Source organism: Pholcus phalangioides, unplaced genomic scaffold (assembly GCF_987345545.1).
Source record: "Pholcus phalangioides strain wild (caught in Gottingen) unplaced genomic scaffold, Ppha-v1.0 ptg000027l_1, whole genome shotgun sequence".
Classification (NCBI taxonomy): domain Eukaryota; kingdom Metazoa; phylum Arthropoda; class Arachnida; order Araneae; family Pholcidae; genus Pholcus; species Pholcus phalangioides.
The window spans coordinates 10,007,187-10,295,544 of record NW_028301617.1 but is presented as its reverse complement, the minus strand read 5'-3'; the positions used below and the strand labels follow the sequence as shown (position 1 = coordinate 10,295,544).

Below are 288,358 nucleotides of genomic sequence, written 5' to 3'. Positions count from 1 at the left end.
CATGATCCCACTCTGTCTTTTGCGGGATACAAGCGGATACTCGCAAGGGGGGGGGGGGGGCATGCTGGAAAAGCCATTCGTTACTCGGGCTGGGTTGGATCCCACGCGAGCACCAAGCCCAGCAGGATCCAGCCTTCAGGGGAACCATGGGTGGAGATACGGGGGTATCAAAAGTAGAGTGGGCAGATCTAATGTATGTGTATGTATATGAATTGACATCACATCATCATTGTCTCCCCCCCCCCCCAGATTTCAAAGTCTATCACCTCCTATGGGGGGGGGGGAACTCCACCCAACTCAGTAAGCGCCAGTCATTCCCCCGGGGGCCGTCCACAGACAGGCCCGAGCCACAACGAAAGCCGGCACGGCAAGGTTCAGTGTCGGCATCATCTGCACCCGGAACCAATGGCACAAAATTCAAGAAAGACCCACCTCCGATCAAGAAAAACATTTTCGACGGCCCATTGCCGAAATTTGCTGCGAATTCGCCGACTCGTATAGCCGCCAGCCCCAGAGTCGGCCCTTATCTTGAGTGTGTTCAAATTTCTCGCCCCGGACGGCGGCGTCAACAGAGAAGAGAGGGGGTGGGGGGGGGCAAGAATAAGAACTGGATAAAAATTTCCAGAATTTTCCGAATATGTAGCCTTAGGAAAGTCACTTGGCCAGGGAGCACATAATGCTCTTCAGACGGCCCTGACCAAAGATTCCGCTCCATCCATTGACGTACGTAGGATTGATTAAGGAGGGAGGGGGCGACAAGAAACTTCTGAGAAATTTTGACCCACTAATCCTTCAGAAACTGTTTTAAAATTGTGGGAATTGATTTAACATAAAATATTTCAGATTTTTAATTGTCTTTTTTAGGGGGGGGGGCGAAGTTGCCGGAGTGGAAAATTTTTAGGCGGGAGCATGATCACCGTTTAAAGTCATCGAATTCTACAGTGGTGGGCATCCCCACATCCCGTTAGGCTGGGATGTTTAGCGGGAGTACGGTCAGACTTTTCACGGGCCGTTCTATAGTTCATTTATAGCTTGAGAAAGTAAAAAAAAAAAGGTAGAAAATTGTCACGGGCCTCGTCGGCACCCGCCCTTGTGAAGGAGGGGGGGTCACGGTGGTGGAAGGGGTGGGGGCCTGGTAAAATTGTGTTTGTCCTTCCTCACAAGAGTTACGGTCTCAGGGCAAAAGCTCTCCTATGTCCCTAACCGCGAACGCATTTGTGCACCTCTCCCCCATAAGGGCAGGTGCCGACAGGGCTCTAGCCCTGGGGCCAGGAAAATTCTCATGATTCTTTTTTTTTTTTTTTCCCGCGCTATAAATTAACTATAGAAAGGACCCCCCTTGAAAAGTCTGACGAAGGGCCGCGAAATGCTCCAGCATAGGAGCCCTGCTCCAGGATGTGGGGGGCGGGGAGATACCCCCCCACCCCCGATTGGGGGGGATCTTTTTTCGTCATCAAATGTATGTTTGAGCAAAAAAAAATTATGCACCAAAAAGAAATCAAGTAGAAATAATTTCTGAAAAATACAATAAAAAAAGTTTTTACCAAATAAAATAATTCATCGATCTTTCTCTTCCGTTTGTAGTTCTCTCGTTAAATCATAGATGGCGCTACGAAATAGAAGTGTGCTCGCTCTATTATTGATTTCCCGTTGGTTTTCTTTTCAAAATGGGTCGGCAATCGCTTTTATTTCATAGAAGATGCCATTCCACGCCACATGCTTGTCGAGTACTGTTCAATCTCAGTGACACAATCGTGCAATTAAGACTCAAGTCTAAAAGAGTCCACACCCCGAATAAATTCAAGAAAATGCCAAAATGCCAGAGCCGTTAAAGGCATCAAAGTTCCAACGAGCGGCCAAACGATTTTTCTGGGGAACCTACCTCTTGAATTCTCAAAAATTTCAACCTGATCATATTTTGTAAGCCCCCCCCCACTTCTTTTGAGGACCCCTGGTGGACCCATGCATTAAGACGGCAATGGAAAAAATGCATCCGAAAAACCCGCGTACATCCGAGCAATAAACCCACAAATACTTCCAGGCAATAGCTATACCCACATAGTACATATATATACATATAATACGAGCATTGTCCGTTATCCACGACAACGTCAGCGTCCCTAAATCCCAGGACCCATTCCCAATGTCCAGAGGATACATACATACGTTCGCGACGCGAGGGGGGGGGGGGCAGGCCATTAGACTAGGCCTGTAGTGTGTTCCTATTCCCCCTCCACTATTCCCATCCTTTTCGCAGTGAATACAGGTTCTTGTCATTGCCTTAATACATTACATAGATGCGTCCAAGCAGCAGTAGTAGTTGTTGTTGTAGTGGCAGTAGTGTGTGTACGCCTATCATCTATTCTCCCCTCCAGAGCACAAATGTCCAGTACAGAGAATGTGTGTGTGTGTGTGTCCAAGTCGGGAAGAGAGAGGAAGGTGCACAGTAATTTCGCTCCATAGTGTGCTCGAGAGAGAGACTAAGCTCTAAGCGTGGATAACTGGTGGGACGGGGGGGGTCCGAGTTCTTGCATTTGCCCCCTCCCCCCCGTCGTATAATGACCAGTGTGTGTGTGTGTGTGTACTTGGGGAATTCCACTTCCACGATCCTGTGGAATTCTCTCCTCCCTCGTACACACACACACACAGCACTCTCACTCTCTCTGTATGTGTCCACCACCCGCTTCCGTGTACTGAGTTTCGGCCAACTCCCATCGATCCCAACTCTCTCTCTCTCTCTCTCTCTCAGTTGCGACGACCGTCATCATGTGTAGTGACCCTCGCAGTGACGTGTATATGCGTTTCTCTCTCTCTCTCTCACGCACGCAGAGGACCACACTAATATATATATATATATTCTCATTTTGGCTCTGCTGGAATCTCGGGGTAACTGTGGCATTGCAGTGCTGGGGGGGGGGGGGGAGGCAAACTGCTCTAGCCATTATACGAATGTATATGAATCAACATGGAGGGCCTCTATGGGTTAAAAGGGGGGGGGGGTGCTGGTTATAGATCTGCAACATGGCCTGACGTGAACATTACTGTGTGTGTTTATGGATGGTGCTTGTGCTTGGATCGTACAATGCAAGAGAGAGAGAGATCTGGTATGGATTTGGATGCATGCCATAATAATACAGAGAGATTCTAGAGCAGTGGTTCCCAAACTTTATACGCCAAGGAGCACTTTTTGGAACAAAATTTCAAAACGGAGCACTAATTTTGAAAGCATTGAATGATGTTGACGCACGCTACAATCACCTGCATTCATAAATGCGTATCTTTATTTAACATTTGGGAAATCAAAGGTATAAGATGAGGAGAGCGAGTTTTACATTGCCTCTCCACCCACCTTCTCATATACAGGGTGATTCAAAACTCAACGTAAAAACTTTTAGGGGGAGGTAGAAAACACGAAATCACACGAAGCAGAATCCTATAGGAATGTATGACCAGGAGACCCAAACCGATCAACTGCAGGAGGATAAACGAAGATGCAGAAATGACAAGCCAATAATGGGTGCAAAAGCTCTTTATTTAGCGATACTTTTACGCGAAGACGGTACGTGTTACACAACAAGTGCTCAAAGTTCTTACCATCCACAGTTATGCACAAAAAAGAAAATAATAATTGTGATATATTCCTATGTGATTCTATTTTGTTTTTTGTGTTTTCTACCTCCCCTATAAGTTTGCAGGTTGATTTTTGAATCACCCTGTATACAGGGTGTCCTGTAAGTGCTAATTCTGCCTTTATCTCATCAACCGTCCGTCGTAGAGGTATGATTCCAATTTAAAAGAAAATGCTCAAAATGTGTTCAAAAACTACCCTGTAGTAGTGTCGAGAGCGAAAATACAGTATGTCACAAAATAAGAAACCTAAATTTTTATACGGTCCCCCTATGCTCCAACTTCTGTATGTAATACTAATATTACTTTCATTACTCTTCAAACAGTAGCGAGGGAGAAAAGAATGCTAGGCTAAAGAAACACTCGGGTAGGCTGTCATAGGCACGGCCGTGAGTTTTGACGTGAATACGTTCTTTGGACCTATATTTGCGTGGTAGGTACTGACAATGAAATTGGTATCGTCAGATTCGTCATTTGAAATATCTAAAAGACGATATCAGTGTCGTCTAATTGCGTTTCGATTTTCGCGAGATGTAGCGTAAAACGATTTCGTTACGAAAGCGGTCCGCGAGCATGGTGCTCAGACCAGAAGAGGTATTACAGCCACAGCGGCGTCACTAGATTTGCGTCAGAAATGCCTATCAGACGACATCACTTGCGTCTATTTTTACGTTGCGAATTTCACCAGATGTAGCGTAAACTTCTTAGGGTGACCATACGTCCCGTATTTCCCGGGACAGTCCCGGTATTTTCTGTTTTTTTGGCCGTCCCGACTTTTTGGAAAAATTGTCCCGGTTTTCCCCGTATTTCACACGAAGCCTACTTGAATTTTTATTCCTTATTGAAGTCAAAGATTGAAATGATTTTTCAACTCATAAATTATTTTATGATAATTACAACTATATATGGGAATATTAATCTCCCATATTTGCCTTGGTAAACTTTTTTTTTTTTCGTGGAATACATTTTAATCCACTGCAATTTGCAGTAATGCATCATTTCCCGCCATTGGGGTTTTTTCCGTAATTTCAACAATATTTGGCAACTTTGTTTAGTTTTGGCGTCGTTTTTGGCGATGACCCGTATTTTCCCGTATTTGGAATCCCGATGTCCCGTATTTCTCTCGAGGAAATATGGTCAGCCTACGTAAACTGTTTCGTTACGAAAGCGGTCCGTTCAGACCAGAAGAGGTATCAAAGCCACTGTGGCGTCACTAGATTTGTGTCAGAAATGCCTATCAAACGACACCACTTGCGTCGATTTTAACGTTGCGAATTTCACGAGATGTAGCGTAAACTGTTTCGTTACGAAAGCGGTCCGTGAGCGTGGTGCCCAGACCAGAAGAGGTATCAAAGCGACAGCGGCGTCACTAGATTTTCATCAGAAATGCCTATCAAACGACATCACTTACGTCGATTTTTATGTTGCGAATTTCGCGAGATATAGCGTAAACTGTTTCGTTACGAAAGCCGTCCGTGAGCATGGTGCCCAGACCAGAAGAGGTATCAAAGACACAGCGGCGTCACTAGATTTGCGTCAGAAATGCCTATCAAATGACACCACTCGCGTCGATTTTAACGTTGCGAATTTCGCGAGATGTAGCGTAAACTGTTTCGTTACGAAAGCGGTCCGCTCAGACCAGAAGAGGTATCAAAGCCACAAGCGGCGTCACTAGATTTGCGTCAGAAATGCCTATCAAATGACACCACTCGCGTCGATTTTAACGTTGCGAATTTCGCGAGATGTAGCGTAAACTGTTTCGTTACGAAAGCGGTCCGCTCAGACCAGAAGAGGTACCAAAGCCACAGCGGCGTCACTAGATTTGCGTCAGAAATGCCTATCAAACGACACCACTCGCGTCGATTTTAACGTTGCGAATTTCGCGAGATGTAGCGTAAACTGTTTCGTTACGAAAGCGGTCCGTTCAGACCAGAAGAGGTATCAAAGCCACTGTGGCGTCACTAGATTTGCGTCAGAAATGCCTATCAAACGACACCACTTGCGTCGATTTTAACGTTGCGAATTTCGCGAGATATAGCGTAAACTGTTTCGTTACGAAAGCCGTCCGTGAGCATGGTGCCCAGACCAGAAGAGGTATCAAAGACACAGCGGCGTCACTAGATTTGCGTCAGAAATGCCTATCAAACGACACCACTTGCGTCGATTTTAACGTTGCGAATTTCGCGAGATGTAGCGTAAACTGTTTCGTTACGAAAGCGGTCCGCTCAGACCAGAAGAGGTATCAAAGCCACAAGCGGCGTCACTAGATTTGCGTCAGAAATGCCTATCAAACGACACCACTCGCGTCGATTTTAACGTTGCGAATTTCGCGAGATGTAGCGTAAACTGTTTCGTTACGAAAGCGGTCCGCTCAGACCAGAAGAGGTACCAAAGCCACAGCGGCGTCACTAGATTTGCGTCAGAAATGCCTATCAAACGACACCACTCGCGTCGATTTTAACGTTGCGAATTTCGCGAGATGTAGCGTAAACTGTTTCGTTACGAAAGCGGTCCGCTCAGACCAGAAGAGGTATCAAAGCCACAGCGGCGTCACTAGATTTGCGTCAGAAATGCCTATCAAAAGACACCACTCGCGTCGATTTTAACGTTGCGAATTTCGCGAGATGTAGCGTAAACTGTTTCGTTACGAAAGCGGTCCGCTCAGACCAGAAGAGGTATCAAAGCCACAGCGGCGTCACTAGATTTGCGTCAGAAATGCCTATCAAACGACACCACTTGCGTCGATTTTAACGTTGCGAATTTCGCGAGATGTAGCGTAAACTGTTTCGTTACGAAAGCGGTCCGCTCAGACCAGAAGAGGTATCAAAGCCACAAGCGGCGTCACTAGATTTGCGTCAGAAATGCCTATCAAACGACACCACTCGCGTCGATTTTAACGTTGCGAATTTCGCGAGATGTAGCGTAAACTGTTTCGTTACGAAAGCGGTCCGCTCAGACCAGAAGAGGTACCAAAGCCACAGCGGCGTCACTAGATTTGCGTCAGAAATGCCTATCAAACGACACCACTCGCGTCGATTTTAACGTTGCGAATTTCGCGAGATGTAGCGTAAACTGTTTCGTTACGAAAGCGGTCCGCTCAGACCAGAAGAGGTATCAAAGCCACAGCGGCGTCACTAGATTTGCGTCAGAAATGCCTATCAAAAGACACCACTCGCGTCGATTTTAACGTTGCGAATTTCGCGAGATGTAGCGTAAACTGTTTCGTTACGAAAGCGGTCCGCTCAGACCAGAAGAGGTATCAAAGCCACAGCGGCGTCACTAGATTTGCGTCAGAAATGCCTATCAAACGACACCACTTGCGTCTATTTTTACGTTGCGAATTTCGCGAGATGTAGCGTAAACAATTTCGTTACGAAAGCGGTCCGCGAGCCTGGTGTTCAGACCTGGAGAGGCATTGAACCCAGAGTGGAATCATTGGATTTGTGTTAACGAGATCTATCCACAGACAAAAAAAACACTGGTATATTCTGAATACTTCCTAATATATGGGCGTTTAAATTAGTTCCTCATCTAATTTTGTTGCGAATGCATCCAATATCTTCAGATGATTTAAAAGGAGCATTCATGTAAAAAAAAAATGAATTCCCATTTATAGGGTTAGCAATAAAGCGTCTCGATGAGGCAAAGACGAGACAGGGAGTTCGAATACCATCTGCCATCTACTTATTCGAGGTCATGTAAGTTCAAGCTATAACTCCCAGGCCAAATGTGGCCCTCGGAGTAATCTGATGTGGCCCGCGACGTCAAACTTACATTAGTAAAAAATAAAGTAAGCAGCATTTTCTCACATAACTTGAGTGATCGGCGGCACATTCCGGCTTGCATGACCCACATAGCACATTTACAGATCGATTGAGTGACCCGCAATTCATTACCGTTCATCACTCAAGTAACCTGGGGCGCATTTACGGATCACATAAGTAACCTGAAGCGATGTTTCAGATCACGTAGGTGACCAGGGCGCTGTTCCAGATGACTTACATTCGTGCGGCACATTTTCACTTCAGTTGAGTGGTCCGCGGCACAAATCCAGATTGCTTAAGTGGCCTGCAGCACTAATCCAGATTATTTAAGTGACTCGTGGTACATTTACGGTTTACTTAAGCAGCCCGCGGCACATTTCCAAACCAATGCGGTGGCAAACTCTCTCCACAAATTTGAGCACTCTTGCTCTAGGCCAGCGGTTCTCAACCTTTTTTGACTCGGAGCCCTCCTCAGTAAAAATATTCTATGGCGGAGCCCCTAGGCCCATTTTTTAATTATCCATCAAAGTTACTGATTTATTTTTACTATTTAAAAATATTTATAATTTTTTTTTTTAGTTTTACTGTTTTTTTTTATTTTTCTCGAGTGGCCCTCGGATCCCCTGGTTAGTGCACAAGGAGCCCCAAGGGATCCGCGGAGCACCGGTTGAGAACCGCTGCTCTAGGCCAAGATTCTTCACGGCGGGCGAGATTGAAACTTTTCCCGAAGCCTGCGAACCATCATCTCATGCAATTTATTGCCATATTGATAGAAAGTGTCCTCGAGGCCCCGAGTTAAACTAGGATAAAAATAATTAGACTTTATTTATTCTGAAGTTATTTATTTTATTAAGACTTTTATAAATTCTGAAATAATTTTTATCTCACCAATTTTCAAATAATTTTTTTTTATAAATTCTGAAATTTTTTGATTAATTACTGATTAAATTAACTAACTCTGAGATTAATTCCTACCTGAAATCACTTCAAATGATTTTGTAATTATTTATTCGGTAACTGAAATTATTTTCATTCTCAATATTAAGCTGTTCTATACGTATCTTTAAATAATTTCTTTCGATAATTATGTAATTATTCTTTTTATTGATTGTGAAATAATTTCTATCAGAAATTGCGAAATAATTTCTCTTATCGATTCCAATAATTTTGCAATTACTTGTTTCAAAAATTCTAAAACTCTCTTTCCCTAATTCTGAATTCTCATCAATTTGTTCCAAAACTATTTTTCTTTAATTTATTCTAGAAATATTTATTTCATTTATTCTAAAAAAATTCATTTTTCCTAGAATTATTTCTTTTACATACTCTAGAAAATTATTTCTCTCATTTATTACAGAAATATTTATTTCATTTAATCTAGAAATATTTCTTCCATTTATTCCAGAGAGAACTATTTGCTTCATTTATTCTAGAAACATTTCTTTCACTTATTCTAATATTTCTTTCATTTATTCTAATATTTCTTTCATTTATTCTAATATTTCTTTCATTTATTCTAATATTTCTTTCATTTATTTTGAAAAAATTTCATTGATTCTAAAATTATTTTTCAGTATCTCTAGAAATATTCATTTCATTTAATATAGAAATATTTCTCCCAATTTATTCTAGAGAGAGAACTATTTATTTCATTTATTCTAGAGAGAGCTATTTATTTCATTTATTCTAATATTTCTTTCACATTTATTCTAATATTTCTTTCACATTTATTCTAATATTTCTTTCACATTTATTCTAATATTTCTTTCACATTTATTCTAATATTTCTTTCACATTTATTCTAATATTTCTTTCACATTTATTCTAATATTTCTTTCACATTTATTCTAATATTTCTTTCACATTTATTCTAATATTTCTTTCACATTTATTCTATTTCTTCCATTTATTCCAGAGAGAACTATTTGCTTCATTTATTCTAGAAACATTTCTTTCATTTATTCGGGGAAATATTTATTTCGTTTATTCTAGAATTATTTATTTCGTTTATTCTAGAATTATTTCTTTCATTTAATCTAGAAATATTTATTTCATTTAATCTAGAAATATTTATTTCATTTAATCTAGAAATATTTATTCTAGAGAGAGCTATTTATTCTATTTATTATACAAATATTTCTTTCATTTATTCTAGAGAGAACTATTTCTTTCATTTATTCTAGAAATACTTATTTCGTTTATTCTAGAATTATTTCTTTCATTTATTTTCAAAAAATTTCATTGATTCTGAAATTATTTTTCATTAACTCTAGAAATATTTATTTCATTTAATCCAGAAATATTTCTTCCAGTTATCATAGAAATATTTTTTCTATTTGTTATAGAAATATTTTTCCTATTTATTCTAGAGAGAGCTATTTATTTAATTTGTTCTAGAATTATTCCTTACATTTAATCTAGAATTAATTCTTTCATTTATGCTAGGAAATGATTTCCTTTATTTACTCTAGAAATATTTATTTCATTAGTTCCGAAATTATTTTAATCATTAATTTTATAATTAATTCTTTTTCCAATGTTTCCAACCATTTTCTGAAAATGATGCGCGAACCGCACACACAACAAAAAGCTCCGAGGGCCAAATATGGCCTCCTGTCCCATGCGTAGAAGACCCGTCCCTCTAGGGTGAAATATCTCTCTCTTATACCGGAAGAAGTTTGGAGAGTGCAAAAACAGTAATAAGTTTCTATGGAGCAATTTCAGAGTTAAAGAATTAAATATTTTTTGCGATTTACTGCCAAAAAAATGCTAAATTATTAAAATTGCTACTCTCAGTTTTTTACCGAAAGGAATTCACCCCGTAACATTTGAAGAAAATTTTTCTAGGCGTTAGTGGTTGAAAGAAGCAGACAGCAGTAGTAGATGGTATTGCATGTTAAAAATTTTGGCTGTCAGTATATATACTTCGGCCAAAGCCCGAAATCAGCTAGTTCACCCGACCAATATCCGAAATACTTTGGAATTAGGAACATTGGTCGAAAATGCCTGGAGGTTCCCTATAATACCGATGTCAATCCCATAAGACAGAGTTTTCCAACCTTTCTGATCCCAAGGACCAGTGAAATATCTGAAACGATTCGACGGACCTCTTGTGTCCCGTATTATGGGACATTCCTGTATTTTTGGGTTGTTCCGAATCGCTTCATACATTTGTCCCGTTTTTTTTCAATGATGTTTATTTGAATTTATAATGTTTTCCAGACTAAAATCATTTTCTTCACAAAAATCGTGAATAAATAGTGTCTTCATAATTTATTATGATAATGGTAGTGAGCTGAATACATACATATTCATCTTACATAATTTGTCAGGTTTAGCGTTTTCTTCCTCAATTTTCTAGCGATTTTTACTACAATTGGGGATTTTGTCGACTTATAGCAACGCTTTTAATGACAATTGGCGACTTCCCGTATTTTACCATATTTAAGATCCCAGTTCCCCTGATTTTTTGGCAATGAAATATGGTCATCTAGTCATTTGAATGCGTTTCGTCACGTACATTTTCGTTTACTGTGATTTGTAGCAAGTTTTTATTCCCCCATCGCCCACCACTCGCCCATTTTTGCAGTAATTAGCGAATTCGTCGTAAACTGCATTTTTTGGCTGCAATTAGGGATATTCCGTATGTAGGGTCGCAATTTCTCGCATTTTCCATGATTAGGTATATACCGCGTGTGTGTGTGTGTGTGTGTGTGAGAACCTGAGAAAATATAATTTTTGTTTCAAACCATGTGGATATTATTAATATCAATTACAGCAATTGAATTATTTTTTCATTCAATTAGAATCGAATTATCAAGTCTGCCTGCGAACTACCTTTGCTATTGTCACGGATCATCGTTGGACCGCGGACCATAGGTTGAGAAACGATGCCGTAAGATATCGATATTCAGATTCCTTTGATCGTTTGAGGTCACCATAGCTAAAAATAATTATGAATGACCATAATTTTATTACAAAACAAAATGCCATCGTGACGATGACCGAATCATACATTTTCTTTGGCCAGGGATCTCCAGCCACTTCTCAAACTGGCTGGATAAAGCCCGAATTTCCAGGTCGCGAACTGGCTGTTTTTGGGCGCTTTTGCGATAACGTACACATTTTAGTGAGCTTTATATATTATCATCTGATCGAAAATAATTTCACAAATCTTAGCTGCAATTTGTGGGCCGAAATGTCCCTTGTCAACACAAAGCAAAAAAAAAAGTTCATGAATTTTCCACCAGGTGGCATTTGTGTTGCTATTACTGTATCTTGGTAGCGCACGTTCTATTTAGTATAACTAGATGCTTCTTCCATCTCTCTATCTTCAACCATTCAAATGTTTTGACCACTTGAAGATCGTGTATGCGGTGACATATGCGCAGCCTCTTGCAATCATTGGATGCCCGGGAGTAAAAGAGGATAAATATTTGAGAGAAATAAAGAACATTTTGGAAATTTCACATAATCTTGAATAACTCTTGGAATATGGCAGATAGGATCATGAAAGTAGTGTAGTGGTACAACAGCGGCGGTATAGCAATACCAGTACTTGCAAAATTTATAAGAATGGTTATAACGCTACCTGGTGGGAAAATTTGGGAACTTTTGTGTTATTTTGAAATATAAGCAAGATAGACAAAAAATTTAAACATCCAGGTCGTAGAAAGACATTTAATTGGTGGCTAATATACTTGTTCATGAGAAGACATTGAAAAAATTAGTGTACTTAAGTTAAGCAGAATCACTAACACAAATACAAGGCCCACAACAGGCAAAATGCCCTACGAGATGGCTGAGAGAAAGATGCCCATAACAAATATGGATGTCATATATTTCTAAAACAGCAAGCCCCAGTTAAAAATGCAATCATAAAAATAATCCCCGTGCATATACATAGCAAAATTCACTACAGCAGTGTCAGGCGTTGGTGGTCAGACTCTATGCATATTCCCGAAGGGCAATCCATCAGAAGCGTACGCAGAGGATCGACCTAATCGCATTTTTCTGCTTATTCTGCACTAAGATTTTGTAAAGATGTTGTGTAAATGCAGAATCATTTGATCACTTTTATCGCACCACGGTCATTTTCTGCACGTGGACCAGGACCTACAATTTATTGCCGATTCCGAACGGCAGCCTTTCTTTATATATTTTATTTCCCTTATACACTGCTGAAAACAATTAGGGGAGCACATGGTTTTGACAAAATTATGCAAAGATGTATACCAATAAGTAACATCAAATGAATCATCCATAATTTAAAGCCTAGCAGGAAACGGAAGAAAAAAACTTCATATGCAAATCAAAGTTCATGACGTCAAAAACCAGAAAAAGGGGATAAGGGCAGAAATCGGGATGTTGCAGAAACGTCTGTTTTACTGCCGTAACTGTGAAATTCGATTGCGCAGTATTTTTTTTGAGACAAGACTTGAGGATGTCTCAACAACGTGATTTACCGGAATCCATGGCATGGCGTGTTATAGGCAGACTGGAATCCGGGCAAACACAACGTAGTGTCGCGATCGCTGTTGGAGTCGCCAGAAGTGTTGTTGCAAGGCTGTGGAATCGATTCCAAGAAACAGGAAATGTTAGACGTCGACCAGGGCAAGGTCGGCCACGCGCCACTACAGCAACTGATGACCGGTATGTACGGTTAACAGCCCGTCGAAACAGAACAGAGAATGCTACGCAGCTGCAAAGACGGTTGCTCTTGGCAACAGGACGAAGATTGTCCAGCCAAACAGTACGTAATCGGCTTCATGAGGGAGGGCTCTATGCACGTAGGCCAATGGTCTGCATTCCGTCGACCCCACGCCACCGTGCGGCCCGAAGAAGATGGGCTGCTGAACATCGAGATTGGGAGCAACATTATTGGAGCCAAGTGCTGTTTACAGACGAGTCCCGATTCAGTCTGGAGTGTGACACCTGACGTGTTCTGGTATGGAGGGACAGTGACACTCGAAATAACCCCGCATTCGTTCGTGAAAGGTCACAATACAGACGAGCTGGTTGGATGGTACGGACCTGCATATCATTCGGAATGGAACTTTGACGGCCCGAAGGTATGCAGACGAGATACTGCGACCTCATGTCATCCCTTACGCTGGAGCCATTGGAGATTCCTTTGTTTTCCAGGATGATAATGCCCGACCGCATAGAGCTCGTCTGGTGAAGAACATGCTTGAAGCTGAAACAATACAGCGTATGGAATGGCCAGCGTGCTCTCCTGACCTGAATCCAATCGTTGGGACATGCTCGGACGACGCATTGCTGCGCGACCAAGGCCGCCTGTTACTGTCCGAGACTTGCAGATTGCACTTGTTGAGGAGTGGAACAGTATTCCCCAAAGTCTGATCGATAACCTCATCGCATCCATGGCAAACAGGTGTGCAGCAGTCTTAGCTGTTCGAGGAGACCACACGCCCTATTAAAACTCATGCATCATGTCTAAACAGTACTTTTTTTTTATCGTTTACATGTAACCAAATTGTTGCCCTAAATCATCTTTTCATGTTTTTTCCATATTTTCAAAGAATTAAAGCTTAATTCCAAATTTTTTTACGTCTTTTTTCTGTATTGCGCATTGATACGCGTGTACTATCTATTGTATGCCAATACGTGGCTGTCTCGCACGGTTTTCTTCACTTTTTTTGCTTGCTCCCCTAATTGTTTTGAGCAGTGTATATTCTTTTCCTTCCTTTATATATTCTGTGGTTTCCAACTTCGAGGTGCGAATGCAAGCCGATCTCCCTATTAAAAAGTCTCGCCGCAGGCCTACAACGGTAAAATCTTCAAACATTACACTTCACTCATATTTCGAAAAATATGTGGTAGGTGGCAGCACAATAACAAGCATTACACAGAAACAAGCTTCTCACGTTAGGTTCACAACACGGACACGCACATTCCAACATGTACGAATTCGTTAGAAGTTCCGCAGTGGAATATGGAGGAGGTACGTGTGTGGTTTAGTAGTAGTAGCCTTTCTTTATACTCTTCGAGAGGTTTTCGAAGTTTCTGAAAGAGGACGAACCGGGTATCGAACTCGCGAAACCTCTAAACTTCCTTTGGTACTTCAGGCGAGTATCTTATTGACCTGGACTAACGCGCCCAAGTGTAGTATCATGTTGAAGGTCTGCTCTCTGCAGAAAAAAGGGCTCCTTGCCGCAAAAGCCGCGGCCCATGGGCTAAATCACATTTTGAATCAGTTGAGAAGCTACAAAATGCTGGCAGGAAGTTGTCAGGAAAAAAATTCGGGTAGGTTGTGTCATAGACACGACCGCAAGTTTTGATGTGAATGCGTTTTTTGTGCTTTGAATCGCGCGTTAGGTAATGAAATTACGTAATGTAATGAAATTGTCATTATTATCGGCTTTGTCTTTGGAATAGCTAACAAACGATACCAATGCCGTCTATTTTCATTGTGCTCGAGATATAACGGAAAAATAATTTATAATGAATCAGGGCAGCGGGCCTGGTGCCCAGACGGGGAGACATGCTAAAACCAGAGCGATATTTGATTTCCTTTGCAATGTGCATCTGACGGTACTATTGCTTCTGACTTGCGTTGCGTATTTTTTGAGATACAGCGGAAAACAATTTGTTACGAATCAGGGCAGCGGGGCTGGTGCTCAGATGGGAAGAGATATTGAAACCGAAGTGATATCATTGGATGCATCTTTACAATGTGCATCTGGCGATACCATTGCTGTTGACTTGCGTTGCGTACTTCATGAGATACGAGAGTTTTGAAGATTTTCGTCACGCAAAACTTTTTGCGAAGGCTCCCAACATCGTCAGATGACTTAAAAGACGAATTCACGTCAAAATGCAAAAGTGCAATTGATGCCAGTACGGTGAAATGTTTTGAAAAAATGTGAATTTATACAAGAAAAATCAAAAGAGAAGAAATTGAAGGTAGTTTGTGTGTGTGTCTTTTCGGAAAACCACCAACAGGTGTTTTACGTGAATGGATCTACAGTCGGCCCTCAATATGGGCGGTTTTCATATTCGCGGACTCTTTTTCAGTTTTTTTGGAAAACACTGTTGCGATGAAAATTCTCGTATCGGAGCAAAATACAGGGTGGACAAAAATTCCGTAAAAACATTAAAAATTCATAAAAACCGGAAAAAACACCAAAATAAAAAACGGTTTGCAGGTTTAGCATCGCTAGGTCACGGGAATTTTTTTAAAACAGGAAAAAAACCTCAAAAACAGCAGATAGGTGGCGCTGACTGACACAAGTCAAAGAAAAAATGCACAAATAACGAACAGAATGTCTCCAAATCGTTTATTACAGCAGCATGTATTCCACATGACCACCACCACAGGGTAATAAAACATTGCAGGTGAGTCAAAAATCCAGCAACGGCAGAGTGCAGCTGGTCCGGATGACATCTTTCAGTTCCGACAGATTGGATGGACCGGATCGATTTCACATATCCCCATAACCAGAAGTCTGCCGGTATCAAATCTGGAGACCGAGGAGGCCATGGGAAACCTGCAACGCCTGCTAATGATTTTGTCTTCCCCGAACGTCTGTATCAGGAATGTGCCTTGTCTGGAGTAGAAGTGTGACTAGTTGCTCCATCTTGCATAAACGTGATGGTAGAAAGCGCATCTCTTTCAGGCAAATATTGCACGACCTTCTCGCGCAGAAGCGTTAAATAACGCTGCGCATTCACCGTAGCCGTTTTCCACCCATTTATTGGGCACTGCGTTTCAAAGAAGAAGGGTCCTATCATGAACGAACCTGTGAACCCACACCACACTGTCACTTTTGGGGAATGCAATGGTTTCTGCGTGTATTCACGTGGATTAGACATCGCCCAGATGCGGCAGTTATGGGCATTAATGCCGCCATGAAGCGAAAAATGAGCTTCATCTGTCCACAGGATGTTAAAGACCCATGTGGGATTCTGTTTGTTTTGGAGAAAGCCTACCTCGCAAATGATTCCCTATGTACGGTATCCGCTGGTAAAAGTTCATGCAGTCTGTATGGGTACAGATCAAGGATTCCATGAAGAATATTGCGTATCGAGGATGGTGTTAAGCCCAAACGTCTGGCAGCTTCACGAGCGCTGCTGGTCCCTCCCTGCAGCTGATTCGGACGCTAACGCTTCCATTTCGGCTGCAAAACGCGGCGAACGTGCCTTCCTTAAACATGGTCGTCCGGCTCTTACATGATCCTTCAGCGTTCCAATTCCTTCAAAACAGTCATAATCATCATCAGAATTACTTTGAGGGTCAGGAAATGACGAGGGGGAAATGATGAAAAGGGTGATCCACATAGAAATCAGTGTTAAAATTACCGATTTTACTGTAGAAATGCGGAAATTTGGTGGGGCTTCCCGCCACATCGGTAATTTTAAAAGTTGTATTGAATTATCGATTTTTGAAATATTGAGTTCTCTTGGAGATATACGTAAGCCCAGGAGATTAAATATGAAGTAGTTAGCCGGACCTACTTTTGAGTTGGATAATATCCATGCAATAACATTGATTTCAACTTTTTATTTACATCTTCTCAATCATGGAAATTAATGTCTCCGTATCGTGTCTTTTGATATTCAACTGCATAAATTCATATAGTTCAGGTTGTTTTAAAGCTAATTATGGGCCCATAAAGTACATCGAAGAAGTTCCACAGCTTTAATTAAGCATTTTTGAAACCTGGAACAGGCTGAGATGGATAACTTGAAGTTCACGGGGGCGGAATCGAAGTACACTTAGCAAAGCGCCCCTACAAAAAGGAAAAAAAAATTCATATTTCTACGTTTCTTTAATTCTAGATTTTTGTTTATTTCATGAGTTACGCAGGAAGCCGCCATATTGGTTAACTTAGAAACAGTTGGTATGTCCCTCAAAGAAAGAGGGAGATATCACGTGATCCAAAAAGCCTCATTGAAGAAAACCCGGTCAGTGCCGGGTATTATAACACTCCCCAGCGCGACCCAACCCGCAAGGGCAAAAGGCTTATATCCCTGGAGGGACAGAGCCTGGGTCGTGACTGGTTTGTCGGGTATTATAACAGCAGCTAATCATAATATAATTTATAAGCTATAAGAATTTAAAAATTACCATCATTCACACGAGTTTAGCAAGCAGTATAAAATCAAATAAGATTCTTTAAGGGAAAAAAAATGAACCGGGACAAAAGCGTATAAAATAGTCGGAACAGCCGAAAATCTGGCCATTCTGACAGTCCCGTAAAACACGGGACACCATCATAACGTGGTCCGTCGAATTGTTTCCAACATTCATGGTCGTCAGATTCAGAAAGGTTGAGGAAACGCTGCCATATAGGAATCGGAATTTCTTGAATATAGTCATAGTTATTGTTTGGTTAAGTGCGGCCAGCTCTTGGAATTTTTACTAATTACGAAATTTACCTCTGGAATTGATTCTAAACTTTTGTTTGGCATCCTTTATAAAGGATTCTTTAAAAGGAAGAATCCATAAAGGAGGTTTAAGTGATTAAAAGTGAGGTTTTTAAAAAAAAAAATTAGCCGACTTTTTATATTTTGCAAAAATTTTTAAAGTGAAAAAAACCCCTAAAAAATGTCAAAAAATTCCCTAAAACCAGAAAAAAATGCCTCAAAAGTGGAAAACTACTAAAAAATGCAGAAAAATGCAAATTTCATATCGGCCCTCGTTATGAAAATTGGTTTAGCCAACATGGGGGGGGGGGAAGGAATGCCCCGTAAAATACTGGTAATATAGTCCCCTTATATATACTAGTTTCTGGTCCGCCAGCGGTGGAAATATTACGTGTGGCCCGTATATTATATACAGCTGGGGGGGGGGGGGAGTTGCCCAATTTCCGCCCCGCGGACAAATGACATATTTGTCAAAAATTAGATATATATACCTATATTTTCTTGTTGTTGATGAATTACATATTTTACCCATTGCGACTTGTAGTAGCCCTCACTTTCCGTCATTGGCGATTTTTCAGCAATCTCGGCGATAATTGGCAGCTATTCGAACTTCTGATTTTTTTTTCCTATAACTGGAAATTTCCCTTGTCTTTGAGTTTTTTTTTTTGGCTATAATTGAAAATTTTACTTGTCTTTGACAATTTTTTGGGCTATATACAATTGGCAACTTTACCTGCCTTAGAGAAATTTTATGCTGTAATTCACAACCTTACGTGCCTTTGACAATGTTTTTGGCGATGATTTGCGATGCCTCGTATGAATCTCGATTTCCCGTATTTTTGTCGAGGAGATATGGTCAGCCTAGGTATAGATTTCATTACACTGTTTTATACCTGAACACTTTCCGTAGGTCGGATTAAACACCTTGGTTGGCCACATTTGGCCCGCGGGCCGGAGGTTGCGCTTGCACCCTTGCTGTACATTATATATTTGTACAGCAAGGTATAATCTAACCCACGTCCTTTCCAAAGTGGGTTCGATTTCCCGCCAAAGGAGTTGAGAATCATCTCTCTTTACAAAAATTCATCTTCGAACAGTTTGCCAGTTGTTAAAACCTTCGTATGGTAGCGGAGAGTGACGTCATCCTTGCATAATTCGCCATCTGGCGGCAGCGTCAGAAGTTGTGAGCTTGGGCTGAGTCGGGTCCGGCCGTCCATGTACGGTCCCGTTCAGTGTACACGTGCTCCAAGGAAAGATTGAGGGATTCGGTTGCCTTTTGTAGTCTAGTGCGTTCACCCGGAAAGCGAAAGGACGTGGGTTCGATTCCCTGCAAAGAAAAATCACTGTCTGAGAGCACCAAAATTCACATTTGCCCCTAGTGATAGTCGAATCTCGTTTTAACGAATACCGTTATAGCGAAATTCTCGTTTTAACGAATTCCGTTCTAGCGAAATTCTCGCATTAACGAATACCGTTCTAGCGAAATTCTCGTATTAACGAATACCGTTATAACGAAATTCTCGTTTTAACGAAGATTAATCCTTCAGGTAAGTTTACATAAGAACAATGCAAAAACATGGAATTACTTTATAACGAAACGCTGGCTGGCGTCCAGGAATTTTGTTCACTGTGACGCCAATTTGCATACAGTTTCTTCTTCCTTCGTAGGTTACATTTGCATGCATTTTTGCCCGATAAATTTCAACAGGAATGCCGTTTTAACGTTTCGGTGTAAAGTGGCCGTTTCGAAACGCGCTATTGCGCGTTTTATGTTGGACCATGCATTCTTTGATGACAGTTGTTTGTATTGGTCCGCACTATCACCTCTTAAAGTTTTTCCCATCCTTTCCGAATCATCCTGCATTCTTGTTTCTGGTATTACGGCCCTCAAGTTTACGTAACATCTCTGTTGTCAAGGTATGGCTTAAAAGCCGTGATGTCACGTGAATTTTTACTGTTGGAAACTTTTGAAATTTTTTGTGTCCAACGAAAGCCCCAAGGTGCACCGCACCACATGCACCCTCGCTTGAGCCGTCCCTGTTGATATGTTCCAACAATTTGATCTCTCTCTCTCTCTATCTAACAGGCCTTTAACGATACGATTATTTCATCATTACACTCCACTCATAGTTAGAAAAACTGATGGCAGATGGCAGCACCACACATAACAAGCACATTACAAAGAAAATAACTTGACATAGGTTCACAACTCAAACCCGCACGTTCCAACATCTACCTACGCAAATCGTTAGAACAAGGAGGAGGCGCATGCCTGATTTAGCAGTAGCTATTCGATTGGAAGAAAACGCAGTGAAGAGAGAGGTGTGCCAAAGAGAGAAGATCTCAAGTCCGTCGTGTATCGACTATTCTCATTCATTGCATCATTCATTGCAAATTTAGTTCATCGAAATAATACAAACTCGACGAGGAGAATTCCATCCGTGAGCCAAAATATCACGGGAACAAACGAGTAATGCTTGCGAGAATTCCAACCAACACAGACTAAGCGTGTGCACATTCACGGCAAACCATAATTTGCATGACGGTCCTGACTGCCACTATTATTAAGTACCGAGGTGCCGAGGCAATGCAGAGTTTAGTTCTGGAACATTCCAGCGCATATATATCTTAACCTTTACCTCGTTGCTCCACACCCCCTCACCTTTTCTGAAAGACAACGACAGCAGTCCTTCCCTTGTTTTAGAAGATATCCTTTTTCAGATGCCTCAGCAAATTACTAATTGTTACGCTCAGGGGTTCCCCAAGGTTCCATCTTCGCTCCCTTTCCTTCCTCAAGAGAAATCTCTCGCAATGTAGGAACGGGGGGGGGGAAAGGAAAGCGCCCTTCAGAGAAGGAAACAACGTAACGCAACGAAATCTCGTGACCAATTCTCCTTCCCCCCCCCTTACCTTGCAGTCCATCCACCCACGCCCGTGCCTGGAATATAAGCCTCTTCCTTTATATATTCGGCGTCGGGTGAAGTTGATCGAACGCACACACACACAACGGCCAAGCCCCTAAAGATAGTCGTCGAGGTAGTGGTAGTAGTAGTAGTAGTAGTAGTGCTTGGTTCAGCTGCTGTGTGCTTTGTGCTGACCCTACACAATTAGGCCGACGGAAGACAGAACGATGGGGGGACCACCTACATATTTCGGTTCCTCGCGAAATCTGGTTTCGATCTCGTTCGATTTTTCCACTGCCGCGTCTCACGCGCTTCCAGACATTTTCATACCCAATCCTGATGTAAGAATTGTAATATTTCAAGAACATATTTCACAAAAAAACCCTCCATCATACCGAGAAAGACGTGGGGATGGTGATGCCAGTCACGGATTTGCAGGGGAACGAAACGTAATTTTATAAAAGTAGTTGTTCTGTCCCGTAAAATAAAGGACGTATGGGAACCGTAAGGCTTTTACTCCCACTTATCTCCTCTCCCGAGATGATATCAGAGCGTATCCATGCATTGACTAATACCTCTATTATACACCACTCATTTCATCGGATATTCCGAAAGCTTTGCCATAATCGCAATCAATGCCTGTTTATCGCATAGGCAAATAGAACACGTACCCATGGCCTCAATTTCGAAGGGGGAGGGGGGGGGGCGAAATTGCCTCTCTTTTGTATTTTAGGCTTGACCCTACCCGTGTACTCCTCTGCCTCAAAGAACACTATATATAAAGGGTCCCCCAAAAAATTCATATCTGCCCAGGGCTCAAACTAATAAGGAACAAGCCCCGATCACCATTATTATTTGAAATCTAAAATTTCACGTGGTTAAAAAAAGTTTTATGTTGCCCATCGACGACAACTGGAATTGCCGAATTTCTTTTAAATCAGTTATTGTTTGTGTTCCTTCGAACGAGAATTCATTTTGAGGCTTCTCGATGTGTGTCAACCGCCATTTCCATCTTCCAGAGTGTCCAGTACTTACTTAGCAGAGAACCCCTCAGGACGAAGCAAAGGCAGATTAAATGCCCGCTCCAGGCTAACAGCGAAAACGCCGACATTTTCGAGGCTTCCAGTAACCAACCCCCCCCTTCCTTCGCACGAACGACCGCCTTCCAGCATCAGTCGTATCTCCTCTTACCCCCTCTGGGGACAGGAGAAGCTGGAGAATGCGGGGGGGAGGAGGAAGAGTTTCCTGGGAAGAACGAACGCTCCAGAAAACTCTTTTCCAGGACATGGGAAATCCGCTGGCGAATTTCACTTCCATGGAATTATCTCGGTTAGAGGAGAAAGGAGGGAACTGGGTCTTGCTGCTGCTGTCGAGGTACCCCCTAAAGGAACCGATCGAATATCCTTCTTCTAGAACATTCCACCGACCATTCTTATCCTTCCACCTCCTCTCTCTCGGCCCACACACATCCTCCTCCTCTTCCTATTTCTCTGTCCCACACATACACATATACCCGTACACAGCAGCACCTCCTCTCTGTCACTCTGGTGCGTACGACACTCCACATGCCATCATCCATCGTTGGAGTTCACATCCACGACAGTGCCGTCGCCATATTTGCTTGTGGGGAGACCGCTTTGAGAAAACTAGGAGATCTTCAAGATCCTTGATTCAAGCACGAGTACACAAATCCCTTCTTCTCGGAGCAACTTCTCAAACGTGATGTCACCATCTGTATCCAACATCATTATCATCTGCATAGATTCGGGGTTCCGCACATGCTCATGTTACATCGACCTCATTTTTCAGTGAGCAAAGCAACAAATACCATCCTTCACCTGCATCCGTGAGCCATGTTGAGTCCCTAACAACTCTCAAAAACCAATCAAAAATCTTTTCTTTTTAGAAAATTTGTAACCCGACGCGCATGACAGCTATTGGACAGTGGGGGAGCTACAATTTATGCTGGAACAATAGTGGAAATACTAGGCCTCTCGGCTTCATGTCTAAATACCACATTGTATCCATCAGACATATCGAATTCCCTAAAGCCAGAGCTCCTTTAAATACCAGGCTGACTAATCTACCATATTTTAGCAAACTATAATGTCAGTATTACCGCTACACCAAATCGCTGTTCCTTATCCTGCTCTTTTTTTCATCGATTCGACGTCACTTCCACTGGCAAATCATTTTTTTTTGCTCAGAGATGCACGGGGGATGAGCCGGCTCTCTTTAACGTGCATTTTACCTAAAACAAATCGGTCCTACGACGGACGATCAACAATCAGAAAGCTCCTGACGTTCAGCTCACGATAATTATCGGACTTCGGGAAACGATCTGTTGCTAATATTGGATCCTGTTTTTAGTCCCAGTATGAGTTTGTATCCGTGAGACCGGTCTAATCCCCTAAAACAAATCGGTTCTACGACGGACGATCAACAATCAGAAAGCTCCTGATGTTCAGCTCACGATAATTATCGGACTTCAGGAAAAGATTCATTTTTCCGGTTGCTAATATTGGATCCTGTTTCACGTCTCGATATGAGTCTGTATCCGTGAATCCAGTCTAATCCCTAACACAAATCGGTTCTACGACGGACGATCAACAATCAGAAAGCTCCTGACGTTCAGCTCACGATAATTATCGGACTACAGGAAACGATTCATTGGTCTTGTTGCTAATATTGGATCCTGTTTCACGTCTCGATATGAGTCTGTATCCGTGAATCCAGTCTAATCCCTAACACAAATCGGTTCTACGACGGACGATCAACAATCAGAAAGCTCCTGACGTTCAGCTCACGATAATTATCGGACTTCAGGAAAAGATTCATTTTTCCGGTTGCTAATATTGGATCCTGTTTCACGTCTCGATATGAGTCTGTATCCGTGAATCCAGTCTAATCCCTAACACAAATCGGTTCTACGACGGACGATCAACAATCAGAAAGCTCCTGACGTTCAGCTCACGATAATTATCGGACTACAGGAAACGATTCATTGGTCTTGTTGCTAATATTGGATCCTGTTTCACGTCTCGATATGAGTCTGTATCCGTGAATCCAGTCTAATCCCTAACACAAATCGGTTCTACGACGGACGATCAACAATCAGAAAGCTCCTGACGTTCAGCTCACGATAATTATCGGACTACAGGAAACGATTCATTGGTCTTGTTGCTAATATTGGATCCTGTTTCACGTCTCGATATGAGTCTGTATCCGTGAATCCAGTCTAATCCCTAACACAAATCGGTTCTACGACGGACGATCAACAATCAGAAAGCTCCTGACGTTCAGCTCACGATAATTATCGGACTACAGGAAACGATTCATTGGTCTTGTTGCTAATATTGGATCCTGTTTCACGTCTCGATATGAGTCTGTATCCGTGAATCCAGTCTAATCCCTAACACAAATCGGTTCTACGACGGACGATCAACAATCAGAAAGCTCCTGACGTTCAGCTCACGATAATTATCGGACTACAGGAAACGATTCATTGGTCTTGTTGCTAATATTGGATCCTGTTTCACGTCTCGATATGAGTCTGTATCCGTGAATCCAGTCTAATCCCTAACACAAATCGGTTCTACGACGGACGATCAACAATCAGAAAGCTCCTGACGTTCAGCTCACGATAATTATCGGACTTCAGGAAACGATTCATTGGTTCTGTTGCTAATATTGGATCCAGTTTTTAGTCTCAGTATGAGTCTATATTCGCGAATCCGGTCTAGTCCCTAACACAAACCCGTTCTACAACCGCCAATAAACAATTAGTCCCCTCACAGAAAACTTCTGACATCCACCGCTATGGCAATCACCGCTTTGGACAACAACCTATCGATGCTGTGACCAATATCGTAGATGTCGGGATTCTCTCATTTCTCGTCTCATTTCCAGCAAGTTTTGTCACGGACAGGAGCAAAAAAATTATTGTCCTGAATCCGTAGGCCATGATGGGTCACCCCAACTCAACTCATAAATTCGACCTTTTTCCTTCCGAGATGGCACTTTTTACGGTACTTCCATTATGACCCCGTCTTTGTTCTTCTTTATTATGAAGCAGGAGTACTCACCTGCATTAAATGATGTGGACGACCCCTTAAAAATCTTCAGATCGATCCCCCCCCCCCCAATTTACGAATATTCCTGAAACGGCGATCCAAAATCCTGAACTCCTCAAAGCATCAAAAATCTTACCTCTCTCTGTCGCACAATAAAAATTCTCTGTAAATAGCCCTCTTTTCCCCATTCTCATAAGTTTCAACCTTCTCAAAAAGATTTCCGTTGATGGAAAACCGTTAGGAGAATAAACATAGCGCCATCTAGTTACGAAACATGAAACCGAATTCTTCTTTCCCTATTTTTCCCCCCCGTTTGTTTTCAATTAGCAGGAACGAAATTATTTCCCCCGACCGCATTGTCATTCCACGCAAAAGTGAAACAGTCCAATCACTAAACGTGACCATATGTCCCGTTTCTTGAGAGAGTCCCGTTTTTTTTGGCTGCCTTTTCTTTTTGCCCGGTTGTTTCACGTATTTTCAACGAATCCAACTCAGAAATTACATTATGATGATTACGACAAGAAATAAGAATATTTATTTCACACATTTGTTTGTTTGTTTTTTTTTCCCCTTTCAAATTCACTGCAACTTGAAGTGGTGCTTCATTTTCCTCGATTGGCGACTTTTCTGTGATTTAAGTATGAGTTGGCGACTTTGCTTACTTTTGGCATCATTTTTGGCGATTATATTGGCAATGTCCCGAATTTTCTCGTATTTCGAAGCCCGGTTTTACGTATTTTTCTCGAGCGAACATTGTCAGCCTACCAATGACCGATATACAAGGATGCCCATCCCTCACGGTCAAAGGCGTATTTACGACGGGAGGGGGGTTGGTAGACAGGCTAAGCATGGGGTAGCAAGTTCAGATGAACGGCAGTTATGGGACGATGGATGGTCAAAAATAAGTATTATTAAAACTGGAGGAAAGCGACAAAATTTGCACAGCCCTTAAGGCAGGGGAACCACAAACCCGCCACTGCTTCGCGATGCAAAAAATACTAGCGTTGCCAAAGTCGCAATTAATTATTTTACATGAGGAAAAACATCCGTTTTTGCGCTCTCGGGGGTGTCACTAATATCACCCAGAGGCGCATTTATGGCTTTTCCTCCTGTGGGCTACACAAACTTTGCCGCCCTTCCCCCTCGTTCTAGTCTAATTTTCTTTACTACTCTTTCCTCGAGTTGGCCACTCTGCGCTATAACTCGATTGGCCTCCCCCCTCTTGCACGTACACCTGTGTCTCTAAGTCACTCTTTTGCTCATACACACACTGTAAGTCACTCTTTTAGTCATTTACATTCTTGCACATTGTAGCAACTCACATGCTTGCACACTGTTTTGGTCATTCGCATGCTTTCGCACTGTTTTGGTCATTCGCATGCTTTCGCACTGTTTTGGTCATTCGCATGCTTTCGCACTGTTTTGGTCATTCGCATGCTTTCGCACTATTTTGGTCATTCGCATGCTTTCGCACTGTTTTGGCCACTCACTTGCTTGCACACTGTTTTGGTCACCTACGTGTTGGACCTGCACACGCTCTAGGACGTTCTCTTGGTTTTTTGTTCGCTGAGATGGTTCCTTGCTTTATGGGCCACTATTTTTGTTGCTCACTGACATGGTCCCTTTCTTTGTGGATCACTCTTGTTGTTGCTCATTGACATGGTTCCTTGCTTTATGGGTCATTCTTTTTGTTACTCACTGATGTGGTTCCTTGCTTTGTGGATCCTTCTTTTTATCATTTGCACATGCTCTAAATCAGGAGGCCTCAACCTTTCTAACGAGCACTGCCACACAAAGCCCATTATCATCAAACGAGGAGCATCCCCTTACGGCAACTTTGACGCACTTATGCCTGAAATCTGCATTGAATTGTAATCCTTGAATGCAATTTTTACAGAGTGTTTGACTGAAGCGCGTATCAAGTGCTCGCGAACACGAAATCGGACACGCCCACTGAGCAGTCTCGATGCTTCAAAGAGCACCATGGCGCTCGTTAGTGAGAGGTTGAAGATGGCTACTCTAGGTCAATATTTTGGTCATTCACATGCTTGCACACACCCTAGGCCACCCTTTTTTGCTCCCTCACGTGCTTGCAATAGGACCCTTTTTGTTGGTCACTTACCGACCTAGTCCCTAGCTGTCCTGGACAGAGGCGGATTTATTGAGGATTATACAAATTTTGTGTGCTACCCTTCTCTCATTCTACTAATTTTCTTAGACACTCATTCCCCAAATTTGCCGCCAAGCCCCCTCCCCCCACTTCAATACGCCACTGGCCTCAACCGGGTCTTTTCGTGTGCAAGAAGTAATTGACCTGGGCCTGTTTATGCATAAGGTGTCTGATAACTTTGCATAACACTTTAACATCAACGCCAGACTTGCTTGTATTGCTCAGCCTGGAGGGTGGATTGATATTGTTGAGATAAACCTAGGTTAACCCCTAAACGAATAAAAGGGTGAGTCTGGTACTCGGGACACAGAAGCGGCCCGGGCAGCGCAGGCACCGCTCTAGGAGGGGCACCAAATTCGAGTTGAAAGGGCAAAAAAATGCTTTCCCGATCAAAAAAACAAAAAAAAAACTATGTCTGGTACGGGTAAAGGTTTTTTTTTCTGAAAGGACACAAGATACAGATGCCTCTTCTCACTGTCCCTCCTAGTTGTGGCAACGCAGTGCGGAGGGGGGAGGGGGGTTATCTCCTAAACGAGGGATCCTCAGCAGCACGAAACCCAAGGGTGGCATTACCGATATGGGTATCTAACATGTCTCAAACTTTAGAGCCTGATATGATATGGATTCTTAATCTTATAGTGTGGCTGTTTATCTCAAGGGAGGGTCTTCGGGACCGTTCTGGGGGGGGGGGGGGGGCTTACGAACATCATGCGTTCAATGCTCTCTGAGGAATTTAAATAACTTCTATACTAAATTCTGGAAATCCGCGCGGCCAGAGTGTTCCGCCCATAGTAAAGATATGCTAGTTCTGACAAGCTGATATCTTTCATTAGACCGGGGGACTTGACCTTTGGTATTAGATAGTGTCAGTAAGACAAAGGCCAGGGACCTCCCACCCCAGGCACCAATAAAATGAAGGCCGGGGGAGGGGGACATTTACCGAATAATATAGAGCTTATATAAAAAAACCATAAATTAAACTGTTTTCCCATCGAAGCTCACGGACCCGCCGAAATCTCTACAAGGGTTCTCAACCTTTCAGAGAGTGCGGGGCCACTTCATTGGTTTGAAAACGTTTCGCGGGCCACGTGAGTGATCTAGAACTGTTGGCGAATGTCACTTATGTGAATGTGCTGCGGATGACTTGAGTGACGGGGAGCTGCAGCACATGGTCACTTCAGTGGCCTGGAAATGTGCTTCTGGAGACTAAGTGATGTGGTGCTGCACCACAGGGCCACTTCAGTGGTTAGGAAATGTGCTGTGGTTCACTCGAATGATTTGGAACTGTTAGCGAATGGCACTTGAGTGATCTGAAAATATGCTGCGGGTGACTTGAGTGATATGGGACTGAATCACAACGGTTACTACAGTGGCCAGGAAATGTGCTGCGGACAACTGCTAGGGCGAGCACCAAGCAGACAAATTCACGGAAAACACTTTACGTGAATATTTTCTCCGAAAAACTCAATTCGCCAATATTTTTTGCCATTAGTATCGTCGTCAGTGCATCGGATAATCATTTTATGGACGATCCCTGGATTCTTAGTTTCTTGGTGAACGTGCCCTGCCTGGTCCTAGTCCTCCTGTCAGGAGTTAGAGAGCGTGCATAGCACGAGCGTGAAGCGTGGGTTTGGGTGTCAGGTATTCTGGAATTCTTTTTTTCCCCCCTCTCCACTCTTATACTACACTTTCTGACTTTTTCTAGAAAGTTCTATTTCCCTAGTCTCGGCCCCAGCTTCCTTCCCTATAAAAAAAAATCCCTTTTTCCTAGCTCTCGGGCTCTCTCATTTTCCCTTTCTACCACCTACGGTTTCCTCTGCGCAAGCACATCCTGTGTCCACCGTTTTTTTTTTTTTTGCCTTTCCCCCCTTTTGTTGCCTATCCCCACTCTTGACATCTCCCTTTTGGAATTCCCTTTTTTTTACTTGTCTATTTTACTTCCTTTTTTTTGTTTTTTTTTTATCCCTAAAGTTCTTCTTTGGCAGCAACCTGTCAACGTAGTGAAAGTAGCGGTAGGGATTTTTTTTTTCCTTTTTGTTCTTCATCCTATGCAGAGAGAGAGTGAGGGAAACGCCCTTCAACATGCTGCTGACCTCTCAACCGTAACTTGGTGGATTTTCGAGAGGGGGAGCCACTAGCGCGAGACGCCCTGAACCTCGGGGTTTTTTTTTTCTCTCCCCCATCAAGTTATTTCCCTTGTTTTTTTTGTTCCCTTCTCGAAAATTCTGAGATCAGGGTTCTTATGGGACCACCTATATAACACCAGTCAGTTCGTACGACATTTTATCGTAATGAATTGTGGTTCACTATCTCTCAGTGGTTCCCGAATTGTGCACCGCGCTGAGCGGATGGTATTGATTTTGCGCGTACATAGAAATAACTGAAGAAAGGGAATTAGAATTTTTTGTTGGTTAACTTGCATAAGTGTCATGGCATCGTCACGCGTTTTCGCCAGTTAGAGCAGAGGAGCGGATGTAGGCAAGGAAGTCGTGGGGAAATGATAACTAATTCAAGGGAGCCATGGTGAATGACCATTAAGACAAGATGCCGTGGTGAATGATCGCTACGGCAACGTGGCAGACGACGAATAATCATTTGGGTTAAGAAACCAATGGTTAACGATGACTTAAATAAGGGAGCCGAGGTAAATTGCCGATAGGGCAAAGGAGTTATGAGGAAATGACCAAAAGAGTAAGGGAGCATGGCGTACCCAGCGAGGGGGCAGCTGCCCCCCCCCCCCACTCAGAAAAGAAATTAAAGTGTAGTAATTGACACACAGCACAGATGTATCAATTTAGTATCGTGAGTTGCCCCCTCTAGTTCAGATCCTGGGTACGCCTTTGCAAGGGAGCAGTTGCTAAATGATGGCTAGAGTACGGAAACTAATGGAGAATGAAGGCCAGGGTGAGGGAACCGCGAGTAAATGATGACTATTGTAAGGGACATGGACTTATGTGCACCACTATCACAGAGGGGTGAGTATAAATTATTTTTAGGCCAATGGTAAGTCGTGAGGAAAGGATCACAAAGGCACGGGAGCAGCCAGCACCTCCTCTAGAGATAGAAGGCCTCCACACGCTGCTCGTGACGTCAGCAAGTAGTCCCATTTTCCCTTAAGATATTCAAGGAAAAAAAATTCCCTGCTCTTGCCAGTATCATCGTTGTGCGGAAAAGAAATGATCGGGCTCAGAATTGGCGATTTCTGTGTCCCACATCCAATCACTATGCGGTATTTGTGAGCCAACCAGAAAGATTCTACGCCAAAATAAGAAGAAACGAAATAGGATGCTGTGATACAAAATGTGGCAGACTTGCTAGGTAGTCTGAATGACGTTTATGGCAACCCACGCGGAGGTCTTCTATCTCTAGGAGGTGTTGGAGCAGCTTGCAAAATGATGGGCAGGGCAAGGTAACCGATGGTAAATGGTGGGAATACCTTCCATGGGACGCTCGTATGATATTCAACAGAGGTTCAAGAGACCCGGAAAAATTTTTCAAGCTGAACCTCCATCGAGTTGGTTTCTTAGCAAATATCGGAGACGGAGCGATGTACCAGTAAGTTGGAATGAATACTAGCTGTAAATTAATTAAAAGAGGCCTTAGTTGCCGTTTTTTGATTAACTAAGACAGTGTTATAGTAATTTTTTTAACATATACCCGAAAACGGCTCCTTCTGTATATGTTAAAACTGCGGAAAGGAAGGGATATTTGGTTATGTCATAGTGCGTGACCGATTGCCGTATTTTCACGGTGGTTTTTGCTGTTTGAAAGCACTTCCTGCCAATCCTATTTACAACCTCTCGAAGGCCTCCGAGGGTCCGTAGACTACTTAAAAAGTATTTGTGTACCAAGAGTAATCTAGACCCATCTTTTTCTTGTCCCAAGAGAACTCAAATATATTTTTCTTGACCCAAGATGTCTTTTTCTTTGGCCAAAAGAAGTCTAAGATGGCTTTTTTCTTGCCCAAGATGTCTTTCTTTTTACTAAAAGAAGCTCAAGATGGATTTTTCTTGACCAAGAGAAGCCCAAGATGTCTATTTCTATTACCGAGAGAAGCCTAGGGGATGTCTTTTTTATGTCTTATTGACTAATATGTCTTTTTCTTGATCAAGAGAAGCCCAAGATGTCCCTTTCTTGAATGAGATGTCTTTTTAGTGACTATTACATATTTTTCGTGACTATTACATATTTTTCGTGACTAAGATATATTTTTCGTGACTATTACATATTTTTTTTGACAAAGAGATCACTAAAAGAAGCTCAAAATGTCTTTTTCTTTGACTAAGAGTGTCCTGATATGACTTTTTCTTGACCAAAAGAAGCCTGAGATGTCTTTTTATTTGACCGAGAGAAGCCAAGCCAAAGATGGCTTTTTTGCTTGACTAAGATGTTTTTTCGTGACTAAGATGCTTTTTTCCTTGACCAAGAGAATGAAATCCCGAAGTGCCGTTTTCTAACTGACCAAGACAGTGTTTTTTAAAATGCTCATCAACCCGAGGACTCCTTGTTCAAACATCAGGAATCAGGAAACCAAGGATCCTCTAGGCCGTGCAATGGTCGAATACTATACAGTATTTCCACTCAAGGTTTCTGCTGCTAGGAAGAATAACCCACGAACCTCCTTAGCAACTTTTTCCGAAATCCCTTTTGGAAAACCATTGGACTTGAAAGAAGCTCAAGATGCCCTTTTAATGTATAAGAGGAATCCAAGATGCTTGTGTTTTATGGACTAGGTCTTAGAGGAAGCCTAATATGCACTTTCTCATCGGCCGAATGAACTGCAAGTGAATATGAACATATCCCAGACTGAAATGCCGAAAACCATCTTACGCTCAAGGATAGTACCCGCTAGGACCTCCAAGAGTTAAACGTGCAAATGCATTTTTCAACGAACCCTCGCTTGAGGAAGAACCAGAGGGGGGGGGGGGAGGCACAGAATCCTCCTAACGTGAAGTATGACTTGACTTGACTTCTTCGGTACTCCACATCTTGCGACATTTTTTGTTCTTTTATCCACTTGAAGGCCGCGAAATTTCGAGTAGAGACAAAGGAAAGAAAAAAAAAAAAAAAAGTGGCGCCTCGCGCAAGCGCAGTAAAGCCAACCTCGTTTCTGGCAGGCATTAGATATCTGGTTTTTTTACACTTCCACGTGTTCTCCAAGGAGTCCTTCTTTCTATTTTACTTTTTAAGATTCTGAAGAGAGAGGAAAAGATCTGTCAAGTCGCTTGTTGTTTAGGCATCCACGGGGAAGTGATGTCTGCTAGAAAAATGAAAAAAATAAAAATAAAAAATATATATATAAATATATATAATAATATAAGGAAAAAATAAAATAAAGAACCGACGCGGGGTCCTTATCGTGACAGGAGGGACCTCAACCAGTGACAGGTCCGGTTGATAACAAGCACCAATTTCAGCAACGACCGTCTCGAGGCAAAAAAGAAACCCCTTCTCAAACATGTTTTCTATTAGAAGGGAGCTGCTGCTGCAAGAAGAGTCTTCTTGAAACACCATTTTCTTGTTATTATTTGATTCTTGTTCTTCCTGGAGGTAGGTGTGCACTTATACTTAAAAAAAAAAAAAAAATGAAGGTAGGTGTACATTTTTTGCAAAAAAAAAAAAAAAACCGAACCTGTCGCTTGTATCTTTTCTTACTAGAGGGTTTATGCACCGGCCCCGACATCACGTGTGCTGTTTTTTCTCTCTACATATCTTTTCTGGGCTTTTCCTGAAGACAACACCTTTGACTTGTGCTGCTGTTGCTGTCGGTGATGTGGTGGCATCGACTTTGTGCTTTCCCTGACTTCACTTCATTCCATCACCCTCTACATGCCTGGTACGAACGACGATAATAATACTCTGGAGATCTTGTTGCTGCACGTTCCATCAATGATGGATACCTTGAAGAGGAAATAAGAAACGAAAAACCTCCGATATCTTTGTCTCTTTCCTCTCTCTCCCCCCTCCCATTTCTGTGCCTCGGATGTGATATGATACGATATACGTCCTATTACTTACTATCTCGATGCCATGCCGTCTTGGAAGTACCAGACTTGGCTACCGTCTTGGACCAATCTGTATCACTCATTCATTTATCACCGTTTGTTTGCGCTCGAGACACGCGTTCGGGATGGGTTTCGAATGGAGCGAGAGTCAAATGTGGACGCCTTCTGATCCGTTCCTTGGAGTTGGTGTCGCAGCATAATTTAGGGCTGTGGTGTTAACTCTTAGAAAGGAATTATTTTGTGCAGTATCACTGACTAGAACCCCCCCCCCCCCCTCACCCCCAAGAATAAATTCAGAAATCGAAATCTCTTACGCAGAGATCAAGCCAATCAATCACTGGTCGTCACCCCTGTTTATATGATCGGTACTGTAAGACCAGACATGGTCCACGCTCTGTCCCTAGAGGGATGTAAGCGTTTTACCCCGAGGGGCTGGACCACGCTGGGGAGAAATATGATCGGTACTGTGACTGTAAGACCAGTCGAGGCCCAGGCTCTGTCCCATGAGGGGATAAAAGCCTTTTACCCCGAGGGGTTGGACCACGCTGGAGAGAGCTGAGTGCGCTGGGCCGGAAGGACTGGTTTCCAAGCCCCCATTCCGGTGCCCCCAGCCCTCGGTCCCTATGATTGGGACTCCAGGCCGTGAGGCCCGGATACTCTACCTCCATCGTTCGGAGCAATTTTCAGCCCCCCCCCCCATCCCAGGGCAAGCCCAGGAGGGGCCCACAAACCCAAGCAGAAGCCGAAACCGCCCTCGGTCAGCCCCCCCCCCCCAGCGACCAGATTCCGCCACTTCCCGGGGTGTTTTATTCATGATTCGAAAATATTTACAGGTTTTACAAAAAGAAGCATCTCACGTTATTTGAAACCGCTATTGGCCCGACAGTTGCCTCTATTGGGCGTGGTGTTGGCGTACGTAGTTTGTGGTGCTGCCACGCAACAAGTACCCTTTCGGGCAGCAGTTTGATCAGTTCAAGTGTCTCTGTAGAAGCCAGCCCAATTGCTGGCCCGCTGCCGTTTCGGCTGAGTGTTTCAGGCGAGTCCTTGATAAGTTCGGGGGCCGAAGGGGCTTACGTTGCTTCTTGCGACAGAGCCTGTGTGTATCGCGGTTTCTCCAGTTCTCCAGTCCTTGATATGTCTGTTTGACAAGCCCAGGTGCTGGGCCACTGCTGCTTCGGCTGATTGACTCAGGGGAGCCCTCGATGTGTCCGTGTGGCCAGTCCGGGTTCTGGGCCACTGCTGCTTCGGCTGTTTATATGATTTGGTCATAGTCTTACCTAGAAACAAAAATTTACTAAGTCTCCTGGGACCAGCGTCCAGTACGGAGGGGATACAATACCCCTCCCCCGTAATTTTGAAAGGGAGAAAACAGCAAACTCATCCCCCAACTTCCAATTCCAGCTCGCGGGGTGGTCGCCTGATTCTTGAGGATCTTCTGGGACTAATTGCGATGGTGCTTGGTTCGACTCTTATGGTCGACGTTATGTCTCTTCGTATTAGATTTGGATTCGCATGTCCATAAATTTCACTTCGTGATTAGAGCTTGCCTTTACGGTAGCAGAAGCAACTGAAGTTCAGCGCGGACGAAGACCAAACGAGCAGAAGCCAGATGAGTCCCACGACGAGAATGAGCCTGGGAGCTGAGTCCTCGTTATGAGCACGAGGAGTGTGGAGCAGGCTTACGAGTGCTCGATGCAGGTGCCCGATTATATGTACACGTGACATCTTCATCGACTCCCATTGAACCATGACATTCAAGAGTATATATTTATGCCTTGTCTCAGTTTAAGCATCTGAAAGAGTTGCAGCATTGGTGCTTTTCTTCTGCTTAAACGTTGCTCACGACTTGAAAAATGCCGACGACCTCTACTGAATACGATGGATGGTTTGTTCCGGAGGGAATGGTTGGGCTCTTAGAAACAGATTACGGTGTGCTAATGGTTTCCACAAGGGTGGGGGTGAACAGGGCTCTAGCCCTGGGGACCTCCAGACCAACCGTGGCCCCCGCCCACTCTGTCCCCCTAGGGGATATAAACTGGTTCGTCTCAGGAGACGTGGGCCATGGTGGAAAATCCGACATCCAAGACTGGGAACATCCACACCCGCAGCAGGTCGGACAGCCCCAGGCCAACCAACAGCAGGACTCCTTCCACAATTTTCCCATTCACTGTACATAAAATGACATTAAATACATAGATATGGAGGGAGGGGGGGGCACGGACAGGTGCACAGACAGACGCACATCGCTACGAATGGGGCCCACGAAAAACAGTTATTAGAGTATAATGTATAATATTAGCCCTGGGGACCGGGACATATCTCATCGGGTTTTTTTTTTCACGCTATAAATTAACTATAGAAGAGCCTCGTAAAAGATCCCAGCCTAGGGGCTCTGCTCCATTATGCGTGTGTTAGCTACCCGGTTTCAATGAGGAGAAACTCTGTTATAAATCTAAGATACGAACGGGGGCCCCTAAAATACATACAGTACAAACTCGCACTGAACACTGAAAAAAATTTTACCCTGAAATAGTAACTATATACTGTGTTCTCTTACGAAAAAGTTAAATTTACTTCAAAGGTATCCTTGAATTATGGAATCAGCTCTGGTGTTCGAGGTGGGCCATATCAGCAACTGAGCTCTAGAATGCGTTCAGCAGGTTGATTGCTGCACACGAAATTTCTGCATTTTCTCGTAACACACATCCCTTGTAACCATCCTTTACGATTAACCCATACGCCATTCCTCTGTTAGTCTTGAATCATGTCCGTAGAGAAAACTCGACAACACCCTTTTCGACCAATCAAATCCATCCAGGTTTCTTCCAGATATTGTTCCGGGGCCACAACTAGATGCTAGGCCAACCGGGGCAAGCGCGCATTTTGACGCCCCTTGTAATGTTGAAGGAGCAATTTTCAGAGCAAGGTTTCAGAATGCAATTTGTGCCCCCCTCGGGTCCAGTTCCCTGGGCACGAGACCATGGCCCTCAGGGGTGGGCTGACAAAGCTCCAGCCCTGGGGGCCCGGGAGGATTTTAATCATTTTTTGTATTTTCACGCTATAAATTCATCATAAAGGGGGGGGGCCGTAAAAGATCCCTGCCCAGGGGCCCTACTTCAGGATGTGGGGGGCCATGCACAGGATCCGCCTGCTCCCCCCCCCCCGCAGTTGCGGCCTTGCTTGCATCAGCAAAGTTTTCAAATATAGTAGAGCATCGATTATCCGAAAAAATTGGGGACTGGGTGTGTTCGCGTTACTGATTTTTCGGATAACCGATCATTGACGGATAAAAAATAGTACCAGTGTCATAGGAGCAATATGAAACAAAGAAACAGTGATATTAACTTCAAAACTGCATGCACTTTGTATCATGTCTTACACAGAAAACTGATTAGTCTAGTTTGGCAAGGGGCCGTTCAAGTATTACGTCATCATCGATGGGGGGGGGGGGGTGTTCCGGATTTGCTGACTTTTGATGACAAGGGGGGGGGGTTTGGATAATGTTTACGTCATCAACCACCCTTTATGAAAATATGAAATATTTTTAATGGCATCTTACACGGTGCGTCAAAAACAAGAAAAACCTTTCGATAGTTTGTGGGCACTTGAAGTAACACCCCCCCCCACATTGATAAGTGCCCTACAGAGCCACTTTAGTGATCTCTAAATGTTTAGCGGGTCCAAGTGATCTGGAAATGTGTCCGGGCCGCTTAAGTGCTCTGGAACTATGCCACGCATCACTTAAATAATCTGAGAATGTGCCGCGAGTAACTTGAGTGATGTAGAACCGCACTGGGGGCCACCTAAGCGCTAACCACCTAAACTACATCACATGTCACTCAGAGGATCTCTAAATGTGCCACGGATCGCTTGATTGTTCTGAAACTGTGTCCCGGGTCATTTAAGTGATCTGAAAATACAGCTGGTCGCCCCCGAGTTACAACGTCGAATGAAGACCGGTATTTGGCAGTAACTGCCAAAAGAAGCAGACGGAGCACAGCATCCGACCTGTCTCGTCAGCTATCTGCAGCCACGGATACGACAGTTTCAAGGCAAACCGTGTACAGACGTTTGGGAGATATTGGTCTATATGCTCGCAGGCCTGTCAGATGTGTTCCGCTCACGGCAACTCACTGTCGGCAGCGATTAGCCTGGAGTAGAGAACATGCAATGTGGACATCGTCACAGTGGGCTTGTGTGATGTTTTCCGACGAATCCAGGTTTAGCTTGCAGTCTGATTCACGTCGGACTTTCATATGGAGAACGCCAGGTACCCGTTACCACCAAGACAACATCATTGAACGACACCGTTACGGTGGTGCAGCATTGCTCGTTTGGGGTGGAATTATACTGGGTTCCAGAACAGATCTGCATGTTCAAACCGGAACCATGAAAGCCCAAATTTATCGGGACATCATTCTGGAACAACATGTACGTTTGTTTAGGGGTGCCATGGGCGCAGAATTTGTGTTTATGGATGACAACACCCGTCCTCACCGAGCAAACATCGTAAACGAATGCCTCGAATCTGAGGATATAACCCGTATGGAATGGCCAGCATTCTCACCTGACTTGAATCCGATAGAGCATGTGTGGGACATGCTTGGCCGACGAGTTGCAGCCCGTCAACCACCTCCTACATGTGTACCGGAACTTCGGAGAGCATTGCTTGCTGAGTGGAGTGATCTTCCCCAAGATCAGATCGGTAATTTGATACTCAGCATGCCTAGGCGTTGTGCGGACTGTATCGCATGGGAGACATACAATGCATTAACCATCATACCAACCATGTAATAGTAGGAAAAGTCAGGGAATAGGAACCCTCTTCCCCATCGATGCTGACTGAATAATTCAATGACCCTTTTTACAAAAAATTTAAATTTTGTTCATATATACGGTACGTTACGGTAAATGTGATAAATTGGTTATTATGCATGATAACCGGTTATAATACGTCTTGGTAAGTTTGATAAATTTATCAATCTTTTGCCGGTGAATGGGCATAATTTTCAAGCGTCGTTGGTAAATTTGATAAATACTTTAATTTATCTCCTTTGCCTGCGATTATGGAGTATTATATTATTATTAATACCGTAGTGTATGCAATTGGTGAATTTGATGGATATGAAAAACATTTTCAAACCAGTCTAGTATGTAATATAGTTGGACTCAGTGCAGTCTTAACGCATGGGCCCAACCGGGCGCGGCCCGGGGGCCTCAACAGAAGAAGAAGGGAATCACAAAAATGAGATCCTGTAGAAATTTTCTACAATTTACCAGGTAGGGCCTCAGAAAAACCACTTGGCCCGGGGGGTTCATGATGCTCATAAGACGGCCCTGGTTGGACCCTCATTTAATAACTAATTTGACGATCGTACCCCGATATAATGATACAACACATGCATGAATTATCATTGTGAGATTATGAATTATCATACAGTGCGATTATGAATTATATACATCATGCAGTGCGATTATGAATTATATACATCACAGTGCGATTATGAATTATCATTGTGCGATTATGAATTATCATTGTGCGATTATGAAATATCATTGTGCGATTATGAAATATCATACAGTGCGATTATGAAATATCATACAGTGCGATTATGAATAATCATTGTGCGATTATGAATTATCATTGTGCGATTATGAAATATCATACAGTACGAATTATCATATGAATTATCATTGTGTGATTATGAATTATCATTGTGCGATTATGAATTATCATACGTGCGATTATGAATTATCATACAGTGCGATTATGAATTATCATACAGTACGATTATGAATTATCATTGTGCGATTATGAAATATCATACAGTACGATTATGAATTATCATACAGTACGATTATGAATTATCATTGTGCGATTATGAATTATCATACAGTACGATTATGAATTATCATTGTGCGATTATGAATTATCATTGTGCGATTATGAATTATCATACAGTGCGATTATGAATTATCATACAGTGCGATTATGAATTATCATACAGTGTGATTATGAATTACCATTGTGCGATTATGAATTATCATACAGTGCGATTATGAGTTATCGTTGTGCGATTATGAGTTGTCATTGTGCGATTATGAATTATCATACAGTGCGATTATGAATAATCATACAGTGCGATTATGAATAATCATACAGTGCGATTTATTATGCTTACCAACGACACGACGCTTTGTTACTAGGCATAATCGCTGGTATAATTATTTGAGTACTTATTAAATTTACCAACGACACTCTCTTGTGTGGGTACTAAGCATAATCATCGGTAAAAGTGATTAATTTATTGAAATTTATCAAATTTACCAACGACGTTTGGGTGCTAAGCATAATTGCCAGCCAAAATGTTCAGTGACTATACATAATAACCGGTAACCACATTTATCACATTCACCGTAATAACAATAGCGAAGATGGGATTTATGGGTGATGTCCAATCCAGATTTGTGCCGGAGACTCATCAATTTGATGTCTTGATGCATAAAATCTATGGTCACGACCAAAGATGACCACAGTGTGCGATGCATTCCAAAGATTATCAGCACGAGATTTCGCATACTGTGTCCAAGCAAATATACACGTAACATCTACATTTGCAGAAATGTCCCGTTGTCCGAGGTGAATTTTTGGAGGCTCTAATCAATTCTTAAAATATTTCTTGCATTAGTAATTAATTTTCATGAATTATGTAATTATTTTCATCGAATTTCGAATTATTTCTCGTATCGATTCTGGAAATATTCCTTTCATCGATTCTGGAATTACTTCTTTTATCGATTCTGAAGTTATTTTTTTCATCGATTCTGGAGTTATTTTTTCCATCGATTCTGAAGCTATTTATTTCATCCGTTTTAGAATTATTTCCTCCATCGAATCTGGAATTATTCCTTTCATCGAATCTGGAATTATTCCTTTCATCAATTCTGGAATTATTCCTTTCATCAATTCTGGAATTATTCCTTTCATCAATTCTGGAATTATTCCTTTCATCGAATCTGGAATTATTCCTTTCATCAATTCTGGAATTATTCCTTTCATCGATTCTGGAATTATTCCTTTCATCGATTCTGGAATTATTCCTTTCATCGATTCTGGACTTACTTCTTTCATTATATACTTCTGAATTTCCATCTATTCTAGAATTTTTTTTTATATTTTCTGGAATTATTTTTTTTCATCGATTCTGGAATTCTTTCATTAATTTTGAATTTTCATCGATTCTGGAATTTTTTTTATTAATTCTGAATTCTCATCTATTCTGGGATTCTTTCATTATTCTGAATTATTTCTTTCATTGATTCTGGAATTATTTCTTTCATTGATTCTGGAATTATTTCTTTCATTGATTCTGGAATTATTTCTTTCATTGATTCTGAAATTATTTCTTTCATTGATTCTGGAATTATTTCTTTCATCTATTATGGAATTATTTCACTCATCGATTCCAGAATTAATCCTTTTATTTATTGTAGAATTATTCCTTTCATTAATTCTGAATTTTCATCGATTCTGGAGAGAGAGAATTATTTGTTTCATCTATTTTAAAATTATTTCTTTAATTAATTCCGATATAATTTATTTCATTAATTCCTGGATTCAAGAACATTTTATTTTCTGGATATTATGCTGAGGTGAACTCAGAAGGAAAAGTCATCTTGTTTCCACTCGAACCCAGGCCCTCTTGCATACCGGGCAAGCCTGCTACCATATACACCACTGAAGACACGACCCTGGATTTCCTTATTTCACGCACTGTGGCGTGAGGCACTGAAGTAGAAACATTAGTAGCCTCTCTTAACTTCAGGAATTGGCCCACAGGTGGGGCGGTTTTAGAGAGAAAGAGAAGGCTTTTTCTCAGACCAAGATGTCAAGGAAACATTTTATTTTCTGGATATCATGCTGAGGTGAACTGTTGATTCCTGGATTATTTCTCTCATTAATTCTAGAATTAATCGTTTTTGAATGTCTTAACCATTTTTTGAAAATGATCAAAGAGACACTAAAAAAAAAGCTCCAGAGGTCCAAATATGGCCCGCGGGCCATAAGTTGAAAATCCCCAGTTCATATCATAGTTTCCCAAAAAAAAAATTTTCACCACCCCGTTTTTCAAATATTTTTTTCGCATCGCCCCAGCCCCATCCCATAAGACCATATAGTAAACACACACAGCTTCAATTGCCCCCGGATTCATTCCATCACCCCCGGACTCATTCCATCGCCCCCACTTTGGCAAACATTGGTTTACATCATAACAAAAAATGAATAATATAATTTTTTTTTGTTCCATTCAAATATGAATTTCCTTTAGGAACTGCAGTAGAGTTCGGCTACAACATGCTCCCTAAGTCAAGGGTTCTTAACCTATGGGTCGCGACCCAAACTTGGCTCCCGAGATGGGTCGTTGTCCAAATCCACTAACAACCAGGGACTCTGAGCTATGGGGTCCCGACTCAAACGTGATACGCAGGAACTTCCGAGAAGGGTCCTACAAATCCACTTACAGAAGGATTTCTGAGTAATGGATCACGACCCAGCCTTCATTCGCTGGGGCTTCCGAGGTAAGTCTTAAAAACCCACAAAGCCAAGGGCTCGAACTATGGGTCACAACCCAGACTTTATTGGCAGGGCTTCCGAGATGGGTCATAAAAATCCACCACTTACAGCCAGGGCATCTTGAGCTATGGGGGTCACTACCAGTACTTGCTTAGCAGGGGTTTCCGAGATGGGTTGAACAAATTCCCTTATAGCCAGGGATTCTTGAGCCATGAGTCACGTCCCAAAGTGGATGCAGGGGCTTGCAAAATGTGTCGCTCATATCCACTAACAGCCAGGGGCTCTTGAGATTATGAATCACGACCCAAACTTGATTCGCAGGGGCTTCCAAGATGAGTCGTAAAAATCCAGTTACAGTCCTGTTATAAATGCAATTATCGCGTCACTTGTTTCACTGATTTCGAAAAAACAAAGTCACACGGACCTTGTTGCTGATTTTGGGTCGCGGCTGAAAAAGGTAAAGAACCTCTGCCCTAAGTGATTCAAGAAGTGCGTGCTATATAACCTTCGTGCATGCTATAAGCGAGGTCTTGAAATCGGCTTACGTAGCAATAGCGTAAGTGCATAAAATGCGTTATTGAGATTGTCGCGGACAAAAAAGAAGCTTATGTGATACATAATTAAAATGTAATATAACATGAATATAGTTTTTTTTGATTGATACCTGAGAAATTATTAGAAAACCTGATGTACAACAACACCATGCGGATATTTTTGGAAATGTTAATGATTTGTTTGAGTTTATGCTACGGTTTTCCTTTGAAGTTTACGGTATTGTACACTTTATTTGGAAAAAAACATCTCACTGATGTATATAAATTCTATATAAACGTCACGAATCAATACTATATTTGAAATTAGCATAGATATTCGACAGTGAGTGAGTTACAATTGTTTTTTCATCACCGCCATCTATAAAGTGATCACACAGCAACAAAAACCAGGAAAACATTCAATAATGCAAAAAACGTAGACGCGGTGAGGTTTGAGCAGAAAGATAGAATTAATTTCATTAAATGCCAAAAATTTTCTGTTTACCGACAGGTAATTGTAAGTTAATTGCAAAGTTTAAAAAAAAATTAAGTGCCATCTGTTGATGAGAAATGTGACTGTTTTGACAATGTAATTTCTCGTTTATGGAAAAAATTTAAGACTTTTTGAGAGAAAACATCATTATCTCTCCGCAAGTTTTTTTTTGCAGTATGTTATATCCGAATTATTTTCTTGGTATAGACCATTCTTTTGGTATGTTATATCCAGTGTAGGTTTTAAGCAGGTTATGTGTGTTATAATAGAGGTAAAAATATACAGGGTGTCCTGTAAGTGCTAGCACGGCCTTTATCTCATCAACCTGCTTAAATTGCGATTCACCTTTCAAACGTTGGAAATTTGTTAATAAAATATTAGGAACAAATGAAAACCCTGTCACGTTGCCTTCAGGTACTGATATGATTCGAATAGCAAATGAATTCAATGCACATTTTATAAACATTTCTCCTCTATCTCGCCCAATATCTGATGATTGCAAAAACTACATTTCTAATAACAGCAATTCCATCTTTATTTTCCCAACTACACCTGATGAAGTAGTAAAGATCATAAATATAATTTATCTAACAAAGTTTCTAGTACTGACCTAATTAATTATAAAATTCTAAAATGTCTACCGGGTGACACTATTGTGCTCCTGGCAGACTTGATTAACAATTGCATTGTAAATGGTGTTTTCCCAGATTCACGTAAATTAGCTACTGTTTTCCCAATATTTAAATCAGGTGATAAAAATGATTTTAACAATTTTAGACTAATCTCTATTCTGTCTTCTATTTCCAAGATCTTTGAAACTATATTAAAAACTAGAGTCCATTCCTTTTTATCTAACCATAATTTATATTCTGAATATCAGTATGGTTTCCTCACAAATAAAAACACTGAATCTGCCATCCTTCAACTAACTTCCTCTGTTGTACATAACCTTGATGCCTCAAGAAAGACTCTTGAAGTTTTTCTAGCTATAAGAAAAGCATTTGATAGCGTAAATCATGAAATCCTTCTTCATAAACTTGAAAAACTCGGTATTAGAGGTAATGCACTTAATCTTTTTAAATCTTATTTGCACAATAGAACACAATTTGTTAAATGTATTACAAGCATTAGTGATCCCATGAACATAATAAAAGGTATTCCTCAGGGCTCAGTACTCGGCCCACTTCTGTTTACTATTTTCATTAATGATTTTTGTAAACTTGATATTGAAGGTGAAATAATTGCGTTCGCGGATGACACGGTTCTTCTCTTTTCTGCTTCTGATTACCAATCTCTCCAAAATACTGTAAATAATGATCTCCTAAAAGTAAGAAATTGGTTCCGCGCTAACGACCTCCAAATTAACGTTACTAAAACCAAGTTTATTAATTTTTCTTTAATTCCCACTAACCAATCTGGCGTAAGTATTATTTTCCATGACATCAACTGCAGCAATGATTTTTCTTGCACGTGTCAAGAACTAGAGTACAATAAAATATTTAGGTTTGCATATTGACCAAGATATGAAATGGAAATCCCATGTCAAATATTTATTAAATAAGCTTAGATTTATGCTTTACAAATTTTATTACAATGTGCAACTAACACCTTTTTATTAACACTTAGATTTGCTTTTTTTCCATTACCATGTAATGTACGGACTTCTTGCTTGGGGCGCAGCGACTACCTTACTAATCTTCAACCAATCATTTCTATTCAAAATAGAATTATGCGGTTTATTACTAATGATTATCACTCGCCTAAATTTGCCCTTTATAACCGCCTACAAATATTACCTCTTCGACATCTTTATTTTTACAAATCACTATTGCTCATTCACAAAAATTAGTTTTCCTTCAACCTTAATACCACTCTCGCTCGTCCTCAAGAAAATAAATAGTACTTACACTCTACTACTAATTCACAAAATAATGGCTAGAAAACACTTTACATATATTATTCCAAAGTTCTATGAAATTCACTTCCTTTAAATTTCGATACAAATGTCTCTCTGCCTACCTACAAAAAATTAATTAAATCCTATCTCTTATCTGAGACTAACATAGAAAGACACTTTTGAACTTTTTTTTTTAATAATGGTGTATATATATAACCTCTGACAATAAAGTTCGGTGAATGAAGTCAGAACGGCCGATCTGGCAACACTGCCGAAGCAAAACGCTGCACATGCGTAGCGGCAGGTGTTGACCATCTGCCGCCACCGTTGTTCAGTTGAGCGTCGTTTGTGTTCAGTGAAAGACTTGTTTTACAAAGTGCTTGTTTAGTGCGTTGGTTCTTAACTGAGAACAGGAAAATCCACAAGGAATTTCTACCTGAGGGAACGACGATGAATGCTGCAAGGTACATTGAAATTTTGACCCGTTTCATGAAACGTCTACGCAGGGTACGACCTCAGTACGCACAACAAGGTTCATGGTTTCTTGTTCACGACAATGCTCGCCCTCACACAGCCAATATCGTCAAACAGTTCCTGGCAAGAAAGGGGGTTGGTGCAAATTGAACATCCACCATACTCGCCAGATCTCAATCCTCCAGACTTCTTCCTATTCCTACGACTCAGACTCGCTTTGAAAGGAAAGAGATTTGACGATATTCCTAACATCCAACGAAACGTGACGAGGCTTTGAACTCCATCCCAAAAGAAGACTTCTTGCAAAGTTTCCAGGACATGTATAGGAGATCTCAGCGGTGCATAGTAATGGGAGGTGACTATTTCGAAGGACAGTAAGGTCGAACGGCAACTGTAGCATGAAAATCACCGGCGGTAGATAGGCTAAAAGTGAGGACAACCAATAAGGACAGAGAAGCAGCATAAAATAAAGCATTTTATTGTGTTTTCCACATGACCTTGTGGAGGACTAATCAGGCTGGGATCTCAGCCTAAGAAACGGCGTGACGAATGAAACGACCATTAATGCTCTGGTGCACGGCAAAGTCCTTTTTACTTGCCTAGCTCCGGGGATTTTCGTGCTACAGGTGCCATTCCAACGCTATTTAGTGTTTTTCAGTATGGAGATCGCATTCCAATACAAAAAACTTGGTGTTGCCATTTGATATTTTCGAAATTTTCTCACAGTAACCGTAACTATTAGAGTGACACTGTCGTTTTCCATATCATTCTTGAGCGCATACATCAAAATACCTTATGCCAAAATTTCATTCAGTTTCTGTGAATGGTATGATAGTTAGGGGGCCCATATGTCGGGATAGTTTTTTTATAATCACCCTGTATATATATATTTTTTTCTTTCCACCTAGAGCTTACACGTCCTCAGCACTTTTCCTTTTTTTTACCTTGTAATTCTTTCCTCCATGTTAATTACTCAAAACACCACCACCACCACCATGGTTGTCACTGTTCAATAATATATCTTGTTTTAACCCCCCTTTTTTTTCTTTGAGATGCTCAACAGGCGTTCGAAAATTACCCAGTACCAGTCTTGAGAGTGAAAATATAGTGCGTAACAACCACATTCCAATCAGAAAGTTGTAGCCCTTTCTCTCCTGATGCCAACAAAAAAAAAAAAAAAAAAAAAAAAAAAAAACCCAGTTTTTTGCGGTTAACGGCGTAAAAACCCTTCTATCCCAATTTAACGCTGTTCTTACTGGACCTAGGGCAAGAGCCTTGTGTCAGCTCTGCCCTCGGTGGGGGCGGGGGGGGGGGGACATGCCTCCTGGAGGTTGGAGCCCACGTCAGCCTCACTTAACAATAATAATCGCGGGTATGTCCAGACCTTCTTTATTGGGTCCTGTTTTTGAGATTTTCCTTGGAATTTTTTCGCGAAAAATTTTTTCCTTATTTTTGTGAAAAATCGCCATTAATTTTGTGAAAAGTTTTGTGGGAAGTGAAAGTTAATTTCTTTTTGAGAGTTGGCAAATTTTTTTCCTAAAAAAAGGTAATTTTTGAACAAAAGGAATCGGTTTTCTTTAATTTTCATTTTGTGAAGGGTCCCGAGAAATGGATCCGAATTTCGGTTGGCCTAGCCCCTGATAGCCTTTGGATATTGATTTGCAATTAATATCGAAATCAAATATTAAGCCGTTGAATAAAGGGCAAAATATGTAGGAGTAGGACCCCCCCCACCCCGCCTCTCCAATTAGAAAGCCGTGTGTTCTACTACTACTATTTGCACATAAAATATGGATATGCGTATATGCTAAACCCATGACGCTAGGGATTATCTAATGCGACCTGCCACCTCAAACCCAATTTTGTAAAAACCAATTGAGCGGCACATTTACAGATCGCTTAAGCGGACCCGCGGCAAATTCAAAGATCACTTAAATGACCCCGGGATGCATTTATAGATCATTAAGAAGACACCAACGAATAAGGCAAATACGCGAATGTATTTCGTGTATCTGCCTTATTCGTTGGTGTCTTCTTAATAGTCTTGGGCAAAGTTGATCAACTCTTCCATATTTACAGATCATTTGAGCGACCCCGTGGCAGAGTTCCGGAACACTTAAGCGGTCAGCGGCACATTTAGAAATTCCTTTAGTGACATGTGGCAGGGGTTTAGAGCACTTCAGTGTCTCTCAGTGTAGTTCTACATCACTCAAGTTACCCGCGGCACGCTCCCAGATTACTTAAGTGATCCGCTGCATATATAATTACGGTACACTTGAGTGAAGTGCGGCACAGTTCCAGAGTGCTTAAGCTGCCCGCGACCCATTTCTAGAACACTTGAGCGGCACTGACACGTTTCCAGATCCCTTGAGGGGTCCGCGGGACATTTAGAGATCGCTAAAGTGGCTCTATAGAGGACTTATTAATAGGGAAAATGTTAATTCAGGTTCCCACAAAGTAGGGTTTTTGGGTAAAAAGTAGGGTTATACCAGTAAAGATATACCATTAAGAATATTTCATATAAAGGGGGGATTGATGACGTAAGCATCATCATTCACCCCCCTCTCCCTTGTGATCAAAAGTCAGCAAACCCGGAACCCCATCCCCCCATCAATGCTGACGTAATACTTGAATGACCCCCCCACGTAAAAGTAAAAAACAAAGTAGAAACAGAGCAGCAGGTAGCAGCATGTGGGAATGGGGGGAAGACTAGTCAAATATTATGTTTCTTGATCAACATTCACACAAGAGCAATTTGAATCAATCTGCAATTTGAATTTGACAAATGTTCCGTTTCCAAAGAAGATTTTAACTAGCCCAGGAAGTTGCCCTTACCGCTTCTCTCTCGTCATTAACATAAGAAGCATGATCATCTTACAGTGAATCTTCCCATAACGGACACTCCCGTTAGCGGATACAGTAGAACCTCTCGGACACCCATGGGACCATAAATTTTTGTCTGCTAACGGGGGAAGTAAGATATACGTTCGAACCTCGTTTATACGACTTTTACATTTATACGACGCTTGACTCCGGGCCGTCGAAGTGTTACGTCAGCAAATTTTTAGCCATTTTTGACACCCCATCACTTGTCAACAAAACTCTGACCCCCCCCCCCCCCTCTTGTTAGCAAAATTCCGTCATCTCTACCCCTACCTCCTAACACGTCAGACGGATCAGAGACGTACGCGAGGGGTGGGCCCGGCGAGGATCCGGGTTCGAACCCCCACAGTGGTGGTCGGCTGAAGTTGGTTTTCTGTGGTTCCCAACTTCAAGGCGCGAATGCGAGCCGATCTCCCCGTTAAAAAGTCTCGCCACAGAGAGCAACAGGCCTACAACGTTACAAATATTCAATCATTACACTTCACTCACAATTTGAAGTATAGATGGCAGCACTGAAATATCATACACAACACTAGCTACACACTCAGGCTGTTAGGTACACTAACCGAAACATTCAAAGATAACTAAAGTGGCTCTATAGAGCAGTGGTTTTTCGACCTAACCGAGCCCGCTGCCCGGTAAATCTCTTTTGCCTAAGTGAAAGGCCCGGCCACACACAACCAACGAGAAATTAATGGTAAAATGAAACTGCGAATCACACTCACGGCCCGGTGTGACTAGTGTTAGGGCCTGGGTACTTGTCCGTGGCCCGGCGGTTGAGAAATACTATGACTTATGAATAGGGAGAATGCTAGTTCAGGTGACCACAAACTAGCGAAAGGGTTTTCTCGTTTTTGTCGCACCGAGTATAAGATGCCATTAAGAATATTTAATATTTTTATAAAGGGTGGTTGATGACGTAAGCATCATTCAAACCCCTCCCCCCCAGTCAGCAAAGTCAGCAAATCGGACACCCCCCCCCCCATGGAGGCTGACGTAATACTTGAATGACTCACAATTGGTGGTTCCTATACATTTGTTACTGTGTGCAAAAGTGACACACCGGTGGTTATGCATAATCACGATCGTCTCGATAAAGAAAGTTTGATTAAATTTTACATTATTTATATATCACTTTTACCGGCAATTATGCATAATCCCCAAATGGAATTGGAAAAAGATAAAGTTGCGACCCTGCGCGCACGCCACACATATTTTGCAATAAAAACTAAATTGAGTGTGAAGAAGCTAGAAACATTCAGACCATAGGCGGAGATCGACTTGGACGTCTGGGGGGGGGGGGAGGCCACGATGATGATAATGATGATGATGATATCAATTCATCTATACATATGTGCATTAGATCAGTCGCGCGCGCGCACGCGACGCCACTTTTGACACTGGGTGGGGAGGGGGGCAAACGCCCCCCACGCCCGTATCGCCGCCCATGATTCAAACAACATTATTAGTCTTGTAATGTTGGCTTCCTTCACACGAATCAACAAACAAAACCTACATTACCATTCGAATTCACCATTCTCGACCGTAGTAAGGTTCCGTTTATTAGGTAATTACGCTCCCACTTTTAACGTTTTCACGCTTAGTACGACTTATTTTCCTGGCCTGAACTACAACTAATTCTCACTGAGATTTCCCCGTTTAAAGCGTTTTCCCGCTTACAACGATTTTTCATGATGGTTTTTTGAAAAACGTTATAAGCGGGATCCACTGTAATTGTTGACGATTCATAATATTTACCAATATCAGCTTGGGATTAAACATAACCTTACTTGGGTATGATAAATTCTCGGTTAATGACCAAAAATTAATGAATTAGATTTGGGAAAAGAGTTTGGAGTTTGCCGGATTTTACTGTCCGCTATCCAGAGTGTCCGCTAACGGGGAGTGAAATACATTAATACAGGCCTATAATGGAAACGATAGAAAAATTAATTGTCACACACTAGACATCAGACAATTATATATTTACCGAACCATAAACTTTGTATAATACTATGTATAATACTATCCATTAACGGACACTCCTCGTTAGCGGACAAAATTTTCGGTCCCATTTGTTATCGAGAGATCATAAATACCGATGTGTACGGAAAAGGTGAATGTGTTACCCGTTTTGATCGAAACGACTAACTTTACACATTGCAATTTCAACCAAAAATAGTCCCGGTTGCATAATCTGACGCAGCTTATCCCGAAAATTCACAAATTCCTGCATTTCGGGAAAAAAAAGCGGAAATGTTCTCTTTTGAAAATACGCTCCCCGTATAATCCGAGTTTTCGGTAATCCGAGGTGTGTGGTTGGTCTCTCTCTCTCTCTCTCCCCCGTTTACCTCGGATTATCTAGACCACTGCAAGGCCGGAACTATAGGGCACCCCCGGGTGGCAAAATTTAGGAGGGGGCGGCAGTTTTAAGTGGGAACGAAAAACACCATGTTACAAAATTTTCAAATTTTTGAAGTTGTGGGGGCCGCAAAAATCCTAGTTACGACATTGCCCTACTGTGCCTTAAACTTTAAATTTTTTATACTGGAGGAAATTCATTCTCATTATGATTTTGATATTCATTTATTATGATTTTGATATTCATTTATTATGATTTTGATATTCATTTATTATGATTTTGATATTCATTTATTATGATTTTGATATTCATTTATTATGATTTTGATATTCATTTATTATGATTTTGATATTCATTTATTATGATTTTGATATTCATTTATTATGATTTTGATATTCATTTATTATGATTTTGATATTCATTTATTATGATTTTGATATTCATTTATTATGATTTTGATATTCATTTATTATGATTTTGATATACATAAATTCTTATTATAATTTTTACATAAATTCTTATTATAATTTTTACATAAATTCTTATTATGATTTTTACATAAATTCTTATTATGATTTTTACATAAATTCTTATTATAATTTTTACATAAATTCTTATTAAAATTATTACATGAATTCTTATTACTGTATGATTTTTATATTCATTCTTATTATGATTTTTATATTCATTCTTATTATGATTTTTATATTCATTCTTATTATGATTTTGATATTCATTTATTATGATTTTGATATTCATTTATTATGATTTTGATATTCATTTATTATGATTTTGATATTCATTTATCATGATTTTTATATTCATTCTTATAATGATTTTTGTATTCATTCTTATTATGATCTTTATATTCATTCTTATAATGATTTTTATATTCATTCTTATAATGATTTTTATATTTCTTATTACGATTTTTACATTTCTTATTATGATTTTTACATTCATTCTTATTATTATTTTTATATTCATTCTTATTATGATTTTTACATTCATTCTTATTATGATTTTTCATATTCATTCTTATTATGATTTCTATATTGTTTCTTATAATAATTTTTTTTATTCATTCTTATTATGATTTTTATAGTCATTCTTATAATGAATTTTCATATTCATACTTATTGTGATTTCTATATTCATTCTTATTGTGATTTCTATATTCATTCTTATTGTGATTTCTATATTCATTCTTATTGTGATTTCTATATTCATTCTTATTGTGATTTCTATATTCATTTTTATGATATTATTATAATTATTATATTCATTTTATAATATCATTATTCATTCTTTATTCTTCATACAATTTTGTTTCATACCGAAGGATATTTTTTTCTACAGCATAAAACAAAAAATTCTATTAATTTTAAAAATATATTACGTGCAAAAATAATTTTTCAAAAAATTATTTTTGGTTTTTCAATATATTTTCAAACAAATTCTTTGTGGATTTTTTTTAGAATTATCCATTCAATTTAAAGAAAAATCAAAATTCAAGCAACAGAGGAAGTAATTAAATCACACTTTAAATTTCCACCATTATTCAAGGTTAGTTCGAGTAATGTATAGAATAGCGTTTCTCAACCTGTCGTCCGCGACGATGGCATAGGTGGTACGCAGGCAGATTTAAAAATATTGTTCACCTTTTGTAATTGATATTAGTAATATCCATTACGGATTATATAAAATAAAATTATGCCTTCATACCTACATTCACCACACATCATGCAGGAGAATGCAGGAAAAATTGTGATCCGAAATACGGGATATATCGCTAAATTTTGCCAAAAATTGCAATTTGATAATTACTGCTGAAAATGCTGAAGGGTGTGGAAATAAAGGGATTCTCCCGTTATCGTAGTTAAATATATAGGGAAAAAATATTCAAATGATCTGGTGACCATATTTTACAGAGAAAAATACGGTAAACTGAGATCCCTTAACTCTTACAGCGGCAATCCCGAGTTATCTCGTCAAACTTGATCTACTTTACTTCGGTCACCCCGAGATATCTCGCGAGAGTTCTTGACTTTCACTATGACTGCGGGCGACACCACGGTGGCGTCACCATTGTCTTGTTCCAGCCGGCGTTACTGCCAATGCGTTTTGTTGCGGGACGATAAAATTTTAGTGGTCAGAACATTGATTTTACATTCCACAGTGAGCGTGCGCTTTTATTTCCAATGTGCCAGTTAAAAAATGCGGATCGCGGAAATTTTAAAAACCGCTTAAAGGGTTAATAATCCTTAAAATGCGGGACATCGTCGGTCGATTGTCACCAAAAACGTCGTCAGAAGTGGGCGCGTTCACCAATCATAATTAAAATTCCAAAAAAAAAAAAAAATTGCGAATGAGACGTGAAATGTTCAACTTGACAAATATCTGATATGAATAATTATAACTTATGTCATAATTATCACAATATAATTTGTATTATGAAAACGCTGCTTTCATGACTTTAGCAAGTACTTATTACAAATTCAAAGTTGAGTATCGTTGAAGAAACGGGACCAATGCATGAGAAATATTCGAAGAACAAAAATTACAGGAACGTCCCGTATTACGGGACACAAGTGGTCCGTACGTAAAATTGTTTCAGACATTTTACTAGTCCTTTTTCTCACAGAAAGGCCGACAAACACTGGTGTAGAATATTCATATTGCTTGAAGCTCAATACAAAGCATGATTACTGACCTCTTCCAAAAAAAAAAAAAAGCCTTGGGTCCACTCCTGGAAGCCCCATTCACCAACCTGCCCATTAGCCACACATGCCTTCCGTTCACCCTCTACAAAATAAAAATAAATGACTGTGCGAGCCCGCCAGAGCCCCGCCACAGCGGCCACGGTCTCCTCAACGATGATAGCACAACCCAGCCAGCCAGTCAGTCAGCTGTAGGCCACCATTCGAGGAGGTCGTGTCTCGACTGCGCTCTCGCATTGTGTGTGCAAGTGTCTGCCTCAATATCTCTCTCTCTCTCCCTCTCATATGCATTAATTTAAATATCTATGGTCAGTCCAGACGAAAATTTAAAAAAAAATTAAATTAAGGGATTATTTAATAGTTGAATAAAATAACCCTTTAAAAAAATATCCGTGAACATCTAGGGACTGAGATATTGATCCTCTATATAGTCGTTATATCCACCATATATTTTTCTATATAACATTGGAAGGTCAGTTAGACTAAAAATTTCGGTGTGGAGATTGGAAAGAGGCCTGGACCGGACATAAGGTGAAGGAACTGCAAGGATTTTTCTGGAGGAGAGAGAGAGAGTGTGCTCTCTGTTTTTCTCTGTCCGTGATATTGACCCAAGGGTGTACTCTCCCACCAACAAAATGGTGATCCTGGAGATGGACACCGACGGACGTTACCAGAGGTGTCTACCATCGGATTGTGCGTGAACGGAGTCTATTTTTGTGATTGTTGTCGTTGTTGTTCTCCCCCTCCCCCCCATCCCGGAATCATTCATGTTTCAGTGACTGTGCGTGTGTGCGGACATGATGAAGTTGGCGACTTGATCAGTTATACTGTACGGCATGTATAACATGTGAGATGTTGTCAAGAACAGTATTCGGTATGCAAAACTGTGAAATTTTTTGTGTTTGTGTGTTTTTCGATTTTTTTTTAAACTAGTCTAAATCCATGCGAGTGAAAACGTAACACTTGAGTAAACGTTGTGCACACGAGTGAAAATCGCCCTCGTTACATCTTTTTTGGAAGAGTGTTGAATAAGCCGCACCTGTTCACACATGTTGGCTTGGTACGGTAAGTGATAATTTCGATTATTATTCGATTTTAAAAAATAATCAATTTATCATTTTTGTAGATATATGTTTAGAATAATTTTATTAAGTAAATCTTTTTAAGTTTAACTGTGTTTTAAGATTATTTAAAGTACAGAAATTACGTTTTATGCTCCCCCTCGAACTCGATTTTAGAAATTAAAAATCGTTCATGCCTATTGATAAAAAATTTCCAATAATTCCGGGACTGATTAGGGGGTTCCGTAAGTCACCACAGCTAATAACTTTTCCTGATTTAAAAGAATCGACTATACCCTTATAATCTATCTTTAAAACAGTGGTCGCTAATTAGTGGCCCTGTAAACCGGATACGGCCACGAAAGCTTCGTATCGGCCCGTGGAATACCCATATTAATAATTTTTTTTTTAAGTATATTTCAGCTTAAATTTTAAATTAAGTATATTAAATTTCGGCCATTCTTTTTCAAAAATGACGAAGATCCAATAGCTTTTTGTGGCCTGTTAAGTCCAGTTTAAAAATTAAAAAAAAAACATTTTGGCATCATTAAAATCTATTATAATTCCGAGGAGCCTCTGTTTGATCAATGGCCCGTAAGTCACGACGGCAAATGTAATTTTTTTGTGGTTCATTATTCCATAATCACTGAGTGTAACTTGAGAAGAATCGCCAATACTCCCTCCTAATTTGTTTCTAAAACAGCAAATTAGTGGCCCTGCAAACCGGACACGGCCCACGAAAGCTTCGTATCGGCCCGCAGAATACCCAAATTAATAATTTTTCTCCTAGTTACATTTCAGCTTAAATTTCAAATTAAGTATATTAAATTTCGGCCATTCTTTTTCAAAAATAACAAAGATCCAATAACTTTTTTGTGGCTTGTTAAGCCCAATTTAAAAATTTTTGTCACTCATTATGCCATAATCAATGAGTGTAAATTGAAAAGAATCGACAATACTCCTTCCTAATTTGTTTCTAAAACAGCAAATTAGTAGCCGTGCAAACCGGACACGGCCCACGAAAGCTATGTATCGGCCCGCAGAATACCAAAATTAATATTGAAAAATAAATCCGAAATTTTCTAGAAATTATCTTTCAAAGATAACAAAGCATATATCCAATTCATTCTTTGGGGCCTGTTCAGCCCAATTTAATAATTAAAAACCATATATGTTCTGAAATCTCCACACTAATTCCGTGCCCCCCGTTCGATTCGGGGCTTTTAAGACACCACGACAAATAATTTTTTTATGATTCATTATTCTATAGTCGGTGAGTATAACTTGAAAAGAATCACCAATGACCTTAAAATTTACCTTTAAACGCTAACTATTGGCCCTGAAAACGGGACACGGCCTACGAAAGCTTCATATCGGCCCGCGGGCACACACACATTTCAGCATAAATTTTAAAGTAAATATTAAAGTTCGGCAATTCGTTTTCAAAGGTAACAAAACATTTTACCCAGCGACTTTTTTTGAGGCCTGTTGAGTCCATTTAAAAGAAAAATAAAAATCGTTTACGCGGAAAAATAAAATCTCCAATAATTTCAGGGCCCTCCTTTTTGATTCAAGGCCCCTTAAGACACCCCAGAGATGAATAATTTTTTTCACGACTCATTAGTTCCGTGGATAAGCTAATAAAGTCAGGGCCGTCTTAAGAGCATCATGGGCCCCCCGGGCAAAATGATTTTTCTGAGGCCCTACCAGTCAAGTTTTCGAAAATCTCAACCAGATCCCATTTTTGTGAGGGCCCCTTTTCTCCCGTGCCTTAAGGGCACTGAATAAATTGAGTATAAATTGAAAAGAACCCCAATCACCGTTCCACAGTTTGTCTTGGAAACAGTTTTCACAAACTGGATGACTCTCGAGAGCTTATCCGGCCCGTGGAATAACACAAATTGAAAAATTTTTAATGGTACATCTCAGGCATAATTTTGGGCCGTTTCTTTTAAAGATACGCATTCACTTTTGTTAAGGTCTGTTGAGCCTAAATTTAAAAATAAAATCGTTTTATCCTATCAATAACATCTCAAATAATTCCAGGGAGTCCCTGTTTGATTCGGGGGCCTTAGGGTCACCACGGGAAATAATTTTTGCGTGATTTATTAGTTCCATGGATTAACGAATATAGTGAGTATAAATTGAAAAGAATCATCACCATTACCTTCACAATTTGTCTTGGAAACAGTGTGCACAAACTGGTGGCCTTGCAAACTGGATGAGGCTTATCCGGCTCGTGGAATAACACAAATTGGTTTTTTTTTGTACATTTCAGCCATAATGATCAAATCAAATCATAAATTTCGGCTATTTTTTTTAAAGAGATATCCATTCAATTCCTTTTAAGGCTTATTGGGCCCGATTGAAAAAAATCAGTTGCGGGGGTCCACTATTCTATTCGGGGGGGGGGGCGGCCGTAAGACCACGATAAATAATTATTTTCTGATTTATAAGTTCTGTGGATATACGAATATATATAATGCAAAGAATTGCCATTACCTTCGCGATTCGTCTTAAAAACAGTGGAAGCAAACTGTTGACCCCCCACAAACCGAATGCGGCCCATGAGAGATTTGTATCCGGCCCGCGGAATACCGCCAATTGATAAATAAGCACACCTCAGCATAATTTTTCCGTGTAAATCTCAAATTTTGGTAATTTTTTTTTATGATTCCAGCATAAGGGTGTGAATATAATGCGTCCGTATTTGCGATTCTGGAAAACCGAATTTCAACTTTTTTTTTTAGCTTGAAAAACGCGGGTTTTTAACCAATCAGAGATGACGCGGGTTTCCAGAATAGGAAATACGGACGCACTATGTTCACATCATAAGAGAAAGGAAGGATATAATCATTTACATTAACTCATTAAATTTGAAAAAGTTGTCAAAAATTGATAGATACGGCCGATGAGGACTCTGTATACGGCCCGCAGATAGCGCACGATTATTATTTTTTGCAGCCACATTTCGGAATTTCAATTGCAATACTGCATTAAATTTCAGCCAATTTGTTTTAAGATTAATATCGTATTACTCAGCATATACCAACAGCGTTCAAGGCCCTTTTGAGCCTAATTCACAAATCTTCTAAGTATTCATAAAATCTTCAATAATTTGGGGGCCCATGTTCGATTCTGGACATGGGCCCCCAAAAAAAGACAACTCTCTCTCTCACACAAGTACTCAGATCTATAAACGCCAATGGTCAGTCAATTCACTTGAAAAGCATGGCTATTATGTACCTGCTAAATTTATATTTCAAACATGGGCCGTGAACTGATGGATACGGCCTCCTCAAGAGCTTCGTATCCGGCCCGTTGACTGTAATACATATATATTAGTTGAAAAATAAAATTTGTATTTTCTTAAAATTTTAAATACATTTTACAGTTACTATGTATAATACATATAGCCTTGAATGTTGTTTATTTATTACTACTAAAGACCCTATATATTAATGAGAGTTAATTTTTCTATTTACACATTTTGGTTTATACAGAATATAACCCAGATACAATGAGAATAATATTGAATACGGCCCGCTTCTGGCCCACATCTCGTTGCGCTAAAGTTTGCGACATTGCTTGCTATTTCGGAAGCTGTTTAGTAATCCTATCATTGCAAATACGAATTCCATACATCCCGACCAGTGTTTCCCAAAGTGGGTAATATCGCTCCCCGAGGAGCGATGGAATGATTCAGGGGGCGGTAGAAGCTTTGGGTTTTGTTAGCTCGAGTTGGGGGCGATGGGAAGAAAAATGTTTTGAATGGGGAGGGGCGATGGAACAAAAAGTTTGGGAAACTATGATCCTGACTGTTTTTGTCTTGTAATAGGGCTTGTGAAGGTGGCGAAGGGTAAAGCCACAACGAGCCGCGAAACAGTAAGGGCTTTAAAAATGGGATTAGAAACAAAGCTAAAATTTGAAACAATGCCAAAATATAGAATTAATAAAACGGGAAATCAGTGTTGTGGTGAGCTTTATTGGAAAACAGTGTTGTGTAGAGGGGGGGCCGTAAAATCTCTTTCCCCTGGCCTGAATACGGGACCTCATTCAAATACCTGAAGAAAGCCTCAGAAATTAATCTCAAGCGCTGATCGCACTTTTCCTATGGTTTTATCGTTTCAATCACAAAAATTTGTAAAATTTTAATTTGAAGTCAATAATTTTCTTGCTCAAAATTTTCAATTGGAGATATAGTTTTTATATATTTGAATTGATATTGAAATTTGAAAATGTTTTTCAATAAAAATTTAATCGAATCACAAAAAACTGTTGAGAAATATGTTTTTTCATTTTCAATATTCGAATTAAATTAAATGAATGTGGTTCGTATTTAAGACACTAGATGGCGCGATTTCATAAATGGAAGTTTTTCTTTCCCCCCCCCCCCGTCTAAAATAAAATCCCAGACATCGCACATGCCATTAATTTGATTAATGACTCCGAGATTTTTCCTCCTCGTTTGTTTATTCTTGGGTTTTTCTGTTTTATTTTCGGCGACAATGACCGCAAACGGACAAATATTTTTTGGATGACCGTCACGTGAGAAAAATTTCGAGCGTGGGGGCGTTCATTGCATGACCAATCCATCCCCGCCCCCCCCCTCCCCCGTGCCCTGAATACATATCACAAAATATCCGAGATAATTCAATAAGTAATGCTGCCTAAAGTGATGGTAAGAGATTTCGGTAAAAACTATGCCTGATTTTGAATGGCATTTAGCTTGACGAATTCGTCCCTCCCATTTTTAGGCATGGTATGAATGCATATGACGCGCCATTAGCCCCCTACGTATGAAATGCTTCGTCCATTTCGGTCTTGATGTGTTTGATGACGAACTGCTCTGCCTATATGGCCAAGAAATGAGCTTGATTCTTAGTGGAAGTTTGATGAGAAGCTATTTATCTTGAGCTGAATCACTGAGCTCATCTAGAGATTGTTGGTGTGTTTGATGCCGGACTTTAGCCAGTACAGTTAAGTGACCGCTTCAACAACTCGGGCCGTATCGGCATGTTGCAATTTACTGCCGCCATTAATGAGATGGGTTGGAAATGTGGTCGTCTCAAGCTCGTTAGGGAAAACATCTTAGCGATATCCTCTCTCGGGTTTGAACCTGGGACCGTGACGGCAATCTTGACTGTGGTAGACGAACATCTTATCACCCCACCGCTCGGGCGCACCAGTAAGTGACTGGGAGTTCTGTGTGAGGCTGTCAATCTTGCTGAATCACTTGGCTCATATTTGATGTGATGATCGATGGAGCATGCCTTTTGGGTGTGTACGGACTAGAAATCTACTTGACTGCGAGTTTGATGCGAGAATGTGAAACTAAAATACCTGGCTCATCTATGCCTTATGGATGAGTATAATGTGAGACTATTATGTATAAAACCAAGAATTTTCGGCTTGAATCTTAACTGACGTTTAATGCGTGGCTGTTTATTTTGAGTTGATTCACCTGGCTGATTCAGACCTGCTTGTTGCCGGGATTTAGGTTGTGTGGCCGAGAAATCGGCGTTGACCGAGAGTTCAATGCTAGATTGTTTAGTTAAAATATCTGGTTCATCTATGGCTTTTAGATGAGCTTAATACGGGACTGTGAGGGTGACTGATACGGGTGATCAAGAAATCGGCTTTAATCTTGACTGGAAGTTTAATGCGTCGCTTATGGTGGTTATCTAAAGCTGCATCACCTGGCTCATCTAGATCGTTTTCGATACATTTGATGCCGGACTGGTGCCAGAACGCAACGAGATCGACTTGAATCTTGCCTGGAAGTTTAATGTCAGGCTGTTTACCTTCAGCTGAATCGACCTGAATTTTGACTAGTAGTTTTGGTACATGGCTGTTACTGTTTCTGAATCACCTGGCTCATCTTCTTTGATGTATTTGAGGCTGTACGGCCAAGAAATCCGCTACATTTCTGTTTATCTCATCTATGCTTTGTGGATGAGTTGCGTATGGGGGGAAATAATGTCTGTAAGGCACCAAGAAATTGGTTTGAGTCTTGACTGGACGTTTAATGCGAGACTTTTTATATAAGCCTGTGATTCACCTTGCCATCTATAAATTATTAATGCTTTTTAAGCCGGGCTGTTGCCAGTACGGCCAAGAGATTGGCTCGAATCTTGACTAGAAGCTTAATGCGGGGGCTTAATTTACTGCGGGGCTGTTTATACTCAAAACCAAAACAGGTAACTCATTCAGAAGTTCGCTGTCAGAGCCTTGTGGATGTGTTTTCTGAAGGACTGTTGCCTGTACGGGAAAAGAAATCGGCAACAGCTGGGAGTTTACCTATCTCAAGCTAAATGGTTTATCTTCGGCTCGTTGATATGTTCAGTACCAGAGTGTTGGCTGTATGCCTAATAGAAAACTTCAGTTATAGAAACTCGACTGGACAACAATCAACACGAGGTTCAACAATCAACAACAACTGCTCAACACGAGACTGTTTATCCTATGCTCAATACTCGGCTCATCTTGGTCTTGTTGATGAGATGCATCCGAAACTCTGGGTTTGTACGTCCTAGAAACTCGACTTTCTCGGAGAGACTGACGGATTAACTAAGGTTTGTCTTGTGTCGAAACACTTCTCCCATCTCAGCTTTGCTAATGTGTTTAATTCCGGACTGTCAGCAATTTACTAGATTCGTATGGTGAGTTTACTATGAGGCTGTTTATCCAGAAGCTAAAATACCGTTTACGTGTTTGATGATCGGATTGCGGGTTGTGTACTACTGCAGCTGATTTATGCTAGGTAGATTTTTTTCCGTAATTATGAGTAATTTTTGAGTTTTATTGTAACGTTCCGCGGGAAATACTGCTGGTCATATTATAAGATTTTAGGGATTTCTTGGAATACGATTGTTATTTCAAGGACGAAATAAAAAAAAAATTGTTTGCTGCTTCCGAATTTTAGTTTTAATGCTGAAATATGATCTGATCTGGTTCGAGTTGACATGTTTAATGGTGAAAATATTCAAATGCTCCATTAAAGTTGCATACAAGCAGTGCCGTAACCAGGCAGGCGCAGGTCCACTTGGAAGTCCTAAATGCAAATTCTTGCAAATGCACAGGAATGGATAGTTACGGCACTGCATATAAGGAGGAGCACTGTGCTCATTTGAATTTGAGCATGTGCCGGAATTGTCGCACGAGTGTTATTCTTCTCCTGATGACCATAGTTTTGGGACGCATACAACTTTCTCGTCCTTGACGAGAGGACCGAATTTCAATAATTTCGAACATAACTTCTCTCTTTTGATAAAAAGGTTATGTACCTTCAGAGGCCTTCAGCATTTTTCAAGTCACGAGAATAGTCAATACTATGTTCGATATCGCAGGTCTCAAAAATCTTAATCTGAAACAGGCTGTCCTAAAATGGCCACCATTAACTTGTACGAAATCAGGCACAACTGGCGAGCTTCTCTTTGGTTGTTTCTGTGAGTATCATGCTGCTCAAGAGCAACAGATTCAAGACACCTGAAGGTGCATCACCCAATCATTTTCGGTGCTTCGTCCGAATTAATAACCCCTTCGAAAGACTACTGAAAATTCTTTTTCACTCTCAGCTAAGGACTGAAAAAAGAAACAATCAAAGCTCTCAAACACCCAATTTTCGTTAATCAAGGTTTAGAGAAACGAAAGTAATTTCTTATACAATAATTTCCAGTGAACTTTTTCTCTGCACGATGGCGATTAGAGATACGTAAAAGAAAATTCAGATCACAAAATTTTGAGCTTTCACAAAAAAAGAGATTCAGATCACAAAATTTTGAGCTCATTCACAAGAAAAGAGATTCAGATCACAAAATTTTGAGCTCATTAAAAACAACGAGATCGACTGATGCTAATCACGCACAAGCTTGTAAACTCTGTAGGTTACTGTTTTGGTCACTCACGAACCTGGTGCCTCACTCCCTAGGTCACAGTTTTGGCTATCACTAACCCTGTCCTCTCCCTCTCTAGGTCACAGTTTTGGCTATCACTAAGCTTGTCCCTTCCCTTTCTAGGTCAGAGTTTCGGTCATTAACTAACCTGGTCCTTCACTCCCTAGGTCACAGTTTTGGCTATCACTAACCCTGTCCTCTCCCTTTCTAAGTCACAGTTTTGGCTATCACTAAGCTTGTCCCTTCCCTTTCTAGGTCACAGTTTTGGTCATTGTCTGAACTCGCATTTCGTTCGGTAGGTCAAACATCTGGTTACTGATATGGTTTCAAACTCTATAGGTCAGTCTTTTGGCTACTCACAAACCTGGTTCCTTGCTCTCTTGGTCAGAGTTTTGGTCATTAACTAACCTGGTCCTTCATTCCCTTTGTCGCAGTTTTGGCCATCACTAACCCTGTCCCCCTCCCTTTCTAGGTCATAGTTTTGGCTATCACTAACCCAAAAAAAGTCAGATCACAAAATTTTGAGCTCATTCGCAAAAAAAAAAAAAAAAAAAAAAAAATCGCTCATACGGGTGAAAATTATGAAGATTTTGCATTTATCGCATCTATTTCGTAAATGCAAATTACGTATTCCTAATGATGATGCATTCCTCTCACACCCACACCCGTAAAAACGGTACAGATCCGCAGATATTTCCACTCACGTGGTTCAAAACCACAACAAAAACAACCGCAATCGGGAAATTTTGAACACAATCAAGTTCCAATTATAGTCAGTATTGGCTCACGTAGCCCATGACGAAACTCCAAGAATATATAGCTATAGTTATTTCCCATTTTATGGCAAAAAATCTACGTAAAAAAAAGAAGAACATGGTGCCGTTTGCTACTCCCTGAAATAACTTCGCACTTTAATGGAAGAAGACAGACATAGAAAGCTTTTTTGTGTGGGTTGTTTATTTTAAAATGATTATTTAGTACGTTTCAATTTAAGTAACTCGCGATCATTTCATGCAATCGTCGCTCGTTCAGAGATAATTACATTAGAGTGAAATGAGGCGGGGGTAGGCAAAGGGTCAGATACTGCATGTAGAGATGAGGTCCTTGTATTCTTGCTACACCTTTAAATAATTCTTTTGGACATTCACTGTCCTCGTCCCGCACTTTTCAGGTCACTCTTTTGGTCATTTATATGCTTGCACACTGTTACGGTCACTCAAATGATTGCAAACTCTCCTGATCGCACTTTTGGTCACGCACAAGCTTGTAAACTCTGTAGGTTACTGTTTTGGTCACTAACGAACCTGGTGCCTCGCTCTGTAGGTCACACTGTTGGTCAGTGGCTGAACTCGTATTTCCGTAGGTCAAACATCTGGTCACTGATATGGTTTCAAACTCTATAGGTCAGTCTTTTGGCCACTCACAAACTTTGTTCCTTGCTCTCTTGGTCAGAGTTTCGGTCATTAACTAACCTGGTCCTTCACTCCCTAGGTCACAGTTTTGGCTATCACTAACCCTGTCCTCTCCCTTTCTAAGTCACAGTTTTGGCTATCACTAAGCTTGTCCCTTCCCTTTCTAGGTCACAGTTTTGGTCATTGTCTGAACTCGCATTTCGCTCCGTAGGTTAAACATCTGGTCACTGATATGGTTTCAAACTCTATAGGTCAGTCTTTTGGCCACTCACAAACCTAGTTCCTTGCTCTCTTGGTCAGAGTTTCGGTCATTAACTAACCTGTTCCTTCACTCCCTAGGTCACAATTTTGGCTATCACTAACCCTGTAACCTCCCTTTCTAGGTCACAGTTTTGGCTATCACTAACCCTGTAACCTCCCTTTCTAGGTCACAGTTTTGGTCATTGGCTGAACTCGCATTTTGCTCCGTAGGTCACTGATATGGTTTCAAACTCTATAGGTCAGTCTTTTGGCCACTCACAAACCTGGTTCTCTTGTTTGCTCCTGGTTTGCTCTCTTGGTCAGAGTTTCGGTCATTAACTAACCTGGTCCTTCACTCCCTAGGTCACAGTTTTAACTATCACTAACCCTGTCCCCTCCCTTTCTAGGTCACAGTTTTGGTCGCTGATATTCTTCCAAACACTTTTGATCGCTCATATGCTTACAAACAAACCCTTTTGGCCACGTACCGACCTAATGCATTTTCATTATTTCCCATTTTATGGCAAAAAAATCGTAAACGATTAGTTACCAAATATTACCAGAAGGTAAAGGTGTCATCTAAAATAACGAAAAAGAAAAAAATTGCTTCAATGGCAATTATTTTACAGGATTTTCCGAATTTTTACGCAGGTAAATTACCGGCGTTTCAATTATAATTTACGCCGTCAAAGAGCGAAATCCTAACATTCGGAAATTACAATCCGAGTATAAGGACCGTAAGATGTTTAAAAAAAAAGGAAAGGACGTGGTGCCGCGCGTGTTTGAGATTCCCATAGAAATAACTTCAAACTTTAATGGAAGAAGACAGACACACATAAAGCTTTTCGGGGGGGGGGGGGGGAGGTTGTTTATTTTTAAATAATTATTTATTGCGCTTTAATTTAAATAACGCAATCATTTCGAGCAACCGTCGCTCGTTCGGAGATAATTACATTTCAGTGAAAAGAAAAGGGGGGACGCGGGAAAGGATCGGATACTGCATAAATGTTTGCTTTAATTAATTAATTTAAGGCGGTATAGACTCCGAATGATGATGATGTCTTTCTCACACGTGGTCGGTTGAGAGTGTTTGGTGATTTTCTTTCTTTTTTTTTTATCTGCGCTGTACTCTTTCTTGTTCTTAATTAAAGGTAACTTTAATTAACACACTCTCAGCAATTAGTGTCCGACTCCTCCGGTTAACTTTAATACCTTGATGGAAAATTAGTATAAAACGTATCTCTCTCTCTCTCCCGCTTTTTGTTCTCCGCCGCAGTAGCTATCGAAAGAAAGATCTTATGAGGGATGGCTTTTTAGGAAAAAATTGGATTGGATATCATTAGGGAAGTTCATCAATTGCTTGGTCCCGCGCTCTCTCGGTCACAGTTTTGAGATTCACTGACCTGGTCTTCTCGCTCTCGGGGACACAGTTTTGGTGAATCACTGACCTGGTCTTCTCGCTCTCGGGGACACAGTTTTGGTGAATCACTGACCTGTTCCATCGCTCTATAGGCCGCAGTTTTGGTCAATCACTGACGTGTTACCGGTTCCATAGCTCTCTAGGCCAGTTTTGGTCAATCATTGACCTGTTCCATCGCTCTGTAGGCCAGTTTTGGTCAATCATTGACCTGTTCCATCGCTCTCTAAGCCACAGTTTTGGTCAATCACTGACCTGTTCTCTCTAGGACGCAGTTTTGGACAATCACTGATCTGTTCCATCGTTCTCTAGGCCACAGGTTTGTTCATTCACTGACCTGGTCCCTCGCTCTCAAGGCCACAGTTTTGGCTAATCACTGACCTGTTCCATCGCTTTCTAGGCCACAGTTTTGGCTAATCATTGACCTGTTCCATCGATCTCTAGCCCACAGTTTTGGCCGATCACTGTCTTGTTCCATCACTCTCTAGGCCACAGTTTTGGCCAATCACTGTCTTGTTCCATCAAGCTCTAGGCCCCAGTTTTGGCCAATCACTGACCTGTTCTCTCTAGGCGGCAGTTTTGGTCACTCATTGATCTGTTCCCTGTTCCATCGTTCTCTAGGACGTAGTTTTGGTCAATCACTGACCTGTTCTCTCTAGGACGCAGTTTTGGTCAATCACTGATCTGTTCCCTGTTCCATCGTTCTCTAGGTCACAGTTTTGGTCATTCACTGACCTGGTCCCTCGTTCTCTAGGCCACAGTTTTGGTCAATCATTGACCTGTTCCATCGCTCTCTAGGCCACAGTTTTGGTCAATCATTGACCTGTTCCATCGCTCTCTAAGCCACAGTTTTGGTCAATAACTGACCTGTTCTCTCTAGGCCGCAGTTTTGGTCAATCACTGATCTGTTCCCTGTTTCATCGCTCTTTAAGTCACAGTTTTGGCCAATCCCTACCTGGTCTGTCGCAGGCCACAGTTTTGGTCCTTCATGACCTAGTATCTCGCTTTTTCTGTCTTAGAGCGTTCTTTGTGCCTTAGAGATAAGGTCTTTATGTTATTGTTAAGCCTCTTAGTAACTCTTTTAGTCACTCGTCTGACCTCGGCCCTCGCTCTTTAGATTTTAGTCACTCTGGAAAATTCACGTGCTTGTACACTGTTTTAGTCACTTTAAATGCTTGCAAACTCTTTTAGTTGGTTTTTAGTTTCTGTCATTAGATGCTTTAAAACTCTATAGGTCACTGTTTTGGTCATTCACAGACTTGCTCCTTCCTCCACTTTTCGTCGTTCACTGACTGGTTCCTTGTTCTCTTAGTCACAGCTTTCGTCACTTTCATGCTTTGCAAACTCTATTGGACACTCATTAGGTCATTAATTTGACGTGGTCCTTTGCTATCTAGGTCACGCTTGGTCATTCACATGCTTGCACACTCTTTTGGTCGCTCATACACTTGGAACATCTCTATGTCATTCTTTTGGTGAGACCGACCTGGTTTTTCTCTCTCTCTAGGTCACTCACCGACCCGATTTCTCACTCTCTAGGTCACTCTTTTAGTTACTTTGGTTGGGTGGGAAGTGAAGGACCCATCTATCGGTGGTCGCCCCAGGCTCGGTAAGTGAAGGACATGGCTCTAGTGTTTTTTGGCCGGATTCGAACCCGTGGACCTTGACGGTGACCTTCATAGTGGAAGACAAGCATCTTACAACTGCACCACTCGGACCACTACTCACTGACCTGTGGTCCCTTGCTCTCTGGTCATACTTTCGGTTGTTCATTGACTAGCTCCCTGCTCTCTAAGTCACTCACTTGGGCATATTGTTTTGCTCAATCAAATGGTTGCGAGCTCACTAAGTCACTGTTTTCGTGACTCACATGCTTGGAAACTTTATAATTTAATCTTTTGGTCATTCATTCATCTGGTCTCCTCTCTGTCTAGGTTACTCTTGGTCATTTACTTGCTTGTAGGCTGTTTTCGTCAATTCACATGAGTGATCGTTGATCACTGATACGCTTGTGAACTCTCACGGTCACTCTTTTGGTCAACAATCACTGACCTGGTCAGTTGCTCTCAAGGTCACTCTTTTGGTCAATCACGGACTTGCCACTTACTCTCTAGATCGTTCTTTTGATCACATACTGGCCTTTTCCCTAGAACTCTAGATCACTCTTTTGGTCAATCACTGAGCTGGTCACTTGCTCTCAATACCACTCACTCTTTTTATCACGTGCCAACCTGATCCCTAGCTCTCAAGGTCACTCTTTTTGTCAGTCACATGCTTGAACATTCTTTGGGTCACTCACTTAGCCCCTCGCAATCTATGTAGAGGCAGACTTCTGGTATTATCACGTGAGCGAAAAAAAGAAATTCCGCATTTTTATCCTATTCTGCTAATTTCCTTGACCACTCATTCCTAAAATCTGCTGCCCCCCTCCCAAATTTGCTGCCCTGGGCTGTAGCCCAATAACTCCCCCCCCCTCCTTACCCTGTGCAGATATACTTTTGTTCACAAGAATGATTCCAAGTGTGATTAGACCTCTGTTCACAAGAAATGATGTTGGAATCACCATCGTCATAAAGCAGCATTTCTCAGCGGACCAGACGTGCGGGAAATGGCGATCCTGCGAGGGGATGGCATTAATTGTTAGACAATAAATGCAATTAACGACAAATTTGCTAATTACCGCTACAATTGCTAAAAGGTGTGAAATAATAAAGGGCTGCTGCAAACCGCTGTAAACGAAAATGTACTTTGCGTAAAAATAATTCAATTGGCCTGGTGCCCATATTTTATTTAGGAAGATACGGAGGGAACTACGATCCTAAACATAGTAAAATTACGGGATATCGCCAATTATCACCAAAAACTTTGCTATAAGTTGGCAAAATCACCCCGATCACTCTCGTAAAAAATTGCGGAAATAACATTGAACCTATGAGTGTGTGTGTGTGTGGCAAATACGTCAGATGAATGTAAATATTTATTATATCCATAATTATTATAATGTAATAATTCATAAGTAATGAAAATGTTGTTTATTCACGATTTTATTAAATATATTACTCATAAGCATCGCTTAAAAAACGGGACAAATGCCTAAAAATTGTCGGAACAACCAATAATACAGAAATATCCCGTAATACGGGACGCAAGTGGTCCGTCGAATTGTTTCATTGACATTTCACTGGTTGTTGGGGGCCCAGAAAGCTTGAGAAACGCTGTCTTAAAGGATATTTGAATTTGTTTATTTAATGCGTCGTGGGTTCCGGTTTGTCGTTATGGAGAGGTTTTTTTTTGCAGTTCGTTGGTGATTGATGGTCACTGTCAGTATCCATGATCACATCCGATAAGAAAAAAAGTCACCGATGCATCATCGTATGTTTTTTTTTTTTGGTTGATTTTACTTGAACGTAGGCTTTGGGGGGGGGGGGGGAGCTTCGGTTAACAAGTGACTCGGTTTACGAATGCATCGATATACGAGCGAAAAATCTGCAGCAAAATTTCGACCCGATAAACGAGCGGTGATTCGCATTAGGAGCAAAATAATTTTGCTTTTCTTGCTGTGATCACATGAACGGGATGTTCCTTCGCTTTCGCCCACGCACGTATAACGTCCGATTGTATATATATATATATATATATATATATAAGGGGCCATTCAAGTATTACGTACGCGAATTTTTTGCCATTTTTGACCCCCACCCCCCCGTCAGCAAAAGTCAGCAAAGCTCTAACCCCCTCCCCCCCCTTGTCAGCGAAATTTCGTCATCACTGCCCCCTAACGCGTATTGGTGGGATCAGAAACGTACGCGGGAGGGGGCATGGGGTGCTCGTCCGCCACCCCCCCCTCCCCCAGACGAATAAGAAAAATATTTTTAAATGCAAAACATATTGTAGAAAAAATTAAAATTTCGAAAGTAAAATACCTTTATATGTTATTATATTCGATTTCTGTTAATTTCAATGAAGGGTGGGAACTCAAAATTTATCTTTAAGAAATGCATTGCGACCCACCCTTAAAGCCATTTATATATCAAACCCTTGACCCACGGACCAAGTGTGGCCCTGAAAGTTATCTGATGTGGCTAGCCCACTCAAACCTAAATTTGTAAAAATGAACTAAGAGGCACATTTACAAATCGCTTAAATGACCCGTGGCACGAGCATTTAAGTGGCCCGTGACACATTTCCAGGTCACTGAATGTAGGCCTCAAAGATCACTTTCACATTCAAAGATCACCTAAGTAACCCGCGACACAGTTACTGAACACTTAAACGATCTGTGGCACATTTAGAGGTCCATTGAGTGACATTTGGCACAGTTTTAGAACCCTTAAGCGGCCCCCAGTGCTGTTCTACATCACTCAAGTTACCCGAGGAACATTCCCAGATCACTTAAGTGATCGGCGGCATAATTACGGATCACTTGAGTGATGCGTGGCACAGTTCCAGAGCACTTAAGCGGCCCGGAAACATTTCCAGAGCACTTGAAGTATCCGTGAAACATTTAAGATCATTAAAGTGGCTCTGTAGGGGACTTATCAATAGGGATAGTTCAGGTTCCCAATAACTATCGAAAGGTTTTTCTCGTATTTGGGGCACCGAGTGAGATGCCATTAAGAATATTTCATATCTTCATAAAGGGTGGATGGTGACGTAAGCATCATCCACATCATCCAAACCCCCCTCCTCCCCCCTTGTTATCAAAAGTCAGCAAATCGGAAACCCCCTCCTCCCCATCGATGCTGGCGTAATACTTGAATGACCCCTAATTTTCAACAAATAGAACAAGAGAGAACAAACCCTCTGAGAGTTTTGCAAAAGTCATTTCCACATCGTGCACTGCCTCAAGATCCTCAGAAACGCTTTTGACGGGGGATCACCAAGAGAACCCCAAGTGTAGCTTGGAGGAAACTGTGAGCTGTGCCAACACTTTCTATAGTAAGTAGAAAGCCTCCGCGCGCGAAGCTTTGACGTAACTGAAGCAACACCACCTATAGGACAAGGCCTCCGCACGAAGCTGGTGACGTCAATGAAGAAGGTCATTTCTCCTATTGAAATTGGATATACTGCAAAAAAAAAGGTAAAGATATCGCATGCGTCGGCTTACTATATCCAATGGCAATAGGTGAAATGGCCTTCTTCAGTGACGTCACGAGCTTCGTTCGGAGAGGCCTTGGTGGCTGGTGTTGACTGAAGTCGTCCATTTCACCTGCAGACATTGGTTATAGCAGTCCGACGTACGTGGAATTTTTAATTTTTTTTTTTTTGTAGTATACCCAATGACTGCAGGTGAAATGGACGTCTTCGGTGACGTCACGAGCTTCGCGCTGAGACTTTCTGTTGTAGAAGGTGCTGGCTGTGCTTTTTTGGACGTGACTTTGATGGATTAGCTCATGAACAGAAGCCGCCGTTCGTCGAAGAGATTGTGTTTGTTAGGGAAGACCGTGGGACTGGAGGTGTGTCTTGTCGTCCTACAAGACACATTTCAAATGAGATTAGAGAGACATGTGAAATGGGGGAATTCGAGTAAAAAACAAAGTAGGTCCAGCTGTAGCACTGCGAGCAACCAATCTGCCCAACGAAAATGAAATTTTCAAATTTCTGTTCCTAAAAAGGAGGCAAAATCAAGCGTCATTGCATTGGTCAATTTTCAAAGTCTCACAAAAACAGGAAAAAAATTGCAGTGAGCCCTGAACAATAATCCTCCTCTCTCTGGTCATTTAGAGCAATGGTTCTCAACCTTTTCAAGCCCGCGGCCCGGGGTTTCGTTCATTTCTGTGAGTCGAAGGTCCGGTCAAGCACGGAAAATGAATGAGGAAAAATGAAACGGCTAATCACTCGCGGCCCGGTATGAATGACATCAGGGCCCGGTACGGTTGAGAAACACTGGTTTAGAGCAGTGATTTTCAACCTGTGATCCATGGACTACCCCCCCCCCCCCCGCAACCTCGAAGATCCGTGTGCACTCTGTAAGGGGTCCACGGGATCATTTTCATTAGAGATGACGAATATTCGTCATTCAGTTCAGCCGAATATCTGTATAAATACAAGCACAACGAACTAATTTCAAAAATTGTATTAATTATAATTTCTTTTGCATAAATTCACTAACTGAAAGATGTACCTAGACAAGAAATATGTATTTTGAGCTACTGAAAGGAGCAAAGAAACAGCTAAAGCATTGCTAATACGTTTTTCGTCTGTTAGAAAATTCAGGGTTATTTTTTTTCTTCTGTAATTGATCACATTAATTATCCAATAATTATCACACAATTATTCAATAATTAATTTCTATGAATTTTATTACTTATTGTTCAATGTCTTTTCGGCTATGGCTAATATTTATAATTTTGGCTTTATTCTTCTTTTCTTTTGCAAATTAATTCAGAAACGAAACTAAGAAAAACTTGCTATTTAATGTAATGTAATGTATATACCTCGTTAATGAGTCACTCTTGGGAGAGCAAAAATATGACTTGATAAGCGAAGTGACTCGTTAAACGGAGTAAGCCATAGCTGTGCCAATTCCTGCCTGAGGATAATTGGGACTTCCAAACAGTGATCCGGTAAGCGGAGTGACGTGTTATCCGGGTGACGCGCTAACGAGGTTTGACTGTAATTCATATTTTTTTAAGGAATTGAGTTAATTTCAAGTTACCTGAGTAATCAGCCAACACGTTGTAATTTTTTTCCCCCATCTCGCACCCCCCCCCCCCCCACCAAAAAAATGCTCCCCCGCAGCCCCGGTTGGGAACCACTGATCTAGAGAGGAAAAAATAAGCCGTAAATATTTTATTATGCATTAATAATTGAGAGTAAATAATAGTTGGCATTTTCTTAATGATTATGTAAAATTGTAACCGGTGTTGTGAAAAGAAAATATTGATTCTGTAACTACAGTCACACCTCGGCTAACAAATTTTTCTGCCTCAGCTAATACGTAAATACGGATTCAGCTGATGAACATTTTCGATGTAAAATTAACATAAAATAGCCCCGTCGTTTCGCACTAGTCATCATCGGAGTTACCGTCACTCTAGGGCCCCATTAACTGATGTCCACCTCGGAATTTTTTTCTAGATGTACCTGCACTTCTTTCTGAAATTCTTTGTACTGTTTCACATACAGTGAAAGATCCAGCCAAAATAGAAAATGCTCCGGAGGAAAGGAAATGGGAGACAATGTCTCCAGAGCACGCGTTGTTTCAGTGCAAGGCCGGGATTACACTATAAAAGTTTTATAAAACCTGAAAAATGCAACTAATAAACATATCGGTTACTTTCGATGTAACCAACAGGCTTATTATAGTTGTTCATATGCAATTTAAGTAATTTTCTTGCAAAATTAATCACAAAAAAATATTCGGCCAAATAAATATACGGTATTTGACCGAAACAAATCACTATTTTCATCCCATCCCTAATTTCCATTTACTACATCATTACGTGGATGACACTTTTTTGTGCAGTGAAGTTGTGATTTATTACTTCAATTTTCCTTATGATATGCAGATTATATAAAAAAAACAATATCTTTTGGATTCTATGGGATTGCCAAAGGCAAGTGAAGTTTTTAATCACAGTCGTAAACGTTGTCGTAGGCAAGCAGGTTAATTTGTAAAAATTGTATTATATGTTTCATTTATGGCGTTTTATTGTTTACTAGCTATAATACCCGGCGCTGCCCGGGGTTCCTTCAATTACTGGGGAGGACTGAAAAAGTGACAAACCGTTACAAAGGCATAAACTATGATACTGGCACAGCATTAAAGAAGTGGCAAACCATTGTAAAGGCATATACACGTCTGAAACGCATTGCTGGGGAACCACGGTAACCAAAGTAAACGTTCCGAAAGTGATTGTTGAGGCCCAAAAACCATTGTTGAACGAGAGTTTTTCGCTCACTTCGGGCATTTGTCCAGCTCTGACGAACTTTTAAAGTAGGATATCGTTTAAGTCTGGTCCCGTTTGGTGTATATATATATATATATATATGCAAAATTTGACGACGATCGTTCTAAAATTGTAGATTTGTCTAGAGCAGCGGTTCTCAACCGGTACTCCACCGGTTGAGAACTCCCAGGGGCTTCGCAGCCGCTCGAGGAAAATAAAAAAAAAACAGTAAATTTGAAGAAAAAATAATAATTATTAATATTTTTGAATAATAAATATAAGTCAGAAACTTTGATGAATAAATAAAAAATAGGCCTCCGGGCCCCGCCATAGAAATCACATACCGGAAAGGGCGCCGCGGGTCAAAAAAGGTTGAGAACCGCTGGTCTAGAGAATACACACATACAGGGGAAAATCAATTTTATATATATAGTATATAGATTTATTTTCCTCATTAGTGTATTTGTTTTTTTTTTGATTAAATGCCATTTTTATCAGTCACTAGCCACCATACCCGGTGCTATCCGGGCTTTCTTCAATTACTGGGAGGATTGAAGCAATGACAAATCATTATAAAGGAGAATGAAGTATACGCGTCTGAAACGTATTGTTAGGGAACCACTGTAACCAAAGTAAACGTTCCGAAAGTTATTGTTGAGGCCCAGAAACCATTGTTGCCCGACGGTTTCTGGCCCATTTCGGGCATTTGCTCTGCTCTCACGAACTTGTAAAGTAACCTCTATCCTGTAGTCCAGGTCCTGTTTGGTACGCATATGTACGCAAAATTTGGCAACGACCGGTCCGAAATAGTAGATTTGTATAAAAAGAACAAGCACATACTTTCGCATTTATATGTAAGATTTTTATATGAATGGATAATTGTGGAACGAATCTCTCTCATCCGAGTTCCCATTATTTGCTGTGTGGGGGGGGAGGGGGGGGGGACAGAGTCTGATTCGATATACGAGTGATTCGGATCACGTGCACGTTCGCGGAATGAATTATACTCTTAAACCGAAGTTCCGCTGTGCGTGTATTTATTTATCTTGAAAGATTCATTGAACTAATTTACGATCTACATCACGAGATTTTTCAGCAACGACTGCCATAACTTTATCAGCTGTTTGTTATCAAACCGAGTGCATTCAGAACTGATCGATGTTGATGTTTTTATAATTATCATCCGAGTTCCGCTTCTTTTCTTCAGCCCGTTCATGCCTGTTTGGCTTTCGAGCCGTGATTCAGCGGTTGGCTCAGCAACATCCGGCCGTATAATGTTTTCGTTTGATCCTTATATTTTCGTGGATGACGTTATCGAGTCGCTCAATATATAGTCTAAAGGCCGAAGCATACACAGGGATTGCACGAATTAGAATTCACGACCTTTCCGATATGACGTGATTATCGCGTCACGTCAGTGTGGTGTGTTTCGGCCTTAAGCCAGGGGTGCATTGCACGAGTTACATACCCCGACCCTTACTTACTTACTCCAACCCGCATTTCGAACAGCACTAACGTCATCCTCCAAGGTGTTCCGACAGAAACGTATTAACACAAACACACACGCGCGCGCGCACGATAAACACTTGGCTGACCATATTTACTTAAGAAAAATACGGGATATCTGGATCCCCCCACGGGAAAATACAGGTCATCACTAACTATCGCCAAAGAAGTTTCCATTTCAAAATTGCCAATAGCAAGAAATAAAGCGCTCCTGCGAATTCTAATTGCAATTGACCAAAAAAAGCGTTCATTTAGACCATAGTTTCCCAATCTGTTTTATCCCATCGCCCCCCAACGTAATCTAACCCATAGGATCCTATGTTATACCCGTAGCTTCTACCGCTCCCCCCCGGACCATTCCATCGCCCCCAAGGGGCGTTAACGCTCACGTTGAGAATCGCTGCTCTAGAGCAAGTGTTTCTTAACCTTTTTTTGCCCGTGGCCCCCTTTGAAACATATTTTTTTTTCTCGGGGCTCCCCTGTTTTACCCAGAGTCTTCAACTCTCATCTAGAAGCAAGATCCTTTATATGAATTGAAATGATTTTTTTCAGTGAATTTATACTGAATGAAAATTTCGCAAATAAAATTGGCCTCCACACCACTGGCCTAGAATTTATTGATCTCCGCTCTAGTCCGAGTTCCAATTCAGGACCGTCTCAACATCATGGGCCCACTTAGGCAAAGTGATGCTATGGTAGTCCCATACTTAGCTGGAAAATAAACAGCTACATATTTCCTACTTATTTTCAAAATTAATTGTACTATACAAAATATCATAAGGTGGGGGTCACTTATGGGCATAAGGCCCCCCCCGGGCATGACCCCTCACAAGGGTGGGACTGACAGAGCTGAAGCCCGGGGCCTGATATGGTTTTCATTATTTTTTTGTTTTTCACACTATAAATTTAATATAGAGAAGGGGTCTGTGAAAAATCTAGCCGGGGACCTGCGAAAAACCCCATCCTAGGGAACTTGTCGCAAAATGTAGGCGGTGAGGCCCGGGTGGGTCCATGCCCTAAGACGGCCCTGGTTTTATGGGTGGGTTTTGTTGGATTCTGTAAGTGTACAGTCACTAAAATATAAAAGCTTTATTTCTTCACACCTTAATTTTTCTTCTCAGCTTACTGCAGCCCTCCAAATCACCTGTCATGGCCCCCTTTCTCCATTTTCTTCCGTGGCCTAGCACCGTCTTAACGCATGGGCCCACCCGGGCTCGGCCTGGGGGCCTCAAGAGGAGGGGGGGCTCACAAAAATCAGAAGTGGTTGAAATTTTCGAGAATTTTCCAGATAGGGCCTCAAAAACGTCACTTGGCCCGGGGGCCCATGACGCTCTTAAGATGGCCCTGCCGTGGCCCCCCTTGATGTATCACAGTACCACTAGGGGGCCATATGGCCGCCCGGTTGAGAACCACTGCTCTAGAGCAGTGATCAGGGCCGCAACTAAGGGAGGGGAGCAGGCGGGTCTCGTACCCTGGGAGTTGGAGGGGGCGCAAATTGCATTCTGAAACCTCTCCTTCAACATTACAAAGGGGGCGTCAAAATGCGCGCTTGCCCCGGGTGACCAAGCATCTAGTTACGGCCCTGGCAGTGATTCCCAATGTGGACGTTAACTCCCCCTTGGGGGAGGGGCGATGGAATGTCCTAGGGGCTGTAGAAGCTACGGGCATAATAATATAGGATTCTATGGGTTAGACTGCTTTGGGGGGGGGGCGATGGGAGAAAAAAATTTCTGAAGGAGAGGGCGATGTGTGAGACAAAAAAAGGGCAGTGATTCCCAACGTGGGCGATGTTCCAGGGAGGCGGTAGAAGCAGCTAGGATAAGATCTTATGGGTTAGATTGCTTTGGGGGGCGATGGGGAAAAATTGCTGAAGTACGGGGTAATGGGACAAAAAAGTAACCCAATAGGGTAAGGGCTTCATATCCCTCAAGGGTCTTGTCTGGACTTGAGGGACAAAAAAGGTTGGGAAACTATAGGAGTTTTCCAAACTTTTTGTTCCATCGCACCCTTCTTTACAATTTTTTTCCCTCTCATCGCCCCCCCCGACTCCAGTGAACCCATAGGATCCCATGTTATACTCGCAGCCCCCATGGACTATTTCATCGCCCACCGGGGGCGATATTGCCCACTTTGGGAAACACTGCTCTGGAGCGAGAATTTCTCACGTACACACCATCAATAGAGGAGCAGAAAGAATGCGAGCGTTTTTTCAAACTATGAACATCCAATTTTTATTTTTTTTTTTCATTAATAGATTTTAATGAATTCGACCTAGAACCTTCGAAAGTACGCCATCTATTTCCGAAAAAAGAAAACACCCTGACTAATAAAAAAAAAAAAAAAAAAAATTGAGAGGAAACGTTATACCTGATACATTAGCCTAATCCATCAAGCAAACTAATCTCAATTCAAATATTGTACCAACGAACGTTCCATCATCCTAGTAATAGGATTAGAAAAATTCTTAAGGAGAGGAAAAAAACGCAATTTTTTTTTTTTCATTCTTACATATACCCCTAAAGCGTAAATGACGTACAATCTCGTATAACAGCTACCATGTCCACACACACAGAAATCTTCTCACCACATTTCCCCCCCTTTACTCTGTACCTACCTGCCTTGCTTCATTATCTAGCAGGTTGCAAAAACACGAGTTGAGAGAGCAAGAGTACATACATGTATACTCTGTACTCTCTCTCCTCTCGTATCTTCACCACCCACTCTTTTCCGAAAAATATGGGTCGTCTGCGAAAAATTCTCATTAACATAATTTAGGAGGAGGGGGGGGGGCGAGGAGGGTGAGGGGAGACGGACGAGTGAAAAAAAAAACCCCGGGAAAAGTAGGAAAATAGAGGAGGACGAGGTAAAGAAAAAAAAACACAAAATTGCTGCGCAAACTACTACGTAGTAGTTGGTTGGTTCGTTCGAGTGTACGTTGCTGCTGCTGCCTTGCAGTGTTCTCTCTCTAGTGTTTTTTTTTCTTCTTCGGTGGTTCTGGAATTTTCTCTGGACCAATTTTCCTTTTTTTTTTTTTTTTTTGCTTTTTTCCCCTTTTATCCTTGTATTTTTTCCTCCCTCAGGTCCAGTCTTTCACTTCCCTCCCCTCCCCCCCCCCGCCGCCTCCTCTTTCTCCCCTCCCTGTGTTTTAATTCTTTGGTCGTTTTCCTTCGGCATCATGCCCGCCCACACACCAACGGAAGAAGTCTTCTTCTTCTATCTTCCCAACCCAACGTGTATAAGACCTCTTTTCCTGCTGAAGACGACTTTTTTTTTCCTTTCCTTCTTCTGATCCTTTTCTGTTCCTACTTTTTTTTTTTTTCCTTCTTGCAGGAGACTCTTTTCCTGCTGAAGAACTTTTTTTTTTAACCCTAAGAACGTTCAGTCCTTCCTCCCTCGCACATCCAAGCTCCTCCATCTCCCACATGCCCGGGCTCGGTTCAGTCGCACTTGCCATTCTCTCTACTACCCATACCCTCGCACCCGGCTCTTCTCTTTTACTCTCCTACCCACCCCCTAAACTACACTTTGCCTTCAGCACACGCTGAGATCTTCCTTATACTGTCCTTTACTGTTTTTTTTTTTTACTCCTTCTTCTCCTATTCTTGTTCTTCTTCCTCCTTCTCTTCCTTATTTCCCTAAAACTGACGGATGCAGCAGGAAGAAGTATCCGAGGAAAGAACGCGGCAAGAAAAACTAAAAGAAAGAGAGGAAGGAAGAAGCCCGCTCTTCTTCTTTTTTTTTTTCTCGGGCAAGATGATGCCCGGAGATGCGAGGGACGTCAAAGGCAGAAGAAGAAGAAGAAGAAGAATCTCCAAGGAAAGAAGATGCACCAGAAGAGGGAGGGAGAGGGGGGAAAAAAAGAGGAGTAAAGGGAAGATTGTGTAGAAGAAGGAAGAGGAGGGTGGGTTTAGGCCTTGTTGAAGAAAATGAGTCAATGGGGGCTATCCACCGTTAAAATTACGGCGTCTTCCAAGGTTTGCTTCCGTCCGAGATCGTTTGGCTCCGGAACGACTCTCGTGAACGGTGTGTTCATTTCATCTCGAAGGGATTTCGTTTTTATTTCAAAAAATTTGAAAGCGTTTCTCTACCGGAGTCTCGAATTTGCGTGTTTTATTGCGTGCCAGTTGGCGACGAAGTCGAAAAACACCTGCTCCCATCTCCTTCGGGTTGATCGATGTGCATAATGTTTAGAGACAACCTGCCGCATCTCGACTGAAAATCGATGCGTTTTAATTCTGCGCTACCGGTCACGGGGTAAACACCTGCCCCTATCGGAAGAAATTTGCGTGTTTTAATGCATGACTGTTTTGCAATGAGGTCGAAAAACCTGCACCATTTGGTGTTGTTTCTAATTTCTTTTTTTATCGTCAGTGAGGTAAACCCCCCCCCCTCCCCCCACCTGTCTCATCGGTGACTCAAATCGGTGTTTACAATTCCTGACTGCTAACAGCAGTAGCGACGAAATTTCTGCCGCATCTTGACTGAACCAGTGAGTTTAATGCCAGAAACTAACACCTGCATCGGTGTGTTGATGCCTGAAACAAACACCTGCTTCATTCTTTGAATCGGCAGGTTTAATGCCTGAAACAAACACCTGCTTCATTCTTAGAATCGGCAGGTTTAATGCCTGAAACAAACACCTGCTTCATTCTTAGAATCGGCAGGTTTAATGCCTGAAACAAACAACTGCTTCATTCTAAGAATCGGCAGGTTTAATGCCTGAAACACACACCTGCTTCATTCTTAGTATCTGTGAGTTTGATGCTAGAATCAAATAATCTGCCTCATTGTAATAGAATCTGTGAATTTGAAACCCCCACCAGTCTCATCGGTGACTGAAATCGGTATTTACAATTCCTGACCGCTAGCAGTAGCAACGAAATTTCTGCCTCAACTTGACCGAATCAGTGAGTTTAATGCCAGAATCTAACACCTGCATCGGTGTGTCGATGCCTGAAATAGACACATGCTTCATTCTTAGAATCGGTGAGTTTGATGCTAAACACAAACATTACATGCCTCATTGTAATAGAATCGGGGAGTTGAATATCTTAAACAAACACCTGCGTCATTCTTACAATAGGCAAGTTTAATGCATGAAACAAACACCTTCTTCATTGTTAGTATTGGTGAGTTTGATGCTAGAACCAAATAACCGGCCTCATTGTAATAGAATCGGTGAATTTGATGTCAGAAACAGACACTTGCGTCATTCTTTGAATCGGCGAGTTTAATGCCAGAAACAAACGACTGACCCACCCGTTCTCAGAATCGGTGATTTTGAAGCTAGAAGAAAAAACACTTGCCTCATTTTCAGAATCGGTGAGTTCAATGCTTGAAAGAAACACCTGTCTCATTACTGACTAAATAGGTGGGTTTTAATTCTTGGCTGCAGACCGTATCGTCGAAATATCTGTCTCATCTTGACTGATAAAGTGAGAAAAGGAGATGGTGGGTACCTCTATCTTTTCATCTCTATTGCAGGCCTAGTCTGAAATAACTGCCGCATTTTAGCTAAATCAGTGTTTTTAGTGCTGGGAACTATGTGTTAAGACTGATAAGGGATTCTCTTGATGAAATTGACGCCTGAAAATTTTTAACCGAAATATTTAATAACATGTAACAGACGAAATGTGATATTATTTCATTCCGAACATGAGGATTATTACCTATCAATTAAATTCTAAAATTCCTCACAAATTTTTTCCTTGAACTAAGGTGCTTGGTGTGTCATGATTTCTTCAATAGCCGAAAAGACGGGAAATTCAAATAGCAGTACGTTTGATAATAGCAATTGTAGTTTTTTGTGGAAAATTGTGTTTCCGAAATTGGAAGGAAGGAGAGAAAACAAAGGGAATTACCATTTGTCAAACTGGTAATGCTGTGAGATTGCGGAATTCATCTAAATTATGGTATTTCGAGGGGGAGAGTGTGTGGAGGTGTAGAAATAGAAAAAAAATCCAGCTCACATATGAAGACAGACTCAGAATGAAGACATTAAAGTTTGATTTCTCCAAATTTAAATTTGGATCTTAATTAATTGACTTTTTTAGTAAAACAATATTTTTTGAGTCTAGGGGGGGAAGCTAAAATTCATTTATTTACATTTTCCACGAGGCAGTTTTCGGTAGAAGTGCCACGCCATCTGTCGGAGGAATCGAGAGTAAGACTTTGATCGAAATACATACTCCGAGATATAAAACCAGCAGAATTGCACTCTGACTAACTAGTTAGACTTTTGATTCGAGGCAGTCACTGTTCACTTGGGTATTTGATTCCAAGTTTCAGTCGTGGTCTAAAGTAGATGTGAAGTAAGAAAAAAAAAGTAATAATTATATATTTTTCTGTTTTCTTCTCGCATCAGGTCAACGTAGACACCAGTCACTCGAGCCACTCTTCAAGCCGAATATTCCAGTAATTACACCCAGCGTCCGAAACTTGCATTTCCTGCTCACATCTACAGTTACCTACCTACCTACCCATAAATTTTTAGCCGTTCCCTTTGCTTAAGCCCCGAAGAAGAAGAAGAAGAAGGCAGCACACACAGCTCTCGCTCTCTCGCAGTGGAAGGTAGTTTGGGTCGGTGGAAAGAGGTTGGCAGTTTGAGTGCAAAGTAAGCAAGCCGGCCGGAGATGGTGCCTGGGGATGGAGGTTGATGGTGGCGAAGGAAAGGATGGCATAAGAGTCGGAGTGGGAGGACGTAAGTAGAGGTGGCGGCGGGGGGGTTGAACCTCTCTGGGCCCTGGTAGAAACCATCCATGAAACCCAGTCTGCTAGTGGACAGAAAAAAAAAAACCTATGAAAGAAAAAAAAAAACCCTCACGGACCGGCCGTTGGTATCCAAGAGCGAGGAGGAAGGAAGGAAGCAAGAGGCAACACAGAAAGAAGTAAGAAAACAAAAAAAAAGGGCACAAAACTCTGAAAAGAAGGATGGCTGAAGAAACAGCAGGGAAGGGCAGCATGGTAGGTTAGGAGTGAGGCAAGAGGCTCTGTGAAGAAAAGCTTTCACCCTTGCGAACGAAACAGCCCACCCTTCAAATCCCGGTAGAAGAAGAAGAAGAAGGACAGTTAAAGAGGATAAGGAATAGGTAGGGGGTGCAATGGCGAGGAATGGAAATGGCGGGAAAGAAAAAGAATAAAAAACTAAAGACAGGCAAAGCCTTTTGCTTGGCTCTTTTCCAAATATATAAGCACAGGAAAGATAAAAAAGAAAAGAGTCCTTACCTTCCATCCTTACCTCCTCCTGTCACTGATTATGGCCGCTCCCTGAGGATACCAAAAATGACTGGACGATCGTAAAGACTCTGGTCCTGCCGTCTCTCCGGTCGTCGTCCTTCTTTCTCTTCCACAATCTTTCTTTACTTATTTCATTCTTTTGACAGTTTATTTTGCTTTCTGGGATTCGTACTTCTACCGTTTTCGTTCGTCCGTCCGTCTCCCCCCCCCCCCTCCTAGTCCATACATACCATACCATACCCTTCGTCATTCGGTACAGGTCAATATGGCAGCCCGAGAGGTTTTCTTTTGAACCGTCCTACGTCTTCCAACATCTGCCTCTGAGCTGACATTTTCCCACTGAGCTCCGAAGTATTGTTTCATTCGCCAGAAAGAGAGAGAGAGAGAGAGAAATAGAAAAGGAGCCCCATATTTTCTTTATACTGTTTTTGGCGGCTTTTTTCGAATGGAGGTGGCAGAGAGAGAGAGAGAGAGAGAGAGAGAGACGCCATCTTTAAGGAATGTAATGGCTTTGGTTTCTTCGAAAGCGAAATAAAGAACCAAGACTTCCATATGCTAAGCTAAACCTTCTGAGGAACGTTTCGCACCACAAAGAAAATATTTAGCCAATCTAGTGAAGTTCCAAGTGAGATATCAGGTGATGCGAGTAGGAATGTAGAATAATCTTGAATGCTGCAACACGGCGAATTCTATCTCCTGTCTCATAGTAGTCATTTTACTTTACGTATCCGGATGATAGATACATTGGGAAGTACGGTATAAAAAAAAAATCTGTTTTAGACGGGAGGATGGCACCAAACAAGCTCAAAACCGAATTTGAACTTCAACAGCTAAATGATCCAGCATTGTCAAACTTTCTGGTCATGAGCACAGACTAAAGATGAAAGAAATATATGTAAAGATAATAGTTTTTTATAGAAAATATACGTAATAATCACGTAGATAACAAGAGTCTAGAGCAGTGGTTCTTAACCGGGGAACCCCCGGAGGGGTGCGGAAGACCATTTTTGGGGGTGCGAGATAGGAAAAAAAAAAATTACATGTTGACTGATAATTGAGAAAAATTGTGTTTGTGTGTGTGTGGATTTTTCTATTTCTCAAAAAATACGAATCATACTGACATTTTGACACCTTATTGCTTTCGTTTGCAAAATGTATGTCATGCGAAATTTGCGTCGCAAAAGTTTCTTTCTCGATTAGTAATCGTGCTTGCTTTCTGTTTCGATTGAAAAAACAAAACCATTAATTATCAAATTGCCCAAGGATCCACCTGCCTTCTCTCTATTCGAAAAGCTGAAGATGTCTCTCATCTCTATTCAAAGCTGAAAAGCTGAAGATGACTGCCTTCGCTCGAATTCGAATCTTAGGATGCATGGCTTTTGCTCCATTCGGAGCTGAAAATACCTCCCTTGGCTTCATTAGCAGCTGAAAATGCTTGCCTCCACTCCATTCACAGCCGAAGATATCTGTCTTCGCTCAGGTGAGGGTGCAGAGATGGCGGTGGGGAATAGGAACGATCGCCCCTCCAATTAATCGAATAGTATGTTTATGGTTTAGTTTCGAATTGGTTTCTCATTAAAAATGAAGCTGAAATTTAACATTAACCATAGCCGAAAACGGCATTCAGTAACAAGTAAAACTGCTTATATTAACAGATATTTATTATTATTAAATACAGATAAACTAAATTTTCTAACAGACAGAAAACGCATTATCCGGGTGGGTGCGGGAAGGCAAGTCGCATTGCATTAAGGGTGCAGGAATGGGAAAGTGGTCAAGAACCACTGGTCTAGAGCCTCCATAGAACTTCAAAAATCTGCAATCGGTGTATTTCTTGAACTTCAAAAATCTGCAAGAGTATCCCTTGAACTTCAAAAATCTGCAAGAGTATCCCTTGAACTTCAAAAGTCTGCAAGCGGTGTATTCCTTGAACTTCAAAAGTCTGCAAGAGTATTCCTTGAACTTCAAAATTCTGCGAATGTCTTCCCTGACATTCTAAAATCTACAAGCGTCTTTTCTGAGTTTCCAAAAATCTTCAGTCATCTCCCCTGAGTTTCGAAAATCCTCAATCATTTCTCTGATGCTCCAAAATCTGCCGGCATCTCTAAGATTTTTGGCACTTTCCCTTGAACTTCTAAAATTTTTCACGCGTCTTCCTCGAGCTTCCAAAATCTGCAAGTGTCTCTTCTGAACTTCAAAATTGGCGAGAATCTGTCTTAAGCTCCCAAAATCTGTAATTGCATCATGCCCAGAGTATTGAAGATTTTCAAGAATATCGGGTGGTCTTTTAAAAAAAGTGTGTGCAAGCTTCTTCCCAGCGCTACAAAACTCTGCGAACCTCTTCCCTGACCTGAAATATGCATGCGTCTTCCCCAAGCTCCCAAACTTCTAAACCATCTCTCCATAGGTCTCAGAATCCTCAATCATCTCTCATCAAGTTCCAAAATTTACCAACATTTCTCCGTTACAGATTTTAGTATATCCCTTGAAATTCTAAAAATTTCTCCTGCGTTATAAAATCTGCAAGCGTCTTCCTGGAGAAATTTGTACGTGCCTATCTCATGTTCTGTATTCACAAATATCAACTAGTGCTTTCAAAAAATTTGTTACTGTGTAAAGCTGGTCCAATTAATCGCAGCTAAAAATTTTAGTTGAATCGATCGAATTGATGGATTTAATAATTTTATGACCGATTTTCATGATTATCATGTCATAGAAACATATTCATCTCACATATTTGTGAAACATATACGTTTTGTTTGGTGAATTATTATTTAATCATAATTAATTATCATTACTTATAATTAAGATATATGAATTATAAATTTTCACCAATTGAGTCTCGTGGAAGCTTCGTATTTAACGCCATTGGTGATTTTTTAGCAATTTTATCGATAGTTAGCAGCTTTACTTACCTTTGACAATTTTTTCTGGCTGTAATTAGCAACTTAACTTGCATTCGACAATTGTTTGGCGTAATTTGTGATATCAAGTATGGATCCCGATTTTCTGTTTCTCGTATTTTTATGAAGTAAATATGGCCAGAATAGATGTTTATTGTGTTGTACGTATTGTTACTTTTCTACCGGAACACATTTGGCGGATCAGATGGAACCTCTTGACGGGCCTCATCCAGCCCGCGGGCAGTAGTTTGCCCATCACTAACCTGTGCAATGGTCACGGACCATAGGTTGAGAAACGCTGCTGTTATAGTCAACCTCAACTAGAACTTAACCACTTCGTTCATTCTTTGTGTCGAATTTCCCAACACTAACAAAGTTGTATAAACATGAATCTAGTGAACATTGCTATACGCTTTCCAACTAATCTAAATAATAGCCAAGAGAAATGTCGGCCTCATTTCAGAAATACGGGTATAGTAATAACAAAAATAGAGCTTGTCACACACTTCCAAGTGAAATGTGTTCTTCATCAAGGCCACTAGATTCCCTGTTTAATGTCTGACTTTACTCGAATTGCGTATGCTATGCGCACCAACTCGTTCCACAACCAGTCTTCCAGACACTATTGCACCACCACCACCACCACCAAAACAACAACAACAATAACAACAACAGCAGCAACAGACATGCAACCCATCATGCCCAGTCTGTCTGTCTGCATGTCTGCCTGTGAAAGTGTTGATTTCGAACGTAAACCTAAAGTTTTGTGGAGATGTGGAATTTCTCCCATGGGAGGGAGACGGCCATCTCTTTCTCTCTCGGTTACCAGACATCATGGAAGCGTTTATCTGAAATTTTAACCGTGACTGTAAACTCCCATCACACTAAATCCCACTGCCCCCCCCCCAACCCTTTATTTTTCAGGGCATTATAAAAGTAAACGAGTCCAAACACTGCTGCTCTTATCGTATTCAAACTCGGGGGGAAAAAAATTTTCGGGTTGTTTTGATGCAGTCTGTAACGAGAGAATTCCTCAGCTCCATTCGCAACATGAGACTAAACTCAGCTTATGATAGAAAATAGTGACTGTTTAGTTCAACAATTCATGATGATTTAGACGCAACGCACGTCAATACAAACGATAAGTTGGAATCAATAGCAGATAAGTCATTTGGTTTCTCGAGTAAATAACTGAGAACTATGAACACAAATCACGCTTACACATGAAAATTTGCTACTATGCCTAACGAATTTGCTCCGAGACAGGATAGGTATGTAACCAACCTGTGGCATGAACATTTTCTGGCGTCTAATAATCACATGGCAGAAAAATATGCCATCGTCGTAACCTCAATTGTAATTGTGAAACATCCCAAAATCGTAACATTGACATAGAGAAAGTAATGGTGACGGCGAAAAATTCAAAACCTTGCTGGTGACGCCGAACCATTCGGTATCAAAACAGGCATCATCGAAACAGTAATATGACAGTGAAACCCCTCGAAACCTTGCTGGTGACGCCGAACCATTCGATATCGAAACAGTAATATGACAGTGAAACCCCTCGAAACCTTGCTGGTGACGCCGAATCATTCGATATCGAAACAGGTGGCATCGAAACAGTAATATGACAGTGAAACCCCTCGAAACCTTGCTGGTGACGCCGAACTATTCGATATCGAAACAGGTGGCATCGAAACAGTAATATGACAGTGAAACCCCTCGAAACCTTGCTGGTGACGCCGAACCATTCGATATCGAAACAGTAATATGACAGTGAAACCCCTCGAAACCTTGCTGGTGACGCCGAATCATTCGATATCGAAACAGTAATATGACAGTGAAACCCCTCGAAACCTTACTGGTGACGCCGAACCATTCGATATCGAAACAGGTGGCATCGAAACAGTAATGGTGACTGCGGAAAATTCAGAAACCTTCCTGATGACACCAAAACATCCCGAAATCACACTTTTAGTAAGAAAACACTAGTGATAACTGTGAAACGTTCTGGAAACATTTGCTGGGGACGTCGATTCCACCAGTTTTAATTCCGATTTAGCTCTCATCCGAAATTAAAACCGATGGTATCGAAACACTAATGATGATGCCGAAACATTTAAAAAACAAAATGTTCATCCTCCCCTAATAGAAGTTCGGAAAATGCTCAACGTCTAAAACGGTGTTCTTCAACCTTGTCACACCTGATAAACGGTGAAAGCAGAAAAATAATTTACCGGACCGGGCAGAAATGAGAGAAATAATTTGCGGACCGGCAAAAAAATGAATATGTAAAGTAGTTTTTGGACCATCAGAAAATAAACAAATTGGAAAAAATAAAGATAAAATAATGTGCTTGGGTAGTAGTGAAATGTGTGTTTCTGGGCCGTAGAAGCTCCTATGAAATTAGGGTTAGCCCATATGAGCTTTTACGGCCCAGAAACGCACATTTCACTACTACTTGCGTGTGTGAAAATTAATAATTGCGGACACGTAATAAATAAATAAATGGGAGAAATAATTTATGGACCGGAAAAAAATGAATAATTGGGAGAAATTCTATTTGTGGGCCGGCAACAAACAAATAAATTGGATAAATAATTCACTGACCGGCAAGAAACAATAATTTGCGGACTGACAATAAATGAATGAATAGGTGGAAGCTTTTTTTTCATCGGCAAAGTGCCAATCAATAAGAAAAATAATTGGCGGACCGGCAAAAAATATTCGAATAGAAGAAGAACTACACAGGTCTGCGATGAGAAAGCTTTCTTAAAAATAATTAGTGGTGTTTGTTTTTTGTAGTTTTTTGGATGCTAATTATATACCGGGAAAATAATTAAGAACTCCATCACGTCTAATTTTCCGAGATAACGTGAAAATTAAATTTATTTTTAAAAGCATATAAATCACATTGAAACCATGCGCTATAAATAAATACTGTAAATCATGGCCAAAGATAATTCAGTGATTTTATGGTGATTTTTTTGGCGCTGATTCCCCGAATCTCATTGGTTTTGCCGGATGGGCTCTAGTTTTTTAGATAAAGTGAAAATCAAATTTCTCTCAACGGTAATAAATAAGCAGCATACAAATCATATTGAAACTGTGCGTTGTGTAAATAAATAGTAAATTATTGCCAAAGATAATTCTGTGATTTTAAGCCTATCATTATAATGACAGAGTTAGGATATAAATGCGAAGTATGTATTTTTACGAGGTGTGATAAAATAAAAATTCCAAAATATCTGGATTTGAGTTGTTTGCCCCAAAATATGGAATCGTTTTGTGAAAACCTTACGTGATCGGAAAAATTGATTGCAGCACTGAAAATGATATAAAAAATCAGTTATATCAAAACTAAGCAAAGCTTTCAGAGAGTATTTTTTTGTAGACCTGTGTTATTTGCGGAATGACACAAAATACAGTAAAACCCCCTCTTTTGGAGCCAAAAAAAAATTCGACCGTAAAAGAGAGGTGACCGTAATAGAGGGGGTTCCTGTATTAATTGTATTTTCTGGTATTAAGAATAACTGAAATGGTTTTTTATTTGAAATATGAATGAAATTCTGACATGGAGTAGGAGATGGGTTTAAAGTCATGAACATACACAAGTATTGCATAGATACGAAATTAAAATCACAAAAGAAATATTATACAAAGTTTATATACTGAATTAACATCTTTGGGGCCGTTCAAGTATTACGTCATCATCGATGGAGGGAGGGGGTTTCCGATTTGCCGAATTTTGATGACGAGGGGGGAAGGGGGGTTTGATAATGCTTACGTCCTCAACCACCCTTAATGAAAATATGAAATATTCTTAATGGCATCTTATTCGGTGCGCCAAAAACGGGAAAAACCTTTCGATAGATTGTGGGCACTTGAAGTAACACCCCCCCCCTATTGATAAGTCCCCTACAGAGCCACTTTAGTGATTTCTAAATGTTTCGCGGATCCAAGTGATCTGGAAATCTGTCCGGGACGCTTAAGCACTCGGAGGATGGAGCTGTGCCAAGCATCGCTCAAGTGATCCGTAATTATATGTCGCGAATCACTTAAATAATCTGAGAATATGCCGCGGAGTAACTTGAGTGATGCAGAACCGCACTGGGGGCCACTTAAGTGCTCTAAAACTACGTCACATGTCACTCAAGGGATCTCTAAATGTATCACGGATCGCTTCTGGAACTGTGTTCCGGGTCATTTAAGAGATGTGAAAATGTGCCACGGGCCGCTTAAATGGTCTGAAATTGTACATCACGGGACACTTAAGCGATCTGTAAAAATGTGCCGCTTAGTTCATTTTTACAAAATTAGGGTTGAAGAGGGCAGGCAGGATCAGATAACCCCCAGGGCCATATTTGGTCTGTGGGCCAAGGACCTTCACGTGATTCATCATTATATGACTTAGAGCGTGGGTCGCAATGAATTTATTAAAGATAGATGTTGAGTTCATAGCCTTCAAATGTCATTGAAATTAACAGAAATTGATTATAACATATATAAAGGTATTTTCTTCCGAAATTTCAATTAAAAAAATTATTTTTTGCATTAAAGAAAATAAATTTTTGGTCTTGGGAGGGGCGTACTTGCACCCCTATGCCCCCCCCCCCCCCGTGTACGTCTCTGATCCTACCAATATGCGTTAGGATTCAGAGGGGCAGAGCCGATGTCGAAATTTTGCTGACAAGGGTGGGGGTGGGTCAAAAATGGCTAAAAATTTGCTTTACTTTTACGTGCGTATCGTTATATATGCACGTAATACTTGAACGGCCCCTTTTGGGAAAAACTATCAATCGCAGTTGGATGGGTTTAGGGCCGTATTCACCGACATGGCTTAAACCTGTAGTTAAAATTTTTGGATAAGAGATCAACATAGATTGGTTAAAACCCTGAATTTAACCAATCCGTGTCGATCTCTTATATCAAAAAATTGTGACTATAGCTTAAACCATGTCGATGAATACCGCCCCTAGCTAACTCCTTCAAAACGTATTATATAAGCTGAAAGACTTTCCGCCATTGCGTCTACAGGGAATTGTATTTAATCAATGCAATTGAATTCATTTGCAAGAGCACGAACTACAATTTCACGTTTTTAAACAGCGCGGAATAATGCAGTACTTGAGACATCAATTTTTTTCTCTTACGGATAGAAAGCGACGATGACTAGAGCCTGGTCATATTAAACAGCTCGGAATAATGCAAAATACAGGAGCACAACCAGCAACACATGATTTCAGATTCTAAACGGACATCAGAGATGCCAAACATTTTAAAAACTTCAAGCCAAAATTTCATTCAGAAGTAGCCAAATATAAACAAAATTTGAATTGCTGCCACCTAGTGAGCGTAATTCGAATCAAAATTGCAACTATTGGTGTCCGCGTTCAAGGGATTTGGTCCAATACAAGATTGATGGACAGGCCCATCATTTAGGGGGGCCGTCGCTCCCCCCCCCCTGGCTTTTGAAAATACACCAAAAATGGTACATATATATATATATATATATATATATATATATATATACATACATTGAGTACATGTGCTTTGGCTCTCCCCCGGAAAATGTGCCCCCCCCAGGAAAAAGTTGAAATGACGGCCCTGAGATGATGGAAATGGTGTTCGTGACGGCATCAGATGGGTGACCGTTAAGAGGGGCTTTAGTGTACATAAACAGGAGAAATATTGCGCGTAGGGGCCATTCAAGTACTACGTCAGCATCGACGGGGGAGGGGGTTTCCGGATTTGCTGACTTTTGGGGCAAATGACAAGGGGGGGGGAGCGAGTATGAAGGTTGCTTACGTCATCAACCACCCTTTTTGAAGATATGAAATATTTGCTGACAAGGGGGGGAGGAGAGGGCAGTGTTTTGCTGACAAGTGTGGGGGGGGGGGAGTCAAAAATGGCTAAAAATATGCTGACATAATATTTGAATGGCCCCATACCGACAATTTATTAATAAATGGGAGGAACAATTTGCGGGTAGGCAAAAAAATACGTAAATAGAAGCAATGATTCGCAGACAATTAACAAACAAATAAACAGAAGGAAAAATCTGCGGACTGGCGCAAAATGCACAAAACAGTTCGTAGACGGTATTTCACTTATTAGATCTTTTTCATAATTATTAGATCTTTTAGATCATAATTGCTAAAATTATGAAGCGGCTATACATAAGTTGGGTGAAATGTTTCGCGGATCAGCGGTTGAAGAGCGCTGATCTAAAGGATTCCCGTCTAGAAATCAGAAACGACAAAAAAACAATTTCAATTATTCCATCCTTTTACCGTAACATGTATATATATATATCGTACTATTTACAGAAACTGAATGAAATTTTGGCATAAGGTATTTTGATGTATGCGCTCAAGAATGATATGGAAAACAACAGTGTCACTCTAACAGTTACGGTTACAGTGAGAAAATTTCGAAAATATGAAATGGCAACACCAAGTTTTTTGTATTGGAATGTGATCTCCATTGTGAAAAACCCTAAATAGCGTTCGAACGGCAACTGTAGCATGAAAATCACCGGCGGTAGATAGTCTAAAAGTGAGGACAACCAATAAGGACAGAGAAGCAGCATAAAATAAAGCATTTTATTGTGTTTCACAAATTTTCCACATGACCTAGTGGAGGACTCATCAGGATGGGATCTCAGCCGAAGAAACGGTGTGACGAATGAAACGAACATTAATGCTCACGGCAAAGTCCTTTTTCCTTGCCTAGCTCCGGGGATTTTCGTGCTACAGGTGCCATTCCAACGCTATTTAGTGTTTTTCGGTATGGAGATCGCATTCCAATACAAAAAACTTGGTGTTGCCATTTCATATTTTCGAAATTTTCCCACTGTAACCGTAACTGTTAGAGTGACACTGTTGTTTTCCATATCATTCTTGAGCGCATACCTCAAAATACCTTATGCCAAAATTTCATTCAGTTTCTGTAAATAGTATGATAGTTAGGGGTCCATATGTCGGGATAGTTTTTTTATAATCACTCAATATATATATATATATATATTCCTTAAAGAGCCTTCATTATTATCTCAATATTTATGAGAAAGCTCTCGAAAAAGTTTCAATTATTGTACATCATTTTTATTCCGTCACCGTCGTCGATGGCGTCCAGATAATTCGTTCATCACGCAAATAAAGAAACATATATCCTACTAGAACAGAGGTCTTGTAACGAGCACTGCCTGTACTCATCATCGAAAGAAGAGCACCCTCAAAGCAAGTTTGACATACGAACGCGTGAAATTAGGATGATTTCAATCCTTGAAACGCACTGTGTATAACTTGTTTAATTGGAATTATTGATCTCGAGTGCTAGCGAGCACGAAGTCGGACAGGAGCACCGAGCACTCTGGGGGGTTCAGGGAGCACCGTGGTGCTCGTGAGCAACGGGTTGAAGATGCTTGCACTAGAACAGACAATAAAATAATAATAATAAAATCTAATTTGTTTATACGCAACTGATTTCAAACACACACACAATAGACAGAAAGAGAGCAGCATCTCAATATGTTCTAATATTATTTAGCGGAATATTTCAGTGACTATCCAAAAGGCGGAAAATTTCATGTTTCTTTCTACACAAATACCGATGAGATAAAAATCCCTAACATTTATGACAAATTCCTGAAAAAAAGAACCCAGTTTTTAAGAATAAAACGCCAGACGGAGGGAGGGCTAAATTTAGAAACCTTACTATTGACGGCGAAAAATTCAGAAACTTCACTGGTGACGGCAAAATATTTGAATACCTTACTGGAGTGGCGCTGAAGCATTCCGAAATCAAAGCAAGTGATATCGAAACAATGATAGTGATGGCGGAAAATTCGTAAACCATATTCCTGATTGCGACATATTCAAAATCTTTATTGCCAATTGCGAAATATTCAGAAACCTTATAGTGGATTGCGAAATATTCAGAAACCTTATTGTGGATTGTGAAATATCCTGAAATCAAAACAAACGATATCGAAACAGTAATGGTGACGGCGAAAAATTCAGAAACCTTACTACACTGACAACGAAATATTCAGAAACCCTATTGTTGACGGCGAAGCATCCCGCAATAGCATCCCGAAAATAGTTAATATCGAAACAGTAATGGAGACGGCAAAAATTCAAAAACCTTACTATCTACTACGAAATATTCAGAAAACTTACTATCTACTACGAAATATTCAGAAACCTTACTATCTACTACGAAATATTCAGAAACCTTACTATCTACTACGAAATATTCAGAAACCTTACTGGTGACACCACAGTATCCCGAAATCAAAATAGGTAATATCGAAACAGTAATGGTGACGGCGAAAAATTCGGAAACCTTACTAATGACGGCGAAATATTCGTAAACCTTACTGGTGACGCCAAACCATCCGGAAATCAAAACAGGTAATATCGAAACAGTAATGGTGAGGGCGAAAATTTCATAAAACTTACAGGTGACGCCGAAGCATCCCGCAGTGAAAACAGTTGATATTGAAACCGCAATGGTGTGACGGCAAAAATTCAGAAACCTTACTGGTGACATCAAAGCATCCCGAAATCAAAACAGGTAATATCGGAACACTAATGGTGACGGCGAAAAATTCGGAAACCTTATTAATGACGGCGAAATATTCATAAACCTCACTGGTGACGCCGAACCATCCGGAAATCAAAACAGGCAATATCGAAACACTAATGGGGACGGCGAAAATTCCGAATCCTTACTGGTGACACCAAAGCATCCCGGAATCAAAACAGGTAATATCGGAACACGAATGGGGACGGCGAAAATTCCGAATCCTTACTGGTGACACCAAAGCATCCCGAAATCAAAACAGGTAATATCGGAACAGTAATGGGGACGGCAAAAAAGAAATTCGGAAACCTCACAAGTGACGCCGAACCATCCCAACCTCGAAATGTTAGTATGAAAGAACACTAGTGATAACGGTACAACATCTCAAAACATCACTGATGGCGTCGATTCCACCTGTTTTGATTTCGAATGATTCACTTGTCATCCTAAATCAGAACTAGTGTGGAATAGAAACCACTAATGAAAATATCCAACGTCACGCGCATCGTATCGTTAATATCATGTCTTAAAAAAAAAAGCAGAAATATCGCCTCAATCAGAAATTCAAAAAATAACTCCGATCAATTCCATCATTATACCAAAACAACTGGTTTTTTTTTTAGATTCCAATTCCTTAACTTCAAACTTTCAACGAATATTAATAATGATAATAATAACGACAAAAAAAAATTAAATAATTCCTTAAAGAGTCTTCATTATCTCAATATTTATGCGAAAGCTCTCGAAAGTTTCAATTACATTATTATTATTATTTTTTCCCGCCGATGACGTCCACGTAATTCGTTCATCATGTCATCGCCGAAAGAAAGAAACGCATCGCGCCAGAGCAAACAGTAATATTACGACAATAAAAAAATATAATAATAATAATAATAATAATAAAATCTAATTTGCATATACGCAACTGATTTCAAAAATACACACACGCACACACAGAGAGAGAGAACATCTTCCCAATATGTATTAGTATAATTTAGCGGAATATTCCGATCACTATCCAAACGGAAAAATTCCATGTTTACTCTCTCTCTCTCTCTCTTTTTACACAAATACCGATGGGATAAAAATCCCTAACATTTGTAACAAATTCCCGAAAAAAAAAAGGATAAGTTTTTAAGGATAAAACGCCAGGCGGAGGGAGGGCTAAAGGAGAAAACTTTTATTAATAATGAAAAATTAGTCGAAGCGCCTATGCTTTATATATACACACACACACAGATAAAACATCCGGGGAATGTAAGCAGTATGCTAATTTATAAATTGTTTTTCACTGGGAAACACATAATTCTTCTCTCTCTCTCTCTCCCTCTTCCGAGTTTATTTGTATCGCAATTACGTTTTTATTTTATTTTGTATTTTTCCCCATATTTTTTGAAATAATAAATTAAAAAAAACACACACACACACACACACACACACACACAATTTTTCCCCGTTTTCGCTCTCGCAAATATTTGCCGAGATCTCTGGGAAATCAATATTTAAAGGGAATTAATTCTCTTCTCCTTTATTAAAGAATAATAATAAATAATGATTTTTTCTTTTTGTTTTCTAGGGAAAATAATAGTAAGGGATTTTTAAAAGTATTGACGGAAGGGGGGAAATGTAAGGATTTAAGGGCTGGGGAAAAAGAGAGGACAATATATTTATTTTTGTCGTCCCTTTTGGATGGGATATTTATCTCTCTCTCTCTCTGTAAGAGAGGATGTTTCCTCTCCGTATATATTTTTCCGATTTATTTATTTTACTATTTTTCCGTCATTATTGCCGATTTTATGTATATTTTCGTTTTTTGTTTTGAATATTTATTTTAATTCTCGTAATTACATATCTCAGTAGAAATACGAGTGGTTTTTACTTGAAAAAACGAACAAAAATTATTTTTTAAAAATTGGAAACGGGGTCGATATTGGGGGGGGGAACAGAAAGGCTCTTGTAGCTGTTATTGTTTTATTAATTTTTGCGTGTTTAATTTATTATTATTTTTTTTTAATTAAATGAAAGGATTTTTTTTGTTACTCATTTTTTTTTTAAATTTGTGTATTTATTATTATTATTATTATTATTATTATTATCATCATTTTTTTTTTTTGGAGTTCTGTAATCCCGCGTCCGACTCTCTTTGAATGGAAGGATGACGCACTCAGTGTGTCCCTGTACGCTTATTGTTATTGGAAAGGATAATCAAAAAAAAAAAAAGTGTGTAGAGTAATTTTGATGTATTTCTTGTGTTTTTTTTTTTTATAAAAAAAAAAATGCTTTTGAACAATGGTAATAATCATGGTGATATTGATTACGATGTTTAATTATTATTATTTGTTTTTTTTCGGGTAGGGATCAATTCAATTGAGGAAAATAAGTGGAATTTTTCGGAATGATTATATTTATTGGAATTTTGTTTTGTTGCTGTATAGTCACAAAAAGTTACTGTCGATTGTCACGAGATATTGGTCCTCAGTGTTGGGTCCGTTACCTTGATCATCTTTTACACGTGGCTACTTTGCTACAGTCAATACTTGCCTGTGCGGTGTGTTCACTCAGCTATCGTTTACCATTGACGTCTCAAAGTCATTGTTTGTCAGTGGCCTTCCTTAGAGCGGTATTCACCGACGTGGTTTAAACTATAGTCGCAATTTTTTTGGTGAGAGATCGACACGGATTGGTTAAATTCAGGTTTTTAACCAGTCCATGTTGATCTCTTACCAGTCCATGTGTGCTTATATCACTGAGTGTTGCAGAGCCTGGGTGTCTCTCGGTTCCTATCACTATCCGAAAATTGCGGCTACAGTTTAAACCATGTCGGTGAATATGATCCTTAGTTAGCCATTATTTACCAGCGACTTCATTTAGCAGTTTTTTTTTTAGTAGCGACTTCTCTCGGCCATAATTTGCAGGTGGTTTCACTTGTATATCGTTTACTGATGGCCTTAAATAGTCTTTTTTTTTGCCAGTAGACTCAGCCATTATTTGCCAGTGGATGTGAAGAACTATCGTTTGCCAGTCACTTTACTAAGCCATCGTTTAACAGTGGTTTTACTCTGCTACGAGTCGTTGGCAAATTGTGACAGTCATGTTATCAGTAAGAAAGATGGGTTAGCCGAAATACAAATACAACGCCACAACAGGCAAATTGCCCAACGAGGTGGCTGACTTAAGAACATCATGGATCCCCGAGCCATTTTTTGGAGGCCCTACCTACTACTGCTACACCCCCAACGAATCGGTACATGCGGGAATGTGCGTGTACGTGTAGTGAAACCTGACGTGAAGTTTTTTTGTTTCTCTGTAATGCTTGTTGTGTGCAGTGCTGCCATCTGCCACCAGTTTTTCAAACTATGAGTGAAGTGTTATGATTGAATGATTTATCGTTGTAGGACTGTTGCTCTCAGTGGCGAGACTTTTTAACGGGGAGATCGGCTCGCATTTGCGCCTTGAAGTTGGGAACCACAGAAAACCAACTTCAGCCGACCACCACTGTGGGGTTCGAACCCGGATCCTCGCATCGCGAGTCCGTCACTATAACCACTCGACTACCACAGCGGGTAATTGAGGCCACTCAGTAACGATGCTTAAGTAAAGACACTGACTGACGATGCTTAATTAAGGCCACTGGTAAATGATGGCCACGCAAAGCTACTTTGCAAACGGTGGTTTCTTTCAAACAATGGCAGATTAAGGTCACTGGCAAACGATGGCCCAGTAATGCTACTGATAAATGAAGGCTGAATAAGGCCACCGGAGGAAGATGACTATATAAAAACTCTATAAAACGATGGCTGCGAAAAAAACCGCTGGTTAACGATGCTGAAGTAAACACACTTGTAAATGATGACCGAACGAAACCAAGTAAAACAACTGGCAAACTATGGCAGTTGGTAAACAATGGCTGAGCATGGTCACTGAAAAATGGTGATCACTGCAAAGACCACTGCAAATTATAGTCGAGTAAAGCGGTTGGTGAAAAATGACTAAGCAAGGCCGCTGGCGAATGATGGCTAATTGAGGCATCTGATAAATGACGGCTAACTGAGTCATTTGGTAAATGATGGCTAACTATAGTCCATTTCAGGTTAACTTTGCAGTGAAGAGGAAGCTATGAGGGAACCTTATCACTCGTTGCTATGGCAACAAAAGCCTCTTAACCAATGTATCGTTGCGCGGCCTCGGTAAGGTATGGACGATTTCTAGGATACCGCGAAAATGCCGTTGTGGTTGCTATAGATTTTGGATAATGGTAACCAATATTTTTTTCTAATTTAAAAATTTCAAACGAAGAAACATCGGTTCAAAACGATATTTTTCCTTTTTTTTTCACAAAATCATTAAAAAAATTGAAATATTCTGTGTAAATGATCACCATAAAACTCCGATTTATGGGAACTTTATTTTGCGGCGAAGGAGTACACTCTCTACCTTTCTCTCCACTGCAAAGTTAACCTGAAACGAACTATAAGGCATCTGGTAAATGATGGCTAACTGAGGCATCTGGTAAATGATAGCTGACCAAAGCCGCTGGTAAATAATGGCCAAGTCAGGCTACTGGCAAAAAAAAAATGACTATTTAAGGCCATCGGTAAATGATGGCCGAGTAGCAAATAATGTGTAACTAAGGATTTAGGGTAGAAAAAAAGGATTTTTGTCGTCTTTTGGATAGGACGTTAATCTCTCTCTAGGAGATTTCAGGGGATGTTTTCTCCATATATGTTTTTCGATTTATTTATTTTATTAATTTTCCGTCATTATTGCCGATTCATGCATATTTTTATTTTAATCCTTGTAATTACACATCTTTGCAGAAATACGAGTGATTTTTATTTAAAAAAAAAGAAAAACGGGGAAACAATTATTTAAAAATTGGAAATGGGGTCGATATTGGGAGACACAGAAAGATTCTTGTAGCGTTATTGTTTTATTAATTTTGCGTTATTTTAATTCATTTTTTTTAAATTAAATGAAAGGAATTTTTTTATTCATTTTTATTTATGTATTTTTTTTTAATGTTATAATCCGGCGTCCGACTGTCTTTGAATGGAAGAATGACGCGCTCACTCTGAACGCTTATTATTATTGGACGGATAATCAAAAAAATTTGTATAATTTTCGGATTTTTTTGTGCTTTTTTAACAATACTTCTGAACAATGGTAATAACCATGGTGATATTGATTAGAGTCTTTAATTTTTTTTTTTTATGGGGTAGTAGTGATCAATTCAATTTTGGTAAACGAGAAATTTCATAATTGATTATTTTTGTTGGAATTTTTTCCGTTTTATAGTCAAAAAAACTTAATCTATGTCTGTCGTCTTAAGACATTGGCTCTCAGAATTTTTGGCTCCCAGCGATTCTCTCTTGCCACAGGCATCTTAAACAACCTGTTGCTCGCGAGCACCACCGCGTTCCCCTGAAGCACCCCCGAGCAATCGATGCTCGCCTCCGATTTCGTGCTGGTTCAACGTTCCAATTAAACCCCTCGTAGAAATTGCATTCAAGATCTCTCCAATCAAATTCATTCAATGAACCTTTCTTCAATTCATTTCAAATCATCCTGATTCCATGCAATCATATATCAAACTTGAATTAAGGGGTGCTGTTCTTTTGATGATGGGTACAGGCAGTGCTCGCGACTAGACAAGGTGGAAGCCCTCTGCCTTAGCGGCTCACATCATTTAACCGTGCTTTATTTCAGTCATCGTTTACCATTGGCCTCGCTGTCATCGTTTGCCAGTCCATCATGTACCAGTGGTCTCATTCATCCATTTTTATCACGGCTTTATTCAGCCAGAGTTTGACAGAGGCTTTAAGTGGCATTATTCAGCTACCATCTATCAGCGATCTTACTAGGCTACAATTAGTCAATGATTTCACTTGGCTATCGTTTACCAGTGTCCTTAAACAGTCATTGTTCACCAGTGGCTTCAATTTGCCATCATGTACCAGTGGCCAGTGTCCTTACTCGGCCACTGCTTACCAGTCGCCTTAATTGGAAATGGGGTGAAATTGGTTCGTTGGTGAATGATGACAAAATTAATTTTGTCATCACTCACCAACGAACTTACTCAGCAATTGTTTACCAGCAGCCATGGTTTGCAAGTGGCCTTACTCGGTCATCATTTACCAGTGGGTTCACTTAAGCATTGAACCAAACCCGTGGCCTCAGTCACCCATCATTTTACTGATAGCATGCAAATGATGACTGCCAGTGCGATAACCGAGCAAGACCAGTGGTAAACAATGACTAAGTAAAGCCGCTTTTTGAAAGAAAATAATAATAATAATAATAATATATAAGGGATTTTTAAAACTATTGACTGAGGAAAAATATAAGAATTGGTGGAAAGAAAGGGAGGACAAATTTTTGTTGTCCCTGATAGGATATTTATCTCTCTAGGACAGCGTTTCCCAACTTATGGTCCGCGGACCAAAGGTGGTCCACAGACAGACGATACTTCGATTCTAACTGAATGAAAAATTATTCATTTTTTTGTAATTGATAATAATAACATCCATATGGGTTCAAATAATAATTGTACTTTCGTACTTAGGTTCACCATACATCCACAAGGAAAATTCGGGAAATGGCGATCCTTAATATAGGATATCACTAATTATAGTCAAACGATGCAATTTACGGCAAGTGAAGTGCTGTCACAAATCACAGTAAACAAAATTTATTTGACGAAAAAAACACAGTTCAAATAGCTAGATAAAACCATATTTCATTGAGAAAAATAAGGAAAAACTGGGATCTTAAATATGGTAAAATATTACGTGTCGCTAATTGCCATCAAAAACGTTGCCATAACTCAACAAAATCCCCCATTGCAATTGAAATTGCTGAAAAATTGGGAGGGGAAACGCAAAACCTGTCATCAAATATGTATATTTCAATGAATATTTGTATTTACAGCTTTAATTGTCGTAATAAGTTACGGAAACACAGTTTACTCGCGATTTTAAGTAAGCATCACAAATTTAAGAAAACATCGCTGAAAGAAAAACGGGACAAGTGAATAAAACAATTCGTAACAACTAAAAATACAGGAGCGTCCCGCAATACGGGACAACAGTGGTCCGTCGAATTGTTTCCGACGTTTTACTAGTCCTTCGGTTCAGAAAAGTTGAGAAACGATGCTCTATAGGAGATTTCGCCACAGAGAGCAACAGACCTACGCACAATACAAATGTAATTCAATCGTAACACATCACTCACTTCACTTCTGAAATATAGATGGCGGCACTGAAATACCAAGCACAACACTACATACGCATTAAGACTGTTAAGTGCACACACAGTGACGCTTCCGGCACAACTCACTAGGTAGTAAATTGCCCATAGATGGCGATAGACCTGAGTTATGATCAGTTTGAAAGAAAGAAAGGAGATTTCAGAGGATTTTTTTGTTTCCTCTTCATATTTATTTCTTTTATTATTTTTACGCAATTATTGCCGATTCGTGCATATTTTTATTGTCTTTTATTTCAATCCTCGTAATTACATATCTCAGTATAAACACGAGTGGGTTTGTTATAGTGAGAAAAACGGAATGAAAAATTATTTAGAAATTGGAGGGTCGACGTTGGGAACAACAGAAAGGCTCTTGTAGAGTTATTGTTCCATTGATTTTGAGTGTTTAATTTATTTCTTTTTAAAATTAAATGAGAGAAAGGAAATTTTTCACTAATTCATTTATTTTAATTTTTTTCTGGAGTTCTAATCCTGCGACCCGACCCTCCCTGAGAATGGAAGGATGATGCACTCGCTGTGTACGCTTATTGTTATTGGAACAACGGATAATCAAAAAAAATTTGTATAATAATTTTGATGTATTTTTTGTGTTTTTTAAAAGTGCTTTAGAACAATGGTAATAACCATGGTGATATTGATTAGGGTCTTTGATTAAAAAAAAAAAAAAATTGGTAGGATCAATTGAGGTAAATAAAGGGAGTTTCGAAATGATTATTTACTGGAATTTTTTTTTTTTTGGTTGAATATTCGTAAAACCTGCTGTCGAGATTATCATAAGCATGGCCCCCCACACCCTGTAGCGGGGCCACTAGGCTGCGATCTTTGGTGGGTCTCTCTCGGTCAGACGGGACCCTTCTGTAGCTAATTTATAGCGTGAAAAAGCAAAAGAAAAAATGATGAAAATCGTCCCGGGCCCAAGGACTAAAGACCTGTCAGCCCTTCCCCCCCCCCATGTGGGGGCCATGATCATAAGACATTGATTCGGAACGTTTTTGACCGCAGTGGCTCTCTTATACCCTGACATCACTTACGAAAAACATGACTGAGTCATCGCTTACCATTAGCCTTAGACAGTCAACGTTTGCCAGTTACTTTAGGGCGCTATTCACCGACATGGTTTAGTAGTCGCAATTTTTTGATAAGAGATCGACACGGGGATTGATTAAATTAAGGTATTCAACCAATTTATGTTGATCTCTTATCAACAAAAATTGTTTAAACCATGTCGGTGAATGCCGCCCTAAGTTAGGCATCACATGTACCAGCGACCTCATTCATACATTTTTTATTAGCGGCTTTACTGGGCCAGTGTTTTCCACTGGACCTTATTTAGCCACCGTTTACTAGTGACTTTACTCAGAAATTGTTTACCAGTGGCCTTACTTGTGCATTATATAAGTGACCTTATTCAACCATCATTTATCAGTGGCGGCTATAATTAGCGAGTGATTCACTTGGCCATTGTTTACCAGTGGCGTTAAACACTCATTGTTCTCCCAGTGGCTTTTGTTTGCCATCATTCACCAGCAACTAGCGTCCTTACTCGGCCATAGTTTGCCAGTGACATCATTCAGTCATTATTTACCAGCAGCCATCGTTTACAATTGCCCTTACGTGGTCATCATTTACCAGTGACTTTACTTGAGTATCTTTAACTACTGATTTTACTTGGGCATCGTTACCTAGTGTCTTTATCATGCCATCGTTTACCAGTGACTCAATTAGCCATTATTTTACTAATGACATGTAAATTTGGCCTGCTACGATTTTCTAGTGGCTCGCTCGATAGCAAAGAGAGCTTAGAGCTAAAGTGAGTTTAGATCATAGTTTCCCAAACTTTTTACTCCATCGCCCCCTTCTTCAGAAATTTTTTTCTCTTTGCCCCCTCCCAACTCAAGTGAACCCATAGGATCCTACGTTAAATCCGTATCTTCTATCGCCCCCAGACCATTCCATCGCCCATCATGGGGGGGGGGGCGATATTGTCCACTTTGGGAAACACTGGATTAGATAGCATAGATCGCAACGATAGCATATTTTACCGGCAACGGTGGTTGCTTAGGGCCAGTGGCAAACGATGGTAAGTAACCCCGCTGGTGATCGATGGTCAAGTAAATGCTATAGCCACTGGGCAACGACGGTTCTTTAGGACCGCTGGTAAGCGATGGTTCTTTAGAGCCGCTGGTAAGCGATGGTTCTTTAGAGCCGCTGGTAAGCGATGGTTCTTTAGAGCCGCTGGTAAACGATGGTTGAGTAAGGGCACTGGTAAATGATGAGTAGAGCAAAGGAGAGGACTGGAACCAAAAATCAGAGAACCACTGATTTTAGTCTATTCATAACTTAGAAGCATAGAAAAAATCGAAATAAGACATACTGAAATGAAAGATCACTCCTAAAATTTCTAAATTTCACGGCACCTGAATTTATCGCGTTTCTTAAAAATTCAATCAAATTGACACCAAAATTTGAAAAACACCCCCCTCATTAATTTTTCGATCCCGCAAAACTTTGCGATAACAACAATGTCAAAAACAATTAGCATTTGAATTCTCATCTTTCAAGGAACTAATCAATTCTTTAAGAGAATTCGGGAAACAACACGAAACTTTCTACATTCCTTCCGACGAAATGAATAAAATAAGAGAAGGGATTTGAATGTAGAGACAGGAATCGAAGAAATACGTATATAATGCATATTGTTAAATCAGGAGCAACAAAAAGGAAAAACACAGGGCTTAACTATTAATCCCTTCTTTAAACTAATTCTTTAGTTGAAGATCTTTTCCCGTGATCTTAAGGTAAATCGCACATCGCCTTCACATGTTGTAGTTGCGTTTTTTTTTCCCTCCTAATCCGGTAAAACTAAGTTTGTTTTTTAGTTGTTTTTTTTTCAAAGGCAATCTTAAGTATGTAGATAGTTTTTCCTAATTTTTTTGTTTAGTTTAATCTTCTTCACATAGCATTTTTTTCTCCCGTAATCCGGTGAAAAAACTGGAAAACTTTTTTTTTTTTTTTTTAATATAATATTGATACGAATATTTTTCCCGATATTAATTTGTGGTGGTGAAATATCAGGAATTCCTGCTGAAATGCAAAAAAAAAAAAAAAAAAAAAAAAAAAAATTTTTTTTTCAATTTTTTTTTTTTTTTCATATAGTCATAAGCTCGCCTCACTTGTTAAGCTTCTCCTGGACCGAAATAGCGGGAATTTTTCCCGGACCGAACGGGGGGGTTGGGGGGAAAGAAACGGAATCGTGTTGACAACATGATAGCCCTAGGGAAAGAAATAACTAGGAATCGGAGAACTTCGGGATTTTTTTTTTCTTTTTTCATTTTTTTTCCCAGTTCTGAAGAGAGCGTCAGGAAAAAATATATAGAATATAATTTTTTTTTTTTTTAAATAGAATAAAAATCAGGAGAAAACCGGAAATATTATTTTTTTCTTCTTCTTCTCCTCGACGGACACGATAAAAATGAAAATGAAAAATATTGATTTTTCAAAGAATTTCTACTTAAAAAAAAAGGGCGAATAAACGGAAACATTAGCTTCTCAGGTTGATTTCTTACTTCTTTTTTTCCAAGACGTAGAAAATTTTTGTAAAAAAATGTTGAAATTAAGTAATTTTTATTTTTTATTTTTCGCTATTCAAGCGTATTTATTCATTTTTTTTTTTTTTACTTCCATTTACTTCGCTTTATGTATATTCATGTTTTTTTTTTACTTAATTCTTACTTCTTCGACTTCCGGGAATTCTTGGGGAAAAAATAATAATTTTTCCCTTTTGTTTAGGTAGTTTTTCCCCCCCCCCCTCCCAGGCGCATGCGTGTCGGTCCAGTCACGCATGCGCTGTAGCATCTACCTGCGATCTGAAGGAAAAACTATGAATTTTTTTTTGGTAATCAGAAATATTGCCAATCCGGTGTCTGTACACAAAAGCGATAGCGAGAAAATCGGCATTATTCAAAATGGAAAGATAAAAGAATGTAATCTTCGTTGGCTGTACTTGGAGTACTTGGCCAAGGCTTTTTGGCGATTTTTTTTACGAGTATTTATTTACAAAAAAAAAGAAAGACGCGGCTTGTGTCGTTGAGTGTGTTTGTTCATTTTCCTCTGAGAAATTAGGAATGAAAATATCTTGTTAGAATCAAATTTGGCTTGATATTTGAAAATCATCTTCCACGTCTGCACTTGGAGTACTTGGATTTAGCGCTTTTTTTTTTTTTTTTTTAACATGCGTCCATTTACAACTAGGAAGATGCAGTTTGTGGTGATCAACAGAATCTGCGAAATGTGATTGTGAAGGTGCGCAGTTGAGTTACGCTCATTTTTCTCTGAGAAACGGGTAAAAGTTAAACATATTTTTAACATTATTTGGCTTTGTATTTGCTAATGTTCTTCGTTGGCTGTATTTGGTGTACTTGGCGAAAGCTTTGGCGCTTTTTTTTTTACGAGGATTTATTTACGAAAAGAAAGATGCGGCTTGTGTTGTTGAGTATGTTCTCCGAGAAATAGGAATGAAAGTTAAATATCTTGTTTGAATTATTCGGCTTGGTATTTGAAAATCATCTTCGTCGGCTGTACTTGAAGTACTTGGCTATGCCTGCGGCGCTTTTTTACATAACGTCCATTTACAACTAGGAAGATGCAGCTTGTGTTCATGAGATATATTTTTCTCTGAATGACTTAATTTTTCTCTGAAAAATCGGTAAAAGTTAAACTTCTTTTAAACATTATTTAGTTTGCTATTTGATAATCTTCGTTGGCTGTATTTGGAGTTGGTACTTAATCAAGGCTTTGGCGCTACTTTACGAGTATTTATTTACAATGAGGAAGATTTCACTAGTGTTGCTGTGAGCCGTGTTCACTCGTCTCTGATATGCATTATTTTACTTGATTTTGTGGAAATCATCATCGTTGGCTGTATTTGGTGTACTTAGCTAAAGCGTTGGCACCTTTTTATGAGTTTGTTTTTTTTTTTTTTTGCAATAAAGATGATGCGGTTATTGCATTGTGCTTTCACTCGTCTCTGAGAACAGGGGTAAAAAGTAACCGTCTTATTGTTATATTGTGTGTGAAATTAACTTAACGTTATCAACTTCCGTTTATTTTGCTTTTGTCTGTGCATGTTGTTTTTTTTTTACTTAATTTCTCACTTGTCTATTTCGACTTCCGGTAATTCTTAGGGGAAAAATCTTTCTTTTTGTTTAGGTAGATTTATTCAAAGCGCAGGCGTGTTGCTTACGTCACACATGCGATGTGACATCTACCCCGCGATCTGAAGGAAAAGCTTTGAATTTTTTTAAATTAGAAATGTTGCCAATATCCGGTGTCTGTACACAAAATAGATAGCGAGATAATCGTCATTATTCAAAATGGTCAGATATAAGAACTTCGTTGGCTGTATTTGGAGTACTTTGGAGCCAACGCTTTGGCGCTATTTTACGAGTATTTATTTACAGTAAGGAAGACTCCGCTTGTGTTGCTGAGCTGTGTTCACTTATCGCTGGGAAGTAAAGTCAAACAGCTTATTTGCATTATTTGGCTAGGTTTTTGGAGATTACCTTCGTCGGTTGGCCGTATTTGGAGTTCTTAGCTAAATCTTTGGCCCTTTTTTACGACTATTTATTCGCAATAAGAAAGATGCGATTTGTGTTGTTGAGTCATTTTTTTTATGATACACAGGGTCAAAATAAAAATATATTATATGTTACTGGGGGAGCCCCCCCCCTCCTCTTCACAACATATCTTGTTCGTTCCACTTCATCAGGATGCTATGAAAAGTGACATGTTAAAGCACCAGCATACTGACGAATTTTACAATAATAAAGGGGGAAAAAAGCAAATGCGATTCATCAAGTATCCCCAGAAAACTACTCCATGGGGAGCCACGAAAAATTTCCACTAATATTAATTTTACCAACACATAAATTCCAGGGCCCGCAATCAAGGACCCAGGACACAATTCGCAGAATTTTAGCGGGGGGCCCAGACTGGATTTATCTCGGGCTTCCACTGTCGCAAATTTTACGGTGTAAAACAACAAAAAACAATGCGAGTCATCCAGGGCCCCCAAAATGAAACCTGTCACTTTCCACATGGGCCCCCGACCTGGAAGCTTGTCTGCCATCCCCCCCCCCTCCGTGAGAGCCACGAAAAATTTTCATTTGTATTCATTTTATTAACATTTATTAATCAAGGGCCTCAACCAATTACTCGTTACCCAATTCGTATACTTTTAGTGGGGGGCCCCCCAGACTGGTTTCATCTCAGGCTACTGATGTTGCCAGCTTTACAATGTTAAACAACAAAAAACAATGAGATTCATCCAGGGCTCAGAAATGAAACCTGTCAACTTCTCCATGGGGCCCCGGCCTGGAAGCTTCTCGGACACCCCCCCCCCCATGAGGGCAACGAAAAATTTCCATTCGTATTCATTTTACCGAAGAATAAAATCCAGGGCCCCCAACCAATTACCGGGACCCAATCGCTTACTTTTAGTGGTGCACCAGACTGGCTTTATCTCAGGCTTCCGCTGTTGCAAATTTCACAATGTTAAAAATAAAAAATCATTGAGATTCCTTCAGGGCCCCCGAAATGTAACTTGTCAACTTTTCCATGCGGGAGGAGACTTGTCGGACATCCTTCCCCCTGTGAGGGCCACGAAAAATTTTCACTTGCATTCATTTTAATAATGAATAAAATCCAGGGCAGCCCAGTCATAGAGCCCGGAGACCCAATTCGCAGATTCTTATGGAGCCCCCAGACTGGATATATCTTGGGCTTCCGCTATTGCAAATTTTTCAATGTTAAAGCAGCAAGAAAACAATGAGATCCATCAAGGACCCCTGGAAATGAAATCTTTTAAGTTCCCCATGAAGGTATAAGTGCAATGCCACGCCCTGGGTACCCCGACCCTGTGTGTTGGTAGCACTGGTGATATATGTATACTATACACATATAGTGGAACTTCGGTTAACGAGATTAATTCGTTTCGCGAACGTGCTCGTTATACGAATCGGTCGTTATTCGTATCAAACTCCCCCATAGGAAATAATGGAAACCACGGGTAATTCGTTCCACAATTATTCATTCACATAAAAATGACTAATAAGAACGGTATTTAATCAATTATACAATGCAATAATAATAATAATGATATATATATATATATAATGCAATAAAATGTATATATTGGACGAGCCAATGAATTTTCAAAGATATTGACCTTGGCCCGCGCCTATCCTGGGCTATAAATCAGTGAACTCTTGTGGGGAGGGCGTCCCAACATCATGGGTTCTCAGGAAAAGTGCAGGATCGTCTTAGGAGCCCCATCGGCTTCCCTCCCCCTTGGATACAGTAATTTTTCTAAGGCCCCGTACTTGGATAAAAATGCCTGTCTAGTAGGCCTATGCTATTTAAACGTTAAAGTTCTCGAAAATTTTGATCAAATATCATGAGCACCCCTTTCAAACTTGAGGTCCCCCGGGCCGTTCCAGGGTGGGCTCTCGTATTAAGACGGCACTGACAAAGTGTTCTGGGTCACCTGTACTTGGCTGGAGAGAAGTAATAGCTTACATATTAATTACATCCAGAAATTGTAGTACCAGATCTCATCATGTGCCCCCGCTATGAATATGAGGGCCCGGACCCTGCCCATATGGGCCCGCGGATTTACCTGGCTCTAGTTCCATGCTGTGCTGGATTCATAAAGTGTTAACATTTTCTCCCACTAATTCACTTGAAATCTATCACCACTCTCTCTCTCTGTTTTAAAAAAAACACGAGAAAAAAACACAAGGGCCTGTGTTTTTTTCTCGTGGTTCCCCTTCCATCTGATTTTGACCTATGCTCCCGTCCACCCCAGAATATCCCAGAGACGATAGAGGGTCGGTCATATGGCACCATGTTAAGAACCACTGAAATCTAACATGTTAATAACATAAATCATTGATCTGAAATATCTGCTGCCACCTGCCGAATAAAACTAATATGATTTTTCAATTGATATTGGTAAAAGATTTTCTGATTGGTTAACTATATTGAGAAAATAATATAAGATGGTATGATAAAATAATTTTGTAAATAATAATATTTATTAAATTATCAGATTTGCTTCAAAATTTTAACGGTTAATGTTTTCGTAAAGTAAAATAATATGAGTAACCTTGCAAAGTAATGCCGTCCATGGTTTAGGGAGGACACTGTTTAATTCTTCTACGTCCTCAGTTTTATCTCGATCACTCATTAAAGTGAAAGACGACCACGCTTGAAAAAATTTATTGATATTATATTACTGTTTACAAATATCAATTGATAAAATTTTTTTAATGAATTCAATAATTCTATATATATTATTGTTTCTTAAAATATTATCAATATGATACAATATTCTTTTTATCACTTTATTACGCTATTTAGAAGCCGGTTAGGAACTACAAATCGGAAAATTGTAACAGTTTTATTCGATAGGTGACAGCAAAAGTTCAAGTGAAACTTTTTTCTTTACATGTTATACAATACTGCAGTAGTTCGCAACCTGATGTGGCCCTGGGATACTCTAAAAGTGGGGAGGGAGGGAGGGAGGGAGGGGACGGACACAGATAGAGAAAGGGGGCCACAAATGGAAAGGGGAGCCACGACAAGTGCTGAAGGGCGCCACACACACAGAATCAGAGGTGAAGAATTAGAGCTTTCGCGTGACATATGTACAGTATATATAATGTAATAACGCCATAAACAAACATGCGCTATATATACGAGAATGTTATACAAATTAACTTACTCTGAACAACGAGAGAGAAGAGGGCTATCTTGTGTTTTGGACGATTTACGGAATCGCAGTTGTTTTGCATTCTTATTCTTTCTGTGTGATTTTAAAAGAACGTATCCAGTGACACTTGATTTTTTCCTCCTTTTTAGGATTTCTCGGACATGGGAAATTACATTGTCGGTGGGCAGATTTATTGCTTGCTTTACTGTGCTTCTATTTCATTGGTACTTTTCTACAGAATTTTGCACGGATTCCCACATTTTACACATATCTCTAATCACATTTGAAAAGTGAGGATTCGTGAATAAGGAGGATGCGGCGTTCACTTGTTTATGAGAAATACGGGAAGGAAATTAAACATCTTATTGCATTATTCCGCTTGGTTTTTGCAGTTATTTTACTACCATTTATTGAAAATTTCAGAAGGATGCAGCTTTTATTAGGGAAGTTCAAGACTTGTTTTCGTGAAATCGAAGTGAAAAATAATATTATTTCGAGATTTTCGGCTTTATTTTTGCGATATTTTAGGGATATTTATTTTATATTTATATCGGGGTCAGCTGTGTACATCAATACAGGTTTTCTATTACTAAATTTAAAAAAAATTGGGTAATGATTCTCCTTAAGCGATGTTGCCGGTAAATTGAGAAACTTTTTTCGTCGCCAATAGTTTGTGAATTTTGGGTTAACGAGTTTACTTTGAGAGATATCTGGATGATATGAGATTTATTTTTAGGCTTCTGTCTTTAATTTCTTATTGAAAATATTTAGCGATTGAAAATATTCTGGGTCACTAAGGGACCTAAACCCCTAGCGCAATCGGAAATCGCCGATTCGGCAGCAACCATGGACAAAAATTATGGAAACTTTTTATCCCGGATTGAGAAAATAGCATTATCTCTATGAACAAAAATTGTTTCTGGGAAACCGAAGTAAACTGAAATAACATCGTGTTAAGAGTTCTTGGCTTTGTTTTTAGCGATGTGTATTTATTTAAAAAATCAGGAGAATGTAGTTTTTTGAGTTCAAAGACTTGTTCTTGAGAAATCGGAGTGAAAAAAAAGAAGGAAAAAATACTTCGTATTTGGAATTCTTGGCTTTGTTTTTGGCGGTATTCCACAAATATTTTAAATTTCAGAAAAATGCAGATTCTATTTTGGAGTTTTAAAAAGTTTCGTCTTCGAAACGAAGTAAAAAAAAAAATCAAGTCGTATTTGAAATTCTTGGCTCTATTTTTGGCGCTATTTTACGGGGATTCTTTTAAAATTTTAGGAAAACCTAGCTTTTATCACTGGATTTTAAAAACTGTTTCTGAAGAACCCAATTAAAAAATATATAACGTCGTGCTTAAATTTTTTGGCTTTGTTTTCGGATCTATCTACATAAAATTTTAGGAAAATGCAGTTTGTGTATATATTACTGATTGAAAAATTTTGTCCCTTGGAAATCGGGGGGGGGGGGGAACGTCATATTCAGCTTAGTTTTTGGCGTTATTTCATGATTATTTATTCAAATTTTTAAGAAGAATCGGGCTAATATATTTTAATATATTTGAACTGCCATGACTTTCTTTTAAGAAAACGAAATAACAATAACAGCTTCTTGTTTGGCTACATTCGGAGTACTTGGCTGGTGGCGTTGGCGTTATTTTACGAATATTGCGAGTTAGAGAAAGATTCGAGATCTTATATAGAAAAATCGAGAGAATAATTGAGAGAACTTGTGCACGAGACATCAGAGCTGAATAACATTGTCGCATTTGGCTGTAATTGGAGTTGTTGATTTGATTTTTCGGCTTTGGCTTTGTTGAAATTTGACTGAATGATGCAGGATTGCATTGTTGAATTCTCTTGAGAATGTCTCTGAGATACCCTGTTGAGAAAGAAAAAAAACACAATGTATTTTTTTTGGCTTAGTTTTTGGCATTATTTAATGGCTATTCATCTAAGACTTTCCAGAAGATTAGAGCTCGTATGGTCGAACTGTCTCAACTCGTCTATGGAAATCAAAGTGTGAGAAAAACATTTTATTTGGCTATATTTGGAGCTGTTGGCTAGATTTTTGGCGTAAATTAAATGTAACGCTTGTGTAAAAATTAGATTTTCGATTTCTTTGGAGGGGTGACACAGGTCCCTCGATGTCCACCACCCCTACTGCTTACGCCTCTACATTGTTTCAATAAAATCATATTACAAACCCCCCCCCCCTTCACAGAATAATACTCAGAGAGTTCATTATACTGTAAGAAACACTAAATTGATTGTTTTTTCATTCAAGCTTACGGACTCCTTGAAACCTATCCAAGGACTCCTGGCTAATAACCCCTGCTTAATAGGTATATTTTCCGTCAGAGAAGGCAATTCAAACATTATTAGATTATCGCATGGTGTAGAGATAGACGGTTTTTTCCTGAGGTGAATTCTGAAGGGAAAAAAAGTCCCGGTGGAGACCAGATGACCTTTCTTTCCGAGCTCACCTTGGCGTAAAATCCAGAAAATGTCCGTTTCCTTGATGTATTGGGCCATCCCATCTGGGGCCCATTTACTGAGGTCAAGAAAAGCCATTAACGCCTCTACTTCAGCGCCTCACGCCACAGCGCGTGAAATAAGAAAGGCAGGGTCGTGTCTCCAGTGGTGTAGATGGTAGCACGCTTGTGCCCGGAATGCAAGAGGGTCTGGGTTCGAACCAGACGACTTTTTTTCCTGAGTTCATCCCGGAATTGATCTCATGGTCTGTTTATATTTATTTTTTGCTCTCAGCTGAGGAGGACCACAAAAACGGCTTAAGTATTTAATCTTTGGTCCCCGTTAAGGACGAGGCTGTAGTAAACAATTTCTGTCAGTCTCTGTCTCTCTACATTCCTTTTTTTCCTCTTTAGTTGAGGACTGCAGAAAAGGCTCTAGGACTGGTCCTTGTCAAGAACGAGAAGGTGGTTTAAACCTCCCCCTCCACCTCTTTCCCGGTGTCTTCATGTCGGAGAACGCAAATTCAACAATTTTTTCTGTAGTGTACGCTTTCATCACATGATCGTCTATATATATGTATATCTTTTCTTGCCCTTAAGCTGAGGGTCAAAACAGAAGTTAAGGACGATAAAGTGAATGCAGCACTTCTCCCTCCCTCTTCTTGCTGACGTTGTCTCGGCTGTATGGCTTCCACACCATAAAAAGGTTTCTCTCTCTCAGCATTTGGCGGTGGAATGCTGATTGAATGAACCGAAGAGAGAGAGAGAGAGTACACATTTCTACTGACCATAAAACACAATTCCAGAAGTGAAAGAGAGTATTTGGTTCCAACTTTGCTTGTCGTCCACAATAATTTGAATATGGTCCCTACACGTTTTCATCGAGTACGATGACAGGATGGGTTGTAGGGAGGGGGAGGGTTATATAAGAGGGAGAAAACGGGGCAAGGCTAATGAGTAGAGTCTAAATCAAGATTCGAAATTGGTGGATGTTGGGAGAATTTCGCTGAAGTATAAAAGTAGGTGGTACAATGGTAAGAGTGCGTACTGGGGAATGTTGTCGTGAGAGAGAGAGAGAGAGAGAGGAGTGTAGATGTTAGATTGTAGAGAGCTTTTCGAACCGTCGACAAAATTTCCTCGCGAGTTGTTGCGAACCGGAACAGACCCTCTACCCCCTCCTACTACTACTACTGCACACTTCAGCATCCAAGTCTGCTGCTGCTGGCCCTTACTTTTCAAGCCTTTTCCTTGACTTTAACGATGCCATGCTTCCCATGTGTATGCGTGCGTGTGTGTGTGTGTGTGTGTACGTACCAATTCTGCAAGAAAAGCCTGGAGGCCACGGTGTTGTAGGTAGTAGGAAGAGAGAGAGAGAGAGAGAGAGAGAGAGAGAGAGGTCTGCAAAGACGGTAAAATACCGAAGTTTTCCCACCCTCTTCTACCATCCCGAACCACCACCACCAACATCCTCCATCATCCCTGACTTTTCCACGCGCAAAGGCACAGTGTAAAGTGGGTTGTGTGTGAGTTCGGGTCCGCTCTCTCTCTCTCTCTCTCTCTCTGACTCTCACTCGTGGAAGGACCCGAAAGGACCACCCGACCCGGGATTTCAATTAGGAACGGGCGGCCTATTACTCCAAGGATGAGGGATTACGGGCCAACTCCTCGTCGCCATGGAGACGGGAGGTCCAAGAGCAATCGATGTCGCAGCTGCTGGCGATCCCTCGTGTTGCCATGGCGACCGAATCTCTCTCCTCCTTACTCCTCATCTTGTCCAACCCGCCTCCTTGAAATCCTAACGTTTCTAGTGGCAACCCCACAATTCCACCAAGCTCTAGTGTGGGCTGGTTAGCGTCGAGCAACCTCAAGGCGGCGTCTCATCGCCGTCCCGGCCACGTACGAGGTGTGAGATGGCGCCAAAAATTAAGGAAGAACGGCCGCCAATGCGGTCCCGTGTTTGGTGTGTGTGTGTTCTTCTTCGAAGGGACTTGCCGTTCGATAAGTGAAATATGTGCTTCTCTAAAGTGTTTACCAGTGAAGTTTTTTGTTGTTGATTTTGAAGATTTTCCGATGTACTCGATGTAAATTCGAGTAGATATCCACGTATTTCTCAACAGGGGACCTGCGTCTGGAAGAGATTCCGACCCATTTCTGCGTTTGCTGGAAGGGAAAAAAACAATACAACCGCCAAAGTGGAACGGCCATCGCCAGGTATTTCTTGAAAATTTCCCATTGATTCGCGACATGTTTAATTGCTCTGGTATAAGTTATCCACTCGTTCATGCAGATGCTTTGTTTGTCCAGAAACTGCAGTTTCTGACAGTCCCCCCTTGCCTTCTAGCATCTTAGCGTTTCCTCTCGGACACCATTTGAGATCGCCAACTATGGGTTCGATCACGATCACACATATAATTGTAGCTTTTGTGAACCCCCCTTTTGTTTAGTTTCAGAGTTTGATTAATTGTACACGTTTTAATATTTGTCCGAACACTGAATGGTGGTCTTTGCTTGTGTGGAGGATTGTTTGATTTTGGATTACGTAGCCCCTGGCCAGCCCTGAGCTAAGGCGAAGGTGATGAAGTCAGATTTCTGGTTGCTACTGAAACAGTTGAATATATCTTTAAAATTAGGGGCATACCTATTTGAACCGAGTTTCGACTCTTGAAACCAATGTTCTCAGAAACTTCTAGAATTATCCATGATTTATCCATATTTTGACTAAAGTTCAACTGAAAATCACATAAAAATGACTTTGTTTAACAGTACCGTAAACTGGAGCGACTTGGGTACAAATTTTGGACATTTTCTGTTATTATCTCCCTCATGAATTGGTTTTGGTTTTTTTACTGCACCACTAGAGAGTATCACCACTCGGTGGGTCTGTCACCGAGAGTGACAAAGAAAAAGAAATTTTTAGTTATGTGTTTTATACAAGAATAATTGTTTTTTCTCTAACTTATCATGGAGAGAAATGAATGCAAAGTAGTACCCAAGTCACCCCTTCTAGTGTCGGTGACTGGGATACAGAGCAGTGTACCCAAGTCACCCCACCTGAAAGGGGGGAAGGGGGGGAGTGACTACTACTACTACTACTCAGCCGTACATTCAAGTCGTACACATTCCTCTACGGAGTTTATAACGAACCAGCAATAATACCCGGCGCTGCCCGGGTTTTCCTTCAATTACTGGGAGTATTGAAAAATAGACAAACCATTATAAAGGAATAAACTTTAATACTGGCAGCATTAAAGAAGTGACAAACCATTGTAAAGGCATATGCATGTCTTAAACACATTGTTAGGGAAACCACGATAACGAAAGTAGACATCCTGCTGAGGCCCAGAAATCATTGTTGCCCGATCGTTTTCTGCTCATTTCGGGCATTTGCCCCTGCTCTGACGAACTTTAAAGTAGCCTATCGTTAAAGTCGGGTCCCGTTTGGTATATACGCAAAATTTGGCGACTATACATCTAAAATCGTAGCTTTGTACAGAGAACATACACACACGCAAGCACAGACAAAATCAATTTTATATATATAGTAGATTGGTGGTGCACGCCGGAATGAGTGTGTACATGTTGTGAAGTTTGTTTCGCTGTAATGCTTTTTATGTGTAGTGTGCCGCCATCTGCCATCAATTTTTCTAACTATGAGCAAAGCGTAAGTAATTGATTAACTGTACCGTTGTAGGCCTTATGCTCTCTGTGACGAGACTTTAGGGGGAAGGCGAGGACTATATTGCTTTGATATTTTGCTTTTCGAAGAGTATGTTACCATCTCACCGAACTAGAAATAATTAGGGAAATGTATATAAACACATACATTTTGTTTTTATTACAAATTAATATAAATACTGGGAATTATTCTTTCATGTCTACCATGTAAATCTACCTAGTGGAAGATGCCTGTTTCGGTGCTTTTGTTCAAACGAAATTTCGTTATAAAGGAATTCCAGGTTAACTAGCATTGTTCCTATATAAACGTATTTGGGGGATTAGAAAAATGTTCGTTGAAACGAGATTTTCGCTATAACGGGATTCGACTGTATTTTTAGAAATCATGTTTGAAATTGAAGTGAAAAATGTGTCACAAAAATAAGCATTCTCCGCGAAACGCATTCAAGCATGTTCATTCGTAGGTTACTTGTACGTAAAAACGCGACACTAAAGTGGACGTAACTTTGGTTCCAAGTGTTATATGTATACACAAAACAAGACATGTCTCGAATCACAAAAAAATGGGGCGCTTTCATAAAACATAAAAATCAATGTATTCATCCAAAATGGCGTTTTAAACGTTGTTAGACAAAATATATATTAGACTAAAAATATATGGTATCTAATCTCTTAAATTTATTAAAATTGATCTGATCTTCTGTGTAATTTCCATAGGACCTGGAGCCTAACTAACATCAGTGCCCCCACATCCTGGAGCGGGGTCCCTAGGCTGGGATATTTTGCGGGCCCCACGGTCAGACTTTCCACAGGCCCTTTCTGTAGTTAATTTATAGCGTAAAAAGCAAAAAATGATGAGAGGCCCCAGGGTTAGAGCCCTGCCAGTCCCCCCCCCCCCTCTGTGGCTGCAAAACTATGTATCTGTAGCGAATGTAAAATATCGTTCTCAAGTCACCTCGCACCCCGCAAATATTAAACGCTTCACTAGTAAACCAGTATATAACAGATTTGTCCAAGTGGCGTGGTGGCGAGATGCTCGTCTACCACCGTGAAGGTTTCCCTCACGGTCCCAGGTACAAACCCTGGGGGAGAATATGGACAAGATATTTTCCCCTAACGAGCGCTTGAGACGACCACCGATAGATGGTGCCTTCGTTTCTAACCCAACTCTAATAATGGCAGTAAATTGTGATATAGCCAGAGTTGGGGGTGTTTGGTGAAGTAAGCATTTAACAAACTGATTTAAATACATAAAAATTATTCTCTCCGAAGTCAAAACAATAAATATACTTACCAAAGCAAGGACGAGATAATTATGAGAGGTTTAGGCACCATTTTCAATCATGAAGGCTCACTCTGGCGGCTAGACTTGGAATTACCTCTCTATTTCCTTTACAGTGGCTATGGCGTCATATAAAATAAGAAATTAGAGTATGTGCCCAGGGCCGCAACTCGAACACTCTGTCAATCGGGGCAAGCACTCAATTTGGTGCAGTTAAGGGGTGAATCCAGCTCCCGGGGCACCCCCCTTCCTGGTTGCGGTCCTGTATGTACCCAAGTCATCCCCAGGTACATTTATAAAATTACTTTCAAGTACATTTATATAGATTATTTTTTATAAATTACTTTTATCAGTACATTTATAAATTGCTGTTTCGGTGACATTTTTCAAAAAACGTTTCATGTAATTTTGTCGCGGCGCATATTGGGGGTGGGGGGGGGGTCCAATTTTATTTTCGCTGTGGGTCATGGGTACTCAACCCGTAAGACTGGCCTGGTCTCTCCTTGGCGTCCTACTTATCAGTTATTAGTTGCTATATAACAATGATGATGACAACTGTGGTAATCAAGAAGCCTCCAGACCAACCATGGCCCCCGGTCTGTCCCCCTAGGGGATATAAGTATAAGCTGGTTCGTCTCAGGAGAAAACGAACGCTTTTAACGACAAATTGGAGCATTTGCGCCCTCTGCTCTTACGAACAATTGCTTTATGGGTAGACACATGAGAGGTTGTGAACCACGGCAATAATATTTGAATAAGACAAAATTATTTTTCGATAAAACTTTAGACAACAATTGGTAACCATTAGTAATCGATTTTTTGAGCAATATTTCCGGTTATAGGCCTATATGTGAAGGGCACCAGGCCAAAATACAATCTTCATATAGGGGCTGTGAATGGGCCAAAACCGGCCATTCCCGTTTGGAGAAAAGCGCAATCAATCTCTAGATCAGTGTTTCCCAAAGTGGGCAACATCGCCTTCTTGTGGGCAATTGAATGGTTCGGGGAGGGGGGGTGATAGAAGCTACGAGTATAATACAGTCGAATCCCGTTATAACGAACTCCAAGAGATCGGAGAAATCACTTCGCTATAACGAAATTTCGTTATAAAGAAATTCCAACTTTATGCATTGTTCCTATGTTATCTTATCTGGGGAATTAAAAAAGTGTTCGTTAAAACAAGATGTTCGCTATATCGGTATTCGACTGTATAGGATCTTATACGGGTTCGCTTGTGTCGGGGGCGATGATAGAAAAAATTTCTGAAGAAGGGGACGATGGAAAAAAGTTTGGGGAACTATGCTTTTTAGATCAGGGGCTCTTAACGTATGGGTCGCAAGGTCTTCCGAGATGGGCCGTTCAACACCCACTAATACCCAAGGTCTCTTGTACAACCCTGGTCACTTCCCAAACTTGATTCGCCAGGTCTTCCGAGAAGGGTCGTACAAATCCATTTACACACAGCCAAGGCCACACAAATCCAATAGATCGTACAAATACGCTTACAACCAGGTATTCTTGAGCTACGACCCACACATGATTCGTGGGGAATTCTGAGAAGGGTCGTATGAATCTATTTATAGCCAGGGGTTTTTGAGGTAAAAGAGTCACACGACCCAAACTTGATTCACAGGGTCTTTCGAGAAGAGTCTCACGAATCCATTTACAGAAAGGGGGTTCTCGAGCTATGGGTCACTAAACAAATTTGATTCGCAGGGCTTCCGAGGTGTGTCTTAAAAATTTATTTAACACCCAAGGATTCCTGAGCTATTGGTGTCACGACCCTAACTTGATTCATAAGGGGCTTTTGAGAGATGGGTCGTAAAAATCCACTTACAAGTCCTGTTACAAATTTTCACTAATTTCGAAAAGCAAACAGTCCCCATGGGTCGCGAAGCTGATCTTATTTGTTGATTTTGGGTCGTGGCTGAAAAAGGCTAGGAACCCCTGCTGTAGATGTTCTCTCGTTTCTCTGAGGGGGAGGAATCATGTAGGCAGAGGCGTACGCAAGAAGCTGCTCAGGGAACAAGGGCCCGCCCCTCACGCAAACCAAAAAAATTGTTTATGGTGTATTAACTAATTTCTTCTAATTTAAATGCTTTTTTAAAGGATGTTAACTCAGAATTTCTCAGGGAGGGAGAACATTTTTGTACCTCCCCCCCCCCACTAAAGTGCCCCCTCTAAAGGTCGATCCCGCGTACACCCCTGTCTGTTTTTGTTCCAGAATTTTTCTACCTATACCATGGGTTGTAAAACTGAGGAGCGATACCTCCCGAATTTTCAAAACTATGATAAGTGATGAAATTATCTCTCTATGCTCTTATTTCGATAGAAGTATTGCCTGGAGAGGTGCGTCGACTTCTAGGAACATTGGAGAAAGTGAAAGCAGATTTTTGGAACTCCGCGAAGATACTGCATCAAAATGTTTGAAACCCCCCCCCCCCCCCGTGCCAAAAACACTAGTGCAGTCGAGGAGCAAAAGCCCTATCGGAGACGTTTCGCTGTATAATTTTCAGATAACAAGTTCCGAAATGATTTTTTTAGTATAACAGTGATAAAATAGCGCCACTTTTTCACCTGATGGTCAAAAATCTAACTTTTTTATGGAATCTTTCTTTCCCTCCGATTGGAGCAGAATCCTACCTACTAGTCGTCAACTGGTATACGACAAAGTTTTTGTATATTTCTGTTGAATGTCCCATCCTTGGATACTTGATAGAGACAACTGTCATGGTCCCGTCGGATCTTGGAAACAGCTCGGTTACTTGACCAAGTCTCCACTGCAAGGGAGAGTGTTATATGTATACACAAAACTTGCCTTTTTTTTTTTAACTTTTTCGTGATATAAATGCCTGTTTTAACATAGTTTTTAAGTTTATTTGGTGCATTTCAGAGGCCATAATATGCATGCCATAGTAATTTTTTTTTGTTTAAATTTCCAACTCTCGTATTAATTTTCATCAGGAAGTCTTCCCCCTCAACTTCCAGCTCCGTTTAAACGCGAATAAGTGATCTGAGAGATAGGGTACACTTGGTATCGCCATGAGTTGACTTTGCCTTGACCGGATGATGTTAGCATGACCCCTCCCCCACCCCCACATCCTGCAGCAGAGCCCCCCTCCCCTGGGATCTTTGGCGGGCCGCCTTGTCAAATGTTTCACGAGCCCAACAGTAGTGAATTTATTGCATGAAAGAAATGGTAAGAATCGTCCCGGGCTTCCCTTGCTGGAGCCCTGCCGGTCCCACACTTGTGGGGGGGGGGGAGATGGGGTATAGTTGTTAGACGCGTTTTTTCGGATAAGCGCAGCCCATGTTAGAAAAAGCAGAGGAAAATTTGAAATTTTCCCTTCTCTACATGCTTCACATTGTCTTGCTCAGACATTCAACTGCATTGTAACAGTTATACGTACAGCATATATAGACTGTGTCAAGAGTCTCAAGAGGTCATCAGTTGACGTCATGGCTCACCCAAGTGAAGTCATGGGCCCGTGTTGTTTTGATTTTGGTTTTTTAAACACCGTAAATGCACTGCAAAACAACCATGGCTATTTATTTTACATACATATTTTTCGGTATTCGATTAAACTGACCAGAGTCGCCCTCAGAGGGTGTGTGACAGATGCGGCCACGCAGGGCCCCGAGCTTGGAAGAGACCCGCATATGTGGGAATATAGAAAAAGTAAATTTTTTACAACAAATAGAACAAGATAGCTATGTTTCAACTGTAGAAACGATAGTGATTATTCCAAATAATGCATCAAATAAACGAGAATTATTAGCAACTCAAAGGTGCCCCTCAGGTCATTTTCCTCTTCGGGCTCCGCGTCTGGTATTGGTGGGTCCTGGAATTCACCTGACGGACCACAAATACTTTATTTTGGGCTTCAGATCAATTTAACTTGAACAATAATGTGCAGTTATAGATAAACTCTAATTGAAACAGAAAATGGATTAAGTGCAACCAATTTAGCAGCTAGTTTTTGGACCATTAATAATACCTTAGTTTTTAGTTATATTTCCTTTCTTCCATAAATTAGAAATGCCCTTCTAAGGCTGGTATTACACTATAAAACTTTGACAAAAATTCTTTTATAAAATTTGAAAAATGTAACCAATAAACACATCTTTCACATTCGAGCGAACTTAACTGATCCGCCTATTGGTTGCATTTTTCAAGTTTTATAAACGAACTTTTATCATAACTTTTATAGTGTAATCACGGGGCCTTAGTGCCTTTTTACCTGCCTATTTCGACCATTTTTAGGGCCTAAACTTCCGTTTTTGTTCAGTGTATGAAAAAATGTATTTAGTTGAATTTCGTCAAGCCCACGGACCCCCCTGAAATGCTCTCACGGACACCCCCGCCCCTCCCCATCCCGGTTAAGAAACCATGACATAAACATTTGTTCTTAACGCTTAATGAGATCACGTGATATTTTCGGACATTGCGTTTCAAAAAGACTGGGTGGCTTCGAGATCTGTTTTAGATGTCTTTATCCAGCATGTGTGTGAGTGTTTTGATTATAAGGGCAGCTATATAATATACATGGTGATGCTGCGCCAAATTAGTATCGAATGGTAGCCATCTTTTGCAGTGGCCGGTGCTGTTCCTCTGCAGCAACCGGTCGATAGTAGTATTCTATTACTATGAGACTGCGAGAGAGAGATAGAGATGAGGAGGAGGGCGCGATTCCGCAATATTCTCAGTGATTTTAGTGAAAGGCCCGCCCTTTTATCCAACCACCGCGCACGCAGTCACTCAAAAGGCCTTTTGTCGAAAATTCCAATTTCTCTGACCAGTAGTTCTCTCGTGTGTGTGTAGTATGTTCAGTCCTTTCACACAGCCAACAACAGCCGCCACCCTCACCCCCCCCCCCTACCATTTCCGACAAAAGGGGGGGGGGACCCAATATTTCCCGAGGCTTCAAGTGGAAAAGATTGCTGATGGGGACTAGGGTATATAGATGGAAGTTTCAATGCTAGGGAACCCAATAGAGCGGATTTTGCTATGGAAGTGAAGTCCTGGACACGACCATACGGTATATTACGCTACATCCTTAATATCCACCCAGTTTTGGGGTAAATCTCAGCATTGCCGTTGTTGTTGGTGGTGACGACGACAGCATGTGGGAAGAGAAAGAACCGTGATTTTGAACGGGATGTACGCATGGCGTGTGTTCGAACAACAATGCAATGCTGTTCTTGCTATCTGAAATCGTCGCAGGGCGGTTGACAAAAACACGCAAACATGCTCAACCCGAGGGCCACTCGGAGTCATCTGATGTGGCCCGCGAGCTCAAACCTAATTTCGTATTAATTAACTAAATCATTATGAAAGCCTTTCTCAACCTATGGCCCGCCTCTGGTCCGCGACGATAGTGCAGGTGGTCCGCTAGCAGACTTGATAATTCCTCTAACAAAATGAAAAATGTTCTTATTGATTTTAGCAATATTTCATTAATAAATTACATTTATTTTAGCAATATGCTTATGGTTCAAATAGAAGTTAAACTTTCACTCTTAGGGTGACCATATCTATTTGAGGAAAATACTGTTTACCGCAGTACCACATACGGATTGATGACCGCTCACGCCCAGAGAGCTGTAACCAAGTATGGAGTAAATTGTAGTCAAAGAATGCAATTTACGACAAATTTTCTGATTATTGCTAAAGTTGCCGAAGAATGGGGGCAAATAAAGGATTGCAACAAATCGCAGTTACCTAAAATGTATTTCATGGAAAATCATTCACCATGACTGGGGACGATTTCGATTGAGAAAAATATGGGAAACCGTGATCTGAAATATGGCATTATTGTTTGTTATTGCCAATTGTTTTCTCAAACATCGCCACAAGTTGGAAAAATCACCAGTTGTTGCTGAAATGCTGAAAATTATAGATGAGTGGAGAATGAGAGAAGGACTACTCTGGAATTCACAGCAACTTGAAATGTAGGTCAAGGAAAAAAACGCTGATCATATGACAATGATCGAGATAAGTAGGCCTATCACATATAGTAATAATTATAATAGTATAATTTATAAGTTATCTTCATTCACCACTTTAAGTAAAGATTACAAATTGGAATAAGTGCATAAAGTCTTAACGGAAGGAAAAAAATAAAGGAATGTCCCGTAAAATACGGGACACGTTTTCACTCATGCTGTAAGTTAGAAGGCTGTGGAATCATCTCGGATATTTACTGGTCCTTGGGTTCAGAAAGGTTGCGAAATGCTGCGTTATAAGATAATAAATAATACAAAATAATAAAAACACGACCCCACGGTGCATTCCTAGATCACTTAAGCTGCTCGCGACACATTTCCGGATCAGTTAAGTGACTCGCGGCACCAGGGCCGAAACTGGGATTTTTGCCGCTGGGGGCAAACGTGGTTTTTGGAGAAAAAAAAAATTCATTTTGTAAGAAGAATTACCAAGTCTGCTAGCTGACCACCTGTACTATCGTCGCGGACCATAGGTTGAGAAACGCTTTTATAATGATTTAGTTAATTTATACGAAATTTTTTTTTAGGTTTCAGTTCGCGGACCGCATCAGAGATGACTCCGAGTGGCCATCTGGTTGAGCATGTTTGCTTTAAGTTCATGCGTCTTTGTCAACCACCCTGCGACGATTCGAGATAGCAAGAACAGAGTTGTTGTTCGAACACACGCCATGCGTACATCCCGTTCATGATCAACGGTTCTCTTCCCACATGCAGTCACCATGAACGGCAACGGCATCGTTGAGAGCCCCAAAACCGAGTAGATATTAAGGGCATAGCCTAAAATACAGAATGGCCGTGTCCCGGACTTCACTTTCATAAAATGACCACCAGAAACAACTTAAAAATTCGATAATTTCATAACGGTATTCTTTGCTCCCATCTAAAACTACCGCCCGGGGAAGTTGTCCCCGTGTCCCCCTCCCCCCCAGTTCCTGCCCGGCGTGGCAGATTCCAAAACCAATGAAGTGGACTGTGTGTGGCACATTTCCAGATTTTTTCAGTGATCCCCGTGTGTAATTTTAGATCACTCGAGCGATCCACGGAGTAATTCTGGATCACGCAAGTAAGTGGCACACGGCCCATTTCCAGGTCAAATAATCTGTCCGCATCTTATTTCCAGATATTTCAGTGACCCACGGTACATTTTTAGATCACTTAAGCGGCTCGCGACACATTCCCGGATCGCTCAAGTGATCCTCGGCACATTTTTAGATGTAGCCTGCGGCGCATTTTGAAACTATTGTAGTAGCCTGCGGCACATGCCGAAACCGATGAATTGTTCCGCGTCCCATTTCCAAACTAATGCACAGCCGTCCCCACCCCCACCCCCCAATCTCCAGAAGGTTGAGCGCGGTTAATCCGTTAACCGAAAGAGATAGCTGTGTGTAGGAACTAAGCCATGGCTGACATTATTTTTCATTTTTAAAAGTTTCTCATGCCTAAGGACCACTATTGAAATGAAAATTGGAATATCTCGTTCATCTTAACAAGATAGTCATTCATATTGAAAAGAAGTAATATTCCAGCTGAAGACAAAAACGTGGTCTATGTGCAATAATAATAAAATTAAAAATCCGTAGAATCAGGAATATAATGACTACGGAGATAAATTCCGCACGGGGTCTCAACTAGAGGAAAGGCCTTATCCTAACTGTTTTTTTTTCCAACTCATTGGTTCTCAGAGTGCGAGTTCCCCCCCCCCCTCCACCACTGGCCAAAATTCAGGGCACCGCTCGTTGAAGATGACTCGAAGAAGGGGAGCCTTATTTAGCATTACAAAAAAAGAACGCCAAAATTCATGCTTACCCTGAGCCACCAAATTCATTTTCGTATCCAATTGCGGCGTGCTGACGATCGACCTTGCGCCAAGTCGCGATGGAATATTTCATGATAAAATTCGCCAAATGGCGATTTATACGGTATCTTTAAAATTTCAACTTGACCAATCTTCAGAGGCGAATTTATGGTATTGCCACCCTTTTCCAGTCTAGTCTAGTTTTCTGGACCACTCAATCCCCCTCAAGCTTAGTACTGTCCTGGGCTATAGACTGTTTGGCCCCCCCCTACTCCCCCGCCTCTATCTTTAAGTCACTTTTTTGGTCACTCATATGTTTGTGCATTTTGGTTTGCTCGTTTTTGGTCACTCACTTAAATGTGATCTCTCGCGTTCTATAGGCATAGGCAGATACAGGGAGGTGGCGATTTTGTCCCCCCCCCCATTCAGTGGAAAAATTACAGTGTTGACATAAGCGGGGGGAGGCGGAGGTTATTATCTTTCCCCCCCCCCCCCCCCCCCCCCCCGTCTCGTTCGAGGATGCTTTATCCGCTTATGCCTCTGTTTTAGTCATTCACGGGCTTGAAAATTATTTTCATCGTTCACATGCTTGCACAAGCTCTAGATAACTCTTTCGATTGGAGCTACCTGGCCTCTCGCTCCCTAGGTCATTCTTTTGATCACTCACATGATTACAAACTCTGCATAGGTCAGCGGTTCTCAGCCTTTTTTCACACTCGGAGCCTATTTCCGTCTACAATTTCTATGGCGGAACCTCGTGGGCCAGGCCTCAGTGTTTTTCCACTCGCGGCTCCCCCTTTCCTAATTAATGCTTTTCCTCTGCTCCCTAGTGCAGTTTAACAAAGAACTTCTTCAAAAAATCTTTGTCAGGGTGTCCTCTCCGCGGCGCCCATGGCAAAGGTTAGCGATGCACACAGCTTGGGAACCTGTGGCGTAGCCCTATTTTTTTTTTAAACCGAAAAACCAAATTTACTTACTCGTTACATCGTCTTGGAGAGGCCGCGAAGTCCCTGGGAAGTGCACACGGAGCACACAGGCTTAGAACTCTCGCTCTTGATCACTCTTTCGGTCGCTCACTGAGGTAGTTCCCCGCTACCTAGGCAAACACGGATTTATGGTTTTGTCGCCTGAGCTGAATTTTTTTTTGTCTCCTTCTCTCATTCTACTAGTTGACCACTCCTTAAATTTGCCAGCCTAGCCCGCTGAGGCCTGTGAGTGGTGACCGCATCTGAGGGTGTCCGTTAAGGGGCTGTTCAAGTATTACGTAAGCAAATTTTTAGCCATTTTTGACCCCCCTCCCCCTCCTTGTCAGCAAAATTTCGTCATCAGCTCTGCCCCTCTGAATCCCAACTCATATTTTCATGAAGGGTGGTTGATGATGACGTCAGCATTAACCAAACCACCCTCCCCACCTTTTCATCAAAAGTCAGCAAATCGTACAACCATCGATGATGACGTAATACTTGAACGGCCCCTAAGAAGTGTTTTTACTGTATTCCGATGAGATATGGTAACTATTGTATGAAAATTTGGTTTCTTATTTGAATCCGAGACAATATCACTGTACTAATATCGGTTTCTCAACTGGAAAATTTTTCATCGAGTTATGTCAAGTCTGCCTGCGGACCATCTGTACCATCGTCACGGACCACTTCAATTCCGCGGACCTTAGGTTGAGGAAACCAACCCGTTATATCACCAACAGCAGCGCCATCTATTTTCCCGCCACAAAACAACAAGATACAAAATTCATTCCGGAATCGAAACCAAGTCGTTTCCTTAGGAAAAAAAAAAAAAAGAGGAAAAAACTCACACTACCAATTTAAATACTTAAAATTTAATATATGTAATAATCAAGTTTTATTGAACCCGAATTCATTATATCAATTCAATTAAATCGCAGCTGAAACTAATTTGTATAAATGCTACAAAGTGAATTCAATAGAGAGAGCGTCTAGACACCGGAACACAAAAGAATCGAAACGGGGGAAAGAAAAAAAAAAGATGAAATTTATTTCAAGTAAATTATTCATTTCCCCAGCACTTATTGTATTTAATAGAAAAGAGGGGGGGGGGGGAGACGAAATAACTACATTAGAGATAAATGTTACAGATTATGACAGGTTGATAGCGGCCATAATAATAAATGATCAGTTCAATTCTTACGCCTCAAGCGAAAAACGGGGGGAGACGGGCTTTTATTTGCTCTTTCAAATCGTTTTCGGAGGGGGAACATAAAGAACGAGATCGAAATGATTCCATCAACCGACAGAGGGCGCTGGCGGAGCCCCTTCTTCCCACGCCATTTTTCACTTGGAAATTTATCTGTATTTGTTTATTTTCTTTCCCTGGATTCCTTCCCTTCCCTTTCCCCCCCCCCCCACCCATCCCACTTGGCGACTTTTGACGGATCTTTTTCGTCGCCATTTCGTCGGTCCTGGCGATGTTTACGTTTCTTCTTCTTCGTTTTCTTTCGCGCTAACCCTCCGCCATGTCTGAATTGATTGATTATATGATGAATCTTTGATGGTGGAAAACTATTTAGATATTCTGAGTAGCACGTGGTTCTTTTCTTTTTCTGTGGGATTTTTATTTTATTTTTGGTTTCGGTTTTTGAATTTGAATCGAGATTTTTTTCGTTTTATTCGTTTGTTGTTATTATTTTAAATTTGGTTATTTGCGCATTGGTGAGAAAAGGGCGTACACACATTTTGGAATGGCCATGATGATAATTATTATGTTTTATTTATAATTTTTTTGTTTTCCCGTTTTTTTCATAATTAAAAAAATTATGACAAAATGAAATAAAAGACACATTGATGTAAATATATTTATTTAATTGGGATAATTGGATGATTTTGGAATTGGATAATTTCACAATTCGGTAATTGTAATTGGATAATTTTACAATTGGGTAATTTTGGAATTGGGTAATTTTGGAATTGGATAATTTTGGAGTTGGATAAACAATCAGGTAATTTTGGAATTGGATAATTTTACAATTAGCTAATTTTGGAATTGGATAAACAATTGGGTAATTTTGGAAATGGATAAACAATTGGGTAATTTTGGAAATGGATAAACAATTGGGTAATTTTGCAAATGGATAATTATGGAATTGGATAAACAATTGGATAATTTTGGACTTGGATAATTATGGAATTGGATAATTTTGGACTTGGATAATTTTGGAAATGGATAAACAATTGGGTAATTTTGGAAATGGATAAACAATTGGGTAATTTTGCAAATGGATAATTATGGAATTGGATAAACAATTGGATAATTTTGGAAATGGATAATTATGGAATTGGATAAACAATTGGATAATTTTGGACTTGGATAATTATGGAATTGGATAATTTTGGACTTGGATAATTATGGAATTGGATAATTTTGGACTTGGATAATTATGGAATTGGATAATTTTGGACTTGTATAATTATGGAATTGGATAAACAATTGGATAATTTTGGAATTGGATAATTCTGTGGTGTTTGGTCAGAACATGATATCTCCAAAAAATGGATTTTTGATCTAGTAGTAAGTCTTGCTAATTATAGCTAATTAGAAGTGAGATAAATGCACAAATGTGTGCGTATAGCTTAACAACATGCGGACGTATGATATTTTCATTTGCATTTGTGTGTATGCTTCATTTCTGATTTTTAAATCACAACAAAAATGCTTATATCTCAAAAATGTGATTTTGGAGTTATCATGTTCTGACTAAACACCACAGAACTATGGAATTGGATAAACAATTGGGTAACTTTAGAATTGGATAAACAATTGGGTAATTTTAGAATTGGATAAACAATTGGGTAATTTTAGAATTGGATAAACAATTGGGTAATTTTAGAATTGGATAAACAATTGGGTAATTTTAGAATTGGATAAACAATTGGGTAATTTTAGAATTGGATAAACAATTGGGTAATTTTAGAATTGGATAAACAATTGGGTAATTTTAGAATTGGATAAACAATTGGGTAATTTTAGAATTGGATAAACAATTGGGTAATTTTAGAATTGGATAAACAATTGGGTAATTTTAGAATTGGATAAACAATTGGGTAATTTTGGAATTGGATAATTTTACAATTGGATAATTTTGGAATTGATTAATATTATATTACTTGTTACTTATTTTCGAAATATATGACATCCATATTTATTATGGGCATCTTTTTCTCAGCCACCTCGTTGTGCATTATTTGCCTGTTGTGGCGTTGTATTTGTATTTTTATAATCTAACAATTGGGTAATTTTAGAATTGGATAATTTTAGAATTGGATAATTTTACAATTGGGTAATTATGTAATTTGATAAACAATTGCATAATTTTAAAAAATGGTAATTAATAAGAATGAAAGTACTCTTAAAAATAGGAAAATAAAAACTATGATAACATTTGAAATATTTAAAAAATTGGAAATTGAAGATAATGGAGAAAGAAATGAGAAAGTTAAAAAAAGAAATTAAAAATCTGGAGAAAAAAAAAATTGGAAAAATTATAAGCATTGCAAGTTTTAAAAAATAGGGGAAAAAAATTAAAAAATTTGAAAAAAAAAATCAATTTAAAAACATAAATAGAAATTACCAATTTGAAAAATTGAGCATGTGAATTGAGAAAAAAGAGAGCATGACTTTTTTTAACTTCCTACACATGAATAAATGCATGAAATATTTTTCCCCATCCATGTTGGAGTAACATTTCACGAATGTTCGGGTCAACGTCAAGTGAAAAAAAAAACCGCGAGAGTTTACAGAAGTGCTGAGCAAACATGGCATCGTCCTTTCTCTTAGGCCCCTATATGTACATTCCTCATTACTTTTATTTTTTGGTTTGCTAACCCGTATCACATTACATGGCAAATAGTCCTACACATATGATCCATTATATTCTTGAGTTACATCATTTTCAATGGCGTATTCCTCAACCCCCCCCCCCTTTTCCACGATAGTACCGTTGTATACGCCATTACGTATCTTCCAGAAACTATGATGAAAAATCCAATGTGTTGAGGTATGAAATCCTTCAAAAAAAAAACTCGGTTGTAACGACATTTCTGCTGTAATGTCAATAATTGTCTGTCCCGAATGATTCCCATGGGAAATGGTAGCGAGCTTTGGATATTGGTACCGAATGACAGTGGTGAGTCTTCGGTATAAAATATCGTCGACCTCGGATATAACGACGCTTTTCCCTTCCGTTTTTATGGCGTTTTCCCAAGACATTAATGGAATCGGAGAGACTCGTATAAGCGCGCGGGACGTTCCTGTACATTTTCGTATTTTTCGATTTTTTAAATAAAAATGTCCCGTTTTTTTTTTTCAATGCAGCTTACATTGATTCACAACAACCATTACTAAAATTGGGAATGACGATTATTTGAATAATTTATAAATTTTGTCATGAACGAAAATATGACTTTTAATGACATTCATCACAAATATTTTCCATGTTTAATTATTTTTCATGAAATGCGTTTGATGTTACTGCATACTTGTTGCAGCACTTCCCGCCAACGATTGTTTATAGGCAATTATTGGCGATTTTGCCGAACATTTATAGAATTGGCAATGTCCCGTATTTATGAGCCCGTACTTTTCTCTCTGAAATATGCTCACACTATAATCACCAATTTTCATGCACAGTATTTGATATTGCATATGATTATACAGTAAAACATCTCTTTTGCGGGGAAAAAGGTCTTGAAAGGTTTTGAAAACGTCAAGCTCGGTTATAAAGACAAATTTCATGGAACGTTCAATGTCGTTAGAACTGAGTTAGATTTGACTGTACAGTATATATGTTACGGCAAATGTGAAAATGTGATAAATCAGGTAATTATGCATACTCGCCAAGCATTTTGGTAAGGTTGATAGATTTGTCTAAAATTTATCACTTTCACAGGGTATTATGCATAGAACCCAAGTCGTTGGTTAACATGGTAAATCACACAATGTGATATACATAATTATTCATGCATATCGGGTGCTATCGCATAATTTGATGTCATTACATCGGGGTCTGACTACACTAAGACCCCTCTCAACGGACACCTCTCAGATGCGTTCACCCCCCCCCCCCTCTTTTACGGCTGAATAATAACTTCCCCGTGTATAATAAAACTATGCATTTCAAACCCCTGATTAACGGTCACCCTCTTTTACGGACGAATATTTTCGTCCCGCCGGTGTCCGCAAAACAGGCGTTTACTGTATATTAAGCACACTTACTAGACCCATTTGGAATTTTTCTTCATGTTTATCAAATTCACCAATTACACTTGGGCAGAGGTCTTCAACCTTTCTCCTAGTCGCGAGCACTACCTGTATACTACCATCATCAAAAGAAGAGCACCCCTTACGGGAAGTTCGACATACGAATACATGAAGTCAGGATTGATTTCAATCCTTAAATGCCATTTTAAGTACAAGGTTCTTAATTTTAACTTTGATCAACGGGTTGAAGATGCCTGCACTAGGGTGATAAATTTCAAGAACAGTAAAACCTCTCTTTTGTAGACACCGGCGGGACAAAAATATCCGTCCGTAAAAGAGGGGTGGCCGTTAATCAGGAGCTTGAAGTGCATACTTTTATTATACATGGGGAAATTATTATTCGGCCGTAAAAGAGGGGTGGCCGCATCTGAAGGGTGTCCATAAAGAGGGGTTTTTTACTGTATTTATCAAATATACCAACGACCCTTGGGTATTACGAATATTCGCCTCTAAAAGTGACAAATTTATCGGACTTACCGAGAATATTAGTAAGTATGCATAATTTCATGGCCCTCACATACTAGATTGGGGCCCCTAGGCTGGGATATTTGGCGGGGCCTCCGGACCAGACTTTTCACGGGCCCTTCTATATTGAATTTATAGCGTTAAAAAACAAAAAATATGATGATAACTGTTCCGGGCCCCCAGGGCTAGAGCCCTGTCAGCCCCACCCTTGTGGGGGCGATGCATAAATTATTTATTTACACGATCACCGGTTATTATGTTTAATAACCTATTTATCACATTTACCATAACATATGTATATACATTTTTTGGCTTTAAATCGAACTCGTTTAATACGAAACTGATATAAAGCCATCTCCACATTGAAAAAAATCCACGCTTTTAACGAGCCCTCAAATTAGAAATTCGGTTATTACGAGAACTTATGGTTTGATCCTGTAGCAACATTGATTGGCGTAGGAGTGACCCCTAAACTCGAAATTACTTCTTTGGGCGTCGGCTGAATTGGCTTCCTGAAGCCAACGGGTATTAATCGTAAATGTGAGTGGGACGAGCATGGGTACTGTATAAGCTGCCCTAAGGCGCAACCAAAAGTCGGATCGATATATAAATTTGTGTAAGTACTGATAAACGGATGCTCTCCCCCACACACGACATGGTCGTTTTTACTCACGGGGGGCCCACCCTGGAGGCTTCAGCTGCAATGGTTGCCCCTCCATGATGATGAGATGTGGCAGTGGCTCTCAGACTTTTGTCACCCCGCGACTAACTTGGCCTAGTCATTTTTATGCACGGCTGCTCAGAAAAGCATAGAAAAGGTACTATTCATAGCAGTGAATAGGGCCCCCCCCCCCACATCGATATCTATAGCATACAATGCTCAACCCATGGCCGCAGGTCAAATGTGGCCCTCGGAGTCTTCTCATGAGGCCCGGAACTCAAACCAAATTTTGTGAAATGAACTAAACGGCATATTTCCAGATCGCTTAGGTGACCTGCGGTGCCGCTCCACATTGTTTGAGTGGCCCGCGCCACACTTACACACCACTTAAGTTTCCCGCGGCACATTCCCAGATCATTAAAGTAACTCATGGCACTTTTACAGCACTTAAGTGACCCATTACGCTTTTAGAGATCACAACGGGGCTGTTCTAGATCACTAAAGTGGCCCGCGATACGTTTTTCGATGTATAAAGGGAATATACTGTATAAGTGGCCACACTCTTGTAGTGATTGAAGACCCTTTGATGTCCTGTGACGCCCTTGACTAAAGTTGATGACACTCCTAGGATCACGACGAACACTTTGAAACACACTGAGATATGGTATGCTGTCGAGAGTAAGTATGAGAAGTCCAGGGTCAGAACTAGAGGAGCAGGGGCGAAGGAAGCAACTGCCATAGGCAGAAAGATTTAGGGGGCCCGGCAAATTCTTTGGTGGGAACGGAATCATCATTGCGTGGGCAACACAAAACTCCTAGTTATGGCCCAGTTCAGGGATTAGAAAAGAAGTACCGTCAAACCTCTGTTTTGCGGACACTGACGGGACAAAAATATTCGTCCGTAAAAGAGAGATGACCGCATTTGAGGGGTTTCCTTTAAGAGTGGTTTTACCGTATTACAAAACCTCCCGAGAGAGGTAGCCATCACAGCGTCTTCCATAGAAATTTTAACAGCATTATAGGCCACCTGCACCTACAAGTTTGCCACAATTCATGCTATGTCATTAAAAAGAGGCCTCCCTCTCTCATGCAACAAGAACCACCCGGGCCGTGCCTGGGTGAACCTATGCGTCAGGGCGGGCCTTGGTCACATCTTCCATCCATAATGAATATGATGGGAAATGTTACAAAATACACGTACTCCCTCCTTTCTTGACGAGTTCCCTTCGTTAAGAAGCACCCTAAATGGAAATCCTGAAGCCAAATATCATAATCGGTGGGCGTAAGAGATAAGTATGCTAATAATAACAATTAATATGATGCAGGGTGCGTGGTCAGAAGTAGCAAAAATAGGCCGAACTCTGTTTTGGTCGGAAAGTTGATATTCTTAGACGGTATAGTAGCGCCATCTATTGCAAAAAAGGGTAAGTGAAAATTACCTAGGAGCGCTCACGTGCGTGCTCATTTCAGATTTTAGTGGCCTTGACTGAGTTACCACCAAGTTCGTAGCACGTCGCTATATTCAGCCTCGTTCAATTCTGGTCGCGATATTCAGCCATGGATGAAAAACATGAAATTGGCAGCGATTTATTTTTGAACTATTATACAGTCGAATCCCGTTATAACGAACTCCAAAAGACCGGAGAAATCACTTCGTTATGAAGGAATTCCAGGTTTTAGCATTGCTTCTATGTAAACTTATCTGGGGGATTAGAAAATTGTTCGCTATAAAGCGAGATTTTCGCTATAACGGTATTCGTTAAAACGGGATTCGACTGTAGTTTGAAAATTCATAAAAACTGAAGGAATATAGATACATTTGAATGCGGCTTGCGAAATGTTATTGTCACTAAGTGGGGGATTGGTTTTGGAAGAGAAAAAAAAAAGTTCAAATTTCTGTCAATAGAGGGTACTGCACGGAAGCAAATCACTAGCAATATGCTAGCAATATTTCTGAATTTTCGTGTTACTGTCGCATACAAAAGGGTTTCATTATGAAGTTGACGTTGGTGGATAAAGTACTATTGGTGAAGTTGTTTACTTCAGCCACAAATCACCGGCTGCAGCTTTACGAATGTTTCGTCAACAGAAGAAATCCCAGAAATGTTCAAGTCCAATCACACCGACCAGATTTCTAGTGCCCTCTATCGAGAAAATGTAAACTAAATTCTTTTTTGTACGAAGCGGGAAAAAAATGCATGGAAATAACTTTTCGCTAACCTCATTCAAATATACCTATTCCTTCAATTTTTATGAATTTTTGAACTACAGTAGAATCCTGACTATCCGGCCTAATGTGGTGGAAATGCGGGTATAGGCCAGAGTTCTATAAATGTTTACTTCCTATTTACCATACCATCAAAAACATCATTTTAATACCAGAAACCACTCCCCGCTCATATGTTGTGACCTCTTGGTACAGGACCGTACTTATATTACCGTATATATGACCGTACACAAATTTATATGTTATTGCCAATGCACAAAGACGACCACTTCGTGATCTGGCTGGCCAATGTCCGAAAGTCGGGCTTTCGGCGTGCTTTGGCCGACCCCTATATACCGATCCCTATCCCAATGGTTTGGGGGTCACCGCCACGTTGACATATATATTTGTGATAATTATGGCTATTTATAATTAGTTAAATATATAAACATAATTATTATGGTTTGCTATCTATGATAATCCTAGCGATCAAAGGAATCAGAATATCGATATCTTAGTGATCCATATATATATATATATATATATATATATATATATATATATGGACCCGGCTAAAGCCCAGCGGAAGAACGAAAGTCGGTCATTGGCTGGGCCAGCCAGAGTTTTGCGAAGCGACCAATTTCGAGCCTTGGCGGTATAACACATACATAATGTAAATATTTGTTATCTACTGTAGGCTAAATATACTGTACGTTCTGAAAATGCTTTGCAGCAAGTCCAAGAATATAAATATTTTTACGTAAATTGTGTTAATAGTTCTTATTTATCACTTATTATCACTGTTTTTCGCCAGTAAATAGTCATTTTATATGAAAAGAGAAAAATAACGCATTCCTCTGTAAATATCGACAAATTGGCATCAAACGGCGTAGTTTGGCGACAGCTTCGATGATTTGGTGACGTCATAACCCCAGGGCCGTCTTAACAGCACCATGGGGCCCAGATAAATTCTTGAAAATTTCCTCCAGATGTATTTTTTGGTAGGCCCTCTCTTCTCTTGAGGCCCCTGAGCCGTGCCCTAGTGGACCCATGATTTAAGACGACACTGCATAACTCCAAGAGACTAGACCGGATAGTCGTAATTCTGCTGTATTTACGAATTTATGGGACAATTTGCAGACGTGGACCATTTAATTCAATAAAAGTTATTTTTTTCTAGAATCATCCTAAATATGACATAGTAGCCTGTGGGTTCCGACTGAAATTGGCAAATAGTGTATACCCCTGAGTCATTTCTTAGCCATCCTGGACTAGTAGTGGGATTTTCATCATGGTTGTATATTTTACTATTGTTTAAATAAAAAATCTACATGAAAAAATCCGTGTGAAAAAAGCCAATGTGTCAGCGTCTAGAATAATTAGGCTGACCATATTTCCTCGAGAAAAATACGAGAATTTTGGATCGGAAATGTACGGGATATCTCCAATTGTCGCCAAAAACCGATTCGGAAGGGAAGCAAAACTGCCAATCATAACTGAAATCACTGGAAAAATTGTCAAATGGCGGGAAATGAAGCACGACAGGAAACGCAGTTGATTGAAATGAAATTCATGAAGAAAAAAAAAAAGGTTTTACATTACAAATATGCGAGATGAATATTTATAACCATTATTATAATGAATAATGCAATTTAATTAGGGGAAAATAATTTTTATACTTGTGTGATTTCGTTAAAAAAAAAATGAAAATTTTATTTGGATGCATTTAAATACGGGAAATGACTGGCCGGTTCTCGGGATGGTAAAAATTACGGGAAAATTCACGGACGTGCCAGGAAATATGGGTCGTATGGTCACCCTAAGAGTAATGAATTTTGTCTATCACCATAAAAATTTCTCGGTCAGATGTTAAAATTACATGATTCATTCATTCAACGACCTGTTCTTATTTAGAGCTCAATAAAAATTTTCATGAATATTTCGAGCTAATTTCAGGATATATAAAATGTCTAAAAAATATTAGAATTTCCAAAAAAAACCTTTTTAATCTTCGAGGTCCTTTTTTTTTTGTCCAGAAACATTTACTTCATTTTGAGAGTGAAAAAATGGTTTCAGTCTCCACAAAAACAAAAATAGAATTGGGGCTTTTTCATTAAGGGGCGCGAGAACACAGTCGCTTCATTATATAATGAAGCTCCAAGTTAACCGCTAAGTTTGAAAACTAATTTGCAAACCACTTCATTAAAGGAAAAAAAAATGTTTTTTAATGCCCTCTTACAAACTATGTTTAAAGTCCTAAAGGAATAATACATTACATTTTCATATCTTGATGAAAATTTAAAAAAGTTTGAAGTTTGAAAAAAAATGTTGTCTAGTTTTATTTGAAGCTAATTTTAAAATTTGTAAAGAAGAAAAAATATTTGTTAATTCCGTACACTGTGAAAATAAAATAGCAAATAATATTCGAACATGAACTGAAAATTATCATTTTATAATACAAAATGATAATTTTAAGTTCAATGTATTCGAATGTTATTTATTTTTCCATAGCGTACAGAATTTTTCTCAGAAATTTAAAACTATATATTATATTTTTTAAATTTCTGAGAAATAACATTTTCTTTTAAAAAATAAATAAATAAAAGAATGTTTTGTGCGGAAGCATTAAAAAAAATTGAGAAACGTTTTGGGAAAATTAAAAAAACGGTTTGAGATTTAAGAAAAGAAAATTTGAAATAAAATGGAAAAATAATAATTGTTATAGAAAATCGAGAAAAATACGCAAGAAAAAATTAAAAACTTTTAATTTTTACTTAACGGAAAAGTAAAAAAAAAGGATGTGAATGAAACGCATATTTCTAAAATTTGAATAATAAATTTAAAGAAGAAATTTCAAGAATTTAAAGAAATAAAGTTAAAGAAAAATACAATGTTTGGAAGGACAAAGGAAAAAAATATATATATTTGATATTTTTTAATTATGAGGAAAATTGAAGAAAATCTGTTAGAAAAGTAAAAAAAATTCAAAAAAAATTATAAGAGGGAGAAAAACCCTTTTTTTGCAATTACATCCAAATTGATATGAAGCAAATAAGATTAAGATAATGTGAAAAATATAGAATATTAAAAAAATATATTAAGAAATTTGAATTGAGAATTTCTGTGGAGAAAAACTTGAAAATAGAAAAAAAATCAAATCGATATCGAAGGAAATTTTAAAGACAAATATTGGAAGATAGAAAAAGAAAAGAAAATCAAAGAAAACAAAATTCAAATCAAAGTAGATGTGTAAGAAGTTTAAAATATCACAAAAATTTCCACTGAAGAGGCGAGATGAATATAAAAGTTATTGTTGTGAAAATTCCAGGAAAATCAAAAAATCTAAAAAAAAAAAAAAAATCAAATAAAAAAATTGAACAAAATCCAATTAAAAAATTGAACAAAATCAAATAAAAAATTGAAGAAAATCAAATAAAAAAATTGACAAAATCAAATAGAAAATTGAACAAAATCAAATAAAAAAATTGACAAAATCAAATAAAAAATTGAACAAAATCAAATAAAAAATTGAACAAAATCAAATAAAAAAAATTGAACAAAATCAAATAAAAAAAATTGAACAAAATCAAATAAAAAATTGACAAAATCAAATAAAAAAATTGAACAAAATCAAATAAAAAAATTGACAAAATCAAATAGAAAATTGAGCAAAATCAAATAAAAAATTTAACAAAATCAAATAAAAAAATTTAACAAAATTTCAAGAACAATGAAATCGAATTTGTAGTTGTCATGTGATTGTCAACATATTACTTGCACTATGGTGTCACTGTGTTCCATGCGTTCTACAACAACAACAACACTTGCTGCTGAAACACTAACATCGACTGCGTTAAAAAAAGCCTCTAAAAATATAAAATGTAAAGGAAAAATACATAAAATGTAAAGGAAAAATACATAAAATGTAAAGGAAAAATACATAAAATGTAAAGGAAAAATACATAAAATGTAAAGGAAAAATACATAAAATGTAAAGGAAAAATACATAAAATGTAAAGGAAAAATACATAAAATGTAAAGGAAAAATACATAAAATGTAAAGGAAAAATACATAAAATGTAAAGGAAAAATACATAAAATATATAAAAAACTATGAAAATGTATGCGATCACTAAACAAATAGTTTCAGCAAAAATTTAATTTCAGAATTAAAGGAAAACTAACGAATAAAATTATTTCAGAAATAGTGAAAATTCAAAATTAATTAAGGAAATAATTTCAGAATTTCAAATGAAAAAAATAATTTTAGAATTAATGAAAGAAATAGTATAAGAACCAACTAAAAAGAAATTATTTCAGATTCAATTAAAATTCAAAATTGATGAAGGAAGTAATTTCTGAATCAATGAAATGATTTTGGAATTTTTACAATTTAAGAATAAACAAAATCAGAATTGGTGAAAGCAGTAATTTGATAATTAATGGTAATTTAAGTAATGATGAAATAATGTCAGAATCGCGATTAAACACATAAATTTCAGAATCGATGAAACACACAAATCTCAGAATCGGGAAACGCATAATTTCAGATTCGCAACTTCAGAATCAATCAAATACACAATTTCAGAATCAATAAAAAAATAGTTTCAAAATTAATGTCCCGTTTCCACAGTTCAGAATTAATGCGTCTTCAAAAATTTGCCCCCCTTCTAATTGATTCCGACCATGGGCCCAAGCTCCGTTGGCCCACCCAATACAACACTAAATAATGGAACGAATACACAGTATCTCACCAACATTCTCCTCGGGGCCTTGACCGAGACCCTTTTGGAATAGCTACGATAGACAGACAGTCTTGGAATATCTTACTAATTTGTGTTCGTTTCGAAATATCCTTTAAAAAAAGAAAAATAATAATAAAAAGGGCGAAGAGGATAGGCGTAAACTTGTATTGGGCCCCCCCCCCATGGCCATAATCTTCGTTATATCTATTGAAAAATTGGGACCTGAGCCCAACTTAATATTTCCACACCCACCCACCCCTCTCTCCCACAATATTTGTATTGAAACTATCGGTGTAATATTTCGTAAAAAAAAAGTCATAGAAAAATTTTCAATAACTTTACGCCTATGGCCACGCCTGTTCTCAGTGACTAGAACTCGAACCCGTCAAGCCGTAGGTGTCTTAAATATTTAGCTAAGTCAAGGATTCTTAACTAGGGGTTAGTTGAAGAGTTGTCAGAGGTTTGTGAACTTTGTTTTTACACTATTTCATAAATGGGTATTATTCTGTGAAGGGTTCTTGGCGTTCGTTTTAATGGCACAAGGGGATCCGAGGCCTTCATATCATCGGCACGAGAAATCTGGGAAACACAAAAGGTCAAGAATCCCTTGGCTTCTTAAATAAGGTTCAGCCCAGTATCGAATTCGAATCCTTTAACCCATTTTTGACTGACGTTTCATTTGCGCAATGCTTTGTTTAAAAAACATTTTCAATTAAATTTTATACAATTTTTGTGTGAAACTAACATTTTTGGAAATTAAAAAGTCTAATGAGAGAGAGAGAACGTCATAGAATAAATCCTGTTTACAAAGAAATATAATTTTTATATGGCTTTTTTTAAAAATGAAATTTATGGAAATTTTACCTAATTTTCTATCTTGAAATTTTTTTTCCCATTACCTTGAACATAAATGAATGTTTTAAAAATAGAAAAGAATAGTTGTTTTTTAGGCCGGCATTACACTATAAGAGTTTTAGAAAAGTTCTTTTATAAATCTTGAAAAATTAAACCAATAAAGTTATCGGTTGCATTTGCTCGAATGCAACCGATAAATTTATTGGTCGCATTTTGCAAGTTTTATAAATGAAATTTTATCAAACTTCTACAGTGTAATCCCAGCCTTAAATAAATTTTTGCCACATGATTCAAGAGATTTCCCAAAATCATAATTCCCAATTATTTTGATTAAATTAAGGTAATTAATTCATATTAAATAAAAAGGCAATTAATTGGAAATTTACATTAATTACAAAGAAAAACATGCTAAATTAATATCCAATTTTTTTGGAACTTCTCAAGTATGTGATTTTGAGTAACCAGTTGTCACATATAAAAGCAATTTGGTTATGAATTCGAAGAGAGGTAAATTTGATGTTAGTTCATCCCAGGTCTGTAAGTAATTCCCGTTTAGGAGTAATCCCCAACGGCTGGGGCGAAGGCATTCCAATTGTAAGGTTCTCGGTACAAAAAATTTGGAAAGTATCTTGCATAAATAATGAAAATAATTAAATTATAGCAAATTATAGCGTTTGTTCATAGAATTTTCTCTTACATGAATTAAAAAAAACAAAGCATTTACTTGTAAAAAAAACGCCAATAACAACAATAATGAAATGTCGAAATATTTACCCTTAAAAAAATAAATAATAATAATATATCAAAATAATTAAAAAGAAATCAAAATAATTAAAAAAAATCAGTAAATACGTAACAGATGGCGTTGCAGTTTTTTATTCCTCCTCGAAAACAAAAAAAAAAAATAATTAATGAAATAAAAATTCCCGGCGATTCCAAGAATTCGTTCTTTTTTATATTTTAAAGAACTTTTCCAGTTGTAATTAACAAAAATTACCTCTTTTAAAATTTAATTTCGAATGCTGATTCAAGACTAGAAATCCAAAAAAGGAAAAAAAAAATTACATGGACATTAAAAGTCAGTAAATAAAGTCGGAAGTAAAAAAAAAACCACATTTTCTCTAGAAATTTATTTTTTCATTTTAAATTGGAACAAAAAAAAAAAAATTTTTTTTCGCAGAAAAAAATGTTTTTCGTGTATTTAAGGTGAAAAAAAAGGTTAATATCTTCCAGGCTACATACTCTTTAATTTTCCACGTGGAAAATAATTTTTTTGTTCTTTAACATAAAAAACTTAAATTTATATTGAAATAAAAAAAAAATTGAGAGGAATGAAAATTAAAGAACTGCATGTTCAGAATTTTTTCCCGTAAACAATTTTTTTTTTCCTTTCAAAAAAAAAAGCGCATTTTTTGAATTTCCTATTTTTACTGAAATAAAAGGGTTGAGACTTTTTCACATTTAAAATAAAATATTAAAAATGAATTGTTAAGGAAAAAGAATGGTTTTTTTTCCAAGTTTTTTTTTCTCAAAAATTACTATCGATTGAACGTTTGTGAATATAAAATTATTACAGCTCATGCAAAAGAAAGTACAAAATTTTATTCATTTTTTTTTTAAATTTTTAAATATTCTTCAGATAATAAATGAATTAAAATTTTTTACTTCGGTTTGACTATAAATTTAAGTATATAATTGTTAAAAGAAACATACAAATATAAAATTTTACCGAAATTTGTCGCTTAATTGGAATGCTGGTTTTAAAATGTGTCTTTTTAAAAGTTTCGTATTCATAGATATGAAACTTCCGAATAAAATTTTTATTCGGTTTAAAATTTCTTTTGAAGTGATTTTGGATTTTTATCCAAGACTTATATTCGTGAGTTACAAGTGAGATGTATTAATAGGAATTGATGATTATTTTCCGAAAAAAGAAAATCATTAAATTTGTATTTTGTTTTTCAAATTAAAGATAAAAGAGATCATTAACTTTCGTAAATAATTCTTCAAGTTTTTCTTTTTTAATGAAATATAAAAATTTGTTGGAAATTATCGCTTGGCTTCGGATATTTATAACGAATTTCTTCTTCTTTTTTAAAATAAAACCTCTTTGATTTCTTAATAATTTTAAATTCAAACATTAATTTTAATAAATAAAATACATTAACATTATATAAAAATCAGTAATTTACACTGAATTCTGATAATTTTCAAGATGTCTTTTTTTACTGTTTTTCAAAACGTGGTGAAACAAATTCAATATTCTATAAAAAAAATATTGATAAATATTGGAAAATTTTTCCTTTAAGAAAACAAATTTTTAATCATTTACACCGTAACTTTATGTTTATATTGTGAATTTGAAAGGAAAAAAAAATTGTGGAACATGAGAATTTACCAAGAAATGTTTTTTCAAAACGAAAGCTAAATATTTCTGATATTTGTAATTTATACGAACATAAAATCGTAAATACTAAAGTCATGAATATCTATAGATGAAATAATATTAATTAAAAAAAAAATTATTTAAGTATATATATTTTTGTGTTATTTTCTAAGCAAAGAAGTATAAATACGTTGTTAAAAATTTTTATTTAAATTGGAGTTTCGTTCTGAAAATTATATAGATTTTTAATATAAAATGAATGAAAATACAGTTAGAAAAAATAAATTTATGATTATAGTGTTATTTTCCCTTTAAATTCTACTTCCTGTGCCGCTTTATAGCTTCACGAAAATGACGTATTTTCTTAGTAAAATTATTTCATACCAAAGATGCTATAGAACAGGGGTGGGAAAACTTGCCACAAACGGCACGCTATGGTATCAGGAGTGGCACGTGGACGCTTATTCGGAAATTAAAGAAATCATGTTCCATTTTTTTTTTTGAAGTTCCTATCTGGTTAGTGTTGGTGAGTGAGTGAGTGACGGAGTGAGCGACCTGGAGATAGAGTAAGTAGTGAGTGAGTGGGCGACCTAGTCAGTGAGTGGGTCACCTAGTGAGCGAGTGTCGTAGTGAGCGACCCAGTGGTAGATTGTGTGATCTAGTGAATGAGCGAGTGACAGAATGATTGACCTAGTAAGTGCTTGACCTGGTGATTGAGTGTGCGACAAAGTGACCTAGTCAGTAAGTGAACGATCTGGTGATTGTGTGTGAGTGACCTAATGAATAAGTGAGTGGCCTTTTGAGTAGATATGTGACCCAGGGATAAATGAGTGACTTAGATATCAAGTGAGTGACCTACCTACTGAGAGACTGATCGAGTGAAATAGTGAGAGACATTGTGAGTGAGCGACCTGGTGAGCAAATGCATGAACTATGAAATAAGTGAACGACCTGGTGAGCAAGTGAGTGACCTAGGGAGCAAGTGAGTTGACTTTTTTACTCAGTGACTCATTCGCACATTCATTCACTCGTTCATTCAGTCACTCGTTCATTCAGTCACTCGTTCATTCAGTCACTCGTTCATTCAGTCACTCGTTCATTCAGTCACTCATCCATTCATTCACTCGTTCATTCAGTCACTCATTCATTCATTCACTCATGTCAGACTTTCTATTCAATATACTCTTTGGACGTTCTATGTGTACGAGAGGCGATTCAGGATCGCCCACACGGGGGACATACACTGTATATCCAATGAATTCTTTTTTTGGGTGACGGAGCGAGCACCCTACGTCCTCAAGTACCGTTGTCTATGCCCGATATACGTACATACATAATCTGCATTGCGATAATCTAATTTATGACCCAAACATGAAAACAATTTAGAACTCAAAAGAGTGACAAACTGTAAATTTTTGCGAAAATAAGAGAGAGGACAGTCGAAAATTGTTTTTGCAGAAACGGAAAGAATGCGCGTGTCCCGTAAAAACGGGACTTATAATCTGCGTGTTAAAATTCGTGGACCGGCGCGCACACTCAAAATAATCTCGATTATGGCACGACTTGGAAAAAAGTTGGCCTTCCCAGCTATAGAATATTATAATCACGGCTCCGAGCCTGATGCCCCAATTTCTTGGATAATTGTACATTTTTATGAGTTTTTAAAATACCTCATTCATTCTGAAATTATTTCTTTCGTTCGTTCGGGAATTATTTCCTTGATCACTTCCGAATTTTCATAATTTCTGAGGTTATTTCTGAAGTCGTTTCCTTCACAGAATCGTAAATATTTTCTTTCTCGTGGACACTAAAATAACTTTTCCACTAATTATGAAAAAGTTTACTAAATTAGTTTCTGAAGTAATTTCTCGCATTAATTATGAACTGTTTTCTTTTCTTCAATCGTGATATTATTTCCGTCATTCATTTTGAAATCACTTCTTTGATAATTTCCGAATTTTCATTAATTAGGAAATCATCTGTTTCATTAATTAAGAAATCATCTGTTTCATTAATTAGGAAATCATCTGTTTCATTAATTAGGAAATCATCTGTTTCATTAATTAGGAAATCATCTGTTTCATTAATTCTTAAGTCATGTCTTTCATTAATTCCGATTATTAGGATCTTAAATCTATCCTGCAATAATTTTCTCTATCATTTCTCGAATTATTTTCGTGATTCCCGATTTCATTTTTAATTCGGAAATAATTTCTTTTATGAATCCCGGATTTCTTTTAATTGTGAAATAATTTCTTTTATGAATCCCGGATTTCTTTTAATTGTGAAATAATTTCTTTTATGAATCCCGGATTTCTTTTAATTATGAAATAATTTTTTATGAATCCTGGATTTCTTTTAATTATGAAATAATTTCTTTTATCGATCCCGGATTTCTTTTAATTATGAAATAATTTATTTTATCGATCCCGGATTTCTTTTAATTATGAAATAATTTCTTTTATCAATCCCGGATTTTTTTAATTCTGAAATCATTTCTTTTTCCTCAATCCTGGATTCCTCTTAATTCTGAAATAATTTCTTTCCTCCATTGTGATTCTTTTTAAATTTTAAAATTGTTCCAAAAACTTCATTTTTGTCTTATGTGCTCATAATGCTGATTGCATACGATAATTAGTCAAGTTCGTTTTGACGCCTCGTCCCTTGAATTCTTCTGATATTGGGTTAATTAAGAAAGAGCAAACGTGTCCGGAAAATTCACCGACAACAATTTACTAACATAAGTGAATGAACGAATGAGTGATTAAGTGAGTGAATGAATGCGTAAATAAATGATCGAGTGAGCAAGTGAACGAGTAAGTCAATGAATGAGCTAAACCAGTCTATCACTAGAGCTAGCTAGCTCACTCACTTACTCACTCGCCTGGTCACTCAGTCAATAACTGGGCAGGTCATTCTATCACTCACTCTCTCACTGGGTCACTCCCTCTGTCACTCACTTACTCACTAGGCTGCTCATTCTATCATCAACTCACCTGGTCGCTCACTCTTTCACTCACTCGCTTACTCACTAACTAGGTCGCTCACTCTGTCACACTCACTCACGTGATCACTCAGTCTACCAGTAGGCCGCTCGCTCACCCACTAGGTCACTCACATGGCCATTCGCTCACTCTGTCACACACTCAATCACCAAGTCACGCACTTACGCGCTAGGTTACTCAGTCTACCACTGGGTCACTCACCATGACGCTCCCTCACTAGGTCATTCCTTGCTCACTTATTGGCTCACTGACTCGTTTCGAACTGTTGTCGGTGAATTTTCCGTCGATAAATAGTTGGTCGGTGCAGTGTCGGATTAGCCATTAAGCAAAATAAGCACGCGCTTAGGGCATCAGGAGGAAAGGGGGCACCCCAAAAAAAAAAAATTGATCAAATTTTTCCTTTTTAATGTGCAATTTTTTTTTTTTTCACAGCATCAACCATCCGGTAGAAAATCTTAAAATTTCAAGTGCATTTGATTGTAGAGTCAAAGATCTTAGTTGAAAGGTTGACCAGGGTTGCAACTAAAGAAGGTTGCGGTGGGGGGTTCGAAGCTCAGAGCGTTGGGCCAGAAACTATTTTTCCGTTAAATATTAAGGGGTGGGAACCACCATGGGTGAGAGTGCCCAAATGAATACAGACCAAATCTCTTTAAAGAGTTCTAGTTGCAGCCCTGAGTGTGGCACGAAAGCAGAGAAAGTAATTTCGAATAAGAACTCGCTTTAATGCTCAATTTTTCGATCGAGATTTCACTCAATTTCCATAAAGGGCAGATCCCAGAGCAGTCTCTAAAGCATCATGGGCCCTACAGGGCAAAACGATTGTTTTTTGTCCTCTTAACTAAAAATAACGACCAACCAATTTGCATACTTAATCTCTCCAATATTTTAACCAGGTAAACTTATCACGAGGTAAAAACTTATCACTCATCAAGGGATAACCTTATGACGAGGACTCCATGGCACTTCGGGCTCTTGAACTGTGGCATCACAAAGCCAGGGCAAAATGATTTTTCTGAATCCGTATTCACCTAAAAATACCTTTCTCACCACTTTGCATACTAAGTGTGTGAACATAGTGCGTCCCTATTTCAGATTCCGGAAGCACGTCGTCGTCTCCGAATTTCAAGTTAAAATTCGGGATAAAAATTCGGATAAAAAAAAGTTGAAATTCGGGTTTTTAACCAATCGGAGACGACGCGGGTTTCCAGAATCTGAAATACGGACGCACCACCCTTAACTCTCGAAAACTGTAATCAGATCTAAATTGTCATGAGGCCCTTCGGCCATATTCGTTAAGGTTAATTAAGCCCCCAACGGGAGGGAGGGGTGGCACCAAAATCACTCGAGTGCTTAGGGCCATCATGTGGGTTAATGCGGCCCCGGGTCGATAAATGTTCTTAGCGATGAATTAATTGCATGGCCGTGAATTTTCGGGAAGGGTTTTCCCGGAAATGTTCAGGCTTTTGTGTTCGTCTATTTTATGAGGTAATTATTAACACAATCTCTCTCACCTCAGACGGGGGGGGGGGAGAGCCGAATTATAGCCACCTTGAGCGCCAAAGAGTTGAATAATGATCCTTCAGACTATTTCAAGGTCCGAAAAATCCTAAAATCTCAACAATTCAACAAGAAAAAGTGCGAATTTCACGATCTCTCGCGGACTTGGAAGAATGAAATATTACGCCCTTTAAACAGCCAATACAAAAACAAGATGTCTTTTTGGAATCGCGCCAAGCGTGTCTGTTGCTTGTCTGTGATGAATGGCCCTGAATTTTAACATGAATTCTCCCCCCCACAATGATTTTTATTTATTTTATTCACACGGAGAGAGAGAGTTTCACACAAAATCAATCATTTGATTCCTTTTCTTCCCAATTCCCGATCCTCTCATACAAGACAATAATTGCGGTCATTGCTAAATGATTGGCCGCGCTTTCCAATAAATCATAATATGCTCAACCACTGGTCAAATGTGGCGGCCTTCGGAGTCGTCATCTGATGTGACCCGAACCTAATTTTATAAAAATGCGGCACATTTAAAAATCACTCTTGAGTGGCCCACGGGGAGTTCCCAGATCAACTGAATAACTCCGCGGCATGTTCACAGATCACTTCAGTGACCCGCGGCATATTTATAGATCACTTGAGTTACCCGCGGTACATTATAGATTCCTCGAGTGACCCGCGACACATTTATAGGCCACTTGAGTGAATCCGACACAGTTCTAGATTCCTCGAGTGACCCTTGGTACATTTAGAGATCTCTTGAGTGATCCATGACATATCTACAGATCACTTGAGTGACCCGCGGCATATTTATGGATTCCTCGAGTGATCCGCGGCACATTTAAAGAACATTTCAGTGACCGGTCGCATATTTATACATCACTTGAGTTATCCGTGGTATATTTATAGATTCCTCGAGTGACCTCGGCACATTTATAGGTGACTTGAGTGACCCACGACACGTTTAAAGAACACTTCAGTGGCCCGCCGCATATTTATAGATCACTTGAGTGACCCGCGGAATATTTATAGACCACTTGAGTTACCCGCTGCATATTTAGAGATTCCTCGAGTGACCTGCGGCACATTTAAAGAACACTTCAGTGACCAGTCGCTTATTTATATAGCACTTGAGTTATCCGCGGTACATTTATAGATTCCTCGAGTGGCCTCGGCACATTTATAGGTGACTTGAGTGATCCACAGCACGTTTAAAGAACGCTTCAGTGACCTGTCGCATATTTATAGATCATTTCAGTGACCCGCGGAATATTTATAGATCACTTGAGTTACCCACGGTACATTTATAGCTTCCTCGAGCGATCCGCGGCCCATTTATAGGTCACTTGAGTGAACCGCGACACAGTTCTAGATTCCTCGAGTGAGCAGCTTGAGCAGAGCCGTAACTACGATTTTTGCCGCCCCCACAACTTTAAAATTCGATCATTTTGTAATGGTGTTCTTTGTTCCAACCTAAAACTGCCGCCCCGTACATTTTTCCGCCAAGGGCAGTTGCCCCCCCCCCACGCCCCCACTAGTTACGGCCCTGATTTGAGTGACCATGACATATCTACAGATCGCGTGAGTGACAAGCGACAGAGCTAGGGAGCACCCAAGTGGTCCGCGGCACCATCCCCAGATCACTTGAGTGATCCGTGGCATATTTTCAAATCTCTTAAGTTAGTACCAATGAAGTGTCCCGCACTCTCCTAAAGTTTGAGCAACCCTTGCAAAAAATGATTAAAATTTGAAAATAGTTTTCTCCAATAGATGGCAGTGTGGCCATCTCCCCTTCCCCTCCCCCCAATTCCTCGCATTCTCCTTCACCGCTCAGTATCCACATGATCTCCACCCTGTTCATAATCCCCCCCCGCCACTCCACTCCACTCCAATCCACCCCACCCAACCCAACTCAGATTCTCTTTTGGACGTCTGAGGTAAAAAAAAAACAACAACTCCCAACTCATGGTCCACTCCGCCCTTAAAAAAAGGAAGGAGAACAAAAAAGTATAGAGGAGATGGTGGTCGGTCGTTCCTCTGGTTGAGGGTTGAAGGAACACAAGACATTGTCGAGGCACTTTGGGAGCATGGCGGGGGTGCCTTACAATGCCTGCTGGCCATGGGTGGTGGCGTTTCCAGTGGGAAGAGTGGTTGTCGGAGGGGCCCCCATGGAACCGAACCGTGTTCCCTGCCCCCTTCAGGAAGTGAGTGTGTTGTGTGTGCGAGTGCAGTGGACACATGACAGGGTTCCTTCTCCTCCTCCTCATTGCCAACATCCAGTGCTGGGCGGGAGGGAGGGAGGGAGGGGGGGGAGAAATAGAGCTAGCCTAGCTGGAGAACACAGCCTTGCTTGCATGCATGTATGTATGTATGCGTGAGTTGGAGTACCTACCCTTCTGCACGGCCTATTTCCTGGGCCCTCCTTGTTGGAAGGTAGTGTATAGATCTCTTCGGAGCTTTCTGCACTACCCTCTTTGTCTTCATTCACCCCGCAGTCGCCAGCCAACACTGCCTACGCACACACACTGGCAGTGCTGCTGCTCTCTCATGTTCTTCAGTAGTTTTCGCGAAACCGATCAATAGTTGGCCTGCGCGCCAGAAAAGGTTATTTTTGGTCAGTTTCTGAAAGACGTGGGGGCCCCTGTAGAGAGAGAGAGAGATACGGCGAGTTCTATCTGGAAGGTGGCCGCGAGGGAGAGGCGGGGGGGGGGGAGAAAGGAGAAGCGAAGAGGGACACGAAAACCTGATCGTAGCGCCGCCTGGTGGCACTGCGCTCTTCCGTGGGGGAGAGGAGAAAGCGGGGGAGGTTAGAAAAACAAAGAACAAGTAGGCGGGGTCGTCTCTCCTCTCGTGGAGAAAGCGCATGCGCGCAGATAAGCTCTTCGCATCGGGAGGGAAGAGAGGAGGTACGGATTTGGCGAGGAGTGGTCCACTTGGCGCGGTTTTCCCCACGAAATAAACCCGTCTACGCTGTTAACCGGGTATACCAGCTGTTTTCGGAAAACGGAACGCAACTTTTACCGACCGCACCGGACCCACCTACCTCATCCCCCCCCCCCTTCTTTTTGGAGAGAATACTTTAGAAAAGAATTATTGGAATTTTCTCTTCAACAGGTATTGGAATGCATTATCTCGGTTTGGCATCGGTCTGGACTGCGCGGAAATTTATCCCCGTCGAATTTGGCGCGGATTCTGATGAATTCCAAAATTTATTGAAATATTTTCCTTTTTTTTTCCCCCCCCATCAAAAATGTTATCATTTATTATTTCCCGTAGGTTTTCGGAATATAATCTAGTTGGTTTTTTGTCCCTCCCCCCTCGTTGACTGATTTCGGTTATAAATTTAGAATAATTTTGATTTCCCCCCCCCCCCGTAAAGTGCACGCCGCTTAATGTGATCACACCGGGACTCAGAATTTCTGATAACAATAACCGATTGATAATTATATCCGAATAAAATCGCGGTTTTTAGCATGATGACCATATGCCCCGTGTGGTCGAACGGGACGCGTGTGGAAATGGGAAACAACTTACTTTTATTTTTCACGTAAAAGGTTTCAAAAAAATGTTAAAAATTGTTCGTTTTTTTTTTGCTTTTCTTTCAGAAATTGTAAGGAGTTGGAATGTCTGTAATGCAAGAGGGCAGGGGTTCTTGACCCTTTATATTTTCAGCGGCGACCCAAAATTAATAACAAGACAGAGCACCTTCGCGACCCATGGGACTGTTTGTTTTTTCCGAAATTTGTGAAACCAGTGACGCAATAAGTGCATTTATAACAGGACTGTAATCTTTTCACACCTTTGTTGTGATCATGGAATTGCGATACTTTCGTTTATGTATATGGTATGCTCCATAGATCCCTAGAAAAAGTCTTGCAGCCGAGGAACTGTGAATGTGCCCAGTTGAAAGAAACTGACCATGACCTGAAGAGGAAAGGCTTTTTTTTTTAAATTTAACTCATTACCTTAACTATAGGAAAGTCATTGCTATATGTACATGGATCATAGCGACTGTCACGGTCCAATTGGGACATTATAAACTGAGTGCGGAAATTTTGGTCAATAAGCCTTCAGATCTCCTGCATTGTCTAGCACAGCGTTTCTAACCCTTCTTCAGCCCCATCTCCCCCATTGAACCATATTTTCTTGTCGTGGTCCCCCTTCCATATCCAGCCTCCCCCGCCCCTCCCTTCATCCGAGAATGATACCTTTTCTACGCATCAAATTGAATCGAATCAAACCCAAATTTATAAATAAACACATATTTTATAAATAAGATCGATCTCCGAAACCCTTGGCCAGGCACAGATCCAGAAGGTAGGTCAGCACGACCGTCTAAAGAGCATCATGGGCCAGGTGGTTTTTTTTGAGGCCCTACCTGGTGAATTCTAGAAAATTTCAACTAGATCGCATTTTTCTAAGGTCCCTCGAGCGTGCCTTGGTGGGCCTACGCGTTAAGACGGCAATGTAGATCAGTGGTTCTCTTTGTAATTCGAGGCTCCCTTGTGCAATTCATGGTTCATAGGCAGCTCCCAAGAATATTTTAGTGGATTATTTCGCACTTATATAAAAGAACCACTTCCAAACATAATAAATCAATATCTCCAGCTCCCCGCGACGCCCATAGGAGACGCGACGCACACTTTGAGAAACACCACGGAGAGAGAGGGTGTGTGTGTTCGTGTGAGAGAGGTAGGTGAACATCCCTCTTAAGAGCCGAATATTATGGGGGGAAAATAATTCTACCCAATCAATCGAATCTCCCGATGTCACCCTGGGCTAGAGTTCAATGGCTGTCTTCTTGAGAGAGTTTTAAACTTGGCCGTCTCAATACCGTGGGTCCACGGTTGAAAGTGTTGTTCTGGGGTTCAATAATTAGCTTTGAAGTAAACGCTCACAGTTTACATACTTACATTTCAAAATCACAGTACCAGATTTAGCGTGTGGGGGCCCCCCTCCCCTTCCCCTATGGATATACGGATCCGAGTCGTGTCGACATGGATCCATGAATTGTGATGGCCCTGGTTCTACGGACAGCTCTGCTGGATTCTGAAACTATTGTCACATTGTTTTACCATATTTCACTTGAAAGCTTTATTTATTCACAGCTCTCTGTGCACTCCTTGACGTGGCTCCTTCGTTCATCTGATTTTTATCCGTGGTCCCCTTATCCTAGTACAACAAGGGGGACATATGGCCCCAAGGTTGAGAAATAATGGTCTAACAGATAGAGTAGAGAGAGAGAGAGAGAGAGATTGATAATATGGGGGGAGGCAAATGATTCTGGATGAACCTTAGCTTCAAAATATCCAAAAAAAAATTTTTTTTCTTTTTGGATCGACGAAAAAAAAAAATTGACAGAATTAACTTTATTGACAACTTTAACCAACCGATTGATAACTATAAACGAATTTTCCACCCATGTCAGGATAAGCCCACACTCATATACAAAGTCGTGCAACAAATCAACTTTATATATGAATGCGGATGTACTTGTTATTGGTCCATTCCGTGCTTCCCATACGGGAAGTGATAACAATACTCGAATGACAACATCATCCGTGGTTTTAATAAGCAGTATACTGTATTTGAATTTTATTGTAGGAAAAAATATAAATTTTTCGACTCCCAGAATTATTTTTCGACTCTTCTAAGTTTTCATTTCCCTTATTTGGATGTAACAGCTTACAATTTACGTACTTACATTTCAAAATCACAGTACCAGAATCGGCATGTAGGGGTAGGGGTAGGGGTAGGGGGGCCCTCCCCCATATGAATATGAGGCCCCAGCTCACGTCGACATGGACCCATAAATTACGATGGCCCTGGTTCTATGGACAGCTCTGCCCAGATTCTGAAAATATAGTCACATTGTTTGATTTCGAATAAAATATGTTTCAGGAATAATCAGCCTCACATAATTATGGAGGAATAAATTTATCATCGCTTAAAACTGAAGTATAAATTTTAAATTTGGCGTTGTGTATGGGAAATCACCATTCCGTCCCCCTGTGACCTGGGACGATTTTTACCATTTTTTTCGCCAGTATAAATTCATTATTGTAGGGGGTCCGTGAAAAATCTGATCAAGGGAGCGCCAAAGATCCTAGCCTAGAGCCTTTGCTGCTGTATGTGAGGAAAGTGGAAATCATATTGAATCACGGTCATATTGAATCATCAACTCTCTACTTATTCCATTTACATTCAGAGGAATATCGTAAATTGATAGAGTGGCTCTTTGGGCTGATTATCACATTTACCCGCGGGCAAAATAGGGGGATATTCTCTCAAGGAACCCCGAGTTTTAAACAACATTCGCTGATTAGCAAAGCCAGTGGCGTTGGAACCGGGGTTTATTGTACGTTCTTGGAGCGCCCGTTTGATTCGTGGCACGAAGGAGAGCACCTACAAAATCATTTCAGGTAACAAAATTTACAGTGTAAGGACTCAGTCTGGCTCCCACTAGCCTATAACACTTCGGGCATCCCCTGGACGCTAAGAAACTTTGACCGTAATCGTAAGGGGCTCCCTAGATAGCTGCATAGCCATAGCCCAACGATGTCAGAATCAGGATGGAAAGCTCCTAAGAATGATTAGGGAACGTTCAGATTTCTATTTCTATCAATCGATTACCGTATTTATGATTGATAACCATTTACACCCGTGAATATTCTTCGGTCATGGATATCCCTATCCCGATCTTAAGGCTCCTAAAAGATGTCGTAACAAACTGATTCCCTATTATTACGTTCTATATCCCCCCCCCCAAAAAAAAAAAATACCTAGCTGCACCCTTGACCGATCTCACGGACGCATAGGATGCCGCATGGCCTCTACGAGGGTGGGACTAACCGATGAAGATCCTAGCCCAGAGGCCTTGTTGTATGACGTGGATACCACGAGATGCTGTATGTTCGGGAATCACTCAAGACCAACTGTGCCTTCTAGAGGCCTCGCGGTCGACTTTTTAATTGGCGCCCCTTGAAAGGGTTATTAATACGCAAAATTTTAGTATAAATTTTTTATGGGGCACAATTCAACTCGGGGCACCGGGCAGTGCCCTGGTTGTTCCAGCCTAGTTACGGGCCTGGAACCACTGGTTCACGTTGGTCACAGCCAAAATTGCAGCTTGAACCCTTGATCTGGAAATTGAGATGGTAAGAGATTTCGGATTAGGATTTCAACTGAAAGTTTCAGATTTTTTTCACCCATAGTCATTTGGTGATAACTATCACTGCCCGGGGGGGGGGGGCAGTTACAGCTTTTAACCAATTATGAATGGCATCTGTGCCATAGCAAGTGTCGTTGGCAACCCATCCTTCCAGAATATTTGCATTTTGATCCTAAATGATTTTTGAAATCCACATATTTTCTCATATGGAGCTTTCTCTCCACCTGGAGCCCCCATACCTTGGAAGAGACCCTCACCAAGGTCTTTGGCGAGGGTCTCCATGCCAGTGTTTCTACATTCCCGATTTATCGTGCTGATTATCTGCGAAATGATTTCTAATAGCCTCGTATTTACTAATGTGGGACTCTCTCAGCCTGCCCCCCCCCCTCCACATACAGGACAAGGTAACTCTGCTAAGATCTTTATATTGGGGCCTCATGGCCTCAAGGGGAGTGGGCTGCAGGACCGTCTTAAGAGCATCATAGGCCTCCGGGCCAAGTGATTTTCCTGAGACCCTACCTGGCAAATTCTCGAAAAATTCAACTACTTTTCAATTTTATGAGGCCTCCGGGACGTGCCCGGGTGGGCCCATGCGTTAAGAGGGCACTGGGGGGGGGGGGGCTGACAGTGCTGCAGCCAGCCCATCAATTTTTGTTTCTTCACGCTATAGATTCATCATAAAGGGGGCACGTGAAGTCTGGTCTGGGGAGTTGCACAGAAGATCCCGGGGGGGGGGGCATGCCAGGATTTTCATATTCCCGGTTTATCGTGTGAAACAAAAACGATAAATAAGAATGATTTTCTCGGTCTTCAAAACAGGATAACGAAATGGACACCCCCCCCCCTCACATCTCCAACATACATACTGTGTGTGTGTGTTTAACATAAAAATTACATTCCTTTCTCTCTTCCCCTCCCCCCTCCTCCTCCTCCATGCTGAGAATTCATGTAAAATAATCCTCAGAATCATTCCGAGGGCGATTTCTTTTCCACAACCCACATTCCAAAAACAACATTCCTCCAAGATCATGCATAAGTTTAAATTCATTTCGAAATCCGAAAGAAAACTTTAAATTCAAACAACTCCCCCCCCCCCAAATTGATTATAAATTCAAATTTTCTTGAATAACTCAAAATTAATTAATTCGTACGTAAATATTAATGTGGACATGTGCCGGTTTTACGAATCAACGTCAACAGAGAAAAAAAAAGAATATTTAGATCGAACTAAGGGATTATAATTCCTTATTTTGTTACCAAATTAATTAATTAAAAAAAATCGTCCCGTTCGAATAATAATTAAGAAAAAAAATTTAATTACCATATTGTATACTTTCCACATTTAAAAAAAAACGATTTTTTCCGTAATTTTAAAAATCTTAATCTTAGCAAACACTGCTAATTAGTTAATCACATCTACCATTAATTATCGCTAATTAAGTTGTGTGTGTGTGTTGTTTCTTTTTAGATGTAGAGTTTATATTGTAATTGAATAATATAATATTTAGTATATTTTTTTCCGGCCGTAGTTGGCGATTTTTCTTGGCGAGATTCTTGTTATCGAAATTTTCGTTTCATTGCAACCCTTCACTGACAGCCTTGTCTCTTCTCCCCCCTCCCGTTTTTTCCCCCTCCTCTCTCCTCCCCCTCTTTTCGTTTCAATGTAGCCTCGAGCCCGGAGCACGGCGGTAACCCGGACCTTTCATTAGCCTCGAACCCGCCGAGTTCGTCTTCACCGGCTCATTTCAGGCCTACCATGCAAAGCCCTGGTCCACCATATCAAGGTAAGGTTATTTTGCTATCGTGATTTTTTTTTTTTAGGGGATAACTTTTTTTTTTCGAGTGAAAAAAATTATTTTTTGGTTGTTTTTGAAGTTTCCTCAATTTATATGTATTTTTATGTAAGGGTCCTTAAAATTGCCAAAAATCGCCATCTTGTGAGATTTTCGTGTCGTTATTTAAGAGGTTAAAAAAACCCAAACATTGCAGGTGCTTTTCTCCCCCCCTTCCCCCAGACGAAATGAGAATTTGTTTGACAGATGGAGCGCCATCTATGCTCGAAAAATAAAATAAATTATTGTTTGGAAACATATGCGGATTCATTTTGCATTTGAAGTATCCAATCGGTGGGCGATTACGATACGTGTATCAACAACTTAGACTTTTATGTCATTTTCCAATGAGTTGAATTAAGAAATATATTAATTTTGATTTTAAATTAATTAATTAGTTAATTAGTTTCAATTGATCAGATTGCTGGAATCCTTATCATGGAGGCAATAACTTGAACCGAAAAAAAAATTACCTGGTTCTGTCGTTGATTGGCATTATTAGCTGTTGTTGCCGTCGGTTGAATGGTCATTTGAAATGAACGGTCGTCTGATGGCTGAATGACTATTTAAAATTCAAGACTGATGGCTGAACGGTCATGAATCTTTGGAATAAATACTGTTTGAAATGAACGGTCGGTTGTTGGCTGATTTGTCATTTTGTCATCTTTTCGCACTATGACGTGGACTGAACGGCCGTCTGATGGCTGAACGGTCATTTACTATCTAAAATCCAATACTGATGGCGGAATGGTCATCAAGTTTTGGAGTATTATTTGAAATGAACGTTCGTCTGATGGCTGATTGGTCATTTTGTCATTCTTTCGCACTATGACGTAGAATAAACGGCTGTCGGATGACTGAATGGTCATTTACTGTCTAAAATTCAAAATTGATGGCTGAATGGTCAAGCTTTGGAATATTGTTTGTGAAATGAACGGTCGTCTCTGATGGCTGATTGGTCATTTTGTCACTCTTTCGCACTATGACGTAGAATGAACGGCCGTCGGATGACTGAATGGTCATTTACTGTCTAAAATTCAAAATTTATGGCTGAATGGTGAATGGTGAAGCTTTGGAATATTGTTTGTGAAATGAATGGTCGTCTGATGGCTAAATATGACTATCTAAAATTCAAGACTGATGGCTGAACGGTCACTCACTAAGCTTTGAAATACTGTTGAAATGAACGGTCGTCTGATGGCTGATTGGTCATTCTGTCATTCTTTGCCCAATGACGTAGATTGAACGGCAGCCTGATATCTGAATAGTCATTTACAATCTTTTGCTCTATGTAAAATTTAAGATTGAACGAGTGTTTGAAAACTGAATGGTCATTCAATATATTTTTTCCTTGGCACCATTTAAAATTTAAAATTGAATGACCTTCGTATAAAGTTGAATAGTCATTAACTTTCCTTTTCACTATCTTAAATTTAAGATTGAACGGCCGTCTGATGATCAAATGGTCATTCGTTCTAAAGCTTTGGATATATGGCTTTAAATGAATGGCTGTCTGTTGTCTGAATGGTCATTTACCATCTTTTGCCCTATCTAAAATTCAAGACTGATTGCTGAATGGTCATCAAATTTCGGAATATTGTTTGAAATGAATGATTGTCTGATGACCGATAGGTCATTTCCTCATTCCTCGTACTATGATGTATATTGAACGGCTGTATGATGACTGAATGGTTGTTTATCATGTTTTGCTCTGTCTGAACGACCGTCTGAAAACTGAACGGTCATTAATCTTCTTTTCCACTATCATAAATTAAGGATTGAACGGATGTCTAATGACCGAATGGTCATTCATTCAAAAGCTTTGGAATATTATTTGTAATAAAATTACTGTCTGACGGCTGAATGGAGTAAGGTTTGATATGAACGGTAGCCTGATAAATGATTTGTCATTTTATCATATATCACACTATGCTGGGGATTCAGCAATCTGATGGCTGAATGGTCATTTTTCATGCTTCGCAGAATTTAGAATTCTGGATGTACGTCTGATGGCTGAATAGCCATTCATTCGTCCAAAACATGAGTAAGGTTTTAAATGAAAGTTTACTGATTGATCATTTTATCATCTTTTGCACTATGACGTGGGCCGAACATTGCCGAATGGCCATTTGCCATTCCTTTGCAGAATCTAGAATTCATGATTGAACGGCCGTCATGATTGATGGCCATTCAATCATTCAAAAGGTTAGGAGTAGGGGAAATTGAACGGTTGTCTGTGTGCAATGGCTTAATGGACATTAAGTGAGTTTTTGAGTGAGATTTAAAATGAACGCGGTAGTCTGGTAACTGATTGGTCATTTCATTCTTCTTTGCAACTATCAAACAGCCACCAGATGACTGAATGGTCATTCAGAATTTCTTCGCAGAATCTGGATTTCTAGAATGAACGGCCGTCTGTTGGGCGAATTTTATCATTCCAAAGTTTTGAAGTTACTTTAAAATGAATGGTTGTCTGATGGCCAAATAATGGACTTTCATCTGAAAGCTTTGGAGTGTGGTTTAAAATGAATGGTATTCTGGTAGCGGGGAAGGGAGGGGGGGGGGTTGATCATTTTATCCTCCTCTGTCCTATGACGTAGACTGAATGGACGCCTGATGTCTGAATGGCCATTTATAATGTTTTCCTATATTTAGATTGTATAATTAGAATCTATAATTTAGATTCTAGAAAAAGATTGGATTTAGATTCTAGAAAAAGATTGGATTTAGATTCTAGAAAAAGATTAGATTTAGATTCTAGAAAAGAATCTGTAGTTTAAGATTGGACGGCCGTCTGATGGCTGAATGGTCACCCATTCAAAAACTATGGTTTTAAATGTATAGTTTGAAATGAACGGTGCACTCTCTGGTGGCTTATTGGTCATTTCATTATTTTTTGTACCATGAATAGATTGAACGACCGTCTGATAACTGAATGGTCATTTGCCACCCTTTGCATCAGCTAGAATTGAAGATTGAACGCCTGTTCGATGGCTGAACGGTCATTCAATCTTTCAGAAGCTTTGGGGGTAAGATTTTAAATGAACTGCCTTCTGATAGCTGATTGGTCATTTACCATTCTTTGAATTATGATGAAAGTGAACGTCCGTCTGGTGAGAGAATGGTTATTGATTCTCCAAAGCTTTTGAGTTAAAACTGTACGGCTGTCGGATATCTGCGCTTTTAATTGCTATCCTTCGCACCGTGATCTAAAGATTGACTGGTGCTCAGATGGTTCAATGAAACGGCCAACTAACTGGTGATTGGTGAATTTCCATCTTTTGCACTATGATTCAGATTAAACGACCATTTGAGGATGCCTAATTCGTAGTTTATTATCCTTTGCGTAATGATTCAAAATGCAAATATAGCTGATGAACGGATTATCATTCCCACTCTAAAAGGAACAAATGTCCGATGACTAAGTGACCATTCACCCGCCTTTATAGTGCCACAGTTATTGTTAAAAAATGACGGATTTTTATTCCTATAGGGTTTTGAGATTGTTTTCTTAGTTCATCTGGATAAGAATCCGTGTTAAACTTAGAACACCTCGTGATAATATATACAGACGTAATAGTATATGTAAAAGGACCATGTAGGGCATAATGGAATGACCATGACTCACATTCAACAATTTAGATACACCCAATTGTTGTCATGTTCATTGAACACCTCGATACAACGATACTCTGCGGAACAAGAAAAAATATCGTTGCAGAGGGATTATCAACACACTGTATCAAGAGGTGGCATTATCATGAGGCGCCGCCAAATTTATGCTGTTGTTGACATCTCTTCTGGAGATTTTCGTTGTCAGTACCATTAATGTGTAGTGTTCGGCAATAAAAAAATCCTGATTGGGGAATAAAATTCAGTTGGTTGTTTCACCCTGTAGAGTAACTTTCCCTCACATCACTATTGTGTAATACACAGAAAGTAGCTTCATGGAAACTTCATTAACACTTTCGGAGGGTAAGTAGTGCAAAATATCCATGTTATTTAGACATCTTCCACAAAAATATCCGGGACAAAAAACTAATGACGAATTAAAAAATATATTGAAGGTGTCTGGTTTAGAGTTAAATATAAAAATTATCGTTGTGCGGTAGTTTTGCAATCTTCTCAAAAAAGTATCATTATAGAGGGATTTATCGTAGTTAAGGATATCGTTGTATCGGGAGGAGTTTCACATTAGACTCTAAAGATATCCTAAAAATTTGGCTGTATTCGCTTGAGCAATTTTTGAGGAAAAACTATTCAGAGAGTACGGGAACTTATAAATCATAATCACCTTGTATATAGATAGGTTTCAGTGCATATCAGCTGTTAATTATTGTTACAATGTTGTCTCAAATGGGAAAGGAGCCAAATTATCGATTGTTAATGCCTTTTTGAGGTCTTTTGTCTCTACTGAGAGAACTTGAGAGGAGTTTTTTTTTTTTCTTTTGGGGAGTGTCTCGTTGCAGTCATTCTTTTAGTAGTTAATCGGACAAGCACTGGCCAATTATAGACCCTTGTATCGATCCAAACCCATCAAATAAAGCTCCATTATTTCCACTAGAGCTATCAGGAGGTCATTTTTGCTTCGACATTGTGATCAATTTTATGCAATTGATTTTATTAATTTCCACCTGGGATTACGTAACCGAGTTCCGTATCGATTAGGAACGAATGTGCACTCAGACATACACACGTTTGAATCTAAATATTTCTTTATAGTAAATCTCTTCTCTATCGGGATTACAAACATCAAGGGATAAAATGATACTCGATAGAATGATAAAATTTCCCTACAACGACATTTTTTCAAATATAAACTCCAAGTCGAAAAAATCGAGGGTATCATATCGCACCATGTAGAACTTCTATGAATAGGAGGCTCTCGGGGCCTCCCTCGGCAGGATGGTCCTATCTATGCATTACGATGGGTCTGGTTATATGGAGAGTTATAATTTATTCTGAATTTAGTCAAACTTTTCCTCACCACATTTCACTTGAAACTTTATTTCTTCAAAACTGAATTTTTCCTCAAGGTTCTCTGTGACCCCGTTAGACTCGTGTCATGGTTTCCCCCTTATATTTGGTCTTCACCCATGAACCCCTCACAATGTCCCAAGACCACAAGGGCATAAGTATACAGAATGACTATTTATTCAAAAAAAAAGTCATTTTCTGGTAGTCAAAAAGTTTTTTCTACATATTTGTGTTTTTTTAGCACTACCAGCGGTAAATTTTTGGAAGACGGTAGTCCGGGGGGGGGGGGGGAAGGCTGTCAGGGTTTTTTACTGGTTCATTAGCACCCCGGACAAAGTGATCTTCTGAGGCTGCTACCTAGTTAGACGTGTCCTAGCTAAAAATTTGAATACCTAATCTGGAAAATCATCGTCCGCAAGTAATTATTACCAGGCCCGCTATGCATTTGAGGCCCTCGGGACGTGCCCGGGTGAGCTCATTAGTTAACATTGCCCTGTAAACCAGGGGTCTTCAACCTTTTTTTTCAATCGCGAGCAATGCCTGTACCCATCATCAAAAGAAGAGCACCCTTACGGCAAGTTTAACATACGAATGCATGAAATGACAATGATTTTCAATCCTCGAATGCAGTTCCTCTAAGGCAGTGTTTCTTAACCTTTTTTTGCCCGTGGCCCCCTTTGAACCATATTTTTTTTCTCGTGGCTCCCCTGTCTTACCCATAGTTTTCGACCCTTATCTAGAAGCAAGATTCTTTATACGGTCTGTGAAAAATCTAGCCGAGGGCCTGCGAAAACCCCATCCTAGGGAACCTGCTGCAAAATGTAGGTGGTGAGGCCCGAGTGTCCGTGCCCAAAGACAGCCCTGGTTTTATGGGTGGCTTTGTTGGATTCTGTAAGTGTATAGCCACTAAAAATATAAAAGCTTTATTTCTTCCCACCTTAATTTTTCTTCTCAGCTCTCTACAGCCCTCCAAACCACCTGTTATGGCCCCTTTCTTCATTTTCTTCCGTCGCCCCCTTGAAGTATCCCAGTCCACTAGGGGGGGGGGGCATATGGCCCCGGTTGAAAACCACTGCTCTAAGGTGTTTAAATGGAACGTCGATCTCAAGTGCTCGCGAGCACGAAATCAAGCCCGAGCATCGAGCACTCTGGGTACTTCGGGGACAGCACCGTGGTGCTCGCGAGCAACGGGTTGGAGATGCCTGTTGTAAACGGTCACGACCACGCCCGTCGCATCTTTCTAGAGCAATCAAAAAGTCTCAAAACCAAAAGCGAAACCATTTTAAGCTATAATCAGATCTTAACAGAGCAATTCTTAATCTTAAACGTAAGATCCAAATTGAATAACACACACACACGCGCACAATCACAATCAAAGTTAATTAATTCACAAAAGATAATACAGATTTTTTGAAATATGAATTAATAAATAATTGGTTAAATGAGAGATCAAAATACATACTTATTGAAATATTAATCGGATACAAAACAATGAGAATTCAGTCAATTATGCGCAAAAAAAAAAACACCAAAACATTGGCTTTTCAAGTTAATAAATAAAACAGGATTAATTAGAACAAAAATATAAAAAAAATGGCTTTCGCATTGTTCTCCATTTTTCCGCATGAGAAAATTTCAAAAAAAGAGGTCATTTAAACCATTTTTAGTAGAAAATTTACGGAGCGAAAAGTTCGCCAAAATTCCATTTGTATAGTCCCACACACACACACACAAATACAATTAATACATTTAAAAACTTGAACAATAAAAACAAATTTTACAAAATGGTAATTAACCTCGGAAAATATTTTAAATGTTTAATGAATAAAAGAGGAATAATTAATAAATGGCGAATGGTTTTTCGGTAATCATTAGTCACAAATGACACGAAAGGAGCAGAGAGGAGGAGCAATCGGAAAACAAAAGGAAACGCGCCAAATAAAGCCAACATGACGGGAGACTAAAAATTAAATCCGGGTTTATGAATCTATTATCTAGGTCTATTCGAACGTGGAATCAGTCATTGTTTTAATACAATTCCGACTGTTTTGATTTAAAATACGTAATTATTTGTTTTTTGCCGTTTCTCGCCAAGTTCGTGCAGACCTTGGCGAGGATTCACTCGTGTTTATTGCCAGGCATCGTGTTCATTTAGTGGTTGCTTTTTTTTTGGCGGTGATTGCTGTCTTTATGGCTGCTTTAGCATTACGATGTTTGTTTCGATCTGGTTTTGATTGGCCGTGATTGGCGTGTGACCTCGAACTTTTTTGGCATCCGAAAGTTGTCTTGCGACTATCCGTTTTCCACGGCTTCCTTGGTGATCGTGATCCTGGTGAGCTGTGAGGTCACGTGTCCGGAAAATTCAAGCAGCAATACTCATGAACGGAAAATTCATCGACTAACAATTCACCGACAACAGTTCGACAGGAGTGAATGAATGATAGTGAGAAAGTGAACCAGAGGGTGAGCAAATACGTGAGGTCACTCAATTTGTCATTCATTCATTAGGTCACTCATTCTATCCGTCGCTCACTTGGTCGCTCATTCTATCATTTACTCATAAGGTTGTTTACTCGGTTATACGCTCAACTATCTCACTTGTTCACTAGGCCACCTGAGTTATTCTAGAAATGCATAAGGAATGTGTGAGCTCCTAAAAATGCACAGGAGGCTTGAATTGTCGCAGAAAATTTGCCTGCTCCTAGAAATGTGCAGAAAATGGGCGTTCTCCTAGACGTCATCTATCCAGAAATGTGCAGAAAATGAGCGTCCCCGTAAAATGTGTGGATGGCGTGAGTTATCTTATAAATGTGTAAAAAATGTGTGTGTTCCTAGAAATGTGCAGAAAAATGGTGGTTCTCGCCTAGAAATGTGCAGGAGCCGTGAGCTATCGAAAAATTTTTAGAAAAAAAATTGGCGTTCCCCTTAAAATATGCGTGGGGGGGGGGAGTCCGTGAGTTGTCCTAGAAATTCGCAAAATGTGGGTGTGTGCGCGCAGGAGACGTGAGCTATCGAGAAATCCGCAAAAAAAAAAGGGCGTTCCCCTTAAAATATGCGTGTGTGTGGGGGGGGTAAGTTATCCTAGAAATGCTCAAAATGCGTGCGTGCTCCTAGAAATGCACTGGACGATTGAATTGTCGCAGAAAATGTGTGCGCTCCCAGAAATGTGCAGAAAAAAAAATGGGGGGTTCCCCTAAAAATGTGCACGAGACGTGAGCTATCGAAAAATGCTTAGAAAAAAAAAAATCGGCGTTCCCCTTTAAATGTGTGGGAGGCGTGAGTTATCCTAGAAATTCGAAAAAAAAATGTGTGCGCTCCTGCAAATGCACAAGAGGTTTGAACTGAGGTAGGAAATGCGCATTCTGCTAGAAGTGCGCAGAAAATGGGCGGTTGGAATTATTTCTTTCATTAATCCGGAAAATTCATTATTCGTTAATTCCGAAATTACAGTATTTCAGTCACTGTCGACACAGGTAATGTACCAGATGCACAGCGTTTGAATGGCAGCTTCATCGATTTTTCTTCTTCTAAATTTTCATCGACGGGCCACTTCGAAGATCCCCCCGGGGGCCATGCGTTGAAGAAGACCCCCCCCCCTTCCATTTCATATCTCTCCGGCGTGGTACTCGTAGGTCTCACATCCGAAACTTCCCTATGAATTTCTCTACAGTTCCAGATGGGTATCATTTCCATCATGGGAACTCCTCGGGTAATGATGAAGCTGTGGTGTGTGTGTGTATGTGTGTGAGCGATTTGAAACGAGAGAGACCCTTGATATTTCTGGGCCAACTATTACCATCCTAAATGAGAGGGGCGTCCACTTCCAAAGCGATGATTGATCTACTCTTAGCAGTGGATGATCGCTGATTATTATTATTATTATTATTATACATTTTTTTCATCACTATTATTATACTCTGGTTCTATCGTATAGTAAAGCTGCCATAATTGCTGTGTACGCGTGGCACAGCCGCTTTTTTTTTTCTACCAAAAAAAAGGGGTTCCCGTGATTAATCTGATACAAACTGTATACGTAGGAAAGAGTTACATCTGGATTCCCAGTAATGATACCTAATGGGTATTGTGTGTGGGGGGGAGGGGGGCTAAAAATGATGGAAATATCGGATATTTTCATCTCTGGAATGGATACTTTTTATGGATAATTTCTTCGGAAATTGAATGTGATGTTAAAATGTTAAATTAATTCGGTTTTGCTATTTCGTGGCAAATTATTTGGAAAAAAAAATTGATGTTGGAGAGAAAATCGTAATTATTCTATCGATTGATGCGGCTATGATGATAATTTACTAAGCAGTGGTAAGTTTGTGGCAATGTTTTTTTCCCCCCCGATTGCACATGCATTGAACGTTTTTAACATTGCTTGTGCGAATAATGTGAACGCAAAACATGGCTGTCGGTTTGACGATCCCTCGTGTTGCTTGAGATTCTCCGGTTCTGAGTGTGAGGGTCCCTGCGTGATATTCTGTGGGTAAAAGACATCCGTGTGTGTAGAATACCCGGAAAATTTAACGACAACGATCCACCTCCATGCAATTCACCGGATGGAAAGATTCACCGACATCAGTTCGACATGAGTGAATGAATAAATGAGTGAGCAAGTGAACGAATGAGTGAATGAATCAGCGAAACCGGCCTGACACATAGGTGGAGATTGACTTGGAAGTCTGGGGGGGGGCAAGTTCATTATTGCTGGGGGGGCACGATGATGATGATGTCAGCTCATATATACATATATACATTAGATCAGTCGACTCTACCTTTGTCGCTGGGGGGGGGGGGCAATGCCCCCCCGCCCCCCGTATCTCCGCCCATGGCCTGACACCAGAGCTAACTCGCTCTCACTTACTCACCAGGTCACTCAGTCAATCACTAGGTAGCTCATTCTACCAGTCATTCACTAGATCACTCATTATATCACTCACTCGTTAGGTTGCTCATTATATCCCTCACTCACTAGGTTACTCACTTGCTCAGCAGGTCACTCAAACACTCACTATGTCACTCGATCACTCTCTCAATAAGCCGGCCACTCGCTTGATCTCTAGATCGCTCACTCACTTCCTAAGCCACTCATTTTGTCATTCACTCGCTGAGTCATTCATTCTATCATCAACTCACTAGGTTGCTCGTTATTTCATACACTCCATCACCCAGTCGCTCTGATGCTCCCTGACTAGGCCGCTCATTCTGTTACCAACGTACTCGGTCGCTCGCTCTGTCACTCGCTCACTAGCTAGGTCGCTTTCCCTGTCACACGCACTCAATCGCCAGGTTGTGACCACTTACTGACTAGGTCACTCACGCGATCACTCAGTCTACCACTGGCTCGCTCACCATGCCATTCCATCACTAGGTCACTTACTCTAGCTCTAGGTCGCTTACTCTGTCACTCACTCATTCACTAGTTTACTCACTCACCAACACTAGCCACTCTGTCGCTCACTCACTAGCTACTGTATCATTCACTGACTCACTCACTCTGCCATTCCTCGCTCACTTACCGGTTCACTGACTCGTGTCGAACTGTTGTCGGTGAATTTTCCCAAACCGAAGAAATATCGCCCCCCAATATTTGGGGGGAAAAAAATCTTATCTATATAGACAGTTATTCCGCTATTCGAATGATCATTACATACAGTCACTCTACGTACGATTGATGGAAGGGGGGGGGGGGTGGGTCCTCAATCATCGACAGTTCGCAGCAATACTTGAAGTGTTGCTGAAGCGATTGGTGCTTATACAGTGCACGCGATAATACCGAGATCCCGATCTAATCAGCCCTGGTGTGCAGAAAATATGATGCGACAAAAATGGTCATAATGATCAACTAAATCATTTATGAAGTGTGCTTATAGACACAGTTGAACAATTCTATTCCGTCATCAATCATCATCATCATCAATGGTACATCAATCCAGTGACTGGTTCGCATCCCATGCTGAGCAGCCGCCACTCATCTCTGGCTTGGACTTCGCTCTTTAGTTGGTACATTCAGCGTCATTTAGTAGCGTTGAGACTCTGTTCCATCCCCCCGGGATTTTTCCCTTCAATCCTGCCCCCCTCCCATTACATATCGCAGCAATCCGCCGTGCCGGAGAACATGTCCCAACCAATGTAGGCGTCTATATTTAATCCTTTCCAGGATTTGGTGACTCTCTCCAACCTGTGTTAACACTTGTGAATTTGACCTTTTCAATGTCCAGCTTATGCGCCTTCAGCGCCACATCTCCATCGCTTCCAATCGTTTCGCGTCTCTCTCTTGTTTATGGTCAAGGTCTTCGATCCGTATATACGTCATCTATAAACTAACAAAAAAAAAAAAAAAAATCTGCAATTTTTCTACCAAAAGTTTCCGAATAATCTCGAATTCTGGTGAAGAAAAAAAACCTAAGGGTATCGAAAAAATGACCCTATCCCGCCAAGGTATGTGGAAGTATTTTCGACCAACGAACAAAAGAACAATGGGAGGAAGAGTTGTTGAAATATACGAGAGAAGTACTGTGAAAACTTATTAGCCGGCCAATATCCACTGGGAATTTCGAAAAATTAGTTGTGATAACGCAATGCGAATCGTTGTCGACTATCTTGTATCGAGTTAAAGAGCTTTCCTCCCCATTGAATTTAGCATTATGCCAACCATGAGAATAATAAATGCCGAATTATCCGGGTAGTCGAGTTATCGAGATTCTACTGTACCACTTTCGAGCGCTTAAACAACCTCAAGAAACGGAAACAAGTTCGTCACCTGACAATTTTGCGTCGCATGAAACTACCTAACACATGAGCACCCTTTCACCCGTTTATATGTAACTCGAGATAGACCGGGTGCTCACATACTGAAATGCGATATTTCTATGAAATGTGATACTTTTTGCCACACATGAACATTAATTACCCACAGTTTGCGTTTCATTTTATGTGTCGTGTCGAGTTTTTTTTTTTCGTTTCGCAGCACCACCTGTGAGTGAAATGAAACTCTAGGGCGTGATAAGAATTTTTTAGTGCAAAGCGCACATTTTTTTATTAGGGACAGTTGTAGATTGTGGTGTCCGCAGGGATTTTCTTTATATGTGCAGGGAGTCTTTCTCTAATAGGGTTGTGAATAGCTTACCTCCGGGGGTCGTGAATTCTAACACGATTGACACGTTTGAAAAGAAGTACGATAGACATAGTGGGATTAATTGTATAATATTTTATCATACACATGTACTGTTTCTAGTTTCAGTAGTTGCCTTTTTATTAGGGTTGCTGAATTTTGAAGTATATGGCATTCATATTTGTTGCGGGAAACTTTTCCCTCAGCCACCTCGTTGGGCATTTTGTCTGTTGCGGTGTTGTATTTGTATAATTCGAGAAGCTATCCGTACTTGGATAAGACAACCATAATTGTTTTATGGGCAGTATGCAGGGCCGTAACTAGAAGGGTGGGGAAATTGCCCCTGGAGGTAAAATTTAGAAGGCGGCAGTTTTAAATGGGAGCAACACCATTACAAAATTATCGAATTTTAAAATTGTGGGTGCGGCAAACTAATGTTTGTCCCGAGCGGCTGAATCATGTTTGCCGCAGGCGGCAAAAGTCCAAGTTGCGGCCCTGGCAGCATGTATATTTATATTTTATCGTAATTATTGGTTTTTAGGCTCTTATTGGGTTGCCGTATTTTTGATGTAGTTTAGAAATACAGAGTACGTAGCTAATAGGGGGGGGGGGGTATGGCGAATAACTGGCGAACCGTTGGTGTACTTCCAGTTCGAAAAATATTTCCAAATAACGTGTAGTACTCAGATGTGCCATTAATTTTTCAAGGGTTTGTATAGTTACTAAAATAAAAATAAATAACTATCCGGCGTGCTTCAAAATCCAATTAGAAAGTTGTTGCCCCGTCTCTGCTGATTCCGACAAAAAAAATCATGTTTATAAGTGTAATATTCACTGAGATATTCGAAAAACGGAGGAAATTTGGGGGAGAGGGTAACAGCTCTAAATGCGGAAAAAACCGTTAACCCGCATTTAACACTGTTTTATTTTTGCTCCATATTTCCTCCGTTTTTCGAATTCGAATAACTCGGTGAATATTGCACTTAGAAATATGCATTTTTTTGGCATCAGGAGAGACACGGCAACAACTTTATATTTGGGTTTTGAGGCACACGAGGACTGTATAAAAAAGTTAATTTTTTTTATTTTAATAAATATTCACAACCCCTTGATAACATGGGTGAAATATCTGAGTACTACATGTTATTTGGAAACTTTTTTTAATTGGAAGTATACCTCTAGGATCAACGGTTCGCCAGTAAAATGTCATACCCCCCTATTTGTTGCACCCTGTATATTCGGCAACAGGGCCGTAACTGGGATTTTTGCCACCTGGGGCAAACATGATTCAGCCGCCCGGGGCAAACATTATTTTGAGGGGGCCCCCCCATAACTTTAAAGTTCGATAATTTTGTAATGGTGGTCTTCGTTCTCACCTAAAACTGCCGCCCGGGGCAGTGGCCCCTTCCCCTTCTGCCCCACTCTAATTACGGCCCTGTTAAACAACCATATTTTTGTATGGGCATCTTTTTATCAGCTACGTCGTTGGGCATTTCGTCTGTTGTGGCCTTTGTATTTGTATTTGTTATTAATTTTTTTGATATGTGTCCAGGGGTAGGGGAGACTGTTATAATTTGACCTTATACAGTCAAAACTTCGTTAATGAGCCACTCTTGGGAGAGCAAAAATATGCTCTGAAAGCGGAGAGTTACTCGTTAAACGGAATAAGCCATAGCTATGCCAATTCCTGCCACAGGACAAATGGGACTTCCAAAAAGGTGACCCGATAAGCGGAGTGACGTGTTAACCTGGTGACGCACTAACGAGGTTTGACTGTAATTTAGACACTAAATTCATTTTTAGTGTCTGTATGAAACATCATATAGATTTTAAATTACCATTCTTTACCGATCTTTGAAAAGGCAAAAACGTTCCAAGGTACAACAAGTTGTATTGTACCTTGAAGCATGCAGTGGTGTGCCTTGAAACAAAGTAACAAAGACGAAAAAATACAAATGCAAATACTACTGGAAAAATAATATATAATGAGTATTATTTTTAATATAAATAACATATTGAAATAAAAGAATATCAAAATAACTACACAAAAATTAATTTAAATATATGTATATATGCTACGGTAAGTGTGATAAATCGGTTATTATACATAATAACCGGTTAATATGCATATTTAGCAATCGTCTTGATAAGTGATAAATTTATCACTTTTATCGACGAATATGCATTATACCCAAACGTCGTTTGCAAATTTGATAAATACCAAAAGCATTATCAATTTTACTGGCGATGATGTATAACAACCAAGTGTCGTTGGTAAATTTGATAAAAACTTGAAATTTATCTCCTTTATCTGTGATTATGTATAATACCCCCCTAGTGTAATTGGTGAATTTGGTAAATATGAATAAAGTTCCAAATGAGTCTAGTATGTGTGATGAATATAGTCGGGGGACCCTGATATAATAACTAATTATACGATCGTATCCCGATATAATGATGCAATACATGTATGAATTATAATGTAGTGTTTCATACAGACCGGTTTTATCCTATTTACCAATGACGCGACGCTTGGATATTATGCATAATCGCCGGGTAAAAGTGATAATTCTTTAGTGTCTATTGAATTTAAAAAAAAAAACGACGCTTTTATACTACGCCGGTAGAAGTGATTAATTTAGGGAAATTTATATCAAACCTACCAAAATTCTTGGTAAGTATGCATAATAACCGGTCATTATGTATAGCAACATAATATTTACCACATTTACCGTAACGTATACATTAAAGTAGCAAAAACGGAGGTAGGAACGTATTCATTTACATATATATGAACTACTACTAAACCGCACATGTACCTCGTCCATATTCCTCTGCGGAACTTTTAACGAATTGGTACGTGTTGGAATGTGCGTGTCCGTGTTGTGAAGGTTGTTTCTGTGTAATGCTTGTTATAGTGCTGCCATCTACCACATATTTTTGGAACTATGAGTGTAATGTTTGAAGATTTTTACCGTTGCAGGCCCGTTGCTCTCTGCGGCGAAACTTTTCAATGGGGAGATCGGCTTGAATTCGCACCTCGAAGTTGGGAACCACAGAAAACCGACTTCAGCCGACCACCACTGCGGCGACGGTGGGGTTCGAACCCGGGACATATATGAAGTGTATAATATTATTCTACATACATTATACAAAAGGGAAATTGTGAAAGTTTTTTAAATCTTCAGTTCTGTCAGTTCCCTTGATGCATTATATGCGATACAACATCCGTGATCTCAACATATCTGGCACTTCCTAAGGCCGGGATTACACTGTAAAAGTTCGATAAAATCCCTTTTATAAAACTTGAAAAACCCAGCCAATATAAAGCTCATAGGTTACATTCGCGAGCAAATGCAACCCATAATCTTACTGGTTGAATTTTTCAAATTTTATAAAAGAACTTTTACGAAACTTTTATAGTGTAATACCGGCCTTGGGAAATTAACTTGGTAATTGTTTTTGTTGAATGCCTCCCACACTGTAAATTTTATGTTTTCTGCAACAAATTTGACTCTATATATATATAGGAAATAACCGAAGGTGAATATAGAGAAAAAGAAATGGGGAAAGTTGAAGTATAGAACTATAGTTGGGTAGTCCGAGGTAAACTAGGAAAATTATAAGTACAGGGTGGGCAAAAAAAGTCCGTAGAAACCTTAAATATTAATAAAAAAAACGGAAAAATAACCGAAATAAAAAATGGTTTGCAGGGCTAGATCACGGGAATTTTTTCTAAGACGGAAAAAAAAAAAATAACTCAGAAACAGTCGATAGGTGGCGCTGGTAAAAGCGACTTCAGCAGGAATATGCAAATAAGTCGGTTATAAGAACCTGCTCTCCTAATCCACAATTAGTTCACCGTTGTAAACCGTGTATGTGTACCTGTTGCACTCTGCCGTTGCTGGATTTGTGGCTCGCCTGCAATGTGTTATCCCCTGTGGTGGTGGTGGTGGTTATGTGGAACACATAATGCTGTGTAATAAACGATTTGGAAGCATTCTGTTCGTTATTTGCGTTTGTGTACGTCAGCGCCACCTATTGGTTGTTGTTTTTCCCTGTCAAAAAAATACCCGTGACCTACCGATGTTAAATAGTAACCCTGCAAACCGTTTTTTGTTTCGGTTATTTTTCCGGTTTTTATGAATTTTTAAAGTTTCTACGGACTTTTTGCCCACCCTGTATTATATATACTGTTCCGAGGTACACTGTGTTTTTTGTCTCCGGGTACACGATGTTCCACCATTTGCGAAAAATATTAATAACTTTTTTTCACAGTACTTGGTAGGATGGAGTACTTAGTATGGTTCATCAGGAGAATGTATAGATTACATTACTAAATATAGTTTGTGCAATGTTGAGAAGAAACGCGGCAAAAACAAGTGCGCGCAATTTTGTCACTTGCGATGGTACAATTGCAAATTCTGTGTCAAGGTCACAGGAAAAGAGCTGAACACACATTCAGTTATATAAGGTTATATAGCCTGCAGAGATAATTATAATTAAAGTTTTTTTCTTTTTTTTTATAATAACGTGATCTTCACGTATTCCCAAGGGAATCAGCATGATCCGTCCAGGGAATTTGTTAGTGTTAGTAGACAAGCATGCCCGAACCGGGATTCGAACCCAGACCTGCACAGTGAGAAGCTAGTTCCCTAACCACTCGACCGCCAGGCGGCAAGTTCCCGTACTCTGAGTAGTTTTTCCTCAAAAACTGCTTTGCAGCCAAACTGATATCCTGAGGATATCTGAATGAGACCATGAGAGAGAGAGAGAGATTTATGAAACAATAATAAAAGAAATTATTACCAATTTTCGACCATCAGGTGAAAAGGTGGCATATTTTTAATTGCATTTTACATTTTCCCATGGTCCATATAGCATATATACCGAGTTTCAATGGAATACGCCTACCAGAACGGGAGCTGCATAGGTCTGTTTAGTAGTATAGGAGCTGCATAGTAGTTTCAGTATACTGACGCTGCTCAGACCAACGTAGTACCCGTCACTATACTGAAACTACTCCGACCTATGTAGCGCTTGTTCTGGAGCAGCGATTCTCACAACCTTTTTTGACTCGCGGAGCCCATTCTGTATATAATTTTTATGGCGGACCCCAGTAGCCCTCTTTTTTTGTTTTAGTTTATCTATCAAATTCACTGATCTATTTTATTTCCCTCGAGCCGTCCGGGAAGTGCAAACGGAACCCCTCGCGGAGAACCGGTCGAGAACTGCTATTCTGGAGGATATATTCCTTTGTAATGAGGTATATACGCTGTATGGTCCATGGGGGGGGGGGGGAAGAAAAATTCAATATAAAAGAAAATCACTACTTTTTTCACCTAGTGGTGGAAGAATGAACTATTTTATTTTTTTTTATTTTTTCATATCGGATAAGCAGTTTGTGAGGAAAATTACTCGGAGTACACTGGGACTTATAATCACTCTGTATTTCTAATCTCTTGCACTTCAAAAACATCAGCTAAAATGCAATACCATCGAAACTATTTCAATTGTTTCAAGGTTTACTATGCATCCAGGAGTACAATAGTTTCCCCGTATTTTTTAAAAGCGAATCTAATGGAAATAAGCAAGCTTTTCGCATAACTATCAGTAGGGTCAGCAACCAGACAAATAGGGCTAGGTATTACGTAAATCAAGTACAGTATTTTTGAAATTTCAAAAACCAAAAAAAAAATGCCGTTCACAGCTTTTTTTTCTTTATTTTTTTTTCATTCAAGTCATATATCAGGTGCCTAAATGCAAGGATAGTAACGGAGGGGACGTGGATTTATGCTCTACCAAAGGCCCACCAGTAGAGAACCTACCGAAAAGTAAAAGGTCAAAACACCAGTCGTCTATCTTAGTTTTTTTTTTTTTTTCGTTTCCTTGAACTTGTCCATTGTGAGGGGTTTCCTTAACTAGGTCCAAGGGGGGCGAAAAAAAAGGGCAAAAATTCTCGTATATAAGGATACAGCGTCTGTGTTGGTGTTCCATCCAAGCGTATGGGCGTGGAAAGAGCCAATGTTATTTCTTCTGAAAAAAGAAAAATGGCGATTATTTTATTTATTTATTATATTCTTTTTTCTTTTTTTTTGAAGAAGAAAAACTGCAGTAACTTTATTTCATTTTGTTTGGCTTTTTCCAGAAAATGGCGGTCGTTAGCGGTGTTGCCAAAAAAAAGAAAAGAAAAAAAGAGTAATAAATAAATAGAATGTGTTTCAATGTGAGCTTAAGGGTTGAACGGTTCCGAGATTATTTCCGTGGAAAATATATTTTTGTTCTTTAAAATTTCAACGTTGTGAATTTTTCATTTTTTCCTTTTTTTTTTAAATTTTAGGATCCGCTGTAAGCAATGTTCGCTGTAGCGGGGTTATTTTTTGCGCGATATCGGAATTTTGAAATCATTTTATGCGTATATAAATACGTTAAAAAATCGCCAGAATTTAGAAAAATAGTTTCAGTGCCATTCGTTCGTGTAATTATATTTTCTGTTTTGAAATTTGGGTAAAATATCAAAAAATATAATTTTTTTATAATTTTTCCATATAACTTGTAATTAATATGAAACCGTTTTGAATTTTTCTTTTTTATGGTGAATGTTGCGATTCTCGTTTATTTTATGCGAAAAAAATTTTGGTTCATAAATTTTTCCAACTGTACTTCAATCCAAAGGGAACACATTTTTAAACGTGCATGCTATAAATTTTTTTCTTCAATTCTTTACTTTTCTTTAAATTTCATTTCATGTCTCTCATTTTTTTTTTATATCATTGTTATTTAATTTATTTTTATTTTTACTGTCAATTTCACTTCATATTTTACAAAATTTTTTTTGCCGAATTTTGCCAATTTCCTGTTCTTTCACATTTTTGGATTTTTTTAAATTTCTTTTTACACTTGTTAATTTTTGTCTAATTATTTTAGTTTTTCTTAACATTTTAAGTCATTACACAATTTGTTTTGTTTTTTATATTTTTCTATTTCTCAGTTTTTAATTTAATTTTTTTTTAAATTTTTTCAAGTTTCTCCACATTTTTCAATATTTGAGATAAAAAACGGGATAAAAAGGAAATATAAATTTTGGTATATAAATGAATAAAATTGGTAAATCGTCTAAGATTCGATTAAGTACTAAAGAGAGGTGATAAAGAAAATGCTCAAAAAAAAAAAAAAAAAAAAAAATTTTCAAAAATATTGAAAAATGCATCAAAAACTAGTAAAAGTTGATAGAAATGTATGGAAACAAAGAAGATTCTTAGATCTAGAAACAAATGAAACAATCGAGTAAAATTAAAGACAATTATATAAACCGAAGAATTATGTAAAGATAAATTTATACATGTGGAAAATTAAAAAAAAAAGATTCTTGAAAAAATTATGTTGAAAAATTGTGCTGAAAATTTTAACGAATATGAAAAATGTATATAGAAATATTTACACAAAAACACGTGCATAGAAATTTTAAAAAAATGTGCACAGAAATTTGAAAAAAATGTCGAATGAAATTTAAAGAAATTAAAAAAAAGTAAAAAAAGCAAAGAAATTTGATAATATCCAAAATGAGTAAACAAAAATTTCAAATGTGTGTACGAAAATTTTTTTTTTGCAAATTTGTAAAGAAGTTCAAAAATATATATTAAAATTGCGTGAAAAAAATTCAAGAAAATGAAATAAAAACAAGTAGAAACTGGAAAATATGCGCAAAGAAAAATGAGTAACAACAGAAAATGTTCAAGGAATAGAAAAGAAAAAAATATCAGAAAGAGAAACCACAAAATTTTTTCAAAAGTAAAACAGGATAAAGGAAGTCTAAAGTAAAATGGTGCATTAAAAAAAAAAAGGTAATTTCAAAATTGCATGAAATGTTCAAAATTGTCAAAATGAAGTAGAATTTCCAGGAGAAAAAAAATATAGGTTAAAAAAATTTGAGAAAAAAGAAACCGGGGGAAAAATTTCAAATTGTTTTTTTTTTTTTTTTTTTTTGGAATTCTGAATTTGAATTTTTTTTTTCTTTAATAAATAAGAATAAATATGTAATAGAGTACAAATTGAAAAAAATGAGTGGAAAACTTTGAAACGTATGGGAAACAATTAAAAAATAATTTTTCGTCGCCTACAAAAAACGATTATACAGGAGGAGAAATCAACTCGTACTAAAACTATCAGCCTATTTCGATAATACTAGCTAACCGGTACGCAATGGATATTTCTGGCACACCCTGTCCATTAAGGAAAATTAACCAAAATAATGATAATGCATTCCTCCTCCTTCTCTACGTGCGATAAAAACAACGGGAAATAATTTAATGGCGTTCTTTTTTTTTATCGAGGCAGGGGTGAGAAAAAGAGATAAAAACGTCGATTAATTCACGATAAAATCGTATCTTCTCTGAGAATTTTATTCAAGAAAGAGAAATAAAGTTTCCTTATTTTTATTTCATTTTATATATTTTTTCTTCTTTTTCAGTGAAGAATTTTCTAAAAATACTTTCGCTTTTGAAGCGGTCGTTTTTGTGTTGACGTGGGAAAAAAAAAGGGGGGGGGGAACGTAACGGCTTCATTCACGCATTCATTGGAAATTCTACAACAGTTTTACTACGTACTACGGCTGATTCATTCATGGAAAGTGAAATCGAGACTATATCACGGCCATTTGTCATTTGGCCATTTTCTTCCGCCTGTCAAAAAGTACTACCAGCGAACATTTGCAAGACGGGAGGGATCGGCTAAATATTGCGTTGCGTTTGGTTTTTAGTACCGGCGATTATTAAGAGGGGAAAATGTGTACGCGGTCGGACTTGGGTAATTCGAAGTACAAGGTCGCACGCACACTGGGGGGGGGGGGGGGGGAGGTTCGAATTACTCCAATTATATAATCTATCCTGGGTACGTGAAACGGCTACAAATTGCAACTCAATCGTCAACATTCGCGCAGGATAATAATTATATATATGGAAATAACGAATGTAGTTATCAGTTATTAAAATTTTAACATCGGTTGCGCAGAATTGTTTTCCGAATTTTATCAATTAATTAATCTATATATATATATATATATATATATATATATATATATATATTTATAGAATTTATTTTCTCTTTGTGTGTGTTCTCTATACAAATGCACAGTTTTAGGTCTATCGTCGCCAAATTTTGCATAAACAGGGCCCGGATTGAACGATAGATTACATTAAAAGTTCGTCAGAGCTGGACAAATGCCCGAAGTTGGTGGAAAAACTGTCGAGCAACAGTGGTTTCTGGAGCTCAACAATCACTTTCGGAATGTTTACTTTGATTATCGTGGTTCCTAGCAATGCGTTTCTGACACACATATGCCTTTATATTGCAAAGAAATGGAACTATTTGTTTCATCAATTTTGGAATTATTTCTTTCAATTTTGGAATTATTTTTTCATTAATTCAGGAGTTATTTCTTTCATCAGTTTTGGAATTATTTCTTTCTATTTTAGAATTATTTCTTTCAATTTTGAATTTTTTTCTTTGAATTTTGAATTTTTTTCTTTTAATTTTGAAATTATTTCTTTCAATTTTGAAATTATTTCTTTGAATTTCGAATTTTTTCTTTCAATTTTGGGATTCTTTTCTTTTAATTTTGAAATTATTTCTTTCAATTTTGAATTTTTTTCTTTGAATTTCGAATTTTTTTCTTTCAATTTTGTAATTCTTTTCTTTTAATTTTGAAATTATTTCTTTCAATTTTGGATTTTTTTCTTTGAATTTTGGAATTATTTCTTTCAGTTTTGGAATTCTTTTCTTTCAATTTTGAGTTCTTTTCTTTCAATTTTGAATTTTTTTCTTTCAGTTTTGGAATTATTTCTTTTAATTTTGGAATTATTTTTTCATTAACTCTGGAGTTATTTCTTTCATCAGCTTTAGAATTATTTCTTTCATCAGCTTTAGAATTATTTCTTTCATCAGCTTTAGAATTATTTCTTTCATCAGCTTTAGAATTATTTCTTTCAACTTTAGAATTATTTCTTTCAACTTTAGAATTATTTCTTTGAACTTTAGAATTATTTCTTTCAATTTTGAATTTCGAAATTTTTTCTTTCACTTTCGAATTTCGAAATTTTTTCTTCCACTTTTGGAATTCTTTTCTTTCAATTTTGGAATTATTTCTTTCAATTTTGGATTTTTTTCTTTCAGTTTTGGAATTATTTCTTTTAATTTTGGAATTATTTCTTTTAATTTTGGAATTATTTTTTCATTAACTCTGGAGTTATTTCTTTCATAAATTATGGAATTATTTCTTTTAATTTTGGAATTATTTTTTCATTAACTCTGGAGTTATTTCTTTCATCAGCTTTAGAATTATTTCTTTCATCAGCTTTAGAATTATTTCTTTCAACTTTAGAATTATTTCTTTCAACTTTAGAATTATTTGTTTCAACTTTAGAATTATTTCTTTCAACTTTAGAATTATTTCTTTCAACTTTAGAATTATTTCTTTGAACTTTAGAATTATTTCTTTCAATTTTGAATTTCGAAATTTTTTCTTTCACTTTCGAATTTCGAAATTTTTTCTTCCACTTTTGGAATTCTTTTCTTTCAATTTTGGAATTATTTCTTTCAATTTTGGATTTTTTTCTTTCAGTTTTGGAATTATTTCTTTTAATTTTGGAATTATTTCTTTTAATTTTGGAATTATTTCTTTTAATTTTGGAATTATTTTTTCATTAACTCTGGAGATATTTCTTTCATAAATTATGGAATTATTTCTTTTAATTTTGGAATTATTTTTTCATTAACTCTGGAGTTATTTCTTTCATAAATTATGGAATTATTTCTTTCATCAGCTTTGGAATTATTTCTTTCAATTTTGAATTTCGAAATTTTTCCTTTCACTTTTGGTATTATTTCTTACATCAGTTCTGGTATTACTTCTCTCATTTATTCTGTTTTTTAATCAATTCTAGGATTTTTTGCTCTCACAAATTCTGACTTTTCACCAATACTGGGATTTTTTCTTTCATTAATTCTCAATTTCCATTGTTGAGTATATATTTATCAGCATTCCTGTATATAATGCATGAATCTTTGAATGCCCGATTCCCCTTCCGATCCCACAAAATATGTAAAATCGGGGTTAAGGGCGTTGAAATTATTTTCCACCGGGTCCCGCGTCTGATAAGGGCAGGGTCGGATCTTGAATCCTGCGAACTACGCGGCCTCAGAAGGCGCTAACTGAAAGGTGTCGATTTTTTAGGGCGCTAACTGAAGGAGGGGGCGATTTTTTTCATCAAAATATCGTTCGCTTATACTTGCAAAATGCCCAGAACTGGCTTTGAATAAGGCTGACTCTGGTTTGTTTCTCTGGCATCGTTTGCATTTGAACGGTTATTTTACCGTTGCGCGGTCGTGTGGGTATTGCCATGGCTTCGTATCGCGGGGATCCTAGTGGCACAGTGGTGGTGGGCCGAAGTTGGTTTTCTGCTGGTTAAAGTTCGTTTTCAACTTCAAGGTTCGAATGCGAGGTGATCTCGCTATAAATGCGGAATTTTGGACAGTTCTCTACACACATTGACCAGCTAGTAAAGTTTCTATTCCAGAGAGAAAAGCACGCGCGTGTGCAACATCACTCTCCGCTGTTCATACACAATACTAAAGACTGGATACCAAGCGGAGATGAAGGCGAGTTTCGGAGAGAAAATTTACACGCTTCTGCGGGGAATGGAACCACCGTCCACTCGCAGTCCAGGCGAGTACTCTATCATTAGGCTGGCCGTCCGGTGGAAGCTACTGCGATGATAGCGAGTCGCGTGTATGCGTATAAGACTGCTATCCTTAAACTTAGAGGACTGGCATTCTCTTCCCTCAGAACAAAATATGGTATTCATCTCTGTTTGGTATCTAGTCTTTCGTACTGTGTAAGTTTCTCTTGGTTTGGGCTTTCTTAGCACTTGCGCCATTTTTAAAAGCTGTATTTAGAGCTGAAACAACACGAAGCGGGTTCAAATCGTATAATATTGCTACCGTCAGTTTGTACCCGAACCCAACTCATTTGTCAATTGGTAATATTTGATCAGTGTCTGTAAAGTGGACACAGACTTTCCGTCTCAAAAAAAAGATGAGATAACTTCTATAGAATTCTGATATCGATATTTCAGGTTTCTTACAATGATGTTTCAGTGCGGAAAGTATATAAACACGGTGTAAAACAATGACATTCCAATGAGATGAAACCTGGGTATCTAATTCTCGCTAAAATATTGGTCGTTTACTAACTGTAATACTACCAAATTATCTTTTACTACCGTATTATGTTCTCCCGGACAACTCAGAAATCGGCCGAAGACAAGTCCATCAAACCGGGACGTTTGGTCACTAGTTAAAGGCATAAATCTCATGAAAAAAAAAGTTACAGTAAATCCAACAACCAAACTTTCGTTTGGATGTAAAACAATGTGTAACATGCATATGTTAAATGGGCATCATGAATTCATTCCCATCCGCATAACTAATATATATATTACGAATGTAATATGATAGAATATACTACAATAACTGAAATCATTACGTTGGAAGTATACACACGCTGATCAATTGCAAACATGGATCAAGTTTTTAATAAAGAAACGAACTATAAATTTTGGAATAAGCACTTTTGAAAAGTGGGAAAACCTGCAGCCGACCATCAGCCACTGTGCCGCCAAAGGAGTTTGAACCTCTGGATCCTCATAACGAGAGTCCAGTACAATGCCCACACGATCGCGCGCACAGCTGCTCGAGTCTAATACCTGGAACCATTCAAATAATACGGTTCCGTAATGTGCGAGTCGAATGCATTGAAAAAAAAAAAAATCTCCGTAAACGCGAGTCAAATGCTGTATAAACGTTTCCTAAAAAAATGATATTATACACGAACCAAATATTTTACAAACATGTAATTCAAATTAAATGCCGTAAAACTGTAAAAACCTATTTTTTTCCCCCGGGGGAGGGGGTGGCGGAACCACGTAAAACACTATTGAAACACTTCATGAATATTGTACAACAAAATATAAGATAATAAAGCTCAATTCAAAAACAAACGTTCTGAAAAATGCTATAAAACTCGAGTCAAACATTCAAATGAAATGCTGTAAAACTCTAAGCCAAATATTTCGTCAACGTGCAAATAAAATTCCGTGAAAAGAAAACAAAGAAAAGAAAAAAGAAAAAAACCAATTACTGCAAAATAAACACTAAAAAAAATGACATAAAATCCGAGTACATGCTGTATTTTTAAAACGTTAGTACAAAAAATGTCATGAAACAAGATTCGAACACTTGTATAAACGCCAAAATAAAATACCATGAAACGCGAGTCAAATAGCTTCATAAACGCTACGAGGAAATGTCGTAGAACTGGAGTGAAATAAGTATAGGCATTCGGATGCAACCAGTAGAAGGCAATTTAAATACCAATTCCAATTAAAGCGACGTAAAACGTGCGAGTCATGCAAACGTTCGACGGTCATAAATGACAAACGCGAGTCAATATAAAGTATCGTAAAACGTGAGGCAAACACTGCATAAACACTACAAAAAATAAAATGCTGTAGAACAAAAGCTGGACGCTGTACAAACGTTCAAAAAAAAAAAAAAATCATATAAAACGAGATTCTCAAATACTGTAGTAACGTTGAAATAAATTCTGCATAAAACGCAAATCAAATATCGATTGAAATCAAAATGACGTAAAACGCACTGGTCACATGGACACTTTCACAGTTATGAACATCAAACGAGTCAAATGCTGCGTAAACATGCAAAAAATTTCCTTTAAATGAGAAAAGCCAAATATCGTACCAAAGTGCAAATACATTTGCCGTGAAAGGAAAGTCAAACACTGCATAAACGTTCTAAAAAAATGACGAAGTTCGAGTACTGTATTTTTAAAACCTTAAAACAAGAATCGAACACTGTATATATACTGTATAAACGCTCAAAAAAAGGGGAAAAAATCACAAAACGCGAGTCAAATGCAGTAAAAATGATCAAATAAAACACAGTAAAACGCAAATTAAAAGTGGTGTAAAACGCGCCGAGTCGTGCAAACATACAACGGCTGCATATGTCAAACGCGAGTCAAAACAAAGTACTACCGTAAAATGCGAGTCAAAGGAGGGAGACTCTCAGAACTAGAGTCAAAGGTTTTATAAGTACTCAAATGTCGTAAAACGTGAGTCAAATAATGGATAAACGTTAAAAAAAAAAGCCATAAAATGAGGGTCAAACGCTGTGTAAACGGCGAAATGAAACCCTATGAATGCGAATCAATTCAAATCAAAACGATGTAAAACGGCATGCAAACATTTTTCTCGTTCTATTGCATTTATTTGAACGTTTATGCATTTTGGAACGCTTTTTGCGGCGTTTGAGAACTTATACAGCCTTTGACTATCTTTCTGTGGAATTTTTTGTTATGCAGCCTTTGACTTGCGTTTGAGGTTTATGAATGTTCATCTGTTTAATGTCTGATTGGCTTTTGTTTTATTTCAGACTCCCGTTTTATGCAGTGGATGTTTGTATTTCAGCGTTGTGTGCGTTTAGTCTCGCGTTTGATGTTTACGGCTGAATCGAAACGCGGCATAAACCTCTAAATAAAACCCCATGAATGCGAATCAATTCAAATGAAAACGACGTGAAACGTCATGCAAACATTCACAGCCATAAACTTCAAACGCGAGTCAAACTTTGTATAAACGTTGCAAAAAAATTCCGTAAAACGAGATTCAAATGTTGTGTAAGTACTCCCATTACTTCTGAGTCAAATAACGCGTAAACGTTCAAAAAAAAAAAAAAAAAAAAAAATGCCGCAGAACGGGAGCCAAATGCTGTATAAGTAAGTACTCAAATGTCGTGAAACCTAAAGTGAAATAATGCATAAACGTTCAAAACAAAAACAATGCAATAAAAAACGAGAATCAAACGCTGTATAAACGTCTAAATAAAAAACCGTAAATGCGAATCAAATCAAATCAAACGACGCAAAAACGTCATGCAAACATTCACAGCCGTAAACACCAGAAAACTCGAGACAAAATGCAAACATCCACTGCATAAAACTCGAGTCTAAAATAAAACAAAAGCCAATCAGACATCAAACAACAGATAAACTTTGTATACAATCGCGGGAATCAAACACGCGAAAATGTAAACAAAACTAAACGTAAAAATAGGGGTGGGGGGGGGGGGGAAGGCGGAAAGAAGAATAAAAAAAAAGAGCATATACGCGAACAGAATGCAAACATTCCCAACAATAATGATAAGCGTAAACACACGCGTGATACGCGATATGAATATCAAAACCGCGCTCGAACGGACGTAAACACACGCGAGTCGAATGTAAACACGCATAATAATGATATTATTATAAACCGGGCGCGGAATCATCGGATAATAAATATGCATGATGTTATTACGAAACTTACGCTCAATCAAATCGCTTCTAATCGATAGCGTTTTAATCCCGGAACAGCACATGGCGGACGGAATGTTGTTACACAAGCAGCGCGGTTTTTGTTTTTTGTTTGTTTCAATCGATGTTCGCGAAAAATATTTGAAGGAATATTTTCCTCGCGCAATATTTACCCGATCCCCCTCCGGTCGAATGAAAGGAAGCAAATAAAACTCCAATGAATGGAATAAAAATTGCCTCCTTCTCTTTTCGCCGTCCATTTAAAATCGTATTTCTCCTCCCGTTGTCAGACATGGCAAAATATTTTACCAATCGATAAAACATGACTGCGACGATGATTATGATTATGTGCTTTCCTATTATTGAGCCAATTATATTATAAAAATGTTATCGTTCTTATTTATTTTCAAACATTAATAATTAAATTAAATTTTTCTTGACTTGTGTAATTCAAGAAAAAATTAGCATCCCCAACTATTATATGGCAATTTGTGTGTGTGTGTGTGTGTGTGATCTAACAACAGTTTTTCTTAAACTTGGCGCCTAATGATTCTTCCCCACAGGTTCCTGGGATATTCGGGGGGGGGGGCACGGATGAAAATCAAATTAAGGGGGGCGCGTGGCTAAGGAGGCGGCATTGAGCTGTTGAACACAGTCAGATGTGAAGAATTAAAGCTTTCCAGAGAAATATATTGGGAAAAATTCGTCTCGAACCTGGGAGCCAGACAAAAATGGCCCTCCCGATGGGGTGTTTAGAATATATATATATATATACACTAGGCAACGGTGCTCCGCGGAGCCCGTGAGGCTTCGTGGTCGCTGGAGAAAAATAAACAAAATAGGCCTGCGGGGTTCCACCATAGAAATTTTTTACCGAAAACGGCTCCACAAGTCAAAAAAGGTTGAGAACCACTGTTCTAGGGGGTTAGGATCACGGATGAAAATCAAATCAAAGATGAGCTGTAACAAGTGTTTAGCAGGGGGAGGGGGGGGGGCACAGAGAGAGAGAGAGAGAGAGAGAGCTGTTAAAAATCCAGAGGTGAAGAAGTAAAGCTATTAAGTAGAATATATAATGTGTGTTGGGGGGAAAAACTTTCTCTTCAACCTGGGGGGCAAATGGGCCAATTGGGGTCCTGGAGTATTTTAGGTGCGGGGGGGGGGGGGTGCACGAATGAAAATGAAGTTAATGGGGTGCCATGGCAGGTTGTTGGGTGGGGGAGTCATAGAGGAATGTGCACAAATTCGGAAGAAATAAAGCTTTCTAATGAAATATACTTAAAAAATTCCTCTTCAACCCTCGGGCCGAATGACCCCTTTAGGGATCCTGAGGCGGTGATTCTCAACCTTTTCAAGCCCACGCACAGTGTGTTATTTTGCCCATCTAGGTTCTAGGGAGGAACAAAAATATTTTCTTTTGTTTTAAATTGATCGAGATTGATTTTTTTTGTGTCTTATCTCTTATATCATTCATGAATACATATGTATATATATGCTCAGTAATATTTGTTTATCCCATAAACGACAGTGAAATTGCAATAACCGTTATAAAATGCAGTATTTTTTTTTTTAATGAAATGCAGATATGCATACATGGATTGGCTTCTTATAATTCAACCATTATTTTGTTACATGAAGATAAACATATAATAGATATTAAATTGAAATCTTTCGTGCCGAAAATTGCAAATAATTGTAAAAAAAAATACATGCAAACAAATACACTAATAGTAAAAAATGCCAATAAAAATGATGGGAAAAAGATTGTTCTGTATCACTGTTCCGTGAATCTGGATTTCATTAGGATTCATCTGGATGATGAGTGAGATTTCTGTTGATATGTCTATTATTTTGATGCCAAGATGGATAACATAAAAATTTTGATTCCTTAATCCTGTAATACGCAGGATAGAGTAGCACGAAAACCTGCCATTTTTGAGCATATGCAATCAATGATATTATTGGTAACATTTGCATGAATCAAGGAAACAGTTATTTTCCGGATATTATGCTGAGGTGAGCTCGGAAAGAAAAGTCATCACGTCTCCGCCGGGACTCGAACCCAGGCCCTCTTGCATACCGGGCAAGCATGCTACCATCTACACCACTGGAGACACATGAATCTGCCTTCCTAATTTCACGCACTGTGTCGTGAGGCGCTGAAGTAGAGGCATTAGTAGCCTCTCTTAACTTCAGCATAATATCCGGAAAATAACTGTTTCCTTGATATCTCTGGCTGAGAAAAAAGCCATCTATATGTCTCTAAACCGTTCCACCCGGGGGCCATTTCCTGAAGTTAAGAGAGGCTACTTGGTCATTACCATGAACTCAAACACACACCTGTGTTTTTAAACTCAACAAATTTTAATTCTGTGAGAAGGGTGATTCAATAATGCGCGCAATAACACGCAGGGGACTAACATAAGACAACCTCCCACTGGAGGGTTGTTACATACACTCTTACACATTTCTCCCCTTCGAGAGGGAGAGAGACATAATAATAATAAGAAATACACAAGAAAAGAAAAGCGAAAGTTGACATCAACTCCATCTTGTGTTGGGAGCAAAAGATAAAAAGTTAGGCGTTTCCATCCCGCCCGGCGTTGTAATGCTAATTACAACTAATATCAATTTAACACAATACAAAAGAAATTAAAAAATGCTTGAAATCAAAACTTGTACACAATACATATTGAAAAAATAATTATGAAGAATCATGAGCATATAACTATAATGGTAATAATACATTTGCAAGATAAATGCATCTTACTTGTGTAGGCATATCCTATCTTAGGCATCAAAATGAACTGAAACAAATCTAAACACATAACTGCTGTAATCAAACACGCGTGATTGATTCAAAATGCAACAAACATATGTGCAGTCAATTCAAATTAATATCCATTCTGAAAAGCTTAAAAAAAACATCATTATCATATGCAATGAAATTATGCAGCTAAAATGCACAAATGAAATTACTAAAATATATTAAATAAACACAAACACTAGATGATAAATTACATGAAGACCAAGTCACTTCATTTCTCTTGAAGCGGGAGCAAACAAATTTTTGCTATGGATCGTTTGATTAGTCCATTTTTAGTTCGAACAGTCACAACGCGAACCTTGTGATCTGGACCTGGAATGATTTCTTCAATTCTTCCAAGTAACCAGTTACACGGTGGCACGTTATCCTCCTTGATAATCACCATGGCACCTGGTTGCACATTAGATTTTGAGAAGTGCCACTTATTTCGTTGCTGGAGCGAACTTAGGTAGTCCATCTGCCAACGCTTCCAGATGGTCTGAACGAATCGTGTTGTAAGCTGCCATCGAGATAGTCGGTTATCACCAAGGTGGCACAGGTCAGGCTCAACAACGGTGTTAAGCGATCGTCCAATCAAAAAGTGAGCTGGTGTTAGGACATCAAAGTCATTAATGTCTGACGATAGAGGTGTAAGTGGTCTGGAGTTCAAAATTCCTTCAATTTGGGTCATAACAGTCTGGAACTCTTCCAACGTGAGTTTGGAAGACCCAACAGTTCTTTTGAAATGGTGCTTGAAGGACTTGACACCAGTTTCCCACAAGCCTCCAAAATTTGGAGCTCTTGGAGGTAGGAAATTCCATGTGATTTCCTCGAAGGCGAAAAAATTAGCTACAGATTCATCAGGTTTCACAACCATCTGATGAAGACGTTTCAACTCTGTGTTGGCACCGACGAAATTAGTGCCATTGTCACTGAATATTGATGAGCATTTCCCACGTCTAGCGAAAAACCTCTTCAGACATGCAATAAACGCGTCTGCTGTCAAATCTGATACGAATTCTAGGTGGATTGCTTTAGTCACGAAACACACGAATAAAGCAACATATATTTTATGCAATTGGCCCCTTCGCTGACCCTTGAATTTTACGTAGAATGGGCCACAAAAATCTACTCCACAAACGTTGAATGGAAAAGTTCTGTTTACTCTTTCCTTAGGCAAGTTGCCCATTATTTGCTCAAGAGTGGTCGGTTGTGCACGGAAGCATGTTACACACTCATGAACTATTTTTCTTGCAAGGTTTCTTGCACCAACAACCCAAAAAGTTTGGCGAACGAGATGCAGTAAGGTTTGAGAACCTACATGCAGGTGTTTACGGTGATAGTATTCGAAAATCAGTCTCGTTAGTCGGTGTTTGGCCGGTAGAATTATCTGGTGTTTTTGATTGTACGAAATGTCTGCTTCATTTATGCGACCACCAACGCGAAGCAATCCTTTCTGATCGATGAAGGGATTGAGATTTTTCAATTTGCTTTTAGTGAAGACTTGAGGCCCTTGCTTCAAGTTCCTTAATTCCTCACTGAATTCCCTTTGAACTATCTGGATTATTTTCATTCTTGCCACGTCAAGTTCTTGGGCAGTGAGTGGACCTGATTTTTTGTTTGTCTTAGATCTCGCATTAGAACAAAATCTAAGAACGTAAGCAACTATTTTAATGGTAGTTGTGTATCTGCTGGCTTTCGTTATTATGGGTGTTATAGCATCATCAACACTTGCTACCAATGAATGTTCAACGGATTTCTTGAATTCACTAGCAAATGTCTCATCCTCTGCTGCCAACGTAGGCGGATCCAAATCAAAACTAAGTTCTGATCTCAAATAATCAGGACCGCTCCACCACAATTCATTGTGAATTAATTTGTCAGGAGACAAGCCACGTGACACCAGATCTGCTGGATTGTCTTCGGATCTAACGTGGTACCACTTATACATACTAGTTATTTCCTGAATAACTGCCACTCTATTGGCTACAAAAGTTTTCAACAAATGAGGTGAGGTGTTTATCCATGTCAGAACAATTTTTGAATCTGACCACAAAATAATTTTCTTAAGGTCTAACCTTAGAGATTCTACGACTTTACTGATCAAATTGGATAGCAACACTGCTGCACACAATTCTAAACGAGGTATAGTAGTCACCTTGAGTGGAGCCACTCTTGACTTACTACACAAAAGCTTAACGCTGTACACATTTTCAGAAAGACACCGTACGTAAACTGCTGCGCCATAAGCCTCAGAAGAAGCATCGGCGAATCCATGTATTTCAATTGAGTGACCTTCACCAGATAAGCAATAACGATCAATGCATACATCATTAACAACATGCAGGACAGTAATAAACTTGCACCATTCGGTTGCTTCCTTTTTTGGAAGCGTATTATTCCAGTCCAATTTCAACAGCCACAAACGCTGCATGAATATTTTTGCCTTAACTATGATAGGCCCTAGCAATCCCAATGGGTCAAACAGTCTCGCTATATCCGAGAGAACGGTGCGTTTGGTGTAATCGGAAGATAGGTTTGAGCTTACCTTGAACGTGAAATAGTCCTTTTGGGGATTCCAAGCCAAGCCCAACGTTTTCACAGTGACATTGTCCTTGGCATCAAAACTGTATCCATTCTCGCCATGGTTGACTGCGTTTAGCAGTGTCGAATTGGAACACCACTTGTGAAGTGTCATTCCACAAGTTTGGAGCATCTGTATCAATTGACGCTGAAGCTCTAGAGCGTCATGTAGTTCATGTGCACCAGACAAGATGTCATCCACATAAAAGTCCGAGAGTGCAATCTTGGACGCATAAGGAAATCGAGATTGTTCGTCTAGCGCAAGTTGTTTCAGCACACGTGTAGCTAAATACGGAGCGCAAGCTGTACCGTAGGTGACAGTCAATAATCTAAACACCTTAACAGGATCGTTCAGATTTTCTTTCCACACGATTCTCTGCAAATCACAATGGCTGGATTCAACCAGAATTTGCCGATACATTTTTACAATGTCGGCGGTGAAAGCATATCTATGTTGACGAAATCTTATCATAATTGAGAATAAATCCTGTTGAATGGTTCCACCATTCATGAGCAAATGGTTAAGAGACACCCCTGAAGAAGAGATGGCGGATGCATCAAAGACAACGCGAAGTTTTGTACTCGCACTATCAGGTCGGTGAACGCCATGATGTGGCATATAGTAGGTGTTGTGATGAACTGCAACAGAGGTGAGTTCTTCCATGTGTCCCAAACCCTCATACTCCTTCATGAAGGACACGTAAAGCTTTTTCATATCTTCATCCTTGTCTAGTCGTTTGCACGTTGCGTTCAATCTTCTACTAGCCATAGCCAAAGAATCTCCCAATTGTGTTTGATCTGATTTAAGAGGTAGTTGCACTACATATCTACCTGCCTCATTTCTGGAATGAGTCTCACAAAAATGCTTTTCACAAAGAAATGCCTCAGTACTTTCAATAAGCTTGTTTTCGTTTATGGATTCTAAGTCCCAGAATCTTTTCAAGGTGTTATCTAAATGTTCTAATTCATTTGATAAGTGACAATATCGCACATTACTTTCGGTTTGGTTTTGCACCGCACCGCAAACTATCCAACCAAAAACAGTTTCTTGCAACGATATTTTAGATGTGGTAATCCGATGTTCGCATAAAATCTCAAAGAATATTTCGGCACCCAATAAAATGTCGATTCTATTCGGAACATTAAAGTCGGGATCTGCTAGCCGTATATTCTCTGGAGGGGAAACTTCAGATTTGTTGATGTATCTGGAAGGACTGAAACCCATCACTTTCGGAACTATTAGCAACTCCAATGAGCGCCTAAACTTGTCATCTGAAGATGAAATTACCACATGCAGTTTTTGGTTTATGTTTACTGGTAAGCCGCTCAACCCAGACACAGCGACGAAAGTTTTATTTCTTTTCAGCCCAAGTCTCTTTGCGCATTCGGTAGTGACAAAGCTTGACTGCGATGCACTATCCAACAGCGCTCTACATGGTTGTAAACAACCTCGTGAATCCCTCACGTATACCACTGCTGTAGCCAGAAGAACGTAGTTATTCGTCACTTGTCGAGGAGTGCTGTTTATGAGGGTCGATGTGTGACTGACTTCCCCCATCTCATCGGATTGTTTATCAGCAAGCGGGAGTACGTTTGATGCTTGCGAGGACGACTTTCCTTCTTTTTTTGTTTTGTCTTCTAACAAGTCATTTCTTTTAACTCTGTGAAGGAGGGTGTGATGTTTGTAACCACAGATGTTACAGCCCTTGGACATACATTCATTTACTGTATGGGAGTCATTTAAACAATTGAAACACAGGTGTTTCTTTTTCACTATATTTTGCCTCTCATTAATGCTTAGCCTATGAAACTCAAAACAATTATAGATGGAGTGTTCTATTTTGCATACAGGACATGATTTCCCGTAGTTAGAGGATTTTACAGCAAAGGTCCTCGATTTATTTATAGGTGAATTGTGAGGTTCACGGACGGGAATGGTTCGCGTGATACCTTCCAAAAATTGACATCTGCTTTCCAAAAATGAAATCAAACTGTCCCAACTAGGAATTTCTGTAGATTCTAGGGTCATTTCAAATTGTTTTCTTGTTTCTCTGTCCAATTTTCTGAGAATTAAATTGGATAATATTACTTCACTCAGAGCATCTGTCTTAAGATTTGCAATGTTTAATGCTCTCATGTGTTTTAGAACGTTGTCTAGCAAGGCTCTCAAATCTTTAGCCGACTCTTGGGTGATTTTAGGGATTGAAATTAATGCATTGATATGCGTATCAACAATCAAACGTTTGTTTTCAAACCGTTTCTCTAGTGCAGAGAATAACGAATCGAAGGTGTCTTCAATGCTTTGGACTTGTCTAGCTTCACCTTTCAAGGCAGCTTGTAAATAATACAGTTTTTGTACATCGGAAAGGTTAATATTTTCGGTGATCAGAGAATTGAATTGATTTTTGAACAAGGTCCACTCTTCATATTTACCACTAAATTGTGGCAGGGGAATTTCTGGCAGTTTTACGTTTTGCTTAGAAGTATTAGTTTCGATTTTACTGGGAACGAAACTCAACAAACTCAAACGGATTTCAATGTCCTCTAATTTTTCTTCAATTTCACAGAGCTCTACATTTAGAACTTCGAATTCATCATCTTTTAACACTTCATAATATTTCAATTTCAACTCTTTAAAATTGTTTTTTGTCGTGTTTAATGTTTCTTTTCTACATTTAATTACTGCCTCACTAGCACTTTCATTATCTGACAAGAATTTATCAAGTCTGGTGATTTGGGCCTTGACGTTGCCCTTACGTCGACTCAACACAGTTAAATTCGCCATCGTGCGAATCGAAATATGAATTTGGTGAAATTCTACTTACAGTTTCTTGAGTAGAAAAGTTGAGTATCCAAAGTATCCAAAGTTGAGCTGATTCACTAATCAACTATCAATCTATAGGTTCACTGATGCTCGATTCACTAATCAAATATCAATCTATAGGTTCACTGGTGCTCCTGCGATGACGGACCAACGGCCCTGGTCATTACCATGAACTCAAACACACACCTGTGTTTTTAAACTCAACAAATTTTAATTCTGTGAGAAGGGTGATTCAATAATGCGCGCAATAACACGCAGGGGACTAACATAAGACAACCTCCCACTGGAGGGTTGTTACATACACTCTTACACATTTCTCCCCTTCGAGAGGGAGAGAGACATAATAATAATAAGAAATACACAAGAAAAGAAAAGCGAAAGTTGACATCAACTCCATCTTGTGTTGGGAGCAAAAGATAAAAAGTTAGGCGTTTCCACTACTAATGCCTCTACTTCAGCGCCTCACGACACAGTGCGTGAAATTAGGAAGGCAGATTCATGTGTCTCCAGTGGTGTAGATGGTAGCATGCTTGCCCGGTATGCAAGAGGGCCTGGGTTCGAGTCCCGGCGGAGACGTGATGACTTTTCTTTCCGAGCTCACCTCAGCATAATATCCGGAAAATAACTGTTTCCTTGATATCTCTGGCTGAGAAAAAAGCCATCTATTTGCATGAATGTTACCAATAATATCATTGGTTGCACATGCTCGAAAGTGGCATGCTTTCGTGCTATTTAGTAGCATTTGCATCACAGGTCTGAACTCTTACTCCAACAAGCAAAAGACTTTAAGCGTGAGCTCTATCCTGCATATTATATCACGGGCCTCATACTCATGCGTTGAACGATGAATATCCATCACATCAAAGCAAGCTCTCGATCTGCTGATAATGAAGATGACTTTTGAAGTAACTGATCTGTGAACATTCTTGATCATAGTTCCTCTACTTGCATATAAAGTTGTTTCACTGTGTAATCACCGAATCACTCTAGCTCACTTTTCCCAGTGTTACGTCGATAGCTAAGCACAATTCTCACACTGCTCGTGAAGTTCAAAAGAGGTTTCACTTTTCGCGACTTCGCTATAGGAATGCGGTCTGTGAAGGGGATCTATGCTAGGCATATTGGTTTTCTTTAGGTCTTTTGATGGCAAAAACGTTTTGTGATGGACTTGGAGCAGCTTCAAATAAAAATCTTTGGCTTTCAATTCATTTTTCATAAAGCTGTAATGAATAATCTTAAAGAAATTGTCCCTTGTGTCTTTACCACTTTTTGCCACCGTTTTTCAGTTTGCCGGACAAAAATATTTCGAACATATACTTCAAAATTTTCTATTGATGCTTTAGAAATATCTGAATTGCCAATTTCTCCCAAAATAAAATTCAAAATTTCTTCAGATCTTACAATGTTCTCGTTTCCTGCCCATTTGACTTATCCGCCATCTTTATGCGAAGTGTGACGACAGAATTATCGCTACAGCCACACAATCGCTGTTCCTTCTCCTCCCTCATCCTGCTTTTCTTCAACGATTATACGTCACTTCGAACAAACAATCGGTTTTGCCGCTACAAGATGGAGGACGATGAGTCCACTCATCCCTCTAGGCACCTTATGATCCTACGAACTAAATAAAACTAGGGAGGCGTGGTTGAGTACACGTATGTAAGAAATTCTAGAGCGCATGCTCAGATTTTTTTTTCGCTGTTTGCAGAACCTGCCAGTCGCCGGCAGACCGCCGATGAATGAGGAAGTGTGTAAGTGAGCGCCGTGTCTCATTTTCGTTTTTTTTGGCAAAATGGGTCCAAATATTGCGTCCAAACGTCAGTGGAATAAATTCAAACAAATTTTCTGTGTGTGTGTTTTCTTTCCTCTCTCTTTCTTCACCATCGCGAAGCTTTATAGTTACCCTATCTCTACGGAAGTTGTTCTTTCTTTCTGTACTCCTGAATCAATGATTTTTTTTCTCCACGCATACAATACATCTTTCTGCTATATGCAGGTAAGAGCGAATCTTACACGCACGTAGGGTGAGGGAGAAAAAGGGGGGGGGGAACTCTCTTAGCTACCTTATGTATTATATATTTTCCTTTTGTAACCTCGCGGTTAGGTTAGGACGAGATTACGCCCATTCGTCTAATAGAGACAATCCGAATTTGTTGCCGAAAGCTTGTATGTGAAGTGATTAATCGTGATGGAACTGCCGATTGCGTAGCAGAACCTCTTGGTAGTACTCCTTGGTGATGGTTGTGGCGTGCGGTGCGCACTCGTGATGAACCCCGCCACTAAAATTTTTACACGAGAAAATTCAACGAAAATGTTTGCATCTTTCTATTTGCAATTTAACTCCTGAAAGAAAATTTTACTGGAATTTTTGCATTTCGCTATTTGCAACTCAACTGCTAAAAAAAATTTTTTACAGAAATTTTTGCATTTCGCTATTTGCAATTAAACTGCACAAAACAAAATTTTACAGAAATTTTATTAAACTTTTATACAAATGCAAACACCACAACAGACAAATTGTCAAGCGAAGTGACTGAAAAAATTATGCCCATAAAATATATGGATGTCAAATATAGGCAAAATACATCAACCCAATATAAGATCATATATAATGATAAAAGCCCCTAATAATTAATAATAGATACATTGCGCATAAAAAAGACTAGGGTTGTCTTATCTAAGTATGGATAGCTTCTCAATTTATCCCAATATGTGTTTATCGTATTTCTTTTTAAATGTGCAAATTTAAATTTGTTGTTTGCAATCCAACTATTAAAAGGAGACTCAACAGAAGAAAATTTCACTGCAATGTTTTGCACTTTGCTATTTGCAATTAAATTGATTTATGAAAATTTACAGAAATTTTTAGATTTTGCTATATGTTTTCCTTTTCTATTTGCAATTAAACTGCTAAAAAAGAACTTTGCAAAAAAATTACGAAAGAGAATTTCACGGAAATATTTATATTTTGCTATTTCAAATCAAACTGCTGAAAGAAAATGTTAATTTTTTTTCTATTTGCAATTAAACCGCCAAAAGTAAATTTACAGGAATACTTTACGTTTTTCTATTTGAAATTAAACTGTATAAAGAAAGTTTTACAGAAATTTTCACCTTTTGCTTTTCGCAATTAAACTCCCAAAAGAAAATTTACAGAAATATTTCTATTGCTATTTGAAATTAAACTGCTAAAAATTTACGAAAATGTTTACATTTCTCTGTTTGCAATTAAACTGTGTTAAGAAAATTTTACAGAAATATGTAAATATTTCTGTAAAATTGCCATTTAAAATCAAACTGCTAAAATAAAGTTTTGCAGAAATTATTACATTTTGCTATTTGCCATTGAACTACTAAAGAGAAAATTTCACTCAAAAAAAAAAATTTACAGAGGAAAATTTCACTGAAATTTTTGTGCTTCGCAATCAAACTGCCAAAAGAAAATTAATCTGCTAAAATAATTTTTCACACAAGCAAAATGGAGGAGCCCAAAAATATTTGGGACCCCTTTTTATCGCGAACTCGTCAAAACTGCCCTTAAAGGCGAGTATAGAAAGAGTAGCATAACGTATATTTTACTCTTTTTCTTGAAAAATATTTCTATAATATCTCTATTTTAGATTTTAATCAACGATATAAAATGCAAAAATCACAATTTTTCAAGAACTGATTGCGCATCCGGTTGATTTTGGCGCCACGCAAATGTGATTAATAGCACCAGTGATTGGGGGGACGAGAGAGAGAGAGAAAGAGAGAGAAACACCTTATAAATAGTAATTATGTAACCTTTCCTCGATCCCATTCTCTCCATTGAATAAATAATTAATTATAAGCACACACACACACACAATCTCGGATTCCATTTTGGCTTTTTCTCATTCTTCCCCCCTTTTGTCGCCGCTAACTGCCAGTTTGCACGCGTTCGTCGCCAAATCCCGAATTGGCCGCCAAACTTGACTGACCGCCGCTGTTTGGCACGTGACCGGGGTTGGGTTGTTTTACACGTCTTTTGTGTGTAAAAGACAAAAGAGAAAATGCGTGTTATTATTGTTATTATGATGATTTGAAACGAGGCGATTGTTTTAATGCGTAATTAGCATTTCTATATTGTTTCTTTTGTTCCTCCCGATTGTTTATTCGTTTTTAAACAATAATTTGATAATTAAATTTTTTTTTAAATAAAAAAAATGAATTTTTTTTTTGTGTAGAAGAAAAAAAAAATCGGTGCCTATTGTTTCTTCTTATGAATTAGTCTTTGAATTTACGCGCAAATTAATTCGATTGTTTTAAATTAGCGAATTATTTTTTTTTCCGTCTTTTATGATTGTAATAATTTCTTGTGATATACGATGGGATTTTTTTTTTTTTTTGATATGAAAACAATTTTAAATTATCTATAAGATAAGGAACGGCTTTTCCAATGTCTTGATTAACTATAGAGATTCATTGAAACGGATTCCGGTTTGGTGATTTTATCTTTGAGCGCTTGATTAGGAATTAATTTAAGACGCGATACAATTGTTTTCGTATTGTTCGTTTGTCGGTAATGACGTCGATGAGGGGGGGGGGAGGGAGAGTTATCTAGAATGAGTGAAAAATCGAAGAAAAATAAAATTTTAGCTTCATCACTTGATACGGTAAGGTTTTATTGCGATTAAATGTAGTTTGAAATTGATGTAAAATCGAAACGCAAATTGGAGATTATATTGAGGTAAACTTGAGGATTTTTATTGTGGTTTCATTCAGTGAAATTGAAGTCTCACTGAAAATGAAATTGAGTTTTTATTGTGGTGAGTTTAGTTCAAATAGAAGTTTTATTGGAGTGAAATTGAGGTTTTATGTATTCATATGAAATTGATGGTTTTATTGAGATGAAATGAATTTTTGTTTTTGAGAAGAAATTGAAGTTTTATTACTGAGTCTAAAAACCCAGGGAAGATTATAGGGCAATTATCGGGAAGAAAATTGTTGTTTCATTGAGTTGAAATTGATGATTTATGGGGTGTTGAAACTGAGATTTTATTGAAGTGCAATTAAGGTTTTCATTGAGATAAGATTTTAATCATCTTAGTGTAAAATTCAGGTACCTAAAATTGTTAGGCACCTGATTGACTATTGGATAATTTTTGAAATGACAACTATTGATTCATCAAATAACTAATCAGCTGCCCAACAATTGGGGCACTTGAGGTACATAAATGAAGCATTATTTAAACTGCAGTGTTCGCGTACACTCCTTAAAAATCCTTGAAAATCCTTAAGATAATAAGTTAACTTTCAAGTGTTTTATTTTCAATGTTTAAAAAATAGCTGTAGTCCTTGAAAAAAATTATCATCATTTTCAAATACTTGTAAGCGCTCGAAAGATTTTTTACGTAAATTTCTTCCGTCAATTTCTGTGACCCCTCCCCCTCCCTCCTAAACTAAGTCCTGCTGAGATGAAAACAAACAAAGCAAAAACGGTGAGTTACGGGACAATGTTCAGAAAAGGAAATATGGTCAAGCATACATGAGAAATTTCTGTGCTTAAAAAGGTGTTGCTTGAAATCTGTCAGAAAAACACTTCACTTAAGATAGCGCTTCAAAATATTTCAAACTATTAAACTGATGAATGCCAGTTGCATAGGCCTATAGTGACTGTGCCTTCTGAATGGCTTATCGAGTTATAAATTTCAATACTGTTTTAAACATTGAATGATTTCTGATAAGATGCCATTTGCATGCTGAGCTATTTTTTTTAAGGCGAGACGTTTAGAACTTGATACTGTCTACAAGTTATATAATGAGAACTGCAACTGTTATGAAAATTATATACTGTACATATAATATTCATATTACACATATAATATGATATAATAATTATCTACATATGTATCTTTAATAAATTAGCATTTCAAACTCGGAATTGAAAAATGAGTAAATGTTCAGTATAAATGAAAAAAATCGAATTTAATTTTTTTCAAAATCATGATTTTTAACAACCGCAATATCAACGTCCTTGAATTTTAAAATTTTGGCCGGAAACGTTATTTAATATTCCTTGATCTTTTTTTTTCAAAGGGTATGAACCATGTGCAATAACCTTCAGTTTTTAAATGGCAACTAATCATTCGAAATTTAACGCAGATGAGATAAATTTTTGTTTAACTAAGTTTAAACTAAGACAAAGTTGTAGTAACAAATTTGAGATTCTATTCAGATAAACACTTGAGGATTTGTTGAGATTTCTTTCGCGTAAAATTGGGGTTACACTGGGATTAAATCAAGTTTTTGATGAGGTTTTATTGAGGGCAAACTGAGGTTTTGTTCTCGTAAAATTGAAGTTGCACTGAGATGAAATCAAGTTTTTATTGAAATAAAATTGTGGTTACATTTAAGTCTAGTTGAAGTAGCAATGGATTCAAATTGATGTTTTAATTAGGAGTGGAATTGTTGAGAATCTGATTGGTTATTTTGATGAATCAGCTGTTGCCATGACTATTGTTGTTGTTGTTTGATACCTTTGTTGTCATTTTCGGGAAGGCATTATTGAAAATAGGTGATGTTATACGTATTGATTGCACGTTACGTTGTGTTTTTTTATTACTTTCTCGAACATTTTTGGAATCAATTACGTGTATCAACAATGAATAATATTGACAAATTTTGAAATAAGAATTATAAGCTTTTTTTTTGTAGGAATGCGAGCTATCCACGGCCGCGTTACCATGAACAGAATCTTCCAGGTTATAGCGAACATGTCCAGGAGAAATTTCCTCAAACGTTTCGTCTACATTCATGGTAACATCTTCAGCGAGGGCAAGGTGCTCTTGTCGGATCTGATCTCCGGAGACGACTGAGACTGAGTGAAACCCAGTCGTCTCTAGACACTACGTCACAAATGAAGACGGTTACCATAGATGTCGATGAAACATTTCGTAAAATAAAACAAAAACAAAAAAAAACACCACCTTGAACCACGACTAACTTTTCTGGAAGCCCCAACTGATGTGTAGATTTAATTATTGACATTTTCGTCGGGTGTGGAGAGAGTGTTGAAATTCATTATTGCACCAAGAATGAAGTCCCGATTGGCTGTCACCAAATTTCGGAGAAAAGAAAAACGGAAGAATAAGTTGATTATTGAACACCGCGGACCAATGTTGTCATTCATCAGGCGGCACTTCGGAAACCAAACGAGAATAGTTTGATGTCAGCTCGATTAATAGCCGTGATTGCGCGAGACTCGGAGGGAAATTAACTGTGTCTTAAAGAACCCACCCTAAAGTTTTATTGCACAAAAACCCCTTCCATCTTCCATAAGACTCTTATCCTTGTAATCAACTTAGTTTGAAAGAAAGACGTTGGCGGAGGAGTGGGGGGGGGGGGTTCGGAGGAAAAGATGTCAGAATTGTGGGATGGGAAGTGTTTTGGTCGATGCCAGTGTCCAACGTCATCCCTCTCTCCCTTCACCAAACCACCCAATTCACTATGGACCATTCCCTCTGGCAACTAATCTCTAACCCACCATCACAGTCCACCCTATCCACTGTCCTTCTTTGCCAATCTCCACCCCCATCCCTTCCTCTCCTTCCATCCACACGGCGACACGAACACAACGTCCTGTGTGTGCGTGTGTGTATGTATGTACGGTGCTTCTGCTTTCCAGCACAGTCCCGACCGACCTCAGTCACTAGAGTCGTCGTCGTCGTCGTCCACGGCTTCATCCATGTCCTGTATCGATCGATCCGGCCCTTTACTGGATGTATTCGCCCAACGAGAGAGTGTGTGTGTGTGTACAGTACAGTACAGAGATGAGGCAGAGTGTAGGGGGTGAGAAGCAGAAGCGATGTGGGCCCCACAAGACGTGCAAGTGCTGGAGCTAGTTGGGAAAAGAGCGTGTTCTAGAGGAAGAGGAGTAGCGTAGTGCCGTGGTGGAATCGAGCATAGAAATGTCCGCCCTTTCTCTCTCTCTCTCTCTCCAGCAGCTTACCATCACCAACGTGTGCTGCTTCTGCCTGCAACTCCACCCACCTACGCAGCAGGCTTCTTCTTATACAACCCTATAAGAGTCTGAAGGTTGGGGGGTCGGAGGAAGAAGCGGCGTTGGTGGTTGTGCTGCTGCTGCTGCACCTTCCGCCATATACGCAGCTGCCACACACAATACCTGCCAAGAGTTTGCCTTCCATTCCACCCAGCGCTCCCATTTCCTCTCTCTCTCTCTCACTCTCTTTGCCTTTAACGTAGACGCTGTAGTTCCCTAATGCCCGCATGAGGCCGGCGGCGGTGCTTGCTTGCTTGCTCGTATGTGTGTTGTAGAGGCTCTGGCAAAAGCATTTCTGCTGCACTGGCTCCATCCACCACGTACACACACGTACCATCTACCCTCCCTCTCTCTCTCTCGTCTTTGCTTATGGTCCTCTACACACCATCCACATCTCTCTCTCGCTCTCTCCCTACGTCAAACCAACCGCTTCAGCAGCTATCTACCACAACTGTGTGTGTGTGTGTATGTGTGCTATTCGCTCCTTTACTATAACAGCCACCTACCAGCCCGTGCACTTACCCGCCAGTCGAGCCCAGCCAGCTAGCAACAACAGCACACACACACACACACACACACGGATATATATATACACACACACACATAACACGCGAACAACTTCACCACCACCGTCGTTGCTTCTTTCCTTAAGCTCATTGAAAACGCCATGGGAGGGTTGGAAGTTGTTAAGATTTTCCACGAAAAACGCTGCTGCTGCGTGTGTTTGTGTGCTTTATTTTGGAGATTTCTTGAAGAAATTTCTTTCTGTTCGACGCCTTTTTTTCGAGAGAGAGGGAGAGAAATTTGTTGTATGTGGAGGGGGGAAAAAAACGCGATGCGTTTGGATTCCGAGAACGAGTAAAAAACGCGTTGCTGATTTTTTCGAAATTCCGAGTCTTTCCACATTTTTTTTTCTCCATCCCTCTCCGCTGGCTTCTAAATAGGAGCTGGAAATCGAAACTAATGTTTTAGATCTCCGCTATCGTCCTCGGATGGAGCGTAAACAACCTTTGGAAAGGGAAAAATTTCTTCCTCCGTCTGCGCTGAAAAATCCCTACTACAGCCAGGAGAGAAAGATAGGAGGGGAAAAGATAAAAAAAGAGGAAGAAAATTTCGGTGTGTCGCAGCGCCATCTCGTGGTGTAAGTTAGAACTACATGCTTAAATATAAAAGATTGTTTGAATTGAATATTTTTGGTGATATTTTTCGGAGACTACAAAAAAGGAAACTACATAATTTTAAACTTATTGTTTTTTTTAGATTCCATTCCAGTATAGTATATGATTCCGATAATTTCAATTGTGAAAGAAAGTATTTAAATTAATCATATTAAAACCCTGAAAATTGATCTTGTGTAATTTATCTATCGCGGAGTACGAGAGGCTTGGGGTCAGAGGTGGGCTCTTCGAAGCTAACCACCAATTGAAAAAGTTGAATATCGGAAGAAAAATACCTTTTATATGCTATTATAGCCTATTTCTGCTTTTTTGAAGGATGGTAACTCAAAATTTGTCAGGAAGAAAATTTTTGTGCTCCTTCAAAGCCTTTTGTGCCTCTCCAAAGGTCGATCCCACTTTCGCCCTCGCCCAGGGTCCCAAGTGCGTAAGGCGGATAGGGTCTCGTTAAAATGAGTTTGAGTACCATGATGTTGCGAGAGTAAGGAAATTATTAGGCAGGTAACTTGACCTGGGGGTTGGGCAGAACATCACTTGGTCAGGGCTCACATTTATGGGGCCCTCCTTGGGAAAATTCCCCAATTGCCTATATTCGGCAACGTTTATGTAGATTTTGAGTCCTGTAGTCGGCAGAAGCTTACGCAGGATTGACTTTACAGGGGGAACACAGGGTTGCCAGGACTACAAGGAATTTTCAGTTATTGACCTCCAAAAAACCATTTTAAATTAACAGAAATTGATTATGACACCATATGAAGGTATTTTCATTCGAAATTTTATGTGATATCAAAACAATATTTTAGCATTTTTATCGCCTTCGTGGGGGGGGGGGGATAATCGTCATTGTCAGAGGCGCCGAGGTCCATGATATATATTTAGTGATTTTGAATACGTGGAATCATTTTCGCCGTCAACAGCCGCGCACACCTTATATAGAGGGAACAGTGGGCTCCCCCTCCATATTTCCTCAAACCCGAGACTTTTTTATTGTAGGAGAGACAATGGAAAGGGGCAGCCCCCCCCCCAAATGTTTCGGGCTTGAGAATACGTTTTCGTATTTTTGTACACGGTTAAATATCTTAAAAGAAATAAAATTCCCAATGAAAAATACCTACCTGTTAACCAGATCAATTTCTGTTAATTTAAAAATTTTTTTGGATGTCGGTAACTGAAAATTCTCAGGAAGAAATTCCTTGTACTCCTCGCTACCCGGGATGCCTACTGAAGAAATTATTTAAACCCCCCCTCCCTCCCCGAAATCCGGTGAGCCCCTTCCAAAGGTCAATCATGTGTACGCTTCTGCCGACTTCAGGGCTCAAATATACATAAACAATTCCGCATAAGCAAGTGAGGAATTTTGCCAAGGGAGACCCAAATATGAGCGAATTTTTTTCATTGACACATGAGCTCTTTCTGCTTTGCCAAGAACACCCCCCCCCCTCATGGAGGGGGGGGGGTGTTCTTGGTAGCTAAGGTCCGGCTATGGCCGGCCATGGCCGGACCTTAGCATTACTACATATGGTGTATTTTGTGATTTTGAGAACGTGGAATCGTTTTCACCGTGCGCAGTTTGGCACCTCTATATTTCTTACCTCCTCTTAAAGGCGGTGGTTTTTATGGGGGGGGGGGGCACAGAAATTTGTTATAAAATGCATGCCCCCCCCCCAAAGGATGGGCTTCACCCGGGGATAAGGACGTTTCCTATCACTTTGTTTTTATACTCTGTAAATTCAATGTAGAGAACCCGTGAAAAATCTGGCCTGGGGTCCTAACAAAGATCCTAGCATAGAGGTGGATCCGCCTCTAATGTGGGATGTGGAGGCCGCGGAATGCCTTCAGGAGTCAGAATATACACTCCCCCCCCCCCCCCCGATCACATTAATTTACTAAAATCTGACCTCAGTTGCTTTTTTTCAGGCTATATAGTAAATATTGAGGGACATGTGAGAAAACCATTCATACCTGGGAACTCTGGGAAAAAATCATTTTTTTCACATGGCAAATTTACCATGTAGTGTACCAAGTGATAACAAAAGATTGGTTCCTTGTTTTCGGAGAACTAACTTTGATGTTTTGCGAAGAAGGTTAGCGGAAGTTTTCAAAGACCGGTTGGAATCAGTAGGGGTGGTAAGTCAATGGGAAGAATTTAGTACGAAGCTGTCCTCTGTTTTGCACGACGTCATACCCTTTGTTCGAAAAAAGCGTGTTTGTACATCACACCCTCTATGGTTCACGGATAGCGTGCGGAACCTTTATCTTGAAAAGAAAAGAGCATTCAGAGAGTATAAAAGTGGACGAGGTGACCTATCATTGTTTACTGATAAAAGAAGACTGTTGAAGAAAGCGATAAGGGATAGTAAAAAGCAAGTTGAATCTAGGTTGGCAGATAACATTGGCTCTGACCCAAAATCATTTTTTCGATACGTCAATAATGGATGTAAGGGGACAGTTGGCCCCCTCTCGATAGGAGGCTCAAAAGTAGAGAGCAATGTAGGCATGTGTAGTGCTTTCAATGACTTTTTCGCGTCGGTTTTTAATGGAGATAATGATATTCGATATACGGGGGTTGCATGGGGTAATAAAACGCTCAACGATATTCAAGTGGAAGACGTGGAGGTCCTAAATCTTCTAAGAAATGTATGTGCAAGCAAAGCACCAGGACCAGATGATATCTATCCCAGGGTTCTCAGGGAAGGTGCTAATGAATTGTTGGGGCCAGTCGCACAGATATACAGGAGTAGTGTTGCTGAGGGTATCGTCCCGAGAGATTGGAAACTGGCTAACGTTGTTCCGATATTTAAGAAGGGTAGTAGAGAAGTGGTGTCTAATTATCGTCCAGTGAGTTTGACGAGCTCCCTCTCGAAAATTTTGGAAATTATCATCAAAAGGCAGTTTGTGAAGTGGATAGACGAGAATAATGTATTGTCGGATAATCAGCATGGGTTCAGGAAGGGGAAGTCATGTGTAACTAACCTCCTTTGCTTCTATGATTACGTGACTAAGGCTTTGGGTAAGAGCAAAAATGTCGACGTTGTTTACCTTGATTTCCAGAAGGCATTCGATCGGGTCCAACATGGCAAACTCTTGAAGCGTTTACACGAGATTGGAATAGGGGGCAACTTGCTGAATTGGATAGAATCGTGGTTAAGAGATAGGTCGCAACGAGTTATGGTGAACGGGGAATTCTCTGGTTGGACAGACGTCACAAGTGGAGTTCCTCAGGGAAGTGTCCTTGGCCCCATACTTTTTTCACTTTTTATCGATAAACTCGATCAGGGTATCGATGGAATTACTAGCAAATTCGCAGATGATGTGAAGCTAATGGGGGTAATCGGGAATGAAAGCGATAGGGAGTTGCTCCAGACCAACTTAAACAAGATTGCAGCATGGGCAAATGAATGGAGCATGACGTTTAGCGTAGATAAGTGCATGGTCGCTCATTTTGGTTCGAACAACCAACGGTTCTCTTACGAGTTGAATGGTGTCACTATCCCGGATGCAACTAGAGTCACCGATTTGGGAATTCTCATTGACGAGCGACTTAAGTTTTCTGAACATTGTTCAGCGGTTGTCAAAAAATCGAATAGAATGCTTGGTCTCATTTTCAAAAAGGTCTCTTCGCGTTCTCCTAAAGTCATTCTTCCTCTTTTTCGAGGCTTAGTTCGTCCTGGACTGGAGTATGCTGTAAGGTTTTGGAGACCATACCTACAGAGGGACATAGACTTGGTTGAAGGGGTGCAGAGAAGAGCTACGCGTGTCCTTATTGGCACACAGGGCTTGAGTTATGAAGAAAGACTTCATTTTTTGAATATGTTTACATTGGATGAACGCAGGTGTCGAGGAGATATGATCGAAGTGTTCAAAATTTTCAATGGGATGGATAGGATGGACCATGAACTTTTAGTACACCGCCAATCGACTGCTTTTACAAGGGGACACCAGTATCGATTGGTGAGGGACAATGCAAGGTTATGGTGTCGCAGGGAATTTTTCTCCAATAGGGTTGTTAATAAATGGAATAGCTTACCCCCGGAGGTAGTAAATTGTAACACAATTGACACGTTTAAAAAGAAATACGATAAACATGTTGGGGTAAATCGAGAAGCTATCCATTCTTAGAATAAGACAACCATAAGTAATCTTTATGGGCATCGTATAATATTTTATCATGTGTATATATTGTTTGTAATTTGTGTTAATTGCATTTTTAATTGGGTTGCTGTATTTTTGAAACATATGACAACCATATTTTTATGGGCATCTTTTTATCAGCCACCTCGTTGGGCATTTTGCCTGTTGTGGCGTTGTATTTGTATTTGTATTTGTATTTGTATAAGTAGTAGGACCAAGTTAGGACCCCTCGAGATGAATGTTAGCAGTATTTAATTCCCTCCGCCCCCCCCCTCTCCCCCACACACACACAAACAGACAAAATTTGCCTTGCATGGATCCTGGTCGGGGGAAAAGGGGGGGGGGCTGAATCCAGACTGATAACTGAGAAAGGAAGGTTTGGGGGTCCGGGTAACATAGAGGTAGACTGCCCGTGATAATATCTGACCTGGTGTGGGGGGGGGGGGCTGCAATGAATGAGCAATGTTCATTGGGATTCATAGGTTTATTGGGGGGAACCCCCTCCGGGAGGAATCTTATCTATTGTTTTTTACACTGTAAATTAATTTTCTATTAGGAAACTCTGTCCCAGGGTACCCTATTTTTTTACAGTAAAATTTTTCTGTAGAGAGGTCACGCGAGAAAATTTTGCCTGGGTGCCTGGAATGAATTAATATTTTTCATTTTTTTGCGCTAAAAAGCAATTACAGAGGGGGGGGGCATCAAGCTAAATTTACTTTAGTTTGCCCTGGGACTGTATATTTTTTTAATTAGGTTTACTTTTCACCCTATAAATTTGAAACGGGTGAGGGACCCGTGAGAAAACCTTCAGGATAAGCTTTTTTTCACACTTTAAATTTGCCATATATACCTCCCCCCACCCGGGAGAGATTAAAATGATCAGTTTCGTGACTTTTCCCGCACTAAAAAGATCTGTATAAGGGGACCTTAAGTCCTTGTAAGGGGACTCCACCTGTAGAAACCCTTAAGAGATTCATTTTCTTTTTTTTCCTCTTTTCTTTGCGCGCTCAGACTTCACAAATGCTCAGACTTCACACATTTAAGGGTTGCTGTCAACTAACTTACTGTGGGTCCAAATGATGGCTAACAGGTGCTACGGTCATGGTGTCCTAAAATTTCCGGGCCCATTTTCGTTGGATAAAAAAAATAAAAAAACAGGAAAAAGATTTCAAAAAAAAAAGAAACCATCGTTATAATTGCATAGTGCTTGGGAAAACAGTAAATTTTCAGTCCAGACAGAATTTCGGAATTAGTTTTAAAACTTTTGCTACAGATGGCGCTGCAGTCTGGAAACGTTAAATTACGGTATTTCCACTATATTTGCCTACGGCAGTGATGCGCAAACAGTGCGTCTCTAGGGTTGTCGCGAGAGATTCTTCCATCTTGCATGAGGGACACCAAGTACATCAAAAAACAAAGTGAATATTTATATGACATTTAAAAAAAAACGGAATATTCTTGGAAGTCAATATCGTCTAATTAAAATCGAAATAAGCGTTCCGGAATAAGGGTTTTCGGAGCAGCGCATACACTGGGAAAATGGGACATATGGTCAGCCTGTGTAGAGTCAAAAGTAGGCCTAGTGCACTACCTATTAATGATATATAACCGGTAAATTTTTTGACATATTTTGGGCAAAAGTTCTGTTGGTCTTTTTTGCAATATATATTACATTTATACAATTACCTACATTCTGTACATATTCTTGTAATGCGCATCAAGAATTGTTTTGAGCTGTAGTGAGCTTCTTTATAGATGTTCGGGTGCAATGTGGAGCATATGGAAGGTGACCATGAGTCATTATGTCATTTGACCATTATTTCCCGGGTCAGTCCCGGTTTTTTCCGTTTTTTTGGCTTGCCCGACTTTTCTGCGAAAATGTCCCGGTTTTTCACGTATTTTCAATGAAGTCAACTTTCATATTATCAACGATTAAAATTATCTTTCCAACTCAAAAATTACATTACGATAAATACAACTACGAACAAGAATATTCATCTCACATATTTGTCGTTTTTTTTAATTCATTGGAATTTGAAGTGGCGCTTCATGTCCCGCGATTGGTGTTTCTTAGCATTAATTGGCGACTTTGCTTACTTTTGGCATCATTTTTAGCGATGATTGGCAATGTCCCGTATTTTCCCGTATTTTTCTCGAACAAATATGGCCAGCCAAGGGAGTCACGCTTCAAAAAGTTTTCGCACCACTGGCCTACGGCAACAACATGTGAATTGGTGTCTCTCAGAATGAAATTCTCAGAACTTCTCATCTGGGATGGACTGAATTCATTCCGAAGATTTAGAAATTAGTTACAAAGTTAGTTGACAGATGGCGCTACAGTCAGGAAAACTGAAACCCGCAATTTTTACCATTTCCGCCTTCTGCATCAATAACATGAAGTGTCAGAGCGAATTCACAGAGTACAGAACGTCTCAGCTGGGATGGTCTCAATTGATTCTAGAGACGGAATTTAGAAATTAGTCACAAAGTTCATTGACAGATTGCGCTGCATTATGGAAAACAAAAAAATACGATATTTTTCCAAAACATTCACTATTTGCAGCAACGAAATGGAAGTCTCAGTAGGAAATTCGCAGAAACCTGTGCAAGCGTCTCAGCCAGGATGGCTTGAATCGAATTCACACAGAATTTCGAAATAATTTACAAAGAAACAAACGTTAACAGGTGGCGCTGCAATAAAGAAACTAAAATACGATATTTTCCAAAATTTCCTCTATTTGCACCAAGAAAAGTCCAAAAAAGTCGCGTTCAGTTTTTTAGTCTCGTCTAAAAAACTGAATGCGATATTTCAAATCCACCATTTGCAACAACAATATGGTGTTGTCTCTCAACAGAATTCCAAGGAACCCGTGCAAATGTGTTTGCCGGGATGGCCTAAAATTTAGGTCAGTGATTCCCAACGTGGGCGTTAACGCCTCCTTGGGGCGATGGAATGTTTCGGGGGGGAGGGTAGAAGATACGGGAATAACATAGGGTTCTATGAGTTGGATTGCGTTGGGGTGCGATAGGAGAAAAAATTTCTGAAGAAGGGAGCGATGGGACAAAAAAAGTTGGGAAACTATTATTTAGGCCCTAAATTGAATTCAGGTGGGATTTTCAAAGTAGTTAGATGGCGCTGCAGTCTACTAAAATACGGTATTTTTAAAAGATCCACAATTTGTAGCAAAAACGTGGTGCAGCAGTATTCGTTGCCGTTGGTAGTTGGTGCAAAGCACCGAGCACTGAGCTCTCGTCTTCGTCTCGGTTAGGCAGGAATATTTATCTGTCAATGACAGCAGCATTCGCAGAACGCCTCAACCGAGATTTACGAATTACTTACAAATGCAGTTACCAGATGGGGCTACAATCCAAAAAGAAAATACGATATTTTTACAAAATATCCACAAAATTTGCAGTACACCAGACCAGAACTTGACGTTTCCGTTTCCATCGCCGCCTAGCTCTTACAAGCTATCTGGCGACTTACACATCACCGGGATGGTATATACAGGGGAAAGACAAATTTGTACGTGAGTTGCGCAGGGTATGTATGTGTAGAGAATAAAAAAAAGCCAGGAGAGGAATGTTTACAAAATGAATTCTGATCGACATAAACCACAAAACAATTTGTAGCAACAAACATGGAAAATTCTCGGAACAAATTTGACAAAAACCCCGTGCTTATAGTCTGGTTAACCTGAACTGAATTCATACGAAGTTCGTTAACAGATGGCGTAGCAGTCTGGAACACTGAAATGCAGTAATTCCGAAATCCCGGCTGAGACTTTTGCAGGGGTTTCTATGAATTTATGTAGTTCTGAGACTACATCATGTCATTGATGCAAAATGGTGGATGTTTCGAAAGTGTGGTATTTCAATACTTTAAAGGCTGCAGTGCCATCTGTTTTAAAAATGTGTAACTAATTTCGAAATCCTACCGTATTCTTCAATCCCAACGCAGAGAAAACGCATTTCTATCGTTATTATTTTTATTCATTCCTCAAATAGGATTAGTTAATTTTGGGACACCCTGTATGAATGTTATTGAAACAGCTCTATGCCGGAAAACCAATGCAATCAAACCGGATATTAAACTTTTCCGCCGTTTGTAGCTGGTCCCCTCTTTTCTGTCTCAAAAACGTGGTAGGATTCCCCCTCCTGCTTTCCTCCACCTTCCCCGCTCCTTCCCTAGTTCCTCTCGCGAAGGAAGATAAAGAGGGTGGGACGGGGGAGCAAGAGGAACGAAAGGCATCAGACTGCTTCCCGCGGGGGGGTGCAAGGGGAGCAGCAAAGGAAGGAAGTCGGACCATCGAAGGGAGGGAGAGAGAGAGAGAGAGAGAGAGGATCGCACAACGCCCAGAGGAGTTGGGGGGGGGGAGGGGCGTCGTCGACATCAACCGCCCACATACCGCCTCCCCCACATCTCTCAGCTCCAACTCCATAGTAGTAGTCCATACACACACATTTCCCCCGTTGCTATGGTAACAGAGTTCTGTTCTGTTGTGCTGGTAGTGTTACGCCACCCCTCCCCCTCCGTCGTCCGAACTAGAGCTTTTGCTGGTGGAGTAGTATCAGCAGGGGAGGTATACAAAAAAAATAATAAATAAAATAAAGGGAAGAAAAGATAGCCTTGGGGATACTGAACATAAAAGGGACGGTAGAGTTTGGGAGAGAAGTTTTTGGAGAATGTTGGCTCCCCCCATCCCCACTTCTTCCTTGCCACCTCTCTCCCCGCCTCCATCACAACCAGCGGTACTGTACCATGTACATACAGCACATTGGTGAGTGAAGGAGGGGGGGGGGAGGGTTTGATGTTGGGAAAGGTAGGTATCTCTGGGAAAATGATGGCGGAAGAAGCACTAGAATCCGGTATATCTGACCCAGATGGGGATGGCTGTTGGATTGAATCCTACGAGAGAAAGAGATGTGGAGGATGGGACCATGGAAAAGAGTTGACGTGCTTACTGGGAGAGAGGAGTAGTCGTAGTAGTAGTAGTAATATATACCTATCACGCTGGAATACCACCCTTTTCCAGTCTCCCCCACCCTTTCCAGAAGGGGAGGGGGGGGGGGTGCGCAAACTTCCTTCCACTGACAGTCAGTCCCACGCGCCACTGCCACTATTGCGCCACTGTCAGTTCCACTCATATCCGCACACGCTGCAGCAAACTGCCAGTGGGGTAGCAACGAAGCACTATCTCAGCGAACCCCCCCCCCCCCGCCCCTTCTTTTCTAGAGAGGATTCCCCACGATCCCCTCCCCTCCCCCTTTTCCCCTTCCAGCACCCATTGTAAGCAATGGTGCTGATACTGACGAAATCCATGTGTTTGCTGCTTGTTATATTGTGCAGAATGTGTAATCGTGTGGTGCCAAAGAGAGGAACAAATTTTGGTGCAGTCCTGAGCATTTGTGAGTGAGAATATATCGCACCGTTGGCGTCGTTTTTTCATTTTTTTTTAATGTTGTGGTGCGGAAGGAGGATTTGGCTAGGAAAGCCTCCAGTAGCGTATGCAGAAGGGAGGGGGGAGGGGGAGATCGCGAGGGTTATGAGACTTCAGGCCACCCCAATCCCCACGTAAGCACATACCAGCTGACGAATATACAATCCACCGGCAGGCGTCCACTTTTGAATCCCGTATGTGCGGGGCGTCCGTGAAGCGAGCTCCTAGATCATTTTCTTGTTACCATGTCGTTTTTTTTGGATCAATAAAAAGGGTATCGTCTTTTCGCCACCGGCTATAGTAGGTGATACCATAGCTGGTGTTGATCTGGTGCTGCTGGTGCCGGACCATTTGATCACTCATCAAAATTACTGAGACGAGGGCGGACTATAGTTGGCGACTGTTTCGGCAGTAAGGGGCCATTCAAGTATTACGTAAGCAGATTTTTAGCCATTTTTGACCCCCCTCCTCCCCCCCCCGTCAGCAAAAGTCAGCAAAACACTGACCCCCCTCACCCCCCTTGTCAGCAAAAGTCAGCAAATCCGAAAGACCCCCCCCCCTCCCCGATGCTGACGTAATACTTAAATGACCCCTAACTGGCTTGATGTCCGGTTCTCGACGTTGACGTACACTCGTCAGTTGCAAGTGGTTTTCATGAATTTGGCTTTCAGTTTGGGGGCCGTTCAAGTATTACGTCAGCAATTTTTCAGACATTTTGACCCCCGTCCCTTGTCAGCAAAAGTCAGCAAAACTCTGGCCCCTCCCTCCTGCCAGCAAAATTTCGTCAGTACTGCTCCCCACCTCCTATTACATATTGGTGGGATCAGAGACTGCACGCGGGGGGGGGAACATAACGAGGGAGATCTCCCCCCCCCCAAAACCATCAAAAAATAATTTTTAAATGTAAAAAATATTTTTTTAAAAATCAAAATTTCGAAAAAAAATATCTTTATGTGTACTTTTAATCAATTTCTGTTAATTTCAATACTATTCCAAGGCTAAGAACTCAAAATTTCATTTCAAGGCCCGTGGACCAAATGTGGCCCTGGGCGTTACCTGATGTGGCCTGCCAACTCATGTAAAAATGAACTAAGCGGCACATTTACAGATCGCTTAGGCGACCCATGGCGCAATTCCAGAGCATTTAGGCCACCCGTGGCACATTTTCAGATCACTCAAGTAGGCCACAGATCACTTAAGTGATCCGCGACACAGTTCCAAAACACTTAAGCGATCCGTGGCACATTTAGAAATCGCTTTAGTGACAGTTGACACAGTTTTAGAGCACTTGAGCGACCCCCAGTGCTGCTCTACATCACTCAACTTACCCCTGGCACATTCCCAGATTACTTAAGTGACCCGCGGCATAATTACGAATCACTTGAATGATGCGTGGCACAGTTCGAGAGTACTTAAGCGTCCCAAACACACATTTCTAGATAACTTGAAGGATCGACGAAACATTTAGAGATCACTGAAGTGGCTATATAGGAGCCTTATCAATACGAGGATTGTTAGTTCAGGTGCCCAAAAACAACAGTTCAGGATGCCATTAAGAATATTTCATATTTTCATAAGGGGCGGTTGATGACGTAAGCATCATCCAAACCTCCCCCCCCCCTGTCATCAAAAGTCAGCAAATCGGAAACCCCCCATCGATGGAGTCCTATTGTTAGGGGGGGGGGCAAGGATGAATTTTTTTTAATGGGGTAAATTTACTGAAAAGGCAGAGGTGCATTTACGGTTCTGCCACCCTTCTCCCATTCTAGTCTAATTTTCTTGACTACTCTTTTCCTCGAGTTCGCCACCCTGTGCTATAACCCGCTCCCCCTCCCCCCTCCTGCAATTACACTGTGTCTCTGAAGTCACTCTTTTCGTCATCCACATGCTTGCACACTGTTTCAGTCACTCACATGCCTGCAGGCTGTGTTTAGTCTCTCATATACTTGCACACTCTCTAAGGTCACTCACGGTCCCGATCCCTCGCTCTGTAGGTAGCTCGTTTGGCCATTCACACGCTTGCTCGCACTCCAAGGCACTCTTTTGCTCACTCTCACGGTTGCTCGCGTTCCACAAGTCACTCTTCTGTTCATTCACGTGCCTGCACGCTGTTTCGGTGACTCTCATATTTGCACACGCTGTAGGTGACTCTCATATTTGCACACGCTGTAGGTGACTCTCATATTTGCACACGCTGTAGGTGACTCTCATATTTGCACACGCTGTAGGTGACTCTCATATTTGCACACGCTGTAGGTCACTCACTGACGTAATCTCTCGCTCTGTTGGTCACTCTTTTGCTTACTCACTGAGCAGTCCCTTGCCCAGTCTGGGCAAAGACGGAGTGCTTAAGTGACACAAATTTCACCACCCTTCTCCCACTTTACTAATTTTTGTTGGCCACTAATTCCTCAAATTTGTCTCAACTCTGAACTTGCCGCCCTGGTCAATAGCCCGCTAAAAGCGCCCCCCCCCCCGTAAATACGCCTTTGGGCCCGTATAAAATTCCTGCGGGAAAGCCGATCAAAGGTCCTGGGTTAGGGATGGGGACGTTCAGTCCTGTTTACAGTTCTGAAATCATCAATGATGAACCGAATAGAGAAAATCAATACCATTCGCGAAGTTCGGACCATGTCATGGCAACTAGGTAAGCATCGGAATTATTCACCCGCAGCTGGTTCTTGTTCCCCGAGAAAACCACCACATGGAAATGCTTCCGAAGAAAAAAAAAATGTAGAAGCGCCATCTACTGACGACGACCAGAAATAAAAGGCACAGAGATTTGAAGCTTTTCAATTTATTTTTTAAGGATTGGAGAATTAATACGAAGAATTTATATCCGCGAATTAACAAATAATTTTTGCGTTGAGATAATTTTAATTATCACGGTGTCAAGTTAATATTGATGATAATAATTATTATTTTTTCTCTAGGCTCAATGGGTTCGGCTATGAATTATTCAGAACGTCCGTACGAAAATCAAATGGTAAGTCTGGTACGAAAATGTTTCATAATTACTAATTATTTTTCAATTGTTTTTTTTTTGGTAATTATTAATTGAATTGTCATTTTAGTTTTAAATAAAACCTCAGTAAGCTATCAATTTGGAAAAATCTTTGCCGTGGGCATGGGTAGGGCTGAGAGGGCTCCAGCCCAAGGGCTAGGAACGATTCTCATTTTTTCTTTTCTCACGCTATAAATTCATCGGGGGGACGGCGACAAAAGATCCCATCCCAGGGTCCTACTCCAGGATGTGGGGGCCATAGCCGTGGGCCTCCAGAATGAATGAAAGGCATTGGGTAGTTTTTTGATCCAGATTCGTCATGCTCTCCCCCTCCCCCCCAGCAGGTTCCGCCTGTGACAATTCTTGTCATTGTTTATGTTTTCACTGTAAATGAAGAGAGAGGCCCGAAAAAAAAATCTGGTTGGGGGACAGCAAAAGATCCTAGCTTAAGGGCCTTGCAGCAGGATGTGGGGGCGCCAGGCAATGTAATATTCTGGGGGTGGGAAGCTTCTACCATTCTGATGTTGAGTATTCAGATCACTATGTTCACTCATATTCAAATCACTGTGATCCTTAAATAATTAAGGATCTTGGATGTTGAGTGAATGCTCTACTGTGCTCGAGTGGACAGTCCAGTGGAGTATTGAAAACTGATACATTGAAATCTCGATATAACTCGGATCAAGAAGAAATATCGTTGTAGAGGGATTACCGCGTTATATCGACAGGCCACAAAACTTATTCTGTTGTTGACATCTTTCCTCAATCGGTGTTGTTAGTGCCACCAGAAAATGTGCTTTGAAGTATTTATTCGTCTTAAAAAATTGTAATTGATTAGTTGATAAATCCAAATTCATGTGTGTGTGTGTAATGCCCCCGTAAAGAGGTTTACTGCAATGCACTTTGCTGTATGAAGGCTTTCAATAACTGGCTGAAGCGAAGATGAACTTAGGAAAGAGAGAAAATTCAACTGTGCCCTTGCGTAGAATCGGGCCCACATAAGAGGTTTCACGCAAGGGCAGTTGAATCATCAATGAAATATATCTGGATTTAATGGCGAGCAAGAGGCGTTGAAAGATTGGCGAAGTTAGAAAATCGAATTGACGCCAAAGTTTTTACAGTTGCCGATTCCGTAAACACCCTTTTAGTTACAATCTTACTTGCCGTATGAGCGCCCTAGACTGCAAAGCCAACGAATATCTCAATCGTTTTTTTATAGCTAGTGTGCACTGAACGATGGTGCACGGGGGAATCACACAAAAAGTAGCGGTACCAAAAACTTCAGCACTTTTGGTGATCAGATGGTATCAAATACCGATAATATTAGACGTTTTCGAAAGAAAAACTATGCGACGAGTTTGAGAAAATATATTGGAGAATATTTCGAGCGAAATATAAAAAAATATCGTTGTGGAAGAGGGATTTATCGTAGTAAAAGATATCGTTGTATCGAGAGGAGTTGAACGTAAGGCTGCGATCACAGTGGAGCGAAAAGAGACGAGTTCCAAGAATAGCGACTAGGAAGAAAAAATGCATAGAGGTGGAGGAAGAGAGATGTCCGAAAGGAATATACAGGGTTAACCCGACCTATTCTACCAAACGAAAGGGAGTGATAGACGAGCCCTAGTGCATCATGAAACAACCTACAAACTCTGTCCTATCTCGAACCGTTTTCGAGTTATGGCGGATAATCGATTATGGAAAAAAATGCGCCAAGTCTGAGAAAACCCGGATTTGCGAATCCTCTGAGAAACCTATGCAAACTAAGCACGTATTTGAAAAGCGCAGAAGAAACCCCATAAGGTCACATAAATTTCATTGAAATATCTGGATTTATTGGCGAGCTACAAGCGCTGAGATATCGGTGAATTGAAAAATCGAATTGCCGCCAAAATTTTTAATTGCCGTTTCCGCAAACACCCTTCTAGTTGCAATCGGTCAAATTTGCCAAAAATCTGTCTATTCGACCAGCTTTCAAAAGAGCCTAGAATAAACCAAATTGGCCATTTGGTTCAGGAGAAATTTAGTCGTTTGTTTTTGGAATACATCACTGAAATCTGCCTTCGTCGAAGTAATTTTAGTACATTTTGGCGACAACTCGATTTTTGACCTCACCGATATCTCAGCGCTTGTAGCTCGCCATTACATACGGATATCCTGTAGATGGAGGCAGTGTGTCACCTTATACGATTTTTTGTGCAAAATCAAATTGTCGCCAAAATCTGTAACCGCCAATTCCGAATTTTCGTCGAATATCTACTTCGGGAGACAAACGCTGATTTGAGTGATGTATTGCAAACAGAAGGCTAAATTTCTCATGAACCAGAAAACCGATATGGTTTAGAGTAAGCTCATTTGGAAGCTGGTGGAATGGAAACGTTTTTTTTTTTTTTTTTTTTTTTTTTTTTTTTTTTTTTTTTTTTTTTTTTTTTTTTTTTTTCAAAATTTAAAAGCCGATTGTAACTAGAAGGGTGTTTACAGAATTGGCGGTTGAAAATTTTGGCGACAATTCGATTTTGAACTCCGCCAATCTTTCAACGATTGTAGTTCGCCATCAAAACGAGATTTTACAATGAAATTGGTGTAATATTTTATAGCATTTTTTTCTGCTCTTTCCAAATGTGTGCTTAGTTTGCGCATAAGTTACTCCACAAATTCTGGTGGTTTTTTTTTTCAGATCTGACCCATCTTCTTTTCCATAATTGATTATCCACCATAACTCGAAAACGAGATAGCACAGGGTTGGTAGGTTTTTGCATGATCCACTTGGTCTCGTCTATTACCCCCTTTCGTTTGGCAGAATAAGTCGGATTCACCCTGTATAGTATGCATATAAGAGGATAAAGAAAATGGCTGGAAGGGTTTTGAAATGTAAAGTTGTGATGAGGATGATGATTCCTCCGCAGAAGAGGGGAAAGAAGAAAAACGAAGAAACGGACCAATCAGCAGATAGCGAAACTCAGCAGATCGGGATGAAAACAAACATGTTTGTTCATCTGCCGCATCTCGTTGAGTTGCCTCTTTCTCTTCTTTATCCCGCTTAAACGTCCTCGAGTATGTGCGGTGTAGAATAAAAACAGTACAATTGTTTTCGTCGCTAGTCTCTATTTTGCGCTCCCGTACCTCGTGTTTGTCTCATTATGTGTTCGGCCTTAGACTTCAGGCAATTCCAAACACGATTCGAAAATATATCGTTGTAGAGAGATTTATCGTTATATCGAGTATCGTTGTAGTGAGGGTTACACTGTATGTGCCAACGCTGCCATGAATGAAACAGCCCCCCCCCCAAAAAAAAAAAAAAATCCTAAAATAATTTCTTGAATTTCTAAATTAAGTTCCTTGGATCTCCTTAATTTTCAATGATTATACTACTTAACATTGATTTCGTTCTTAAAGATATTTCAGTGATTTTAGAATGATTTTGGGGGTGCTGATTTCGAATCTGACAATTTTTTGTCAGATGCTCTAGTTTTTGAGATAAAGTGAAAATTTCTAATTTCATTGATATTACCATAAGCAGCATAGAAATTACATTGTTGAAAGTATGCATTAGCTGAAAAACTGGAACCAATCTGACAAAACCAATGCCAGATTTGGAATCAGCGGCCCTAATATACCCTTAACCAGCGTTTCTCAACCTTTCTGAACCCAAGGACTAGTAAAAAGTCTGGAACAATTCGACGGACCACTTGCGTGACGTATTACGGGACATTTGTGTATTTTTGTTCTGAATTTTCTTCTTATGTATTTGTCCAGTTTTTTCAATGATGTTCATTTAAATTTATAATGTTCACTAAAATCATTAATAAACAGCGGTTTTATAACTAGAGACGTAAAAATTAGAGAATAATCGAGAATATTCATTTTCCTTTTAACTAATGAAATTTTTTTTCACCAATTTTGTTTATATTGTGAAATATAAATCAGTTTTCATTACCTAAAACATTTAAAGCAAAGCAATTTTTAGCTTAATCACCCACAAATGACAACTTCTAAAACCTCTCATTCATGACTGTCGAGTCACACAGTCATGAATGAGAGGTTTTAAAAGTTTGGTTATGAAGATTTTAGAAACCTTGAGATTAAAACCTTGGAAGGTTATTTAAAATTAGATAAATTTTCAGAAATAAGTTCAAAACACACACTCATACAAAAGAAATTAAACCAAAGTTGATTGACAAAGGAAGCTATTCTTATACAATCACCTTCATTACAAGAAGCTACAGAACTGTTGGTTTTTTTCAATATACATACACTTAAATTCTGTATCACTCACATTTCTTTAAAAGTTGTTCAATTCAGCCATGTTGGTTTAATTTTCTTGCTTTGAAGCTTCAATGTATTGTGGGCCACAAACGTCAATATTGCCGTTGAGGAGAGAGACGGGAACAAAGAATATTCTCTCAAAGGACTGCTATTATAAATTATACTAGAGTATATTCTTATCAAAAATAATAAGAATTATTCTCGAGTTATTTATAGAGATTATTTATTACAATGTTATTACAAATATTCTTGAGAATACTCTACGGAAGGACTACTATTATAAATAACTGAAGAATATTCTCCTCGAGGAGAATATTCTCTGGAAGGACTATTATTAATAACTTGAGAATAATTCTCATTATTTTTGATAACAGAATATTCCCTAGTAATTTATAAAAATAGTCCTCCCAGAGAATATTCTCAACAATATTATATATAAAACTATATTATATAAATAACACAGTAGAATATTCTCATCCAGAACTTATAAGAATATTCTCAAGTTATTTATAATAGTAATGTCCTTCCAGTGAATATTCTCGAATATTCTCCTCGATGAGAATATATTTTCCAGAATATTCTAAGATTATTCTTTATATTTATAGCTTATGATACTTTTGGGCATGAATACAAATATTCATATCACATTGTCAAGTTAAACTGTTTTTCCTCATTTTTTCAGCAATTTTGACAGTAATTCGGGATTTTGCTGACAATGCTTTTACGGGCGACGTCTCGTATTTTACCGCAATCGAGTCATTTGAGTATTTTCCCGTCAAGTTTTTTGTTTACTGCGAGATTTGTAGCAACCTTTTATTTCTACACCCTTCACCACTTTTTTCGGTAATTAGAAAATTTGTCGTAAGTTGCATTTTTGGGCTACAAATTAGTGATATCCAGTATTTAGGATCGCAATTTTTTGCAATTTTCGTTGATGAACCTAAGTATGAAGGTACAATTTTTGTTTGTGAATCCATATGGATATTACTGTAATATCAATTACACAACAATTGATTAATTTCCCATCCAGTTAGAATTGAATTATCAAGTCTGACTGCGGCCCAACTATCATCACGGACGACCTCTGGTCCGCGGACCATAGGTTGAGAAACGCTGCCCTAAACCAATTAGAAAAAATTTCGTTAAGAACATTATTTTATTTATTTATTATTATTTCTTGTTTTGAGCAGTTCATTGAATAATATATTTTACAATTTCTGGAATTATTCCTTTCGTTAATTCTGAATTTTTTTTTAATTCAAAAACTACGGATTTCGTTCATCAAAGCTGGATTCAATCTTTTTCAGTTATTCTGGAATTATTTCTTGCATTAATTTTGGAATTATTCTGAATTTTTGTCAATTCCGGAAAATCGTTTCTTTTACTTATTATCTGATAGTTTCTTGCGTTTATTCCTGAATGAGTATTTTCATTAATTTTGGAACTACTTTTTTTATTGATACCGAAATCGTTTCTTCATCTAAAATCATTTCTTTCAGTAATTGCGAATCATTTCTCTCATTTATTCGGCAAGTGTTTCTTTCATTAATTCTGAATTTGCATTAATTTTACAATAATTTCTTTTACTGATTTTACATTTGTTTCCTTCATTCCTTTTAGAATTGATTTTGAATTTGATTCTAAAATTATTTCTTTCATTGATTCTAAAATTATTTCTTTCATTGATTCTAAAATTATTTCTTTCATTGATTCTAAAATTGTTTCTTTCATTGATTCTAAAATTGTTTCCTTCATTGATTCTAAAATTGTTTCTTTCATTGATTCTAAAATTATTTCTTTCATTGATTCTAAAATTATTTCTTTCATTGATTCTAAAATTATTTCTTTCATTGATTCTAAAATTATTTCTTTCATTGATTCTAACTTCTTCCAATAATTTATAAATAATTTCTTTCATTTTCTTCTGAAATTGTTTCTTTCTTTAATTCTGATCTTTCATTGATTTTAAAAGAATTTCAGAATTGATTTTAAAAGAATTTCAGAATTGATTTTAAAATAATTTCAGAATTGAATGACAATGAAAATTTCTTTGATTTCAGAATAATTTCTTTCAATTATTCTGGCATTATTTATTAGTTCTAAATTTTATTGATTTTATAATAATTTATTTTATTGATTCTGAAATCATTTTTAATGATTTAGAAATTGTTCCTTTTTTGGCATTATTTCTTTTATCGATTTGTGATTGTTACCTTCGTTCATTCCTGAATTATTAGATTTATATATTCATTTCAATTTTTAGATTTATTTGTTTCATTTATTCTGAAATTATTATATTGTTATTTTCATTTATTTTGATATTACATTCTTTTATTAATTTTGGTTTTTTTTCAGTGCCTGCTTACATTAATCAAGGTTTTCCCTCAATTCTGGAGTTTGTTTTCTCATTAATTCCGAATTTCTATGAGTTCTAGAATTTTTTCTTTCACTAATCCTAAATTTTCAGTCATTCTGGAATTACATTTTTCAGCGATTCTGGAAATTATTTAATTATTTCTGTCGTTATTAATTGTGGAATTATTTCTTTCATGAATTAACAATCGAATAGTTTCCATTAATTTTGATTTATTAGTTCTTTTTTTTTTTTGCACAAGTATTTTTCATGATTCTTATACAATCTGTTATAATATAGTATGTTTTATCAGATGCTGAACTCTTATGTGTACGTTTCTATGTTCTGAGTAGTTGATTTCGTTCTTTTTCTTTGAAGGTGTCACACTGCCAAACAAACAGTTATCCATCTTATCAGCCGCCATCTCCATACAGACCCCACCCAGTGTCACCGCCGGCACATGCTCACCAGTATGGGGCTCACAGCGGTCATCAGATGCACAGTAGTCTAGCGTACGGTACGGGCCATCAGCTCAGCCCGTACGGGTCGACGCAGGCCCACTACGCGTCGCTCAGCCCGGACATCTACGGCAGCCGCGCCTCCATGTACAGCAACAGTTCGCGGGCGATGCAGCAGATGAAGTCGGCGTGGGGCGACAGCAACAGCAACAGCAGCTCGGATCTGATGCAGTACAGCCAGCCGTCACCGAGGCCGCCGATGATGCCTCCGCCGCCGATACACTCGCCATCGCACGGTGGGATGAGCACGACCCCCGTTCCTCCGCCTCCCCCGCACTACCGGCAGATACCGATCGTGTCGCCGGCAAGTCATTCGCCCCACTCGTGGTCCCAGTCCCAGATACCGAGTCCCGGTGTACTGCATCCGCACTCGCCACGAACGACGCCGTCGCCGCTGCCAGCTCACACCCGTTCCCCTAGTCACAGTCAGCCGTTCAGTCCGCCGCCTCCGCCAGCAGCGCCATCGCCACATCATCCACCGCCATCAATGACTCCGCATCCGCCCCCTCCGCAGAAGACGACACCTTCACCACCTTCGGGCTCGACCACACCGGCACCAACGCGCCAGCCCATCTGTAACAGCCCCTCCGGTCAAACAGCCAACTCCGACCCCCTGCAGTCACTACAGAAGATGGTCATGCTGGACTCTGAAGCGGTCGAATCACCCATCGCGAGAGCAAATTACGAAATGGCTGCCAACCAGGCTAACGCTCCTCCGGGAGGAGTCGCCAACAGACCAGCGTCGTATTTCTCTGTCGAACAGCTGGCTGGCAGCGACCCCGGTTCCCCATATCCAACTTACTACAACCTAGATCAAAATCGCTTGTGCACACCACCACGAACTTGTATGTCCACTCCAACGAGCTCCACGTTCTCGTCGGCACCCGATTCCACATCGAGTAATTCGCCGAGGAGCGATTCCCGTACAACAACGGCCAGTGCAGATTCGTCGAACGTCGGTCACGTGAACGGTGACATAAGCGCCCAACCGGAAAGCCAGCAGCAACCGCGACGTCCCGACTTCCCGGCATTCAACGTATCCGACATGAGAATTCCGAACGGGAATCACCAGACGGAACCTGCGAGCAGAGAAGAGAACGGACCTGCATCGAGCGATTCCGAGAACAAGGATGCCCAGGATTTCCTTCACCACCTCGGGGGCAGCGTCTCCGACATCCCACAGACAGAAGGAACCGTCGATCTGAGCAACACCGGCAGGAAATCGCCAAAGTCGCCGGTCGACCGAAGGCGACCACCCTACGCCGACGATCTGCCGTGCGACCCCAGTTTGTTAGACAATTCCATGGACCCGATTCCGAGAAGCAAACCGATTCTGATGACCCCGGACAGGAGGAATTCGACGCTTCCGGAATTCGAAATAACGAACGGCAAACCGGAGGGACCGCTGGACGACGTCTATCAGCCGGACGGCTACGTACCCAGGCCCCCGAGGTACTACAGTCCGACAGCTAGATGGAACAAGATGGGTCCCCTGGAAGATGGATTCATGGGCATGCAGAGTAAAGGATATCCAGATGATTACCTGCCGATGCCAAAAGCAAAGAGGGGCAGGAAAAAGAAGATGTACTCGGAACACGAGGGAATGGTCCCCGAATGGGACATATACAACACCGAAATCACTCACCGACCGGCGAGAATTTCCAGGGGCGGCACCAGAGGACGCCGCGGCAGCCGTCGGAGGGGCGGCATAAACGCTTATGCGGGGCCACCGCCCGAAGCGCCGATGGATATGTATTCCAGTGATCCCTCCATGTTGTCCATGAGAAACCACCCGAGCAACGGCATGAACGACATGATGGGTGCCAGTGGCGTCCAGGAGAAGAACATGCCGTGGTCTAGTCACAATTACCACATGGGTCCGCCTCAGAGCATGACCCCGGACTACTGCTCCAAGGACAGCATGTCGGTAATCAAACCACCATCCATGATGGACCCACATGGGATGGATAACCAGTCGATGAACAGCAACCTGTCGTCTGCTCAACCCTCATCTCAGAATTATCAATCTGATGTTCCTGTCGACGACCGGGCCCGCGGCCCCCTGCTGTTCACCGTCAACAAGGACGGTAGCACGGTCAAGCTGCAGGACAGCGGCCAAATGCCACCCAACGGAGGCGGTTCGGCTTCGGGAGGTGTTAGCTCCCAACAGTATTACGATCCCGTTCTGGGGCAAATGGTTCAACAACCCATCAAGAAGAAACGTGGCCGGCCTTTCGGCAGTAAGAACAAACCAAAGCCCCCGGGTGAGGAGAAACCGAGACGCAGGCGGAAAAAGGAAAGTCTCAGTGGTTTCTTCGTCGGCCCGGAAGGCGGCCCGCCACCCCCTTCGATGCCCATCATGAAACCAAGGATTATAAACGGACCTTATATACGTATATCCGGAATCAAAAATCGAGCTCTGGTGGTCTCGGTGGTCAATGTTCCTCCTAAAGACGATGACGCCGAAGCAAAGTACCTGCTTCACAAGCGTCAGTTTCAGTTTGGTAGCACGATTCGTCAGAAGCTCGGCTTAGGCCCGAGCAATAGTTCGTCGCCACTGTACGACATGGTCAGCAAGGACAAGAGCTGGCTGTGTTGTCTGTGCTGCAAGAACAGCCATTACCGTGGACTAGGGGATCTGTTCGGACCTTACTACTTAAATGGCGAACAGAATCCGTCCAACATATCCGCACCGCCGTCTCCAGTCCCCTCGTACGGGGGCAACGACTCGAACAGTATGGAGGACGAGATGGACGACGAAACCACCAGGGAAGAATCCAGCAGCGAACAGCCGTCTTCCTCGAGGTTCCCGGGAAAGAAGAGGTCCGACGTCATGGAACAGATGTTCAGAGCTGCCTTACTGAGGAAGGCCAAGCAAGCCAACGTAAGTGCATGTGTGGCATCTTTCAGATCAATTTCTCTAACATTTTTGCATTATTATTCTAAAAAGATTGGCTCTCACCCATAAATACCTAAAATTTTCAAGCCAGAATCTTCAAGGTTTAATAGAAACCACCTTTACAGTATGGACCTTGTTGTCCGTTGCCGTTGATATCGAGCACGAGGCCCTTATCTTCTTTATCACTGCCTTTTCCATTAGGAAAAGTTTAATTTGAAATGTCAATTGATCCACAACAATTATTTAACATGTTCAGCAAAATGAAAGTAGTCACTAAACACTAAAAATGACTTATAAAATAATAATACGCAATAAGGCATCCGTTCTGTTTCTGCTAAATTGCCTAGAAGCTCTTGCGAACACTATTTCTTGAAAATCCGTTTACATTCTGCCCTGAGACCTCCTGAGTTCCTTCCATGTTCAGCTCACTTGCCATATTCCTCTGGCACGTAGTAAAGCAGGAGCTTTACTACGTGGTATGTTGACAGTGGATTTTTCTTGAATGCATTATTTGGATTCATGGGGCATCCGTGCAAAGAACAATTAACACAGAACACAGCGCCACCTTTCACTTTTTTTAAGCATTGCAAAGTGAAATGACTCTGGCCACATTTCATACAACGCGGGATGTTGCCTCCGCTTGCCCATGGCGATAGCGTTAACAACGGAGTCACTGGATCAATTTTCCCCTCTCCTTTTGTACGGTTCAGTTCGGATTCTTATATTAAGTATTGCTTCTGTATTGGATATTTTATCAAATACAGTGATGTTCTCCAACTCAACTAGAAAGATTGGAAGTGGCTTGTTTGCTTGGAAGTTCGTCAGCCCAGCTTACTGATAGAATTTCCGTGCCGTTCATTTGATTCACCAATTTTCGTTCGCTGAGCTCTTCTTTTGTTTGCTCAGTGCTGAAAGAAAGCACGGAGACCTTTAACAACAACTTTAATAACATGGTTTTTCTCTGACCCAGTATGTGTGGTATTCTATGTTTTCATTTTTCATAAGACGCGTGACTTTCACACAATACTTTGGACATTGCAGTTGCAGGTGAAATTCAACAAAGTTTTGTTGACTGGTAAAAACCTCTTGGTGCTTGTGTTCTTGAGTTCCGTTTGAAGTTTCAGCAATGTTAATTAGTATTGTAACTGACAACCTCAACACCAGGTCCCTTGGTTTGGTGTCAGATTATCTGTCGAAACACCTGATTCTGATACTTTTACAACCAACTTATTCTCCTGATCTTGCCCCAAGTGACTTTTTCCTTTTTCCTCGTGTAAATAATTTGTTTAAGGGGCAATGATTCTCAGGTTCCAAAGAAATGTAGCGAGCAGCAACGAAGGCACTGAGGTATGTGACAAAAAAAAAAAAAAAGGATTGTAATCCGGATTTAAATCTTTGTATGAACAATGGCAAAAAATGCATAATTGTACAGGGTAGTTACTTCGAAGGAAACACCAAATATAAAAAGATCCTATCTGTATTCATTCTTCCGTAATAAATTAGGAGTCAGAACTTTTTGCACGCGGTAGTTATATTATTACTACAATCAGTTCCTCTCTCCGAGACTGTATTTTCAAGAAAACACCTATATCCCTGACCCTCTTTAAATAAAGTAAGAAAAAAGGCACCACAAAACTCTCTGTATTCACCCTAATTCTCCCAGCTCCAGTATCCGCATCCACTGTCAGACTCCAAGTCAGATTGCAATCGTCTACGTTCCTGTGTTGACCAAAGTTAGCACCGAATCGCTTTTGGATCCCCCCGCACATATATATCCTGGTTGGCCTGGCTGAGTTTTTCGCTGACGGGAAATCGCGCACTATGGGTTGGCGGATTTCTTGTGTAGCTCATGAGGTTTCCAGCTGTTTTGCAGTTTTGCTACAGATCAGAAAGCTATTGTCTGAGCTCAAATACCAATTAGAAAAGGACACTTGGACCTATTTCACCTCGTAAAGGATACGAAAAACTACAACCCAGATATTTGGCTGATTTTGGCGCATACAAACTTCTTCAAGAGATGGTTGAATTGGAGTGCTTGTTCTCATGTTGCGAATTTGTGCAAGATGCTTTAGAATATAAAGTGGTGGAGAGTCTAATTTTTTATAGCCCTATCGGCCATTGGGTGTCTTTCATCTCCTCGGACCCTTGATAAAGTTTCTGACTCATCAACCGTTTCAAACTCGAGCATTCGTGTTTTAGATACTCAAAAAATGAAACACATAAATGTCAGAAAATCTTAATTTTTTCGATTTTTTTTGTGAAGAAATAATTCATTCTTTAAAATGTTTTCAGCCAAGATGACGCAGGGTACATTCATATTCACGTATCATATTTTCCAGAATTTTGTCGGTAAATTTTATGCAATAAATCTCACTTTTCCTGGAGGCACTTTCTTCTGGAAGCCATCATAAAAACCCCTCTAAAAGATCAACTTTAAGTGCTGCCCTCTGAAAAAAGCCCCCAATGTCATGTTCAACATATTTCTAACTCAAAATTTACGCAATCTTTATAGTCAGGAATTAACTCCTTGAAGTGAAAAGAAAAATTCTAAAAAGTGAGGAAAAGCAACCCATACATTTTTAGCACCAGGGTCTGAAAGGGACACGATAGTGCATTCTGTGCAACCAAATCACACCACGGGAAAGCATGTTGGACCTCATATTCTTGGTGGCCTATATCCGGCAGTTTATCCAATGGCCACTAGGTAGACCATGATGGATATATAGATTGTATCCAACTTCTCTTTAAGAAGCTGAATGCGTAGAAAAAAATTTCGTTGAATTACTACAAGTGTGTAGGATTCTTGCATAGGCAAGACTTACTACATTCTTAACCGTGAGAATTTAGACCAATAGAATCCTCTAGAACAGTTTCCCAACATTTTCTGTCCCTTCATCCCCCATCTTCAGAATTTTTTTCTCCCATCGCCCCCCAACGCAATCTAACCCATGGGATTCTGTGTCATACCTGTAGCTTCTACCGCCCCCGCCCCCGGAACTATTACATCGTTAACGCCCACTTTGAGAATCACTGCTCTAGAAGGACTCTATTAATATCGAGGAATGCTGGCATATACCCCGAAGCCAGAAATCCTTCAAAAACTGATTTTGTCATTGGAAACACATTGTTTCAAACTACCTTAGAAATAGGTATGCGTATCCTTAAGAAATCTGTAGATGCTTGTTCATCCCTATAAATGCATAAGATTTTTGCTTACTTTGTAGATAATATGTATTTGTACAGATCTACTAATTTCTCACCATATGGCTCCCTTGCTTTAATGAGATATTCTAGGGGGCATAGAGAACTGTGAAGAAATAAAGCTTTCAAGTTAAATATGGTGGGGGGGGGGGGGGAGGAATAGTACTTCTTTCAAAATACAGTAGAGTTGGTCATAGAACAAGGGTCATCTTAATATATGAACAAATGTGGGCATGGGGCGGAGCCTCGTATCCATGGGGGAGGTCTACATGAGATCCGGTACCATGATTTTCAAATGTAAGCATGTAAGATGTTTCTTCCGTAAAGTATGGGATTCCAGGACAACAATGAGCCCGAGGAACCCCCTCCCGATGTTGAGATGACCATGCATAAAACTTCCACAAGAAGGAAGCTCACTGAACTCTGGTACAGGGCAGGCATAAACTCGGGGAGGTTCGTTGGATCGCCCTGTATTTTACCCCCACCTATTTGTCCCATATAATTTGGCTCTTAGGAGAGATGATCACCCACTTTTTGGATCCTTGCCTGGCACACAGGGTTCCAAAAATTAATCTCGTTTATGATTTTTTTTCATTATAAATTTAGTTTTGATTAAATTCAATTCGATAAATAGGAACGGTCTGGTTTCTTAATAAGGGTAGGGGGCCCTGTAAAAGACAGGGGAGCCACGAGAAGAAAATATAGTCCGGGGAGGGGGCATTGACTGAAACAATTTGAGGAACATTACACCAACTGTAAAAGACAGGGGAGCCACGAGAAGAAAATATAGTCCGGGGAGGGGGCATTGATTGAAACAATTTGAGGAACATTACACCAGGGAATAAGTTCTGGAATTTTTGGAGCCCCACACAAAAGCTTCTTGAAAACGTTCACTGAATTCAAATTAACTTACTTACACCTATTATTTATAGTTTCCTTGGACGCATTAAGACCGTGAAAGCACACCTTCGAAACCCCTAAGTATGAGAAATAACTTAAGAAGATGTGCAGCCGAACTCTTCTATTCTCTCATTTAGATTATCACCGAATTATTCAGAATTGTAAATTCCATATAAGAGCTTTGGGAAAATAGCCATTCCAAAATATTTGAGCAACGAACTATGTGGATGAACATGTATGTCATAATGTGTGCAAGGTACTCTGTGATGCTTATTACTCTCTCATTCCGTTGCATGCCCAGGGTCAGAAGCCGTCAGAAGTTCATCAGGGCTCAGTCTACAACGGGGACGTCGGTAATTACTTGCCCGGTCAATACGCTCCGGAATCTTGTAGCTTCGACGACAACAAAGGATTCTGGGTACACGAAGATTGCGCGATATGGTCCAAGGGAATATATCTAGTTGCCAATCGTGTCAACGGCCTGGAGGAGACGATCATCGAGGCCGCAGAAACGGTCAGTGCAGTAATTACATCCGCTATAACTGTATATTGGTGCATAAATAACAGGGTGCATGGCGTTTTACTTGTGAACCGTTGATCCTAGGGGCATGCTTTCAGTTAGAAAAAGTATTCAAATAATGTGTTGATATCATATACGTTACGTTCATATTTCAAGGGGTTGTTTATTCATTAAAATTTAAAAATAAACTTTTTATGTGGACACCCTGTCCTCAAAAATCCAATTACAAAGTTTTCGCCCTGTTTCCTCCTAAATCCAAAAAAAGAGATCCACGTTTCAAAGTGCAATATTGAATGAGATATTTGAATTCAAAAAACGGAGAAATGTGACATAAATGTCGGTAAAACGAATTTAACCCGCCGTCTACGCTGTTTTCATCCTAAATTTTCTCGGTATTTTTTAATTCAAATATCTCAGCGAACATTGCACTTGGAAACGTTGAATTTTTCGTTGGCCTCGAGGAACTTCAGGGCAGGGACTTTCTAATTTTGTTGTTGAGGACAGGGTGTTCGTATAAAAAGTTATCTTTTATTTTATTTTTCAATAACTTCACAACCCCTTGCAATACGAATGACGTATATCGGTTTTTACACGTTATTTGAATACTTTTCTAATTGAAAGTATGCCTCTAAGATGAACGGTCCGTCAGTAATTTGCGGTGCGTACTATTACCTATGCATCCTGTATACATGCAATTTTTATTCTAGATTCCTTATTGTATATATATGAAATATTGTTGTTTGTTATTTTCAAATAAACTAATAAACTTCCGGATACACCCATCCTCCGGGAAAGTTTCGATATCTCTCTGGGATGTGAAGCGAGGTGTGTTCTGTCCTTCAACGTTTAATGTACACATACCGTACCCAACTACCGTAACCCACTTACTGGGGCGTATGCAAAGGGGGGTTTGGGGTTCTAACCCCTCTGAAGCCGAGATTATAGTGTTATTTTGCGGGAAAAAACGGTTAAACCTCCCCCTCCCTACTTGAGGAAAAAAAAAAATTTTAACCCCTCTTGAGAAAATTCTGCGTACGCCTATTATTGATAATAATGAATTATACTCAATAATAATAATAATTGTATTATTACTTACTCATAATGTGGACGCGGTAGCCCAGGTCGATAAGTAGCAGGTCGCCTGAAGTACCGAAGGATGTTTAGAGGTGTCGCGAGTTCGATACCCGGTTCGTCCTTGTCAGAAACTTTCCTGACGCAGGGGTACAACAGAAAAGGCGGCATGACCACAGAAAAAGATAGCTACAGCAGGGAGTCCCAGATCCAGGGATTAGCACACCAACCTCTCGATAAGCATAAAAAACAATCCTGCCGTTCGGAATCGGCAATAAATTGTAGGTCCCGGTCTAATTAGCTCTCATTTGTAGAAAATTACCGTAGTGCGACAAAAACGATCAAATGAACTTATTCACAATGTGCGAAAAATACACTTCTCATTGTCAGGATTTTCGCCAGTCGAGATCTTGACTGTCAGGATTTTAATACGCCAAAGCCGTTCGTCCCAAATCCCGATAATATACCGAAATCTTGACAGCCCTAAATCCCGACAACACCGAAATTTGGACAGCCTCGAATCCTGCAGTACCAGAATCCTGACATACCAAAACCTCGATAGACAATACCTAAAAATTTCGACAGCCCCAAATCCCGCCAATACGGAAATCTCGAGGAAACCCTTAATTCCTACAATATAGATTACAATGAACATGAGTAAATTTTCGAACAAAATAGCTACGATTTTATTATTTCCACTCTACAACATGTGATCTCTATTTTTTTTCTCTCTCTCTCGTAGATATGTTCAAGGTGTAAATTTCCGGGAGCTTCATTGACATGCGCTTGGCACGAATGTTCCGAAGGTTTCCATTACATGTGTGCCCGAAACAATTGTAAGTATCGTTTCAAAAATCGCAGCCCATACCAGGGTTACACAACCTTCGACCAGCAAATACGCTCCATCCAGCTGGTGAAAAAAGCAGCAACACGTTTAGCGGCTCGCGAGAGTATCTAAAAAGTGAGAAGGTTGTGTATCCCTGGTTTGTTTAGAAGTTGGTTGTTTTTTTTTTATTTTGTTTACTTTTCCCCCAAGCTTAAATTCTGTGGTGTTTTGGTCAGAACATGATAACTCCGAAATCACATTTTTGAGATATAAGCATTTTCATTGTCATTTAAAAATCGAAAAAAATAAAGCATGCACCCAAATACAGATAAAAATATCATACATCAGCATGTTGTTTAGCCGTACGCATGTACTTGTGCATTTATCTCACTTCTGGTTAGTTATAATTAGCAAGACTTACTTTCAGATCATAAAGCCATTTTTTTGGAGACATCATGTTCTGACCAAACATCACAAAATTGCCAGGGCATTCATACTTGCACCAGTGCAGGAACGGGCATTACGCATTACGCGTACCACAGATGTTTAATTTTTGCATTGTTTTGTGTTTTCCATAGTGATATTATAACTGATGATATAAACCCCCCCCCCCTCTTTTCTATTCTTCACACATATGTACTTGGTCTGTGATGTGCATTATGCTTATCATAGATTTTTATTTCTTATGTATGTTTACACCATACTTGCATTTCTGTTGCTTACCCTTCCCTTTATTATCAATTTCCCCCCCCATCTCGGACTGTGACGTGCATTGTGCTTACCACAGATGTTTAATTTCATTGTTTTGTGTTTACTTAGCATTTCCGGTCTCCCCCCCCCCCCTTTTTTTTTTACCGTCATATACTTTTAAAAAGCGTTCTCATGTTTGGTCAGGTGAGGTGGATAGATTGATGTTGATAGAAGGTGTTGCTACTTCTCAAACAGATTCCTTTAGGTTAGAGGTTCCCGCAAGAAATATTAACGTTGATGTATACAAAAATTGCCACGTTTTCAAGAGAAATAAATTCAATTGGTCGAATGGTCGACGCGTTTCGGCTCTTCAATGGAGAGCCGTCATCAGGACTTCGTGGTCAGAATTCACACGAATGAGTCGTGGAGGAGTGATGTTTACGTCTGGTCGTCCGAAGAGTTCGCCTTTGTATTTGCTGCGTCCGAGTGGTCTTTGGATGCGAATTGGGGAGCCATCTGTTGCAAAGTGTTGAAAGTTTTTTCACGACTGAGGTTAATAAAGCCTGTCCAGCTGACGAGATGGGTGGCGTGTTTCTTCCATCATTAACGAGGAAATTCTGGCATGTTCTGATGAAGTATCCCTCGAGAAAATTCAATTCAGAATTGTGTGTTGCTTTTTTAAAAACAAACGCTTTATCAAAATCAAAATAATGTGAATGTTGCCAACAGTGTTGGGCAATAGCCGAATTATCCGTCCGTCCCTTCTCAACATGCTTTCGGTGTTCGAGAACTCGAATATTTAGATTTCTTCTAGTTTGGCCAATATATCCATTTTCACAATTCTTGCATGGGATGAAGGGAAAAGGTGAGTATATTTGTTGGCTGAAATATTGTATGGAAGTCAAATTTCTTGAAGATAGAAGAGATCATGAAACTTGAAGAATCGAATGGAAGAACAACGGTATTAGAAAACTGTTTTGAGTCAGCTGGGAGCAGGTTCGTGGTGCATGTCTGGGTACAGACGCGTAAACATCACCCCTCCACGACTCATTCGTGTGAATTCTGACCACGAGGTCCTGATGACGGCTCTCCATTGAAGAGCCGAAACGCGTCGGCCATTCGACCAATTGGATTTATTTGTCTTGAAAACGTGGCAATTTTTGTATAAATTAAAACCAGGCAAAGTTTCTCATTTTTGTGATAATATTAACGTTGATATCTGTCTGGTATTTCAAGTTCAAGTGCAGGAGGGAGGGAGGGGGGGGCAGTACCAGTGCTTCGCTATTGGGCCACCACTCTGGAGAGGCGCCAGGTTCAAGTTAAGAGGGCAGAATACTACTTTTACTAACCAAAAAAAAAATATTTCTGTCCGCTCTGGGTTGGACGCTAAATCCGAGGAGAAAGGGCAAGGAAAATTTAAAAAAAAAAGTTTTATTTTTAATAATTGTTGGGGTGTGGATAAATTGAGAGGGATGAGGGTTGGACGGGGTTGCTGAAAATAGGTCTCCGATGAGTAAATATTTGATCTCAAGCCGCTCCTGGGCGACCTGCAAATAAAAATATTATGACTGTTCTGCATCTCATTCGATCTAAAGTCATTGGCAATTTTCAACAATTTACTATGTGAAATTTTGTATTGAAATCATGACGGTGTAATGTATCGCAAATTTGTTAATATTTTCTTGTTTTGAAATTCCAGGGTGCCAGATGAACGAAGATAATTATACGATATTTTGTCCGAAACATAAGGTAAGGAAAGATTTCAATCCATTAATAAATGATATATGGAAATATAATTTCTAGGGGAGCAAATTGGTGGCCCCAATGCTAGTGGCTAGCATGGTCATAAGGTGTCCAAGTCTCGTTAATGGATATTGAATCAGAAGAATCGTTTCTAGATACAAGTCCAAGACTTTTCAATAGTTGACTGGCTCTGACGTACCCCCCTCTGTTCCGTGGCCATCAACGAAATGAGTGAGGCAATCAATCGGACTACTTTCTGCCATTACTTGGTCCAGCCACATCCTTCTCAATGTATGGATGACGCTTATTGACATGAGTTCAAGTTAACAATCTAAAACAGCGCTTGCTGGAAAGGCACAAGTACAAGCTGCAATCATTACTGTTGAAGAGTCTGAGACTCGTAGCTAGGAAGGAATCTTCTAATTCAGTATCCAGCATAAAGCAACTTGGACATGTCTTGATGATGCCAACTCCTGGCATTGGGGAAACATTGAGAAGAAAATAAACTTGTACAGATGACATCCTTTGCCCCGTGATAATCTCTCTCAATTGGCGATGCACACGAAAACTTAATTAATTGACTGATTATGGTTGGTACTTAAAAATTGAATTGCATGGCATTAGTAAGTATGTAAAACGTATGGACAGGTAGTATGGAAATCATTCAGAGGTATATATTTTTTTTTTATCATGGTCAAAATGCCTTACAAATTACACTCTATAGTAGAAATACCGTTGAAAATATTATTTATCCTTCAATTTATTTCTATTCATATACTTTTCATACTTACTAATGCCATACAAAAAAAAAACATATATTTTTTAAGCACCAACCATAATCATTCAATTAATTAGGTTTTCGTGTGCTTCGTCAATTAAAAGAGAGTTTCACAGGGCAAAGGATGTCATCTCTATAAGTTTATTTTCCTTTAAATGTTTCCTAATTCCAGTGGTTGGCATCATCAAGATATGTCCAAGTTGCTTTACTTGAAACTGAATTAAAAGATTCCTTCCTAGCTACGAATCTGAGGCTCTTCAACAGTAATGATTGCAGCTTGTACTTGCGCCTTTCCAGCAAGCGCTGTTTTGGATTGTCAACTTGAACTCATGTCAATAAGCGTCATCCATACATTGAGAAGGATGTGGCTGGACCAAGTAATGGCAGAAAGTAGTCCGATTGATTGCCTCACTCATTTCGTTGATGGCCACGGAACGGAGAGGGTCTGATGTACTTCAGAGCCAGCAACTGTTGAAAGTTTCGGACTTGTATCTGGCTCGTTCCCTAAACGAACCGACCAAAAAACAGGGTTAGTTGCATGACCACCTCGGATATTTTTTTTTTCAAATTCGGCACACGTACAAGTGGAGCCGAAATATGAGAATACTCAAATTTTCAACGACCTGCTCCGCGTATTTGTGGAGCAACATGTATTTGAAAAACCGAAAAAATGGTTTTACTCTTCTTTTTTTTTTGTACTGCAGCTGTATTGGAGTGATAGGTATCTATGAAAACAGTATTTTCTGTATATTCAGAATAAAAATATTCTAACATCTGAATTGAAGGGGGGGGGGAATCATATCACACCTTGAACTTGAGCTACTAATTTTTGAAATTTCTGATTTTATTGAAAGTCCAACATTATTTTCAACAAAAAAACTTCAAGAACTAGGGTTTTCAATTGTTCCTGTTGTAACAATAGCATTCGGTGAAATTTTCTGTTCAACGAATTTCAATGAAATAACAAGCTGTATCTGTGTGCCCCCTTTGAGAAAAATTTCTGCCAAAATGGCCGAAATTCGATTTAAGCTAAAATATTTCCAAAAAAAGCAAGGCGGCGCAAAGAAATTCATGGAACAGAAAGTTCAATCAAATGCCATTGTTACAACAGGAACAATTGAAAACCCTGGTTCTTGAAGTTTTTTGTCGAAAGTAATGGCGGACTTTCGATAAAATCAGAAATCTCAAAAATTAGCTCCTGTTCAAGGTGTGATATTATTCTCCCACCTTCTACTCAGATGTTAGAATATTTTTATTCTGAATATACAGAAAATATTGTTTTCATAAATACCTCTCACTCCAATACAGCTGCTGTACAAAAAATAAAAAATAAAGAGCAAAACCATTTTTTCGGTTTTTTCAATGGTTCCCCAAAATTCAAATTCATGTAGCTCCACCAATACGCAGAGCAGGTCGTTGAGAATTTGGGTATTCTCATATCTTGGCACCCCCTGTACGTGTGCTGAATTTGAAAAAAATCCGAGCCGGTCGTGCAACCCTCTTTGGTCGAGTTGCTGTGGAATAAGCCATCTAGAAACGAATCTTGCGTTTGAATATCTATTAACAAGACTTAGACACCTCATGAACATGCCAGCCACTAGCGCTAGGGACTGCCTATTTGCTCCCCGAGGAACCTCTATTTCAATAATTTTCAATTTGTTACACATACATATATAAAACAATTGTTTTCATATGTTAAATATTTTTTTTTGCAAATTTCCAAACACCTAGGAATAAATTGTATCAACTCCTTGTGGCATGAAATCAATATAATTGAATGAAAATTGGTTCAAAATGAAGAAAACTGCTCATCTGTGATTAAGCAAAAGATTCAATCCTAAATATTTGATTTATGAAAAAGAATTTAAATTTTCTAAATCGTATTTTAATTTTAAATATGATTGAACTGATAAAATTTCACTATTTCATTCATTCGATATGCTAAATGGTTTTTTTTATATTTTGAGTCAATTTTTATTCCATTTTATCAATTTCATGCTATTTTATCATGCCACATGGTATTGGCGTAACATTAAACAATACATTTTTTCAGTGTTTGAAAATGGGCAAAAACTTAAGTATGATCATTTTCGTCTCACTGTGGTGATCTTCTGCACACAAATAATTAAATATTGAAGATATGTGTAAATGATTGTGTTAATATAGCATGGCCTTATACAATAAAATACTGTATATGTGTAACAAATTTGAGATAAATCAAAGGATGGATAATTTCATTATACTATTATTGGTATTTCTACTATAGCATAGTTTAAAGTTTTTAGGCTGTGTGACCATTGTAAAACGTATCAAATTCCCACCACACCAATTATGTGTTATGAATGTTTATCGCGATGTATATCAATCAACAAACATGACTGCATGTGTATTGCCTCACATTTATTTTAAATGTAATTTTATGTTTCTACACTATTTATGTTCAGTGTGTTGAGAAATTATAAAAACCATAACACACTTCTTCAATTTTTACTGTGATATTTAACAGTTATATGGTAGCATTGTAATATGTATCATATATAACATAAAATATGATATAAAGCAACTGAAATAATCGTATGTTTAGCAGTAGCAGCACTAGCGTCACAATGTGCTTTCTTGACAAGTGCATAAACACAACGACGTTGTTTACATATCCCTCAAGAGCTAGCCTCCTACCTTAGAACAACTAGGGATAAGCTTAGGCTTAGCAATCAGAAATTATTCCATACCTCATTGCATGGAGAATGATAAGCATGGGTTAAACCCTCAAGAAACCATCCCCACCTAAATACATCTGAAGTAGAATATGAATTACAGTAGGCTTCTAGAAAAATAGTTAAATGAAATAGCTCTTCAGATTGTTTTGTGCTCATATTATGTCTGACTTTTATGACAATCTCTCACACAATCTACACCTATAAGTTTATAACATCTACGAAAAGATGAGCATGGGTTAAAAAGCCATAATGTATTCTCTTCTACTTGTGACACAATGGCCATTGGAAACGGTGTGCATAGATTATATAAGATTATATAGGCTTTAATTAGACATCATAGGACATAGTCACATTGAGACATTTGGAGAAGATGATTACATGTTACATAGCCCCAAGTACAGTCCTGTTTCTTGCAAAACCTAAAATGATGGTATGTTCATAAGAAGAGGGAATGATGAGCATGTAATGTATATTCCTAATAAAGAGTTATCGAATTCCTTGTGAAAAAGATGTGCGTAGATATAGCTCTCAAAGAGTTTTCCCCTTTCTTGTTTGTCTCGTGAAAAGGATGGATGTGTGTTACACAGTTCTCAAGTATATATAATATATATATATATATATATATATAGTTATATATAATATATATAATATAATATAACTATATATAACATATTATATATATATATATAGATATAGATAGTTCTGAACAGTTATTTCCTTATTTCGAGACATCTGGAAACAATAAGCCCAGTTTACATAAACTTTATGAATTATCCCTTGGTTGTTGACATGTTGAAATGACTACCATAGTCTACATAGCCCATAAAATCACCGTTACTTCATATGATACGCAGAAACGATGGTTATGCGCTGCATAGTCTTCATTAGTTGTTTCATGCATTGTATCGCGAGTTAACTCACGAGTCATTCCATAATTTTTGTTAAGAACTATTCCGCTATTTGCAACATCCTGAAACACTGACTGTAGGTACGCTCGGGAGAGTTATTTTCGTATGTAGAGGCGTCGAGAAACGATGAGCTTGAGCTAAATAGCCCTCAATAGTTCCTTTCTCTCATTAACTGGAAATAATTATATCAGCTGAAAATTTATCCCTCAGTTTTCTGACTATATATAATTCATGATATATTTTACCCAGAATAAAGCAGAGATTTTAGAGATACCTTACAAATAAATAAATAAATATATATATATATATATATATATACAGGGTTATCAGCGAATAATCCCTTATTTCAAAATTAAATATCTCTACAACAAAGGTCAATAGAATTATGCGGTGAACGGTACGTTTATTAGCAAAACTGTAACAATGTTGTACAGAAATTTCGAAAATTTAATTTTTTTTTTAATTTTTTAAAATTTACAAAAAAAAAAAAACCTGGAGATTTTGGGGTTCCGAAAATCCTCATTTGTGTGAAGAGAAACCACTGCATTCGCCTAAAGTTACTGCATGGGCTGCGGTATGCGCCAGAGGCATTATCGGCCCCTTCTTCGTGCGAGAAACGATTACTACTGAACGTTACGTTACAATTTTGGAACAATTTGTCAGCACACATGGCGCATACCGCAGCCCATGCAGTAACTTTACTCGAATGCAGTGGTTTCTCTTCACACAAATGAGGATTTTCGGAACCCCAAAATCTCCAGTTTTTGTTTTTGTTTTTTTTTAATTTTAAAAAATTAAAAAAAAAACAAAATTTTCGAAATTTCTGTACAACATTCTTACAGTTTTGCTAATAAACGTATCGTTTACCGCATAATTCTATTGATCTTTGTTGTAGAGATATTTAATTTTGAAATAAGGGCTTATTCGCTGATCACCCTGTACATATACGCAGTAAAACCCCCTTAAGTCATCACCCTAATAAGTTGCCACTGTCACTCCGCTTAAGTCGTCGTTTTTCTATAGGCCCTTCCAGCTTTCATAGACAACAATGTTATTAAACCCTCGTTCACTCGTCGCTAATTTCGGTTAACTCGTCACTATGAAATAATTTGAGAAAGTGGAACAGACTATTTTTTTTATGGCTCCCATTAAAAAATAGCTTGTTAACAGCATTGCCATATGCTTAAAAGTCACCATAAAAGCCGTCAAACCGAAAGATACTCAGGCCACATCGCCATATGGCAATATCGGCTCATTGTCCTCACGGACTGGATATATATATATTTCTGGAAATTTATTCATAAAAAATCATACATTACAATCATAACAACTATAAAATCATAATCTAAGTATAAAATCAGTTGCGAGATCACAATCTACGTATACAATTGGAAATCAAGCATATAATGAAAAATGGAAATCAAGCATATAATGAAAAATGGAAATCAAGCATATAATGAAAAATGGAAATCAAGCATATAATGAAAAATGGAAATCAAGCTATATTCCATATTAAATGTTAATTCGAATATAAAATCCTAAATCGCATATTGAAATCAATACTAAATCAGATAAAATTCATAATCGATTCCATCCTCAATTTAAATCGTTCGATTTCCACGATCATTATACTGTTCTTGTGTTATCAGTAAGTCTTCTTTATAGTTGATCAGTTTCTTTTTTTTTTTGTGAACTGCGAGAGGTGGTGCAGTTTGTACTTGTGCTACTGGCTGATATGGCGTCTGTGGGATCACTTTGTCTTCTATCCATCTAATTCTTTTCTTTACTTTATTTATTCTACTTTTGTTTTTAAAAATCTCTCTGATCCAGAGTATGGCATTTTTAACAGCGGCCGCAGCCATGTGCTTTAGATGTGCAGTTAATTTACATGTTGTCAAGTAATGGATGGGAGTGCCGATTTCACCACAAAGGCGTTTCTCGTTCCTCGTTTTTTGAAGCGGTGAAGGTAATTTGGAAATAAAAAAGCTTATGTGTGTGTACCAAAACGGAACAGTTTAAGTAATGAAAGTTACGTTGGGGAAATTCATTTGCGGACCAAGGTTTTTGAAACGTAAGGGATTGTTCGAGCTAGATCTGATTTCTGCATGAACCCTACTAATTTAAACACTAATTGTTTAAATTTGCCCACCCCCGGCAAATTTAAACAAAATATCTTTGTTTGAAACCCAGACATTCTTTCCAAAGTTGAGGTCTTCTAATGCTTATTTTTCCCTACCCAGGCCCCCCCCCCCAAAGACAAAAGTGGATCCTGTGTTCGAGATTACCTTGTAGTGGTATCATGGTATAAACTCTAAAATTAAATTTCATGTATTTGTAAAACTAATGTGCAATAATTCTGTTTTGAAGAAAATCCAACTATTCTAGCAGTTGCTCTGATTGGTCTGAATTAAAAATTACTAGTATAAATCAAAGTGTACCAGTATATTTTACCATAGTAAGTTAAGTGATAAGAGCTCAAAAAAGGTAATTTTTTTTTTTTTTTTTTTTTTTTTGCAATCTTTAAATTTCATTAATATTGCAAATTTGAATCATATTTTAACAAATTTCGTATTATTTTAAATTTATATGATTTTCACAATACTGCACATTAAAATTGATGACACTTCGTTTAAGTCGTCACTCCGCTTAAGCCGTCATAATTTTGCGATAACATGAGGTGACGACTTATCAAGGTTTTGCTGTATATATAATACGTGTGAGATATCTCTGTAAAATCTCTGCTTTCTTCTGGAAAAAATATATCATGAATTATTCGTAAAGAGAGATAGATGGCTTTTTCTGAGCCCAGGATATATATATATATATATCAAGGAAACATTTTATTTTCTGGATATTATGCTGAGGTGAACAAGAGTATGCAAGAGGCCTGGGTCTGAGTCCCGGCAGAGACAAAATGACTTTTCTTCACCTCAGCATAATATCCAGAAAATAAAATGTTTCCTTGATATATATATATTTATTCGTAGAGGTTCTCTCAAATTCTGCATGATATTGATAGTCAATTATTTACTTGTTTGAATCATTAAGAAAATATATTATATTGTTCCTGATTTTTCCTATACCTTTTGGCACAGATATATTGCATGTATTGATAAAGGTCGATGTTAATTCCATTCACCTAACATTCACTTTTTTTGAACTTCTTCCAGCAAAAATGATGAAGCCCCGTGAAGCATAAATATGAGGTCATTGGCTCCACAGCAAAAAAGAAAAAAAAACTTCATGAGCTTCCATCATTGTTATCATCATCATATTGAAAAGAAAAAAAAAGAGACAAAGAAATAAAAGAGATTTCGAAAACAAACATTATTATTAATTGTTCTCTTTGGTGCTAAAAAAAAAATTATCTCTCTTCAAAAGAACGTTCTTCAATGATGTTCACGTTGATGGCGACTGAAGAATGTGAAGAAGATGACTATATATGAAAAGAAAAGTGGAAGACACCGTTCATATATGTGTCTTTCTAGAACTTTCTGAGCACCGTCTTTAAAATATAATTGTGGCAAATGTGCAAAATATATATATATATATATATATATATATATATTAAAAAAAAAAAATACTGTGTGACACGAAACAAACAAAATTGTAAAATAATAACTCAAACAAGTGTATGGAACAATATTGCGTGTAAAAAAAGGACGAATAATCGAATACTTAACAGTTTTATCACTGATTTTTCCCCCCTCAATGAAAGAAAACTGTATTGTTGTTTCACACACACGCATAATTACACACACACACACCTTCGATTGAAAACAATTCTCCCTTTGGGCCCCTCTATTGATTCGTTTTATAAGCATGTTTCACGTGGGTATTATCAACACAGATGAATCTATAAATATATATATAAATAAATATATATAAAAATAATTATATATATAATGAACGAATAAAAAATAAATGCTGTTTGTTGTTTTTTAAGAAAAAATAAATAAATAAATCTCCATCCCGAGAGCGATTGTCCAGTATCTCCAAAATAATAATAATGTGTATCCCGTTTTTGGATTATCCTCGATTATCCTTTTTCTATCTAGAGTCGTAGTTATTATCTGTGGCATGTTGTTTGGTCTGATGATGTCCTTGGGTTATTTGAGATGTATAACATGAAAGAATGAAACTTTTTTCTCTCTTCGATATGTATGTTTCAGAGATCAACACTTATATATAATTTCCAAGAAATATTTTAAATCTTGTCACTAGTGCAATATGTCATGTTTTTCTTTTATGTATTCATTAATTTCCTATAAAAGACTGAAATATTTGATTCGATACAAAATGTCTCGTATAATTTTTCCTCAAAAATTAATGTTGGATATTGAAATACCACTTCGAATACCAGATGTCGCAAGTGGCTTGGTCAAAAAAAAAAGATCTCATAGCGTTAAATAGTGTCATTGGCGAACGCTATCGATCTTGGCGTAATGATTGAAAAATGATTGTTTAATTGTGGGTGTCGGTAATCAAGCACTGATTAAACAAGCTTCCGTGTTCAAAATTTGATTCGTTTTTTGACATCTGGAATTGTACACAACCAATGCATCGAAAAACATTACCAGATGTTACAGCACAGGAAGTTATCTCGTCAGAAAAGTGGTGGTGATGCTAGTAGTATGAATGCACCTGTCATAATGACACAAGGAAGGGTTAAAAAAAGAAACGCATATTGAATCTCCCTAATCCTCTCTGTTTATGACCAATAAGTTTGTGACATCTGGTGTTCATATCAAATACCAAAGAGCACCATGAAACGTTTCCATCTCTATTCGCTACAGCATTATATTACATGGATCAGCAATGATGCATCTGAACCATTGGGTGTGTGTATCCTTTCGGTTTTGGTAGAAGATAGAGGGAGAACAATTCAAAGTCAACCTACCATTCTAAGTTAAACTATCGAAGCTCAGCTCTTAATCGCAAACTTTGGTGGCCAAAAAGGTTTGATATATTTATTTGAGATTACTTGTAAGGTCTCATTTTCGGGCCGTAGGTCGGACATACCTCAATCTAAACCACAAAATACTAATCGGTATCAGATGCAACATAACTCTTCTCCACAATTGGGAGAGATTCATTCAAAAATTCAAAAATTCTCTGATAACATCCGAAATTAATTGATATCTAATCGATTTTAAAAGATTCTTTTACCATTATATCTGCAGCCTTCGTGTTGAATTTGACTCAGAAAAAATGTGGCACATATCAAACCCAAATTTACATTTATCGGAAAATAAAATTCTTGTTCCTAATTTGCGTTAATATTTAGTCAATATTATCAGTTGTTACCATTCAATGTGTATTCATTATCATTTCAACATTAACTACGATGTCAAATATCCCAATCTCTCTCGCTTGAATGAATGTACAAATATATAGAAAAAATATATATATATATATGAGCTCTTCTCAAAAATAATGGTTATTACAATATTTCCATTCGATATTTGCAAGTTTTGCATGAAACATCGGTTTCGTTTCTTATCCTACGCCCTTGGAGATGGACAATTGTTATCATCTTTATATGAATGTTATCATCATTATTCGAGGACGAAAGAGAAAAAAAAACTACAAAAAATATAATTATTATGAATAAAAAAATAATTAACAAATACTTGATTGCTGTTATCTGGAAGCATGTGTTGTTCTTGTAAAAACAAAAAAGCAAAATGGTTGTTAAAAATTAAAAGAGTGTGTTTTTTCTTTTCTTTTTTTTAAAGTATTTCCTAATACCGTGAGGGAATTTCACGTATTTGGTGAATGTACTAGTCTTCGCTTGTGTCTTGAACTTATATATATATATAAATATTATATATATATATATTTTGTTAATAATTAAGGCTAATGGGAAAATTTTCTTTTTATTTGGAAAATTTTCTCGTTTTTTTTTCTTCTCTCTGTGAATTGGTGCCATGAGGTACCAATCGGCTGGTGTATAATAATAATACTGAAAAGTTTTTTTTAATGATGCAATATGTATATGTAATTATATGAGGAAACTAAAAAAAAGTTTCCGAGGCGATGTTATTGGAATGGTGGTGCCCTTTATCCCCCCTTTTATCCCCGAAATTTCCCATGGAAAAGGAAAAACAAAAATTTCCCCCAATTTTTATTGTCATTTTGAAGCTGTTATTGTTGTAAAAATAAACGTAGTTGTGTGTTGTAAATAGAAAAAAAATCCATACGCTCATGTGGATAAACATAGAGAGTGAAGAATAAAGAGCTACAACAAAGAGCAACAATTGTCTTTTTTTTTTAGTTTCATATATACAATTCTGTTGATAAAAAACATGCTCCAATAATGCAGATGGTTATGTGCTGTCAAATAACCAGCAAGCAGTTTTCAGAATCAAGAGTATATATAATCACTTTGTTATACTTTTTAGATTATACGACAAAACCTTTACTGTCAAAAACAAAGATAATGTGCTTCGTCAGATTTCCAAAAAGCGTTTGATAGAGTCCATCATATATTTATAGTAGACTCTTGTAGCGTTTTCATGAAATTATATTCCTTAAATATGGGAAAGAACGAACATGGACAAATTTACAAGCTTGAGCACCACTGGCTATAGCTTCTTCCCCTCTCTTGCGTGTTTCCAATGACAACCAACGGGTAATATTGCCCACACGCCGTCTTAAGAGCATAATGAGCCCCCGAGCTAAGTGTTTTTTCTGAGGCTCTACCTGGTAAATTGTAGAAAATTTCAACCAGATTCATTCTTCTCTTGAGACGCCCGGGTGGGCCTATGGATGCGAGCAACAGACTTGCAAATTAAAAGAAATAGACTTGGTGGACGAGAACAGTCACCACTGCACATGTTGATATGGAGGGATGAACTATGACCAGAGACTTGATTGGAAGGGAGTAGCTGTTGAGGTGATATTAATCGGAGTGTTCAAGCTTCTCAAAGGGATGGATTGATTCGAATTGCAGTCGAACTAATTCGAATCTCAAGTGGACAGCAAAAAAGTTTGAGCATCCAAAATTCCAATAGTCCAATTTATCAATATAGGATGGCTATACTTTCTCAAAAAATCGAAAACACTCAACAATTATAAAAATGCATTGAATGCCATCATTTACCATGCTTGTATACATGGCCGGATCTTGAATCCTGTGAACATCGCGAACGCTGGAGGCACCAACTGAAAAGGGCCGATTTTTTACGGCACCAAATGAAGGGATGGGAGATGTTTTATCAACAAAATATCATTCGCTTACGCTTGAAAAATGTGCAGAACTCTGTCCCTGCCTGTATAAAACTACTTTATTTGTAAGTTTGATTTTGTTTTTGGATGCTCTTATAATTTGCACAAAATTTAATGATAATGAAAGATGCGATTTTCGAGCTTCAACATCATTATTTTTTCTTACATATTCGTAGCTTGTAGCTTCTGCAAGTGTTGAAGTAGGCTCCTCTGTGTTACTTTCTTATATTTGTTTTCATCCTTCTTCATGAGAAGATTGAATGTGACTTTATTCTCTACTTCTTTATCCATGTCCGCATCCGTAAGGTAATCATAGTTCATTTTCCTGGAGTTCAACAAGTGTACGAGCCTTGATTGGACATGGCGAAAATGTTGCTAAGTTACATGGGTATTCTAAAATAAACGCACGAAAATGCTAGAGAGACATGTATCCTAAACACAATTTACCAGACAAATGACTGGGATTTCAGCACTCCAGCTTTTAAATATTCCATTGGTGTAGAGATCGCCACTCACAAACTTTCGTATTTCCTCAGTAGTGGTATTAGCATCTGCTCTTGGCATGTGTTAATGACATCATCGAAGAACCGGAAAAACTCCGCCTGCCCTTCCTTGGGCAGCTAGTGTGTGGGACTGGTAAAGAAAACATTGCTTCTTACTTATTGCTTAGAGGCACAACAAAATGTTTAGATTACGTTGACTGTAATTTTTTCAGTGTTGGCTAAATTTTATATTCCAGAACGGAATGTTATATAAAGGAGATGGCCAGAATTTAGGCAGAAATTCCGAGAAAATAGGCAATTTGTAAATGACATCTGAATCCTTTTAGGTGTTCAGGGTAAAGCTTAACATAACATGGCCATGTACGCTCTAAGAAATGCCAATGAATATAGAAACATAATATTAAGGTTCTTTGCCAATGAAAGCCTCTTGATTTGCCCCGAACAAAGCAATAAAACTAACTAGACGGTGGAAATAACTAATTATAAATGATGGTAGATGGATCAGTATTTTCCTTTTTAACGTTTCTGTTTTATTGGGAAAAAATATTGTGGTGGCACTGTGTTAGAGGTTTCTTTCAATAGGAAGAAGATACTCAATAAGGAAAGTATTGAATCATATAACAATTAACTGATATTTAATTCATCTATGAAAGGAGGATGATCCTGCATGACCGTCCTCGTCTACAACAAGTACACACATATACGTATCAACAGACAAAGTAAAAAGAGAGGAACTGAAACTAAAACTAAAGAGTGTGGGTGGCCTCTTCCTGGAACGTCGTCGGGGGAGAGAGGCCCCTTCTGGGTGGTTTATCCTTCATCCTCCCCGGTGTTTTCAAAGTCCTCCCCGAAATCTTCAAAACAGCTTCGACCTAGTTCAAGACCAATCTTTCAGGAGCTTTGAGTGCCCCACCGAATCTGGATGTTGGTCCTGCGTTAACGGTGTTGTCCATGGGAAGATCAGGATCTGAAAAAGATTTGTCACTACAAGAGAACAAATTAGAAGGTGCATTTCCAATGGAATAATTCTTTGTATTGGACGCACAAATGTTCCGGATTGAGACTTCACTATGATAATTCTTATTTTTCTATCCCTCCCCGGAATCAGCTGAGTGATTGTCGCCAAAGGCCAATCCATTCTTTTTTTTTTTGGAATCGTCTCCAACAAGGACGACATCCCCCACTTTCAACTGGGGGGTTGATGATAGTTTCTTCTTTCTTTGAATTAGTAGACCCAGATATTCTTTACGAAATCGCAGTCGTTAATCGTTTGACACTTTCTGTCGGTATCGGACTCTCTTTCTGAGGCTGGTAGCTTCACACTCATCAACGTCTTGCACATCGTAAACCATGTTTTGGTTTAGAAACATCGCGGGTGTTATGGGGGTCAAATCTTCTGTACTTTCCGACACATAAGTAAGGGGTCTTGAATTGATGACTGCCTCACAGTCACACAACACTGTTGACAGCTCTTCTAGAGAAAGAACAGCTCTTCCCAAGCTTGAGCAATTCCTTCAGTGTGCGTACTAGCCTTTCCCATCAGCCACCCCACCATGCTGCCGTGGGAGGATTGAATTTCCAGCTAATACGTTGTGTGGAATGGTATTTAGCTATTTTCTCCCAGTCTATAGCACTGAAACTATTGTCAGCACCCCTGAAGTTGGTACCATTATCGGAATATATTATCCGCGGTCTTCCCCTCCTTGCTATGAATCGTCGCAGTGACAGAAGGAAAGCATCGGTCGATAGAGCAGAAACTAACTCCAGATGTACAGCTCTATATATTGCACATGTAAACAAAACTATCCAGGTCTTTTCCCCCTTCTTTACGTACAAGGGTCCTGCCAAATCCACACCCACAACATCGAATACCGAAGCATCCTGTACCCTGTCCAATGGAAGTGATACGAGATCACTGTTAAGTGATTTAGCCTGAAATCGTTTACATCTACCGCAATCTTTCAAGATACTTCTTATGAACCTACGACCTCTGAATATCTAGAATTTTTCTCTTAGAATACTTAGAAGAATTTGGGTCCCTGCATGACAGTTTTCTCTATGGTAATATTCAATTAGCCGACGAGTAAATGGACATTTATCAGGTAATAAGATAGGTGATATGAATGAGGGTTCGTCTACGCGTTCAGTTATTCGAGTCTTCACTCGTACCTTCCTCATCTGTGAATGTATTAAGAACAGGAATATCCTGAGGGAGAGGAAAGTATTGTGTCTGTACAATTATTATCAGTGTTTTTTCTGCCATTTCAATTTCATCAACAGAAAGTTCTCCTCTCAACTTGGATGAGTTTTTCCTCCTGACATTGAAAATGAAAAGGATCCAAGCCATCAAACGGATAATCGATTGATAATTTGAAAATTTCACCGAATACCATGGAACTTCCTTCACTGAAAAATTGAGATTACACAATTTCACCTTCCTTCTCTCTGAGTCCACTCGTGTCATTTGACAAGCTATTTCATTTGCTGGCCAGATCTCGGGAGACTCCAGCAGCCAAGAGGGCCCCTTCCACCATAATGAGCTTTTTAATTGAGCAGAGGAACAACCTCGTGACAACAGATCAGCAGGATTTAACTCTCCTGGAATATGTCTCCAATACCTAGGATCTGTCAGTTCATGAATTTTCTTAACTCTGTTGGCCACAAAAATAAACCAATTTCCATGTTCTTTTATGCACCATAGTGCTACCATCGAATCACACCAGAAAGTAATTCTAAGATCAGGCACGTCTAAAGCTTCTCTAATGGAACTTGCTAAACGAGCACCTATGCAACATGCCATAAATTCTAGACGGGGAATGGTTAATTGCTTCAAGGGGGGGGGGGACACCCTCGATTTTGCTCGTAGCAGTGTAGTTTTAACGCCCATTGTTGTTTCCGATCTTACGAAAATGCATGCTGCGTAAGCAGTTTTACAGGCATCGACAAAAACATGAAATTCGGAATTTTCTCTGATATCTATATAACGAGGTATTTCAATATCTTTCAAGCAGGCAAGTCCGTTTGACCACTCTAAAAATATTTTCTCAATGTGGTCAGGCAAGGGAGCATCCCAGTTCAATTTCATTTTCTATGTATCTTGCAACAAAATTTTGGGTTTTATTGTGGTAGGACACAAAAGACCAATCGGATCGAAAATCTTGTGTGCCAATGACAATATGCTTGCTACGTTTCATTTGTCTATTATTTTCAAGAGCATTTATATTACACTTCAATGTGTCTCTATCCAGGTCCCACAAAATACCCAGAACCGACGTGATTCCTGAACACTTAGATACTATAATTTATTGGGAACGTTGCTCTCCCAACCTCTCAAATTAAAACAGCCTCGTGACATTAATTGTGAATCCTGTTCAATGAATTTTTCTTGCTGCTCTAGGCTATTCACTCCAGTTATACAATTATCAACATAAAACGAATGTTTTAACTGTCGCGCAACATCTGCGAATTCTGATTGCGTATCATTTAGGAGATAATTTATAGATGCAGCGAGAAGGAATGGACTTGAAGAAACACCAAATACAACTCGACAATGTCTGTAAATTAATTCTTCATTGCTAGAAGGAAAGAAAAAACGCAAATAATCCTGGTTTCGAGGAGAAACACTCAATTGAAGAAACGCTTTCTCTATATCGGCAGACTGAACCGATCCAAAATGTCTGTTATCAATTCAATCATGTTTGTCCAGTATACAAACAATCATTTAATGATAATTGCCCTTTCTCTCTGGACGATGCATCAAACACCGGTCTAATTTTCATCGTTTCGCTATCTGCTCTCACAACAGGTCTATGAGGCAAATAATGAGTATTTTCATTCTCAATCTCGTTTACTGGAACCTTTTCTATAAATTTCATTTTTTCCCATTTTACTCATACTTATTAATCTGTTACGCGTCTTTGTTATTTGGTAATTGCGAAAGATCAATTTTGAATCATATAACAATTAACTGATATTCAATTCATCTATGTAAGGAGTACGTCGTCGGGGGACCGAGGTTCCTTCTGGGTGATTTATCCTTCAGGCACCATCTATTACGAAAAGTGACGTTTGCAAGAGTGTGTGCGCAGGTGTCCTCCTTTTCTTTTTTCGAATCTGGTAACCCTAATTGAACATGATATAGGAATTATGCTACACTCATGTCCATAAATTAAGGATAATTCAGAATCACACGGAAATAGAAATCTAAAGTAAAAATTTCACCTGTAGAATTATCACACACATCTGCAAGAATGATATGCAAATTTCAGGAAGCCACCAGATGATGCCGATAGTACGTCACAATGACGAGAGTGTAAGAGGGGGGGGGGTATATAAGGAACGGTGGCAAAGAAGTAAAATTGTTCACAAGAGTTCTGTAAGGCGCTCAGTGCGATAAGCGAATAGTTGGACGCATGTGGATGATTTTTTACGTGGTAGAATTATCAGCCGCCTGGAATGTGGGCGTACTCAGATGGAAGTATCCGAGGAACTTGGAATTGCCCAAAGTGTCATCTCTAGGCTTTGGCAACGATTACAAGATAACGGAAATGTCAGTAGACGTTACAGTACAGGTCGCCCCCGAGTTACAACGCCGAATGAAGACCGGTATTTGGCAGTAACTGCCGAAAGAAGCATACGGAGCACAGCATCCGACTTGTCTCGTCAGCTATCTGCAACCACGGGTACCACAGTTTCAAGGCAAACCGTGTACAGACGTTTGGGAGATATTGGTCTATATGCTCGCAGGCCTGTCAGATGTGTTCCGATCACGGCAACTCACTGTCGGCAGCGATTAGCCTGGAGTAGAGAACATGCAATGTGGACATCGTCACAGTGGGCTTGTGTGATGTTTTCCGACGAATCCAGGTTTAGCTTGCAGTCTGATTCACGTCGGACTTTCATATGGAGAACCCCAGGTACCCATTACCACCAAGACAACATCATTGAACGACACCGTTACGGTGGTGCAGCATTGCTCGTTTGGGGTGGAATTATACTGGGTTCCAGAACAGATCTGCATGTTCAAACCGGAACCATGAAAGCCCAAATTTATCGGGACATCATTCTGGAACAACATGTACGTTTGTTTAGGGGTGCCATGGGCGCAGAATTTGTGTTTATGGATGACAACGCCCGTCCTCACCGAGCAAACATCGTAAACGAATGCCTGGAATCTGAGGATATAACCCGTATGGAATGGCCAGCATTCTCACCTGACTTGAATCCGGTAGAGCATGTGTGGGACATGCTTGGCCGACGAGTTGCAGCCCGTCAACCACCTCCTACATGTGTACCGGAACTTCGGAGAGCATTGCTTGCTGAGTGGAGTGATCTTCCCCAAGATCAGATCGATAATTTGATACTCAGCATGCCTAGGCGTTGTACGGACTGTATCGCATGGGAGACATACAATGCATTAACCATCATACCAACCATGTAATAATAAGTTTTTGTAAAGGAGATATTTTTTACAATTGCTCCAGGGAGCAAAAATCGTAGTTTTTATGAATGGTATCATACATACACCATCGTTTTTGTTCCTTATCTTTTGTTTAATAAATGGGCTTTATGAATAAGTAACGTTTGTTTTGTTTCTGAACCTTTATTTGCCGGAGCTGCCATTATCCTTAATTTATGGACATGAGTGTATCTAAATTGAAAAAAAAAAATTGGTCTATCAAATATTTTTGTCGTCATCTAGTGATACAAATGCCAAATACAAGTCATCAATTCACAGAGCAGTGATTTCGAAGCTTGTTCGTTGCATTTTATTTCAATTGGAACAAGTCTTTAAAAAATGCATTCTCATTTGAACACCCTTCACATGTTTTTGTATAAAAAAAAAAAAAAAATCCCGTACAAAATAATACAAAATATAGAAAATTTCAGTTATTAGTTAATATATACTGAACTAGATGGCGACTCTTTAGAAAACAGAGAAGATAGCTCAATCTTTGTATTTCGCTCATAGATGACGCCATTTATTGAGCTAACTTTCTGAGGTGACTGAATATGTTTAAAGGTAGGCCTACCATAATTCTTCGAAATAAATATGGGGCATCGTCAATTATCGCTAAAAATCATGAAAAAAGTAACCAAATATCGCTGAAGTTACGGAAAAATCAGCGGAAAATATGAAGCTCTACTGCAAATTCCAGTAAATTAAAACGATTCCAAGAAATAAATCGTTCACCATGACAAACAAGAGAGATCAATACGGTAACCATACGTTCCGTATTTGCCCGGACAATACCGGTTTTTTCTGTCTGTCCCGACATTTTTGCAAAAATGTCCCGGTTTTTCACGTATTTTCAACGTAGCCAACATGTCTTTTAAGGGGGTTCTTCAAATCAAAATTTCAATAATTAAAATTATCTTCCCAACTCAGAAATTACATTACGATAATTACGACTACAAATAAGACTATTTATTTCACTTCTTTTTTTTTTAAATTCAACTGCAATTTGAAGTGGCGCTTCATTTTCATCTCGAGAATTTTCTGTGATTTTAGCATGAGTTGGCAACTTTCCTAATTTCTGGCGTCATTTTAAGCGATTATTGGCAATGTCCTGTATTTTCCCGTATTTCAAAGCCCAATTTCTCGTATTTCTCTCTGGAATATATGGTCAGAATAGAGACCAATATTCTCATTTATAATTTTAATTATCATGATAAAATTTATGAGTTGAAAAATCTTTATTTTATTAAAGAATAAAAATTCCAGTTGGTATTGTTCAACAAACGGGAAAAACCGGGACATTTTTACGTAGGAGGCGGAACTGTTCCGGGACGCTTAGTAACACAAGAGGCATTAACACGCCGCCGGTGATAGGTTAGTACGAGCAAGAAGGGTAGCAAAATGTCGCGAGGGGCAGAGCTTTTGGCGAAACTGAACTTCCTTAACGAAAAATGAAAGCATTTTTTAGTGATCGCAAAGATGGAAAAATAATTCTTAATTAATAATAATGATGATGGAAAGCAATGAGGTAAAATCGAGCACAAAACCTTCAAGACGTGAGTCCAGAGCTCGAACCATCGCTCCAACTAAGTGCGTCGAGCTCAAGAAGGTGTATATATTGTTAAACATGGGAACTAGGGAACATGAGTCCCGATTTTTGGCAGTACCTACTCGTTTGCGAGTATTGGCTGCCCTCTGAACCGGCCCGCGGCGGGCCAATGCGAAGGGAAAGGGCAAGGGAGCAAATGTGTGTGTTTTGTGTAGTGCGTGTAATTTGGTCAGAGTCCGGGAATTTTGTCAACGTTAATTAAATTTAATTAATTTACCAGGAAAAGCTCAACATGTCCTTCTGAACTTGTTAGTCATATTACTTATTAATATTTTCGGCAGGAAAAGTGAACTGCTTCAGCGATGTCATCTTGGATTCGCATTGTTAAACATCCCAGCAAAAATGTCATTATATGAGACGTAACGGTTCATCACTCATTTCGACCAATCACGATGCGCTAAATTTCTGTAATGTAGCCAGGAATGCAGGATTTGTTTATAAGCTTCCGGGACATTCCCGGTTCCTCGCGTATTTTCAATGAAGCTAACTTGAATATTTATTGAAACTATTTTTCAATTCATAAAGGGAGTATATTAGGTTAACCATGTTGTTCCATGTAGGTCCATTACGTTGGACCATGAACTTTTAGTACACCGCCAATCGACTGCTTTTGCAAGGGGACATCAGTATCGATTGATAAGAGACAATGCAAGGTTATGGTGTCACAGGGGGAATTTTTCTATAATAGGGTTGTTAATAAATGGAATAGCTTACCCCCCGGAGATAGTAAATTGTAACACAATTGACACGTTTAAAAAGAAATACGATAAACATGTTGGGGTAAATCGAGAAGCTCTATCCATTCTTAGAATAAGACAACCATAAGTATTCTTTATGGGCATTGTATAATATTTTATCATGTGTATATATTGTTTGTAATTTGTGTTGATTGCGTTTTTGGTTGGGTTGCTGTATTTTTGAAATATATGACATCCATATTTTTATGGGCATCTTTTTCTCAGCCACCTCGTTGGGCATTTTGTCTGTTGTGGTTGTATTTGTATTAAAAACAATTATAAATAATAATTCATTTTGTGACGATTGGTGAGGTGTATACGAAGCGACGAACATGAAACATTCCTTTATTTTGCATTAACATGCGAAACACACATCCCTTCGTGATGAAGGTTAAAATCGAACTCTCTAGAATGTCTTCGTCTCTCGATACAACTTAAATCTCACGTGTCTCGTGAATAAAGTATTACTGTACATCCTTGTTAACAGCTTGCCTGTTACATACTCCCCCTCTGGTTTCGCGGACGTCCCGGCAAGGAACCAGCAATAGGCGTTATGGGAAGTTGTTCAGTGTTCTTGTTAGTTCCAACTTTGAGTGGTCGTCCCTTCTTTCGTGATGACACTATGGATACAGCATCCGGTTTCGCACATGGTGTGAGAGCAGAAGTACGATATACGCTGACAGAGACACCCGATTTGGCCGGATCAGCGACTATGTACCTCGTAGGCGATCTCTGGGCTAGCACAGGGTACGGTCCATCTCGTTGTGGCGTGAACTTTGTCGACCAGTTCTTCCTTCGAGAACTCGGTTTGGAACCGTTGTCAACATAACCTTTGCGTTCATCCCGTTTTTGTTCCACTTTCTGCTTCACAGAAACTCTTGTAAGGCTTTGCATGGGAGTCAACCTGTTTTCACGACTTCTTTGGGCAAGGCTGCGACTTTCTGATCGACGCGCGTTAGGGGTTTGATCCGAATATTTAATGCCGCTCCCCCTGCATTTATCGTTCCCTTCTCTAGCACTGCTTATACTTGTTTGGGTCCTTGACTCATGGAAGCTATTGCTAGACGTTATTGTTTGGCTTGGCATTTTACAACGATGCAGTATGTGATAATATCCTGGTGATCCTGGACTGCGTCGCCTGGCACCGGAAAGTTCGACTCGTTCGTTCCTGCGGAAACGTAAGTCTAGTACTTGCCTGCCTGTCGGAGTAACTCGTGGTTGCCTTTGCACCGATTGGTGATGAAAGCTTCTTGCGGATCGGTGGATTTCGCTATGAACAGCAGGACGTGGATAGCCAGAAACATGACGTGGATAGTCACGGACGCGACCTGTTTGGTTCCTGAGACGTCTAGACCGATCCCACCGCTGAGGTTCCGATGCCATATCACCATGGTGAACTTCGCCTTCGGGAGTGTCTCCTCCCCCTGGACTGAAAAAATTTTCATTCTTTTTCCACGACCTGTTCAGCACTTGTTTCCGTTGCTCTCCTTCAACTTGTCGTAGTTGGCAAGAATTCAAGTTAACATGCTCTACTACATGTCGAACAGTTTTAATCGAATCGTAGACTCGTTCACAAAGTGGAATCGCTTCCGAGTATTTTCCCCGAAGAACCATTGCCTTCGCTTGAGATCCAACACGATACCAGCTTTCTCTAGAAAGTCGATTCCCAAAAGAGTTCTGTTACCGACGATTCCAGGAAGAACTATAAATTTCGTCCTTAGTCGCTTCCATTGGATGTTGACCAATACCGTTGTGGTCCACACATTCACCGTTGATTGCTGTCCGTTTGCAAGACGCATCTCGATAGTTTCCTGATGGAATTTGGCGTTTTGCTCTTTCAAAATACGATGCAGAGTATCACTTGCGATACAGTGCGTAGCACCGCTGTCGGCACAGGCAGTTCCCACTTTGCCATTTACATGAATTTTTAACAATGCTACGGGTTTTGTTACAGAAGAGCATAGATTCAGTTCCAACTGACCAAACTGAGCGGTTGTCGCTGTCATTTCGGGATTACAGGTCGGACACTGCGCTCTAATTACCCCCGGATATCCACATCCATAGCAGCTTAGAGGTCGCTGTTCATCCAGGATGATCATGGGAAGTGTCTGTTCATCTGCACGAATCACTGGTTTTGATGACGTCCATGGATATTTCCTCGGTGTTTGCTTTCGACGACCCTCGACATCGTACTGTTGGTTGAATTTCTTTGGGAAAGTACTCCTGGCATCTTCATACGCGTCGAGTTTCTCCGCTAGTTCCGATGGGGAGATCAACATGGCCCATACATCGATGAAATGTTCTTTCACTTGTGGAGGGCACTTCTTCTTCATCTGATCAGCTATGACTAGATTAATCAAGTCCTCGAATGTTGTGACCTTAACTTCTGTTAACCACCCTTCAAGATACGTTTTCAACTCAAAATAAAAATCACGCCATGAACTCTCCGAGTTCTTCCGATGCTCTACAAAAAGCTGTCGAAATCTGTCCGCATGTAGCTTAAATCGCTTTAACAGCAGTTCCTTGAGATACCGATAGTCCTTGAACTTCTCGTCAGGCTCCCTGGCACAGATCCTAGCCACCTCCTTCGGTAAACTATTGATGAGATACGTAATCCACAATTCTTCCGGAATCTGGTGTAAACCCATGTGTCGTTCGAACAGGACCAGGAACAATGAAATGTCATCTGATGATTCAAAACGCGGAACCGACACTTGAAAGTCCCGATTTGTCACAGCCGGTCGAACGGAAGCTTGGCACTTCTCCGCTTCTATCCTCAGTCTCTCGAGTTCGAACTGCATTTCTGCTCGCCGGTTCCTCTCTTCGGCATCTTCCCGTCGAATCCTCTCCTCTGTTTCTTCTCGTCGAATTCTTTCTTCTGCTTCTTCTCGTCGAATTCTTTCTTTCTCTTCGGCATCTTCCCGTCGAATTCTTTCTTCTGTTTCTTCTCGTCGAATTCTTTCTTCTGCTTCTTCTTGTCGATTTCTCTCTTCTACGAGGGTCTGTAGCACTCCTTTTGCGAAGACCTCATCGTATTCTTTACTGGACGTAATCAGCTTCTTCAGCTCTATCACTTTCATCTCGGGTTCGGTAGGTTCGCCCATCTCTTCGGCAAGGCGACGGAGTTCGTCTTTTCGATATTTCGCCAAGTATGCCATTTTCACTCACTTGGTACCTAATTAGGATGTCCGCTTAGCTAAAAACACTCACGCGTCTATTTTAAACGTTGGGCGCCAATGTGACGATTGGTGAGGTGTATACGAAGCGACGAACATGAAATATTCCTTTATTTTGCATTAACATGCGAAACACACATCCCTTCGTGATGAAGGTTAAAATCGAACTCTCTAGAATGTCTTCGTCTCTCGATACAACTTAAATCTCACGTGTCTCGTGAATAAAGTATTACTGTACATCCTTGTTAACAGCTTGCCTGTTACAATTTCAGATAAAATAATTTTACCTCAGATATTTGCAAGGAAAATTGTTTCATTTTGTGGAATTAATTTTAGTAGATTTTAATTTGCGGTAATGCTGCGTTTCGCCGCCATTGACGTTTTTTAGTGATTTCTGCAATAGTAGGCAACTTTGCTTACATTTGTCATCATTTTTGACAATTGGCGGTGAATAGGCTGACCATATGTCCGAGAAAATACATTCAATTAGGCTTCGAAATACGGGACATTGCCAATTATCGCCAAAAATGATCCCAAAAGTAAGCAAGTAAGCATTTAGTCGCTAACTCTTGCTGAAATCACATAAAAGTCACCAATCGCGGGAACTGAAGCTCTACTTCAAATTGCAGTGAATTAAATAAAAAAACATCTTAAATGTGAGATGAATGTATTTGTTTGCAGTCGTAACTGTCATAATTAGGCTGACCATATTTCCTCGAGAGACATATGGGACATTGCGTTTCCAAATACGGGAAAATACGGGACATCGCCAATTATCGCCAAAAACAACGCCAAAACCAAACAAAGTTGCCAAATATTGTTGAAATTACGGAAAAATCCCAATGGCGGGAAATGATGCAAATTGCAGTGGATTACAATGTATTCCACGAAAGACACACGTTCAATCAAATGTGGGAGATTAATATTCTCATATATAGTTGTAATTATCGTAAAATAATTTATGAGTTGAAAAATAATGTCAATCTTTGACTTCAATAAAGAATAAAAATTCAACTTGGCTTCGTGTAAAATACGGGAAAAACCGGGACACTTTCGTCAAAAAGTCGGGACGGCCAAAAAAACAGAAAATACCGTCCCGGGAAATACGGGACGTATGGTCACCCTGAACCCTGATCATAATGTAATTTCTGAGTTGGAAAGATAATTTCAATCGTTGATTTGAAGACTGAAAAGTCAAGTTGGCTACGTTGGAAGTACGTGAAAAACCGGGGTATTTTTTGCGATAAAGTCGGGGCAGCTAAAGAAAAAAAAAAAGAAGAAAAAACCGGGAATCTCCCGGGAAATACGGGACGTATGGTCACACTAGTGATGATCCTCATTTGAAATTCCAATTTCAGCATAGGAAATTGTGAGGAAATGGTCAGCCATCCTCAAAAGAAATACGGGAAATTGGGATTCCAAATACGGGAAAATACGGGACATTGCCAATCATCGCCAAAAATGGCACCAAAAAGTAAACAAAGTTGCCGAATATTGGAGAAGTTACGTAAAATGAAAATGGCGAGAAATAAAGCATTACTGCGAATTTCAGTGGATTTTAATGAATTCCACTAAATAAAACATTCACCAAGACAAATGGGAGAGATTAATATTCTTATTTATAATTGTAATTATCATAATCTAATTTATGAGGGGGAAAATAATTTTATTCTTTGACTTTAATAATGAATAAAAATTCAGGTAAGCTTCGCGTAAAAAACGGGAAAAACCGGGACTGTCCCGGGAAATAAGGGACGTATGGTCACCATACATTTCACGAGATAATCATTTTTCTTTATTTTTTGGCCAATCCATTTTGAAAAAATGCTCCGTTTTTTCAATGAAGCTTTCTTGAATTTGCGATAGAAACCGTGAATGAGATCTTTCTTTTAGATTACGTTTTATAATATAATTATGACAGTGATGATAAACATTCACCTAGCATATCTATCATGTTTGACATTTTTGATCGGGCTCGTCTTTTTTGATGTCATTTCAAGCGTCCTCCAACGCTTTGGAAAATTCACTCTTTTGTCCTCTTTCTTTCAGGTTTCCCGCCGAATTATTTTCCTTTTTTTTCTGGGCAAAATTTTTTATCACTCGAAAACATGTCTCTTCATTGACACGAACGGTTTTTTTCCCATGCATCTATTTACATGCTTTGACCGATCGCCGCCAGAATATCGAAACTCATTTTGGCCCCAGTTAGTTCCACGGTAATATGAAAAAGACTGTCCGAAAAACAGCTCTGGAAGAACAAAACCGCGCCATCTATTTTGAGATTACCGGGGTGGGGGATGAAGTTGGTGTTACCTTGCCATGATCGTAATTCTTAACGTATTCATTGTAAAGAAACCATTTCATATGTATATGAATCAGAAGATATCATACTCTGGGTTTCATTTCCTCGATTAGGAATCCTACAATGCACTCATTTCACTACAACAGATACGTACATCTTGCTACACGCCGTCACATCGTTCATATGACAAAAGATATTACGCTATGGCGGGTGGTCGGCTGAAGTTGGTTTTCTGTGGTTCCCAACTTCAAGGCGCAAATGCGAGCCGATCTCCCCGTTAAAAAGTCTCGCCACAGAGAGCAACAGTCCTACAACGATAAATCATTCAATCATAACACTTCACTCATAGTTAGAAAAACTGGTGGCAGCACTACACATAACAAGCATTACAGAGAAACAACAACAAAAAAACTTCACGTCAGGTTTCACTACACGTACACGCACATTCCCGCATGTACGGATTCGTTGGGGGGTTCCGTGGGGGGGGGGTGAGGTGTGGGCGGGGTGCATGTGTGGTGTAGCAGTAATAGGTAGGGCCTCCAAAAAATGGCTCGGGGATCCATGATGTTCTTAAGTCAGTCACCTCGTTGGGCAATTTGCCTGTTGTGGCATTGTATTTGTATTTGATTCTATAATATGCCTTTTATTTATTTATTTATTTTTTCAACTATCATTAGCGTATCTGATTGTTCTGTGTTCAGTCAATCACATTGTACGAAGCCTAAAAACGAAACCAAGAGAATTGACCCTCTCAACTACTTTGTTAGGGGAAGAGATGCAGACACGCCACCCACCCCCCCCCCACGGCGAACATGGGTCCAGTAACGCAGGAGCGTCTAGATCGTAGTTTCCCAACCTTTTTTGTCTTATCGCCCCCTTCTTCAGAAATTTTTGCGTGGCGAAGGCGCCCCCTTCTTCATAAATTCAACGAGGCGTTAAGGTCTAGATACTCTAAACCCCCGTTTACATGTGTAATAAAATATCCCGGGAAGTTCCCGGTAACAGGGATTTTCACTAAAACCCGTTTATATGCCATTTAGTTTATACCGATATCCCCCCCCCCCCCGCTTCTTTTTGGAAGTCGTCACTGGTGACGTGGGTTGAACGGGTGGTTGGCTCAAGATGGCCAACGAAGGAGCTAACAGCAATTTTCGCGACATAAAGGATTATGGGAGAGGATGTCGAAGTCTACCACCATTATTCCCCAACAAAGATTGGACTCTTCCGACGGATTTAAGTAGTCCCCCCCCCCCCCATGAGGGAAAACAGTTGCCGTACCAAATGATCACCAAAGCTATCCCCCCCAATCTTGCACATGTAAACGGTGCTTATAAGGTGCAGTTTCTATGTTGTAATTACTAATTTATCGAGCGGAAGGGGATTCGGCGATAAAATCTAAATAGGGAGCAATCCTCAAAGTGGTGAGGGACCAAGTTAATTTTTGCATTTGTTGTTTAGCTGATTGGGAGCGAGTGAACATAAGAAAATACCGATGGAAATGTATATGAAATTTAAGAAGTTAAATTAAAGGTTAGATGCGGCAAAACGTAGTGTTGCATTTGCATGTGAGTAATGTTTTAATTATTTAGTATTATAATATGTCGTGTATCAATCGTATCAATTGTCGTGTGCCCGTGACAATCTTTTTTTCCCCCCCCAAATAAAGAAAATAGGGTGCAAGCAACACTCAATGCTGATACCTACGGCGAAATCGTTTCTGCTAAAAAAAACTTCTGAGGGTAGATTTTAAGGCAGAGCGGAACTAATTCCAGGTGCCAGGTCACCATGGTAACTAAAAAACTGGTATTGACGCCAGAAATTTTCCTTGTGTAATTACTAAATTGCAGGCCGAGAACAGCGCAATATGTTTGGAATGTATAGCAGTATATCTGCCAACATATCAAAGAGGTGTCACTGTGCCCTGAAAAAGTTCCATTTCATTTTTGACCTTTCTCTTTGGAAAAAATGTTTTTTGACGCCAAGACTTTTTCGCGATTTGTCCAGCCCTGGCTATTTTAAGGCTATATGAAATAAAGTTTCAGAAATACCAATAAAAAAGTTCTTTGCCAAAGAAAACCTTTTTTTTTTCGATCGTTATTTGCTCTTCTTTGACGTGAATACGTCTTTTAAATCATCTGTCGATACTGGGTGTATCCACAAAAACTTGCATAACGAATTACAGTAAAAAACCCCTCTTAACGGTCACCCCTCAGATACGGTCACGGACACCATTCGTTCCATTGGAGCAAAACCCCTGTACGGACAACAATAGTTGAACTCTTTGTTCCAATTATGCTCATTATGGCAGCACAAGTTCTAATATTTGATACACTTTTTAACTACTTTGCAATGAAGTAGGATTGAAGTTTGAGCAACGCTGATGTCAGTTTGCTATGGTTGTGCTCATATATTTTAAATGATTACACGCTGTTTAATATGACCAGAAGGACTTGACTACAGCCGTAGACGTGGTTGTGTACGATTGGATTGTTTCAGCAAGGAACAAGAATTTACGCTTTTCTGATCCAATTCTACAGGAAAAAGCTCGAGAAGAACTCGGACTCATAAACTAAAGAGCTCCAAATGATTGGCCGGATCGTTTCAGTGTGCACGAAATTGTATTTAAGATATTATATGCGGTGAATCTGCTGATGTCAATGATGAAGTATGCGAAGAATGGAGTAAAAAATTGCAAAAAAGTATCCAATGATATATACCGGTGGGGTGGACAACAGCTGTTTGAACGCGTTGGAATATTCAACAAAACTCACCAAACACCGATTAATTAGTTTTTCCCAAAAGATGCGAATTCGCGCTGTATCAACTTTGTATAATATTTCTTTTGTGATTCTCTAATTGTGCATCCGTGCAATAATTATATACTTCCATGTAAAACGCATCTTATATTGTCAGAATTTCGTTCATTTGCAAACAGAGAACCATTTCAGTTATTGTTAATACTGCATTTTAGTTTCAACATGAACCTCCCTACGATTCGGTCTTTCCTCTTTTTACGGACAATTTTTTTTTTGTCCTGGAGGTGTTCGCAAAAGAGGGGCTTTACTGTAATTTAAATGTTCATTATCTCAGAAAGTATCCAGAATATATAAGTGTTTTGTGTCTGCGGGTAGATCTCGTTAAGATAAATCCACAATGATACCCCACTCTGGTTTTAATACTTCTTTTTGTCTGGGCACCAGACTCGCGGCCATCTTCCGTAACAAAATTTTTTTTATGCTATATCTCGAAAGGTTCGCAATGAAAATGAAAACGAATGGTATCGTTTATATGCATTTTGAGGCAAATTCAATAATATCACTCCGGTTGTTTTCATACTTCTTCCTCGGTTCGCAACGCATATAAGCAACGTTGGTACCGTCTGTTAGCAATTTTAAAGACAAATCTGTTGATACCAATTCAACTATGTCATTACCTACCACGTGATTCGTACACACACAACGCATTCACGTCAAAACTTGTGGCCGGGTCAATAACACAGTCTATCCCTACACCATGTTTTTTCTTTATATTTCCTTTATATATCTAGCAATGCTAAAACGTGAAGATATGTTTCTCAATCCCAAGACTATTATTGAATAGCTCAATAGTTCTCAAACGTTTGTCAAACGGGTAGTATTTCAATGTACAGGCCTGCCAACCTTCACAAGGTAAAAATCCTGTTACTTTTGATAGCGTCCCCCCACCCCCACTTCTCAAGCCAAGCGGGAGATGCAGGCGCATCTGATGTCCAAGGTGTTGGACTAAAGCTGGGTGCTAAATTCTTCCTTTGACCCAGACGCCTTCAACTTAAGATACAGCACAGACTACATCTGACATTTAAATAAAGCCCGTGGACCACTGAACCAATCATGCGTTGAAGACCCCTTGCTTTAACCCAAGGCCGTCTTAAGAGCATCATCGGTAGCTGGGCCAAGTGGTTCTTGGAGGCCCTCTCTAGCAAATACACTCTCAGATATAATTTTTGTGAGGGCCCCTGTTTTAACCACTTCTTGAAAATTACACGGAAAGGCTCACCCCGGTTGAAAGAGTATCCAATTATAGCCCTAGGGTACATAATATGTTGTGAAGCCATGACAGCTCTTGACCTATGGCTCCCTCCCTACATTTTGATGTTGCAGAGTAGTGGTCCTCAATCTTTAGATTCCTGGAAGCAAGCATACTTGCAACTTTTTGGACTGTGCAGCGGACACAATTGTCCAAATATATTGTGGAATGACTTTTTTTATCCCATAAATAATAGTACAGTGGTTTGATAATTATTCTCGGGTGCCAATGGACACTAGAGGATTGGAAAAAATCTTTTTCATAGGGCCACAAAATACCTAGGCCTGTCCCTGTCTGTAATAATATTTTTTGCAGATATCTTGAAACCACTATAAAACAATGTTTTACTCCATATTCTGCTCCTGTTATTGTCGTTTCCAGGGCTAGTTGTTACGGTAAAGGCCTGAAGAGTGGTAAAAGCCCGAAAAACGCTTGTAAACGTTTACATTTCGGACTTTTACCAAGCACTTCGGTAAATGCTGCTACCATTCGAAGGTGTTTATGAAGTGGTATTATTACGATTTGTGTAGTGCTCAAATGTGTGTTTTTATAATACTGTCACTGCTTTACAGAGTGAAGCACCAACTTGATTTTATTAATTAACTAAATCAATTATAATTTTCTCAAAGTTCTTCACTGATTCCATTTTGATATCCAAGATCGGCGAAATATGTGATCACACCTTGAAGATGAATACATAAATTGCTTTAGGCGAGAGTACAACAATTGATTGTTTGCTTTTAATTTGGCTAAGGGGCCGTTCAAGTATCACGTAAGCAAATTTTTAGCCATTTTTGACCCCCTCCCCCCTTCGTTTGTCAGCAAAATTTCGTCATCAGCTCTGCCCCTCTGAATCCTAACGCATATTGGTGGGATCAGAGACGGACACGGGGGGGGGGCCCTCGTGCGTCCCCCTCCGACGATCAAAAAACATTTTTTTAAAGCAAATGTTTTTTAAATTGAAATTTCGGAAGAAAACACCTTTATTATATGTCATTATAATCAATTTCTGTTAATTTCAATGTTATTTGACGGCTATGAACTCAAAATTTATGTTTAATAAATTCATTGCCCCCCCCCCCCTCCTCCAAGCCATATATGGTAAATCGCATAAAGACACTTGGCCCGCGGACCAAATATGGCCCTGGGGGATATCTGATGCTGCCTGCCCTCCTCAAAATTAATTTTGTAAAAATGAACTAAGCAGAACATTTTTACAGATCGCTTAAGTGTCCCTCGGTACAATTCCAGGGCATTTAAGCGGCCCGTGACAATTTTCCAGATCACTTAAATGACCCGAATACAGTTCCAGAACACTTAAGTGATCTGTGACACATTTAGAGATCCCTTGAATGATATGTGGCATAGTTTCAGAGTACTTAAGTACTCGAAAACACACTCCATTGCGGTTCTACATCCCTCAAGTTACCCGCGGCACATTCTCAGATTATTAAATTGTGTGTATGTGTGATCCGCGGCATAAAATTACGGATCACTTGAACTGTGCTACGCATAACGTAGCACAGTTCCAGAGCTCTTAAGCGCGCCGGACACATTTCCAGATCACTTGGATCCGCGAAACATTTAGAGATCACTAAAGTGCCTCTGTAGGGCAAATAAAAGGAATGTTACTTCAAGAGTGCCCACAAAACTATCGAAAGGTTTTTCTAGTTTTTGGGGCACCGAGTAAGATGCCATTAAGAATATTTCATAAGGGGTGGTTGATGAGGTAAGCATTATCCAAACCCCCCCCCCGTCATCAAAAAAGTCAGCAAATCGGGAAACCCCCCCCCCCACATCGATGCTGACGTAATACTTGAATGGCCCCATAACCAAACAAAAACAAGCGACCAAAATGAGAGAAAGAATTTGACAAATTCGGGGGGGGGGGTGCTGTTTATAGCAACGTTCATGTGTAAACAGTCGTTACTTGGTGCATTTGATTTTTTACAAGTTCAGCACATGAAACATTTCTTGCGATTTGGCGCAATATCGATAGGCAGAGACAACGCTAGTTGAATTTTTGTTGCGTCCCCTTTCAATAAAATTTTAATATAGTTTCAAAACTATCCTACACTTCGAAAATATTTGGTCCTGGCAAATAAATATTAGTTCAGAATTTCTGAATCCTCTTGTGGATTTCCTGCAGCGCGGTCAAGTCCGTGCTCACTCAAGTCCGAATTTTCAGAGTACTTTCTATCGCACCCATCGCGTTCGGACGGTTTCTCTTTCGCGTGCACTCTGATGTGACTCTTTAAATATTGATTCCGCAGGAACTTCTTATCACAAACATCACACTCATATGGTTTCTCTCCACTGTGGACACTTCTGTAGTGATCATTAAATGATTTCGATTGAGCAAACTTCTTATCGCAAACATCGCACTGATACGGCGTTTCTCCGGTGTGGATGCGTTTGTGATTAATCAAACTGGACAATCGTGTAACCCTTTTGCCGCAAATGTCACATTCGTGTGGTTTTTCTCCGGTGTGGACTTTTTTGTGCCTGCTCAAGTCCGAGCTCTTCGTGAACTTTTTGTCGCAAACGTCGCACTCGTATGGTTTTTCTCCGGTGTGGGTTCTCATGTGCCGCTTGAGATCTTGCTTCCGTAGCAAATTTCTGCCGCAGACATCACACTCGAATGGTATTTCCGCGTTGTGGACTGTCACGTGATTCTTCAGATCTTGCTTTCGAAGAAACTTTGTACCACAAACATGGCATTCGAACGGTATTTCTCCGCTGTGGACACTCTCACGTTTGATTAGTGTTGAGATTTCGGAAATATCCGTACCAGCATCGTACTTATATGATTTTTCTCCATCGTGGGTGCTTTTGTGATGATTGTTCAATGAGGCGAAATGCGTAAACTTTCCACCGCAAATATCGCACTCATACGGTTTCTCTCCGGTGTGAGTCCTGATGTGACTCCTTAAATTAGTCTTATGTGGGAAACGTTTACCGCAAAAGTCACACTCGTATGGTTTTTCTCCAGTGTGCATTCTCAAGTGACTCTTGAAGTTGCTGTTTTGTGAAAACCTTCTACCGCAAATATCGCACGCGTATGGTTTTTCTCCAGTGTGGATTCTTATGTGCCTTTGTAAGCAAGGAAACATTTTAAACCTTTTGCTACAAACACCGCACTCATACGGCTCTTCTCCGGAGTGGATCCGATTGTGAACAACCAAAGAAATACGCCTTGTGAAACTTTTCCCGCATATGTCACATTCAAATGATTTCACTCCGGTTTTTTTGTGTGTGTTCGACGGTGAGCTTTGAGGAGACATTTTAGCGCACTTTCGAGAATCGTAGGTCCAATCTCACTCTCGACCAACAGTCAATTTTCTTCAAACCCGTGTTGTTGATGCTGCTTAGGTAATTATTTATCCACGCTACTCCTATGCGTCTTACAGCATTATAATAATTTCCGATGGAATCCTCACATTTACGTATCGCTTCCAAAAAGCATTGTCGTAAACGGCATTGCTAGGCCTCTCTTTCTAACCGCAAAAACGATAGATTCCCATCAGTTTCGATTCAACGACTAATTACTTAGAGAATGTGCAGATCTAAAATAAGTCGTATATTGTTTACACTTTCACAAGATTGGTCGGCTTCCTTCCATTCTATGCTTCTCGAAGTGATTGCTCTGATGAGTCTCGACGGAAACCTGTTAATGAAAAATAGTAATATCAGTATAAATGATGATGCCTGTAGAGATATTATCTATGATACGTTAAAAGTTACAATTTACCAGACACGGTAAAGCAAAAAATGTTTCCAGAAGTGCAGTCTGAAACCACTCTTCGGTCTAGTACGATGTGAATCTAGTATTTTATTTCAACCTATATTTGAATATTAAAGGATGTCGGTTAAATCTCTAAAATGCGTAGCTTGTGTTTTTTTTTTTCGAGCTTTTTACTGTCAAAGCCCGAAATCAGTTAGTTCACGAACAGGCCGATTTTATTAAACTTTTATAGTCGCCATGTAAAAGTACTAACTTGGTATCGTCCGCCGCATGCCAGAAGCACGAATGGCAATTTTTTTTTTTTAATCAGTTGTTTGGATACCTTGTTTTGCTATCTAAGTTGTGCCTGAAACACGAATGCGTATCCCTACTGAGACACATGTCACAAAACATTTCAGGAAAATAACTTCCATAGAGTTAACATGGGTAAAGTGAACATTCAAATGTCAATTCCCACGTTCTTTTTTTGCAAGCACATTCGTGATTCTGGCGTGATGGAGCCGATATGTTGATTACTGTACAAGTAGAATTCGGTAAAATTACATTGTATGGTAATTAAATGGTAATTGCCTCAGCTGTGAAAAGGCATTCTTTAGTTTTTGACATATTTTTAAATAAAAAACGGATTTCTTATTTGGAAGTTAAAGAATCTCTCGCGACCAACCCCCCCCCCCCTCCTCCTCCACATTAGTTCATTTGGAATGATCCACGGTTTGCGCACCACTGTCCCACAGTACCAATCTCCGCATTTACAGGAAAAAATTGATTTTCACACTTTCTTGTTCAAAAATATAATAGGAACCGTTTGTGCGGAAAATACATCGCCAACAACTCACCACGCAATTCGCCGACATGACAATTCACCGCTAGGAAAATTTATGGATAAACATTGCACCGACAAAGTAATATAGTGAATAAGTGAGTTTGATCGAGTTAGCAGATGAGTAAATGATCGAGTGAGTGAGCGGGTGAACCGATGAGCAAGTGAGTGAGCAAAGATGGTATCCACACCGACATGGGGGTTTAAACTGTGGTCACAATTTTTGGATAGGAGATCAACATGGATAGGTTAAAACCTGAATTCAACCAATCCGTGTGTCCATCTTATGTTAAAAAATTGCGACTATAGCTTAAACCAGTTTCCCAACCCATTTTCCTCCCATCGCAATCTAATCTATAGGATCCTGTATTATACCCGTAGCTTCTACCGCACCCCTGGGGGAGTTAACGCCTACGTTTGGGAATCACTGGCTTAAACCATAGTTTCCCAAATTTTTTGTTCCATCGCCCCCCCTTCTTCACCGAAATTTTTCTCTCATCGCCCTCCAACTCAAGCGAACCCATAGATTCCTATGTTATACCCGTTGCTTTTATCGCCCCCTTGGACCTTTCCATCGCCCATCTGGGGGCGATTATTTCCCACTCTGAGAAACACTGGTTTAAACCATGTCGGTGAATATCGCCCTTAAAAGTGGTGTTAGTTAAAATTCAGGTTTTTTAACCAATCCGTTGTCCATTTAATATCCGAAAATTGCGACTACAGTTTAAACCCCACGTCGGTGAATATCACCCTTAGTGAGCAAGCGAGTGAGTGAATGATTAGGTGAGTCAAGGAGTTGATGAGTGATAAGATGAACAAACGAGGGAGTCTCATACATCCCTCACTCACTTGGTCACTCATACGGCCGCTGGCTCGCTCACTCACATGGTAACTCTTTCACCCATTACGCCACTCCATCCTGCATGCTCACTTGCTGAATGCTGGTCCGTGAAAAGTCCGTCATGGTAGCTCGCCCAAAAACCACAGCCTAGGGCAGTGTTTTCTAAAAATGTGCGTCGCGGCTCCTAGGGGTGTCACCAACCTTTGTCAGGAGAACTGGAAATATCCATTTGTGCGCCTATTGATGGGGCATTGAAATGGTTCTTTTATGAGTGGAAAAGACTGGGGAGCTGCAGATGAACCAGGTTTCGGGTTCAGGGAGGCGCGGCGGCTGACAAAAGTTTTAGGGCCACTGGCCTAGTGTCCCTGTTGTAGGCAGTGGCGGATTAAAGTCGGTCGAGGCCTCGGGTGCAATAGAAAATACTAGGGTCCCTTAAATTAGTAAAAAAGTGAACTTTGGGTTTTTCGGGGGCCTTAAAAAGTCGGGAGCGCGCGCCGTTAAACCCGCCTCCGGCTGTAGGGTATGGAGGACCTAGCAATAAAAATATAAATAATTAGCAAAAATATTCGTTTTCCCTCGAAAGAGGCCACGCAGTGATTTCCACAGCGGGCTCATGCCTTTAAAGGGCGGCCTCGGTCTAATAGTATTAAATTAATTGGAGATTTTTCATATACTTGTTTCTATATTGTTCCGAGAAATCCTCTTGCACGGATTCGGAGGAGAGTCACGTGACTTTTCTTTCACCCCCCCTCTCACGGTATAAACAAGTACGAGTCCCCGGATGAGGGAAACATCAATCAACCAATGAGGAGCTTCAAATTTCCCGCCCGAATGCGAGAGAGAGACAGCAGACGACTTCACCCTTCTACTTCCCTCCAACTCTAATAAACAAATTAGTAAGCGTCCCCGTATGAGAGAGAAGGTCAAATCCAACCAATGAGATGGCCTCAAGTTTCCCGCCAAATATGAGAGAGAGCAGGCGATGGAGCAATAATTCTACTGCGCAGTTCCACTTCCGACGTCATCAGTGACGTTGCTGCCTCCCGGGCTTACGCGTTGTTATTTTTCAAATGTGTAATTGCATGTATAGAATTCAATTTTCGCGGATTATTTCGAGGAAAATTGCTTTTTCAAACACTATTTGTTCTCCTCTTTCGGGTGAGTTTGGCAATTAATTAATTTATTGATTAATTTCATATTATTAGCGAAATTATTTTAAAAAAGAATAGAATGTTCAGAACATGGCCTTTATTATGAATATATATATATACACATATTATGTTGCAGTGAATGTGATAAATGCCGTTATTATAACCGGTAATTGTGCATAATCGACGAGCATTTTTGTAAGTTCGATAAATTTCCCTAAATTAATCACTTTTCCCACCGATTATGCATTCAATGATACCCAAGCGTCACGTCGTTGGTAAGCATGATGAATCGTACTACGTTATAGGGGGCCATTCCCAACTATTACGTCAGCAAGTTGTTAACCATTTTTGATCCCCTCACCAGCAAAACTCTGACCCGCCCCCCCCCCCTTGTCAGCAAAATTTCGTCACCACCGTCCCCTACCCCCTAACGCATATTGGTCTGATCAGAAACGTACGCGGGAGGGGGGCATATCGGGCTCGTGCTCCCCCCCCCCCCCAGACAAAAAAATTTAAAATTTCTAAAAAAAAAAAATACCTTTTTATGTTATCATAATCAATGTGTTAATTTCAATGCTATTTGATGGCTAAAAATTTATTTTTAAGAAATTCATTGCGACCCACCCTTTGAGCCATATATGATAAACCCTTGACCCGCGGACCAAGTGTGGCACACAAGGTTATCTGATGTGGCTTGCCCCCCCCCCCCCCAACCCAATTTTGTAAAAATGAACTAAGCGGCACATCTACAGACTGCGCTTACATGACCCGTGGCACAATTCCAGAGCATCACTTAAGTATCCCGCGACACAGTTCTAGAACACTTAAACGATCCGTGGCACATTTAGAGATCCCCTGAGTGGCATGTGGCACAGTTTTACAGCACTTATAAGCGCCCCCCCCCCCCAGTGCGGTTTCTACATTATTCAAGTTACCCGCGGAACATTCCTAGATTACTTAAGTGATACGTGCCATAATTATGGATCACTTGAGTGATGCGTGGCATAGTTCCAGAGCACTTAAGCGGCGCAGACACATTTCCAGAGCACTTGCAGGATCCATGGAACGTTTAGAGATCACTAAAGTGGCTCTGCAGGGGACTTATCAATAGGGATAGTTCAGGTGCCCAATAACTATAGAAAGGTTTTTTTTCCTTTACTTGGCGCACCGAATACGATGCCATTAAGAATATTTCATATCTTCATAAAGGGTTGGTTGATGACGTAAGCATCACCTAAACCCCCCCCCCCACTTGTCATCAAAAGTCACCAAATCGGAACCCCCCCCCCCCCATCGATGCTGACGTGATACTTGATAATTTATACATGTAATTGTATCATATCGGAGTACGATCGGAAAATCTGCCCTCATTAGAGCCCGGATTATAGGCAAGTGCATATTTTAGCACATTTTATACTTGATGCATATAAAATGCATAAAATCACCGACATTTTATAATAAGTGGATATTTTTTAGAATTTTTTCTATATATTGATGCCAGTGTATTAATGTTTGCAAGATTATTCCTATCTTTCTCTATTCATTCTTCAAATTTAATCAAATTTCTTTGACAAAATATTTCCTTGAAAACATTATTCATTTTAGGACGTTTTTAAATGCAAATTTTTGCACTTCTACAATTATGCGCTCTTCAGTTTTTACGTATATTTTTTAGTTTCACTGCGTATTTAGGCCATGCTTCAAATGCTTTCAATATACATTTTTATTTTTGTGCATATTTCTCTTTTTTGGTGCATGTTTACCATTTTTAGGGGAAGCTTCAGTATTTTTAAATGCATATATACAGGGTGATTCAGAAAAGACGGGAAAAAGAGGTGGTAGTACCAACGAAAACGAACAATTTTCATCAAAGAATACATGGTCTATAATGAAACGCGAAACGTGCTATTAATTACTAAAGCGCACCATTATACCGTACGTTACAACTGTTAGGGCGGTGTTTTGCACGCTGGAATAACTTCACAGGGCTGGCGTCCGCGCCTTTTATTCACTGTGAAACAGATTTGCATATGGTTTCTTCTTCCCCAGGTTACATTTGTATGCACGGTGTTCTTTTTCTCCCGATAAATTTCAACAACGACTGCCGTTTTGATGTCTGCGGAGCGGCCATTAGATCAGCGATTCCCAATGGGGGGCGATGGAATTGTCCGGGGGCGGTAGAAGCTACGGGTATAACATAGGATCTTATGGGTTAGATTGCGTTGGGGGATGGGCGAAGGGAGAAAAAAAAAATTCTGAAGGGGGGGGGGGGCGATGGGACAAAAAAGATTGGGGAAACACTGCGTTAGACCATACATTCCTCGATGACAATTGTTTGTATTGGTATGTACTATCACCTCTTAAAGTCCCCCCCCCCCCACCGTTTCTGAATCACCCTGTATATATCTTTTTTTTCTTCATTTTGCGTATATTTTTCAATAAACGTATAATGTGTCCTATATGTGTCCTTTAACGGCTTACGGAAAATTCACCGCGAGGAAAATTCATCGCCGGAAAATTCACCGACAACAGTTCGATGAGAGTCAGAAAGCGTTACTGAGTGAGGGAGTGAGCGATTGAGTTACTGAGTCAGTGAGCGAGGGAGTGATTGACCGACCTACTGAATCCGTGAGTGAGCTACTGAGTGATCTAGTGAGTAAGTAAGTGAGCGAGTGAGTGAGCTACTGAGTGATCTAGTGAGTAAGTGAATGACCCAGTGAGTAAGTTTTTTAATTTATTTAATAATAGATTTTTTAATCATTTGTGACACTACCAGGTTAAAACTAATTCACTCACATACTCACTAGGTCGGTCACTCACTCCTCTCTCACTGACTCAGTAACTCAATCGCTCACTCCCACGCTAACTGACTCGCATCGAATTGTTTTCGGTGAATTTTCCTAGCGGTGAATTGCATGGCGGTGAATTGTTGGTCGGTGAATTTTCCGGACATGTCCTTTAAGGCATATTGAAGAATTTTTAAGTCTTATTGTTTATTTCATGCATATTTCGGTATTTTAAAATGCATGGCTTTCACAATTTTTATCTTCTTTTTTTTTTTCGGCACTTTAAAATGTATATGCAACGGTAAAGCCCGAAGACTTGGTAAAAGCCCGAAATACTTGGCTAATAAATTAATGAGCCATTATGAACTTATCAGTTTCTGAAGCTAGCTACGTTTGTAATTATTTATTAAAATGGTTCATACTTTTCGAAGTAAATTTATTTACCAATAACAATAAAAGCCCGTTTTTAACGGAGGGGTTAATATTAAATAATTATAAAAATTGATTAATGAGCATCATTGATTCATTGAAAAGGGGACTTTTACTGTTCAAGTAAATTAATTAATAATTGATAACTGATGATTTACTAATTAGCGTCAGGAACTTCACAGTGGTTTAATTAATTCATTTGCTGATTATTAATTGGTGATTATTAAATACTTATATTTTAATCACTAGTTATAATTGACAGGAGGGGCTAATTGATTCATTTAAAACAGGCTTGGATTGGTAAAACTCCGTAATGAAAACGTTTATAAGCATATTTCTAGCTTTCACCCACTCGCCTTGGTATAAACCTAGGTCTTAACCGGTAAATCCTAGGTTTTACCTGTCTTAGGGCTTTTACATATAATAAAATATATGTACTGTATCTCTTTTTTTGCGCATATTTTTAATTTTTTGCGCCAGACTCTGGGATTATTTGACGGCGTATATTATGATATTACATGGCATATATAAGTAAGATTTATCTCAATTTTTATTGCATATTTCATATATTTTAGTGCATACTTTTCAATTTTTCTAGCGAATATTTCTGAATTTTTTTTTAGTGCATACAATACGGACTCTAGTTATCGTTATATCGGGATCAGTATATTCACCACACATGCTAGACTCACATTTTTTTTTTCACATTTATCAAATTCAACAATTACACTTGAAGATTTTGTATAATCACAGATAAAGGCGATAGATTTCAAGTATTTATTAAATTTAACAACGACGCTTGGGTATTATGCATAGTCTTCGGTAGAAGCGATAAACTTATCAATCTTACCAAGACGATTGGTAAGTATGCATAACAACCGGTTATTATCATTTACCGTCATAATAATTTAGGAATGCGATTCATCTTATGAGCTTTTTATGTTGTCGTCTAATTATGTGCAAGAGGGATGGGTGAGTATGTTGTCCTTGTCTTGTGTGTTATGCTTTTTGTGCTGTCCTGTGAAGTTGTGTGCAAAAGGGATGAATGAATGTGTTTTCCCGGTCATGTGCTTTTGTGTTGTCACGTCTAAGGCCGCATTACACTATAAAAGTTTTAGAAAAGTTCTTTTATAAAACTTAAAAAATCCAACCAATAAGCATATTGGTTACATTCGAGCAAATGCAACCAATGATCTTATTGGTTGCATTTTTCAAGTTTTATAAAAGAGCTATTATCAAAATTTCACAATGTAATGCCAGCCTGAGGCCAGTATTACACTATTAAAGTTTGATAAAAGTCTGTTTATCAAACTTGAAAAATGCAACGAATAATAGGCGGATCAGTTAAGTTCGCTCGAGTGTAACGGATGTGCTTATTAGTTACATTTTTCAAGTTTTATAAAATAATTCTTATCAAACTTTTATAGTGTAATACCGGCCTAATTGTGTGCGAAAGGGATGGGTGGAGTGTGTTGTCCTGTGTAATTGTATGCGGAAGGGATAGATGAGTTAGTTGTCCATGTCTTGTGTGTTGTGCGTTGGGAAAGAACAGCATAGACTTACAGACAATGCTTTTCCCTTCCATTTATGCTGTTGTTTTCCAACTTTTCTGATTTTTTTTGAATTCCAATACCTCAATTTGAAACATGACATGACCGAATTACGACTTATACATCCCATATTTCGAACGCATTTCCGCAAGTTCGGCGGGTTCTGCACCGGATAACCTGCTCATTACACGCAGAACACAAATGTTATATTCCTCACTTTTTGGCGATGTTTTGACACAGTACCCACCCCACGAATCGAGATCAATTGCTATCGTTATCTCTGAAAATTAGCCATGTCCGATATTTATGTCTCAAATTTAATGTGTTATTTTCTTCCTAAAATATGGTCAGCGCATAGCATAGTTAAATGCAGTAGTCTCGCGAAAATCCAAGCCCCGAAAGTTCGAGTTTAAGGATAATCCGCGGCGCTGAAAATTTTCGAACTTCCTTCGAAGATACCCCCTCCCTTTTCTTTCACTCCGAGAGTCCAGCTTCATTTTTTTCCCAGGAATACTACATAGTAGCCTACTGTAGATATTGTACTCGTATAGTAATTTCAGATTCAAAGGGACTAGGCAGCCCCTAGCCATTCCTATAAAGGGTAACTGGTGCATATAGGTGTACGCAGCCTTTTCTCAGGGGGGGGGTTCAATTTTTTTTTTTCTCCTGAAGTGGGGGGGGGGGTGGTTTACGTTTTTTCCTGCAAAATAACACTATAATCTCGGCTTGGGGGTTTAGAACCCCAAACCTCCCTCTCCTTTGAGTACGCCAATGCTGGTGTAATAAAATAGCAGACTCCCTTGAATGGACGTAGACCATTTTAAGTCTCGAGATCACTGAGAAAGAGGAGGTGGAAGTTTAACCGTTTTCTTAGTTAAAACCCAAAAATTAGAAAAATATATCACGCTGTAAAAATTCACAGAACATCACGCTATGACAGAGATGTTGAGGGAAAACCTGAGGGAATAGACAGCGACTGGAAACCTGGGACCGTAATACACAGAAACAAGAATGTAATCTATCAGGGGCAGCTCAAGGCAAACTCTCTACCCAGTGCGGGACTTATTTTTTTGCGCCTCCTGCCTATACCCCTCATAACCCCTACATCTTGCGTCAGGGCACCCAGAATGGAATTTTCCACGGGCCCCCAAGCTAGATTTTTCATGTGGTTTTTGGGGAGGGCCTCCTACAGCCAATTTATCGTGTCAAAAAAGAAATGCAGTTTGTACAAGGTGTTGGAATCGGAACACTGATCAAGTGCTCGCGAGCACCGAATCGGGCAAGAGCATCGAGCACTCTCGGTGCTTCAGCCCCCCGTGGTGCTTGCGAGCAACGGGTTGAAAATACCTGCTCTACTGCATACTTTCCAAAACTTTTCGTTCCGTCGCCCCCTTCAAAAATGTTTTCTTCTCATCGCCTCCAAAGTAAAGTCAACCCATAGGATCCAATACTAAACCCCGAGCTTCTATCGCCCCCACACCGGACCAAAGCGATAGGATTTTATACATTGCCCACTTCGGTAAACCTGCTTTACTGCAACTTCTTCATGCATGGTATTTGATTGCATTTTCCATACATGAAAAGTCTTGGAAACTCTAACCTCGGTTATAACGACGGAATTTTTAATGTCGTTATAACAGAGTTTGAGGAATCGGAAAAAAAAATTATAATTTAGCCGCAAATAAAAAAATTCATAAGAACTAAAACATTTTCTCTAAAAAAACACACAACAAAACTACTAGGTTAAAAATAATGTTTTCTTTGGCTCTCGTCCGGAGATTCGGAATCTCTTTCTATATCAGTAGATACTCTCTGGCATAATTTCTGAAAGCTTCGGGCTGTCCTCAGACTCCAATTTATTTATCATACAAGATATTTCAGGCGCCAATGCCAATTTTATTTTTTCGTTTAGTTGCTATGGCGACCCGGCGCCTGGTATTTTTCAAACCCTGGCGTAAAGGGATCGATGACGAGAAGAGAAAAATAGCAAGACTAGTTTATTTTATCGAATAGACTAATAATCCTCCCTGTCTCTTGTGAGCGCATTTCCAAGCGCTTGAAGATTTTTTTCTACACGCGGCACAATTTGGTTTTTAGTGGGCGGCAGCAAAACATAAGGGTATGACGAATATCAATTTTTAAAAATTCATCGCAATATATATATATATATACAGGGTGATTTATAAAAAAACTATCCCGACATATGGGCCCCTAACTATCATACCATTCACAGAAACTGAATGAAATTTTGGCATAAGGTATTTTGATGTATGCGCTCAAGAATGATATGGAAAAAAGCAGTGTCACTCTAACAGTTACGGTTACAGTGAGAAAATTTCGAAAATATCAAATGGCAACACCAAGTTTTTTGTATTGGAATGTGATCTCCATTGTGAAAAACCCTAAATAGCGTTCGAACGGCAACTGTAGCATGAAAATCACCGGCGGTAGATAGGCTAGAAGTGAGGACAACCAATAAGGACAGAGAAGCAGCATAGAATAAAGCATTTTATTGTGTTTCACAAATTTTCCACATGACCTTGTGGAGGACTGATCAGGCTGGGATCTCAGCCGAAGAAACGGTGTGACGAATGAAACGAACATTAATGCTCTGGTGCACGGCAAAGTCCTTTTTCCTTGCCTAGCTCCGGGGATTTTCGTGCTACAGGTGCCATTCCAACGCTATTTAGTGTTTTTCAGTATGGAGATCGCATTCCAATACAAAAAACTTTGTGTTGCCATTTGATATTTTCGAAATTTTCTCACTGTAACCGTAACAGTTAGAGTGACACTGTTGTTTTCCATATCATTCTTGAGCGCATACCTCAAAATACCTTATGCCAAAATTTCATTCAGTTTCTGTGAATGGTATGATAGTTAGGGGCCCATATGTCGGGATAGTTTTTTTATAATCACCCCGTATATAAAATTGATTTTCTGTCTGTGTTCTCTCTATACAAATCTACAATTTTACACCGATCGTCGCTAAATTTCGCACTTATACCAATCGAAAACCGACTTGAACGATAGGCTACGTTAAAGGTTGGTCAAAGGCAGGGTTGGTAAAAAAAAATGTTTTTTTCGGTTTAAACCGGTTTTTTTTATTTTAAATAAAACACTATTCCCATATTAATTAATAAATATTTCTTACATTTTAACAAAAAACAACTTTTGCAATTTAATTAGTTTTTGCTTAACTCAATGGATTACTGTGTGTTTTGAAAATTCTTTTAAATGTCATTATTAATTTTTATTTATTTATTTTATATTATATTATATATTATATTATATTATATTCTCCAGTTACTTTCAATATGTTTAATTAGGAAGCTAGTTTGCTAAAACTACAATAAAAAATTTAACGAAGCATAAATAATGCAGATTAATTGGCAATGATTTACGATATACAGTGTGATTATAACTAAGGTTTTGATAATACAGCACTACCTTTTAGATGTATGATGCAATCCTTATTCATGAATTTGTTAAAGATAGAGCATCAGAATGTAGCAAAAGGTTAGAAAATGTTGTAAGAATGAGAAATTTTGGCTTTTGTATACATGACTTAACTGAGAAACTTCATATGAAAAAAATATATATTCTGGCGAATTTTATGAGACTTTTTGAAACAAACCACTTATAAAATCTGATGTCATTTAAAGATATACCATCAGAATGTACCCCCCAAGGATATAAAATGTGGTAAAAATGAAAAATTTTGGCTAATAATGAACCAATACGATATTTTTCAAGGAAAATGATTATTTAGGCCGCTTTTATTTGATTTTTTGAAAAAAAACCACTTGGTTAAAACCAAACAAGCCTGGTCAGAGGTGGGCATAAAACTGTCGGACAACAATGGTGCCTGCGCCTCAACAATGACTTTTGGAATATTTACTTTGGTTACCGTGGTTCTCAAACAATGCGTTTCATGGCCGTATTCACCGACGGCTGCAAATTAAGCAACATGCAAGCGCATGCTAAAAACGATGGTTATTTGGAAAACGGTATTCTCCACGCTTCACAGACCGGTTAGCAGCCGGTTTTTTCGAGAAAATGTAGCCACTGCTATTTGGGCTGTTAACATATTTTTTAACATGTTAACGCATGCGCGATTAGTGTGTTTTCAGACTTCTCTTTAATGTTTACTTCGTGGACTTCGATTTTTTTGGGGTATTTTTCGAAAATTCGAATTTTATTCGCGCTCTCTGAATTTATTTCGTTTTTTCCTTCTTTCTCTTGGTAAATTCAAAGTCCGTTTTGCGGACTAAAAAAATTTTTTTTTATTTTCGAAAATTCTAATGCAGTCGAATCCCGTTTTAACGAATACCGTTATAGCGAAAATCTCGTTTTAATGAACACCTTTCTCATCCCCCAGCTAAGTTTACGTAGGAGCAATGCGAAAACTTGGAATTACTTCATAACGAAATTTCGTTGTAACGAAGTGATTTCTCCGGTATCTTGGAGTTCGTTATAACGGGATATATATATATATATATATATATATATATATATATATATATATATATATATATATATAAACAAACAAACAAACAAACAGTTGGATCTGCCTATAACATTTTTCATAAACCATCATGGGAAAACGCTTTAAACGTAAAATCTTATTGAGAATGATTGGAATCACGGCCCCCACACATAGGCGGAGATAGACTTGGAAGTCTGATAGGGGGCATGATGATGTCAATTCATATATACACTGGTGTAAGAAATTAATCGACCAAGTCTGCAAATTCTCTTATCTCTAGAACTACTGTACCGATTTTAATGAAATTTGATATGTACATACATTGATACAATACAAAACAAATAACCATTCAATATATAATTGTGTGTAATACACACGCATGATCGTGCGTAACACTCGTTCGAGTCGGAAGGTATGAAACAGCGGTTGCAGAATAAACAAAAAAAAATGGGTTAATGGGGGGGGGGGGGTATTGTCCCCTCTTACAGATATACAGGTCTCGCAGCGTGATTTCATACTTGAAATAAGGCAGTTTATCATTTCCTGTGGCAATTGGTCCCACTCGTTCAGCAACGCTGTTTTCATTCCCTGGATGGTTCCGAGTTGCAATTGCTCTCCCCAGAGCGTCCCAGACATGCTCTATAGGGTTAAGGTCTGCAGATCTGGCTAGCCAATCCATCCGGCGAATATCCTCACTCTCTAGAGAATCGTCGAGCAGACGAGCTCTATGTGGCCTCGCGTTATCGTCCATTAAAATGAACTCAGGGCCAACTGCACCTCTGAAAAGGCGAACATAGGGCTCCAAGACCTCATCCCTATACCTCGCACCAGTCACAGTGCCTCTTTCACAGACATGGAGAGGCGCGCGGCCATCCAACATGATGCCTGCCCAGACCATTAAACCTCCTCCGCCATAATGGTCGATTTCGCGGACATTGGAGGGTAGGTCGCGGGTCCCTGGTTCTCTCCACGTGAACGTACGGCGAGAATCGGTGCTTAGGCTGAACCGAGAACGGTCGCCCATTGATCCATACTCCAATCTCTATGCTCTCTGCACCATGATAAACGGATTCTCCTGTTACCCCTCGCTATAATCGACAAATGGCGATCTTCTCAGGCCGTCGTGGCTCTTGTTTGACCTTGCCCAGGCTTTCTCTCGATGGATCCGGTATCCTGGAACTGTTTCCATAAGTTACACACTACGCTGGACGTTAAATTGAACTCTCTCCACAATTCGCCACCTCATTCCATCATCTAAACGTTGGTGGTTACTCATTTTTACTGTTACAATTTGAAATTAGCCGATTGCTGCAAAATAACACCAAGAAATTCGCCGAGGTGTGCTAGCGAACGAAATGCGTCTTAACTTACGCCCCCTTCTAAAGCCTGTTTCTCTACTGGCTCCACCTATACACACATGTACGCTTACGTATTTGACGTACAAGATTTGTATTTTTGTCTAGAAGCAGTGGTTTTACATTCAGTTCAGTTCTTTTCATGAAACTCGATAAAATATGCAAATTCTCTTAATTTATTTCACCAGTGTACATTTAGATCAGTCGACTCCACCTTTGACGTTGGTGGGGGGGGGGGGCAATGCCTCCCCGTATCTCTGCCCATGCCCTTACAAGGGCGGGGCTGACAAGGTTCCAGTCCCAGGACAATTACTATAATTTTGTTTTTTCAGACATGTATATGCCTTCACAATGGTTTGCCACTTCTTTAATGATGCCAGTATATATGTTTAATAGTTTATTCCGTTATATAATGTTTGTCACTTCAGTCATTCCTGTAATTGAAGAAAACCCGGGCAACGTTTCCTTGGTCGACAAAGCTTTTTTTTTGCCCTTTAAACTCTGATTCGACACCCTCTTTAGAGCAGTGTCACTTAGAGCCCCAAGGCCGAGCCCCGCTCCTCTCCAAATACAGTAGACTTTCGGACTAATGTGGCGGAAGGGAGGGCTGGCCGGATAACAAAAAGGCCACATAGGCAGGAGTCCAAAACAAAAAAAACAAAAAAATGTGCACTCCACCCACATATATACGTATATATGTTACTGCCAAAACCCGAAGTGCAGCCAATTCACGAACTGGCCAAAGTCCGAACTTCAAAAATGATTCGGACTTCCGCCGGCCATTTCACGAACAAGGGGGATCAGAAGCCAGGGAATCTCCGGCCATCTTCGGCTCCCTTCGAGCCCCGAGGATAGAGTGCCCTCAAGAGAGGTCACCCCCCAAGACCCTTCTCATCCTCCGGTTTCGTCGAGCGCCCCCCCCCCCCGGCCAAAGCTTGATGTGCTGATGTAAGACAGCCCGGTAGGAGCCAAATCCATTTTTTTAATCGCCAACGTATGATGCATGTCTATATATATAGCAGCTATATTGCATTAGCTCCACGAGACGAGAGGAAAAAAAGTGAGAAATCTGAGAGCAGAAACTATAAAAATAAGTTTAAACTATTTTAATAAATAGTTTTTTCTACCATATTTTGGAGAGGAAAAAAAAGATTACCACATCGTGACTGCGGTTTGTTTGGTTGTCATAACTAGCGTGGACAGGGGTTATGACATTTTACTGGCGAACCGTTGATCCTAGAGTACGCCATTCATGTGTCATGGGGTTGTATAGTTATTAAAATAAAAAAAAAATAACTTTTTATACAGTCCCTGTCCGCCCCAAGACCCAATTACGAAATTGTTGCCCTGTCTCTCTTAATGCAACAAAAAACAAAAAAAAATTACTCGTTTCTAAGAGCAATATTCACCGAGACATTCGAAAAACTGAGGAAATTTGGGAAAAAGCTATCTTAAATGCGGGTAAAACGGTTTTCCCGCATTTAGAGCTGTTTTCTCCCAAAATTTCCTCCGGTTTTGGAATTCGAATGTCTCACTGAATATTGCACTTAGAAACGTGGTATTTTTTTTTTCGCATCAGGAGAGACGAGGCAACAATTTTCTAAATGGAAATTAGAAGACACGGGGACCGTATAAAAATTTAGATTTTTTTTAATTTTGTAACATGCTATATTTTCACTCTCAAAACTGGTGAAGGGTAATTTTTGAAAGCCCCTTTGAACATTTTTTAAATTGGGGAATCATACCTCTACGGCAGACGGTTGATGAGATAAAGTGCGCTTTAGCACTTACAGAATATAACTGGCCAGGGATCACCTCGCGCATTGGCCGCACTTCGGGCTTTGGTAGTAACATATATATGCCATTAAAAACCACCCTTTTTTACTGAAAAATCTGCTATTATTCATATTTTCTGACCTCTTAGTATGCCTCTATACCTATAGTAAGTATTTTATAAATGTTTGTTGCGTTTTGCAATCTGTTGCGACGAGGGTGGGGGGGGGGCGGCATCGTTTTTCACTGCAAAATACGCTGTAATGTTAGCTCGGGCAGGGATTAACCCGGAAATCCCCCCATTCCAACTTGCGTCTATGGTGCTGTTCGTTTTAAAAATTTATTACAGGGAAATCCAAGAATAAAAAATATTGCAGAGAACACAAAATCCATATATGCCCTGTACAGCAGAGGGGGGGGGGGGGGAATCTTCAACCTTTGAGACATTGCGGGCCAAATTAAAGCTTTCCATAGACCCCACGTGGCCAACAAGTCACACCGTGGTATTCCCCGTTATTCAACAGGGTCCATTTCCCAAATTATTGAACACTTTTATTTAGTTGTGAAATTACTTCTTTCATTAAATTTGAATTTGTCTCTTTCACCACACAATTTTTTATTTTTTATTAATTACTAGCAAAAACACCCGGCGCTGAACGGGTTATCTTCAGTTAGTGAGAAGATTGAAAAAGTGACAAACCATTATTAAAAGAATAAACTGTTATACATATAATACTGGCATCATGGTCCCCACATCCTGGGGCCGGGCTCCCAGGCCAGGATTTTATGCGGGCCCCCTTTATGAATTTACAGCGTGAAAAAACAAAAAAAGTAAAAATCGTCCTTGCCCCAGGGCTGGAGCCTTGTCAGCCCACCCCTTGTGGGGGCCATGACTGACATCATCAAAGAGAAGTGACAAACCATTGTAAAAGGCATGTGCACGTATGAAACGCATTGTTAGGGAACCGAAGTTACCATTTCGAAAGTGACTGTTGGGGCGCAGGAACCATTGTGGCCCGACGGTTTCTCGGGCATTTGCCCAGCTCTGGCGAACTTCTAAAATAGCCCGTGGTTCAATCCCGTCCTGTTTCGTACATATCCAAAATTGGCGACGATCGGTCAAAAATTGTAGATTCATATGAAGAAACACATACATACTTTCATATTTATATGCAAGTAAAAAAAAAAGGGTGTTTTTACAGTAATTCTGTAACTATTTTTCGATTAATTACAAATTTTCATCATCAATTATAAACATTTATTACATTTATTTCTACCATTAAGGTGTTTTAAGCATTTCTGTAAATTCTGCAATTATGCATACTTCTCCCTTGAATGCCGAATTTTGCTTTTCGAAATGTACGAAATAGGTCTCAAAAAATGTTTTAGCTCTGAGATCTCCGAATTCGTTGCAACGGTCCTTTCAACGCGTTGCATTTAAACTATTGAATATGGAAAATATCCCACACAGTAATATAAATACAGAGTATAGATTTCAGTGGCCAGCGCTCTTTATCGAATTTTATATGTTTGTAATTTAATCGTTTTTCTATCCTAAATAACTATTTCTTCAAAATGGTCGGCAGGTCACATTTTGCTCGCTGGCCCCCCTGCTGTATGAATACATACTTTTTTAAAATAAACGAAATATGAAAATGTATGGATTTAATTCTTACGAAAATTATTTAAACTTCTTTACAGCTCATTGATGATAGATTGCACTTACAATGCTTTCACTTACAACGCCTTATCAAAGTAAATTATTCCTCATTTTATCACGGAGAATTATTTTTATTACTATTTAACTAGTCCGGATAGTCACGAGTCTAGTGCACATGAAATAGGACGAACTAGTTACGGCTTGGACGGGGGGTTCAGGACACTGAAGTCGTTAATACGGAATTACTATGAGTTTTTCGTATCATATAAACGACAATAGGCCAGTTTTTCTTTTCTATCAATAGAAGTTTCGATCCCGATCGAGCACATCTGTCACTCTCCCGCCTCCTGCTCCACTCTAGCCATGATGAGACAGGTGCGGTCATAATAGTACCCCCCCCCCCCCCGGAGATCTGTGAGGGCCCCGCACTCACGGTAACTATTATTATAGGCTTTCGTAAATTCTTAAATTATTTTTTGCGTTAATTCTGAATTTTCACTAATTCTGGGAATTTTTCTTATACCGTTAATATCTTAAACATTCATCAAAATTCTAGAATTTTTTTTCCGTTAATTCTGGATTTTCACCGATTTTGTAATCATATCTTACATTGGTTCTGAATTTCCTGAGTTTTTTTCTCCGTTCATTCTGAATTTTCATAAAATTCTAGAATTTCTTCTAATGGTAATTCTTTAATCTTCAACAAATTCAGAATTTTTTTCTACCGTGAATTCTGAATTTTCACATCAGTGTACTGGAATTTTTTTCTCCGTTAATGCTGAATGTTCATCAATTCTAGAATTTTAAACCCTCAAATCCAAATTTTTTTATCCCGTGAATTCTAAACTTTCTTCAATTTTAGAATTTTTTCCCCATTGGTTCTGGAATTTTTCCTTCCGTTAATTCTGAATTTTCTTTAATTCAATATTTTTTTTTTCTCCCGTTAATTTTGAACCATCAAATACAGAATTTTTTTTTCTCCGTTAATACTAAAGTTTTATCAATATTCTAGAACTATTTCTTCGATTAATTCTTAATTTCATAAATTCTGGAATTACTTATGTCAATTATCTTTAAGTCATCAATTCTAAGATTTTCAATTAGTGTGTTAATTTACGTTTAATAGTGCGTCTATTTTGTATGGATATTTTGTAAATTATATTTATAATATACTAATTATATTACGGTTTATTATTTTAAAAAAATCTGGGATAAGGGGGTTCCTAAATATTTTCTATGCGCCGAGCATCGGGACCCCTCGTTCGGTAAGGGTGGCCCCGGGTAAATTCTTCTTCATTAGAAAAGAACCTGTGAAGAATCCCATGTCAATACCGCGCCCAAATAAATTGAACCGGAATAAATGCACTTTAAACATGGCTCGCGCTGTTAATATGTGATCTAAAAGAAACAAAATGGCTTACCGATATCGCTTCGTAGAGTTGGAAATGTCATTCGCCTGCAGGGAATCTTATCAATGAATGCGGTGTTCCATCGAGAATGAGTGGATTTAAATCTACTGATTAAAATTAAGTTGGAACAAACAGCACAGAGCCATTACAACGACCGTCAAGACGGACTGACGCCAGCAATGACTTTTATTGTGGATGAAACAACACACACACACAAGAAGAAGCTGTAGTGGAATTGTTGTTTATCCACGTGACTAGTGACGTCATTTTCCTCCTTCGATTTTCGCAAGTGTCTAGCTCCACAGACGGCTATTCCTATCCGTTCCTGGAGCGCATGCGCATTCGAAGAATTGTTTTGAGCTCTAGTTAGCTTCTTTATAGAGGGATGTTCGGGTGGCAGCATATGTGAATTGACCATACGTTTCGTATTTCTCGGGACAGTCCCGGTTTTTTTCTGTTTTTCAGGCATTCCTGACTTTTTTTGCGATAATGTCTCTGTTTTTCACATATTTTCACCGAAGCCAACTAGACTTATTTCCAACTCAGAAATCGCATGACGATAATTACTAATATTCTTTTTACAAATAAGAATATTCATCTCATATATTTGTCCTTTTTTTTCAATTCACTATTTGAAGTGGTGCTTCATTTCCCGCAACTGGAGACTTATCAGTGATTTTAGCACGAGTTGGCAACTTTGCTTACTTTTGGCATCATTTTTAGCGACGATATCGGCAATGTCCGGGTATTTTTTTTCGAGCAAGAAAATATGGTCAGACTCAGCATATGAGTAATAGAGCGACTTAGAACTTTCTTGTTTAAAATGTATTTCTCAATCTTTCTAATCTTACGATGTAGTATTTCATTTTTGAAAAATATTCAATTAATTTTTTTTGTTTCTCAATATTGATTTCGTATATTTTTATGAATAATTTACCAAAGTAAAATTTTTTTTTTTTTTTTGGTATACAGTCGATTCTCAAGTGATTTCTCCAATCTCTTGGAGTTCGTTATAACGGGATTTGACTGAATTTTAATTGTAACCCATTTTTAAGTGACGTTGGAATTACGCAACGCTGTGTTTCAAAAAAATTTTTTCATTCAATTTTTTTGTAAGATATCAACATTTTTTGGGGAATTAAAAGGACTAATGAGTGTGTCATAGTATTTTTAAAATTTGTTTACAATGAAATTTGATTTTTTTTAAATGATTTTTCAAAAATGAAATTTTCAAAACTTTTATTCCGATTTTCTATTTGAATTTTTTTCTTTTAATGACCATGATTGGAAGTAATTTTTTTAAAAATATAAAATAATAATAATTTCCCCTTAATTCTTTTTTGTCGCATGGTACATGAGGTTACCCAAAATAATAATTTTTAATTATAATGATTAAAACAGGGTAATTTATAATTTACATTAATTAGAAAATTAATTAATTGGAAACTTGCATTAATTACAAAGAAAAGCATATTAAATTGATGTCCAATTTTTTTGAAACTTGGAAAATATGTTATTCAAGTATTACTCCAGCATCGATGGGGTAGGGGGGTTTCGGGTTTGCTTTTGATGACGGGGAAGGGAAGGTTGAATGCTGCTTACGTTATCAACCACCCTCCATAAAAATATGAAATATTCTTAATGGGCATCTTACAGGGTGTACCAAAAACAAGAAAAACCGTTTCCTAGTTTGTGGACACCTAAACTAAAATTTTTCCTATTGATAAGTCCGCTGTAGAACCACTTTACTGATCTCTAAATGCCCCGCTGGTCCTTCAAGTTAGCTGGAAATGTGTCCGGGCCGCTCAAGTGTTATAGAAATGTGCAGCGGGCCGCTTAAGTGCTCTAGAAATGTGCAGCGGGCCGCTTAAGTGCTCTAGAACTGTGCCACCCATCACTCAAGTGATCCGTAATTATGCCGCGGATCACTGAAGTAATCTGGGAATGTGCCGCGTATAATTTGAGTGATGTAGCACCAAAAATGAAGCAGCTTGTAAGTGCTCTAAAACTACGCCGTATGTCGCGCTATGTCCTCCCCCCGCGTACGTCTCTGATACCAATATGCGTTAGGAGGTGAGGGGGAGTGCTGACGAAAATTTCCCGACCGGGGGGGGGGGGTCAAAAATGGCTAAAAATCTGCTGACGTAATACTTGAACGGCCCCTAGTCAGTCATCATTTACAAAAAAATTGTGCGATTTGGTCACGAATTGTAAGAGCAGTCAAAAATGAGTTAATAAATTTGATGGAATTTTATAAATTTAAAAGGAATATGTTATAGGAAATTATATATTACTATTTGTATAATATATTCATCATGGCACAAGAAGGCAATTGGTGCACAATCTTGGCTTCCTACGCTTTCCTATGAGTAAAATCTCCTTCCTTTTAAGGAACATTTAAAAATTCTTTGTTCATTTTTTAGGCACTTAATTTATTTTTAATCAAATACTATGGATATTTTTATACAACTTAACACGAGCTTTTAAGTTTTTAATTGTTGGTTATGTTTTGATCGGATTTTAACTTTAACAACATGCAACTTCTTCAAAAATCCCCAAAATTTACCCACATTATGCCATAAAATTTTTTAAAACATTTTCAAAAAAAAAATTCCTCGTGTGGAAGTATGAAACATCATAGTGTTGAAAAACACACAAAATTTCAAGACATTTAAATGAGTGGTGTTCGAAAAATGTTCCTTATCTAACAAAAAAACTTAGTTTTGAGAAAAGAGCATTTTAGTGGAAAGCAGTAAGTAGTATATATAATGCCTGCCAGCAGTTTTATGTTTAAAAATATTGAAAAAATATATTTCTAGTACAGGTAGAACAAAAACTTGAACATAGTTGGACGCAAAAAATTTCACAATATTTGAAAATTGAAAAATTCAGAATTATGATTATTGGAAAATTCGCGTGCACCAACCCCCTTGAAAGGATTAATTCCCTATTATATTAAGCGCCTCATCATTTTCATTTAAAAAAAATTCTAGCCATAGGTGTCAGAACCTGGCGGCCGAAGCTACTTAAGCCTCAAATAAATTGTGCGAGAGAGTTGAGCTCTCCCAATAATGAAAAAACAGTGAACGCACCACTTCCTTTCTTGTGAAAGTACCCGAATCCCGTATATACGCCGAATCCAACATCCGGGGTTAGAGCAGAGTAGACACGATGGTTGTGTGTTCGATTCCTTCTTAAACCCCTAATCCGAGCTTTCTTTTTTCCCATCCTTTCATCTTTGCTGTCATTCATTGATTCACTAAAAATGTTTTTTTCCTTTCTGATTTACAATATAATGTAAAAAATGCGATATATCTAAACGTAAGCAAGTGAATTGATATATAAGAGTTGTCAAGGGGTAATTAATCATGTTCTTTTTATGTGCATCAAGATGATAATAATAACGGCTCACTCCGCCCTCGTGACGTTTTTTATTTTTCTTGCTCGTAGTAACCAATTTACAGCTGTGCTAATGCCTCTATAGTGCTACTAAGAATGTAGGGATTATAATTGCAGCGAGATTATCGAAATTGTCGGATTAGTGGAAGTCAATAGAAAAAAAGCCCATTTAAATAATACTTTATAAAATACCTGGCTCACTGACTGAAAAGGTTGTGCGCTCCTCGTCCTACGTGATCTTGCAATTCTAGCTTCAAATAATGTTTTAAATGAGGGTTTTTTTGGCTCTTCAGTGTATTTCTGCCACTCCCAGGCCAGCCAGAAGCTTTTGTTTATATGGTGACCATATAGCCTCTATTTTACAGACCATTCCTGTAATTTCGACCACCACAACGGTTTTTTAATGTCCCGTTTTTTCCACGAGGCTTAGGCTTTTGAATTCTCATTTTTTTCCCCATTGAAATTAAAAATTGCGATTATTTTTTCATGACTTCTTATGAATGATATTATGTACGTGATAATTATCACTATAACAATTAATTTCGTCTCATAAATATGTTCAACTTGTCAAACATACATGCGTTATTATTTTTTGGCGAGTTATATTTTTACTCCATTTCGACTTGTGGTATAACCCTCTATTTCCTTCTATTGGCGACTTTTCTGCAATTTTAGCAAATTAAAAAAAAAAATGTGTCTGTCAGCAGCAACTGAAATTTCCAATTACAATGTCTTGGCTGTAATTGGCAGCTTTGCTTGCATTTAAAAATTTTATTTTACTCGATGATTCGAGGCATTCCATGGGGACCCCGATTTCCTATATTTATATGAAAGGAATATAGTCAGATTGGGTATTTTTTTTATCTGGCAGTGTTTGTAGATCATCATTTTCTACCGGAACACTTTTCGCGAGCCCGATGGAGAATTTTGGCGGGCCGGAGGTTGTGCACCCCTGATGAAGGTGGTCACACGATTCACCCCACTCCATTATACAAATACAAATACAACGCCACAACAGGCAAAATGCCCAACGAGGTGGCTGATAAAAAGATGCCCATAAAAATATGGTTGTCATATGTTTCAAAAATACAGCAACCCAATTAAAAATGCAATTAATGCAATTAAATGCAATTGCACACACATTCTCTTGCTAATCGCAATGATCCATTCTTATATAAGTCCATGTATGTGCTGCTTTTGCAATGGTTTACCATTTATGAAGGCACGTGTCTTAAATGTCCCTTCTCTCGGTCAGTTTTGTTTTCAACTGACTACAGTTCCGCGGTCAAAGGATTCCATAAGTGATCTATGGAACATACCGTACATTATAACAAAGGTATCGTAATAATAATTCACGATAAATTAATTTCATTCTAACTCCTTATAATTTCTGCATTTAAAAAATAATAATTCTATATTGGGGGGAAATATTCTGTTTAGAAGAATATTGAAAAGAAACCGGCGCGATTTCAACATTCTGAACCATTCGTCTCGAATGGGATATATACAATCCTCGTAATTACAACCGGGACATTTTTTCAGATTTTTTTATTCAGGAGTCCCTAAGTGAGCCGGTATT

The 288,358-nt window shown here is 39.3% G+C and overlaps 2 protein-coding genes across 3 annotated transcripts; one reads left to right on the top strand and one right to left on the bottom strand.

Annotated features, from left to right (window-relative positions):
* Positions 1–53,051: 53,051 nt before the first annotated feature.
* Positions 53,052–239,649, top strand: LOC149068382 (uncharacterized). 2 transcript variants are annotated; one of them, XM_089251525.1, is made up of 8 exons: positions 53,052–53,933; positions 155,236–155,352; positions 212,835–212,887; positions 219,903–222,926; positions 227,344–227,556; positions 229,376–229,469; positions 231,849–231,898; positions 239,466–239,649. In XM_089251525.1, the coding sequence occupies exons 1-8, from the start codon at positions 53,918–53,920 to the stop codon at positions 239,472–239,474; spliced, it is 3,576 nt and encodes a 1,191-aa protein (XP_089107651.1). In that variant the 5' UTR covers positions 53,052–53,917; the 3' UTR covers positions 239,475–239,649. The 2 variants fall into 2 exon arrangements, with proteins under 2 accessions (XP_089107651.1, XP_089107650.1); XM_089251524.1 differs by having other exon boundaries at positions 53,813–53,933; positions 212,835–212,896; positions 239,466–239,603.
* Positions 239,650–261,949: 22,300 nt separating this feature from the next.
* LOC149068381 (uncharacterized) lies at positions 261,950–283,595 on the bottom strand. The gene is made up of 2 exons (XM_089251655.1): positions 283,393–283,595; positions 261,950–265,042 (listed from the first exon to the last, which is right to left on the bottom strand). The coding sequence occupies exon 2, from the start codon at positions 264,657–264,659 to the stop codon at positions 263,484–263,486; it is 1,176 nt and encodes a 391-aa protein (XP_089107781.1). The 5' UTR covers positions 264,660–265,042; positions 283,393–283,595; the 3' UTR covers positions 261,950–263,483.
* Positions 283,596–288,358: the final 4,763 nt, after the last annotated feature.

Coding starts and splice junctions, on each gene's coding strand:
- LOC149068382 (XM_089251524.1), top strand. Junction 212,897..219,902: donor AAAATCAAATGGTAAGTCTG/GTACGAAAATGT, acceptor TTTTCTTTGAAG/GTGTCACACTGCCAAACAAA. Junction 229,470..231,848: donor CATGTGTGCCCGAAACAATT/GTAAGTATCGTT, acceptor TTGAAATTCCAG/GGTGCCAGATGAACGAAGAT.
- LOC149068381 (XM_089251655.1), bottom strand. CDS start 264,659: ATGTCTCCTCAAAGCTCACCGTCGAACACACACAAAAAAACCGGAGTG.